A 279,481-nucleotide genomic window follows, 5' to 3' on the forward strand; every position below is an offset into this window, starting at 1 on the left:
AAAACATAAAATTTTGCAATTTCTTTCCAAACTATTTTGTAGAGCTTAAAAAAACAAATAATTTAGTATATTGAAGCGTTATAATGCATCTAATGGTTACGGAGAAAATTTCAAAAAATTGTAAATTTAAAATTCCCATGTTATTCTTATGGAGAATAAGTAAACTGTTGTTGTTTGCTTGTTTATTAACATTTTTTGCCCAAATTTGGAAATTTTTTATTTCTTACTAACTATTAACATTTTACATTTAAAAAAAAAACACTTTTAAGTATGTGTTAAACTGATTCTATTTAAATAGGGAATGTGATATTTTTAAGGAGATGTACATTTTGGTGTAAATCTAATCAGGCAAATGGAAATTCGCTTAGTCTGCAGGTTTGCTGCGGCGGGGTATTTACAATTACAATAGTAAATAAATTAAGTGTTGAACATAAGGGCAGAACCATAGACAAAAGTATGTTTTATCTATGACAGAATGTTCAAATGTTGGTGAATATCCTAGTTTACTTTTTTGGTTGGTATCAATGTCAACATTATTAGTTTAGAGTATGATTCAATAATAATAATGATATTATTCAACCTTACGTCCCAAAAAGATGTTCTCTAATAATTAATTAAACCGATTCATGTGGTTAGAAAGCAGTACCATTGACTATACACTTCTACGGTAGAGGTGTATAAGTCAATGGCAGTACATACTTTAAAACACTTTTAATTGAAATGGAAAACATACGACGGCGTAGAAGGGCCAAGGAGTACCGTAACATTTTTTTGTAAAATTTTGACATTTAATCTCAAAATTTTGACTTTGAATCTCAACATTTTGACTTTTATTCTCAAAATTTTGACTTTTGATCTCAAAATTTTGACTTTTGATCTAAAAATGTTTACTTTTATTCTCAAAATTTTGACTTTCTATCTCAAAATTTTGACTTTTAATCTCAAATATGTAGTTATTTTTTACAAGTACAGCCAACCGAGACAGTGTGACCAACATAACAGCATAAGCGGCAATCTTGGATAGCACGCTTTTCTCTTATGCTCAACCAGATAGTACGGTAGTGACTAGTGATGGGCGATACGGACGCGTATCGCGATACAGCGATACGATACGTATCGGAAAAAAATATCGTATCGCCGTATTGAATCGGGCGTCTGTATCGCGATACGCGAATCGTATCGTCAAAAATATCGAAAAACGATACGTATCGTATCGTTTCCCCCCTCCCCTACCGAACCTATAGAAACGGAAAATTTATACAAGTACCTGGGGACCAAGCTTTGCTCGGGGAAAATCATTAGTTTACTCTGAAAACAGTCTTAGTATTGCAGATACATTAATCCATTTCCACATTCCACACTGCTCGCCTTTACTACTTCCTTCACAACTTCCTACGTCTTGGACCAGTTTGCCTATCCTTCCCATAGCATTTTAGGATTGCAGATACATTAATGTAATTGCCTCAGACAGTTCCACACTCTGCACTGCTAGTGCTAGATAGCACGCTAGTGGAAATGGACTGGACTGGGATGGGACTGGTACATTATCAGGAAAAACCAAAAATCACTGAGCTATAATTCTAACTGGAGGTAGCACTGAATGTCAACGATGCGTGTCGCCAGCCGCCATGTTTGCGTGAGGTGTGAGTTATAAATAAGCCATTTTATTGGATGAAAAAACTCACTGCTATGCAAACCTAGTTATAGAAGCCATGTTATTGGATGAAAAAACCTGCTGCTATACCAACCTAACAAAATCAGCGACACGCTTTTGACAGACTTCTGCCATGGCAGTGCTACCTCCAGTTATAATTTTAGCTCAGTGCCAAAAATACAGAAAAATATCAAAAACTCCTATTTCAAACTACACATCCACAGAGTACAGATTTTGCAGTTTGCTTGGCCTGCGCAAAAAAATCTTAAAAATATCGTTCTACGTGAATCGTATCGCTCTATGTGCCGATATAAATACAAATATCGTTTTAGGCGATACGATACGTATCGTTTTTCAAATATCGTATCAAAATATCGTATCGTCCCTAGCGTATCGCGATATTCCAATACGATACGATACGTATCGCACATCACTAGTAGTGACTCCAGTCTATCTATTCATCTCTATGGTTATAGTAGGCCTACTTACGGAGTTTGGTGGTAATTTAACACTCAAAACCAGATTATTTAAACACAGTAATTGAGCTCCAGTTGTAAAAGCGCTTGCAATAAATACGTTAATTGTAGAATTCAATGAATTTTGGGATAGAAGTCAACATTTTGACATTTTAGGTCAAAACTTTGAGAATATAAGTCAAAATTTTGAGATTAAAATCCAAGTTTTTGAGATGAGAAGTCAGAATTTTACAAAAAAAATATTACTCCATGGCCCTTCTAAAAGCCGTACAAACATGTAGATTCTACAGTTACTGTAATAATATTGCTCAGGGTGTCCCTATAAGAATGTATAGTACAAATAATAATTACGGAGTAGATTTTTGGGTAAAAATAAAAAAATTAAGAGTATCATTTTTGCTAAAAAATACCTCATTAGCGAGATATCCATTATTATGTTTTTTGTGGCTTTTTATGAATAGATTAAGAAATATATTGTAGGCTAACTAATGTTATTTGATGAATAAAGATTTTATTTGAACTGGTTATGATTTTACATGTGGTAGGAGCCACCGCTTTTTATCAGTAGGCTACAGTTCATCCCACGATTACCAAAAAAATACTAGAAATTTCTAGTAATCGTGGTTCATCCTAAGGCTGTACCGGCTCACCTTTGCTTTGTTGGATACCTTCCAGGCACATTCCTCTGTGGCCAATGCGGACAGGCATAAGAAAAAAGGCTGCCAACCTTTAAAAAAAATTTGAAAAATGGTATTCTCTGTTTTGGTCATCAAACATTGTGATCTAACATTTTTTGCGATTTATATATTTATTTCAACTGCAATCACCATTTTATTCCACTGTGTCATTCCGGATTCCGGGTTTCTCTAAAATTTTCTAAATCATGCTTAAATAATATATTTAAACAACTTATCTTAAATAAATAAAACTTCTAAAGAACAACAACATATCTAACTAATATAGGCTAAATAAAACTCAGACTATTTAAGTTTTAAATGTTTTATTATAAAATCTCTTTAAAAAACAACACACTAACAAGTTGGTCCTGTTTAACACCTTACATAATAATACTATAGCCTCCTCTAATACAAGGGTATGTAAACAAAGATTGTCCAGAAATCCATTATTAATTATTTAATACAAAAGCTTTGTTCAGGGGCTGTGTGTGGCACTTTTGTTCAGTAGCGGCATTGGATTAGAGGAGACCTATATTGTACTCAATAATTTTTACTGACCAAATCTAAAAAATAAAAGAAAGACAAGTGTTTGTAAAAAATGTCAATAAAACACATTACACTCATTCAGGTACAGTAACAAAAGCAAAACCTTGAAAACATAACAACTCAACTAAAATTATAAGAACAAGAAGTTCAATAGTAAGAACACCTAATAAAAACAATGTTTTAATAAATATATACATCTAAATTGTAAGTTACTGATATAGCATGTAAAATATAAACCAAAACTGATAAGAACTATTTCTGGATATACAGTACATCTTGTACAAGCGAAGATAACAAAAAATTATTACTCAAGTAGATAGTTTATAACTATTATTATTGTTCATTTTGTTCATTGTTGAATGCTTTTGTTGTATTGGTGTTTTGACAAATGAACTCAATAAAGGTAAGAAATAATTACGATACGATAAACTAACCAGCTTAATGTTTTTTTTTATCTGCCTCAATACAGGTGACATTAAATCTTTTAACATTGCATTAGGAAATTGTGTAAAATTAAATTAATCTCATTCAAAAGTAATGAATAGGACAACCAATTGCAAACTCTGTATGATACTATATATACACAAAGGGGACCATCAAAAAGTGTTATTTTAATCTGAGAAGAATATTATATGTCAATATTATCATAAAGCATATGATAATCAAGCATATTAAAATATGTGGGCCTAGCCTAAATTTTTAAATTTTAAATAATTAAATCATGGAACCCAAAATTTAATATTATAACAAAAACAGAACTACTTGCAGCAATTCAGCAGCTTTTGTCCAAATCTATCTGTTTGGACTTTTGTTGATTTTGACCACACAGAATAACATTAATAGAGAAGAAGCGAATAGAGAAGAACTATATTTTTTTTTTAATTTAGACAACCACACAAATAAGCAAATAAGCTAGAAAAATTTTTGTCCACAGCTGCATTTGATTTGCGTGTTCCTTTAGTGTTTATTAAAGTTATATGTTCCTGTAATACAGTTTATCAGCATCCTACTTTGTCAAACATCCATGTTCATCCTGCAGTGTGCTTTGGTCTTCGAGGATGAAGTCTATGCCTAGTTGTATTTACTGTAATACTGTTTAGAATGTATACAAATTAATGTATATAACACTGCTGTACTAAATTTTCTAAGTAAGTATTTGCTGCTTATGCATATGAAATGTACCGGTATCCTCTTTCAATCTGCAACTAAAAGGTTCATTTTCGTTTTCGATCATACAACTGTTTGGTTCAAAAAAGGTGTCCAAAGAGAGGTTGTCCACTGATGTATGAATATTTCAAGAATATTCTTCAATAAGTCAGTTTCCATTCCAAGATACTTAGTTATAACCGCTACCGTACACATCTCTTACCATGTCACATTCATAATAAGCAACAAAAATAGGTAGAAATTCATTGTCTTGGTATTTTACATGAACTGCTCTTCTACAAATAATACGAGCAATTTTGTCTTCTCCATCACCAGTTGTAGTGTCAAATCCTTCTGGTGGAACAAGCATACTACTAGTACCTCTTGTATGTCTATACTCAAGAACTTTGCAGATGATAAAAGCTCGGTTAGTTCCTGTAAAATAATACAATCCGATGATATTGTTTTCCAAACAAGAGTTTGGTTCTGTATACCCTTTCTTAAGATCAAATTGAGGCTACCTCTGACCACAGGGGTAAAAAACACAATTAAATGATAGGGCCTGAAATCCAATTACTAACACTATGTGAGTTAGTGAGTTTTACACATGTGGCAGTATATTTGACATTCCAGATTTCCTGTTATACAGGGTGAGTTTCTACTGACCGTGTTAACTTTGCCAGTAGGTTCTACTCACTAAAAGGAACAAAAAAGTTCATATAAACCCATGTCCGATTTTCAACCGTTTGGCTGTAATAGGGGATTTTGTGTTTTTCTTATTTTATTAGACTTTGCTCCACAATTTATGTAATAAAAACTTAACCAATTACTTTAGAGAGTTATAGTTAAAATCGTTGGAAAGAATATTAAATTTGCTATAAATCAAAGGTTTCATTCAAGAATTATACCATTACATAGTCCACGTTATATCCTAAATAAAGTAAAAATGTCATTAAATTAATTAATTACGATAATTTTCATGAGCCCACTTATTGATACATAAACCTTCATCTATGCAATGTTGAAATGCATAAAAAACTTGGCCATTTAATAATCTTTAAAATGATATGCTATTCAATACTATTATTGATATAAACCAGTGAGAAATTACTAATAAACTACAATAAAACACGGTCTACAGATTTTGTTTTGACACAGTTTTTACTGATAATAATAATTACTGTATTCATCATGTTGGCATAGGCCTACTCTTGATTGGTAAAAGGCTCCATAGTTTAATAAATGTTGAAAAACTCTTAATTGACTTGGAAATATAAAGTTAAAACAGCAAATTACTCAACAAGGTATGTTTAAGCAGCTGAGTTATCTAGCTATAGATTACAAATCAATAAAAGCTGACTTAATCAAGCACAAGGTAAAACTAATTATACAGCATTTAAGAATCAAACACACTACCTCTTTGAAAATGTCAAAAACCTTGAGTTTATACATTTTATTAATTCAGATAATTTTAATAAATATTTAAAAGTTAAAATAATGTACAAATCTTACCAGATTGTTCAATAAAATACAACATGGAGTATACAGCAATTATTATCAACAGTAAAACTGTGCAAAAACAAAATCTGTAAACCGTGTTTTATTGTAGTTTATTACTAATTTCTCACTGGTTTATATCAATAATAGTATTGAATAGCATATCATTTGAAAGATTATTAAATGACCAAGTTTTTTATGCATTTCAACATTGCATAAATGCAGGTTTATGTATCAAAGTGGGCAGGGCCGGTTCTAGGAATTTTTCAGAGTTAAGCGAACACCCGAATCAGCGCCACTTAGAATCCCCCCCCCCCACCACCCCACCCTCAACCCATGAAAATTACTTAACTCTATTTGTGAATTTTTTCCCAAAGATTTTGGGAAGAACTTTTTATAAGTTTAGGTTAGAAGAATATTTGCAATAAAATACTGTTTATTATTCCCAGGAATTTAACATTTTTACACTTTTACTCATCGTATAAACTTTAGCAAAACCAAGGCTACACTAAAAAAACAGGCCGTAATGCTCGTCAAGCATGAGGTCACGATAGAAGACGGCAACGACGTAATGTTTGCCGTTTGTGATCAGCTGCTTGTTTTAATCTTTCCTTGGAAAATAAATAAATAAATACCTACGTCATTGCCGTCTTCTATTGTGACGCCATGCTTGACGAGCGCCTTACGAAAAAGGAGAAGAGGAAATTGAGGCACGCGGAAGTCGGCTCCAAGACATATGTGGCAGTGAGGGCGCAGTCGACCGGCGTGGCCCAAGCTGTGCCTAGCTCGGCACTCGCTAAAACGTCGCGGCACAAAAAGCCCAGGACTGACGCAATTTTGGTCAAGCCTTTGGAGGGAAGATCATTCGCCGAAGTCTTGGGTGTTATCAAGGCCAAGGCTAAGCCAGAGCAAACCGACACGGTTGTACGGTCGATTAGACAAACCCGGGACGGGGACGTCCTCCTCGAACTGGGTAAGTCTAAAGATAAAGCCGCCTTTGCTGCCGAACTAAAGGCAGCTGTGGAAGGTCAGGGCACCGTTCGTGCTCTCGAACCCAAGACGTCCGTCGAGGTTCGGGATATGGATTGTGTGTCAACGGAGGATGACGTCATTGATGCCCTAAAAAGAGCTGTCCCCGAGCTTGCCGGACAAACAGCTAGTCTGAGGGTGTGGCTCACGAAACCAAACCGGAGTCAACAGCGGATGGCGGTCGCCGAAATGGCAGACGCAAACGCCAGTAAGGTTTTGGCACTCCAGCATTTGAGGGTTGGATGGGTTAATTGCAGGTTGAGACGGAGGGTGGAAGTAACGAGGTGTTTTAAATGCCTTGATTTCGGCCATTCCTCCCGAAACTGCGAAGGGCCCGACCGAGGCAAGAACTGCCTTCGATGCGGGGAGGTGGGTCACACTCGTAGGGACTGTAAAGTTGAGACCTGTTTCCTCTGTAAGGAGAAAGGCCTCAGTGATAAAAACGCTAAACATATAGCTGGGTCTGGGCAGTGCAGTGCATTTAAAGGCGCACTACAACAAGCGAAAGCTCAACCACGAAGATAAGGATCCTCCAGTGCAATGTAGATTGATCCAGGACGGCTGACGCGCTTCTCAGTCAGCTTGCCCTCGAACACGGTGTTGACGCGCTCTTGGTCAGCGAACAGTACCAGTACCGGGACAGGGACCCATCTCTTTGGTTTCCCGATACACTTGGCACTGCTGCGTTCTGGGTTCGTAATACAGCTAAAGTGCAGGTAAGGAGTCACGCGAAGGGCCGAGGATTCGTTTGGGTCCGGTGCGGGGATGTCACTTACTTTAGTGTATACCTCACCCCCAACGAGGCTATCCGTGACTTTCGTGGAAAGATAGACCGCCTGGAAGAGAGCGTGCGCGATACCGCCGGGCACGTTGTCGTGGCGGGGGATTTCAATGCTAGGGCTGTCGAGTGGGGAATGACTCTCACTAATTCCCGGGGGGAAGTACATCCTGGACTTTGCTGCCAGGGCTGGACTTGTTGTCATAAACGAGGGCAACACGCCAACTTTCCAGCGTCCCGGAATGAGGGGAACGATCCCAGACATCACGCTTGCATCTGAGTCCCTCTTGCCGAGGATACGAGCCTGGAGAGTCCTAGAGGATTATACGGCCAGTGACCACCAGTACATCATTTTTGATGTCATGGATAGTCATCAGAGACAAGCTACCGTGTCTCGGCAGGTACCCGTTCGGTGGAACACCAAAAAGCTGGACGTGGCCAAATTCACTGAAGTCATACTACGGGGAGAGCCACAGTGGTACCTGCTGCATCTGGCGTGGCTCACGCAGAGACATCAGTTACATCATTGATGAGGCTGATAGTCTCGGCCTGCGAAGAGTCAATGCCTTGCAGGAGATCCCGGTGCGATAAGCGACCTGTGTACTGGTGGACAACCGAGATCGCAGAACTACGAAGGGCAGCATTGAGAGCCAGACGTCTTGCTACCAGGGCCAGAGAACCTGAAGATAGACGTCTTAAGTCTGACGCTTACAAGGTGGCTAGGAAGTCTCTTCGCCGGGCCATCAACCGGAGCAAACGCAGTTGCTGGGAGAAATTAAGGGACGATGTCGATTCCGATCTGTGGGGCCTTGGTTACAAGATAGTAACCAAGAAGCTTGGCACCCGCTCTCCACCTTCCGTTATGGACGGGGCCTCTATGGAGAGGATCGTAAAGTCCCTTTTCCCGACTCACACACTGCGCCCATTGCGGGAGTTCGGAAGGGTGGACGACGTACCGCTTTTCAGTCTCGAGGAGTTGGAGGCGGCCGTTCTGTCCCTGAAGAACAACAAGGCTCCTGGACCGGATGGGGTACCTGGTGAGGCCCTGAAGAAAGTCTTTTCAATAAACCCACAAATCCTTTTGAGCACGTACAATGCCTGTCTGGCCGAGGGGAAGTTTCCCTTCTGCTGGAAAACAGCTAGGCTTGTGCTCGTGGGGAAGGGAAAAGGAAACCCAGACCTACCCTCCTCTTACAGACCTCTCTGTATGTTGGACACTGCTGGGAAAGTCTTGGAAAAGTTGATCCGTTCCCGACTGAATTCAGCCGTGGTTGCTGCAGGGAATCTATCCCCTCGTCAGTACGGCTTCAGGAAGGGACGGTCAACGGTTGACGCTATTGAGGAGGTAAAGCGAGCCGTAATGAGAGCTGAGGAGTTTAACAACTATTCTCGTCGGGTTGTGCTGCTTGTAACACTTGATGTGCGAAACGCATTTAATTCCGCGAGGTGGTGCGATATGCTCGACGCACTGGAGAACACTTTCCACGTCCCGGCATACCTCATGCGCATGATAGAGGACTACCTCCGGTACCGCCTCATCATTTACGACACTACAGAAGGCTCCAGGACGATGGATGTAACTTCTGGTGCTGCTCAAGGATCCATACTGGGCCCGGACCTCTGGAACGTCGCCTACGACAGCCTCTTGAGATCCGAGATGCCTGAGGAAACTGTCCTAGTTGGGTATGAAGATGACGTTGCGGCTTTAATAGCTGCACGTAGCATTGAGCTTGCCCAGCTGAAACTAAATCGAGTCATGCGAACCATTAACGCATGGATGGCAGAACATGGTCTCTCGCTCGCTCTGAGCAAAACTGAGATTGTCATTCTGACTAAAAAGAGGATTGACACCATCGTGCCTTTGATGGTGGGGAACGTTGAAGTCCAAACCACTCGTGCCGCAAAGTACCTTGGGGTCATGGTGGACAGCAAGCTCAGCTGGCGAGACCAGATCACCCGTACGGCGGACAAGGCCGCTAAAATGGTTTCTTCCCTTAGTCGGTTAATGGCCAATGTCGGAGGTCCACGGTCCAGCCGCAGAAGGCTGTTGATGTCTGCGGTCCAGTCAGTGCTCCTGTACGGTGCGGAGGTCTGGGCAGACGCTCTCAATAAGGAGGTATATAGGATGCGGCTCGCCCGAGTGCAGCGTCAGGCAGCACTAAGGGTAGCATCTGCCTATCGAACAGTGTCCGAACCCGCCGTCCTGGTGGTTGCTGGAGTCATCCCCGTCAAACTTTTGGCGGCGGAGAGGAAGGCAATTTATCAGCGCAGACAAGGGGGCTCTGGACCAGGCGACTGATACAACAGGTCCAACCTTGGGTTAATCGGCGGTGCGGAGAGGTTAACTTCTACCTCACCCAATTTCTGACGGGTCACGGCTTTTTCCGGTCGTACTTGTTCAGGATGGGCAAAGCCGTGTCACCCGATTGCATATACTGCCCAGGCATTCTCGATGACGTGGAACACACTTTCTTCCACTGCCAGCATTGGGAAAGGCCCCGCCTAGAGGCTCAACAGTTCGTAGGACTGCTGTCGGTGGACACGGTCATACCGATGATGATGGAGGGTGAGGACAATTGGACCTGTGTGTCACTTTACATCCAGGGTGTTCTCCGCGCCAAGAAGCTTGACCTCGACCGGGATGCGGTGTAGGTCAAAAAATAAATAATGCCAGAAACGGTGCGAGCCCTGTGGGCTTAGGTCACATGTTGGCCTGACTTGAAGTAATGTGACAAACAATTCCAGGTCTGTGTCCAACAGAGTAGAGGGGGTTTTTTAGTGAGTAGTCTGTGATAAACTCAGGAGTCTCACACTACAGGCTGGCTACCTGTGTGCGTAAAAGCATTTTCCCTCCTCACCCTAAAAAAAAAAAAAAAAAAAAAAAAATGCTTGACGAGCATCACGGGCACGGCCTAAGTTAACAATTTATTTCTAAATGTGAAAACAATTTTACGCCACACTACACTATTTTGACGAACTTCCCACACAAGGATTTAGTCCAGAAAACAGCTGTTTGCCGCCAGCTTAATCAAATGGGGTTTCATTGCGTACTACCATAGACTAACCAACACAAGTAGACTTCTCATCCCATTGTAAATTTTGAAGCACGTTTTTCGTGTCTAGTTCATGTACGTGACACAAAGGCGCTAGTGTCGATGAAATTTTGTTTCCATTATTTTAGGGTTAATTTCTTGATTTTTGCTTTACTATTTGGTTATAACTAGGGGACAAGTTATTGTTTATGATTAGATCGTATTATTTGGCTAAACAAGGTTTTAAATGTCTGTAATAACGGGAAACAAATTGTAAACAAAACACGACCTCTACATAAACCGTACATGAACTAACAATTAAATTGTCTTCAGCTGTTCCATAAGGATGAGAAATCTACTAAGGGAGTATGTTTTATCTATGGTACTACGTTGTTGTATTAATAGTCATAGGTACCGTACTACTGTACTGTGATGAGTTTTACCGATCACCAATCAGCTGATTACACTGTATTTGGGTGACAATGAGTGGTTATAAACAAAAACATAACCTCTCTTAAAGGTTATGACCATGGTTATGACTAGTGATTTTTAGTTCTTTAGTTGGTGGTAATATGTAAGGATTTGTACAGATTTTAGTAGTATGGCGTAAACTATCGTACGTAACTCGTCCAAAATGTGTTAACCGGACTCGTATGGTAATCCCGTACTCGACCGTCTCGTACGGAAACGACCACACTCGTCCGGTAAACACTTATTTTCAGGACTAGTAAAAGTAACGTAATATACTATTACAGGATAACTTGGATACGATATAAGTTAAAGCCTATTACAATGAAAAACTGGTGTAGATAGATGACAAGAGAGGAATTTTTAATTGAACACATTAAACACAAAGAAAACATGAAATTTATTACCTTGACAAAAAGAATACAAAATTATCAATTTGAACAGTTCAAAAGCTCTTAGCAGTTAAAAATTAATTTTCCTAGCTTTGATGTTGGCAAATTCTTTAATTGCAGAGTTGGTATCAATCTGGTTCAGAACATCAGAATGTGGTTCAGAACATGAGTCATGAAATGAAACCCACAGGCGCCGCGCTGTAGTACGCTGCCGACTGCCGAGCGTCAGCTCACTACAAATCGAAACTACAAATGGCATTAAGTCCTTGAGTTGTAGTGCTGTACAAATATACACATTTTTCATGCTGTTGGTACAAACAGAATAAATGCCTTTATTGTGGTGCTTTGAATACTTGAACTCTGAGCGAAAATAAACAAAATTACGTTGTTCACTAAAAAAAAATTTCTGTTGGCGCCACGGCGCCAATTTTTTTTGGCGCCATATGCGGCCGCTTAGTTCGCGTATGGGTTAAACCGGCCCTGAAAGTGGGCTCATGAACATTTTCGTAATTAATTAATTTAATGACATTTTTACTTTATTTTGGATATAACGTGGACTATGTAAGGGTATAATTGTTGAATGAAACCTTTAATTTATAGCAAATTTAATATTCTTTCCAATGATTTTAACTATAACTCTCTACAGTAATTGGTTAAGTTTTTATGACATAAATTGTGGAGCAAAGTCCAATAAAATAAGAAAAACACAAAATCCCCTATTACAGCCAAACGGTTGAAAATCGGACATGGGTTTATAGGACCTTTTTTGTTCCTTAGTGAGTAGAACCTTCTGGCGAAGTTAACACGCTATGTAGAAACTCACCCTTACAGTTAAAAATATATGAAGACTTGTTTTAATCAAGGCCAATGGGAAACATACATCAACTTAATTCAATTCCATGGTGAGGTAGCCTCTGGATCACTAAATTTAAGCTAAATGGTTTAAGTTACCTGGCTTCGTCAAGTGGTCCTGCTTCAGTATTACACTACTATAGTTTCGGACTTGAAAATAAGTCCATCTTCAGGTTAGCAAAAACGTCAATAGGTCATCTAACCAATTTGGTTAGATTCGTCGATACACTTAAAACACATACACGAACACGAAAAAAACACAAAAAAACGAATATAATACTGTAAAAACTGGCCAGTGTACTCATCTCAACAACTCTCATCAACTCATCTTCCGGCGTCGCCACACGTGTCCCCCGTGATTGATTACACTGGCCAGTTTTTACAGTATTATATTCGTTTTTTGTGTTTTTTTTGTGTTCGTACAGAAAATTGTTACAAGAAATATAGAATATACGGTGGAATAATAAATCAAGAAAATACGATCACAACAAACCCGAAAGATAATAAATTTAAAACTTTTAAACAAAAATAAAAACAAGTTGTTCAAGTATGTCAAGTGAACTTCTGACAAAATATGAAAAGTGTTGCAATAATATGGGATGACAAAATCAAAATCAAAGATATATTTTGATTTATCTTGACTGACACCCACCCAGTTAAAGTCAAGATACCTCTGTATTCAAAGTTCACATTAAATGTAGCTGCAAAATGTGTTATGAGGGTGAAACAAGAAAAACATTATCTACCAGGATTAGAGAACATATTCACCACACCAAATCTGTGACGAGCATTCTACCATAGCCAGCCACTCCACAGAACTTTGAGAGCGTGAAACAGTGGCGACGATAAGAGACCGCGGGCCCACCGCAAGTTTGTTCTCTAAGCCCCCCTCTCCAAAGAATCTTTAAAAACATCATCACATGTATAACCCACCTAAACTTGCACTTTAGCATGACACGGCATCTCCCAAGGCACCGAGGCGTCATCGTCTTCCAAGATCGCGGCAAAATCGTGAATACTTTCCGTAGTCATTGAAGAAACATTATCATAGTCTACCACGATTGCAACCAAACCTATGACATCATCAGATAACAACATCGTTGCCCCCCCACGTTCATCATCGCTCTACTTAGGTTGGTAGATGTAATCTGTCACGTAATAGTGTCAGTTTAGCTGTTATAAACTACTTTTCCTTTAGTGTTTATTTTTAAAAGTGTTTTCTTCAAGCAGCATTTTATGACCCTCAAAATATGCTACATAGGCCTATTGGTTTGATATGATCAAATGTTTTGTTAAATGTGTTTTTTATCTTAAAAACAAATAACTACCCTATAACATACTTGAACACTTATTAATTTACTAAATATAATATGCATAAAGCTAGAAAATGGCTGGACTGCTTCCCTTCTAAGGTTTTATTATTACTGTATTTAATTTTCGACGTCAAGTCAATATATAACAAGATGAATTTGTTTTCTAAATTCATATGTTTTTGCGGGGCATTGAGCCGCACAGGGGTTCACTAGTATATTGTAAATTCTCATATATATATATTGTTATGATAGGGTACCCGTGTGGCTGACCATAAGACTACGTACAGATCAATCATAGGTGTTATCAATTTAAAAAATATCTTATATTTACCGTTCCCTCTATTTGCATGACAGTTGGCGTAGTCTGCGATGCCTGAGAAACTGGTTCCTCTACCATATCTGCATCTCACAACCCTCCGCCAGTCCAGGTTGTCTTCAACAATCGAATCAACATTGCTCGGATGGGTTGCATGAAACATCTTGCCCATCAGCTCTACATGACGGATCCCATAACGGCTCGAGTATTCCTCTTTTGTTAGCTCATACATTGCAGCAAGATATGGGTTGTCTACTTTCATAACTTTACTTATTTTAATCTAAAAATAATAAAAACAGTATCAGCAATCTGGCATTTTGCAGCGATCGCGGATGTCGAGGAGAAGTTCCCACGCGGGTGACGATGAGGATGTCTCCTCGGCTGTGAGAGATATTCAATATTTTGATTTGATAGTGGTTTAGTGGCTGTGCAAGATATTCAAAATTTTGTGTAAAATAGAGTTAGATGCCTTTGTCTTTGTTGCTGTGTATGGTCAGCTAAGTGATCAAGGACAGATATGGGTCCAGTCCAGAGTTTCAAACTATAAAAATGCTACCTGCTGAGTTTTTCTTTAAATCAAACTGGCAACCTTTTGATCACCGATCACGCAAACACTAATCCCTGGACTAGCCAGCAATTTAGGTACTTTTTCAATTTATTTCCGAACTTTTTATAAAGCTTGTAGGCCTATAAAAACTAATAATATTAGTATTTATGAAAGTGTTGTTCGCTTAATATAGTTACAAAGAAAACATACTTAAAAAACGTACGTTTAAAATTCTATCCTTATTCTTATGAAGAATAAGTTAACTGTTGGAGTTTACTTTCTAGTAGATGCATTTTGATCCCATTTGATGGATTTATTTACTTTATTAAAATGTCACTAACAAAAACCCACTTCATTACTTTCCCTGTAACAGCAAACCTAAGTACTCGCTAAGCCTATATTGTAATTAAAATAGTGACAAATATTACAAGTTTTTCGGAAATGTTTGAATGAAAATTTAATCAGGTAAATGGAAATTGACTTAGTCTGCAGGTTTCTGCGGGGGGGGGGAGAGGCGTATTAACTAGACAACATCATAAAGTTACTGTAAAGCATATACTGTATCTATATTAATTTATTTCTAGTTACCGTATACTATAGGGGTTTGATTTGGAATGTCAGATGTGTTTGATTATACTTACTCGGGGCAAGGATTCATGAATCAAGTTCCTTATTTTGGAACTATCCTCCCAAGAAGCATCACTCAACACATTTTTCTTCGGATCTTTTATCAGCTTGAAATTAGATGTCTGGAAGAAAATCCATATAAGAAACAAATTATCTTAAGTACCTATTTTCAAAATATTTAAACATAGTTACTCAATAACCTTGACATGGTAATTGTAAAGTTATTTTATATAAAACATGTTACAATGGCAACCATAACTTGGGCCAGTCATGCCGCGGGCATCATCAGGTCTAATAACTGAAAGAAACAAAATGACATCTAATTCCCAAATTTCCTATATACTGTAGAATAAGCCATTACCATAGGTCTCCTGGGAAGACCTAGACCATGGATAAAGGAACCTCTTTATCTATGCATGCACCCAGGACCGATTTACTTTCCTTTTTTTAGGTCCACAGTGGCCAAAAACACCATTCAAATTCATTTTGATATATATGCGTGATAACTCAAGCAAACAAAAGTGATTCAATTTTGATGAAATTGAGTACAAACATGTAAACCTACGTTTATTAAAACAAGTTCACGAACCAGCATGATCGGACTATGGAAACAGGGTTTTATGGGGTAAAAATTAGTTATTCTCATTGTTGAGCCCTAAAAAACTATTTTTAATTTCTTTAGTCCATGTAAATAGGAATGATTGTAAAAACAATACAACAAACTCCTCCCTTTATTATGTCAAAGTTGAAGGGAAGCACTGACATGAGATATAGATAGTGATTACCTTGATGTAGTGAGCGATGCGCCGGCGAAGTTCGCCAACACTGCTTCTCCATCTGATCTTTTTCCGTTTGCAGCCTTCCCTCCCAAATTTATTTTTTGTTTTAAAAGTCTCCTTCGTATTTGTAGAAGTAGCTAAACTCAATAAAATAAAAGTGTTATTGTTAATTTAATTAAATGGAGGTTAGACAAAATTATTGACTGCAGATACAACTAGACACATTGGGGTAGCGGATTTTTATCCCCCTGGAATTTTACCCCCTGGGCAAAGGTGACGTCACAAACCAGAGGGTAAAATTCCGGCTGCGAACTTTTGAGTTTCGCAACATCAGCTCGATGGATTAAACGCGGAATTAAACATATATTTTCACGGTTGTGCATTTAATCAGAACACATCAAATTATAAAACCTAGAGTGTACGGCCCGGATTTTTACCCCTGGAGTTTTACCCCGGAATTGTACCCCCCGGACTTTTACCCCTGGATTTTTACTCCCGGAATTTTATCCCCCGAATTTTTACCCCTGGAATTTTACACCCTGGCCAGATATATAAATTAGTGAGAATGATTAATTATCTTCATTCTGTTTTAATTTAATAGTAAACATTTTATTATCTCACTTTATTTTTAACATCAACTAATCCAACAGGTTTTTTATTTCATTTTGACATTCGAGTATCAGGATTCAATCTTTGAAGCCAACTGTTTAATTAATATGACGTATAAACAAACATCAGAATGGTAATTGATTTGAAGATTTCTTTAACGATTTATTATACAACCGTGGTAAAACAATGTTTTTCGTTTGTATTGTAACAATAACAAAATATGCCTTATTGTTTCTTTACGAAGAAATGTTCACTCAATTATCATTTAAATGAGCTACTCAGTTTATTTTACATACTTATTAACCAACAGTTGGCCCCAAACGCAAATCCCGAACATCAAAATTTAACAGCAAATTCTGTTTACTTGGTTGAGATTACAAAATAAAAAAATAAAGATAGGCTACTAAATAATGCAATGTTTACAATTAATGAAAAACAGAAATAAGAAAAATCAATCATTCAATTTCTAAAATCGGGGTAAAATTCCAGGGGGTAAAAATCCGGCCCGTACATCTTCAGTTGTCTAAACGCTAGTTATATGGACAGGGGGTAAAATTCCGGTTTTTATCGCTAATCTAATTAATCACGCTCTGGCTATTTTCATTAGACTTCCAAATCCACAGGGGTAAAATTCCGGCCACAAAAAAACTTTTGGACACTCAGGTTACTACGTCATAGTGACGTCAGCTTCGCCCAGGGGGTAAAATTACAGGGGGATAAAATTCTGGCGACCCGACACATTTACATTTCCATGTTGATGTTGAGATATTAGTAGAGCTCTAAGACAGAGTGTGGTGGTGTCGATCTCTGATTTCTTTTGCACAGCAATATATAAAAATCAACAGCACCAACAAACTGACACATAATTTTTCCCATTAGCTTGTCAAACTCCAATAATTTTTACTTATATATTTTTATTTTTATTTTATTTTTATGAATAACTAGAAACCTGCATCACTTTGTCACCTCAAAATCAATGATTATTTCTCATCATATCCCTATTATTTGCATTGCGAGCCCTATTATTTTAATTGTGCGCGCGATCTCTTTGAGGTACCTATCTTAGAAAAACTACAAATACTAATGCATCATAATGTGAATAAAAACACTAAATCTAATGTTAAGTCATTTTTTTTACATTTTAAAAGATAACATTACAGTTTACTTGGATTCCATAAAACATCAATAAAACATACTATGAAAACACAAAATCCTGTCACAACATACAATATCTTCTAACATAAGTCATTTTCTTCTTTCACTGAAACATCAACAACTACAAGTAACCCCATTTTCGTATGGATGTAAAAAAATTGTATCTTGGCTATATGTTATGATGTAAACCAGTGGCGGATCAAGAACAGTCACAAGGGAGGGCAAAGGGCAAACCTAGGGGTGTCTACCCCCAACTGAATAATTGGTGTAAACTAAGTCTCCAAAGTGGCAGTTTTATACCATTTCTTTGTCCAAAGTTAGTGTGACAAATTATTTTACGCAATGTGTATGCACTACTGTGTGTACATGCAGTAAAAAAATATACAGTATATATGTATGCCTGAGTGGGGGCGGTCGTCCCTTTTGCCCCCCCTCTGGATCCGCCATTGTGTAAACCAATGTAAACTTGAAAAAGTTCAGATGATTGACAACAAAATTCAGCACAAACTAAGAAATTTGAAAATATTAAAGGACGACGGGTAAGCTATATCACCCAAACCTGCAAAAGGCACATCTAGTGGATATGAGCTTTAAATTGATACCCGCCTATAAAAATAAATAAACACGAAAATCCAACAAACTCTTTTAGTAATATAGATAAAATTAGTAATTTTTACAGGGTTTGGAGTAAACACTACAATAGTAAATTTTAGCAAAATTTTCTTTGCCGTTTTTGTGTAAAATTTTTGGTTATTTTAATTGGAAAATCACTATTAATAATCAAAGATTATAACATAAAATAAAAAAGCCGGAGTTTACCATGGATTAGTACCAAACCATTCACATTTAATTAAAATCGGACCACAGGTCTAGTCTGTAGCTCCATACTGTACTCATCTGCAGACAGACATCACTTTGAAAACAACTTTCTGGGTTCAAGGGACCCAAAATGACCTAAAACGGAGAAAAATATGCCCAAACTCAAAAATGTTGACGAAAACAAAACTTTCTTTATAAGCTTGTAAAAATATGGGGAGAAAATAACCGAAACGGTAAAGATTCACTTTCCCCAACTCACCTATAACGTTCTATAAAACGTGTTTAAACTGTTCCTAGACACCAACACTACAACTTTCTTAAATGGTTTTTTTGTTGCCAAGGATTTTTCTGTTGACACCACCCCTCCTAGATTACTAGACACCACACCTGAAAAACTCGCGACAGGGTAGTTTCCTATACTAGACACCTCACCAAGATTACTAGACACCATTATCTGGATTAACCCAACCTAAGCTATAATCTGGGTGTGGTCGTGGTGTCTAGTAATCTAGGTAATGGTGTCTAGTAATCTAGGTAGTGGTGTCTAGTATTCTAGGTATGGTGTCTAGTACAGTAATTTGGGCTTGGTGTCTAGTAATCTAGGTGGTGTCAAGTAATCTTGGTATTGGGGTCTATTAATCTGGGCTGGGCAAGGTGTCTAGTAATCTTGGTGAGGTGTCCAGTAAAGTAAACTGACCTGTCACGATGTTTAAGCGATTTTTTGAGGGGTTGAGTCTAGTAATCTAGGCGTGGTGTCTACAGGAAGGCGAACAAACATTTGTTTGAGAAAGTTTTAGTGTTTGTGTGTAGGAACAGTTTAAAAACGTCTTATAGGACGATTTAGGTGAGTTAAAGTACCTATTCATTATTGATTACTCTCAATAATTGCACAACTGAAATTTTTGTCGATAAACTAACAAATTACATTTTGCCTGCATTTAACAAAAACCAATCCCAAATGATTTTATATCAGGAATTTTTTACAGATTTAAATAATACAGAAATGCTAACGTTAAGTAAAGCATGGCCAAGTTTTGTTCAGCTTTGTTATTGTGAAATCACAGATTAGATAAGAAGTGGTAATTTGATTTATTCTTTGATCAAATCTGTACCTATGCTGGTTGTGAAAGTCTCAAGTAATTGTTTTATCACCTTACAAATGAGTTCAGTTATATGATTTTGATTTGAATGTATAGTAGGCCTATATAACAACTGTGCATAGCATACACTACAAAACTAAACTATAACAATTAGTAGGCTACATTTATTAAGGTTACGAAATTTACCTGCTTTCAATTTGGCTTTGGTGCGAACCATGATCAAACAGATAGCTGACAACGTAACTGGCTTCCACAACAATATGGTTCTGCAACAACAGCTGATTTATGACAAACGTTGAAGATTACGTAGAAGGAACTTGCCCAAAAGAATGGTGATGACTGACACTGATTGTGATACTGTGTTCGTGCCCGTGTTGGGAGGGGCGGGGGGAGTGAAAATGTGTTGCGTCTGCGCTAGTTATGATAGTGCGCAGTGGGGTGCCAAATAAACAGCTGTTTGTTGATAACAGTTTCATTGAATGCAACAGTGGCAATGCAGAGTCGCTTGGTCACATCCTCATTCGTTGACAACCCATTGACTTATGTACAGTAAAATAGACATTACGTCTATGTGGACTATCTGTAGCAAATGATTAAAAAAGAATAAAGTTTAGTAAGCCACTCATAAATTACGCTACTGTAGAAATTGTTTTCACCTAGGCCATTTCATAAAACTGCCTACGAACGCTACGTTTTGAATGTAATTATTTTTCTTTGGCTTAGTTTTACTAAGGGAAGGGATTTGGATCGATTGTTGACATTTATGAAGGAATCAAACGAAAGAGTGTTTTATACAAATACAGTATATTTCAAATGTGGATTTTATATATATATTGGTTTACTCCGCCATTTTAAATGAGGGGCTTGAGAGCTAGTTAGTTTGTCCATATTTAGTTTAGAAAACAAATAATTCACTTTTTCGCCGATATTGTTATGTGTCCTTACGTAGTATTTTATTTACTTCATTTCACTCATGCGCTGCGGCATATTTGAATTTTGTATAGTTGTGAAACAGAACCATACGAAGAGTAAATTTTTATAACGCGTGTCCTTTGAATTAAACCATATCATATCAGATCCTGTACCATTTACCGCTTTTAACTAAATAGAAAAGGTACGAATATATTCAAGAAAATTGTTTTTAGGACGATGAGAATGAAAAATAAAATAGTTCCGTCCATTTGCTTATCAATGACCAAATTAAAAACATTGATTGCCATTTAAATAACACTTAAGGTAACAACTTTTTCTCAAATAACAACCATGTTTCCAATAATGTGTACAGTTTCACCATTAAGCAAAGGTAAGTTGTCATGCAGAGACGATTTATTTTATTCACAACCTAATACCAAACGAAAGAACTCAAAGGGTGGCTACATATCCTAGTTTTATCCAAAGGCGATTAATCTTATCTTACTAATATTATAAATCTGAAAGTTTGTGAGTTTGTGTGAGTGTTTGTTGCTCAATCACGCATAAACTACTGGACGGATTGGGCTGAAATTTGGCATGATGATAGCTCACATTCCCGATTAACATTAAAGCATATTATTATCCCAAAAATCCTTTCGGGCTCCGCCCCAGTGGCTCTGTAGTTCCCCATGTTAACCTTATGGTTTTTCATATTTAAAAGGAATTAATGAATCTTAACAGCTGTTTCAATTAAACAAGTTGGTTCTGTTCTATGATGTTCAATACTAATATTATAAATCTGAAAGTTTGTGAGTTTGTGTGAGTGTTTGTTGCTCAATCACGCATAAACTACTGGACGGATTGGGCTGAAATTTGGCATGATGATAGCTTACATTCCCGATTAACATTAAAGCATACCCTAGTGAAAAAATCCAGTTACTGGCCAGGTTCTGGCCCAGGTTCCAGAATTGGCAGGAACCTGGGCCAGAACCAGAACCTGGCCAGTACTGTTCCAGAACCTGGTCAGTACTGTTCCAGAACCTGGCCAGTACTGTTCCAGAACCTGGCCAGTACTGTTCCAGAACCTGGCCAGTACTGTTCCAGAACCTGGCCAGTACTGTTCCAGAACCTGGCCAGTACTGTTCCAGAACCTGGCCAGTACTGTTCCAGAACCTTGCCAGTACTGTTCTAGATCCTGGCCAGTACTGTTCCAGAACCTGGCCAGTACTGTTCCAGAACCTGGCCAGTACTGGTCCAGAACCTGGCCAGTACTAGTCCAGAACCTGGCCAGTACTGTTCCAGAACCTGACCAGTATCAATCTAGAGCCTGGTTAGTACTGTTCCAGAACCTGGCCAGTACTGTTCCAGAACCTGGCCAGTACTGGTCCAGAACCTGGCCAGTACTGGTCCAGTACCAATCTAGAGCCTGGTTAGTACTGTTCCAGAATGTATTGGTTGTTTGAGCTTGCGAAGACAACACACTTTTACATGAGAATGATGTGAAAAAAACATAATTGTGTTAGTATTTTATCACGTCTTTCACATTTTCTCAAATTAAAATACAGTAACGTTTTTGTATCCATAGTTTTTTGTATTTTACGTGAATAAGTCTTTAAATAAATTTACCTTTTTACATGAGGGAAAGGAATTTATCGATGGGTTTTCCAAAAAATAAAATCTGTATGCTGATATTTTTACGTTATGGGTACATGACGATTGTTTATGTTATTTCCATTTATATAACTCTTTTGTAGAAAATGATTGTAAAGGGTCACTCTTGCCTTACACTTTCCAATCAGACAAATACTGCCATTATCTTATCACAATTTCCACTCTTTTCTACTTACTGAAGTCAATGGTAAGACTCATTAACTTTATATAGGCCTAAACCATGGTTATTGATATGAGCATGTTTACTTCTTACTGAAATGGTTGAGGACCCCATAATTCTGCATTTTATGTAAGATTAGGTACTCAATTACAATAGACACTGTTATAATAAAAAAAAAAAAAAACTTATTTGTTATTTCCGTGCTATTCAAACCGTCACACGAAATTAAAATAACCAAATATATATTAGTCTTAATATTAACAAGAATCTCAATCATACCTATTATCAGACAACTTTACGGATTGTTACACAATTTTTAATTAAGGTTAACTAACTTTTTAAAATATAACAATATTGATTGTTAAATTAACAAATTTCTATTGAAACTGTTGGTAAAGATGGCTTTAGGCCAGCATTTTAGGGATTTTTATATAGGCCTATACATTTTAGGCCTACCTTAGTGACAATTCAAAAGACAATGCACGATTTAACATAGGATTATTAGGTCTGCTAGCTCCTTTGTTGGTAAAAGAATTATTATTTGTGAATTTTCTTCTATTTTAGTCAGCAAGGTAATACTGCTGTTAAATTGATCATCCATTACGAAATCTTTAATTTTGTTAATGTTTTTCTATATTTGAAAAGTTATCTCACTAGCAAATGTGTAGGCCTTAATCAATAGTCAGCATTACACTCCAACATGTATGTATTTAAAAATATTACATTAGATCTTTGCACTTATAAATGATAATGAATTTTAAATACATAAAGATTATCTAAAGATTGAGTCCATGAGCCATTTATGGGATGCAGTCTTCGTCCTCCTCAGTCGTTTCTCTCCTGAAAAAAAGTAACATTATATTATTAACATTGAATATATTCAACTGGTATTGGATGTAAATTTTTAAGAGATCACTCATAAACAGATGTCTTATTCTAAAGCACAATCACTTGGCTTCTTTCAATTTACTGAGCCTTTTTTTGCCATTAACTCCTTAAACATATCATTTTGCTTTGGTTGAGAAAATGTTGCAGTTTCCAAAACAAAAAAAGTGTTGGTTATAATTTGTTTGTCAATATTAGTTTTGATATCTTAGAGGGATTGGCTATGTGCAAATAAATAAGGCATCAACTCTGTAAGGCAAAATGAAACATTTAGGCTAAGTTTTTACATTTTGCTTTGATGGTCACTGACATCATCTATTAATCAATCATTTGGTATCAAATTACCTTGCTTCCTACTTGCTAACAATTTGATTTCTTGACGGTCTTAGCCAATCTTTTATCACCGTCATGATGTCTTTTTCTTTGGCCTCTGGAAACTGGTTGAAAAACAGCTTCTGTAAGAAATAACAAGAAGTTTGCTATTATTAAGTAGGCTATGTAGCACTAGTAATGTGTCAAAATCTAATCTCAAAACCACCAAAACTTTGAAAAAGGTTTCAGCTTGAAAAAAGGTTCTATCAGCAAGTTTCTAGATTCAAAACTTTAAATGGGGGAAGACAGACAAAAAGAAATTAAACCTTTGACAAGAACTTCATGCAAATTTTTTTTAACTTTAACTTTTTGCAATCTCATGTAACGACAATTTGACGTTGGGAATAAATAAATTTGATTGAATCAAAATCAGCTTAATATATTTCTCAATGCTGTAAAAGGGTCTAAAAATCAACCATAATAAAGCTTTCCCAGATCTACTCAATGCTTAAATAGGGTACAGTACACAAAACTCGGCATGGTACAATAAGGCGCTTCGACAAGCATAACCCACGCACATAAAATGTGCCGCAGCGGGTCTGCCTCCGATTCCCATTCAATTATCACAAATTTCAAAAGTATAAATACAATAACCAAGCTATGTAGGGCCTACATAAATTTATTAACAACATAAAATTTGTTCTAGCCTAAGTACTTTCAGTTAAGAAGTAAACAGGCCTAGAAAAATCCATACCGCTGGAGAAACGTAACGGATTTTGACGCAAATTGGTTAGCTAGAACTTAACATTAACTTAGGCCTATACTTAACATACCGTAATGAATAAATTATTGGTAAGATAGGCCTATCAGTCGAGAAAAATGTAACCAATAACTTACTTATCCTATAAAATATGTAATAGGCCTCGTCCATAGCGTGACAATAAATACGGTAACAAATTAAGTTATTCTAGCCTAGATAGGAATTGGTCAAACAAATACGTTAGATAGGAGTACATTTTCGGTTTGTTGGAAGTTATTTTTGGTAAGCTAATGCTCCCTAGCCTAAGTTTGATTTACTGCGCTTGGCTGGATTTTATTTTCATCCTACCTAGCAGTAGCCCAACTTATGCCTAAGGAATTTATTTTATGAAATCAACTATCCTTTAATGGCATAAGAATTATTTAGGTAGGGCCTAACAATTGAGTTACGGTAGACTATTTAAGATAGTTAACTTGTAACCTAACTTTTAATCTAGGCTTTGACCAAGGCTGACTGCATAGGTTTAAGAAAATGATTGTAGTAACTTAATTAAGTTAGGTATATTCCTATATAGCCTAGGTTATTAAAATTTGCAGATTTGAAACTGTGGCCAATGATTCACCTAAGTAAGGTTAAAAAGTTATATCGCATTAGGACATGCAGTAAAACGTTAGGACTCCGTTCAAGTAAAAACCGAACTTTCAAAGAAAGCCCCATCAAGGCTATAGGCCTACTAACAAATGCACTAAGATTAAATCCAATGCAACTTTGTTAGGTAGTGTACAAACTTATAACTGTAAGCCAAAGCCTGACTAACTCATTTTAGGTTAGTTTTCTATAAGTAAGTTAACTTTACCTACTTATTGTACCGGTTTATAACTTAACCTAACTTTAATCAGTTTAAAGTAAGATTAGATGTTGCAGAATTTGTATTGAACCTAATTTTTGATGTGTAACTCACATGAAACTTATGAACTAAAGTAGGCCTAGGCCCAATGTTGTTTTGAATTCCTTACCTTGGTTTGGGAGACAGCCTCTTCAATAACGATATTCTTTGGTGAAAGAAAACTAAAAAATGAAGGTAAACTACCTAACAACATAAATCTTAGGCTACTAATATAATATTGATACGATTATACACTAATACATTTTAATTTTAAATGTAAAGGACTAAGTTATACTTTTGCAAAGTCGAGAGGTTAGGCACAACAGCCAAGCAAAGATGGCGACGCCGATCTTTTGACAGTTGGACAGTTGGAACAGAAAAACCAGTCCCCTCCACAGCCAACACGCGCATAGAGCCTGTCATTACCTCATTCTGGCGCAAAAATTCTTTTTTTAAATTGAAATCTTGCTAAATTTTTCTAAACAATAGTTAGTTATTTTAATCAATCTTTTATTTTGGTTTTTAGAGATAATTATTTAAAAATAAACTGTATCCAATGACACATACTTGTCCTTTGTATGGGTATGTGCATTGACTATTTAAATGTGGTAGTAGTAACTTTAATATTTTACAGGAAAAAATCACAAAAGTTGCAATAAATATAAACCCTAATTTTCACAACACTGAGAGGTTGCACCATTTTAATTTGAATTATAAGGACCCAAATATACTAATTTTGATAAATATATATAAAAAAAACACAGTTTTCCTCTATAATATATTATGGAAAAAATAACATACAAGTTACAGTAACTTTTAAGCCGTAATTTTACAGTAAAAGGAGTTGTAACGTTTTGTTCAGAATTTAAAGGGCTATATAACATACCTACTAGTTATTTATAAAAAAAAATTGAGCTATTTTTTTTGGAAAATAAGATTTTGCTATTATTTTATGGAAAAATCGCCATTAAAAAATAAAATTTCAAAAAAAAATAAAAACACTTTGAAAACCCGTGGTTTGGTAGCCTACCTACTTGCTGAATTTCATCACAATCGTACAACACTTTCAGTCTGTAGCTCTGTACAGATCCACACATTATGTTTTATGTCCTGGAAATACCTTCAAAATGAATAAATTAATCGTTATCAGTAATCTCCAATTTACCAATGTTAATAACTTGTAAATAACAACAAACACATGGACCAGAGGCCATAATCAGCCAAGAACACTGCCAGATATCAGCCCAGAACCTGGCCAGTATCAGAATCAGAGAATATAGTTTTATTGCCAAAGACGTACTGGGCTAAAGTCACTAAAACTATCAAGTAAAACCAGACCCATTAAAATAAAGATACAAACTTCAATATCAGCCCAGTACTCGCCAGAAACTGGCCAGTACCCTCCAGAACCTGACCAGTATCGCCCAGAACCTGGCCAGTATCAGTCCAGTACCTGGCCAGTATCGCCCAGAACCTGGCCAGTATCAGTCCAGTACCTGGCCAGTATCACCCAGAACCTGGCCAGTATCAGTCCAGTACCTGGCCAGTATTGCCCAGAACCTGGCCAGTATCATCCAGAACCTGGCCAGTATCGCCCAGAACCTGGCCAGTACTTGTCAGTACTGTGGCAGAACTGGTCAGTTCTGTGACAGTACTGGCCAGAACCTGGACCAGAAAATTTTTTTCACTAGGGTATTATTATCCCAAAAATCCTTTCGGGCTCCGCCCCAGTGGCTCTGTAGTTCCCCATGTTAACCTTATGGTTTTTCATATTTAAAAGGAATTAATGAATCTTAACAGCTGTTTCAATTAAACAAGTTCATCAATTGTTGTTTCTCCTTGTTGTTGTTTTTTTATAGTTTTTAATGATATATTCCTTTCAATTATTTGTGTTATTTCTATTGTTGATTGATCATCTTCTCGAATATTAATATCTTGTAATATAATAATTTGTAATATAACGGGATTGTTATTTATTTATATTGTTATGTATTATATTGTTATTTATTTATATTGTTATTTATTTTTATTGTTATTTATTGTTGATTTTTTTTATCGATTGTCTTATTGATTTTGTGTTTAAGCTGGAAACTTTTTTCGCTCATTTTCAAATGGCTCTGTAGTTGGTATGTCTGTATAATGCACAATGTATAATGTAATCTTGTTAAACCCACTTGTAAAATGGTGTTTGCCGTTTAATAAAAATGAAATAAAAATGAAAAGTTGGTTCTGTTCTATGATGTTCAATAGCATAAAAGTTACAAGGATTACCAACAGGGTGCAGCACTATTATTTTTTTTTAATTTATGACAACAGCTAATTTCCAACCAAAAGGTGAGTGAGCGTAGCGAACGAACTTCAACCTGGAGGCGAGTTAGCGTAGCGAACGAGCTAACCTGAAGGCAAGTGAGCGCAGCGAACGAGTTCCAACCTAAAGGTGAGTGAGCGTAGCGAACGAACTTCAACCAGGACGTGAATGAGCCATGCGAATACTTATGAAGTTAAACGGGGCAAAGCCCGCGGGTACAGCTAGTATTTCATAAATGTGGTGATAACTCACAGTCATTGTTGAACTATAATTGTGTTTACAAAAATGAGTCATCTTCACTGATGATATCTTATCTCCGTAAACATTTGATTTGATTTGACAAGAAAATCCAAAAAAACTTGTACTTCCACGGTAATATATAATTGTTCAAAAATGGTTATGATAAATACCCCCGCTGCAGCAAACCTGCAGACTAAGCGAATTCCCATTCGCCTGATTGGATTAACACTAAAATGTCTCCTTAAAAATATCACATTTATTTCCTATTTAGCATCTGTCGAGTACCTAGGTTTGCTGCAACAGGGAGGGTAAGACGGTTTTTTGTAAAATGTTAATAGTTTAGTATGAAATTAATGTATTTTCCAAATTCGATCAAAATATGCTCATAAACAAGCAAACTAGACAACAGTTTACAAATTTTCTCCATAAGAATAACATGGGAATTTTAAATTTATATTTTTTTGAATTTTCTCCCTAATCATTAGGCATACGGCAATGCTTCAATATACTAAATTATTTCTTTTTTTAAGCTCTGCAAAATGGTTGTGAAAGAAATTCCAAAATGTTATGTTTTTCCATAAACCTCTGTTCCTATAGTCCGATCATGCCGGTTCGTGAACTCGTTCGAATAAACGTAGATTTACACGTTTGTACAAAATTTCATCAAAATCTGATGATTTTGCTTGAGTTATCGCGCTAACGGACACATATATTGCTATACACTTAAGACGCCACATAGAGCGGCAAATTGTATTTTTCAAGTGAAGAGACTGGACTCACTAAATTGTAAATATAATTGTTTAATTTTTTGTTTTACGTTTGCCACGATTACTGGATAATGTGGCAACGTAGTTCCAAGTGAATGTATTATTTTGTATTTATTTGTTTTGTAGGAATAAACTCATTATTTCATTTCATTATTTCATTTATATAAATACAAAAACGAGATACGATATAAATACATATATATATATGAGTTTGAGCGGATGGTGTTTTTGGCTTCCAGGGACCTCAAAACGAAAGAGTAAATCGGTCCCAGGTCCAGGTCTTACCATGAGTACTACGGCAATAGCTTATTCCCTATATGAGAAATTTGGTAAAATCAGTTATTCTATAAATCACCAGAAAACAAAGAAAAACTCCTCACCAAATTGAGACATTACAGCACTGTACCATTTTGATTTGAGACAAAAGGACCAAGCAAACTAAATTATAATTAAAATAATTCTAGCAGTTTTTGAGAAAATTCTATTTTCCGTGATTTTGTGGGCTTTAAGGGAAAGTCATCATTAAAATTTCAAATTTATAAACTACAAATCAGCCACGTTTTACATACCAAATTTCATTAAAATCGGACCACAGTGATGTAGCCTGTAGCTCTGTACAGACCCACACACACAAAAACATCACTTTCAAACACCACTCTTTTAAGTTGTATAGGGGGAGAAGGTAAACACATTTTAAGAAGGTTAAAAACAGTTTAAACTGATTATATTCTAATTCATTTTGATGACCGCAGGATTGCGTTTTATGACAAATAATGGCTAAACATACTTCCTTCTCGTCATATTTTACTCAATATTTCTTTGCCCAAGGGTAATGTGTTGCCCAAAATACTCTAACTCACAACGCCGATGAGTCCAACGACTCAATGATTCATAGAATTTGAAATGTTGATCATGCAGGTTTGCTGCGTCGAGGGTCGCACGTGTTTGCGCCCCAGCAGCCACTTTTGACGTCGCCAGACAAAGTCAAGTATCACAACGTCATAGATTTACCACAAACCATAAACAAGTTTAAGAGCAATTCATTCGATAAATCTAGAGATAAGGCAATCTCATAATCCCCATACCTACCCAAGTGGTTATTAACTTTACCTGTAAAGGCAGTTCAGTGTTGGGTGTCTGTGTTTTGTGTCACCGACAAAAAAGTTGTTATAGATGTAGACAGAATAAAAATTTAAACTTAACAAATTTTAAAAGTCTGGTAAGTATCTAATAACTACATTCTCCAAATGACGAAAAGTACTGTGCAGACCTGTTTTTTTTTTATATTGAGAATACTAACGTGAACGTCTAGTCGACACATATATTAATTAAAAATATGAATATTTTTACTCTATTTGTTCAATGTTGTGTTTTTTTAGCTACACAATATTCACGATCCTCTAGACAATTTGAGGAATAGGAATTATTTTCACTCCATTGTTTAAGCAGACTAATAATTTATTCAATATACGGAATTTGCCATTGGAATTCTTCAATAAACAGTGTTTAACGATTTTGAAATTTGTACAAATAAGTAACGTAGGCCTATTATTATTTGTATTTGATAATACGTAGTATTATTGTATTAATTATTTAAGTGCCGAAATGAGAAGCTAAATATTTTACCACCACATCGTTGAGTAAGTAGAGAGTATTTAGTATTCAGGTTACAGACCCTGGATAATCTTTTAATTACCTTCTCAGTGTCACTACTCCATTGGGTTTTTGTATCAGCACTGAAGTTGACAGCTTTTTCATATAAAAGGAAAATACGTTTTTTTGCCGTAGTCATTATACCCACGGGCTTTCAAAATTGTCATTCTAATCGTATGAATGCACAGTTTTAATTGAAATCACTTGAACCCCTGTTTTACTTAGATTAAACAGGTGTAACAGCATACGTAAAATATAATTTGTAAAAGGACATACCAAGGCCTATTTTACAGTGTGAAAAACGCCTGTGTGTCCGTAGCATAACACAAGGCCGCGGTGAGACCAACGTGGCAACAGTTTAGGATTACGGTACTTTATTAGATCAAGACCACAGTGTTTCATATAACAATTGAACCCATCGTTTTGTAATGGTTATACGTTATGCGGTATTCATCCGATATGACCAATTATAAACTACTTCTGTACTGAATCATTGTTAAAATATTCCTGAACTTATTCATCTTAGTTAATTGTACAGGTCATAGTTTCAAGTACTGAACACGTGCCTCTTTGGGAATATTCCACGAAGGTAATCTTCAAAACACCAAATGTCAATCATTCTTTAAAAGTTATTGAAGCCATTCATTGTAGTGACAACAGGCTGAAACCTAGTAAATAGTTTGTATCAGTTAGCACATGTATTTTCATAGAGAAGTAAGTACCTTTTACAACTATAAAGGTGAAGGTCGAGTAATGATTTCGGAACCAACTGCAAATTTAATCTGCAACTTTTCTTGAAATGTAGCTTTTCTGTTTTTAAAGCATTTAAACAAGTTTTCCAAACTTGTTTCAGAGCATAAGTTTGAAATATGAGTAAGACTCCAAATGATTCCAAGAATTCTGTGAACAACGGCATAAATTTATTCACCACTTCGTCCAAGTAAGTGTCCATCTATTCATTAACCATTTCCAATAAATAAAGGCATTTTTATTTATTTATTTATTACAGTGTATTTGTGGTAATTTGTTAACATTATGTTTTTTATTTTTTGTTTACGGATGACTAAGGAAAATGGCAAAATTGTACCAAAACTAGTTTATCTAATGAACTAATGTTTATTTTAAAAAGTCAACGGATATGGATTTAAATTACTTTAACTCATAACTCATAACTCATTTATTGAACCAAAATAACAGATACAAAATTTGCATTGGTCATGTCAAATAATAGAACTAAAATTAAAATAAACAATAGACAATGTTGCTTCAATAAAACAATATCAATTACTTCTTACAACAAAAAAACTAACTAACTTTATTCTGGGTGTTTTTTAAACGCAACTTTCAAAATTAAAATTTAAAGTGCAGAGAGCCTATATTTACCGGTCTCTTTCTGTTAACGACTTTCTGGTCTTAAAAGAATACAGAGGCTACTTACCTCTGCTTACTCTGTTACTTCCTCTTCTTTTCGCCTTGAGCGCGGCGAAAAGAAATTATGTTTTAAAAAACTGTTACGAATTACAACACACTTTGCTTTGTTTAAATATCCTTTGTTAAACTTTTGAATTTAGGAAATTGCCAGCAGGTAACTCACGAACTTACGAATCCAAAATAGTATATTTTAATTACAGGGTGTCCAACCTAAAGTATTCCAACTTTTTATGTCTGACAGTAAACCTTTTATGGGGGCCCCTTTATTTTTTATGTTGCTTTTAGGTGTGTATTAAAGTTTTCTAAGTTTCCTGCCATTTTTCAAATATGGCCGCCAACTTTGGTTAGAGACATAAAATAAAAACGTTAGCTATTGGAACAGTTTAGGTTGATACCCTGTAATTTTCATTTTATCATGAACTACTTGTTGCCACTGGGCGGATACAAATTAAATACTTTTTACAGCGTTTATACCCTTGATTTTACAGGGTTCCTGGAACATTTAAACTGATTATTTTCTTTTGCAGAGCAAAGTTGGCAGGATGTGTGGAAATTGGACCTCACGACTACGAGCCTTTCCAACACAGAGACTTTGTCAACGGTCTCGGGTTCGTACCTAGCTCTCAGTAATAAAAATTAAAACATTTAAATATGATTAATAATATACATTTAATACACTAGGCCTATGTGTTTGATTCATTGTTTGGTTCATCTTCTTTTGTAACTCTAAGGCATCATAAATCATATTAAATATGTAATCAAACATACAATCTCTAAATTCAACTTTGGGTTTATTCTGTCCTGCAAGTAAACATTTAAATATTAACTATAGAAACTAAATCAAATACATACATATATAGTCAATGATTTTACAACGTTTTCGTTTCTCCCGTTTGGATGTTTATGAATATTTTTTAATTGGCTTCTTTATAGTCTCTATTAACTTAATAAAATGGTACATGTCTTATTCTAGTCTTTATAATAGTTTTCATACATCTGACTTTAAAATTTAAATTAGTTGTATTAATGTTAGTTTTATTTTAGGTTAATGATAGGCATTTTTTTTGGAAAGGGAATCACCCAATACAAAAACTGCAACAACACACATTATAATAGATTAAAAACAGTTTGAATAAAACATAACGAAATTAAAAACAGGTAATGCAATGCATGTTTACTAACAAAAGTATTTCGGTTCTGTTGGAATAATTGCTCTTAACAAAAACAGTGTTATAACTTTTATAAGAAGTCTGTATTCGAATAGGTATTCAAAATTGATTATGCTTTCAGTTTGATTTATTTTCAATACTATACACTTTTTCATAATTATTAAGAATTGTCGATTATCATACAGACGCAGGACACGAGTTGTTCTCAGCAACCTTAATTTGTTTTTAATATTTCAAGTAATCCAAGTTGGAATAACGAATGCATACTATTGAACATAAAAAAACTACAGTAAATCTAAGATCAAACGAGACATGCAGTAAAGCCGTTTAAGCGAATTTCCCATAAAGGGAATAATCTATTACCGTAGTACTCATGGTAAGACCTGGACCCGGGACCGATTTATTTTTTCGTTTTGAGGTCCCCAGAGGCCAAAAACACCTTCCGTTCAAATTCATACAATACTCGAGCAAAAATGATCCGATTTAGATGAAATTTGATATAAACGTGTAAACCTACATTTATTCTAACGAGTTCGCGAACCAGCATGATCGGACTATGGGAACGGGGGTTTATGGGGTAAAAATAGGGTTTTCCCATTTTTGACCCTAAAACATAAAATTTAGCAACTTCTTTCCAAACCATTTTGTAGAGTAAAAAAAAAAAACAAATAATTTTGTATATTGAAGCGTTTTATGCGCCTAATGGCTACGGAGAAAATTCCCATGTTATTCTTATGGAGAATAAGTAAACTGTTGTAGTTCGCTTGTTAATGAACATATTTCGAACAAATTTGAAAAATGCATTTATTCCATACCACACTATTAACAAAAAAAAACACACTTTTTTACCCTCCCTGTTGCAGCAAACCTAAGTACTCGTTAAACTAATTCTATTTAAATAGGGAATAAACGTGACATTTTTAAGGACGCATTTTAGTGTAAATCCAATCAGGCAAAATGGAATTTCGCTTAGTCTGCAGGTTTGCTGCGGCGGGGGTTTTTACTTTATTATATTGATGCCAAATAAATTAAACTTTTCAGAACCATGGGGGCGCTTTTCCACATGATTAAAGGGAGTCTTGGCTCCGGTATCCTCTCCATGCCAATGGCCTTCAGGGACGCGGGCCTCTGGGTCGGACTCATCGGAGCAATCCTCATAGGAATGCTGTGTACACACTGTGTGCATATACTGGTTAGTTTACTTAAAAGTACATTGAAAATAATCTCTTAGATCTATCCTCAGATTTGGTGAAGATTTTTAGGCTTGTTCTTGGTTTTATGGTTAACTATTTTATTTTTGTTAAGCCAAACTTTAAAATGTTTTAACTGAAAAGAATCCATTTGTAGACCATTTTTGTCCCATTAATTAAACCAAATAGATGGATAAATAACAATGCTTTATTTTACAACTTTACAAAGTTACAAATTGTATTTTTAGGCACATAAGACAATGGTCATTTGACCGTCTGTCTGGTTTGCAAAATCCACTTCCACTATATAATTACAAACAACACTGCGCCATTATGCACTCATATAAAAGGTAGCAAACATAAAAGGTCAAACTCACTTAAAGCTAAAATAAAATTCAAAATTTACTTTCATTACTATTTTTTAGTACTTAAGGAATTTTTTAAGCTATTACTACGCTTACATATCCACACATACGAATATACACACAGTACATGTGATACCTAGGCTATACTAAACTATACATACAGTACACACATACAGACATACACTCTATATTCTATATTTCTATATAACATACAAACATATTTTAACATACAGTTTGAAAATTAAACCAAAAATTTCCTTATAAAGTTAACAGTAAATGATAATTCTTGGAGATTAAAAATATCATGATCCTACAGGTTTAAACTTACAAATTTCTAATTAGTTTAATTCTGGGTGGACCGATGCTTCGAGGTGGCTTGCTTCGGCAAAAACTCAAACAAACAAACCCATAACCAAATAGTAAAGCAATTTTAAAATATACTCCAAAATAAATTAGACAATTTATTTTAATCGACATAGGCGCGATCAATCAAATGTTTAGTCCTCTGTAGGTTTTGATAGTAGGTCTAACCACGATTACTAGGGTCTAACCAGTGCCAGGGCTATGACCTTGCTATCCTTGCATTTTGTAATTTATTTATTTGTTCAGACCTATGTTATTTGTTTATATCTAGTCAAATGGAATATAACGCCTTGGTTATTTACTATTTACTTTGCTATACATTTATTTTAATAATTTTTTCTTCAACCATGTTTTAAGAAAGGCTGGAATCTTCAACAAGGACACATAATTAATGTATGCTCTAAATTTGACCTTTCATGTACAAATTTTACGATACAGTACCAATAAAATCTTATGTCAAACCAACAAAACCGTTTGAAGGTTCGTTATTTCAGAATATATAATTTTTTGTTAGATAATTAGAAAAGACTGTTAAAAAAGTGACGAAGTTTGGGCACCTCTTGTAAGAAGTAGCTCGTCACTACCACTAGTCATATATTCGGTACTCGGTAAATGTCGCGCATGGGCCATTTCATTTTAGTAGATGAAATTATGACCAAAACAGCTCTTTTGTCAACTGCCACAGTTAATCTGTTTTACAACACTAAACATATTTACGATCTATTTTAAATGTTGAATAATCGTTTACCACAAACAGTTGAAGCCTTGATTTTGGGGGGTAATAATTTAATTAAAACCTAGAATCTGATGGATTTTTTATGTAAAATATTGATTTCCCTCTTTTACCTTAATACATTTTGAAATACTCAAAACTATGCACATCAACAACACTTCACCTTAAATATAATATATAATCTAAGAATAAAAAACTGTATCACATCCTAATTTATGGTAAATCAAGTTACTTGTTACTATTTACTTACCTCTTGAAAAGCTAGTCTTGAGATAACAGAAATCATTGAGATATGATTGTGTGGATTTAGAAAAATCTGTTGAATAGTATTCATTGCAGAGAATATTAGCTTTAAATTTAACACAAGCAAAAGACTTGATGCACTCTCATGGACCATAAATAAATTTGGTAAATTAAATTTGTTCAATTAAATGGAATTAAATTAATTTAATTTTGTTTTCGTTATACAACTTTGTCGTATTTGATTTTTTACAGCTGTGCTTAGATTTGCCTACTCTGTAGAGGAATTTGGGCAAAATACTAATTTTGTTTAGTACATAGGCCTACTGCTCGAATATGAACTGTACCCTTTGCTTAAGTCAGGACAAATATGTCAGTCAACAAAAAGCAAACATTGATAAAAAACAATGAGTATTTGGTAATTTAAAGATAAGCTAGTTTAAATGTCTGATATCCTACTATGAACTAGATAAGTTGAGGATTTATACCCTCTTCAATGTCCATATTTAACGATCTTCGTTATTGTTGTTAGCCTGGACTTAGATATCAAACCAAAAGATTATAGGGTCATTGCACCAGTGAATGACCAGCCCCCAGTGAATGACCGTTTTGTATAAAAAAAAACATTATTATTACTAAGCTTTTTGTTTGGCCTAGTCCATTACTAGGTCTTGAAGTTAACTTTGGATCCTGATACGAATCTACCCTATGGCACTGGTTAAAAAAGAATGTGTCAATCATCCTATTATATGGAATGACAGTTGTCATGTTAAGGTACAATTTTGCACTCATTTGAAGGTAAAAATACTAAACAAATAATAGTTTACGCAACGATCGTGTAGAAATAGTACTAACGACACGAGTAGAAAATTTAAGATACACGAGCCTTGGCAAGTGCCTTAACAACTTCTACGAGTGTCGTAAACACTATGTACGCGAGTTGCGTACACTACTAACATACGACAGTGTTTGGTTTTTAACTAATAATCACTACTCATAACTTTTAAGAGAGGGTTTTTTTCGTTTATAACCTTTCATTGCCACTGACATTGATGCAACGACTCATTGTACTAATTACTAATTGCCCCAATCGTTAACAATATTGGTAAACAGCTGATTTGCTGGAGTTCGAAGCATTACAATTTTACTTCTTCTCTCTCAATCCTTGAACCTCGTTGGTACGTTACCCATGTTGTTAAGTAAATCTATGCTATTATGTATGTAAACAATGCTCTGAAACTTCATTGAACTGAACTGAAACGGCTACTTAAAAAACCTGTCGTAGGTAAAACTATTTATGTTATGATCTCATTATTTGATACTCACTTTTAATTGTCATGGGATTTATTTGTATTAACATTAACATAAAACATAATGAGTTTACACATTGCGACACCCGCCGGCTGTCCGAAAAACCCGCTTCACTAATATATATAAAATACCGAGCATGCTACAAAAACAAATAAAAATATACATATCTAATTTAAAGGCCTATTGCTAAAAACTGTTCCTTTAACGTGATAAAATTACAGAGCGTAAAATAGAAAAGGAAAATTGAAAAAATATACCACCATTTTTTTTTTTACAAATCTTAGTAGGTAAGCTGAAATTTTCACAAAATATTTTCTATACCTATTTTATAAGCTGTATGAATTGTCAGAGCTTTCAGTGCATAAATGGGGAAGTAATATTAAATCAAAAGATTAAACCTCATTGTAGGACACCCTATAAATACGCATGTATATGGTAGTAATCAATACATGTACTGGTTGCAGGTGATGTGTTCTCAAGTATTATCAAAGAGGATTAAGCGACCCAGTCTAGGGTTCGCAGAAACTACAGAAGCTGCCTTTTCCACAGGTCCTGTCATGTTTAGGCGGTACGCAGGAGTGGCCAGGTAATAAAGTACGTTTAAATAAAGAATTTAATTGTATTTTTTTAGTATTAGCCATATTTTATAGGTTCATCATATTGACATAATATTTTTTCTAGGGAGGTGGTAAATGTGTCTCTTATTTTGTCCTACTACCTTGGCACAACTGTCTACATAGTATTCATTGCTGCTTCATTCAAACAGGTCAGTACCCTTGATCAATATCAATGTGCAACTGTTATGCTTCTCCAGAAAGAACTAAGGTTCAGAGAAAAACCTAATTGCTTATGTGATATCCGTCGTCCGTGCCATTTTAGCTTTAGTATGTTGTACCAGAAATATATACTTGTGACGAGCAAGTAAGAGCCAGAGAAACGAGCACTGTGCAGGAATTCCGTAACAGGGCACAGGGTCTTCCTCCACCATGAGTGTTGTGGTACATGAGGGCGATGGGTGCGGTGCGAGACTTAGCACTAGACACCAGCAACTATTTCCTCTAGAGACCAATTAAGTGTGCAGTAAAACCTCACTAACTCAACAATTTTTTGGACTCAGAGGTTGTCGAGTTATCCATGGGTTTTAATTAATGAATAGAAAACAGACTAATTTTTACATACTTGTATTACTTACATGCATATTTTAAAACATTGAAAAAAAAATTAAAACCAAACTGTTCAATTATGAACCAGTGATACAATTTTCTTTAGATTATTAATTATTGATCTAAGAAACGTTGGACGTTAGATTGCAACCAGTGTTTAGACTGTTCCATAAAAAATTAAAAAGATGAATGTCAAGGAATTATAACACAAATAAAAATAAGATACAAACCACATATGTATTGTGGAAAATCACAGATCATGCTGCTTGTTATCAAGGATACATTGACAATTATGAATATAATCTATTTTATACTCTTATATTCTTATATAGTGACCATTTAACATTGTTCCTCAGGTAGTAGATAGTGCCATGCAAGTGGATCTCAACATTAGGCTGTACATTCTCATGGTGATGGTGGTGATTGTTCCCATCGGTAGTATTCGTCACCTCAAGTATCTAGTGCCGTTCTCATTCTTCGCCCTCCTCTGCCTCATCTTCGGCTGTGGTTTCGTCCTCTATGATGTCTTCACGGACCTTCCACCACTCAGCTCCAGGCCGTTCTTCAGTTCGTGGAAGCAATTGCCACTGTTCTACGCCACGATGTGCTTCTCTATCGAGGGGATTGGAACGGTAAGTAATTAGCAAAAATATTCACGCATAACTATCAATGAGATACACTTCTTTTTAGAAAAAAGCACTTGGCTAAAGAATATAAAAAAGAAGAAGGAATGGATACAAGACAAACTTAAATGAGAAGGAGAAAAGAGTTCCACAGAGAAAGTAAGGTACAGTACAGAGGAAACTTATGGAATGACCGTATGTCGTCAGCTCTAGTATGTTGTGCAGGAAATATACTTGTGTTTAGCAAGGAAGAGCCCAAACAGCGAGAACTGTGCGGAAATTCCTATCACACAGGGGATAGGGTCTTCCTTCACTTTGAGCGTTGTATTAAATGATGGCTGGGAGGGGTGTTGTACTAGTGCTAGACAGCTTAAGTGTACCATTGAATGTTTCCTCTCTACCTTAACTCTCTGTGTTTACTGGTAGTTAAAAGCACACAGAAAGTTCTTCATACAATATACTTGATATTTGCCCCAACAAGGAGCTCCTTCAGAAGAAAGAAGTTCTGGGGATTCCCTCTCGGAAGTAGTGGGAGAAATATAAAGTTAATTATATTGTGAATTTTATTTGTGTGCCTTTAACTACCTGGAACAATTTTCTTACTGTAAGTTACTTGTACAACCATTCCTTCTTCCTTTATTTAACGGTGAGTTAATGATTTTTTTACCTGTTATCTTTTATTTTATGTTCTTTGAAGGTTGAACTAGACGTCAGTTTAAGGTAATTGCAGCTAATTAGTATTCTAACAGGAGTTTAAAGATAAAATCTTCATTATTTTCAAAAGGAGAGAAGTTTGCAAATTATTTTATAACCTCCAACATCTGACTTACTGTTTGCTTGGATATTTGATCGAGTTAAAAAAGAGAAGTTAATAAAAGGTCAGAGCAGTAACAAGTATCCTTCCTTTAATGAAAACTAACTTAAAGCTGATTTAGTTTTTCAACCATTCTGCAAAGGAAATATGTTCTAATTTCTATGATTTCCGAAACTAATCAGCTAAAAACGGGTTTTCAGGTGCTTCCTATAGAAAATGCCATGAAGAAACCCAAGCACTTCCTGTCGTGTCCGTGGGTGCTGAATGTAGCCATGACGTGGCTTGTACTCATGTACTCTATGGTGGGGTTCTTCGGCTACCTCAGATACGGAGAGGCCACGGAGGGCAGTGTGACCCTTAACCTTGGACATACATTGTGAGTTGTCTACATTTACCTTTTTCTCACTGTTTAATCCTGCATATTGAATGTAACTGATATTTTTTGTAAACCGTGGTTTAATTTCGGTCAGATAATAGCATTTTTTGTTTCAGAAGGAAATTGCATCAATACTATGTGTGATGCAATTTTTAATTTATAAAACAAAAAGATTACATTATCCAACCACAGTTGTTGGTATGGACTAGTTTCGTTCCTTGGAACTTCGTCAGGTCGTTTTGTATAACAAATAACATCATCAATGTATTAATACAATGTGGTACTGTATGTCGATAGATTCTTTATAAGACTGCCACAATCACAATAATTAAAACCTGTCATGTTGATAAAATAATTAAACTGGAATAAAAATTGAGAAAACTGATTAAAACTGTAGAGGCTGGCCAGCACTGTTTTTTCAATGCCACTGACTAAATAAAACTGACTGAATCATTATATTTCTTCTTCTCTCTGGTGCCACCTGTATTTCAGTTTGTTTAGTTCTTATTTTATACTTCTTTGATTTGTAGCTTGTCAATATTTATGTATCAAATTCAAATATAATATTATAGTTCTAAGGAATGAAACTAGTCGTCATACCTTAGCAACTGTAGACCATGAGCCACCAATATGAAACCCTCCCCCCCCCCGTGGGAATTTATGACTTATACTTTTTTTTGTTGGTATTACCTACCAGATTAAGAATTCAGTTGTTTGCCTCTTTTAAATTACAGCGTATTCCGGAAAATAAAGAAAAACTGTTAAATTTAAAAACTGTTTTATTTAAATTACAAAAGGGTAGCCTGCGTTAATTACTGGTGCAATATTTTTTTATGGACTTCTTTAGTATGTATTCAAAGGCTTTAAATGAAAGAAAAAGTTAATAAAATACCCCCGCTGCAGCAAACCTGCAGGCAATGCGGATTTCAAATTGGCCTGAATTGATTTTCAATTAAATCTATTTAAATAACATTAGATTTAACGAGTACCTCTAGGAAAGAGATTTTAAGAGATTCTATTTAAATTAAATAAATTTTATTGAGAAATTTTAGACGTAATTTTTACTGGAATGTAAGGTTCCAGTAAAATTAACGTCTAAAACTTCGTTTTCCTCATATCAAAATCGGATTTGCGACAGTAATTTTCTTGTTTAAATCTCTTTAAAATAATGTGCTGATTGATATGGGTTGCCTTTAAAAAAATTTAAGTTACTCTTAGCAACCCTGTTTGTGGGTGGGGGGTGAATTTCAAAATATCACCAAAAAGAACCTTACATTACCCTAAAAACGTGTATTGAAGCTTGTTTGAATTTATGCATATTTGTGCTGAGACCATTCATTATTTAGCAGGTTAACCCGTTGTTCCTTACTTTTACCATTAGCTAGGATTTTTTTCCAATCCCGTGGGATCTTGATTTTGGACCTCTCATTAAAAACGTTTCTCCAAATCCCCTTCTCTTTTTCAATGTTTTTAATAGATACATCTAAATTGGTATCCGTAATAAAGTATATCCTGCTGAATTTCGGAAAACGGCTGAAGGCAATCTGTGTTAGTTCACCAGAGGTTTCTGAAATATTAGTAAGAACCTAAAAGTAAGCCATACCGTCAATTACATACATACATTCTTCTATCTTGGGAGGTTCGTCTATACCCTTGTTCTCCAAAGCATGGAGCAGTTTGGCCTTTTCTGTTTTGGTTGGGCATCCATCGGTAGTGTTTAATGCCCATGGTCCTGGATCTAATGGGTATGTCATCAGCTTCTCAAGGTTAATATCACTTTCCTGGGACAGCAGTAAAACTCCAGAAACATATTTCTTTTAGCTCATATCTCAACTAATCTGTTTGCATGCAGCTTTCCCTAGATTATCTACATTAAATAAATTGTCTTCCACCGATTCGGGTACAGGTCTTCCAGGTGATAAACAGACCATCTAGTAATTCTGACCCCGGTTTTCAACTTCAAGCAGAATAATGCATTGTTCAAAAGCATCAAGTACAGTACTTGCAAAATACTTTGTTCACTTCGTTTCATTTCATTTGCTTGCATGTCACTGAGAACAATCTGATGACTTCACCATACTTGCATTTTAAAATTCTAACTTGCTGTGGGCCCGTCCTACGCACAGGAATCAACTAATCAAATCAAATCAAACTAAAAAATCTATACTAAAAGACCCATGCTGCACTGCGGCGTTAAAATAAATATCATATCCGAGAAATAATCAAATTTATTATTTTTGATTGTGTAATACAGTATCTTAAACTTAACTGATTCAAACGATCAATAGCTCAAATTAAAGCCTATAATTGACTGATTATTTTGAGTCTAAAACATATAAAAAAACGTAAACAATACTGGAGCTATTGATATTCAATCATAGAAAAACCTTATAATTTTTTTTTATGTTGGATGTTCACCTTGCGTTTGCTTGAAAACCGTCCGATTTGAATAACTAATATCTTAAATGCAAGCCGGTATTTCACTGAAGGTTCTTAGACCAAAATATATAGGGTTATATAATTACAAATGGTAAAATACTGTACAATTTAAATTGAAATACGAATTAAAAAATATATCAAACCTATGTTTTTTGGTCGAGTAATAAAGTAGATAAATATACGATGATGCTTGATGTGAAATATATGTGTGCATACTACCAATTTAAGACCTCAATCATGAAGATCGGACGTGTAGAAGAGCCAAAGAAACTCGGAAAAGAAAAAAAAAACAAATTTAACTTCCTTTAGAAATACATGGGAGGTAAATTTAATTTACGTATAAGCCGAGTGGGACTGTCGATAAATATATACTGATGCTTGATGTGAAATCTGTGCGTGCATACCTTCAATTTGATACCTCAATAATGAAAATCGGGTGGGTAGAAGCGCCAAACGAACTCGGAAAAGAAAAACCAAATTTAACTCCCATAAGAAATACATGGGAAAAAATGTTGTTTACGTATAAGCCGAGTGGGACTGTAGGCAACTATATGCCGATGCTTGATGTGAAATCTGTGCGTTAATACCTTCAATTTGAGACCTCAATCATGAAAATTGGTCGGGTTGTAGAGCCAAACGAACTCGCTAAAGAAAAACCATTTTTTTAAATATATATATTCATGATATTTTCGTGTTTTCCAGAACATGCTGTAATTCACAAGTGGCAAACACCTAAAACCTTAAAGTACATGTCAATACAAAACAAAAAATGTTTATGTCGAAAATTCCCACCGGGGGGGGAGGGGGGGTAAACGCCAGCCTCCGCTCTACTGTGGTTGGATAAGGTAATCATTTTATTTTACCAGTGATATATTCCAACCAAGGGTCAAAATGAATAATATAAATTTTTAGTAGCAGATACAAAATATATTTTATTTAGATTTTGAAAAAATCCCCCACTACTGTATAAAAAGTTTTTAAGACTTCTTTTAACGGTCCAGCGTAACAGTGCAATTCCACTCTATCAGAATTTGATTGTTTGTTTTTCCTGTTTAATTCATCACTTTTTATATGTGCTCCTTGGTGCTAAATAAAAATATTGAAAATACAAATGTCATTTAAACAAAATGTTTTTCAATTTTCAGCATGGGTGAAATGGTAAAGATCCTGGTGGCACTGAATGTATGCTGCTCGTACGGACTCATCTTCTGTGTTCCCAGCGAGAGTATGTGGAAATACGTTGAACCATTGGTCAAAGAGGAGAATAAAACTCGCTCTTACTATACTATGAGGCTACTGCTTATATTGGGCACAGGTAAGTTGAACTTGCGCAAAAGTTTAGATTTATTTGACAAAAAAAATTTCTAATTCTACCAGTGTGCTTCCCTGGATATTTTTTTATCTTTTATATTATGCTGAGGATTCATTTTGTGAATTCACCATATAGGGAATGGGAAGATGGTACATTATTACCCTAGGTCTAAACGTACTTCCTCTACCACACTACTAAACCGTAGCCATACACTCTTCTAGCCTGTGAAACTAAAATCTATACATTGCTACAATTGATTTATCTGTTACATTGCAACATTACAACTTCTATCTTTCTCCAGTGGCTCTAGCCACAGCCCTGCCAGACCTGGAGCCAGCCATAGGTCTGGTAGGGACCATCTGCTACTCCACCCTGGGTCTGCTCTTCCCGTCCCTCCTGGAGCTCATCACATTCTGGGACGACCCGGTGTACATGGGTCGGTGGCGCTGGAGGTACTACAAGGACTTCCTGCTGAGCATTGCGTGGTTGGTAGCCCTGGTGGCCGGCCTGCAGGCTAGCATAGCTAAGGTTGTAGAGATCTACTGGAATTGAGGTAGCGGGAATTGTTGGAGAAGGAAAAATGGAGTGGAAAGTTGGTAACCCTTGTGTAAATTCCAATGAATAACTATTGATAAAAATAGACATCGCATTTCTGTGTTAAATTTGTTACCAGATTGACAAAAAATGAAATATTTTGAATTGAGCCAACAGAATGCACAGGAATTAATGATTTCTTTCAAAAACACCAACTTATTAACTAAATACTTAGTCAACAAATTATATTTTAACTACTGTGTATGCATAAAAGATTAAATTTAATTTAAGCCTTGTGATAAATTAGTCGCTTTTACAATATTGTGTTTGGTTGGTAAATTTGATAAAGGATGGTTTTATGTTATATGACTTTTTAAAGATATAAAAATGTTAAACCCATTTGACAAGTTAACATAAATCGTAATACTACCTTAGACGGTTTTATTTATAGCAAAATGCTTTTGTACAATCTATGTCTTGTGTATTAGTGTATTAGTATCAGTCTAGTATTAGTGATGTGATATTAACTGTAAAGCTGTAAAGCCTCAAAAGTAGTTTATGTATGGCAAAATTTGTTATCGAGATTGTAAATATTATGTATATAAACATTGTTGTTATAATTACTTTATGAAACTTCATATAAAATGCTATTAAATGTTAGTTTTTATGCAATTATTTCAACAATATTTATCCTTTAATGGTTTTCTGGTCTCCTCTCTCCACAGTAGTTATAGCATGTTTAGTTTCTATTCCACACATAGTTTCTTATTTGATTCCTTGTACAGAACCGGTGTGGCAGTGTAATGTAAAAACACTGTAATTGGACTTTTTGTATGTTTACACATTGTAAAAGACTCGATTTTCATTCATAAATTAGCATATGATTTACAAACTATTCTATTGTTTGAACAACACTCCACCTATTTTTCAAAATTTTTGGATCCTGTATATGGTGTAATTGACCTATTACCTTGTTATGTCATAATTAGTACATACACACACATTCGATAAAAGGGTTTGCTTGAAGACCAATACTAGCTAAATAACAGTTTTGAGTGAATAAGGGGGAGACTTTAACAGTTAATTTCTTTGGTAATTGAAATTTTGGATGCAAAAATTTAATTTGAAGTTAAGTGCTGTATTTTATGCATATGTGAGTTACATTTCATCACAAACTGTGCCCTTGATGGCTAGACGAACCGGAGACATGAACACCCTGAAGTTGACATTTTCTGGGTTTAGATTTCCAAAAAAGAACTCTGGGAGGGGAGAACTTATGACCCATAGATTGCCCTTTTTATCCACTTTGAGGTCATTGGGGAACACCATCGTTTCCTCGTCCTGGGCGATAATACCAATACTTTTGTCTTCATACTCATCTCCCCTGCAAATAATGAAATTGACATTATAAACACAAGTTTAAACTAACTTAAATGTTTATCATGGGTGTTGCAACAAACTAATTTAACAAGTTAACAAGACAAAAATCACTAGTGTTCGGTACTTTTTTTAAATTCCCTAGATTGGTGCTACCCTAACCTTGCCCAATGTTATCTACGGCGAATCGTCCCCACTCCGACTACTGGAAACACTCCTCACTAGCATTGCCAACGGCGTCATGGGCAGATGTCCGCTACATTTACCTACATAATTTCACATAGACAATCAATCTCATTAATTCAATTAGTTTCATTTTGTCAGTTTTAAGTTTTTTCAATATACCAGTAATTTTTAACTTCACCAGTGCTAGTCATTTCCCTTGTTGTTGCCCCCGCACCATTGGTCTACACCGCTGCTGTCTACACCGCTTCCCTCCCCTGGACTACCCACTACCTTGGACGAGACGGACATCATCCACCCATGAGACATCCGACAAGGTAACGTAGCACCAGCATTAATTTTGTTTTGTTCAAACCGCCGTACGGCTTTCAAAGAAAGACCGTACAACTACAACTAGAATCAGAATATATATATTTTTATGTTTTCAACAGACTCAAGCCTTTCTGACTGTATGTTTAAATATGCACTAATTTTACAAAATCAAATTGAGCTTACTTGAACGAGTTCCAACATCCAACAGCATTCTTGGTGACCAGAGTGAAGAACAGAACTCCCGTCTCTTCATCCAAGAACTCTGCTGAACTTTGGCCTCCCATGCCTCGGTTGCCAAGAACCTGAATAGGATCATCATAGCAAAATGTCAGTGTGTTTGACTATGATTCCTAGAATGGTATATTGTGAACAACTTTAATTATAGGAAAGAACCCAAAGAGGTTGAACAGATTAATTTCAATTGAGATAGTTAGCCCTCTCCTCTTCAAAATTGTTATGAAGAATAAAGAATAAGACAAATATAACTACCCATTAATTATCTAACACCAATGATAATTCTGTTGAGAGCATGCTTCTCAAAATATATCCGACTCTTTATATTATCATGATATGAACTTTTAAGACAAAAATATATTTTACTACCTTTATTAAATGGTTCCAGAATTATTCACTTCTTATTTTGAACATGATTCAACTGTATAATTTTAGTACTATTCGAAGGTGGTAAAATCTGTTTTATGGGCTACAAAATTCTCCATTGACAAAAAAAAAAAAAAAAAAAATTAAATACAGCCTGTAGGATAGCTACAAGATAAAGCATCTTGCACCATTTAAGTTTGAAGGATCTGAGTTGCATCCTTAAAATAATATCATTGGAAAAATAACTATTATTGATTCCTGATTCCTTCTTGGTACCTATGTAAGCAGTAAGCACACGCCTAATACAAAGATATTGTGATCTCCTTGAGGTTACAGCTCCGAAGAGAGAGGTGTGAGAAGGTCTTATCATGAGTTTCATCTCTCTTTACACTTTTTTTGTTCCTTCTATCCTCAATACCAATCTCACAACAAATTAAGTGTTGTGATTATTTCTCTGCAGTGTGTGTGTACTTTTATCACACCATAACATAACTATGGGTACTACACTAAACTATAGCCTGCTTCTAATATTATGAAATGACCAAAGTATACTTTTTGTTGACATTCTAATGACCTTGAATGCACTGAAGTCCTGAGCCGCGCTGTCAGAACTCATCATGCTGGAGTTTTGCAGATGTTTGGAAGCAACAACAAACTCCATGGTAGAGGCAAGTGCGTGGAAATAGACAAGACGATACCCCTCTCTATCTACCGGGGATAATGCTAAGTTGAATATACCGTCCTGAAACAATCAACACATTTTAAATTAAGAATTTAATGAAATATTAATATTTTCATACAGAGCTGATTGATATAAACAGAATTTTATATTATAGCTTAATTAAGCTTAGTCTGTTCTCTAATCAATGGCGGGTTTCTAACTTTTTTCTAAGGTCTTGGTAGATATTAAAGAACCTATTTTTATCTGCATTCTTATCCCAATTTTAAATGGGTAAGGTAACCAATACCAAGTGTATAGATGGAATAGTTAGAAAGTGATATTTCTAAAGATATAATATATCCTTAATGATATAACAGAATACTACAGCGCTATCAGCGGAGCCCAGCCTTGGGCATGTGTGAAAAGTGAATAGTGCTTTGGCAAAACCCACAAAAAATCATCACGATTGCTGTCACAATATTGAGAGATGATGTCGGATGTTGCGGCGATATCAATAAATTATCACCCTATGAGTATGAGCAAAAATTTGGTATTTTGGGTTGGGAAAGATTTTTAATAGTAAGGGTGTTCAGCGAATGTTTGCACAGAGCCTGCACTACCTAAGGTCGACTCTAGCTATCAGTGTCACCTGCCACTGCCAGTGGAATTTGCCGCTGGAGAAGTCCCCGGAGAGAGGGTCGAAGTGGAAGTAGTTGTGAGTGACCAGATGCGTCTCATTGGTCTGCAGACTGTAGACGACCAGGTTGTAGTTGTAGACGTCGGGCAGATAGACATGAGCGTGGTCACAGTTGGCCGAGGTTACGTCTACAGTGATGGAAGGAAACAGAGACTTCTCGTTGTACTCTTTGTCCTTCAGCGAGTACGAGAACAGCAGCGAGTCTGACTGGAGAAAATGTTTTTAAAGTTTCAGTTGGGATTATAGGGATAATTTAATCAACTAAAATATGTTTTGAGTAAAGTTGAATTCTGAAAAAAGTCACTGTTCTGGAACCGGCTGTTCATTAGTGGATTTTAAAACAGATTTAGGACATAATCCAGAACTTGTGGGGGAGCTTGGATAGTGTTAGAGCACAGAACGTTGGTCCCTGAGGTTCTGGGTTTAAATCCTTCCAACCACCAACGAATGTTCTAAGTAATAATGCCACAACCCTCTAGGTCTAGCCTCTGAAGTAACAAGTATGAACAGTTATAGCCAGCAAAAAAACAAAACAAAAGCTCTCACTAGGCATGTAAAAAGTTAAATTTTAATCTACTAAAGAATCTAGTAGTGCTGCTGTCACTGGCTGGCTTGGATATTTTAGTAAACCTTCAATCAGATACATTAAAATTTGCTTAGTCTCCAAGTTTGCTGCAGCAGGGGTTGTATTTGAGATTTACCTACCTTCAGATCGTAAATCATCAGTTTAGGAGGTCCCAGCTGTTTGTTGTTCTCTATAACAGCTGAGTCCATCACCCAGAGTCTGTCACAGGCGTCTGCTCTGACTCTCACTACAGATGTTAACTTGGGTGGCCAAGCCTGTAACACCGTGCTTGCAAACAGTCATTATAGCCTCTGCTTTTTTTAGAATTGCCATATTATTATATGTTAAAACTACAGCAGTAATCTAAAGCTAGAATATATAATGTACAGTGTAAGTAAATACCAAATTTTATATCTGTACTTTTAAAGCCACCCCCCCATTATTAAAGTAGTACCTACCAAACAAATAGGAAGAACAAAAGAAAATCATTTAGCCTATACTTTTAATATTTTATTACAAATGTATAATTAGTAGGTGTACCATTTTAAAACATGTTATATTAGAATTTTAAAATATCAGGGTATTTTGGGGGTCACCTGGATAACTTTTGTAATTTTAAAATTAATTAAAATCCAATCACTTTCTCTGTTAGTTACAATGAAATTAACAAAAATAAGTTATAAAAAATAAACTAACCTTTGCTTCACCGCCCAATGTGTTGGCTTCCAAGTTTGGGTAAGGTATAAGAGGTGGAGAAGTAAAGTTTTTGATATCTAGAGAGAAAAACACATAACATAAAATAATCGTCATTGGTTTGAGGAAAAAGTAAATAAAATTTTCATGACTTGAAGAGGTATAAATTGAATCATCTAAATTGGTGAACAGGATGGGTTAGTGCATTAGAACCCTAAGCACCATTTTTTTGTTATTTTCTACATGTATGTAAAAAAATGCTGTTAGATCTAATCTTACTAATATTATAAATGTGAAAGTTTGTGTGTTTGTTTGTTTGTTTGTTTGTGTGTTTGAAGTTCAATCACGCATAAGCCACAGGACAGATTGGGCTGAAATTTGGCATGATGATAGCTTACATTCCCGATTAACATATAGGCATATTCTTATCTCAAAAATCCTTTCGGGCTCCGCCCCAGTGGCTCTATAATCCCCCATGTTAACCTTATGGAATTCATATTTAAAGGGAATTAAGGAATTTAGTCAGCTGTTTCAACTAAAAAAGTTGGTTCTATGATATGGAAAAGCATTAAAAAGTTATAAGATTTACCAACAGGGTGCAGCACTATATTTTTTTGCATTTATGAAAACAGCTAATTTGAACTAAGCAGCAACAAAAAACTGTGATTCGCAATGAGAACTGTCAAAGTAGGATTGTTTACAGTTATGTTTATTTTTTCATTTCATGAATAATTTGTGATATTTTGCGCATTGTTGATAATTTATTTTTCTCTATTGTTTAGGTGAAGTGTTAGAACATTATGGCTATGGTAGATGTGTAATACTACAGAATACTGTAAATTAAAAAAAAAAAAAAATTTTATCAAACTGTGTCCTCCCTTTTATTGCAAACGCAAAGCTTGAGTATGACTGCAATACGCATTTTATACTTATATTCCAACCCCGTACGAAGGACGGGTACTCTGCTAGTTGAATATATATTTAGAGTAGGGAAAGAGTGGTAGGGAAGTTGTCTGTCTCTCTCACGTACTCTCCCATATACCATCATAATTGACACAAACTTATATTAATCTTCAAAAATAGCTACCGGTATCAGTCATTTTTGGAACTGATAAAGGTATTGCAAAACCAAATATTTTATATATTACAGTTCCAGGGCTATAACAATGAATTTTATTAATCTTCAACCTGTGATACATATTAAAATGTTCTTTTTGAGTTTTTATCAGATTTAGTGAGGTATTGTAACAGTTTTTTAATGACCAACATTTAGTAAACTTTGTAAAAACTATCAACCAATGACTTGACAGCAGGATTTGATAGTTAACTAAATCAATGACTGAAGTTTGTACCAAGGCTTACAATTGGGCTGAAGCCACTTCTAGACAAAAAAGTTTGGTCATGGCAACAAACCCATATAAATTTGTAAGTCGAAGTCCTATTGTACAACATAGGGTACCTAAACACTTACTTTGAATCTACCATTAGTACAGTATTCAAATATACGAATATCTCAAATTACCAGCCAATTTGTCATCCAGTTTTATATAATTGAGGGTCGACCAAACTCCAGATTTGAACCTTGGGACAGTGATAAACAACTTGTCGCCCCATCGTTCTACCCCCAGGGCTAGATTGTTCTGAGGAACAAACCTCCCAGAGTCCAAGGCAGCCTGGCGTTCCTGAGGCGATCCGAACATGTAGTCCACCAATGTCCAGTGTAACACCTCCGTGAGACGAGTGTTGATTGACAGAACCACCTGGGGCAGCAGACCTGCAGGTCATCCTCGTTTGTATTTATTTCACAAAAAAAAACTTTTTTTTTGCACGTTTTTGCACAAAATGATCAATTGGTAAATATTCCTCAAACTCATTTGATGTTTCCTTGAAAAATCTCAGTAAAAGTTGTGCCTTTTGACAAGTTTAAAAATATAATCTTGTGAGCCTTAAATTTTAAGTTCTCATATTTGGTGAGTAACAACTAGCCCTATTTTGGGTTTATGTCTTAGTGCAGTTCACTCTCGTACTCTACTGGCTCGCTCACTGAACTAACGTCTCGATTACGGCAGAGTTTACACTTGAAAACTATATTCTGAAATTATTAAAACTCTATGTAAAAAGTCAAACACTAGAGTCGGGACCACATAAGTTTGCAGTTGAGGGAGGAGCCTATTTACCATATGGGTTTGAATGAACCAATGAGAACTGTGCGGTGTTGCCAAATCTAATAATACCAGCTGATTTGAAAATATTGCTTTGTATATTTTATTAGTGCGAAGTGGCAACGTTGCACTAGCCTTGTCTTGTGATTGGCTGTCACCAACTGCAAACTTACGTGGTCCCGTCTCTAATTTCCAATCACTCTGTACAGCTGAGCAAAAATCATTGGTTTCCAATACAGAAAGAATACCTATCTTCCATGGGGCAAAAGGGTTACGCATTTTCAGACACCAGTCCTAAACGTTACTTTTCCTTTCATAAACAATACTTGGCCAGTCAAGGGAATTTACCTCGGTTCTCTATTGATGGCTCATCTAAAGACCAAGACCTTTCTTTAGAGACCCCTACAGCTACTAAGAAGTTTCTACGCCCAGCCGTTCTCTGAAATAAGCTGTGACAAAACCCAGTTTTTCCCCCATAAGAATAACATGGGATGGGAATTTAAAAGCCACTGGGGCAGAGCCCCAAGGGAATTTGCCACGTTTCTCTTTTGATGTCTAATCTACAGACCAAGTAGCCCTTTCTTTAGACACCTCTACCGAGTTTCTACGCCCAGCCATTCTCTCAAATTAGCTGTCTCTCAAAAGAAAAACAGTTTAAAATTAATATATAGATACCTATCTTCCATGGCAAAAAGGGGTTACGCATTTTCAGACACCAGTCCTAAACGTTACTTTTCCTTTCCTAAACAATACTTGGCCAGTCCCTAACAAATTTATTTTCCTGGCCTAACAAATTAAGATTCTGAATATACTCTGTTCACAAAATGTAGGCGGTTTTAGGGGAAGATATCTATCCCCTCTCCTTGAACCTATTTTTTTTAAATAATAGCTCAACAGCTGAGGTTTGCCAAAATATAAATCAGCTGCGCCATGTATATTAAGTAAAAAAGTAGTGGGGAACTTACCCTCAAACCGCCAACATTTTGTGAACGGAGTATAGCTTAACAGAGGAGCACTAACTGAATAATTTGTAAAACTATGCTTTCACTATTATAAATTTAAAGAGAATTACTAGTGTGGAATTTATACTATTTGTAAAACCAAGAACTATTGTGTGATTATTTGCATCATAAAAAAATATTGTTCACTACTTGTCACAAAAGTCCCATTCTCTGTCAAAATGGACTACTTTAAGGACTTGGTGAAATATAGTATTTGTGGTCAAATTACAGAGAACCCTTTCTTTTTATTCTAAAAAAAGTTAGATTAACACAAATGATGCATCCAATTATAAAAATGGCACAGAAAACTTGGAAAATTATATTTGACCAGTTGCCATAGGTAGAAGGTGAACAATAGTTTGTAAGCATCATATTTTACAGTAGACCTAGAAGTCTCTGCTGTATTGTAGTAGGTAACTTACACAAAGTCAAAAGTGTTTACTCACCCAAACACACAAGTGTCCACAGTTCCATGCTCAATGCTCAATGCTCAATGCTCAATGCTCGCTGATCTGGTTAGTGTTTAGTCACTGCCCTTGGTCACAATGGTTACACATGGCTACATTCAACTTTCAATTTTTTAAATCTTATCTTTGTCACTTTTGTTTCCCATTCAACGGGTTTCCGCCAGTTTGCTTATTTTTTTCCAACAATTATAAGTACATAAAATGAACATCCGCTGCAATTAGTTCTGGTATGAGTTTTGACTTGTCATTTAGTACTGACCATGTGTGTTGTTTTGAAATACATGTTTAAATCATGAACACTCATTGGGTTTTTGAGTGATTCAGGTTATCGTTTGGTAAAATATTGCAGGTAGATTTTATAGTGCCGCTATTTGTAGTTTCAATTATTTTCAAAAGTAAAAAACCCCTGTTTCATCAAACCTGCAAACTAAGAGAATTTCTATTTGCCTGGGTTTTCATTAAATTTATTTATAACATTAAATTTAAAAAGTATACATAGGTTTGCTGCTACAGGGAAAAACACCAGGTTTTTGTGTTATGGCTTCCAACCTATTGGATATGGAACTGATGTAAAAACCCTTCCATGATGATATTATTTACTAGAACTACTACTGTTTCTTAAAACCGTTCAGTGCATTTAAAACAATTAGCAAACATATTAGTTAGTTAAGATAATGAACTTCAAATCAATAAAAAAAAAACAATTGTTTGAAACTGTGAAGGAAAAAGTATGAAGACGTTTTAAATGCAAAACATTTATATAAATAAATACATCACTTTCTACAATAAATATACAAATATTACACTAAGATCAAGTTGTAATGTACAATACATTTAGCAATAAATTACAAATAGAAATGTATCTTACATTAATACTGTCAATGGTAAAATACTAAAATTACAAGGTTGCCAAAAAATACCATAGTCACTTTTAGAGCCTAAGTATCTTTTCACAAGATGAAAAAATAAACCAAAACCAGGAGATAGGTAACGTATATAAAAGAGACTAAGCCGAAAAAGTTCACATTCATGGCAAGAAAGAGAATTAAAGCTGTACAAATGTCACATTTTTGTATTCTTTATAAATTTCATATTTCTAAGGTGGGACTTGATTAACAACATTTTAAGTTCTTTATTCATAATAATCCTAGATTTAAAACAATAAAATTCTGATATACATTTTATGTGGACCTTAAACAATTTTTACAAACACATTAGCAAAATACCCTATATAATTATAAAGTTACAAATTTATATTTAGATCAAATTCCAGTATGAATGAAATTGGCTCAATTGTTACTTTATAGTGCTACGAGGAACAAAAAAAGTTATTGGAGTGAAATATAAAATAAATCCAAATAAATACCAAATAAAATGTTTTTAAATTGAAAAATAATTAATTAACATCGATTAATTGACTCTGTATGAGAGGATAACATGATAGCCAACTTATACCACTAAAGTGTTCTGAGTATAAAAAAAATTGTTCTATAAAAAAGTCAAATCTTTATGTACAAATCCCCTTCTTTTGATTAGGTTGGTTCTTGAATATATTCAAATAAATTTATGTTCACACATTTCACATAAACCTATTACTTAAATTGAATAATTTGGCTTAAGTAACCTATTGTGATTGAAGTCAAAATACATATGGCTTTGAATGTAAGGTTGGCATTTTAATTTTAGTATAGTTTATAACTTTAAAATAAGTTTTAGAGGTGATTAATATGCAACCAGATTTTTATCTGATACTTCAAACCTTTTTTAAATCAAAATAAATAAGGGGGAATACTAAATTGACACAAAATACAGTAGCCAAATAAAAAAAAAAAACAAGTTCAGTTCAAAGTATTTCTGATCTTTTACCAATGAGTATTTACCACCGGGAACTTCTGTCCTATTTTGGACCTATCACAATTCGCCGTGTTGATATGAGTCGATGATCTGCCGGACGCTGGCGTAAGTTCCGGATACGAGAGCGAACACGGAGAGTAGACAGAGCAGATAGTTCTTGAGGAGACGCCAACGTAGGAAACCCCAGTACTCCGGTTCTTCCCAGAAAGTAGCGATCTCGATGACGGCCGGACACAGCAGTCCAAGAATGGAGAAACAAATCGCTCCGACGAGCGAAATAAACGGCTCCAGGTCTGGTAGAGCGATGGCGATCACAACTGTACAGGAAACATGTGGTAAGAATATGTACAAGAGCTGAAGAATTATGTAGAGATTTAAACTCTGATTATGAATGGTGTAGAAATTGTGGAATGGTGGACGATTACTATCACGATTATTAAAAATAAAGGTTTCACAAAAGCCGCCATTTAGAATAGGATCAGAGATCGTATTTTGAAAATCATTAGCAGCTACAAAAGGCTCTTGATTGGTATTATAAACCATTATTAATTACATCAAGTACCTATTATAGATTTGTCAACCTTTGTTGATCAGCAAAATCTTTATGCTTCTATTTTCTTAAAAAATGTATATTCAACACAGAGGAGTAAGGTACCGGTACAGATGATACATCCCATGGTACACTGTGGTGTCTAGCACTAGTTGCAGGTGTCTAGAGCAGAGTTCAACACCACCCCCTCGCCCTCATGTACTACAACTGTCTTGATATGGAGAAAGATTCTGTACCCTTTGCAATAGGAATTTCCACACAGTGTTTACACCTTGAGCTCTTCCTTAATTGCTTCTCACAAGATTATTTATCACAGCATACTACAGCTGAAAGCGCAAGGTCATCCCACAAGCCCCTGTGTATTTAAGGACTACAATCCTGTTCTCAATACAGTACTGACCAGTTCCAAGGATCATGCAGGCCCGCATGATGTAGTAGCATTTGTTATGGTTCTCTTCCTTGATCTTGTGGCTGATCTTCTTCCAGACAATCTCCGAGGGGACGGTGAACTGAAGTCCGTAGGTGAACAGGATGGACAATGCCACTAAGATCTTGACACTCTCTCCCAATCTGAGGAGAATAGAACAGAGTCATTCAAAGCTGTGTTTTCACATGGTTTAAAATGTTAAATGGGCATGATTTAATTGTAAGTCAATTAGGTAGTCAATAATAATTTGTTTGTTTAGTTTGAAATATCTAATTTAGGCTAGCAAAGCTGGATTAACTTGGGAATGAGATAAAATAAATATTATCAATAAATAGTATTTCATGTATTCTACAAAAATCTATAAGTTTTTTCTTCTAAGTATTCATAAGTTATTGAGTGTAGTAGTTTTAAGATAAACATCAATCAATTAAATACCATAAAAATTTAGTAGTTGAACGATCAAGTGTCCAATTGATTAAATTTATTTTGTCTGTTAGGATTATAAACCATTTTTCCAAAAAAATTTGTACCTTCCAGAAACTACATTATTAGAAACCTTTAGAAAATGTATAGGATCACAAAATGTTTAGGTTCAGGAGTGCCCACACTTTAGCATTGTTATATTCAATTATTATATGAAATTTTGATAGTTATTCACTGAGCTAGAGATACAACTGGAGGTAATGGTAATACTGTACAAATTGATGCAGCACAAATTTGAGATTTACAAAACTTGGGTTGCCAGTTGCCATTTTTAATAGGGAATAAAGACGTTTATTGCACTTAGTTCATCTGAACTAAGGGATTGTGGGATTGTGAAAGCTATGAGCTGATTCCCTTAGTTGGTACCAACCTAACAAAATTACTGCATCTAGATTTTCTAGCAGAGTTACCGTGTCAGTGCTACCTTTAGTTGCATTTCTAACTCAATTGTGTTATTTGTATGAAAGCTGGTTTGTTGTGACCTTGTATCAGATATCTAATTGACGAATAATATTAATGCACTGTGGTGTTCAAAGGAAAAAAATGTTCTTATTCTTACCCTCAAGTTTGCTTTAAACAATTAGACAATACAACTGCTAAACTGAAGTATAAAGTATAATGTGAAACTCACAGATCGTAAGGCAGGTTGAGCGTGACACTTCCCCTGGTCTCTTCACCGTACTTGAGGTATCCGCAGAACCCCACGAAGGCGTAGAGGCAGACAACAACTGTCATGGCGATATTGAGGACTCCAGGGCAGCCTAGGAAGTGCTCTGGGTTCTTCATAGAGTTCTCAATCGGTAGCACCTGGGAATATAATAAATTATACAGGGAATAGAGATGGGATATACATAGAATACAATAACATAGTAAAGATTAGCAAAAGTAAAAAGTTGTGTGATCAGAAAATTATCACATCTCCATGAAGGCAGTGGCGGTTCCAAGGGCGCTAAAGTGCCCCCCATTGGACGATGGAAAAATAAATTTAACCTACATTTTCGTGTTCGTCCTGTAATGGAAGGTTATTGGATACAATTCTAGACTTTAAAAATGGCTTTAGAAAATCAAATAAGGGCTTTAAAAATACCAACATTTTTAGGGGTGGATCCATGAACCCCTTTTCTTGGGGAATGTGGCCTCCAAGTAGCCCCCCCTTGACGAGGTCATAGAACCGCCACTGCATGAGGGTATAAAATCCTACTAAATTCTTATACATAAAATGGGAAATAATAAACTTGTATATAATTTTAATGAATACTAGTCTTACTATACTACTATACTAGTCTATATTATTTTCGTTAAATATTATGCAGGCTGAGACCTTTTTCTGTCACTATGATTACAAATCAAATTCCACAACATAAAGCTCTCTAAATAAAAAAAAAAACATTTTTAACTAGGTACATCATCTTTCAAGTTATATTTCTTTATCACAATTTATTTTTGAAAACCCTTAGGTCGTCCTTCTCTTCTCTTTAGTCACTGTCTCATCAACATCACCATAGAAACAAGTATCAGCAACGTCACTATTCCTTTCAATCCACCTTGCCCTTTCATACCCCCTTCCCCCTTCATATCCCCATTCTTACCGTGCCGATTCCCTCCATGGCGAACAACACCGTTGAGAAGAACAGGGGCAGCTGTGCTATGCTGCTGAACTGGTGTCTGGTCTCTAGAGGTGGGAGGTCTGTGAGAGTGTACCATAGCGTGATGGCAAGTCCGAACATGATGAAGGCGGTGGCGAGTGCGGAGAACGGCACCAGGTACTTGAGGGTTCGGATGATGCCGAGAGGTACCAAGGGGATGGCCAATAGGAGGATGTACAAGCGGATGTTCAGGTCTATGTTGGCGTTCATGTCTATGACCTGGGGGCAAAAATTTTACTTTGTAGTATTGAAAAGAATACTATTGATTTTCTTAAATATATCTATATACTTAATACAATATAAGAGGTTTCCTTGTAACATCCCTTTTACACCCATACTCAACCGATTTTTAAGATTGAGGTATCATTCAGACGATCATTCAGTTGAATGTTAAACTACATTCTTTTTGTAAAAAAAAAAAAAAAAAACAGTTTATGAAAATGGATTTTAAAAAAGCTTTCTTGTAAATGTAACCTGATTTATTTAAATCACTATTCATATTGTAGATCTAAAAGCATGAAATTTAATTTTTTAATTAGTAGTTTTATTCACCTAAAAACTCTCTCACCCTCACACAAATATAATCTTTAAAGAGTAAAAGGATATTGTATTATTAATTTTGTCTCGGAATCACGCCCTATAAAAATGTAGAATTTGTGCACGGGTCCCCTTGTAAATTTATTATTATGATTTAGCTTTGTACCCAAAATAACATTAAGTACCATATACATCAGGCTGCCTACTGCAATGAGTTTGAAGTCTACACTAGAACCTTTCTATGGAAGAATCGAAAATGTTTTCAAGGGAGTGGTCCAAAACCGAGGATATTATGAGACGCTAACATCTAGCTAGCTACAGTATCTACCAAACACAGTTTAAATATTTTTTTACTCTTTTCTTTTTCACAAAATACAACTAAAAATTAAAAGCTTAAAGCTAACGTTGGATTGAATAATTGTAAGTTTAATCAATTTAAATAGTCAGGTCATTATACAGCATGTATTTCCGTTATCGTGCATTTTACAGAATATTAACAAACTCCTTTCATTTAAATTTCAACCGTAAGCCATTTTATTAATTTTAAAAGTAGTTTTTGATTACACATGCCCAACTATTCCAATTCTAGAACGCCTGACGTTCTGCGATACCTCATTGCAACCGATTTGTATCTGTATTGCATCGGAATAAAATGAAGGCAACTGAACAAAACTGCATTATGTAGTAGACTCCCTCTTATCCGGACTCCCCGAGGAGAGGTAGGATAAGAGGGAGTCTACTACATAATGCAGTTTTGTTCAGTTGCCTTCATTTTATTCCGATGCATTACAGATACAAATCGGTTGCAATGAGGTATCGCAGATCTTTTCCCCGAGAACAGTAGTTTCAGTACCGCCCACTTCCTGCCGATCTACTCCGGTTAAACCGATGTGCTGATAACAATTGTCCGGTTAAAGAGATGTCATTTCCGTCGAGTGTAGTCTGGTTAAACCGATGTACGGTTAAAAGGTGTACGGATAAGAGGGAGTCTACTGTACGTATAGCACGAATTTTACTAAAATAATATAAATAAATACTAAGCATAATGTATTAAATTTACACTATTATTTTAATTGATGAATTCATCGATGATTGAAGAAGAAAATACTAATGACCCCAATAAGCTGAAAAGCTTAAAAAGTACTCTTTTTGCGTATTTGCATTAGTTATTGTATGAGTAATTCGAATCTATTCAAAACTTTACTTACCGGTACGATTAGACGAATACTTAAAATAATTGTCAATCAAGAGATAATAAAATAATTTATAAACAAGTTTATGATTTGTTTATATAGTTTTGTAGTTAGGGCCTACTTAACTCTACTGAAATAAAACGAAATATAGAGCACTAAAAATAGTTGATTAGAAAGAAGGGCACAGGTTAAGAAGTCTCTCAAATCCACAGTAAAGATTTAAAAATATACAGGGTGTCCCGGAACTCTCTACCAATATTTTAGGGCATTGTTCCTGGGTAGTTAACATACCTAAATATCACATTTACATTGTCCGGAAGTCCTTAGTTACTCACACAGCCGCCATTTTGTTTTTTTCGTTTTTAATTTTTTTCTAAGGAATAGTTAAACATACGAAATCGAAACTTTGCACAAACATTTATGACAACTAGACAAAGCTACCAAAAAATTATGACGATTTTTAAAATTCATAAAACAAAATGGCGGCCATTTTAAATTTTGTTTCTTAAATAACTCGAAAACTGTTGATTTTACAAAGATTTTACAAGAATAACTATTTTAAGGCACTTTTATTAAAAATCGATTGACACCTTAATTTTGAATATTGGACAAGTATTAACTGGGATATTGTAGTTTTAGTGATACGTAACCGCTGGAGGTTAGTTGCAGCGCATGCTGAAAGCGGTCACGTATCACTAAAACTACCATATCTCAGTTAATACTTGTCCAATATTCAAAATTAAGGTGTCAATCGATTTGTAATAAAAATGCCTTAAAAAAGTTAGCATTGTAAAACTTTTGTAAAATCAACTGTTTTCGAGTTATTTAAGAAACAAAATTTAAAATGGCCGCCATTTTGTTTAATGAATTTTAAAAATTGGCATATTTTTTTGGTAGCTTTGCCTTGTTGTCATAAATGTTTGTACAAAGTTTCAATTTCGTATGTTTAACCATTCCTTAGAAAAAAAACTAATAACTTAAAAAACAAAATGGTGGCTGTGTGAGTAACTAAGGACTTCCGGAAAATTTAAATATGATATTTAGGTATGTTAACTACCCAGGAACAATGCCCTAAAATATTGGTAGAGAGTTCCGAGACACCCTGTATAAAGCCGTAATGGAAAAAAATACCTGTTTAAAAGATGAAGCTACGAAGACGACATAGACAGTGTTGCCAAAGTAATACGTGCAGAATAAAGAGGTGTTGACAAACTCTCTGTAACAAAGGGAACAAGTATGTAAGTAAATTCAAGTCATTCTAAATGCATGTACAAGCATAGACTAAGAAATGTGTTTACTGTATATATAAAACCCCTACAATATCACTAGATAAAAAACGCATATTTCCTCATAGATGCTCATCCTTATACCTGCTAAAGATAGTAATTTAAATGCATTAATACCTAACACTAATTAACGTACAGAATGTCCCCGACATCTGACCAACCTTTTAAGATACCATTCCTGGACCAAAGGCAAACTAAAATATCATGTTTAAAATGTCCAAAACTCATTAGTACCCGTACAGCCACCATTTCGTTTATTAACAAAACCATTTTTAATTGACACGGCTTTTGTAGTGAATTTGTTACATAGATTAACAACGCAAACGCCTACTTTGAATAAAAAAATATTTGATTTCATAATTTTAGTCTCATAATGGCGGCCATTTAAAAATCTTTAAACTTGAATAACATACAAACTCGATGGTGAACAAAACTGCTACTGCAATATTTTATTTGGACAATTTTATTGAAATGTTGTTAACGATGCCAATTTAAAGAAAATTGGTTCATAAATAAAGGGAAAAACTAATTTTGAAGAGGTATACAACATCCAATAAATAAGTTGTATTCCTTATTTATGAACCCAATTTTCTTAACTTGGGTAATTAAATCGTCCAACTAAAACATTACTACAGCAATGTTGTTTCCCAATGTGGTTTTAATGTTATTCGACTTTAAAGATTTTATATGACCACTATTAACTGGACCTTATATTTTTTTGAAATAGGTCTCTGGGTAATTAAGTACGAAATTTAATTCACTACAAAAACTGCTATAAAATTAAGTTTTGAAAAAATGGTGGATGTACAGGTAACATTACCGATAGAGAGTTAGGGTACACCCTGTATATAAGGTATCTGACTGAAGGTATCAATCGGTACTTGAACGTTTACCCTAAAATAAGAAAAAACCAGTTTGTTAGAAACCAGATATCAATTGTTTTTTTAAACACACATAAATAAAGCTTTAGAATTCACAATAAAAAAGTGTATTCTACTATCTAAAATGTCTCACAAATCTTTGGTCTCAAAAATATCTACCTTCAAGTTTACTGTTAAGAAATGTTATTTTTAAGTTTAAAATATGTTGAATTAAACCAACTATCATCTTTGCAGTAAGGTAAGACAATAGTGTTATGGCTACCTAATCAATTCAACACAGTGGTAGGTTGGTCAACCTTTACCCAACTAACCTACAAACTACTGATAACCTTGAATGGGTGACCAACTAAGGATGACTCACCACATTAATGGACGTTGTGCTTGACCACTGGGCTGTGAAGGAACTAAACGATTTCATTCAATTTGTTTCCTCAATTTGAACAATATTTGACTCATCTCAACTTTAAAGACCTGCATTGGTTTCGCTGATAAGAGCCAAGAACCTGAATATATTTTAGCTTGCTGTGTCAAATTCTGGTGGCGCTATTTCGAATGGTTAAAGCAAGATGGAAGTCTACAATGTCTTTAGTTGTTACAATGGTTAGATAGGATTTTAGTCAGATAAATGTATACTGTAATAAGTGATTTGAAACCTATTAAAAGGTGTTTATAAAATTACACTTTGCCTCGAATGAGTTATTACTGTAGCTTACAAATACTACAAATACTACACCAATGTACTTTTGAGGCAATAGCTGCAAAAAGTGCAAACATCCAGAATACCCATAAGAGAGAAAATGTTCACAGAATTTGGGCTCATTCAACTGTGGTTTATTTGAAAACATGGCTTCGCTAATGGCTCAAATACATAGAATGTCCACCCTGTTATCCAAAATTCAATAGTGTTCGGGTTGGATTAAATCCGTAAAACGCCGACACAGCAGGGTTCGTATGTGATGGGTGAAGTGTCGAATGAGCTTTGTTACTGAATTAGATCAGTTGATTCTTTAAACAGGACAACTTATTAAAACCTAATGATCAAGAAGTCCAGTTACGAACCTACAAAATGATTCTGACTTTCTCAGGATATAACCGACACCCTACTGTCTATGAGGTGAGCACTCCATCCTCTCAGCTGCCTAGCTATATTATCTTATGGAGTTATACACTATTGACTATTACACTCTGTATGTTGGAACCTGTCTCATGATCCTACATAAAAATCATCCTATCCTATAATATGTAAATAAACATAAATCATTGCACCGATTATTAGTTCACCATTATTGGTTCATCTTTTTATACAATATTAATTTGTCTTAACTAAACAAATCGTGTAAATACGACGCTTCCCCAGTATGTGCGACCTTGAACCTAAACAACTTTCACAATCAATACATCCTAGTTGAACCTCCTGCAGTTCTCGACCTCCGCTGTTCCTGGAGGTGACATCCATGGTCCGACCTCGACCAGCGCATCCTCTGGCATGTCTCCAGGTCGGGTCTACCACTTCAGACGACCTCCAGGAGGCTCAAGGTTCTCTCAGTAACAGTCTGTCGTTGTCTGTTAGAAATGATTGCTTTTTTGAATTAGCATAATTCACTCGTGTGAATAGTAAAGTAGTTTTTCTTACGAAACAGTGTTAATCTTTCTGAGTCAATCATTTAACATGATGGATTTGTTCCCTCGATTCTTCTGGGAAAGTGTTGTTAAGTTTTTCTCATGAGAATGTTGTTTTATGGAATACTATATAATAGGAAATATATTATATTCTAGTCTTATAATCTTATATTCACATTGAACCCTCTTCCATCCAAATTGCACATTTCAATTGAGTTTCGTTTGCAGGGATCTTTAGACACACCTTACAATGGTGTGTAATGTATAGTACGCAATGTTATTGCTGATTATTGTAATATGGACTGTGGTGATCAAAATTACGTAGCTTTTATTACCTTAAAATGGGGCAACTAATTAATAAAATATACATTTATAACTTGTGTGACCGAACAAAACGTAATGCTTTTTTCCTTGTTAAATTTATGACAACCCGTAACATGATATTAAGGAATGTTAATGTTTCGGCTTTATAAGTTCCACAAGGTTATGATTGGTTATAGTGCTCGCCTAACAATCAAAAGGTCACTGGTTTGATCCTGAAAAAAATTCATTAGCTTTTTGGTGGTTTTTTGACCCAGCTGTTCCTGATCAAAATGATCCTGGCTAAATGAAACAGCTGATCTTAGTCAGTAACAAAGCTACACAGATCATCTAACACCATTCTACACTCATCGTTCGACCTTCACTCTTATTTGGTAATACGCACCTATAGTAGGTGGCGTCCCAATCTCAATGATTGATAATTGATAATTGCCAATGAAAAAATACAAATATATTTCTTCCCAACAAGCCAAACTGGTAAACATTTTCACAACGGTTAGTGAATCAAATGTATTCCTTTTTATTTAACATCACTGCATTATTTATCATTGGACCTTTTTCCTGTGGTCATACACTGTACTAATAAAGCATTCTTTTTAAGTTATAAGGTTTTGACAAACACGATTTCTTTCTTAGCTCTAAAAGGTGTTTTAATAAAAGTGTACCTATTTCAACCTTGTAAAGATGAAAAAGATTAAATTTGTTAAACTGTATCCAACTAGTTGATCATAATCAACGAGAAAAAAACGATTACATCATCTTAACTTCTAAGTAGGTAAATTACCATACGAACAGCATAAATTAAATCTAAATTGTTCTTGTCTTCCCATGACAATTATTTAACCACAATTAAGTCAGCTGAATGCTGTAAAAAGATAAATAAAATCTTGGAGTTCCGGTTTCCGACTAAATGCTCAAGTTAGCCCTGACATTATTAAGCAGTAGGTATTCCATGGAGTATAATGTATGTGCGCCACGAACAATACCCGTCCTCCATGGGTCGTCCTCACTTTCGCTGACGTCATCGTCTTCCTATTTTGCATTCATATTTTAATTCGTCAGCTGGTCGTAACTTTAAATGGAGCCCAATCCATCAGTATTTCCACAGAGAAGTATTATGGTGTTGCCAACATAAATTCTACTCGCAAAATTTAAAACACGTTTAGTTGGCAATAACTTATGCAATTAAGAAGCATATTATGTTTACTGAAATGTGATGCTTTACTGTGTAATATAAGGGAGTATGTTTTATCTATGGTAATATATCCCAAATATAGCTCGTGCCAATATTAATCCTATTGGTGTATGTACAACTTAAACAATGGACTGTACTTATATCATATTTTTGAATTTTTTTAGTGAAATAATCAGTATCATTATTATCATTTAATTGTCATAACTAAATGATACTATAAACTACGGGCACAAATAATTAAAATATGTTGAAATTATTTTTTTTACGAAATAGGACATAAATTATTAATTTTCATCCGTAAAACAACTGCAATTGATCATTACGAAGTATAGTAAGTTTTCCCAAGTGATCAAAACTTTATTTTACAATACACGTTTATTTCAGGTTTTGAAAAGATGCTTCGTAAATTTAGAAAATATGAGGTTGGAAGAAACGATCTAAAATAATTAGCATTAAAGATGCAGTTTCAATGTTTTATTTTCAAAAAATGAAATGAAACCCCTTCAAGTATCTAAAACAATAAAAGTACAATTCAGTGCTGGATTTATCCTCTAGACATGAAAATACCATCAGTAATACATGCTATAGTTACCAAAAGGAGATAATATCCTATACAAATTACGAAAATTCCTGCTTAAGATACCAGTGAAAATATGTTTTGTAGGTCATCGCTTTAAATAATTACAATTACTTCAAACATTTAAATTAACGACAGAATTATAATATTAAGTGACAAAATCTAAAATATATACGTTGCCGGACAATTATTCTGTGGTTATTTCATTCGCGATATAGTTGAAATTGAATTAATTGAATCGTAATCAATGAGTAACAATTCTAAAAACTGTTCACAACTAGAGTGTCATTCAGTACAAATTGTTAAAAAGGCATTTGTACTAAAAGTGGTTACCAACAATAGTAGACTGTAAAATGATAAATAAATGTACGATGAGATGAATTAAACTAATAGGATAACTGTGAATAAAATATACAGTACTACAAAACTGGAACCACCGAAGGTCAACATGATTAATTAGCAATGCACAAGTAAAGAGCCAATTATTCAGATATTTTCCGAGAAAGCCTTGCCTCGATGCATTAGCATGGGTGGAGCGAGGCGTGCTGCAGATATGAGGTAACAACAACGGACCAAGAGTCCAGCCTTGAGGTACTCCCAACAATCTTCGGACACTCCGTCTACCTCTCATCACACGACCTTGATCATTGGGCTTTTAATACATGGCTAATGAAACAGCTGGTCTAAGTCAGTAACAAATCTACACGAAATCTCATTTCATTCTACACTCATCCTTCGCTATGGGTTATACGCACCTAGGTGGCGTCCCCGTCTCAAATCGTAATACTGGTAATACAATAATACACGCACACACAGTGTGCCAAGGTTCACACCTCCACATGTCGGCCATTCACTTTCATCAGTTCCGGTTGTGATATTAGTAAATATATATACTTCTCAGATTTGATTGAGTTGATTTTTTGTATTTTGTTTATGAATCAGAATAACTGGAGACTTTTGAATAACCTTCCTAGTTTTTGGTTGACTGTAGTGAAAACTGTCACTAGCACTGTAAAAGTCCTAAGAGGTCATTTCAGACGTGTAAAAATGTACAGGTAAAACTGGTTCGTGTCAATAAAATATTGTTATGTTCTTAGTAATTTAAAACTCTAAATTAAATTATTACAACTCCACCAAAATGAGTGTAAATAGGTTCTCTTTAAACATTCTACACCCGTGTATTATTAAAGAATAAAACAATTAAATAGCCTAATTGAATGAATTGTTTTAACATAATGTTGCTTAACGTCAGCTATGTACTGACAAATGATGGAATAGAATTTTGGCTGCGATATATTCTGTCAGAAGCTCTTTAATTATGTTCTATTTGGATGAAAAATGACTTCAACTGATCCATACAAATTGGATATCTACCCTAGTATAAAAAAAATCGTGGTTTTATGATAGTTCAGCTAACTCATCATTCCTATCAACAAATTTTGAACAACGCTCTTTTTCTAATACATTTTTATCATCTAAATACGAAAATGTTTGTGTAGGTTCAAAATGACACTGAAACCACCAGAAAATATGGTTCACCATAATAATATACGAACGAGACTACGTTACTTAGTTAATTATCAACCAATTTAGTAATTAGGAATCTCGGAGAGTTCTAAAAAATCTCCACTGTCCTACTTCGACCCGACATTGACTTTCATTGTTGTCGAGCTGATTGAAAGTTTCCACAATCACACACTTGGTCAGTCACACAATACTTACAACCTAATCTATCGAGTGACTGATTACTGATAATCACTCGTACTGATTGTAGGTCATTCTGATCTCAATACGACCTTGATTGAGTTATCAGGTTCCGATCAGCACCACTGGAATGCGTCACCTTGAAAATTTACTTGGCAGGAATTAGGAATTTCAGTTAACATAATTGTAAGCAAATGTTGTTAGAACGGATTTAAATATATATTTGTAAAAAAACTGTTCTCAGCCATCCAAGTTTAATTCGTAAACAACCATTCCAACAAGTGATTCATAAAAAAGTTTTAAAACAAAACTGTCTAAAACAAATCGTTCAAAAGCTGCTAAGTGTTGAAACTGACAAATTACAAACATTACTCAATATGTTAATTATTCATCTTGCAATGCTGTATTTAGAATTCATAAGCAATTTCATACACACACTGAATATTATTAATCATTTTTGTTTCACGATGCACGAACTGCATGCAATCAATATAGTAATGAGCTTGAAATAAGCCTCAGGAATTCACTAAGTCTCTTCATTATGATGAAACGTGTTATTAATCATCATTCAAATTTAATGGCCAATTATTGTTTAACCCTCCATAAAATTCCGTGGTTTCATGCATTCCTCTTTAGACCAATTAATTAATGAATGTCTAAACGATATATTAAACTTTTAAGTAACAAATAAAACTAGAAAGAACAGAAGAAAACACAATACGAAATGCAGTTTCTTAAAATGGGAAGTTAAACACAGGTTGTTATTTTTTCCTTCTTCCTGTGGATTTGTCCTTTGATATCAAATTATTCTGTAATTGTAATATAATTGTTTTTTCTTCTAAAGAAGTAATAGTAATAGTGTTTCATCACTAAGAGCGAAAGTTGCTCTTTTTGGTACGCAATTGCGCCGAGCTTGGAAATGCGATTAGTACCAAAAAGACACTTTCGCTCAGTGTGATGAACAACTATTTTCATCATAGTGTGTAAATAGCCTTCTAATCGTTACAAAGTTAGACCACATAATTTTAGTATATACAAATTAGTCATCAATGCTTACATTCCTGTTGTTTACAAACATAGCTTAGGGATATTTTGTGATTAGCAGCGTTTCAATGTGCTAATAAAATTTTAAGGTTAGCAAATCAAAAATTTACCATACGTTTTTCTCTTCCCAATTTGAAATTACCCGAAAACGATGATTTTTCGGACGATTTAGAGGACTAAAAACTGCTGTTTTCCGGACAGTGTGATGAAATTGATTTTTGCATCAGACCCTTTAACATATCACGTTTCATAAGAAACAACTCAGCTGTCACGTAGATCTAATTTTCATAATGAAATATCATTTAAACAGAGTCATAAACAATCGATTCAACGTTGGCTTTTCAATTCAAGACTCATTAAATAGACTTAGATGAATGAGTGCGCATCAAACTCATGATCTTGCACGATTCTTATCCTTAACTATTCCGAGAAAATTCGAACAAACTTTACTTTCCTTTCCTATAAAAACCTTAAAATTTGAATTCTGAGGTACATCTTGTTACTATTAAGCTATATACTTAGATTTTGGATACAGCAAGAATACTTGTGATCTCAAAGTCAATTTAGTGATTGAGGCTTTTTTACTGCGATACAATTAATTGTTGGATTATTGTATTTCGACCACAATGGATTTTTTCTATTTTGGTACTGTCCAACCCCAAGCCTTTTTACTATCTAATGCCACCTTTAATACTGCATTAATTTTCATTGAAATTGCGACTATACGAAGGTAGGTAGACTATTTTAAGCCAATTATGAATGGAGATAATGGTAGGATGAGTGGCGCGATCTTGTCTTGTTGCTGACTAAGGCCGACATGATCCTTAGACAGTAGCCCATACAGCCAATGGCAACTAAGGGGCCTACAGTTTGTAGTGGAATTCGAACCATATTTTTGCCTTGTAATTTACGAATTGGTCTCATTATCAGGATAGTACTGCGGATCGTCGTAGTACTCACTAATGCGGACGTTAATCCACACCAGGGAGTATTGCACCCACAGACCATGCCTACAAATATACATAATTCGTGACCTCGAAGTAGCTCAATTACTAGGCCACGGTAATTCAATAGCGCCTTTAGTAAGCATAATTAATTAAGTGACATCCGATGGTATCTGGGTCTAGCATAGATCCTGTGCAGGAACGAAGCAGCAGACTTCAGATTTTAATAGTTTTTTTATCTTCGTTTTGCATAGCACGTTTGATGGAACGTATGCCATATTATTAAAGTTGCCCTTGCGGGTGAATAAGTTACCTCTTTCAGCAACTAATTCTATCGGTTGACCAATTGAACCGGTTACTAATTCACAATTCTAGCTACAACTTCAAGAAGATAGTTTACTTCTCGATAGCGCCACTAAAACCTAACATTTAGCCAAGTAAGTTACCTGGCAAACGTAGCCCATGTCTTGAACCTGGGAGGTCCTGTCTGGAAGGCTACTTCTGCTGTCTCGGCAAACCCAAGACTCGGCCTCTTGACTCTAACAGACAACACCTGCGAGCACCACACCTGAAACAGACCACAAGGGTCAAATAAAATGTAACCTTAAATGTTGATGGTATTTCAGTGAAGAAGATGTTATGCTGTTATATGACTAGTTTTAATTTTTTTTTTTAAGATGCCACAATCCGTGAATGCCGTAACTTTGCCTGAATAGTAAGAAGATTTTTCATTTTATTTCATTTCAATCCGTGGTAAAATATTGGAGAATAGTAAAAGAACACGCCACTGTGACAATCCCTGAAGATGCCACACTTCCGTGACAAAATATATTTTGAGAATAGTGTATACATATGCAAGAACAAAATATGGCTACTACAAAAAAGGTAATTTAAAAATATTTCAAGTTCTTTCCACAGGGAAAATTAAGTGAAACCTTAAACTATTGGTACAACTTCAGCTCAGTATCCAATAGTCAATGGTCAAATGAATGAGTTTGTTTCTTACAGCCATAGTGTTGAACTCATGCCACACAATTGTTTCCAAACATATCTTTGTAGAATGATAGTTAAGGTAACATAACAGACGTAAAGTTAGTTTAGTTACTGATTATGTTGTTTGTCCCATTCTCGTATCAAGAGTAAATTAAACCGTTGAAGTTCTTTGAACAAGTTTGGTCGCTTTTCATGCGTATTTCACAAATCTGCAACTTAAATGCTCTTACAACTACTCAAATTCAATTTTTTTTCTTGTGAACCAAGCATGAGCATTGAAGAGTACCGAAAGACCAAGTTATAAAAAGCCTTTTGATCTAAAATCTATTACTTTAACAAGTACAATTTTTGAACATTTGACAATATAACCAAGATCAATAGGCGCTATCGTGCAAAGAACTTAAGGATTTTCAAAGTATGATGTGCGATTGTTAAAAGTGAAAATACAAGACCTACCTTTACATTAACACATATTAAATATAACAGTGTCATTTAGAATTCACTCTCATGGTTTTAGGTCAGTCAACTTGACCCAAACATGCATCACCATCTAACAAGGATACGGTCAAGTGCTTCCTTATTTGTTTGATCTATTACTGGCGATAAATAATCTTAAATGAACTTTCTCATTGCAAATTAGTCGATTCAGACTTGTGAGTAATGCTCAAACAGGAAATGTTGAAAAAGGAAATATTCAGGAATGTTATTACGGAAAACTACTTTACAAATGTCAACTTCCCGTCATTTAGTCGAATAATGACAAAAGTTGTTTTGAATTGTATCTGAAAAACGCTGGCTAAATAAATACCTTTTTATTTATTTAGGCCAATGTTAATTTAACAGTAAATCATAAGAAGAAGAAGACACCCTGATAAATTTGATTTTTAATTAGCTTATGATCGTATTTTTTCTAAGTTTCAAGACAGTTACGTTAGACAAATTTTACCATTATGACTGACATTTATAGACTGTATTATGGAACCTGGCCCTCCGTCTACCTGGGACTGGCCAATAGTTTAAGACCCGAGCCAGTCTCAGGTAGAGGAAAAACCAGAAGATAGATTCCATCATACAGACTATAGTAACAAATTTCCCACTGGTAATGGAAAGGGAATCATAGTACAGCGTTCAAAATAGAATCGTGCAAAATAACATACACTACTGACTAGTCCCAGGTAGACAGGTTCCATCATACAGACTATAGTAAAAAGTTCACACAAATATACTGGAAAGGGAACTATAGTACTGTAGAGCGTTCAATATAGAATCACGCAAAATTGCATACATGATTATGCACGTTACAATAAACTTATTTATTCCAATACCCACTTAAATTAACTACAAAGTCAGATAACAAATCAATCTGGCAAATAGCACACCAGCCACCAGCACTCCTACATTTTTGTAGAAGGAAACAAAACAAGGTCTACCCTTCACAAATCTCCAATCGAGACAAATGACCAGTTATCAGTACAGCTCTGTCATAATCGTGTACTTCATTACGCGAACCTTGGACCCTTCCTGTAAGTGGAGCAGTCGGGGTCCAGCACCTGATGACGCCCGCAGCAGTCGCGCCGAAACGCCAATGTCACGACCACTCCCCGCGCGCACGTCGCACGTTATCACGTACAGGCTGATCAGTGATAACGGTCGGGAATGACAGACTGCGAAAACTCCCAGATAATCTGCGCTTCGTGGAATCGCCCAAGTCGTGATTGAGAACAAGGTGGAATGGAAATGTGGTCTTATGTTCTTTGCCTAATGTGTAATGAGAGTTAAGTACATCGAGTGAACTATCGAGAGAACCCTGTGAACTATTGCTTGTATACATTGTAAACTATTATTGCATTATTAGAGTTTTGTCCATTGCTGTGCTGTGTACCAATTTCCCAGAAAATTTAGAACTAACTTTTGTTTCTTAAAGAGTAAACTACGATTTGAAAAAATGATTAAATTCTTGATAATGTTCCATTTCCGCATTTCTCCATACTTACTATACTTCCTTACAAATTCAGAGAAATATATTCTTGACGTGTAAAGAGCACGTTTTGATGTTCATGGTTTATTCCTTGATATTTAGTAGCTATACAACTATTTTGGCCAATTAAAGCAATCTGTTGGTAAACTATAATTTGTCTCTGTTCTCGTACCACTTTATGTGAACTCTGCTCTCAAATAAGAGAAATAACAAATTCTAGCGTTACCGAATAACAAAACACATAATCCATGCTTAAGATTTTAAATTTGATTATAAAAATATGCCTATTACATTATTACATGCCTATTTGTACCAAAAATTAATGATCATACATACAGAAAACCTGCTTTGCAAGATGTGTCTTTCAACTCAATTCTATGATTATTTTCATAACAGAACGATCAACAACTCCTTGATTAAAGAAAAGTAGGGATATAACGGTTGACTCCTCCACTGATTTATCCCAGAGGACCCAGGAAGTCCAGGACTCTCGCCGTGAAGGCCGTCGTCGAGACGTTCCGCCACGGTTTGTGATATCAAGGCTTCTGTATTGTCTTTAGCACATCTTGTTCTCCGTGAAATTGACGCGGCAATGCCAAACAAGTGGTTAACGAGGACCTTTTTTGGTTCGTGATACTTGTTATTCCAAATGCATACAATGGTGTAACATGCTGGAAACTGTATAATAATTAGTTGCGGTTGCGTTGTAAAACATGTGAACGTGTTTTGACACTTTATTTTGTGAACATATTTTACTATGTGTCTATCACTATGTAGTTTAACTGGGTAGAGACACAGTAAATCGCTATGTTAGGGACATAGCTGAGAGTATTGTGGGCCTAATTATTGATGCCATTACGACATTACCAAATTCGATACCAGGCTAGGTTTACGGGTTGTGGCGTTATAAGTTAGATAAAATCCATTGGTGATTGGCAGGATTTGAACTTAGGACCTCAGGGAATGAAGTCCTCTGCCACTACACCAGCTCACTCTTCCTGGGTATGGGATGGGTGTAGAATGCCTTGTATTGCCTTATCAATATCATCTGATTCTTAAAAATGTCCCATCATTCGAAGAAAAAAAAGGGCAGCTGGGTCAAGTTTTTTGCCATCCAAAATCTACTTATTTTATGATTGCCAGGTGTTCTGTTATACAAAACAAATCCAACTTTATACCACAGCTTTCCTAAAGTAATCCCTGTACCCGTTACACACAGACACCGGTAGCTGTGTTGTCCCAGTCGTGCACCCGTTCTGGTATTTCATCACTACAGCAGGATACGTTTCACAACCTCCGCTGGGGCCAAGGGCCTTCGCTCTATCCTGTGTTCTCTAACAACTCTCCTAGCAACATTGTAGAGAACATAAACATGGTTAAGCGCCACTCATCCTTCACTCATCTCCATTCATACTTGGCTTAAAATACCTGTTTTGTATGGTCGCCATTTCATTGAAAAGTAAAAGTAAAAAGTCAATCAGCTATTGCAATAGCTATTACTAGCTACTGTAGTCACTTGCATGCAGTTTAACTGGATCACAGTAATTACCCCTCATTGTAACCAAGGGATCTAAACGCTTAATAAGGGTGAACGTCGAAGAGCAACAGCCATTTATTGGGGCTCTAAGGCAAAGGAAGTGCAGTCGGGGCTATTATACTTGAGTATTGCAATCAAACAAGTAGTCTGTCCAAGGTGCCACAGACTTGTTGGCACTGACCTGCGGGATACGACTTAAACAAGGGTAACGTCCCTGCCCTAGGCGGAGTAGTGGGAGGCGTAAAGTGGCACAGAGTAACGTGGTACTTCTGGCGTGCAGTCTCGGGTTCAAATCCCGCCAATCAACAATTAGATTTATACGATGCTGACACACCTTGTGTATCCCAAAAGATGAGAGCGGAAAGAATGTTAAATTAATCATATGACGGCTTTGTGTCTGATCAGCTGATTATATAGCTAGGACTATTTATCAAAAGTCCAACTATGCCTACTAAAGACAGCTGGGTCCTTTAGATTTGGTGAATCTCAAAATCATTCCACGTTTTAATCAGTCGTTCATTGATTCGTTGATTGGTTACAAATTGCAGTTATATTTATAGGCAGTGTCATAGTTTTACATAGGATCTATCCAAATCTAATGAAAACGGATTACTTGTACTAAAGCTACTAAAATTGAAAACCCCGTGTAAAATAAAAATAAATGCGATATGTTGACAATATTTTCAAATATACATTTTTTAGTTCAGGCAAAATTTTATGAAGTTCTGTGGTCAATTCTACTGAGAAAACTAATTTTGGTCTAACTAGTCAATGAACTAACAACAAACAAAATTACACAATTTAAAACCCAAACTAAATCAAATACCCTAAAATTCTTATAAAAACAAAGATCTTAACCGTACAAAAATTTGCCCGTAAAACATCCAAATTCACTCTACAATTCCAACCTCAACACGATGTGTCTAGGAAATATTTCACATAATTTCCCATAAACTGACACTGTTCGAAATCTTGTCCTTACAATGGTAGTTGTAGATTGTGGTGAGCTTTGTAAATTAGGTTAATCCACATTGTAAACTCTTACAGCTCAATTGACAATAAACAGCTGATTAAGCGTCAACAATGGTTTACGTTTTACGAGACCAGCTGCGGAAGGCGCTGACTTTTATAGGTTTGCGCTATCAATCAAGTATTCAATTTTCACTTCTATAAACAATCAATAATAATCAATTAAATAAATTTATAATTTATAATAAAGTTAATAATATTAAAGTTTAATTGGTTGAATTAAAGTGATTTAAAGCCGGAACAGACAATAGTGTAGGGCTTAGACAATGTCGAAATTAGCGTTGAAACGTGTTGTACCTACAAGTGAATTTATTTGTCACATAATGTCAAGCTCAAGGTTAAAAGTCTATGACAGTAGGTGACTTCATGTGGGTGACATCAAGGTTAGAATTATCATGCAAATTATAAACATGGGAGAAAATAACGTGCAGAGAGTTAAATAATAGTCTCCATTACGAAGGATGATTTATATGGATTGTTTAATCATAACATAGTTTTATTTGGATTCCATGTTTTATTTTTAGTTAATTTGTTTCTAGATCTTAAAAACCTAATCCAGTTTTGGTGTAAAATAAAAAAAAGTTTTACTTGTAAAATAAAGTAAATGTATTAATTTCCTCCTAAAACTGATCGCATGGTGGATTTCGCAGCTAGTAGGCCTAATATTTATTTTGACAAATAATAGTTATACATATTTCAATTTAAGTTTGGTATTTTATCTACGATAGCATTAAAGTGCATGTATTATATTTTATAATACTGATTGATGTAGTATCGATGTTTTGGGCCTAACATAATTTGAAGTTTTTCTGCAGAATTCCACAGAGGTTTGGTTTAGCAAAAACAACACAGATTGTAAATAGTTTTTACTGACTGCAAAGAGATTCAAAACAATAATCTCCCATTCAGGTAAAATAGAAGGTATGTCTCCCGAATCTTCAGAAACATCTATTTCAGTACGTGGTCAAGGCAATAGGTCCAACAATCCATATAATAGACACACGTACGCACAAGGCCTATGAAACTACAGAGCTCGGCCTCAAAGAATAACTTTCGACAATTTTGAAGGATTTATTATCACATTAATTTAGATTTTGACCTTGAGCCGTGGTGAAATTCCTCAGGAAGGTCAGTGCAAGGAAAATCGGATTCCACTGATCTACATTCGGCCACATAAAACCATACGTGTTTTATGTGTTTGAATTATCATGTGTTCGTTTTACAACCTAGCACACCTGGGATTGCACACAGCTGGTTCGTAAAAGGCGAGTTAAACAGCTGATTGTAGACAATGGTGTCCGTCAGCTGTTATGCTTATCGACTCCTTGAACCGACATGGAAGGTTTCACTATGTCCTTTAGATCCGTAGATATACATGGGAAGGTTATGAGAATCAAAAATAGGGTACAGAAATAACGAAAAGTGACGAAGGGAGGATGCGAATAGAGGCTAATTGTATCTTTAGGCCGGTTTGTAAAGTGGTGATGGTGGTATTTTTGATACGGGACTTTGTAGGTCAATTTCTAACAATCTGAATTAAATATTAATGTTCAATATATACAAATTACCAATATTTAATAATTTGTTTTAAGACCTTTCCGCCCTGTTTGTAGTCAATCATATGATATACAGAAAATAATTAAAAATGTAAATAAAAAAGATCAAATAAAATCAGAATTAGTTAGTGCAACACTGTTTCATATTTATTAGCTTTTTACTGTACCAAACATGTGAATTTACTAAAGACTATTCAAGATGGTATACCTCCCAAATTTAGAATAGTCATTTTAAATAATATGAAAAATGTTTGAAAGTGTCACGGTCTTAGCAACCTTTATATCAGTCAGAACTACATACCTTTTTATTAAAATACTAGGGTAAAACAATCGTTAGTTATTTTTAGGTTTTGGTTTCGGGCGAAATATTCTTAACTTTTTGTTAAAATAAAGTTAAGAATTAATCTGAAAGTACAACGAAGCATCTTACAAAGTACAAGGCTATTTTAGACAAGGTAATACTCGATTATCCATTTACAGAGTTTTTAAAATTCATTAAGACGTTCTGAGATGTTACTATTTATTAAATTGGACTTATCTTAACAAAATGCAAAAAAAATACAACCTGATAGATTAATTTAGAATTAGTATTTTTCACTTGATAACGGCAGTAGTTACCCCCCTCCAGAAACGTTGTGTAGTTAACACAAGACACGTTGGAAAAGTCCAATTTAATAATAGTAACAGATCAATTTTAGCACAAACAAGGTCTTTGTGAAATTGGATTATACTTTTTGGCCAGGACTTTCCCATAAACCTTGCCCAAGGCGAAGACAGTGACGACAATGAGTGAGAATGAGTGGTATAAGCGGCCTACAGAGGATTACGAGGGATTAACGGGTTACGACGTCATAAAAGTCAACAATGATTACGGTAATCAGCAATCATCAGAGTGATAAATGACGTTCAACCTGTCACGCTGAAGAAAGTTGATGAAAGTGAGTGATATAAGATGAAATTGATTAGATAAGTGATTGAAGATTTCATGAGGGATAAGTTAGGAGAGCAGTGTGAAATTATAAAAGTGTCCGCAATATTTTTTTGGTTCTTTATTATAAAGACAGTATAGGCTGAATAGTTTAATGATAAGATGTTATCGCTTTGAGTAAATTTTTTATAGTCTGTTCCACGACAGTGTCAAATTTTTTCAAACACGATTTTAATCGTCAGATGGTTGCAAATTATTTTTTTGGGGGGGAATGGTAAAGAATAATTTTAACTATATTTTTTAATTTGTATGATTACCAAGAAAAGTGAGGTCTTTATATGAGTATTTTTATTATTTTGAAATGAGAGATATACGTCGATAGGTAAAATGTTCCATATTGCAATTTGTAGGATAAAACCATTTTTGTTAAGGACAGAGGTACAATGGACCAATTCTCATAAACTGTTTTCCCAAGCCAGCTGATTTTCATTATCCAAACCACGCACCGATGACGAGTAACCACCAATCACAAATCTCAATATTACCATTGACTATTGGATACAGAAGTTGTTGTATTAATAGTCAAAGATATTACTTAGATGACGTCATCATCACGGCACGTACCTTACCGTGAAGCAATTCCAAGAAATACGGTAATTGGTGCAAGCAAATCATTAAAGCAAACATAGTAATCCCGTGGTATGATGATGAAGGATCTAATAGAGCTATTAGAGTCGGCATCAATTGAATTCCGTTCTTCCATTTACACGTGAAACCGCCTTTAACAACTTGATGCTATGACAAGTGGAATGTGCCATGGATGATATGAGAACAAATCTATGCCGTTAACATGTTTATGTATGTCTTGGATGTATGTAAGATTACAATATCATAATACATTAGGTACTTGATACATGTTTTGAAAGCATTAGAATAAGAATTTGTATTTCTATTTAAAATGTTTACGTTGAAATAGGGATTTTTATATGATTTGTAATCTTAGTAGCAACCTGCGTCACTCAGTGACTTCCAAATCCATGATATATTTGATATATAGTTGATAAGGGTGAAAAGGATTATTTTCATCATATCTCTATTATTTGCATTGTGAGTCCTATTATTTTCATTGCGCGCGTGATCTCTTGGAGGCATCTTAAAAAAGTTACAAATACTAATGGAATATAAAATGAAAACAAAATCTAACGTAAGTCATTTTCTTCTTTACATATAAAGAAATTACATTACAATATTTTACTTGAATTCCCAAAACCATCAATATAAAAAGATCTCCTAAAAAGATTATACTTAATATAGTATGATTTATATATCATTGTAATATTTGTAATTATTTATCAGTATGACAGAAATCTACATATAATTGTGGCCATGGTTATTATCAATTATTTAAGACGGTGTAGTGCTCAAGTGAGTTTACTTAGCAGGAAAATCTACGAAGAAACGTACACAATATAAAATCATAAAAAACTATTGTTTAACTCTTTCTCCCAACACTAACATTAACTCACAAATTACCTATTGCAAAAGACAGCGGTAAAACTCAAGAATTGACTTTCCAATTATAACCCTCAGACAACACCGTTGACAATGTTTGCGGAGGAAAATAAACAATATCTTCTGGGAAACGCAAGCATGGCCTTGGGGCCAACAATGGACAGCTTGTGATTGTTAGCATTGTTGAGACCAAGGTCACACGTGATCATCACGTGACCCCAAGCCACGTGACCTAGTCCGGTTGAATGACTTAACCATCAATCATAACTTTATTTTTGAAGAGTGGCCGTTTTGTTATGCAAATGTGCTGTCAGTTCTTCAGCTATTGCTCGGTAGAAATTTTCTGTTAGAGGTTAAAAATTACAAACGTTTCCATCGAAAAAATAATACATAAAAATTTAAACTTCAGTCTGTAAATTTTTGAATTGGTATTAGGAAAAGAGAATCGATTGAGAAAGTTGTATTTATTGTCCAAGCAAGAGGCATTTTTCATCTGACATTTAAAAACCATTAACGGAATCCGGCCCAAGCCCCTTACAATTGAACATTAGTGCTATTTGATATTCGTACTCTATAGAAGTTTGCTTTAAAAATCTTTGTAAAACAAAAGAGTTTAAAAGAAGAAGAATGAATCCACATACTTTGTTTACATAAATCATGCATAGAACTGTGGTTAAGAAGGATCAAAACAATGTCTGAAGTCTATGAACACCTAAGATCCATTCACTTAAATAATCTTCATCCTTGACACATTTGACTACTCGTGGGTGCGAGAGAATGCTAAACTGAAAACTTGAACAAGGAAAACCAGACAGTAAAGGTTCAAGGTCAAGAAGTGAGAAATCCCAGGATCTGGTTCGGAAGTTGGTCCTAAACTTGCACAAGGAAACAAGACGACGATGGTTCAAGTATAAGGAAAGGGGAACCCCAGGAGCAGGTCGTGTGTTCGTAACCGGAGACGGGCAGCACCAGTTTGGTGACGTCATTTCTACGTCACTAGTGAGTACGTCATTATACTCACTCATACTTTAGACTTAAAACTGTTACTGTATACAGTCAATTTACGTTTTTGACTTTCGTTCTTTTTCTTGGATATGTTTGAACTCAAGTTAGATCAAAAATCCTTGTCTCAGATGGTTTTACTTGCAAACATTATCTGTATGCAATTAAGAAATTACAAATAATAAATTTAATATTTTGTTGCTTGTGATCTACTGACACATCATTTCGTTTTTAAGTAACGTAGCCTATAATGCACTCAAACATGTAAAACTGGGTTTCAGGGATTTTGATTTAGTAATTTGCATTTTGTATTGTATTTTTTGTGACTCAATACATTGAGTGTATTTGTTACGTAAAACTAAATTTTGAGCATGAAGCCACCTTATGACGGGCAATAGAGAACAGATTCCTAATATAGTATCTCTACTCTAACAAATATTTTCGTTAGATAGCAAAGTTGGGAAACATGTGACATAGTCCACCAAAGTCTACTTTTAGCACGTTTAGTGTGTGCAAATTTCCGCTTCAGATTAGATTAAAGATATTCTATATTGCTGGATACACATACTAATAAAGTTTAGATATTTTTTGCGTCTTCATCATCTAAAAGTGTTATTATTGTCATCAGTGTGTACTTATTAACATTTTACAATCTGCAAGTACTTACCAGCATCTGAACGCAGTGGGTGCAGATGATGCCTACAATGATGGTTCCGATGACACCGAACCCGAGACCTCCGTTCTTGAAGGCGTTGGGCATCGCGAGGATGCCAGAGCCTAAACTGCTCTTCAGTAGATGCAGCAACGCACCGGTGTCTCTGGAAAAAAATGTCTCAATAGAGCTCAAACTAATGTCCCAAAAAGAATGGATCAAAAGTAAATTGGCATAAACACTTTATTGTTTAAGATAAAAAGTTAACTTTGTATACAATATTTTCCTAAAATTACTTAAAGTTTTTCCTACCATGGTTTCACCGCCTAACCTCTGCATGTTCACCGTTATTTGCTCGAAGAATGTCGAGTCGGTTGTCCAGATCTGACCACACATTGTGGCACATTTCATTAGATATTTTCGAAAGACGTGTCCTATCTTTGCTTCAGGTTCATCTATGTTTGAGAGTGGCTAGCGATAGGCCTAGATCTACACTTGATCTTTCAAAAACACACAGACTAAAGAATCAAATTACAGATTTCGTCTCTATAAACCATTCAATCTACTGTACTTTCAAGTGCAACACCATATTGCAACTTGTATTTTGAAAATTCAAACTTGCTAACAACAATGCTAACAACGGCTGACTACTGTTGAATGGTACTTAAAAAAGAACTTAACTACGCAAGTTTTATAATTAGCCAATGTTGATTTTTCAATGGCGTATATTAAGCTGTAGATTTGATCCATTCTTTTTACACACACTGTATACTGTAAATATTGTTATGATCAGTGAAATATTATTATGATATTCAGAAATGTTGTGTTGGTTGGTGGTTCCAACTCTTTCCTCCTTTCCTCTACCATGTTGCCGGAAATTGTGTTCCAAGGAGATAGGATGATAGCGTTTGGATTACTACTTCACTAAATGCGATTTGGCCAAGATTGACCAATTTAAACTAAGCATACTGGAAACACTACTAAAATGGAACCTTAATAAGAAGACCCTCGATAAGAATTGGCCTTTGGTAATTAGTGTCCTTGATTTATATCACCCTTGATTAAATGTTATTGCAAACCTCGATAAGAGGTCGACCTCAATAACAAGTCGTATTTGACCCCAAGAGAGACTTGTTATCAAGGTATTTACTGTATAAGTGTATTATGATAGGGTTCGATCTCTGACGATTCTTTTGAATGGTCAGGGACGGATTTTGAACATCAAGTTCTTGACCACCAGACTTGGCTTTATGATATTTTTTTTAATTACTAAGGAAGATGTAACATCCCAGTTACCATTGCAGTGTATTGCACTTAATGTATAATAAAATAATTCTATTACCTTCTAAAAGCACTACTGGCGTGTTAAAACTTTTTAAATTGCTTTCAGAAATCAAAGAAACAAATACAACTAAATCAATTGTACTCATTTCTGAGCCATATTTTTCCAACTTCTTTTACAGACCTCAGAAAGTACAAATAAAACTTCTTGTTTGGCGGAAATGAGTCTTCAGAAGCCAGAACTATCAAAGTAATGAATTACTGTAATGAAGACATAAAACTCGATCATAACACCTGGAGAACCGGACACGCAATGTAAGTGAATGTACGACAGGAGCGGATGTCCTTGGCTGGTAGTCCTGTCTCAACACAAGACTTTAACTGTAGTCATAGGATAAAAGTGGTAACAGAATAAATCAGCCTTCGTAGCTTTCCGATGGTAAATAAATATGTAAAGGGTGTTTTTAACGTAACCGAAATAACAACTACAGAGACACACTGCAGACAAAAGAAGCTCACATGTTGGTAACTATGTTCTTTACTTCATTGCCGATCAGCTGTTGTATTGTTGCATTGTTTCTTATTCGGTTTAGTGTTACAGAGAATTTATTACGTTTTTGTTTGCTACAGATGCGGTTTCTTTAAATTGTTAACAAGTATAAATAGTTTATTTTATACTGTCTCATATAGAAATATGATTTCATGTCTTTCTTGACAGAAAAATAATTATTTACTTTTACTGTACTTTTTCCTCTACAATACTATTTAAGCTTGCGGAAACACCGTATTGAATTTCCTTCAAAATTCTAATAAATTATATTCTAGAGCCTAAACCTTGTAGACAACAATGCAAGAAATAAAATCAGCTGACCGGAATGAAGTAAACAGGGATTAATGCATGAGCTTGTGATCTTAAACAGTGTTTCTAGGTCCTAGTAATTTTGGTGAAAAATAATAACTGTTTGATCAGTTTTGTAAGTGTTGTTGAATTTACGGAAAGTACCTAAGTATAAATAGTTTAACACTTGGAAACATATTTACACTGTTAACTCACAAGACAGTTAATAGTTAATATGGTGAGTGGTGATCGATTTCAAACGGACACTCCAATCATCATCATACCCAATAGTCGAATGAGTTGTAACAAGAAATAGCTAAGCTATCCTTCGAAACTAAGGATAGCTTAGCACAACTGGCTTTGAAGCATGGTTTTAAAAAGGTCAATTCGTACGTTTGATTTCCTCAGAAAATTTTTAAAATCGGAATAAATATCTACTTGACTTTTTGTCACGTCCTAGGACGCTAGTTCTAGCCCGGAACTGTTTTAAACAATACTTCAGGCTAGTCCTAGAGGGTTGCGGCACTATCCTATCACATAGATCAGATCCATTGAAGAATGAAGATTTGCCGGATTTGAACGCAGGACCTACCGGCACCGAAGCCCCACGCTCTACCACTGGACCAGCTTGCTCGCTCCCCAAAATGTAACTACTTGACTACCTACTAACGAATGCGAATGCACTATATTCTTTAGCTTCGGGGGTTTTCAAACCCGTCAATCTTGAAAGAGAGTTTGTCTGCTTCGGTTCCTAATCTTATTATTTTGTAACAGTAGGGATAGTAAATTTGAACACAGTACTTCAAAATCCCAACTAAAGTTGAACAGATCCAATAATGAGTGCTCAAATTTTAAAACGAATAAGATACATGGTTGGAAATTATGTTTTCTGAAGAAGCAATATTTTATTACAAAAAAGAAGAGGAAATCGTCAACGATTAGCTCGCCAAATTCTAAACCGGAACTGAGATTTAGCAGTCGTGACAATCATTAAATTCGCATCATGTCCGGGGAGAAAACCCGGCAATCAGAAACAGAATTAAACGACGTTTAAAGCTACAAAATCGTTGCTTTCACTCTCCACTACTGGGTTTGTTGTAACAAAGTTTGTTCTTTACTGTGTCCTGTTAGGTAATTAACCATGCTGATTGTAGCTTCTTCGTACAACTGGCGTAAAACGTTATAGTCGTACTTTGTCACTTTTTTCAATCTATAAATGCACATGTAAAATACGAAAAAGGGATTTTGTTCCTGATAAAGTTTGTCGGAGATTTAAAATTCGGATTTAAGATTCGGAGTTTTGGATTTAAACGCGGATGTGTACATACAATAGTAGTATGTTTACTATTGTAATAGGCTAATCAAATGCATTTGATTTCAGCATAACGCCATCACCTATTTTGTCCTTTTTATAAAAGGGGGTTTCATCACTAGGAGCGAAAGTGACTCTTTTCGGTACGCAATGGCAATACTACAGTAGTACGAAAAAGACATTTTCGCTCCGTGTGATGAACAACTATTTTCATCATACTATGGAAATAACCTTATAATCGTTACAAAATTGGACCGCATAAGTTGAGGCTATACAAAGTCGTCTTCAATGTTTGCATTTGTGTTGTTTACAAACATAACTTTGAATAACGTGTGATTAGCAGCGTTTTCATAATGCACTGATACAATTTTGCGGTTAGCGAAACGAAAAATTTGCCATATGTTTTTTCTACTATCTATTTCAAGTTATCCGAAAACTATGAATTTTCGGACGATTTAGAGAACTAATCGAAGTACAGTATAATGAAAAATCGATTGGAATAGTTCAACAGTGTTAGGAATCGAAGATGCTTATACGATTAAAAATTTAGAAATGTTTTCGGTTTTACAATATTCAAAACTAGTTTACACGATAATTTAGAAAAATAATTTACCTACCCAGAACTTCAATATGCATTCCTGTTTTTGTTTCAGCGTCTTCAACGGTTATTTAAATACATTTTTACAAAATAGATAATCGTAAAAAACAGGCAAGGGCCTCGATTGAGTTTTTAAAGTTAATAAAGTACAAATGTTTCAGTTTTCTATAGCTACCGTAAATAACACCTCTTAGTATTTTAAACCCATCGCAAAGCTAAAAGTTTTCATAAAAACCGCACTAAACAACTCTTCAGCAAAGGCCCAATAATACTGCACTTGTAGTACTAAATCAAATCTCTCCTTGGTACAATAATAATTAAATTAGTTGTTAAGTCATATGAAACAAAGAGGTATCGTATTTCACTGAAAGTAAAGTAGACCTAGTGCTAAGAGCCTCCGTTTCAAGAGGACGAACTCACTTATGCAAATCACTTTTGATGATTGACGAGAGAGATGGTGATATTCTGATCCAGCAAAATCCAGTTGCATCCAGTTAGAAGAGATCCTGCAGGCTTAGTTTGCCTATGGTACTTTCTAAATGTTTAGTGTTTCACCTTTATGTCAAACTGTTTTGCTTGTTGGTGTTGTACAAAGTTTAAAGAAGACTTGGCCAACGATAGGGATTTATTTTGTCGGCTACGTCCAAATTCACCAACATTTTTGGGGTCGTTTCAAATGTCCGAATTCACCAACTTTCTACCTGGAGCAGGTACGATATTTCTCCCGGCGGGCGGGGAAGGAATTCCGAATAGTTTGCCCTCGCCTGCTCCGTCTCGTCTCGGCGAGAGTGTACTGCTTAGCCCTAATAGTAGGCTACTGTTTAAGCTGTGATTGTTTCAGGCAGCTTTAGGTTAGGTTAGGTTAGGTTAGGTTTGGTTAGGTTAGGTTTGGTTAGGTTAGGTTAGGTTTGGTTAGGTTAGGTTTGGTTAGGTTAGGTTAGGTTAGGTACACTCTCGCCGAGACGAGACGGAGCAGGCGATGGCAAACTATTCGGAGGGAATTCCTTCCCCGCCCGCCGGGAGAAATATCGTACCTGCTAAAGGTAGAAAGTTGGTGAATTTGGACATTAGAAACGACCCCAAAAATGTTGGTGAATTTGGACCTGGCCATTATGATGTAGTTAAGTAAAAAAAATAGTCAGTGTGAATTTGGTCTGAGAATAGAGGGAGAAAGAATTGTCTAATTTGTAAGAAATGCCTTTAAATCTCTAAAGAATATTTTTATTTTGCACAAAAAAATTAGACATAGTTTCATTTTTGTCTAAACTGTCTTCGTGCAATTTACCTAAACACAAAACTCTCTGTTTCTGCCTTTAAAATTAACGCATGATCATTCTAAATTATTTAATTTCAGCCATATTTTCTTTGTCATATCATGGAAATGCAAAAACACTGATGTTACCAAAATACCAAAATAATATCCTATTTGGAAAGTTATAAACGTGACTGATTTAAATTATTCTACAATGTTTTAGCTTGAATAACTTTTTTGTTGTCATTACCTTATTATGCGATTTACCTAGTTAAGTGTTTAGAAAACAATAGGTACTAAGGTAGTACGGGTCTACCCACGCCATCAAACCACAATAACAGTTAATGTATGATTTATCAATATATGATCAAACCACAACCCGTCCATTTAAATGGTGTCTTACATAGGTGCATATTTAAATTACCAGAATAGAAACAAATATTATTGAAATCTCAGGGAAACCAGTCTCTGTTAAATGTATCCTTGCTCGAAAAGTTAATTCCCCTCTTTTATGAATTCCTAAATTAGTTTCTAGACTTTTTAATAATTTGGACATGTTTTCGGATTACAATTTAATTTAAAACTAGCATATACTTACGGAGTGGCATGGGTCATGTCTCTATTGGAGAATGGGTCGTACATGTCTGGATTAAGTTTGGAGGATTTGAGTGCCTTGCCATTGCTGTCGGTTAGTTTTTGTCTGAAACAGAAAAATACAGATTAGCATCAAATATTCATATTCAAAGTTAGTAAATTGCATTAGGTTATCAAAGTATTATTTGTCGTCTGAATAATAAAATTCAAATTACAGTATAAAGGACTTTGTAACCTTAAGAGTTTTGTGACTACAAGGAAATAGTCAAATTTAAGATATATTATAATTTTTTCTCATGTGTCTGATTTAAAGTACTATAAGCTAATTCGTTAACTTTAAGTACTTTTGCAATGTTTTAATGTAAAAACTACGGCTTTCTTTTTAAAGTACTTTTTAACTACATATGCCCACTACATTCAATGGTCTAGTAATAATTATTAATCTTAGAATTATCATTGAAATGGATATTACTCATAGTGTGCATATATAACTAGATATAAAATTCGTATTTGAAAGGTGTGACCATATAGAGTGCGTAAAGAAATCGAAGGAAATTAGTCATTTCTGTTAACTACGCCACTTTTTAACCAAACCCCCCAGGAAAGAGACTTATTGTGGACTGCATCATTTGTGGGTTATGCTGTATCAACAACTAACTATCTCATAAACATAAAGAAAAAAATATAATTTCAGACGTTTTGGCTCATTTAACTGTGTTGTTTATAAATAAAAATTGTTTACAGTTACTGTACTATCATTTAGTTAGGATTTCTACTTCAGTAACCAAAAGTTAATGACTAAAGCACTTCAAAGACATTGTGAGGCTATCTCACTAGCCATGAAAAGTTCCAAATCACGCCCAAAAGGCATAATAAACGCTTAAATTACTCCCGTAGGAGAGAACCAATTACCCTTGCAGGCGAACCAATTTGGAAATCGCCTTTGGACGCCCTTCGCAAAGCCCCGAATTACACGATCACGACTGAAAGGGTTTTATTTTTGCATTTGGGCAATGGCACACGCCTCACTCCCTGACCTAGATATAACAGGCTAATCACATGTGTAGGAATGTGTAGCCGCAAAACAGCGAGGGGCCCAAGGCACAACCTTGTCGGTTGCATCAGTTTCCTTTCATTGTGCTTTACTGTCAATCAACCAATCAACAATGCTTCCTCGACAATAGGAAGCACCTTGGATTGCGATAGTTGTGGGTATAATTTATATCTACTGTCTGTCCAGCTGGTTTCACTACAGTAGTTTGTAAGGAAATAAGAGGAAGGTTACTAAATTGAATGAGTTTTACAATGGTATGGTTTGATAGTAAAATAACCCCTGATTTGCTATATGGTTTAGTTTTACAAATGCAAATTTTGCAAAATTATCCCACGAATCCACGAACGATACACAATTTTACTATAATTACTGAAATGTTAGTACACGACCAGTGCAGAGTGCATATTTCGATGTTACAAGTATACAAGTTTTTGGTTAATCATTTATTTATAACCATGCATATTTTCAAAAATACACAACTTGATAGTCTCCAAACACAAATTTCTCTTCTGTAGTAAATGCCTGAACCAATTTCAAAACTAAATCAGCCTTCCCTTTTATAATTTAAATATTTAAAAGGCAAGGATTCTACGTAAACGTGTTTCGATCGTTAAAATCGCATATTGTTTTACATTTTCTCCAACACATCCACAAAACCCTTCACAATATCATAGTATCTTATCCAATATTTTAGAAAATCCTAAATTACGACCTGTGCTAACACTATCATGACAATAATGTTGTATACATATTTTCTTATGCCTCTTTTCTCTTTGGTGCAACAAACCGTCCCTTTGTTTCTGTTAGGCCACTTTAACATCAACACCTCTTTAAAATGTTCCTCTCACCTTTGTACGAGTGTTTTACTAACTGTATCTCTCTTACTTATGTTAATCTAATGCTGTAATTTCACATCATCGCGTTTAATTCATGCTTCAAATGTTTCACAATTCAACAATGATCACTGATCATTTTCCTGTTCTGGGTATGACATCCTGGACTAGTATCCGCCATGTTGACATCTGTTTTGTTTTCCAGGAACACATTCTGGTTCAACTCTTACAACGTTCTTCGCATTCCCGCTATTGTCTCAAACAAGTGGTGATTATGGTTGAGTATTGCTGTTTACGCTTTACCTCTGTGTCCTCAACGTATACATTGAACTACGCTGTTGATGGAGACACCAGTAGCTGCTAGTGAAACAGCAGCTTTTCATCCTTGGGAGTTCTAGAATACGCCTAAGAACATCAGTTTAAAGGGTTGGTGTTTACAGGATGTTTTACAGTGTTGCCAACTTGTTTTCAATCATACCCGTATTACGTGACTAATAGAGGTACACTAATTTGGGTTATTTGGTTAAAACACAATGAGTGCGGGAAAGTAAAATGAGTGGGACAAAGTGAAATGAGTTCGGGAACGTAACTAAATGCAGGAGTCAGTTACTTTGCGTACTATAATCAGTGCAAGGCTCGCGTTGTCAGGTACAATGTAGTAGAGGAATGAGTCATTGTAGGATGTCGAATGAAAAGAAAACAGTTGTATGAATAAATACCTTATTTATTTATGGCAAGTTAATTCAGTTTAATCTCATTACGTTTTACATGTCAATGAGAGAGATACCAGTTAAAAGTAGTGAGAGGGTTACACCATGTTAATATCCAGAAAAGTCACCATAGGGAGGAGAGAATTATGCAAAAGTTTTTAACATGTAATGTTTCATAAGCCAAAAAAGCCTACGAGAAAGGATAACAGTTAAGTAAATACTTTCGATATATTGACTGCCAAGCTAATTAGTGAAAACCTAATGCTTAGTTTTGTCAACAAGAAGCGATATTTACTGTTACGAAATAACATTTCAACTGCGTGTCCCCTTAGTAATCTGAGTTATGATCAAATATAGGAAATTGTCGAAACAGTCTGTCACCAGGCAATAACATAGACTAACTAATAACAAGTTAGCAGACCTCTCATCCCATTGTAAATTTTGATACTCGTTTATCGTGTCTAGTTCATGTCCGGTGACACTGATTGCTATTGTTGATTAAATTTAGTTTTTAATTATTTTAGGGTTAATTTCATGATTTGGGCTTTACTGTTTGGTTATATGTACAGGGTGATTTTTAAATGAGTCCCCCCCCCCCAACTTTTTTCTACATTTCTTAAGATATCAACTCCGGACCACGTCAGATCATTGTAGAGTAGTAAGTACTTCATTTTTTTCTGGGTATAAATTTTTAGCCGCCATCTTGGATCCGCCATATTGGATACAAAGTTTTTTTTTCAAATGTAAAGGTAGGGTTATGACCCATTATTCCAAACAGGAATTTTACGCTGATTACAATGCCGCAAATAGTTTCTAAAAATCTTGATCCGTTCTAAAGTTATAAGGACTTTTAATAACTTTATTTTTAGCCCATTTTAACATTGTGCATTTACAAACTAAGACCTTAATCTCAAAATAGTGCTAGATAAAGATAAGTATACACCACCATTCATTGTCGACCTATTTTCACTTGGTTATGACGGATGTATTTTTTTCGGCCGCCATCTTGGATCCGCCATTTTGAAATGTGACAAATTAATTTTAATATGAAGGTGGTGTTGTGACCCATCATTTTGGACTACTTTTTTATGCTGAACTCAATGCCGCAATAAGTTTTTCATTTGCAAGTTTAGTTGTTGAATTATTGAAATTTTAAATTAGATCATTTTAATATTTCATCAAGAAAGCTTGATAACCAAAAACGGATTGAGGCATTGAGTTCAACATAAAAAAGTAGTTGAAAATGATGGGTCACAACACCACCTTCATATTTAAATTAATTTGTCACATTTCAAAATGGCGGATCCAAGATGGCGGCCGAAAAAAATACATCCGTCATAACCAAGTGAAAATAGGTCGACAATAAATGGTGGTGTATACTTATCTTTATCTAGCACTATTTTGAGATTATGGTCTTAGTTTGTAAATGCACAATGCTAAAATGCGCTAAAAATAAAGTTATAAGAAGTCCTTATAACTTTAGAACGGATCAAGATTTTTAAAAACTATTTGCGACATTGTAATCAGCGTAAAATTATGGTTTGGATTAATGGGTCACAACCCTACCTTTACATTTGAAAAAAAAAACTTTGTATCCAATATGGCGGATCCAAGATGGCGGCCAAAAATTTATACCCAGTCAAAATGTAGTACTTACTACTTTACAATGATCTGACGTGGTCCGGAGTTGATATCTTAAGAAATGTAGAAAAAAGTAGGGGGGAAACTCATTTAAAACTCACCCTGTATAACTAGTGGATGAGTTATTGTTTATGGTTAGATCGTTTGGTTTGACTATACAAGGTTTTAAATTACTAAAATAACAAGAAACAAAATTCTAAACAAAAGACAACCCCTAGTGCACCAGACAGAACCAACAATAAAATTTGGTTCAGCTGTTCCAGCAGGATGATACATCTACTAAAGGAGTGTATTTTGTGGTCATAAGGTGACTCCAGTGATTAGATAGTTCAATAACTTACCAACTGTTTCAGTTATCAGTCCAAAACAATTCCGCTTACTTTGATTAATTAAAAATTTATTCCAACAGCTATAAAAAACAAGGCTATACAAAGCTGTTAACATTTTGCTAATATTCTTGATAGCATTTTAAGAATTTAGTCCAATGGTATTCTTCCATTTAGTTTAAATCACATCTCTCAAGTTTTACGCTACAACTGTAGGAGAATCGAAAAAAGCCTTTTACCTGGTTACCCTACACAAAAGTTTAAAATATTTGTATTCTATTAGTTGAATACCACAAAACACATTACAACCTGCTTATAAACAAGGTACACATGAGTATCTAGAGTAGTACAGTAATTTTCAACTTTTTAAGTAATTGTGTTCCTGTAGATTTGTACTACAGGCATAAAGCTAGGTTTACATCCATCCATATCAACTGCAATTAATATTGACAAATGTAATTAACCCTAAAATATCATCCAATCAATAAGATACAAATCTTACCGAGGATATATACACTCTACTAAACAATGAAGGTTGGAATGCAATGAAGGTAGTCAGGTACATATTGACCTAGTCACGATTAAAGCAATTGTAGCACAAATTGCCACACCATTTTAAGTTGCCAATAATGCCAATGATTGGAAAAAGGTAATTAATTGGTTTGCAATTTTGGCTTCTTTTGTAAAACAGCCATAAGTGAATCACTTGTATGGTCTGTGGAGTTGATTGGTGTTGATTAGCGTTGATTGGTGTTGATTGGTGTAGTTTGAAAATATTTAGCTCTATTTTGGTAAGCGGATTGTCTCAATTAACTAATTTAGCAATGTTTTCTGACGCAATACACAGTTAACAGTGATTGATTGATCGCGCGTTCTAAGGTAAACTACGCTTACAATTTTACTCTATTTTCTTATCAGTGGTTTTACGAATTGGTCACCAATTAACAGGTTGATTCAAATAGGCATTTAACTCCTTTTTGGAAAGTGGATTGAAACAAATTAGCATTATTAGTCTCATTTGTATTGAATTTTCCTAGTGAAAAATATACAGCACGGGTTGGTTTATCTTTAATGCTCTGGTAAACTTTACTTCTAATTCTACTCTTTCACCTGGAATTCTTGGTGGTAATTTCATAAAATAGCTAATAAAAACCGATTACTTTAATTGCTCATTGTAGAAAAATATATACTGTTTTCCTTTACTCAGATAGATTATGTTCTTTGTAATCTATGTCCTCTAAATTTTTTCATTCGAGTATAAAAACTTTGGAGTTGATGAAAGAAAGAGTGCTCGTCTTATAAAGAGTAGGTCAAAACGATTCAACTTGGGTCTAACAAACAGAGAAGGGTTGCAAACAGTAAACATGAACAACAACAAAAATAATTTGGTGATATATTAGCTGTGAATATTTTCTACCACATAATTTAATTTATACTTTCGTTTATTGAATGAAAATTATCAAAACCCACACAACTGCCACCAAAATAAAACCCATTAACTCCAGGCTTTCATTAGAAACATAAAATGAAACAAGATAAAATGCCAAATCGTTAAATATTTATTGCTAACACCAGCTTTTCAGCCGTAATGAACTCCAAATCCGACGAACGAGATAAACAGCTCAACCGGTTGCAAATCGAAGAACTGGTCCAGTGGCTCTCACTAACCTGAATGATTTGCAAATTCAGCGACTGACATTGACATGAGATTCGCACTGCAAAGCTTCATAGCAATTAGAACTGCTTGTCTTTAAAAGCAATCAGCGGCCTCTTCAGTGCGAACTTTCTCACGTGGCGTCGAGGAAGTGACTTAAACGCTGGATGATATTGAAGTCGCAGTTTTGAGAAAAACTATTTACATAGCGCATCGATTTTATCGTAACGTTTAGCATTTAATTCACCTGTCTAAATTTGTATATACCTACAGGTTGTTTTAACGTGCAATCCAAATTAAAAGCATTATGAGGCACATTTTAAATACAAAACACCCCCGCAGCAGCAAACTTGCAGACTAAGCGAGCTTCCATTTGCCTGATTGGATTTACACTAAAACGTCTCCTTAAAGATATCACATTTATTCCCTTTTTCAATAGAATTAGTTTAACGATTAGGTTTTCTGCAACAGGGAGGGTAAAAAGTGTTTTTTATGTTAATAGTTTAAGAAATTAATGTATTTTCCAAATTTGATGAAAATATGTTCATAAACAAGCAAACTACAACAATTGACTTGTTCTCTATAAGAATAACATGGGAATTTTTAATTTACAATTTTTTGAATTTTCTCCGTAACCATCAGGCGCATTAACGCTTCAATATACTAAATTATTTGTTTTTTGAGCTCTACAAAATGGTTTGGAAAGAAATTTTGAAATTTTGTGTTTTTAGGGTCAAAAAGGGGAAAACCCTATTTTTACCCCATAAGACCCCCATAAACCCCTGTTAACATATTCCAATCATGCTGGTTAGTAAACGCGTTCGAATTAATGTAGGTTTACACGTTTATACAAAATTTCATCAAAATCGGATCATTTTTGCTCGAGTTAACGTGCTAACGGACACATATATATGAATTTGAACGGATGGTGTTTTTTGGCCTCTATGGACCTGAAAACGAAAAAGTAAATCGGTCCCGGGTCCAGGTCTTACCATGAGTATTACGGTAATAGCTTGTCGTTGCATAGTTATCTATGAGGTTTTAGTTTTTTCGGGAATTAATTGTGAATAAGACACAACATGGTGTGTCCCCAAATCTCGAAGAGTTGGAGTAATACGTTTAAGTAAATAATTGATTCTATGACAAGAAAGGTTTGAAATTGAGTTTCCAGATGTGATTTCAGTACCTAATAAATCAACTAATAATAATTGGCATAACAAACTCAAGGGTACAGGATACGAATTTAAGGAAAACTTAAATCCCTAGATTTAAGTTAAAACCAGATCAGACAATAAATTCGCTCAGTCTGCAGGTTTGCTGCAACGGGGGTGTTTTTGTTTACTGATTCGGTTTCCTTAGATGTTTACTATTTTGACATATACAATTTTTTAAGGAAACCGATTCCGTCGTTTTATCAATTATTTACTTTCAACCTGCAACGTACTAAACTCTTCGAGATTGTGGAAACACCATATTAGCCTACGTCTTTTGACAATACATTACTAGTAACACTGAACCTCATATATAACTGTGCAACTATGTGTTAGCGGGTGATCGCAAATGAAGTAAAAAAGGCAGAGATACCAATGTATAAGGTTGATTTGTCAATAAAATGTGCCTCACAGTACCTTTAATTTGGGTTGCACGGTAAAAAAACACCCTCTATAACACTGTAAGCTGATACTGGTATTTTTTTAATAGATTGGTGATAAAGCTTCGATCTTCAAGAATTTGTATGTACAATTCCAAACATTAAATAGTAATTTCCATTGCTGGGGGTTCTGAAGAGTCGTCATCAACACATACACACATTTACGGAACACCAGGGCTTACCGTCTCCTCACACGTGAACTAACGCAGATTAAAATAAATATTTAAAATATACTCACGTTGATGAAGTGTTGAAGGGTTCATGATTCAGGCTGAGCACAGACTGGTTCTTCTTATCTATCACAAACCCTGGGTTGTCCATGGTGAGGGATCTGGAAAAAAGTTGAACGGTCAAAACAAAATAAAAATCACAAAAAATGAACTTTTGAACAATACAGTCCAAAGTACACTAATATGGTTAATATGTAACCGACTTTTTACTAGAGGAGGTAACCAAAAAGGTTTAAACTTATTCCATTCTTATCATCATCGGAGCGCTGTCAATGAACTTTTTTGGGCTATTTAACCAATTTTTCAAACAGATTTTTTTAAACATTCAGTAACTTAACTTTTGTGTGTAAGCTGACATGCTAGAGAGATAACAGGTAAAAGACCAGTGACCAAAAGTAGTTTCTTAGAGAAGTCGCAAACTATGGAGCACATTGACACAGAATGCTGCCTTAACATATTCTGGAGGACTGGGTAGTCTCCATAATGCGGCATCAAGGGAGACAGGGTCCAAACTGCTTAACATTTCAGGCTTGACTCTGTGATCGGAGATAATGTTTACACTCATACCACATCTTGTGCGGATTTATAAACCACTATAGTTTTGAAATAGTAAAAGACCCGAAAACTCAACAATTTTTCGTTGATATGTAATTAACATTTATAAGTTTTCTCATCGTCATTTCTATTTTACAGAAGGAGTAAATCTAACATTAAATGTTAAATATATATGAAATATTTACAGCATGTGCAATATAACTTAACAAGACGCAACATGATTTGCTAAAGACCCTCCTTACTATCCCAATGAAGCTTTGAGAACACAATTTCTTTAATAGCTACTACAATAACAATGCCAAAGAATTTAGAAAAGTATACCAAGTTTATGTGTTGGCTTGTGTTAAAGATACATCGTTTTCAACATTTATGACTGGGGAAGTTGATAACATTAGCTTTTTATGCACCGCTTCACACCCTAGGACACTAGGTTCTAGCCTGGAATTGTTTTACACATTACATCAGGCTAGTCCTAGAGGATTGTGGAATTTTCACATGGATAAATTCTATTGGTTAGTGGTGATTGGCTGGATTTGAACCCGGGTCCTCGGGTACCGAAGCTTCGCGCTCTATCCCTAAACCAGCTCGCTCGCCAAGATGAACAAGATTGGAGCTTACAAATAATGCATTTTCTCCTCTTATCTTCACTCAATACCGTTACACTTTGAAATACAACGAACTTTATTTGCATTTTGTAAATGCATTTAGAGAGCTTTAAGTGGAGTATAAGTAAAATAGACACAGTTTGAAGAGCTTACAAATCATACAACTTGAGGATATTTCCTGTCATAAACTGAACCACTCCTATTAACAAGTTGGAGACTACAGATGATTTATTCAGAGCTGTTGTTGATGACTATGTCAGTTAACCGGAGTCTTAGCGGGACATAAATCATGCTTAACCATAAACTAACATTTATGATGCTTTACTGTAAACAATGATCAGCAGAAAACACTTAACTACGCAACAAAACGTTCTGAGCTTTGAAATACTGATGTGACGATTTTGTAAATGTATAGAAAGGTTAGATCAAACAGTTTTAAACCACCAACAAGTTATTTTCATCAAGATCACACCGTCAGAGTAGCCCATAAGTCAGTTGACAAATGTGGATCCGATGAAATAATACACATAAGTTTGGAATAAATATCTTTTACTAATTCAGAAATCAAACAACAATATTTAAGATATCATAAGTACACTAAAATTATGTTAAAATTTAGTTTCTGAATACCTTGTCGAGATGTAGGTTCAACATCCGGAAAACGTTCTCTAAACAAGTCGCACACATCACTATAAATATGGTCATGTTTTCAAAACAAATACACGTTGTTCTGTTGTTGTTAACTATCTATTCGTTGACAACGAATAACAATGAACGCACTAACACCCTCAAACATAACCTTAAACTAAAAAACCCGCAATTACTAAACGACAACAATGACCAACAGCTGTTGTACGGTTTGTCACAACAGCTGACCTTACAGATGATGATTATTATTAAAATTTCCCATCAACAACTTACTTATAGGCCACTCAGTATTTTCTCATTATTATTCCTATAACTTCTCAGCTGTTAATCCGGTCAAGTGTTTTAAGTAATTGCGTAAAACATGTAACAGGTGTAAACGTTAAAAATTGTAATACAGCGTTGTAAGAAAAGTTTAAAACTGTTAACGATTTTATGAGAAAACATTTATTTGCATTGATTTATGTCCAATAATTATTGTTTTAGTTATTTTATTTATGCAGCTCTTGTGGTTATTTGAAAACAAATATAAAAGTTTCACAGAGGTAGTTATATTTGATTAACTTATATATAAACGAGTAGATTAATGAATTAGGTAAACATTCAAGAAAATACAAATATTTATATAGTTTTAAAAGGGTAGCTTAGAATTATTTTGAGTAGCTCTCCCAAGCAGGTCAGGAGGTAAAGAAAATATCTAGCAAATTTATAAAGAATCCCAAGCGAAGTTTATCTCAGCCTTGTGATTAAAATTATGCAAAACTAAGCACGATCATGCAATCTACAATGGGATGTTCAAAACTATAAAACGTGTTTAGGTTAGCAATCTTCATTGCTCAGTGACCTTGGTAATATGTATGGTAAGTCTAGCGACGGTTATGTTATCTATGCTTTGATAACAGAGCAATAATTGAACAAAACGCTGCTCCGTGAGCCAACACTTTACTGTACTTGGTACTTTGACAAACCATTATTGCTAGCCTAGACTTGTCACGATTTTATCTAAAGGCGAAAACGAAAATATCCCAGCAGCAAACCTGCAGACGCTAGAGTATATTAAATTAGTCGTTTTGAAGCTCTACTAAATGGTTAAAAAAAAAATTCGAAATTTAATTTTTTATTTTGTTGAAAAAGGGAAACCCCTATTTTTACTTCCCCTATGTAAACCCTGCTTCCTTAGTTCAATCAGGCTGGTTCGTGAACTCGTTCGAATAAACGTAGATTTACACGTTTGTACCAAATTTCATTAAAAAACAGACCATTTTACTCCAGTTATCTTGAAAAAGGTAATTTAGATATCAAAAGTAGATAAGTTTAACAAATAATACTAAGTTTAACAAATAATTTCTAAACCTATCAATGTTACAACTTTCATTTTTTAAATACTCTCATGGGGTACGAACTCAACAACTAGTGCCTATCTTCGCTAGTCAGAGAGCATACACTAAGCCCTGCATGTACTTTTACGCTCCTTTGAAAACGTATGTATTATCTTTGACTATTAATACAACTTCTGTATCCAATAGTCAATGGTATTATGTAGCGCTATTTTAGGTTAGGGTTCTCGTTTGGCTACCCTAAATTGAACTCCTTTCAAAAAGGACCCCATTATTTCACCTTTGGTGAAAATATTTTCCAGTACATGCACTAGAATTGGTGGGAATCTTTCTGGTCCTCTCAGCTGTTAACAATGTTGTCCAGCCAATTAATCACTAGAGGTTAGTTACCTTTTCTGTTCAAGAAATCCACAAGTGGCTCACCTAATCACAAACTTGGGAATTAATTGGTCAGAAAAAGGCAACTTAACCTCTCTTATCAATTAATTGTTAAGTAATACCCGGCAATGCACAAAATGGCTCTTTTCCAGCCGTTGAAGTGAATAAGTAATAGAACCAGTTATATTTCCAACGTATCTTTGACATTTTCCATCATTCCTTCTGCCAGTGCCGCATTCCCTCTAGAAGGCCGTGTACACCACGCCTGCGATGACGTCATTTGATCCATGAACCGTAAACAAGACTGGTAACCGCGAGGTAACAGCTGACAGGTTTGCACAATTGAATCAAGTTTTCCTTATGGAGTGATTAATAACAAAAACATGACTTTAGACCTTGAGCAAGAATGTGATGAGACACGGCTTGAATTAATTGTGGGAGAGAAGATGTGAAAGAGTTAAGAAGTTAGATGAGAAGAAAAAAGATCATAAAACGTGAGATTTGAGGAAGCCGTGGTTTATAAGGAGTGTTCGTAAAAGGTAAGGGAGTCTTAAATTGGATGAAGAGGAAAGTTTACTGCTGGAATACTCCTATGAGACACGATATTTCCACGTAATTTTTCATCACAATGGTCTACTAGATTTTGGAATTCTGAGGGCAAAAAGTAACTAAATGCCTCAATTTTCAGAAGATTTCAGTGTATGAAAAACTCAAAAACTTTGAAGGCAATCCAAAGCTTGATATGAACTAGCAGGTTAAATAGTTCAAATATAATGTATTGGGAAGTTCAGAAATGAAAACGATCTATCTTTTAAATTACCATCAATTTCCCCTCGTCTTAATCACATGGTATGTAACGAATCAAGGTACCGCTTAACTCAAACGTAAAGTTTTAAAGCCAAACAGAGATTTACGACCTACCAAAACATAAATTAACAAAACAGCCATAATATAGAAAATGATTACTTAATTTTAATCAAACGTAGGAGTTACAATTTGGTCATAATCAAAAGAGAAACTATTCGATATCTCGAATCGAACACCTAAGAGGTAAGTTCTTTCAGGAATAAATACAATTTAAGTACATTTACTTTTTTTATAACTAGAGGTCGTCCAGTGGTCGAAAACTCGACCAAACATATGTAATGCACAGACTTATTTATTTTCACCCTACACTGTAAACAAAGCATGTGATTGGAATTTCTTTCATTTTTGTTTTGATTTTCTGTTTATATTTTCTGTTATTTCGTCACCGGCATAGCTACCCATAAGGCCTATATAATTTCTTTTAATTTTTTGTGCTTATTTTTGAGCCGATTTTAATTTATAAAGGGATTCTGCACATTTACAGGAAAAAACTTTCTAACAGTATTCGTAGATTAGCTGCGATACACACGAGCTGAGAAAATAGGTTTTTAAGAAATATGCTTGCCTGTTAATATAGATACTCAGGGTGGTATGTAAATATAATAATCCATCTTATACTGAAGTACGGTAATACATGAAGATAATAATTAAGGTTAAGCCGTGTTTGCGTATAAACCAGACTTAACAAACAGTGTAGTAAATGACAATTACATACAATTAAAACCGTTCAAGGCCATACTCAACTTTTAAACGTTTTTCAGTGTAAGTATTGTAGTTTTACTGTTTTACTCAATACAATAGTTTTCCTTATATCACTGTAAAGTTGTGCAACACACTGACCAACATATGCAAGGCTATTCTAATCGTGTATAGTACAATTATCAAAGGACATATTATGTAAATCTTTAAGAGAAGATTGAACATAGAACAATGGTTTCAGAGCTGTACAACTCCTCTTTACAAATAGTTAGCCAGTTATACAGGGTGAATCAGACCACCTGTGCACAACGGTTTAGCCCAACAAGCATTAAAAAACTAACTTTTTTATTGAAAATCCGGCATTTAACAAACATTTTTTGTTACAATTTTAAAATGTCACTTAAGGCAATTTTCTTTCGATGTCGGTATCATTAAAAGTTAAAATAATATGTCGGAAAAGTAATAAAAAAAAATAAAAACACGTCAAAAGTGTAAGTAATTTTACTAATTTTAGAAGTAGGGCGTTTTTTTAAGGTGAAGGAGTGCAATTTTCGAAATATGCCTAGGAGTGTCTTGTAGAAAATTTAATTACTGACCATGAACATTCTTTGAAATCTTTGCTTACCGTTTTCGAGCTATAGCCTTAAAAAACGTGTTTTTCTAAAAAAAAGGGGGAATTAAGGGAATTTTTGGCGAGGTTAGTAGTTTGAAAATGTAACTCTAGGGTTTTCTGGGTGGTTTGGGACCGAAACAGACCTTCACAAAAATTCAGATCCCTAGCTATTTTAGAAGTGGGTAAACATTTACACAAGCGGCTGTATATCCCGTATGTGGACTGGTGGTCTGATTCACCCTGTATAAGTCGCAGTTGGTTAAATAGCTAATTACTAAATACATACACGTTTCAACAAGAGAATCATTATTTCAATTAACATGTTTTCTTTAGGCTAATAATCAATTATGTAATAGTAAATATGTTTAGTGTAGCTAATATCTATGACGTGAAATAAAAGTAGACATACTATTTTTTACAATTCTTTGAATTACAAAAACTATCGTATTTGGCGTAGTTTCTGGTGTCTCAGCTATGATAACAATTTGGTGGATATAATAATTATGAATAACACGATTTACGAATAATAAGGTGGAGTGTCTGATGATGATGAATAGTGAGTACTTCAGGTTTTAAGTTCATTGACATTTAGACCGGAGTACTGGAAATGATTGTAACACTTAAGATATTTTATCATCAATTGTTTCAATTTTATCATATGTGTAGTTTTCCTAACACTTTCAACTAGTGAGTTCCTAAAAGCAAAAGCAATGAGACATCATGTCAAATTTAATACTTGAGATTCAATGTATTGATAGTTGAAGATTTTAAATGGGGATGAGTATAAATTAAACATTTCAAGTATTTGTAAATAAATTCAATCGTTAAATACGTGTTGCTACTGGTTCTTAAACTTGTTATAGAATCATCAATACTTGGAGTCTGGAGTTCGTTATTTAAAGTAACGTTAAAGTATTTTTTTATTAATTTTTTTTAGATAAATATAAAATTAACAAAAAATCGTAACTTACTTTACTTGGTTTAACAATTTTAGGCCTAATTTGTGTCAGTTCGTAAAAGTTATGTATTCCTTTTCATATCTTTACCGTGATTTCTTTGCGGTAAGGATGTTAGTTATCTCTGAAGCCTTTTTTATATAATCATCAGAAATTATAGACATATTTAGAGCAATTTCAAACACGTACTATGCTAAAAGCACAGCAAAACAAACTAATGAATGTTTCTGTATACATTTAGATTGAGCAACAATGAACAGCTGATTTTAATCATTAAAATAAACCTTAACAAATCACTAGCGTGCGTAGTAGGGATCGAGAACTAATTGAGAGAGAGGGAAAGTAAATTTAGAGAGAGAGAAATCAGCTGATCGTTTTTCCCTTGCTCAAAATTAGCTTAAATTGATGTCAGCTGTTATCGAAAATAGCTACTTTTGGTACGGAGTGATTACGATTTATTGCATTACTTTTATTAATGGTTAAGGTACACTAATATTTCTTAACCTTATAAGGTAAGTTAACGATTATTTCAACGAAATACATTTTTCATTATCATGAACAGTTATGAAAAACCCATAATATTTACGTTAGATATCGTTAAAAATAATATGAGTCAGTTTTTTAAGAACGGAAAATATTCGTTGAAAAGAACACTTAATGAACACTTGAATTTGTATATACAATTTTCTTTCACGTCTCCAATCGATTACAGTTAGTATTCAGACCCATTTCCCTACAGTAATTGCATTAATCGCTTACATAACCAAGTAGCGGACGGTCAGACATTGGAAACAGCTGATAGACGATGACCGAGATAACCAGCTGATCCTTGAGGTAGGCCGTGAACAGCTGACTGTAGTCCATGGACCGCGGAATTGTGAATGGAACTACTTGTTGGCTTTGATTTTATCTGAGCTGTGTAGTTAGGCTAATCTGACTATCGATCAATGATTGATTTGGATAATCGTCGACCAATCGATGGCAAAATCGTATTAATAAGATCGATTTGCCTCTTAATAATTATAATTTGTCGGTGGCAGTTAAATTGCAGTTTTATGCTAATTTCATTAGTTAAGTATTTAATGATCTCGCCAAAATGTGTGCAGCTTGGAACGAAGTGTAGTTTATTCTTGCATTTCATTAGGAAAGTCATTGGTTTGTTCGAGGACATTTTGCTGGTTGCGGAAGCGATGTAGGATTTTAGTTTATGATCTAGTTATCGGAGTCGTGTCGTAACACTTCGGCCCAAGTAACACTTCGGCCCAGTAACATTTCGGCCCGAAACCCTCAGATGTGGCCTACGGTCCAACTCTCTACCTGCCCACTAGTAACACTTCGTCCCAACAAAATATTTGACAGGTTAGGTTAGGTTAGGTTAGGTTAGGTAAGATTCCACCAATTCTCCGTCATGTGAGGTCAGAGGATGCAAGGGGTGACGGTCGGGCGACATTCCACCAGAGGGTGGTTGCAAAGTATACAGGTCAAGTACCTCTTACTACCTGAACTGCGTTCCTCAACCCTTGTCAATTTTTCGTTGGGCCGAAATGTTACTCCATTAGCTTATTTAATCATCTGTAAAAGCGAGTGGGACGAAGTGATACTGTTTTTCTAAGAAATTTGAGTTTGGCCGAAATGTTACTGGGCCGAAGTGTTACTACATCTATTTATTGTCTTCACCTATTAACTCAGTACTCAGTATATGTAGTATATGTAGTAACTCAGTGTATGTAACTCAGTTCCAGTAATATTGTCAAGTTCTACACCCCTACCTACCTGAAAACAGAAACTCTTCCAGATTCGGAATTGTTGGAAAAGTTTTACTTATCTGCCTGATATAAGCATTAAAACACACAAACTAACCTTTACAATTAATTCCAAACAAAGTAATTAACATGTTTCATCGCAGTCCTACTTGCGTCATCTATTTGTTGTAGCATGAAATATGTGATTAACTTGTAAAATTTGTTGTTTACATTAGTGGTGTTATATTAACCGATTGTGAATAAATTCATTTTTATAAATCTAAGTGCACGCAAAGCTTTGGAAACATGGCAAATAATTTAGATTATGTACCAACGAATATACTGCAGCAAAAATATATACATCTCAGCTTAAAATTTACTTTTTGGTAAAATAAATAATTTACAAAATATGTGTTACTTGACAACAATTGTGAGATGGATAAAGGGAAACCTTCAGTTTTATCACCGTGTTACGCTAAACGTTTGTCAGTGTCAAGTTTGCCAGTTGAAGTTCTAGGAGGACAATTAACAATTTAGTGAAGTACGTGCCCGGAAGTTGCAGGCGTGATGTAGGTCGCGTAATGGACTTTGGAAATTAGAGAATAGTTTGGTCAAGAAGTACAATAGTCTTACACAAAATACAATATAAGTTGAGAAAAAGTATAGGTATACTGAAAGTGTTGAGAAACGCATTATAGTACTTAAGTGAGAAAACTCTAATACTTTCCTCTGTTCATGAAATAAGTGTTAAATTGGTAATGTTGGACAAGTTAAAAATACTCAAACGAGTGTATAACATGCTAATACTGTTTTATTTAAACATTCGCTAAAGTAATTGCACGTTATTTACTGATTTTCCGTCTCAGTTTGGAATAAAAATAGTTTGTTCAACTTAAATTATACTTTTCAATTAATTTCGTTGTGCCTAAAAGATTGCATATATACTTACTACTATTAATCACGTTGATAAACTAAGCTAAATTATTAAATCTAGGAAAATAATCTACCAGTTTAATTCTTTCACTATTCTCTTAATTTCCCCATTGATTTATTCACTGATTATCCTCAAAAGTACTGAAATGAAACTAATACATGATGATAATTTTAGGATGATACAAGTAATAGAAACTGAAGCTATGTCAAAAGCAAATCAATAACTTATTTATCTGACCAAATAAAACAAATCAGTCATCACACATAGCATTCAAGAACCAACAAATGATTAAATATTTCGTTTAACATAAATTATTTAAGTTAAATACAAAAGATCATGTATTAATCAATATGAAGTTGTATAAAGAATTAGCTACAAAATCATGGACACTGTAAACAAAACAACCACGGTACTGCATTTCTAAAAGGCGCACAAAAATATATTACAATAATTGCATTTTAGGTACAATAATTACAAACAATTTGAAATAGTGGTTGATTATTTAGCTGACAATGCATTTAGGCTTATATTTTTACAGAACAATTATCTTCTGACATCAATTTTATTAAATAGCATTGTTTAACGTTAACTGTATTTTTTATGTGTGTTTTTAACGAAGAAGTTTTCCTACGTAGATGAAGAATTTACATGAATCACCTAAGGAACCTATAGTTTTCTTGTTGTCTAGATATGTACAGTTTCCATGGATTCTTAACCACTGGGTTGCCTACATTGTCTCATATCTAAAAGTCTTTATTGTTTGGCGGGGTTTGAACCAACCCATCAAGGATAATTTTAGCACTTAGAACGAAACACAAAACTAGATTACATGCATGATGAACTCATTGTTTTAAATATAAACTTGTAAAAATTCTATTTCCTACTAAAGCATGTGATGAGGAAAATGATTATTATTGTAATTAAACGACATGCGAATGCGAGCTAGCAATTTATTAGTAATTTTAATATTCTAATGCATTGTTTATAATACCGGGTACAACTGTGACGCATAGATACATATCTCTTAAAAAGCTTTTTACACTATTAATGTGTTGTTTCTAACAAATATTTTTTTTTACATTGCCCCATTGGACGCAATGTGTAATGGTTTTTCAAATTTGATAGAAAAAATAAATGCTACAAAATTAATGTTATTTTTATTTCAACATAATATAGAAATATGATACATTTGTGTGATGTTTCATAAAATTTTCTAGGAGATTAAACTCAAAACGTATACTTCCAAATTTGTCTTTAGCAAAAACATTTTACTCTCTTTAGATATTTATTCATGTTGAAGCCTTCCGGAATTGGTAATCAATTATAACAGGTTACGTACCTTGACGTCCACGTTTTTGATAATGACTACGTAGTAGTCGAAACTATAGTCAACGGATACCGACTAAGGAATTGTGGACGTCAAGCTACGTAACCTGTTATAATTTAGATATTTACACTTTCCTATATAATAGCAGAAACAATAAATTTTTCAATGTTAATACTAATAAGGGTTTTTGTTTATATTATTACATGATTAGTTTTAAGGCAGAATATTCCTAAACCAGTGTCGCTGTATTCTCTTTTATACGTTTCAACCAGGAAAATCTTACTTTTGACTCTTATAAATGTCCTTTCAAGGTACTTCACAAGATGGAAAAATACACAAATTCCAGCTAACACTGGTTATATCCAGAAGTAGTCAAAGTTTAAGTTACGGCGTCATTAGTTCGCAAAACTCTGCCTGAGGGACCAAGAACCTGTTGCATAGTTGCCTCATGCACCAAATCCGGTCACCATTTTCTCAATGTCTTATGGCGGTTAACGTGAATATGCCACTTTTATGCTTGATGATGGTATAGATGCACTTTATGATGTTGGCCTTAAATATAATTTCCGTAATAAAATTATGGGTTTAGTAATTGAATAGAAATATCTAACGACAATCTAATAGTCTTATTGCTTCGATACGTTGGATAATCACGGATAGTGATAAAACATTTGTTTCTGATAATGACAATAAATACCTACATGGTAATTTTTGAAAGACATTTTACACGTGTTTCCCATCAGTTTCAAGTGTAGGAAAAATCACCAACATTACCTGACCCTAAATAACGTACACAGGTCCATATACGCATAATTTTATTGGAGTACTCTTAATAACAATTAATTAAAATATGACTGAACGATTGTGTGTGTCATTAGTGACGAAGAAGTCTAAAGAAGCCAACAATGTTGTCTTCGAATAAGATGTAAATTAACTTATATTATTTTGGATACATACAAATAAGATATGTCCAAACAGTTATGTTTCTAACGAGCCACTGATTTAAAAAATATAATTATTGGTTGAGACATTTTTATAGTATGGCAATCCAGGATAGATTTAAAGCATACTGTAGGCAACCGGTCGTAATAAATATATAATTGCAAAAATAAAGATTTAAAATATTTACGTTAAAATCAAATCAAGAACTGATTATCAAAACAACATCAGAAGCTATTATTAGTACATCTAACACAAATCTCTTTTAACACATGTCCTGTAGACCCGTTATACAACAGCTGATAGAAGCGACACAATCAGCATTGTTGTACTCAACAGCTGATTGCTGATGGGATCTGACTGATTAATGCTTGCATGTTGATAAATGATTGTCACCTATTGAAGTTGCCAATCATTAAGATATCACTTGGAAAGTTCCAGGTTCCATATTCAGTTCAATGAACCGATAAGTATTCTACCAGTAGAAAATCTACGATAAAATACAACGTAATAGTAAATAATACAGGTCCTTTTTTACTAAGATACGCAATTATTACTTAATGCCTTTGCTTTAGGCCTACTGTATTTTACCAGAGCAAACTCAATAAATATATCAATAAATTTAACAAATTATAAATTTGTAACAATACATTGTAAATTAAATATTGTTTAATATTGTTTAGCTAAATATTGTAAATTTGCAATAGTTTGTGTGTTTTTTAAATTATAAATTGGGTTTATAATTTTTTTTAATGCATACTTCCTCACTGATTTGTCTTCCTTGCACAAACACGTTAGAGAGGTGTCCCATTCCCGTTTATGAAACGTATGTTAGAAGAGGGTATTTCTTATTTACGAAAGTGTATTTATAGTCAAAGTTAAAAGGTTATAGTATGTTCCTAGTTTAGTTGCTTGCGGTTTTATTCTTCGGTGTAAGGGAACAGGTTCAGTCTTTTGTGCCGCCATATAAAAGCCTTACAAAATTTCACTGGCTAAAAACTATTAAAAATAATTCAAACAAAACAAAAAACCTTGGTATATTTGTTACTCAAACAAACTGGCAATCTAGACTTCCTCTGGTGACGGACATGCATCACACGTATACTCATGCGCCAACGCATGCCAAGATAAGTTCCTTACTATCGCCTGTATGTGGAAATCAGAATGAACCGATATGATAATCACAGTGACGGTGTGGCCAAGGTCTTTGTTTACTGTGGAACAGGTTTGGCGTGACGTTGACACAGTTTTCTGTGGATGTTGATGACCCGATGACGTAATGGGGGCAACCATTGGCCAGGTAGGCGGAGGGTCAGGAGACAGGTTCCATTGTACAGACTATAGTACTATAGTAACGGTGTGGCCATTGGCCATTGCCTTAGGTTTTTGGTGTTGTGACGTTGGCACAGTTTCTGTGGATGTCGAAGACCCGATGACGTAATGGAAGCAGCCATTGGCCAGTCCCCAGACAGGTTCCATCATACAGACTATAGTTCCGAACCATCAAGCTGCTGACTTTACTCAGAATTGGGAGAGTTCTCCTCCTCGGGTACTATGTACTTTGCTCGTTTAGTGTGCATTGCGTGTAGAGAGTGTTAGTGTGTGTGGGTAGTTATCCTGACCTTGGCCCAACGAATCAGCGACGCCTATCAACAAACCTGACGTTTGTCTGACCACTCTGCCCAGTGGCTGTTCTGTCAAAACTGACCTCACACCAGCAAATTAAATGACGTATTTGTACCCAATTACGGTTTTATAAGCTAAAAGAAAACTTAGGCCTACACAAAGACGTCTAATTATATTGTGAACTAATAACTTGATAAACATCAATGGAAGTGGACTGAAACAATCACTTAAAAATAAATCAAATGATAAATACTATGTTTACTTAATTTGTTGAACCCAATTGAATTTTCCATATCATAGCAGCCATTATGAACTAGTATTGCACCTATATTGTGCACTGTTTTGAAATTGAGGTTCTGTGCTGTAGTTTGTGCTACTGAACTGGTATTGTTGACTTTTATACTGTGGTGCTCTGCTGGTACTGTGACACTGATATTGGTGCATTCTACTGATATTGTTGTCTGTACTCTTCCAGTTGCACAGCACTGATATTGTGTGGCTTTACTAGTACTGTGACACTGATATTGTGGTACTGTAGCATTGCACTGATATTATTTGGTGGTACTCTGCCAGTTGTACAGTACTAATAGTATGGATTGTTCTGATATTGTAATGCTTTACTGGTACTGTGGCGCTGATATTGTTCCATTATACTGATATCGTGGTACTGTAACATTGAACTGATATTGTTGGCTGTACTCTACCAGTATCACAACTCTGATAGTGTGGATTGTTCTGATATTGTGACTTTACTGGTACTGTGGCACTGATATTATTGTTGCATTCTACTGATATTGCGGTACTTTAACAATGTACTGATTATTAGTTGTACTCTGCCAGTTACACAGCACTGATAGTGTGGATTGTTTTTGATATTGTGGGAATTTGTTTGGTATTTTAGCTTTATTTTTGTTGCATTCTACTGAGATGCGGTACTGTACAGTGTACTGATATTGTTTGGCTGTACTGTACCATTTCCACAGCACTGATATTGTGGATTGTTATGATATTATGGGGCTTTGCTGGTACTGTGGCGCTAATATTGTTGCATTCTACTGATATTGCGGTACTGTACCATTGCACTGATATTGTTTGGTGGTGCTCTACCAATTGCACAGTACTGATATTGTGGATTGCTCTTATTATGTAGGCTGGTATTGTGGCACATCAGTGATACTCTGGCACTTTAGTGTGGTATTCTACTGATAAAGGTGGCGCTGTGCTGCGGTAATGGCATGTAATACTGCGACGTCGTGCAACAATCATTGGCCAAGAGAGAAAGTATCCAATCGCGAGGCTCAGTAACTAGTCATTCGTCAACAGTGCGGCAATAATTGGCTTTACCACGGCCACAGCTGCTTGATAGAGTAAATAAAGCCCCACCGCAGCAATCCTACACTTAAATATTCCCTCAGAATTGTTATATTTTTTTCCCATTTAAACAACACTAATTTTTAATGTGTACTCAGGTTTGCTGCAAACGGGAAGGTAATAAGGTGATTTGATCTAATTTTTAATAGCTTATTATGAAATAATCAAAATATCGAAATTTTATTAGAATAAATCCATAAAGAAGCAAACTACAGCAGTTTATTTATTCACCATAAAAATAATATGGGGATTTTTTATTTACATTATTTTTAGAATTTTCTCCGTAGCCTAACCAATAGCCATACAAAAAAGCTTCAGTATGCTAAATTGTTATTTTTTTAAGCTCTTTAAAATAGTTTAATAGGGTCAATTAGTAAATTTTATCTTTTTTTGGTTGGAAATGGGAAATCCCAATTTTCACCCAAAAAATCCCCCATACAGCCCCGTTCCCATGGTCCGATCATGCTGGTTCGCGAACTTATTCAAGTTCATCCCGCCCTACACCTTCTAACTAAAAAAAAACCAAAATAATTATATTTTTATAAGATAGAGTTTTAGGTATACATGTATAACTGTATTAATTAACTAACTATATAAGCTGGTCTTGTACGCACATAGAAACAATATTATTGTTCTCTGTGGATTTAATTTGGTATTTACAAAAACAATCTGTTGTTGGGAGGATAAAAATTAAAGTTGAACTGTAAAAAACCTAATTTTATCAAATTAAAAACTACTCTGAATCAATTAGTATATACAAATAGTAATAAGATATCAAATCCACACTAATAAATTACACAAATTAAAGCCACAGGTAATTAATTAGATTCTTCTTTATTTTAATCATTACATTATCGATTCAGCTGATTGCAGATACCTTATTATCTTGTTCTTTATCTTCTCTCAACAATGGAATTGTCATCTGTGGCACTCGACTGTTCAACCACGTGGCCATGGACTGTCGTTTCTACAGGAAAACAGCTGTTTTTCAAACAAGACGTAGAAATGTAAACATGATCTAACATATTTGCCATTTCGCACAAATTGTTTAGTTTCTTAACACAAAATGTTTTATGTATTTGGGTTTTGACTATCGACATTGTTGTTGGTAATTATTTGACAAAGATAACGAAAGATCTTTTATAATGTTTTCATCCTTTAAAACTCCAAGGAAAATGTATTTTTCTTGATATTTTTTTTATTACGAAACCATTTTTTAGCAGGAAAATATTCTACGTCAGTTTTAAATTTTACTAACTTAGATAAATTTTAAAATGTAGCTGCAATAAAACTACCCGAAAACGTATTTTTGCCAAATTTTGAATTCTTTTAACTTACTGCACTGTAATTCATTTTTTATTATTCATAAGAATGACTTGGTTTAACTATTTTACTTGCAAACATGGTTTCTGTATCATTTAGTTAGGCTACATAAAGCTCTTTCCTAAGTAAGCTGAATATTTATCTTTATGCCTTTTAAATATAATTCAGTACAAGTCGTAGCAAAACTTTTTCCTTGAAGTGCAGCATGTATGAATCACACATTGCCCGTTTCTCACATCTAAATATTTTTTTTTTCTCAGGAGATTAGTTCTTTGAATTAATCCTCTGACAAATTTAATTGAGATAAGAACAAACAAATCCATTGAAATTTATATCCAATCCCCCCAAGGCCACTTGGACCCAGTAATTTAAAAAGTTAAAATGTTGAAGCTATTCTAGTTCAAATCAAAAACCCCTTTATTTCTCTAAACATAGCAAAAACCTTGCATGAGTCAAATACAATTAATTACACACCAATATAAGGTAAACAAACAAAACATAAACCTCTAACAAAAAGCATACTTAACAAATCATGGACACTATAAAACACTCCCTCCAGTAAATTATTCTTAAGCCCCTCCAAAACTGTAAATGGGACATTTTAAACATCAAACTGTTAGAACCCATTGTTGAGCTTGACAGCAAAGTGACAAATATTTCTTCCAAAAAAGTAGTTCTGTGCATTGAAATATGATGACCCAGTCTTTGACGAAACGAGTAAATTGATTGTGTTTACATTTCGGCTTCAAAACAATTCTACAAATTAAAATTAATAAACCGGCATAAGCTTTCAAATTTGGATGTTGTTTTTTAACGATCTGTATATCAATATGTATTTAAGGTGAGTAATTTTCTCTGTTAATATGTATAAAAAAAACACAATAAATTGAAAAAATTTGCATTAGAAAATATTCTTATAAAGTGATAGTACATACCTTGCGTACGTTGTGACTTCAGCATGTACCGTGCTACCTTCACTTCTGTACCGCACACCGCACTATAGAAGACTATACTGATACCGATAGCAGCCAGACACCACCTACCCCCACCTAACACCTCGGCATTGGCGAACTACATCGCGTTTTTTGTCCATCGAACTTGACTTGAACCGGCGGCGAAATGACGTCATTGTAATTGCTAGAAGGATGAACGTGGTTTCGATTTCAAAGGCCGCGTTTTTTTTCTGCATCGAGGACTTTTGGGAGGTGTTTTTGGTTAGGTGGAGAGTTGGATTAGTTGACATTGTGGTTAACAAGATTGTTACTTTTTTATGGGAATTTATTTTGAGAATAATAACAAATAGCTTTAAGGCTACATGCGTTGTAATCAGGGCTTGGTCTCGGACTTTAAGGGGAGACAAATTGGAACGGCCTCCCCGGAATCTCTGTTTGAATGTTTAAGGTTTAATAATTACGAGAGGTCGTCCAGTGGTCGAAACTCGACCAAAAATATGTAATGCACTCACTTATCTATTTTCACCCCACACTGTAAATAAAACATGTGATTGGAGTTTCCTCCATTTGTTTTGATTTTCTGTTTATATTTCGTTGTTATTTCGTAACCAGCATAGCAACGCATAAGATCCATGTTAATTTTTTCAAATTTTTAAACTCATTTTTTGTGCTTATCTTTGAGCCTATTTTAATTTATAAAGGGATTCTGCACACCTACAGGAAAATAGCTTTCCAACGGTATGCGTAGATTTTCCCTACGATTCACACGAGCTGAGAAAAAAGGTTTTAAAGAAACATGCTTGCCTATTAATATATAGCAAGCTACCACATACATTCTCCCATTAGCTTGTCAACAACAATGATTAATTGGGTTAGCGGTAGAAATAGGCCTAAGTATAACGATAGGGAAATACAAAAATTGAAGGTTTTGCACGTCTTGTTAAGAGTTAAAAGGACCATAACATATTAAATTTTAATCAAAATCGATTAAGCCGTTTTCGTGAAAATCTCCTTTTACCATTATTGTGTGTAGTATCATGAAAAACACGAAAAAATAAAAATTTTCAAATCGAATTGATCTTCTCGAAGTAAAATAGAGTAGTGCCCACATACAAAGTTTTAGCAAAATCGGACCACAGGTGTAGTTTGTAACCCTGTATACACCAACACACAATCGTAATAAGCACAGACAACTTCGAAAACAACTTGTTAGTGTTCAAGTGGACATAAAAATGATATTTTAACTCAAAAATAAACTCAAAGATGTTGACGAAAACAATACCTTTCTCCATACACTATGTATGGAGAAGGTAAACACAAATACTGATAACACACTTTTTTTACTTTATTTTTTGTACCTATAGCTCAAGCAAATTAGGAAAAATAGAGGAACAAATCTATGTATTCCCAATTTTTTCAAAAATGTGTCGGAGAGGGTCCCCTAATGAATATATGATAGGTGAGAGTAAAAACACCCTGCCGCTCTCTGGTGGTGGGAGGTATAAATGCCCCAATTTGCGGTTTTTTGCTTATAACTTGAAAACGGCGTGTCGTAGCTTAAATTGTTCAATGTAAAAGTTAAAGCTTATTAAATTTGCTACAACTTTGATCACATACATTATTAGTGAAAGACGCATTGTTTCTGAGATATCCGCGCTCAAAAAAATATAACGTTCGAAAAAAGATTTTCATATCACATTTTTTGTTAAAATATTATTTGTTTCTCCTTCCTTGTTATTTTTCAGAAATATTGACGGAATGAAGGTTGAAGAGAATTAAATTTACTTCAATAGTATATACAAATATGTAAATAGAAAATAGATAAGATGTAGGTATAAAGTTACAGTATTTTTAAGATTAAAAGAGAAAATTATGATTTACACAAATAGTCTCAAAGTTTTGATTTTTTATCATTGCACGATTTGTATGGTTTCTGATAATTGTTTAGGCCAAATATAAGTATATTTAAGGTAAAAATTGGTAATAGTTATGTAAATAACAATTTGACAAAATAAAAAGGTTATCTATTTATTACGATGATCCCAGTTAAAACAATTAAAACATACAAAATAAATTCAATTATAGAACTAATGTTGACTGAGCCTTTGTTCTTGCAAAAACATAGGCTAAGGTAACATTAGTTATATAATTAAATATTCTAGTTCTTGCCACTGAGAAATACATCACAAATTCATGTTATGATAAAGATTGATCTTATTCTTTTCATTGTCTTCTTCCTCATCATCTTCACATTGTTGTTGCATGGTTCAGGCAAGCTCCCTCGCAGGTACATACCTGGGAACAGTGGATGCCGTTTTTTCTGCATCCACACCTGGATCCACATTCAGTAGGCTCAGTCAACATTAGTTCTATAATTAAATATGAATTTATTTTGTATGATTTAATTGTTTTAACTAGGATCATCTATATATTAATTTGAAACTGTTTTTCTTTGTCATAGCTATTTTGAGAGAACGGCTGGGTGTAGAAACTCGGTAGAGGTGTCTAAAGAAAGGTCTTGGTCTGTAGATGAGCCATCAAAAGAGAAACATGGTGAATTCCCTTGGGGCTCTGCCCCAGTCGCCGTTAAATTCCCGTCCAATGTTATTCTTATGGAGGAAAACGGGGTTTTTGTCATAGCTATTTTGAGAGAACGGCTGGGCGTAGAAACTTGGTAGGGGTCTCTAAAGAAAGGTCTTGGTCTGTAGATGAGCCATCAAAAGAGGAACGAGGTAAATTCCCTTGGGGCTCTGCCCCAGAAGCCTTTAAAGTTGCCTCATCAGATTTGTTTACTTTACGACCATATGCATAATTCTACACTACTTTTTAATGAAACAGCTGTTAATATTTAAATTGTGATTTATTGAATTTGTCAAAATGAAGTAGGGTACAGTATTTGCAATGGGTTTTTCTGAATTTAAATTGGATTTTCTTCTGCATCGTGTCATGTTTTGCAATATAATGTTCTATTACCAAATCAGTGGAAAATCATAATATCACAGTAACTCTTAAAATTATTTCTTTTGGAGTTAACTTATGTCTATTGTATAGGTTGGTTTCTGCCTTTTTTACCACTTCTTGGAGATTGTACGTAGGTGATATTTGTTGGCATATTGCATCTGTAGACGAAACTTGGGTTGGTGTAATTATTACAATGGAAAAGAGTGAAAAATCCTGGACAATTAGATATAGGCTAAAAATAAAACTGAATTAACACTGTTCTACATTTCTTGAGCAATCATTGAAATAATCGATTTGCAAACAATGGAAACATAGAAAAAGTCATAGAACCCAACCAAGTAGAAGGAATAGAAATATATTTTTTTTTCATTTATAATCGTTGTCATAGATTACCTAATGCGGCTATGAGAGGGAAAAATTTGTAGAAAACACTAAAAAAACAAGATAAGCTTTTTGAAAAAAGATAAGATATTTACAAAAGATTTTGATTATATCTCACTGTTGTGTAGATCGTGAGTATTTCCATAATCTTTGAGTCGCCTGTAATGCTTCGCAATTGCTCGAATTCGAGCAACAGGTACACTAGTCATAATAAATAGATAACCTTTTTATTTTGTCAAATTGTTATTTACATAACTATTACCAATTTTTTCCTTAAATATACTTATATTTGGCCTAAACAATGATCAGAAACCATACAAATCGTGCAATGATAAAAAATCAAAACTTTGCAACTATTTGTGTAATTCATGATTTTCTCTTTTAATCTTAAAAACGCTGTAACTTTATACCTACATCTTATCTATTTACATATTTGTATATATTATTGAAGTAAATTTAATTCTCTACAACCTTCTTTCCGTCAATATTTCTGAAAAATAACAAGGAAGGAGAAACAAATAAGATTTTAACGAAAAATGTGATGTGAAAATCTTTTTTCGAACGTTATATTTTTTGAGCGCGGATATCTCAGAAACAATGCGTCTTTCACTAATAATGTATATGATTTAAGTTGTAGCAAATTTAATTAGCTTTAACTTTTACATTAAACAATTTAAGCTACGACACGCCGTTTTCAAGTTATAAGCAAAAAACCGCAAATTGGGGCATTTATACCTCCCACCACCAGAGAGCGGCAGGGTGATTTTATTCTCATCTATCATATATTCATTAGGGGACCCTCCCCGACACATTAAAAAAAAAATTGGGAATACATAGATTTGTTCCTCTATTTTTCCTTATTTGGACTTATTTGCTTGAACTACTAAGATATATTGCATTACAAAGCGGGAAAAAATTAAATAGTGTTTATTAAGTATTTAGTAGAAATTATTAGAAGACACCATTAGGTACAAAAGTAAGCTTCAGTTTCCTAAAATTCTAGAAATCAATCGCTAATGATTACTCCATTTCACACCAGAGAAAAACAAATGCAATGAGTAACTTTATATATTTGTTCATATTTTAATTCATTGACCAATCGCCAGAAAGAAATAAACACAAGGAATTGCATTTATACATAAATCGTTGGTTATGATCACACAAAAATTTGTCCTGTTCCCCCTTTATTTACGGAGCTAACATGTGTTACCTGATTTCCGCTTAACCAATGAGTTGTAAAGTTACGTCATAATCGGCATGTCGAGATTAAACACGTTGAAACGAAGTGACGTGGATTGTTTCGGAATATTCGACAACTAAATGGTAAACTTCGTATAGCTTTTGGCACAGATTACGCTCTTTAATCTTGGGTATTTTTATTTTATTGGAAATTTTTATTTTTATGGTAATTGAAACACAATAATGTATTTTTTCTCAAAACGAGTCGATCTGTTTTGTTTAATCACATTTTAGTAAGTTTTTAACTCTAACCAAAACGGTACAACGTAGTGTAGTGGGGTCTTGGTACAACCCCCCAATTCTGTAAGGATTACGGTTCAAAAGTTATTTTATTTTTGTGATTTTACCCATAAATTGCATAATTACTTCCATCGCTTACTCATTGTAAGGTTTTTTTTGACAAGCTAATATGAGAAAGCATGTTTGAGTTTGTTTATTTTATTTAAAACGTTTTTATTAGCTTGCTTTCTTGTTTGTTCTGTACAAATGCAGTTCTGTTCTGCAGTCTTTCGATATTAAACTAACTTCCCGATGAGTTAGAGACTTGAAACTTGAAACGGTTGAAACATAGCTCACATGACAATTCAATATTACACCATTTAATTTTCATATTTCCCTTGGGCTATTCCCCATGGGCTTCCAAATTTTCAATGTTTACATTTTGGAAGAATTTAAATAGTCAATTAAGTCAACTGTAAATACTTTTGACAGTTTGTTCAAAGAGCAGATGTTAAGAGGTACAGGTTCTGCTCTCGAGAGATTCTAAAAATATAAACAAACATTTCAAAGTAAAGACAAAACATCTGATTACAGATAAAAAGGTTTTGGTTATGTAAAAGGACACATAAATATATTTAACATACTTACACATTAAAGGATAAAAAGTAGAAAATAATTTAAAACTAAGAAACCTTTTTAAAATACTATGTTTTTAAACACATTAACAATTAGAAAATAATTTATAAATATGTGTTGGAAACAAATACTTGAAAGATGCAATAGATAATAATAGAGAACCGTATTTGTAAATTAGCTATTTCCTGCGCCCAAAATTTTTCGTTTTAAATCCCACTAGTACTGTATTTATTCCCCACACATACTGCATTAATTTTTTTTAAGTTTTTTTAATTATAAATTTTACTTAGTATCGTACGTACCACAGAATAAGGGCCTAACCTTAGGTATTTGGATTAAGGATTGAGAATAAAGTTAGGTCTTTATTCTGTGATCGTAAGATGTGATACTGCAAATGTATCCGCTTATTAATGTAATCCTCAATATTTTAAACAGCGTAGTTAAATTATGAATTTTCTTGTTAAAATAAAAAAAATAAATAAAATATGAAGTTTAATATAGACAAATAATTATAAGTCACATTACTATAATTACAACCAATGCTGACGTATAAGGTATGGTACATTTCATCACAGAATATAGACACCTGTCGATTATTTAATATGTGATTTAATCATAGATTAGAACAATTTCAGTTCCTGTGATTTACAATATAATTACTTCGACAGATTTGTCTTATGCATTTTGTTACGGAAAATCCCACATTTTAACCTCAAATCGTTTGGAGTAACATTCTGAACCTATTAACCTGATTTAATCTTCAACACAACAATGTACTCAACTATATCAGTGAAGGTAGTTTACAATCAGCTGTTTTGAATCAGTGTTTGAATTTACTTGGCGCCCGAGCAGTTTTCATGGCCAAAATCCAACAACCCAGTCAAGGGCATCAAACAAAGTGGGTACGAATTCGCCAACATATCACTAAAACAACACAAAATCTTATTCATCTAAATTTAATATTAACACCTATACAGGGTGGTAAAAAAGTCCCTGAACAGTTAAATATTTTAAAAAATAATGCAGATAGAGCTACAATACTTGGTACAAAGTTACAGGGCATAAAACTCTATTTTAACACATATTCAGTGATCCAATAACTCTTCAGGGGGACGGCCCGCAAGGAGTCGGAAGAAAATCTTAAATGAAAGCATAGGTCAATATGCACATCAAATTAAAGGTCTTTTTTAGTAGAATACAATGCCACAAACCGCACTTCAAAAGATTGACCCTGCACAAAATGACAGTTGTTCAAAGATTCATTTAATTTACATTGCTATTATACGCTTTCTCCTCAGGGGGCACAGCCCTAGGAATCGGAAGAAAATTGTTAACTTAAAAATAGGTCGATATGCACATCAAATTAAAGGTCTTCACTTGTAGATTACGATGCCGTAAATTCAAGCTCAAAAAATGCCTGAGTAAAAAATGGCAGTCGTTCAAAGATTCAAAATGGCGGATTCAAGAAATCTTTGAACATCTGCCATTTTGCGCAGGATCAACCTTTTGAAGTGCGGTTTGCGGCATTGTATTCTACTAAAGAAGACCTTTAATTTGATGTGCATATTGACCTATGCTTCCATTTAAGATTTTCTTCCGACTCCTTGTGGGCCGTCCCCCTGAAGAGTTATTGGATCACTGAATATGTGTTAAAATATAGTTTTATGCCCTGTAACTTTGTACCAAGTATTGTAGCTCTATCTGCATTATTTCTTTTAATATTTAACTGTCCAGGGACTTTTTTAACACCCTGTGTACTTATGGAAAAGAACACAAGCAATTCAGATCCGAAGACATATTTTCCTTACGGCTCGGGTTTAAAGGGGGCCTCACAGGACATTATTTTCGTAAACAAATTTATTTCTTCGATAAAATCTGTTTGGGGTTAAGTTTTTGAGCCGAGCCTTTATTTGTACGATCGACGAAAGCGTCTGCAAAGATTGCGTCATCGAAAATCACTATTTCACCGCGATCGCGGGAGACGATGATTATGTATTCGCAATCACAGATGTTAATTATTTTCTCCGTGAATTTAGGTGACGTACGTGATATCACAAGTGTAGCGCTATTACGCTCACGATTTCATCGCCCAGAACTTTGTTTTTCTGCGATTGCAGAATTCGTTGAAACCAATTGTAGTACAGTATAACAATTAATATGTCTATATATTAATAGGTAAGCATGTTTCTTTAAAACCTTTTTTCTTAGCTCGTGTGCATCGCAGGTAAAATCTACGCTTACTGTTTAGAAAGATATTTTCCTGTAGATGTGCAAAATTCCTTTATAAATTAAAATAGGCTAAAAAATAATCAAAAAATGAATTTAAAAATAAAAAAAATACATGGGCCTTTGGGTTGCCATGCTGGTGACGAAATAACAACATAATATAAACAGAAAATCTAAACAAATGTAAGAAATTCCAATCACATGTTTTATTTGTGGGGAGAAAATAGGGAAGTCTGTAGATTACATATTGTTGGTCGAGTTTTCGACCACTGGACGACCTCTAGTTTTGTTAATTGCTAAGCTACTTTACAATGCAATTTGAATTTGACCTGACTCCATTTGGCCCGAAGTCAAACTAGTTTTCTTCTTATTTCCATGATGGTTCATTTTCCACAGAACTTCAAACTCAGACACAACAGTCACTTAATTTATAAACATGGCGTCATCAACAGTGAACTTTGGTAACATCACTCAAACTAGTTTTCTCTACATTTCCACAGAAAACATACAGTCTTCTGTAACATTTCTAATGTAAACAACAGCCCAGTTCGGCAGCGTGATTCGCAACTGACTGCTCTTCGCTCTTCGGCTACTGTATGGCAATCCCTAAAACAATCCCTTTCAACCAATAGGACTGTTTTTCTAGCGACGCGGTGCATGACTAAATTAAATGCAAATCTACGCATTAACAGGCCCTGCGTGATTGGGAGCTCTAAGAGAGCAGTCGGTTACGCACGAACCACGTTGGGGCTGTAGGTACCGAACTGGGCTGTTGTCTACTTAGCAATGTGGAGAAAACTAGTTTGAGTGATGTTACCAAGTTCACTGTTGATGACGACAGTTTATTAATTGACTGTTTCTCTGAGTTTAAAGTTCTGTGAAGCATAATCCATCCTGAATTCAAAAATAATTTGAAGAAGATAAAGATTTGGTGTAGGATAGGACCAGGACAAAAAAAAACATGCCGGGTAAGGAAAAAGAGGACTAAGTCCTAAAACAGCCTCAGTCCAGTAGGGTTTCAGCTCTCTGGATTGGAACATCACGAAGAACGAAGAGTGAAGTCAAACATCTAGGACCAACTCATCCAAACGATATCAATTGATTGTCAAAATCATAAACCTTACTCACGAATATTCAAAGACTGAAATTGTTTGTTTTATCGATTCTCCACTAGGGGCAGGAAAGTGTTTTTGTTTTGCTCAAATTAAAGCCATACCATATTATGAAGCTTTAAGTGTGATCATCCACTTTTTTCTTTAGTTTTTACTATACTGTTAATATAAAAAATGTAATCGGGTAAAGAAGCATTACAGTCCACAATCAGAGGCTTTTTATGATAAACTATCAACTTATATTATTAGTATTGTAATTTTTAACTAATTCTGGTAACTAATATTGTTCTGTAATATTGTGTCTGTTTCTAAGTATAAAACTTAAGTTTACGAATTTAAAAAAATTACTTTTGAGTGTCGGCATTGACTATTGGATACTGATAGTCGGTGTCGGTTACGTGTTTTTCTTTTTCATAATTTATTGTAGGATTACTATCAAATGCAATAAACAACCTTTTGATAACATTTTTGACCATAACATATTTTATGCTTTGTATTTCAAACTAGCTGTAACCCGCGGGCTTTGCCCCGTTTAACTTCTTAATTTTCAAGATTATCTCGTTCGCATATAGATAGATAAAATCTATAATACGTGAAGCCGTTTTTTGTTAACGCAACTCCTCCCTTATTTGTGGACCAATTTCAACGTTTAAGGTGTCAAAAGGTTCCTCTCAATATGTAGTTTTGCAATAAGGGAATTTTAAAATTCCTACTCTTAAGGCCGTGAGACACTCTTAAAGGTCGGGGTTTCCCCATAAGAAATACATAGAACAAATTTAAGAACAAAAAACAGCTGTTTATAAAAAGAAACTCATGAGCTTTTTGGGAGTAAACATTAATGTTTGTAATATAGTAGGTTAAGTAAAGACCAAGTTAAACAGTTAATCAGTTTTGTTGGAAGAACAGAAAATGCTTCAAGTTCAAAGAAGAAATGTTGAAAACGGGAGGATGAGACAATTAATCATAAGATATCTTATGCGTATGAGGAGAGTAGAAAAAGAGAGGCCTGGTGTAACAGTAACAGATACCCATCCCGGTACACATTCACTTGGTGAGATGAATAATATTTTCCAGCTCTGCTATGCTTTTGGAAGTTACAACTTACTTTGGAAGTGAGGCAAATAATATATGCTGTTCAAAAAGAGAAAATGAAAATTGTTATCCAAATCTTATAGCTACAAGAGTTATCCAACCTATTTCGACAAATGAATCCATACTTTCAAAACTTTTGGACTATTAAGAGAAACTCCACTGAACAACGTGAGAACGTCCTGCTGCGGGGCATATATACTGTGACTATATAACAGACCACACATTAAAATACGTTAACCAACTTTCAATGGTGTTGCTGCATCAGCCTATTCAAAGCAGATTATGGATGTCCAGCTGGTAACCCAGAGTTTGTGTGTAAAAAATTAAGCACATGAAATGGTTGACACTGTATCATCCCACTTTACAGGATTCTCTACGGAGAAAATTCGTTTTATTAGGGGATGTCTCAAATCAAAGGAATAAAATTACCCAAACACAGGTTATCAGTAAGGCAACAGTTTTCTCAATGCTGGAAAAACTTTGTAGCATCATGACGTTAACTTGAATTGAAGCAGATCGTTCAGCATTCATTAGAAGTTAGTTATCAGTTAAAACTGAGAGCAGGAATATTGTATGTGAACCTTGACAACACAAATACAGATATTTAAAATTAGTTTCAAACAAGTGTTTAAACAACTCTAAGATGTAACTAGAATTACTCGAATTTAAGCATAACGTTTTCCTCGGCGTTATTTTTCATACTATGCGGCTCATTGAGCCGCACGGGTTCTCTAGTATTTTTATAATCCTTTAAACATGTTTTGGGCGTTTAATAAAATAACAATTTATAGCAATTAAATATAAATATACAAATCAGTTGACAAAACAAGAAGAAAATAGATTAATACATACCTAAGGGGAAGTTTAATTTCTGGAAATATTGTATTCCTAACTCTATTGTCTTCAATGCTATATCACTACGCAACAAGTCGACAAAACAGGAAAACTGATCTTTTTCTAAAGTATTCCTTCATTGTCTATGAGGTGCCGATTAGTAAGAATAAAGTATTAAAATTACTCCCGTGGCTCCTAGATTCAAACAGTTCACCACAAGTTTTTTTTTTACTTTTGGGTGGAAGAGCTAGGGCTATGTAGACTGGCTGGGTAACTGAGTGGTTATAGTGCTCGCCTAGTAATCAAAAGGTTGCCGGTTCGATCCTGAGAAAAGTCAGTAGCTTTTTGATGGTTCGAAACTGGACCGAGCTGTTCCTGATCATTGGGCATGAAATAAATGATCCTGACTATTGAAACCGCTGATCGTAGTAACAAAGCTACACAGGTCATCACACACCATTCTACACTCATCCTTCACTCATATTTGGGTTAAAATACGCACCTAGGTGGCGTCCCCATCTCAATGATTGATAATTGAAAATTGATAAATGATATGTCCACATCTTCATCCATCCCTTTTTGACCATCAGTATAAAAGTGAGGCACTTCTATCTCCGATCCATTACAGAACGCTACTGTGGGACCCGCAAATTTGCCAGTCATCGGCAGATTTCTTGAAAACACTTTTGCGCTGCATCTTATTTCATTCTTGCTGTTCCTGACAACGCTGCGTTCTTCAGCTTAGCGTAGCATGCAGTTTGGTTAATAAAGTTGGAAGAAAACACTAAAAGAATAGGATATTGAATTTCCAACTGTGAAACCTATTGCTGGTATTGATATTTCTAAGCAAATTTCAATGGAAACATTTGTTATTGGTACAAAAAACTCCATTACTACCATTCCACTCCTTCTAGTTATTTCCATTGTCAAGCGTTTAACGTATTTTCAACTTCAGGAAGAAGGTAAATGAAACAACGAGTGTATTTGGTCAGTTGTATTAATTAAGCACCCCACATACATCGAGAGCCAATTATGTACATAGCGGACTAAGGACACTTCAGTAGACCAATGCTACGAGTCACTGCTCGGCAACTTTTCGCACCTCCGTCTCGGGGTTAAAATTGTTTAAAGCTTTCATCGATTCAGGCAAGGCGAGAAGTCAACCGGGCAGTGAGTAAAGCAGGAATGTGAGTGATAAAATAAAACTTAAAAGTTAAAATAAGTGAGAGTTAAAAAATGAAAAGTTGTAGAAAGGTTTTATGTTCTTTCCACTCTCCAAATAAAGATTTAAACTTGTTCATTATAGGCTTGTTGTTGAGGTTTAAGGTGATCAAGTACATAAGATTAAGCAGGGTGTCTCGTAAATAAAAAATGTGTGACTTTTCAGTAACCTTTATCCATAGAGATAGGTGTGTAGTTTTTTTTATTCTACTGAATATTTCTTGAATATCAAAAACCATGAGTTAATCATTAAGTAAATGAGAAGAGTGTTTAATACACTGTGCAATTCCTTCAATTATTTTAACAAGTGGTACACATTATAAAAAGTAGCTTATGATTTAGGAGGAATGAAAATAAAATTATCCGGTTTGTTTTCTCTTTGTGACCCTGATGAAAATATATGCCTTAAAATTAAAAACAGCAACTTTTACGAGACTTCTATGAGAGTTAGACACCCTGAAATCCAACCTGAACTCGCTGCCGCTCATCTGAGCTATTATTACATGCCTATAATGAACAATGCATAGAGAAAAAAAATATAAATGTCTCACAAAACAAAGTTACATGATTTTAAATCTAAAAAGATTAAGTATTAGATACAACACAAACAAAAATGGATAAAATAGAGTGACAATAATCTAATGACAATGGAAAAGCTATCAGTTTCAAACAAAATTCCTAAATTTTCTAGTACAATATAAAATGCTGAGTGCGAATAAGCAACTTTTCAAGTTGAATATTTGGATCGAGTTAACGTTAAATACTCTTAAATAGTTAAAATGTACTCTGTAAGAGTACAATGTTTGTCATGAAATTATAAGATCGGAAAATATAAAATCACCTTGTTGCAATCACAAAACTGCTCTAGAAATTGTATAACCTATTCTTTTCACATTCAAAGAACTAGTTTAAAACAATGGTTAAAATCTTACAAACAAAACACAGGTGAAACTAAGTCTAACACATTTAATATTTGTTCTATATACTATGAGAAACTGTGTCCATCAGATTGAAATATCGGGAATATGTAAGACTTGTGAATGATGGTTCCCTGCTACATTTAATAACCTACCGTGCAAATAATAATAATATGTTTTGAAAATAAATTAAAGTTATTGCTTTGTTGGATATTATTGAAAACAGCAAAGCTTGAAAAAGTCAATAAAAAATCTAATGTACTAGTATATTATTTATGTACTGTATTATTGAAAAATGTACACCTACTTCATAACACAACCTTAATTTCGTAAACCATTATCACTTAAACTAACTTATACATTGTTATTATACAATTTAGTCTGTTAGGATAATAGAATATTATACAAACAAAAAATAATAACTTTGAAAAACCTTTGTATAATTTTAATGTATTTTTTTTAATAGAAACAAACTAGAGAATTTTTTTTTAACTTTTATATGGTAACATACACAATTGTATCATTACAATGATGATTTCGACAGAATCAATCCAATAAAAAAGATCAAAATTATCAGATCATTTGGTTTTTGCTTCTAGAGTTTTTAATTATATTTAAACTTTCAAGCTGATTCCAATTTGTTACAATGAAAAAATTCAACATCAAAACACAAAAATAGTAGGCCTCCATGCAGATAAAAAAAGTGAATCTGAAAAAAGAAGTAGTAAATAGGGAACCTCTTTTTAAGCTTTAGAGAAAAATGAAATTGGTACTAAAATTGACATAGCTGGACACAGTTTAAAGCTATAAGTGGCAATTTGTTCAGCTACCTAGCTAGACAGCTAACTACAAGCTAAAATGTTAGCTACTCTACAAGTGTACAGGCTTGTGATCAGTGCTATAATATTACTAAGAAATTGCTTCCAAACATTTATATTACAATCTGTTAGTGTTACATTTTCTAGACAAAAAGATCAAATATTCTTCAAACATTTGTTCTTAAACACCAAAACATAATTGGAAAAAAAGTATGACAAAAGATTTTAATTCAAGTCACACTTATAAAAAGAAATGCATTTTTACATTATTAAAACACTCTGTAAATACTTGTAAAATAAATAGCATTAAATTGGTCACATTTAAAAATTATTTATTAAAATAAATATATCGGATATAAGATACAATTCTGGTATAGGTATTGGACAACATTTTGTAAAATTTGAAAATATAACAAAAATATAAAATTATTTACAGAAAAGAAGTAAACATTAACAATGAGAAATAAATTTACAGAGACAAGTAAACAAAATCCTAAACACAAAAATAATAGTTTTCAAAAAATATAATTTGCATAGCAATAGTAAATAAAGTTTTGGAAGGACTGGTAACTTTGAAGTCTGTGCAAAGTAACATTTTCAATAAAATATTGATTATAACTAACAAAGATGTAATACAAAAATATATACTATATATAAGTAACTGTATTGTGCCTAAAATGTTACATCGTAAACCTACAATGATGGTCATGGTATGGGGTTACTTTAAAAAGATGGAATAACTAATAACTAAATTTAAGAGAAATACATGGGAAACACCATTTTGCATTTTGATGTTATGATACTTTTATGAATTAAATACAAATAATAACTGCTTGGATATTAATAATATACATTACTGTGAAAATTAGTTTTTAGACACAAATTTAACAAAATATCTAAATCAAATAAATGTCTTCCATTATGACCACACACTTTTACATAGTTCAATCAGCAATATTAACAAATAATGGTTTGCTATCAACTTTTTACAAATCATTCACCTTTTTTCACCGATAGTTAGACTTTGGATGGTATTAACACTAGAGTTAGTTTAACTAAGTTTACTAATCTCGACTTAATCAATGACATAATTAGTTAACTCTTCACTTCAGTTTAATTTTCTTGCTACGCCAAATAAATGCTACAAATCCAACAAACTTTGCATACAGTTTTCATTTAAATGTAGAAAAATTTTAAAGAAATATGATAAAAGACTGTAAGATTTTCATGAAACCAAAATTAAATACCAGTACAATTCGGTAGTAGATTGGCTGAAAAAACTTTGATAAGTACCAAATAAGAAGTAATAAATATAATAACTCGGTATTAAGTGGTTTTTCTTGTTTTGGGAACACTAAATACCGGTAGCTAACATGTAAAGTTCATTTTGCAAAACATGCATATCAAAACGTGAAATCTAAATGTAAAGTTTGTTCGAGTTTGAAAGTAAAGTCTACAAACAAAAATAGCAAACTAAACAAATACACTAAGCTAAGCTAAGCTAAACTACTGGCTAATCTCCCCCCTTCCCCAAAATAGGGGCTGAATTCACTCCTTTAGAGATTCCTTCAAGTCAGACAGAAAGTAGGACCGCACTAACTACCAACCGCACCACTGAAATGTTCATTCAACAATCTAACATCCCTACCATGTTGGTAACAGTGTCCAGAAATATCCGGAACATTTTATTATGTTTAGTAATGATAAAAACATAAAAAAGGAGGTTTCCTGGGATTCCCCACCATTTTTTTAGCAAGATGTTTAATCAGCTGATCATCCTTCACCTGTTTCAAAGTTAGGGTGAGGTGGAGGGGATTGAATCGCTTACCCTCAAACCGCCTACATTTTGTAAACAGATTATAAGAGAATACAAACAAGGATGTTTCTAGAACTCAGGTGGCTATGCCAGGAATAGGTTACTTTTACAAATTTTCTTGGAAGAAAAATAAATCTTAAAACGGTTTTTCAGATATGTATGCATCATACAGTTTAATTACAGTAGAATCCCTGTTAACCAAAATAAAGGGGGGAAAACTGTTTCGGATAACCAATTTTTCGGTAACCCCTCATATGCTAAAAATAACCTACCACTGTGAGTTGGAAAAATGAATTTAAAATCATATATCTACTACAGAAATTTTACAGTGGTTTAGAAAATACTTTAAACTAAACATCTGAAGTTACTAAAGCATTTTACATTACGTATTACTTATATTTTAGCCCTGTATTATCTTATGGAACCGTTTCGGTTAACCCGGGTTTCGGTTTACCCGAATTCGGTTAAAACCTGTATATAGTTTACTGTATACAGTTCTACTGTATATAGTTCTGGATAAACAAGATCTCTGAAATTCTATTGGAAAAGTATATTTCACACGGAAGAAGTTAGTTTAGCTGGACGGAAGACCCCCCAAGAAAGTATTCATGGAAGAGAATTAAGGAAGCTATAAATAGGCTAAATAATGGAAGACAGAAAGAAGGAACAAAGAGATACAGGTTTTACTTTTTATCATTTGATTAAAATTAAATAGTGTGTAAAAAAATGTCAAGTTGATGCATTTTAAAGAGGATGTTACAAGAAGAATATTTGGAGGAAAAAACTTGATTTTTTTAAATGTACATTTCAGTGGTCTCACCTTCAAAAAGCGCATCACAGTACATGAAATATTACAATAGAAACTACACAACTATTAGGCCTATAACTAATACTTTAAATTAGTGAAAGTAGTTTGTTTCCAATGGCAATATACATTAGGATTAGTCTTAAATCAATATTACTAAACAAAAAAAGGAACATAAAAATTAAAATGATTAGGTGTTAGAAAATATATTATTAAAAAATCTATTGTAATATTCCAGTATTAAAAGCAGCACATCTTGTTAAATAAAAGCTTTTCAACCAAGCAGGCACGAATAACTGCTACGACAGTGAATATACTTGGCATATAATATACAACAAACACTAACAGAAACATTAATAAACCTGTAAACAATTAAAATGAAAGCAAAAGCAGCTGCATTGCATGCAAATAAGTCGTTGACATAAGTTAACTGATTTTAAAATCTTGTTGCAAAATAAATATTTTCCTTTGTTCTATATTTAGGATACTATCATTCACAGGTTTGTTCAATAGTTTGTTATGAATCTATAATTTAACTAAATTCACTTGCTTAAAATTCAAAAAACTAATTCCTAATATCACAAACATACATAACATAGTAGTTTTGTACCATGAGAAAGTGATTAATTAAACACTTGTTCACAAATATTTAACCTTAGATTGGTAAGAGTTCGGAGGTAATGCAGTTCATATTTTTAAGTTTGGCGTAAAAGTTAGCTTGTTTTAGTTGTTCCTAAACCCCAGCAAAGTTGAGGCAGTTCGTGGGGAAAGCGCCTATTTTCGAAAAAGTCTTGAATATCTACGTATTTCACGACCAAAATTGAAATCAGTATCTTAAATCAGTATTTTAAATGTATTTTAATGTATTTTAAATCAGTGTTTTGCTACTTAAAATTTGTTACTTTCAACAAAAATTTAACACTAATTTTAATGATTAGATGGCTCAGTTTTACAAAAATTCAATTGAACATTTTTTAAAGAATTCCCCCAAACATAACCTTACTTTATACGTTTGCTGGCCTTACCAATCTAGTGTTAAGTTTTTCATCTAGTGTAATTGTTTAACAAACTCAACATCGCCAAGTCATATTAACTCTCAAATTATCAACATGTTTCTAAGAATATTCATAAACTTAGTTTTAATGGTATGCACCAATATACCCTAGATTCACCAAATGACATATCTTGGTTTACTAGAAATTAGTAAATTAACTATGTAAGTGTAAAATTAAATGACAAACACAACATTTAAATCCTTTGTCAAAGACATCAACAAACTAGCACGAATCCAGTTTGTAAAATAATAAATAATATTAGTGAAAGACCTGTTGTGTGATTTAAATACAGTTAGTGGCATGATGGCGTTTGGTAAGCGACTAACATCATCTCAGAATTTGGATTAGCAATAAAAAAAAAGGTTTAACTGTTATTATTTTGAAGTTTTATTAAATAAAATATGTGTTAAACCACACAATTAGTTAGTAATAGGATATTATTTTATTAAGATTTCACAATTGGAGAAAACGTCCCTTATGGTCAAAGTATCATAAAAAAATTGCAAATCCCAAAAAGGTTATGGACCAAGAAGTTTTATTTCCAATAACTAACAATGAAAAGTTATGAATGTTGTCATCGTCAGTTCACCGTTAGTTACTGTTAGCCAGTTTTGGAGCTTAGTTACTTCATTTTTGAAATCATATAAACTGGTCATCTTATTAGAGTCATCGCTTCAACCCTAGAGACAAAAAATAAAAACCACGGTATTATAATTGACTTCCTTCATCTAATTTTACAGTATTCTCCAATTCTTCTGGGTGGATTGTTTCTTAAATCTGGAAAAAAGGTATGAATTTGAATAACAACCTCAATTTCTAATTTCCTTAAACAAGCTAAACATATATGACTAAAAGTAATCCAAATTCTGAGTGAGGTGGTGTGAGAGGTTAGGTTAGGTTAGGTGAAGTGAAGATACAGTATGAATCTCTGGGAGGAATTCAGCCCCTTAAGACTAGACATTGACTCCGGCATCCGCAAGACAGGGGCTGTGACTCCGATGGTTGGGGTGCTCCTGTAACAATGATCAACAATAAGTAACAATAAGACAACAATATGTAAGAAGATATCAACAATCAGTAAAACATTCACATTGTAAAATTGTTACTTGAAAACGTTTCAATATATTGAGATAAGATTATCGTTCTGTACTAGGTTACATCTGCACTTCCTCTAAAGAAATTAAATAAAGGATGTTTTCCAATCAATATTCATCGATAGTATAATTGACACTAACACAATGGAATAGACAATATGATTTTATCCCTTACTAAACAGCTGATTGTTCACAATAGCAAAATTGAAAACGAAATGGTAGTTAATTTGGGAGCTTATATAATGGTGCAATATTACAAAAAATTAGGGATGGTCAAGTCTCGAAATTTCGGGAAATTTTCGGGAAATTTTAAATCTCGTTACACGAGACGAGATTTCTTTTTGGCCGAGATTTTTACCGAGACGGGAAAAAAAAAAAAATAAAAAAAAAAAAAAAAACGCCTGCAGAAAGTTAATGCAATACCCGCAATACAGGAGCGTGTTGTAGTTGCGTTTCCTTTGTGAAGGCGTTCTTATTTAATTAATTCTTTAAATGTAAATATTACTTTATTTATTTTAATATATTACTTTAATAACATTTGAGAAGTTTTTTAATGTGTAAGCAGTGTGAGAAATGTTTTATTACTATAAAAAGTCAAAACAAGTAACTATTTTAGAAAAATTATTATTATTATTATTTTATTTTATGATTTATTTTATTTTAGGATAAGTTGAACTCTATCCTAACTGATATCACTATGTTTCCTAATCGTAGGCATTTTTAATAAGTTAGGCGTGATTAATAAAAAAATGTTATGCTGATGTTTTTTAATAAAAGATTGTAAATATTCTTGCCTATTATCATTATTTTTGTATTTAAACAGTCATCTAACAATGTTACAAAATCAGGTAAAAATTTTGAACAAGCATTTCCCGTTTTGTATGAGAAGGGAAATCCCGTCTCGATCTTGTCTCGAAATTTTATGAGAAATAAAAAATCTCGTCTCGTCTCGTCTCAAACTAAAAATCCAATCTCGTCCATCCCTACAAAAAATATAGCTCACCTGGGCAAAAACTATCTTTTCAACCCTCGTCTACTTTCATTATTTGAACGTGCAAACTAACTAACTTTGATAATAGGGAAGGGGGGGGGAGTTTGCTAATCTTATAATGTTTTGGCAATCCTTTTGATATGTGTTTAGAAAAGGTTGGTCAATGTGTTAGAGACAATTTCTAACAGCATTCTACTTTAGTTCTGATTTTTTATTTTACATTACCCACCTTTTTCACCAAAATACATAAATAAGGTCAAATACATAGGATTGACAACACCAACAACCTAAATTCACCAGCGTTTTAACCTAAAAAAGAAAGCAAGTTTTTCTTTTGAACATTCTTTATTCTTTTTAACCAAACATTTGTTTGAAAAATATCCTATAAACAAATAGTACCTTCAGTTCAACATGAAATTCAGAAACAGTTTTAAACATTCACTAACACAATATAAACCCATCAACAGAGGGTGTGCAGTGCGTGCAAATGATGTGCAGAGTGCAAACAGCTGAATAAAACATACAGGGGTTGTGCAGTTACTGTGTTTAGAGGAGGTACTCTAGGTCATTGAAAGATTGCACGATATATTTTAACCGTTCTCGGGCAGTATTTTGTTATAATCATACCTGGTCCTCGGGGAAGCGGCCATACAGGCTCACAACCGCCACAAAGAACGTGACGGCCACAAAGGACGGAATAATGGCAGTACACTTGAGTAGCATCGGGTACTCCATGTAGCGTGAGTTCATCACCATGTCATCTGCAAAACGCACACATCATTAACATAAACATTTAACTACGTTTTCAAAGGAAATTATTTATTTCAACCATGTTTTCAATAATGTGTACAAAGATTTTTTCCCCAAGTGGGTCTGAACTGTGCTACCAATTCGTCAAATTAGGCTAATTTGCACTTGGCCAAACATTGACACATTGAGAAGTGTAAGATACGATTTTCATAGTTTTCAAAAGTAAAATTTGAGATAAAGGAAAATATTTGGTCTGATAGAATGAAATAGAGAATAAGCATGATGACTCAGGGGATTAAAATTCTGTATGTCATAGTGCTTTTAGCTCTAAACAAAATGGTACAACCCATGCAACAGCTATGGAGCTGTAAAAATTATGATTCAAAACAAAAGTAAATGCAACTAATGTGATTTTCCCATAAAAAAAATTAATTAACAAAAAATCTGATTCTCAAAAACGCTTGATCGATTTTGATTAAAGTTAAGGATTATATGGTTCTTATAATCTCAACCAATCCTAAACAGAATGGTGCAACCCCTATTGCTGTAAAAATTACAGTTCAAGAGTTATTGCAGCATCTGTGATTTTTCCCATACTATACTGCACTTTCTCCCACCACTTGCCCATGATAAGGGTTGTGCAAGCTAATGGGAGAAAGTATGTATCTTACTGATACTGTTTAGTATTACTGTGATAGTGGATGTGACATAAAGGATGCTATAACAAAAAGTCGTCCTTTCATTTTGGCTTGGTCGAAGTTTAGCGAATTCAACAGTAATCAGTAATTCACATCAGAACACTCTAACGGTGGCTCATTTCAGCTACAATGATTTATATTCTAACAGGATAAAACTTCAACATGGAAATTGAATGGTTAATAGTCAAAGGTATACAACTATTACTCACTCTTCCAATAAGGTTGTCCAGTAGAAGCATTAGTTTGAGATCTGGCCTCCCATGTCCACAGACTTTTGTTACCGGAGGCCAAGATGTTATCATCCAACACTGTCAAGATCTTCCTCCCTGGTTCTGAAAAGAAACACAGTAACATTCACCTTAAAATTCGACTCTATCATCGAAGTTAAAATAAAAAATGCCTAACGTCGTTACTAAACTATTTTAAAATCTTCCCAATAAACGTTGCGAGTTTTGTTGGTTTCAAAACATTGTATTGAAACGCTGTTGTAAAAGTTATGAGAGGTGAACTGAGCAGCAGACACAATGGTTTTTTAGTTCCACTCCATACTATTTTGGTGTTATTTTTCTAATTAGTCACTTAATTTTTATTACATTCTTACAAAATAATCTTGTACTTGTGCTACAGTCTTGTTGCTATACACAATTGCCGCTGGAATTAATGCTGTCACCACCCAAAATAACCCTGATATAAAATCGGTACTTAACATCATCATTTACAGATTGTGTCAGTTAAGATGGTGTGTATTGCGAGATGATGAAAGGCTCTCAACAAGTCACTGAGAGTCATACTACTAGACACTAGTGTTAATGCAATAATCCATTGGTGTTGAGATGACTGCACAAAATAACAAAGCACAGGTGGTCGGGGAAGGGTTCTTGTGTGTATGCAAATTCCGCTCCCCACTATAATTCACAGGATTCATACCACCGCAGTTGCCTCTACTTACTACTTACCACTAAAGGTATGCATACTACTTGTTGGGGAAAACTGCTCTGGGTGTAGACTTACCATAATACTGTCCGTATTTACTCGGGTAGTAGAAGATTTGATTTTTCCACATGTTCAGGTCCAGCAACATGACCATGAAAATTAACCCGTAGTTAAACCATTTGCCTGAAATCAAAATCATGGTTCAGTCATTATAGATGTGGTATTATTGAGATGAACATTATCAACACATTGTGGTGGTTATAAATTACATTTTTTAATATTAAAATGTAACTAGCGACTTCTCAGTACCACTTTTTACAAGCTAGTACCAGCACATTTTGAGACACATTACTTCAGGCTAGACCTAGCGGTTGAGGATTTGAACCCAGGACCCCTAGGACCTGAGTCCCGCCCTCTGCCACTAGACCAGCTCCCTCCACTAGAGGTAGGATTAGTACTGACCAGTGAGGTGAATCTCAGCATACTTCCACTCAAGCGTGGCGACACTGAACCCCGGTAGGTTGATGTGCAGCGTCGTGGTAAAGTGGGGAAAGTCCCAGTCCTGCATCATGATCAGTAGATCCATCACGAGGATGAAGGAAGCTAGGAAGGCCCGAGACAACTCTATAAAACACAGAGCTTGATCAGGTGCAGAAAACAGTTAGTGGTTCCTATAAAATGTAAAGTATCAAACACAGAGTATGGTTTATAGAGAATAATGATGATGTATAAGAGTACAACAGAACACAGAGTGATTGAAAGTTAAATATTCCATAGCTACAAAGTCTCCTCTAAACCAAATGTGAAATAGTTAATAGGTACGTCTTTTTGCAAATGATTTATTGTCTGATTCTCAGCCGTCGAATGCCACAAGACATGCCTTTACTCGTGCTTCCAGGAATTATACCTTCCCAACATGGTGCAAAACCGGTGTTACAAAGTCTACTCCTTAAGGAGGCTGCATACTGAGATTAGGAATATAGAGGTTATTTCTGACAAGAAAAACCATTTACAGAGATTTATCTTCATTAATTACTTATTAGCCTGAGTTGTCTGCCATGATTACCATTTTTTTTTTCAATGGCCAGGTCTATTGCATGATTATTATGCCTAACGACAATAAACAATTTGATAATTTGATTTGCAATGGTGGTTGATGGGATTTAAGACAAATTTATTCTAAAAAAACAGGAATTCTCTATATTCTCTTACAGTGTCCCAATATAACAGTTCATGGAAGCGGACATGTAACCAGTAGAGGTGTGGGCATTAGGGTAACACTGACTAAGCTGATCAACACTTTTAGCATTGACAAAAGATGAATACAAAGGTGGATTCTACGATATAAATGGACTAACCAGTGCTGGCGATGAAATCCCTGTTGAGCTTGTCCCAGCTGATAAAGTCGCTGATGATAAGAGTCACCACTATGATGGTGGCGAGCACAGAGCCTACCCAGAAGATGAGTATCCGAGGTATGTTGGATCTACGCCACAGTCTGCGCAACATTGGTGCCCAGTCCGGGTAGAGATTGTCTTGCAGCATGACGTCCGTCACCATCAGTGCTGTGATCAGGTCACCCAGCCATGTGCCACATGCTGCTGTCTTCATCACACTGGACAATATCATTGGTCAGAATAAACCTACCCACCACACTTACAAGACTATACAAGACTATAGTTTAATGATAATCAAACGATAATGATAATTCCTGACTTTCTCAAGAGAAATTACAGGACGAGATAATTTGACTCTGATCGCGCTAAATGTTCATAATTTTGACACGATCATAGGAGATGGTCATGTTTCTGTAATTCCAGAGGATGTTCAAAGGATTTCTCCATGATCGTGATATCTGCACGATTTCAGAAGTTGTCCACAATTCTTCTGGAATAGTGGGAGATGACTACGATCTTCCTAATATTATCCTTTGAGGATCCAAGCCGAACCCTAAAAGTATGTAGCCCTAGGTGTTAAGTCATTTACCTCAACAAATCTCAACAGGTGTGGACTTAAAACTTCTTTTAGTTCTGATATGTGGTTACAACATTTTTTAATTTGTTACCACTAGGTTTCATACTAATCCCTGTACAAAAGATAATATGCTGTAAAAATTGTTTTTGTTGATCTAAATAGTACTATCTTTATAGTTTTTCCATTAAACTTAGCGAGCAAGCTTTTCTACTTCTTAAGTCTCATATTAAAACTTTGTTTACAAATACTAGCAAGACATACTGCCCCATTACTCTGTTTCTTCCTGCCCTCTCTTCCAAATCATAAGAGAAAATAATTTCCAATATCATTCTATCCCGAAGTCAGAATCGTTGTGTTTTTTTATTCACCTAACTTTGAAATAACGTTTAGGAACAATTATACGAATAACAATTATAGAAGAAAATACATTTTATCTATTGAACCATGAAATTCTGTGAATTACAGAAAACAAATGCCGTTGAAACTTTTAACCAATTTTCAAAGTAGATCATAAATATTTATTACTCAATCTACTTTTTTTACTAATTACTAAACTTTAACTGGTCTGAAATTATTTTCCAAACGTTTAGTTAGCTGTTTAGCAATTGTCAAATATTTTTAGTAGTCATACCTGGCATAGGTGATGCCCATCCTGCTGTCTATGTAGTAGCTCGGTTTGTCGTAAAAGACGATCATCAGCAGATTGTACACATGAGAGAAAAGGTACAATGAGACGATCACTGTTAAGAACATCGCTATCCAAGAACCCTGGAACAAGAGTCAATCACAAGATTTATAATGTAGGAAAAAAATATCCGATTCATCACTTTTGAAATTATTTTGGTAAGTAAAATGAAATCGAAATAGTTCCTATAACAAATTTTAACTTAAAAGAACTTAAAAGTTAACTTTGATCATTACTACAAGGTTTTGGACATTTTTAAACACAATCTAAGATAATAGTCCAGTAAATCTGTCAGAAAATATGGGGTTGCTGTGCAAAAGGTCGGGTAGTTCTGATTTTTTGATATGTTGTTAGTATTGAGCCCATAACATAAAATCCAAGTTATCCACCTCGAGATGCTGCCGCTCGCCGTGGGGCGCGCCACTTGTTATCGAAATATAAAAAATATGGTAATTCCTATTGTTTTACACTCAATCTCGCGAACCGTTGATTTTACCGAAAATTTTATATTATTACATTAAAGAAGAATAAATTTGTTACAGTTTAAGCCCAACAGCAAGTATGTAGCGTAAATAATGGTCAGAATACAGACCATCAAAATAAATAAATTTTCCAAAGACGTATAAAAATTGTGGTTTTTTTCAATATTTCCACAATATAGTGGTTCGAAGCAAACACCGTATTGATTTAGAGAGTATGCCAGTTTATTTGCTATTAATAGAAAATAAATGAAAGTATGAATAAAAATACCCCCAACCTCAGCAAACCTGCAGACTAAGCGAATTTCTATTTGCTTGATTTGATTTTTACAAACATATTTAAATAACATAATGTTTAACTGGTGCCTAGGTTTGCTGCTACAGGGAGGGTAATATAGTATATAAAATAATAATACTATGATAACAAACAAATAAATTTACCCAATTTTATAAATATGTGTCTATAAATAAGGAAAAAAACAATAATTAAAAAATCTTCGCTATTGGAATAACTTGAGGTTTTTTAATATACATTTTTTAATTTTCTCCGTAACCAATAACTGTAAAACACATTTTAATGTACTAAATTATTTGTTTTTAAGCTCTACAAAATGGTTTAGAGATAGGTACATTGTAGGGGTCTGCGGTGCACCGAAAAAGTCTGTACGGTACGGTACAAGCTTAATTACCGTCATCGGTTCGGTACAGCATTTTACACGGTACAAATTCGGTTCGGTACAGCCTATTATAATAATAAATTACTTTCAGTTTACTATCGTAGTCAACGGCAGTTGGTTCCAAGCACATAAAAGTCTTATCAGATGTTTGTTTACGATCTTCATAATTTATTACTAGCGTGATGATGCAATAAAAAACCCATTAGCAGTCCCAAATCCATTAACATTTTATCATGACAATAATTGTTGTATTGAAGTACTTCCAAGAACTGTTGAGTTTTATCACTTTTATTTCTTTACGACTTTCCCAAATTCTGTTTTATCATAAAAATAATAGTTTTATGATGACTGTTAAATGTTATCTCTAACTTAATCAGTATTTTCGTGACTATTGAATTTGCCGCTGGCCATTGCCTACTGCCATAAAACTGTTTATGGCTACATATTAAACTTGTAACTAATCTACAACCTTATTTTATAAATTAAAATATTTGTTATGGATATTTTATCTGTCTATTGACGACCATGGATATATACAAACTTTTGTCGTGATTTTAATTTCAACATCAAAATACAATATTGCACAATCGTGATATTTTAGGCCATTGACCTTCATTATGCATCCGGTATTGCTGTTTCAGAAGAGAAGCACGTTGATAAATTATAAATCGATATTCCCGTAGTTAAAAAGAATTATTTTATAAACCTATAAAACAAAATCATAAAATCTTACATAAAGATAACAATAACGGAAATTGTAAAAAGGGTATAAGGCCGGGGCCACACGACGCGGATCATCCGCGCGGACGGACCACGCGGATGATCCGCGTGGTGCGACAACACATTGAATCAAATGAGAGTGGCCACACGGGGCGATCCTAAGCCGCCTGGGCGGATTGTCCGCGCCATGTCGCGGATTGTCCGCGCGATCATAAGCCGCGTTGGAGGGGATGACACATGTAGTCTTATGAGAGTGGCCACACGATACGGATTGTCCGCGCGGTTGTAGCTAATTTTCAAGCATTTTTAGTGTTTTTTTTTAGTTTGGGCTTGTGCATTTCGGTTTATAGGTGTAAAATGTTCGATACAGACAAATCAATAGAACTTGTTAAAGATAATGTGGGATTTCTCATGTTGTACATTTCTCATGAGTATATCTTCCTTAGTTATATACGGTCAAAGCAATTGAAGTAGCTCGTCAAACAATGCTATCTACATGCGATAGAAACCAAAAAGACTCCGAACTATGGTTTCGCATTTGCTCGTAAAAGGTTTGGAACACAAATGGTTTATCGGTTATGAAATGATGGACCCAATGATTTTGGTTTGCCTTAGGCTCTAGCTCACCACACGCTTCTAATGCACAAACTAACATACGTGTTTCTTCCATGACTACAACGAGAACGAGTGTATAAACCATGTTCTAAGAATCTCAGTACGTAGGCTGGGAAACCTCAACCGGAAGCGGTTCATCCGCTCCGTGTGGCCGGGACATCGTCGCGCGGCTTATGATCGTACGATCATAAGCCGCGCGGACGATCCGCCACGTGTGGCCCCGGCCTAAAGATAACAACGTCGTTATTCTTTCTCTTTGTTCTTCTATTTCTTGGGTTTCCCTTTATCACGCATTCAACAAGTTGCCATGGTTACTAATCACCCATGTCGTTATCAGCTTTTGTGACATAGCGCACAGCAGGGGGTAAAACTTGACGAAAATCGGTAGATTTTTACCTATTATTTAATTACCAATGAATGTACTACTTTATTGGTATTTGGTATTGTATTAATAATCGGTCCAAATGGCAGATTTTTGTCAAATTTTACACCAAATTTATTGAAATTTCAAGGTGAATATTAATAAAACAATTATTACCAAATATTTGTATTCATTTAAAAGATTGATTTGTGGTATTGGGTTCCCCACTGAGTGCAGCCGAGCGGCACTAATGAGGGTCGGACCTTCTTGGGGGTGAACAATAGACGGCTTATCAGACCCTCCCCTCCCCCGTGGTCTGGAGAAAGCATGTAAACAAACTATTGCACAAGCGTGACTTTGACTTGACATTGAGCTGCTTCAACTATAATTTTGTCAAATGAACTGTGATGTTTCAAAATCAAAAACAATAATTTGGGACCATACTGCTTAACAATAATGGACTGCAATTATTGTTGAACATACAATCCATTTTTAACAAACTAAGATTATATGATTAAAATACAATTATAAAAATTATCTTGGTATTTTACTTGGGGTAATGAAGTTATGTAGGCTAGTGTAATTCTCGGTTCATCAAGGTTCTACTGAATTATGTTTGGCAGTGAATAAGTGTAGAATGCAATTTATAAATTCAGGGATACACACCTTTTACACAGTTATAAAGTCTAATTGCCCAACATCAAATCTTACTCTGTGATAATCCAAATTTTAGTTTCAGAAAAAAACTTTGCAAGAATTGTATCCATCTTATAACTTAACTAGTTTTGAAGCTGATAAAAAAAAATGGTCTTTGCCATTACTTCATCATAACCTCCAGTTTTTCATTGTCATCTGCTGTGAACAGCTGGCAAAACCACACTGTCTTCTACTGAATGCTTTTATATGTTTTTAAAATAAAAAAAAAACAACAACTAGACATTGTGTTGGTTGGAAATAATTTACCAGTTTTGTGAAATTATCTTGTCAATAAATGTTTCAAACATGTTTATTCATAAAAACTCTTATCCTATTTTTAAACTACTTTATCATGGCTATTCAAAGTATCTCAGAGTAAAATAGGTAAAGCCTTTATCTCAACTGTGATTTTTCTTGACACAATCCTCGTAGTAGTAAAAGGTTTTGTTTTAATAATATGTGGTACAGTAATTGTTGTTAGAAAACCATGAATGTAGGATACTATCCATTTTCATAGTAATGTCTATGTATTAAAGTTAAAAATAATGGTTTAGATACAGTTCTGAGAAGAAAACCGCAAAAATACGGGTAGCCGCGTACCGTACCGATTTTGTACCGAGAACCGAGGTACAAAATATTGTACCGTACCGAACCGTACCGACCTTAAATTTTCTGTACCGCAGACCCCTAGTACATTGTAAAATTGTATGTTTTAAGGGTCAAAAATACGAAAAACCCGTTCTTAACAAAAAACCCCATAAAGCAACCGTTCCCATGGCCTGATCAAATCAAATCAAATCAAATCAAAATCTGTTTTATTTACAAAAATGTTTTACAAAATATACATATACAAAATACGAACAACAGTCATAGGCCGTAAAAGACCTGTGCGCGGGACGAGCTCTATTACAAATCAAATTAGAAATATTCTTAAAAATTAAAACTAAATTAATCAAAATCCTATTTACAACTAAGCTATGAGACAGCTACAGGAACAGTTAATGCTAAGTAAAAGGAAGTCGAGTGAATGGAGTTGCAGTTACTAATGTCTGTACGCTAAATATTGTTTGGTGTACTTGTGTATTTATTATTGTTATGTATTGTATACTGAACTGATCGAGCCCAATCTCCGACAGCCAACTGCTTACCGAACGTTTATAAACTGGAAGAGATAGCTGTAGATCTCTAATCTCTGATAATATATTTCTATACAAAAAATTCGCAATATAAAAAGCATTGGTAAGGTTTGCAGACTTGAAAACTCGGGGTACCTGCATACCTACATTTACAGCTTTTGTGGTGGGATAGTTATGCGTGATTGGCGTCTCTATTAAATCTTGATTGGAGTATACAAGTTGATCTTGATATACAAGTAAAGTTTTGTTTAAAAAGTTGACGCACCGAAAGTAATTGAGTGTTTTTGAACAATAAATTTGTAGGGAAACGCCTATTGAATTGAAAAGCTATTTTAATAATTAGTTTTTGTTTGACAAACAGTGGCTTTAAAATATTACTACTAGCTCCTCCCCATACTATAATTCCATATTGAAGTACCGATTGGATAAGTGCATAGTATAACATTTTTATTTCATTAATGTTAAGAATTTCGCGTACGTTTCTAAAAACATAAATTAATTTCCTAAGTTTTGTCTTATACTTCAATGATCATGCTTCGCAAACTCATTTTAATAAATGTAGGTTTACATGCCGAAAAACAGACCTTCAAAATATACCTTCAACGGCAAAACTACTCACCTCAAAGCTGTCAAATGTTTATACATAAACATTTAAGCTAAGCTTTGGGTACAATACTTTCACTTGAAAACAAAATAAAACAGTTTAACATAGTTAACAGTTTATTGAGGCTGAAAGATCAGGCAAATAAGATCTTCCAATTACAATCACTCTACAGATCTTCCATGCAGCGGGTAATTTTTCCACGCCAAGTGCGCCCATCTATACAGGACATGCTGAATATGAATTGAAATACAGGATTGATATTGAAGAACACAAACAATTCACAAAGATCGGAAATTTCACTACAAGACGTACAGACAAGCTCTGGTGTGGAATTTGGTCTGATTAGGCCATCGAACAGGCCCTCTTAAAGACAATGAAAAGCTCTGGTGGATTGACTCGGGGACGAGGGATAACAGACAAAATGTTGTAACTTGATGGGCGCTTGGGATGATCCGTCCCAATCAAATCTGTAGGAAGTTGGGAAATATTACAAAAAATGACGTCAGTTGAACATTAACAGTGAGCAAAATGTTGACGTGCGCCATTCTCGCATTGCTCGAGACAACGAAATTGATGAAAAGATTCGGCCATTTTGTAAAGCTTAAAAACAAATAATTTAGTACATTAAAATGTTTTTTACAGTTATTGGTTACGGAGAAAATTAAAAAATGTAAATTAAAAAACCTCAAGTTATTCCAATAGCGAAGATTTTTTAATTAATGTTTTTTTCCTTATTTATAGACACATTTTTATAAAATTGGGTAAATTTATTTGTTTGTTATCATACTATTATTATTTTATATACTATATTACCCTCCCTGTAGCAGCAAACCTAGGCACAAATTAAACCTAATGTTATTTAAATAGGTTTGTGAAAATCAAATCAAGCAAATGGAAATTCGCTTAGTCTACAGGTTTGCTGAGGTGGGGGTATTTTTATTCATACTTTCATTTATTTTCTGTTAATAGCAAATAAACTGGCATAGGCCTACTCTCTAAATCAATACGGTGTTTGCTTCAAAAAGTTATATTGTGGAAATATTGAAAAAAAAACAATTTTTATACGTCTTTGGAAAATTTATTTATTTTGATGGTCTGTATTTTGACCATTATTTACGCTACATACTTGCTGTTGGGCTTAAACTGTCACAAATTTATTCTTCTTTAATGTTATAATATAACATTTTCGGTAAAATCAACGGTTCGCGAGATTGAGTGAAAAACAATAGGAATTACCATATTTTTTATATTTCGATAACAAGTGGCGCGCCCCGCGGCGAGCGGCAGCATCTCGAGGTGGATAACTTGGATTTTATGTTATGGGCTCAATACTAACAACATATCAAAAAATCAGAACTACCCGACCTTTTGCATACCAAAATGTCTTATTTTACTGGACTATAAGTCAGTAAATAGCATCCTTTTATTTTTAATTACTATAAAATAACAAAGTTATTTTGAATTCTGGATACAAAAAGGAAGAATAGGTGCAGAGTTAATACATTGTACAAAATAGTTCTAGGCAGTTAAAAAATATTTATATTCAGGAGATTATAAACTTTATTTTCTCCCTCCTAGCAGGATTCTTCTGAAAAACCCCCATTTTTCTGTACTTGTGAACTTGGAGCTCTTTCCTTGGGGAAGTTCTTGTTTGTCCATGGCTTCTACTTAATGCTTCTAAAATAAGTACTTTCCCTGACAAAAAATGCAAATTCTAAATGCATTAAGAACACAGTAAATTAGTTATCCGAACCTTCAAAGACCTGTGAATTGGCTACGAGAAATTCTAAGTTTTAACTGAGGAAAAATTATTAACCTTCAATCCAAAACAGGATTCTATTTCAAAATTATTTAGTTGCCGCTGTCTGATAATACATACTAAATCTCCTAGTTATTATTTGTCTTATTTTTGTTCAAAGCTAAACAAGATCAAAGATCTATTGTGACAACAAATTAACTTACAGTAGACCCCCTTTTAACCGAACCTAACGGGACTAAACCTAGGTCGAATAACTCTAAAGGTCGGTTCAAAATGGACAATCCATAAAAACCTAAAAAAATTAAGTGCTATTCATTTGGAATTATTTAATCATTATTCTGGAGTCGCGCGTGTATTATTTACAAAATCAACTACACTTATCTACTTTTTTCTTTTAAGTATTGACGAATGACGATAGAAAAGTCACAAATAAACCCAGAACACGGTAAAGTCAAATAATTTCAGTGGAATAAATCATAGTCTTAGGCAAGAGTCAATCAAAATTCTTATTTTGAAACGTTTAGTCTTATTAAGGGGAGTCGCTACTGAAAATGACCAATTTTGTAAAAAAATATTTTTATTTTTTATTCTTCTATGTTGTATAAGGTTTCAGAAAAACACAACATATGGCATTATATATATTTTTATCGCTGTTAAAAAAATATTTGACGTGGAGCGCACGCACCTGTTTCTATAGTTACTAAGTATACTATTCCGCTGTTTTCTGCCACTTTAAGATTCTGTTTTTTTTACATATAAGTTCTTATAACTTTTTAACTATTAAAGCTATATGAATGAAATTTTTACCACACATTGCTTATCCTATAAAGCAGCTTTTTGTGAATGGATATTGTGATACCTTAAATACAAGTTCATGAACAAAATAATTAAATAGGAATTTAAAAAAAGTTATTTATGAAGAAATTAATCATAAAATAGTTGAGAAAACATTAAAACAATATGAGAGTTCACAAAAAGTTGGTACTTTTCTTGCTCTTTAAAATGGGATATTAAACAATAAAAATTTGTTTGGTAGTAAAAAAGTTATTTAAAAAAAAAAACTCCATAAACTCCAAAAAGTAGGCTACATATTTTTTACGTTAACAGTGGAAAACCTTTTTTTAAGACTGAATAGGTAAGCCTAAAAAGTATAGATTATAATTTTTAAAAGGATTTTTTTATCACTAGTTTCAGTAGCGACTCCCCTTAATTGATGCTTTCCAAAAATATCGTAATACAGTGCAGAGCTTATTGTTAAAATTAAAGATACAAGTAACCATTTCGTTATGAGACAGGATGTTTATTTATACAGTAACATCCTGCAGAGTTTAGCATATGTTCCCATCACTAAGCGTGGGAGCGGAAATGCCAAGATTTCTAGAAAGCCACGGTTAAACGGAACTGCTCTTAAAACAAGGAGCAAGGGCGGATAATCTGATTATCGGTTAATGTGAGGTCAGTTGAGAGGAGGTCTACTCAGTCTACTGTATTCATTTTTACAACCTCAGGATTCTGTGGTATGACAAACAATGGCAAAAAAAAACATCATTGACAAAAACAGTAAAGTAGGGTGCAAAGTAAAACTTATTACATCCACCAAAAACCCAAAACATTTATTGCAAGTTTTACTTCAAGCAATATCACTACATGACAAGGATTGTCTGACAAGGTATTTTTCAAATGAGGTTTATCTGAATGTACCTGTTCGTCACGGAACATCTTCAGTCTGAGTATCTTGCCACAGAGAATGTTATGGACAATCAGTTTACCAAACACCAGTCCACACAAGATGGCCGTGAGCCACATCAACACCTGGACAGAATAAAAACACATTTAGTGTCTGTAAATAATACAAACTAATTTCATTTCATTTTGAGGAAGGAAGTAATTTGTTTATTAATCTTGGCTTGATTAGAGAAAAGTTAATGGACACTTTTGGTTAAATGGTGCTTGAAACTGAACACCAGCAGTATGGATATGAATATTTTGAGATTAAAATATCTAAGACCATTTCCCAAAAAACTTATAAAAAGCAAAGTTTAGAAATAAAATGAATTAAAAAACAAATATCACATAACAATTAAACAAATCCTAATGTTTCCTTACCTTAATTAATGACCACCTCCAGTCAGGCGGGTATTTAGTCAGGACAAAACTGAACACGTTACCGACCATTGGTATCCTCGACTCTGGAAAAAACGTAACTGTGGTTTGTATTCAATGGCCAACAAACAATCCTAAACAGCCAATTTTCTTTATCCTGTAACAATGTCGTCTCGTCTATTTGACCACAGGTTGTCTGACACTTAGAATAATCTAGCTTAACACAGCAGAGAAGAAGAAGAAGTTTATCAAAATAAACTGCTTACAATCAAACAATACCAAATAAATAGCCTAACTATACAATTACAACATTTCAAGTTGGCCTAAAACTTACAATGGTCTCTCAGATCGTCTGTTGGTATACATTAAATATTATCAAGCATCTAGTTACATAATGGATTTCCAAGGAAAAATAAGTTGGATAAACATAGCGTTGCTTGTTTTTTTTACAAAAAAAAAAACAAGCAGACATTGGTGATTTTCTTTGTTTAAGCTACGCAGTATAGCACTCAGTTTTCTCTGACGACTCGATATATTCTCGATTAGATAAGAACTCGATAAGATATCTCGAGAACTCGATAAGATATCTCGACGACTTCGAGATATTCTGATTCAACTCGTACAAGCTCAAAATGTGATTAAAGCTCCAAATGTCCACTTTTCCCCAAAATTTTCTAATGATGAGCCACAACATATAGGAAGAATCCTATATTATATTTGTGTACGCATGACGATATCAATAATAATAAAACTGTATTGTTTAAAGACTGAATAAATTACTATTCAGTATTCATTCATACTCACCAGCATGACTGTGTGATATAGGATCCTCCGCAAACAGCAGAAAGTTGCAGAATATCGTAAAGTACGTAGCGAACAGTCTCAAGTACGGGTGTTGGAAGTAGTAACGGAGATCCTTCTTGTCCAGAGGGGTGGTCGGGTCAGGGGTTGGGGCCTCGGGGGGATGATGAGTCAACACTCTCTCCCTCCACTCCCTTGTCTCCTCTCGAGAGGCGATGCTACGACGTCGTTGCAGCGAAACACTCTCCTCCCAACTGCTCGGCTTCCGTTTACGTCCGTACTGTGTTTAGCAAGGTGTAAAATAAATAGATTGTATGGTGAGTGAGTCACTTAACCTAACCTAAACAAACCTAGTCTAGCCTAACCTCCTAACCTAGCCTAACCTCCTAACCTAACCTAACCTAATCAAGCAATGTTGTGGGTACAGACCCTGGTGCCTACTACTACATATTTTAACAGAACAGATCACCCTTGTACTATACTAGCTGACCCCTTGCTTTTCTGGATACGTTCCACGCACAGGCCCAAGACCTATGTGGACAGGGAAAAGCAAGGTTTAAAAAAAAGGCTGCAACCTCTTTGGAAAAAGATAAAAAATAAGGAGACCATAAATTAATGAGCTATGATTATATCCCATAAATTTAGTATGAATTTGGAACCAGCACCGTGTTCTTAACTTCCCTGACTACTATTGTCGTTGGTTCTCTGAGCAACAAGTCTTGTTTGTGGTAGCCAACAATATTATGAGAGGTAATCGACACTAGCGTCACGTATGCATTTTTCTTACCTAATTATCAGTGGTTATGATGAAACTAATCATCTCATGGGGTGTGGAATGGCTACAGCAGTTTTGGAAAAAGTAAAGAACACAATGATGGCGTCAGATTTCAGCTAGGCCTAGCTTGATTGACTGTGACAGGAGCACGTCGGAGACTCTAATTTACAGACAACCATTGTAGTTTGGAATAAATATAGCTAGTAATCTGTTGAGCACTGAAAATTTACTTACCGTGGACTGAAAGCGTGAGGTGCCAGGTCGGATGCGTCTATTGCTTAGTTCTTGAGCGCCGCCCCACACTGTCGCTAGGGAGTTGCGGCCAGCCGACAGAGGTGGGGAGTAAGTCAGAGGCTCTGGTCCTTGTAGTAGCGGCTGTAGCACTCTCAGCTCACCACCTAGGCCTAACATCACAAACATTGATGTTTCGATACTGACCGGCTACAGCTAATTTTGTATTTTAAATTAATATAGTTGAACGAGTCACTCCAAATTTTCTTTTTAATGAACTACCCATTTAACTAATGTGGTCAATATTACAGATACAACCAAAAATCCATAGAAGTTAGGTATTGACTCACAACATCTTTTCAGTGCCAAGTCAGAAATTACAAAGTGTACTTTCAGCACCCTAACCTATTAAGAATGTGCGAGAAATTAGTGAAATAGATCAGAAATATAAAGGTGAGAGCACCAGTGAATGACATTAGCTTGAGTTTCCACTTGTTTCCAACAAAGGGAAAGTAGGCTAATGAGTTACAGTAAAAAGAATAGTTTTAACACCTTGCCCATATTCTGCTGAACTTCCCAATGATAAAACTTAATGTGAGTGTTAAAAAAACACAGTTAACCACAAATAAATCATTAAACTGGTGAACCTACTAAATAACTTGTCATCTAATAAATTAACGTGACATTTAAACCTTGGTCAAATTCTGGTTGTAGTGTCCCACGTGATTTCTGATCAGGTTTTGTGCTTCCTAGATAGCACTCAATCCATCAGAAAACATCGTCATCAACATCCTTAAAGCAAAATTTATTCAATCTAGTTGACCGGCCGTTCACTGGTTAAATACCTGTGATCCAGTAAATGGCGAAATATTTTAATCTTTGTCATGATTTAGATTTTTAAAATTTGTCAAACTACATTCTCACCCTCACCCCTAGTGACAGGCTCCGGGTCTTGACTATAGAAGCGGCTGAGTTTGCCTCGGCGCGGCTGGTCTCTGAAGGAGAACCTGTGATGTTGTCGAGGGTGGAGGGGTGAAGGGGTGAGAGACGGAGGGGAGTCGGTCTGTGTGCTGTAGTCGACAGAACCAGACGACCCTGTGAGAGTGTGACAAGGCGTAGTGGTCGGTGCTAGAGGCAGACTCTGCAAACAATTATGATAGGATTTAAAGCCAAAGACTAACAAGAAAATGACTTTTTCCACAGTTACCTGACAAATTGGGCTTTCTTGTACTGATTATAGCATGCAAAGTAGCTTATTTACTTACATACATTTACTTACTTATGCCGCACTCATTTGTTTTGCCGCACTCCAGTATTCAGCCAAACAATACTAAACAATGTGCTTTTATTAGGCACGTAATCCGTGTACGTCTTAAAAACAAGTTGGCAACACTTAAAGATACTATGACTACGATCAGCTGGTGCAGTGTTTCCCATTTTGTTCAAAGCTTAGATTTAACCTAACCTAAAAAGTGTTGTTTAGTGTTTAAAAGACTAATTATTTCTATGCTTTATAGTAACTGTAGGAAAAATATAATATGTAACACGAGTGCAAAGAGCATTTGCTACCCTCGAGAAACTTTCCAGTTTCCAGCATGAGTAAACATTGCTCTCATGTGCAGCAAAGTGCTACTTTGCATACTAGTTACACAAATAACTATACAGATAAATATGGCTCCTTTTTAGGCTTAAATTTATGTTAAGACTGTAGAAGCTTCGGGTGGCCACCTGCTGACTAATGCTGTCAAATAAGTTAACAACTTAAAGTCCTGTTTGTCTAGACATACACATACAGCTAAATTCATGTATTGTTTACTACTGTAGGTTATTAATCTACACAAAATGTGGTTTTAAGAAGGTATGTACTCATTTTGTATTGACTGAAAATTCAGTCTGCTTCTAGTTCTAAAGAGTACTAAGAAGTATGTCTTACACCTAAGGAGTACAACTGTAGGCCTAGTCTAGGAGAATCAACTCAGATACCGGTAAGCATTCTACAGGGTTTCATTCTCTATAAAACTGAATTAAAAATTCAACAGAATAGTCACACTCTTCGGTTCATTTGAGGATGTGAATTGTGAGTAAGAGTGAAAATGTATGCTCAATACTGTACTGTAAGTGTCCCTATCACACAATAGTTATAGTCATAGTGAAAAAGCTGTGAGTGTGATCTAGAATCAAGAACGTATGACCAAAAGCATGAAAAGCAAACAAATTCACTACACTTTTGAATTATAATTCATTTAAATTCTAGCTCCTAAACTGTTATAATCAATGTGTTAAATAGGTTTACATATTTTTTAATCCAACAAACAGCTCATATAGGACAAGTAGGTTGTTTACATGTTTCGGCTTGTATCCGCCATTGTCAAAACATTGCAGTTGGATGAAATCATTGTCACTGTTTATTAATAAACATACACACTCACATACATGGACGAGACAAAGACATTTTACTGATGAAAAAACTACTAATCGGCCTATTACAAAATGTATGGGCAGGACACGCATCACGGTGAAGATCAGCTTCACTCAACTTAACTTTCCTGGATCCTGACCTTCACTGTGATGCGCGTCCTGCCTATACATTTTGTAATAGGCCTATTAGTAGTTTTTATTTTTTTTTCGTAAAATGTATTCGTCCCGTTCGTGTATGTGTGTACAAGCCGAAACATGTAAACAACCTACGTGTTCTATTTGATCTGTTTGTCGGATTATAAGGTATGTAACTCTATTCATCTCACAGACATTTTTAAAATACTAAACAAACAAGCAACACACCCCAGGAGGTATAGGTATCTGATGGCCGCAATTGAGTAGAAGAGAGTTGCGGTTGCTGTTCCCGGTGCTGTCGATGTACGCTACTTGCTGCGCCACTTGGCTCCAGAAGTCGGTTCCTGACATGCGCTGGCGCACACTAGGTATGCTGGCCGGGCGCTCGGTAGTCCCCTCTGCGCTTGACGTCCCCACCCCACTGAGTGACACCAACGATGTCCCCACACCGCTCGACCGACTACCAACTAACGAAGAAAGTTTGAGTTAAACGTATGCAAAATTAAATTTTCCAAAAGTATTTGATACGGTATTCTATCATTTTTTTTAACAGCTGTCTCAAGACAACTCACTGAAACATACTGAAAAAGAATTACTTCTTGAGCGACAAAGAAGAACTACTAGCAGAATCGTTATAACAAAAATTGTTTCTGTATAACTTTACCATGCTTAGGGTAGTGAAAAAAGCTATACAAGTAATGTTTAAGCATTGATAGCACAGTTTGGGGAGACAATTCAATGTTTGAAGAAAAACCTGTTAGAGAGACCCTTAGATACATTTCAAACTCATTTCCAAAGTATTGAAGATTTATACAAAATATTAATTGAACAGCAAATATGTTAGTATTTGGTATTTTATGTAACCAATATACATTTAAATACAACCAGAAGTAAAATTGATTACAATTTCCATACTTGCAGGATAATTTACGATTGACTTGTTATTACAAACAATGAGAGACTTACTGTCGCTCCCCTTGCGCAGACCGCCATTGCCCCTCTGGATTGTCTCCTCGCTGCTGGTGGTGCTGGTTTTGTCAAGACACTTGGTCACTAGGTCAACACCCGACGGAGTCCTCACACGGATAAACAGTCGGTCTCCGTCCGTAGACAGACTGCATGGTGAGAACTTCCCTTCTGAGCATAGCGCACCACTCACAGTGTTCTGCTTCCTCAAAACTTTCTCGACAAGTTTCTCTCCCGAATCTTCCGGTAGATCTGATAAAGTCTGTTGTTTCACTAACTTAGATTTGTTTTTCTTTGTGTCTGTTTTGTGCACTTGAGGAACATTAGTTTGGTTTTGGACCATTTCACGAAGATTCTTTTCTTCAACCGGGGAATCGAGGCAAGTTTCACCGACGGCGGGCTCATTCTCGTTCTCTTTCTTGATTGTTTTAAGAGGAATCGCTCCAGTGTTTTCGTCAATCGCCGGTGACTCTTTCTCCTGAATCAAGCGGGACTTGGCTTCCTCCTGCAGAATCTTCTCTTCCTGCAGATGTTCAGCTCTCCAGCCAGTGGACATCAGAGCGGCTGTCACTCTCCGACTGGCACACACCTCATCACCTCACCCACGGTCGCGTGCATGATAGACACACAGAAACTGGTGTGACTTACAAGTGTAAACTTTAGAAATAAAAACGCAACACAGTACTCACACTTCCAATAGCCTAATTTACGATTACGTCTATTAAAAAAATACTAAGAGCACCGAGTCTAACTTTCTTTGATCGTTCATAGTCTTAAGGCAAACACATGGTAGATTAAAAGTTCGAAAAGTGTAAATAAATTATCAAACAAGTGAACACTACTTTGACTCTACTTAATCACTAACACGTACGTATTCTACAGAAATATGGAAGAGTCGCATTTGATGTACACGAATGAAAATATTTTTTGATCCGTAAAAGAAGGAAGATAGGTTAGATTTCATGACATCGAGGGCGTGGTTTAGAAAAATATAGTTGTGCTTTGTGGAGAGATGGTGTCTTGGAGGGGCGGACTAGCCGATGCCGGTCGCAGAAAAGGCGGGGCGGAGAGCCGAGAGGGGCCAAGAAGTGAGAAACATCGTCACGAGTCCATGCTAGTGGCGCAACCACCGCCCGCCACAGGGGACCTCAAGAGCATAACCAGACCTGCAACACAATTATACCATTAGTAATCTGAAATCTGATCCTGTCATCAGGTGAAGAGAGTACCTAAAACATAACAATAGTAGAAACTTTATTGGGCTCTGATTCGACACAGGCTCTTAGAGAGGATGACATGTCAAAATAACAATATTCACCAACTTTTACAATAATTTTATAAATAAAATATTGACGAAAGGTCGTCGTCTGCGTGTGAGGAACCAATGATGCTGGCGACATTTTCTTTTTGTATGGCCATGGCAATTCGTTGAACTAGGTATTGTTGAACAATATTAGTATGTATAAACCCAGCCACAATTGGAACAAGATACAGTAATAGAACACGAAAAACTGGTAGTCAAAACCAGAAACAAATATTCTGGAAGTAAACAACTGTATTTCTTCATACAGTAAACCCCCTCTTAACCGACCCTAATAGGATAGGTAGCATAACTCAAAAGTTCGGTTAAAACGAGCAAACCCTAAAATCATAACATAATGAAGTGCTATTCATTTGGAATTTTATAGTAATTAATTTGAAGTCATACTTGCATTATTTATAAAATAAACTACTCTTATCTCCTTCTTTCGTATTGATGGAAAAGTCACAAATAAACACAAAACACGGTTAGGTTAAATAGGCCTAATTTCAGTGGAATATATAATATTACAGTACCAGGCAACGGTCAATACCAATTCTTATTTTAATAACTTAATTACTGTAGAAAATGACTTATTCTTAGACACATCCTGTGGAGATAAGCGTATAGTTCGGTTCTCATCGCCCAGTGTGGGAGCGGAAATGCCAAGATTCCTAGAAAGTGGCGGTTAAACCGAACTGCTCTCAAGGCAAAGTCGGTTAAAACAAACTGTAATATTTTACGATGAAATGCGGATAATCCAATTATCGGTTAATATGAGGTCGGTTAAAAGGAGGTTGACTGTATGTATGTTTGCATCTCTGTCCGACAGTTGAAGACCCTTATTTGTCAATATGTCACAAGAAAAGCAAGAGTTACATTGTTAATCGAATTTCAGTGAGTATAGCATGCAATGGTGAGATGGTATTTAGCTACCAGTATGGTCGAGGCAGAAGCCCTCTATTTCACTTCAGTCCTTTGCCCCAAAGATTGACAAATTTGCTTTATTTTCAAAATACAGCAACACCAGAACATGAAATATATTGTAGTCAGCTAAAGAAATATCTGGCTTTGTGATATTAGTTTGTGAAATATTAAAATTAGGCCTGAAATATTCTCCAAATTAGTATAATATCCAAATATCTATTAGTATAAAAGGTAAAAAAACTATTTTTGAGGTTTAAAGATAAGGCAAAGTTATAAAATATAAAAGTTAGTGTAAGAGAATTTCCTCTCTCTTTAATTTATGGTAATTTTCGCCGATTATGAGTTTAGGCTAATAAATTCATTGATGAAATGTTTCATCATGATTTGTAAAAAAGCACGAGGTGAAAACCTTGCGTATTAATAATGTCTACAACTCTTATATAATCATTACTTTACATGAATAACCGTCCTTAAAAACTATGTATTCATTTTCTTGTAAAATTTTGTACACAAATTTTTTTAAACCTTACGTGAGCGGATTTTTAAGGATGTTTAATCCAAGTAAAATTTCACATTACCAAGTGTGTTGAGGCTATCTGCAGGCATCTATTGATCCTTACTTCATAGCAAGGCCAGGTATACTTCAAAGTCTTCAAACTTTGCACTAATTTATACACTTTGACAACCATTCAACAATACTACAATTATTTATCACTAAGAGAACTATGGTTGAAAAAATTATTATATTAAAACTATTTTACCAGCGTCGGTTTTTGAAACAGAAAATCTTTGTGTGTATCGTTTAGTGCATTCTAACTTGAAAAATAATTCAAGAATAGCTTTTTAATGGAATGGCAATGGTGTGCGCTGCCAAATCTGTGGAACCTTGGCAAAATTGCCAGCAAATTTAGACTAATCTTGCAGTCTAATTAATGAACTGTTAAGACTAAAGGAGGTCTAAATGTAATACTAGGACACTAAGACTAATTTTGTAATCTACTTTTATCATGTAAATTGTTAGTTATTTTTTTAACCACTTTTTTTAAATGATTGATTATTCACACTGTTTTTCTTCAGCTTTATCCAAACTGTTATCTATGTCCAGTTACAGGAATTGCCGTAACTGATTATAAACTATTTAACAATCAATTGTTTCTAAACTTTGTTGTATTCTAGGTATGTACACTTTTCCAAATTTGTATTCAATACAGGCATTTTCACTTTCTAATTGTATGAAAATTGGCCGTGATCAAGAATTAGAGTATGACTTAATTTAGGAAAAAACTAAAATCCTATTATTTTCAAATAAAATAAAATCTTTTACACAGGAAATTTCTACACCCATAAAGGCTGAAGAGTTATCACATTTTTAATGTGTATTTTTGTAGCTATGTAATCAATTTTTTGAATGTAAGATAAAGAAATGTGTTTTTAATTTATAAATAAAAACTTATGCATAATAGTTTACAAATTATTAATGTAGGTATATATTTTTTGAAAATGACTTTTTTAATTGTTTTTTCTAGATCAATTTTAAACTAAAGCACGGGGATGAGACTTGAGGTGGTACATTACAACAATGAACATGACAGCAACATACATTTTCGTACATAATTTTTGCGGATGATAGGAGATTTTAACTTAAAACATTGTTTTGCTTCAAACTGAGTGCCGGCATAGAATACTCCTTTTATCTATGGTGCCGGGTAGAATATGACAAATGTAATAATAAAATGTGTATAATAGCTAAAAAATAATAATTATTATATTTTTTACAAATATTTTAATATTTTTAAGTTTTGTCACTTTGTACAGTGTTAAAAAGTACAATAAATTGTGGTTTGTAAATAAATTGTAGATTTATAAAATGTTGTATATGATTATCAAACTAAACCCTAATATTGTCAGGAATTTCTATATTAAGAACTAATTTTATATTCTAAGGAAAATTACCCATTTTATTCCTAAAAACTAAAAAAAATTATCAAAAATAGCTTGAATTTTTTTAAATAATTACTCTTTCCTTATTACATTTTCAAAAATTGAAGTACGGTAAACAAAATGTCCATAAAACTTTTTCTGTTAGTTAATCTTTTCTATAATTATACACAGTTGGAAAGTTTCCTGAAGATGTTCAATGTATGTTATATGAGGAGGGCAGACATCACAGAATGAAGATTGGGTTATTCCACCTGACGTTTGGACAACACAATTTCCTCGCCTCCGTTTTGCCGAGGTTTACCGCATATGTGGTTCAATTTTCTATAACTAACAATTTTCTGTAATGAAATTATTTATGCAAGCCAATTTACATGCTTTATAAATAAGCTTGGGGTTTTTTTTTTGCTAAGAACACGTTTTCAATTTTTAATCTCAATGATTATTGTTTGATTATTGGTGTTTGGATAGTTTTACGGATAGTTATTTTATAATTTTTTTTAACCTTAAGTATACAATTGAAATTAAAGAGACATTGTAACGTAATTTTTAGCTTGATAAAAACAGCTGATTTATACTTAGATTGTAAAATTAAGTTAATCAGAAAACAGCTGAATAAAGTTAAACCAGCTGACTTTTTTGCATCCAGATTTGGAATTAATAAAAGTTAACATCACTAAACTAGAATTACATTTATCATTGATACACTAGTTAACATTTAAATAATTACTACACACTCTGTAGTTAATAGTTAATAATTTATTTTTACACTAAGTTTCATTAAATCAGTTCAACCAGAAAAGAGATAGAGTAGACAAAATTTAAATAGAAACTAAAATGTAAAATAGGCTACACTAAAAAAACGCATGTATTTATAACTTATTGTAGATCACAATAATCTAAATTAATAAAAAAAATTATATAAATGAAAATGAATCCCTTTTTTTGATGGTATTCCATAACTCAGGAACAAGAGCACCGAATTAGATGATTCTTTTATTTTGCTGTGTTACTTAGTGCCAGGGGAAGGTTTTTATGTAAGGGAATTTATAATCCATCCAACTGTAATATAGTAATTTGATTTAAAAAAAAATAAATAAATGCCTTAACACTAGCATTGGAGGAAAATGTTTTCATTAAACTGTGGGATACAATAACATGTGTTAATTTTAAACCAAAAGGTGAGTAAGCATAGCGAACGATTTTCAACCAGGACCTGATTGAGCATTGCGAACGAGCTTATCTTGAAAATGAATGAGCATTTGACATAAACCATATTAGGGCAGGACGTCTGTCGGGCCAGCTAGTTAAATATAATAATAAAATAAATAAAATAAAATAATATAAAATAATTAATTAATTTTATATAAGCAGTATTGTGATGAAACTATCGGAAAAGATTATTTTATATAGTTCAACTACATGGCGCGTTTATTATACATTTCCCCATGTATACAGTGGAAGACTTTTTTACAATCGATACCTGTTTATAGATTGAAAGTTCTAAAGCATTGATTTTTAAATAATTGTAAACCGTACGTAGTCCTCAATAACATTTTTATGCCTGAAGTTCTGCCATTTAATGTCATAAAGAGTTTTATTTTAAGATTTTTAGAACTAAAATTACAAAACTTTGATAAGAATTAAATATAAATAATAATAAATAATAATAAAATTAATATGTTTTATACATTTTAAATTAATCTAGAGGTTAAAATACCTTTAATCCGTCAAAGTGATCAAACGTCACCGATGAGCGGCGACCGGTTTCAGCCCAGCTGTGGGGCCATCTTCAGGCGATGAAGGAACATAAATATCACTCCGAAGAGGTCGTCATACAGTCCATAAATACAGTCCATACTTAACCTCTAGATTAATTTAAATTTGTGATCAGGAGGCAAAAAACAACAGAAATGAAATTTTAAATTAGGTTATTCTAATCATAAAATAGAATTTCCTAACACTAGGTTGACACAGAAGCCCCCTCTAGTCCCTGTAGCAAGATAGCAGCTCATATTGTCAAGCTCTGCTTTAATCTTCACACTGTTAAATAAATCTGAAAAGCCTTGTGCTGCCTACACCTTTTCAGTTTTAATACAAAGTCAACTGCTTTTGAAACAGCCAGTGGTATGTCAATGAAATCCTGGAATTATTCATTACTACTCACAAATTGTTCAGGAAGGGAGGCTGCTTTAAGCTTTAAACTTTAGTAGCATTTTTGTGTTTTGTACGGCAATGATGTTTTTTACGTTTTGAAAGGAAACAGTCCAAAGCCTGGTCTTGTTACTATTTAACGTTGATTATTTAGATACATTCATAGCCCAATGACAAATGGCATATGGGGAAAGAATCTCGCTTGGAATTGAACCAGCGAGTTTCAGATTTGAAAGCAAGCACTAGAACCACTCAGCTACCTAGACAATTAAGTGTTTATAAAATAATAAAATGTTTATAGGTAATAATCTAATTTATAAAATGTGAAATAGCTCACTTAAATTTACTGTGAGCAAATAAAAGGCATAAGTATAAACAAAACGTTGAATATATGAATAAAATTTATTTAGTTTAGTTTAGAAAAATGTGATGAACACATAAACGAAAAATTTTAGATAGTTTAAATTTTACTCAGCATTCTAACTTATGACATGAGATTTTTATCCAAAGGCGGTCAGGCTGTTTAATGCAATTAAGGTGTGTAACTCACAATCTTGATTTAATTATTTCCTTTAATGTGTGAATACAAACAAAATCAGCTGTTTCATCTGAATGTTACTTCCATCTGGCAATAGTTTACTTTAATCAGCTGTTTTTGTCAAGTAGATGAAAATTAGTTGCAGGTTATTTTTATGATAAATGTAACAGATGTTTATCTGCCCTTCCCATAAAGCTGACATTTTTTACCACTATTTAACAACAACAAACCATTTAAATTGGTGAAGAAGGAGTTTTATTTTAAAAAAGTTTTTAGTGCATTAATGGAGCATGTATATACTGACAAAATATTTTGATACTGTGAATTGTTAGTTATGGAAAAATGAACCACATTTGTGGTAAACCCATGCGAAACGGAGGCAAGGAAATGGTGTTGTCCATACGTCAGGTGGAATAACCCAATCTTCAGACTGTGATTTCTGCTCTCCTCATATAACATACATTGAACATCGTCAGGTATCTTTCTACATGTGCATAAAAATATGTAGAACATCAACTAACTAATAAGGTGTTAAAACCAATATTGCATTTGTTTTAAAAAGCTTTAGTTATGCATTAGCATGAGCTGGTAATAAAAAATAAATTGTTTACTGGATCGAAATCTAAGTAAATATCTTTTATGCAATCGACATATAAAATAACTCCTCTAACCTTTTCCGCCTTAAATTATAACTTGATTTAATAATTACGACTAATTTTAGTATAGCCTATTTTCATTCATGATAGATAGTTGGAAGTTCAGTTGTTACACTGAATGTGGTGTGATTGTTAATAAATGTGGGTTTACACGTTTGTACCAAATTTCTTTAAAATTGAATGATTCTTACTATATTTATCATGCTAACGGATGGGAGAGCCCTCAAATAATTAATTTTTAGATCAGGGATAAGATAGTAAACTTTCTTGGCATATTTATAACACTTCTCTAATTTTTACATACATTAAATTTACAGTTTGGAAACACACAATGGACATATCTACATACCTATAGATACAGTATACACATAGATGGATAAACAATTGAATACTGCAACAATCTACAGAATAATAAATTGTTAACATGTGAACAAAGTATTATGATTTTTTATTAAATTAATAGTACACAATTTGTGGGAGTGTGATTTGTGTTGGTTTTACTAAACACATTGTACAGATACATGTAGATTGTATGTACAAGAAGGGGGTGGAGAAGTGAATGGTCATGTCTGTACCCCCCCTTTAACCCCGTACACCAACACCCCAACCCACCTACCAACTGTAACCTTTAAATGTTGTGACCTTTTGTTACCTCTGCATCGTTTTACTTCATATGCAGGGTACTTAACGCTTCTCAAACGGTTTACATGATATTTTTACAATGTTAGTGAAAGTGTTTATGAGAAAGTGTTAAAAATTAGGTCATACCATTTTTGTGAGATTGTATCATAAAAAATAATTTGTTATTTGAATGTGTTGAATTAGTTTAAAAAATCATTTGACTAGTAAAAAATATGTTAATTACTGTATTTTAGAGGATAATCAAATAATTTTTAACTTATAGCACAGTTTACAAATTTTTAATTTTATCAATTAATAGAAAATTCGAATTAGCAGGAAACTTTAACTAAGGGATTATATTGTTTGATTTTGATTGCACCCAAAATAAAGGAAATATCCTTATTGGACAACACAATTGAAAGTTCTGTTCATGTTGCAAAAGATAGATGATTATCTGACAAAAAAAAAACACAGTAATATGATTAAGGTTCAGTAACACCAGTAAAACAATGCAACCTACACTGTAAAGGTACATCTCTTTCTAAAGAATTGTGTAACATTTGTTACACAATTCTTAAAATTGTTAACATTTGTTTAAGTGTATTTTTAAAAAGATTGGTATTATTAGCTACAATGACCTAAAATTTAAAAATAAGGCTGATTAATTGGATTTAATATAAAAAGCACTAAAAAAGCTATTAAGAAGACAAATAACCTATTTGGTATTTAATATCTTTATTTATATAGGAAAAAGAAGTAAATAATTTGAACAGCGTGAAAACATTCTAAAAATTATCAATACACTTTCTTACCATAACTGGTTGATTGATAAGTAATGAATTAATCTTGAGGAAGTATAAAGTAACATATCTTATAGGTAGATCACCTCTCAGACAAATTATCACCAATAAAATATCATACTCGGTATAAAAATATATATTATTTTTTTACATATTTCAAAAAATATAATTTAAAATTATATGAAAAAACCATCCTTATATAGGAGTTAATTTTCATAACCATATCCCCATGGAAATTAGAAATGAACAAAACAGTAAGAGTTTCATAAAAATACTAAAAATTCACTTGGTGGAGATGGATTTTTATTCCCTGAAAAAGTACTTTTCCACCTCCTCAAAGTGTTGGTTTTATTTGAGATACATGTACTGTATATATTAATTTAAGATAGATTAATTGATGCCATCCAGGTTACAAAACTGTACATGATGAATAAAGGATATTTAATTTGATTTTATATTCAGTCATGTAATTAAATACCCTTTTGGATTTTCTTTTGTGTTGTTAGGTATATTTTATTTTATTTTTTTTAGATATTTTCAAAAACTGTATAATCTAGCATACACATTTTTTCATGGACTTTTTTTCTAAGGACTTTTTGAAAGCACATCTTGTTTATTGCATTGTAAAACTACATCAAGTGTATTATCATTTTAAGAATTTATATAAATTATTAATAGTTTTAGTTGCATGTTCTGGGATCTAAAAATCAAATATCAATTTTTTATAGACTGTGAGCATTTTACATTTATTTTTGTAAGGATTCAATCTTACGTACGAACTATTTTTAAAGTATTACTATGACTTAAAATTGGTTACTACTATTATTTATGATGTCCTTCACAATATTATTCCTAACGAGCTATTGGCCCGTCCTACGTACGGGAATTTAGTAGTAAACTAAAACTGAAGTTATATCAATATTTCCAATCCAAGCAAAGTTTAACATTTACTGTAAAAAAAATGTCACGATTAATTAAAACATGTAAACATTGTTATTTTTCTATTCTTTCCTCAAAAAGTCAAACAGAAAGAAAAATAATTTGCATAAGCTTTCCTTTGAAGACGCGGGGGCAGATCCTCGATTTGCATACATCAGTGGTTATAGAATATTACTTATTTCCTATAATCAATGGCAAAATTGCAGAATAATAAACTAACCTGAGAGTTCTAAAGAATATTTTTATATCCAACCAGCTGTTAGTTAAGACAAATTATATTACACTAAAACAAACTTAAAATTTTAAAGACTGCTCGAAAAATAAATTAGCACATTTTACCATGTATATTTAAATAGTCTGTCATCCTCTGACCCAATAAATGAACGTATCAATGAGTATAGCATTACACATAGTATAAATAAGTCAACCCTCTGCATGTCATTGTTATACAAATGCTGAATTTGTGTCACAAACTCTGAATTTTTATACCAAATTCTAGTGTAGAATGTTAGCGTCGGCTGCTAGACTTTTTAAAATTTTAAACTTATTTTCTAAAAAAACTGAGACCATAAACTTAAATTGTGGCTTCGACATTCCCTAGTTCTCAAAACTATCTTGCTTTCAACACAAAAATAATGAAAATCCGTCAAGTGGTTGATTCAGAATCGTGAAATAAAAAAAAACCCTTTCACATTTTAATATTATAGATAAATCGTACTTAACACAAACTAGCAATTTACTAAATTTCAACATCAGGTTGTTCAATCAGTTTTACATATCATTTTAACGAATAGACCATTTTTTGAAAGAAAACAGAACCTTTTGAAAAGTAACCTAGTTGTATTTAATTCAAATCTCATGCATTCGCATGGAGAAAACGTACAGTATCGTGGTTTTAGATAAGAGTGTAAAGGATGTCTAGGTTCTGAACTTGACCTGTTTTCTAAGGGCTTACTTGATGTAACACGTCCTATCTCTTCTCATACCAGCGTTGGTTATGAACTACGTCGTGCAATATATTCTAATATACTTAAATTGTATAGCCTATAATATATATTTATAGTTAAAATAAAAGGTAAGACTTGAAATTTATTCTCAAACACGACTTGGGAGAAAAAATCACAGTAACATATGCGGGATAATAATTTTTAGATAGTTTAATTCTCCTAGGATCATCTATATGCAATAAATAAATTTTAAAATGCTGGGAGTTTTGTATTTTTCCCTCCCACATTTTCTAGCTTTGATCATTTTTACTATTTTGAATGTACAATTCACAATCATAAAATGCATCAACAGTTTTTTAAGCACTTATTTAATATTTCTAATATTACTATATTAGAATTATTACTATATATTTTTTCTATTATTTAAGTTTGTTAATATTTCTTTTATGTTTTACACACCACTACTTATTCTCACCTTTACAACCTAAGGAGCAAGGTTCTTAACACCTTAGCGTTTTACACATTATTTCAGGCTAGGCCCCAAAAGGTCGTAGTACTACCACTGAGATAAAATCCACTGGTGCAATTTGAACCCAAGACCTTGAAGAATGATGCCCCACCCTGTGACACAATGTTTGTAGGCCTATATAAATCTTTAATTACAATTAATTGTTCATTAATAGTTTTTAATAAATTATTTCTTTTTATTCAGTTTTGCTTTACTATAGTGTTGCTCTCATTGAAAACTTTCTACATACATAATTACTTATTTAATTCCAACTACATTTTAAAAATTATAACAATACTTGATTTAAATCATATGACAAGGAATCATTTTTTAACAGTGGTTACATTCTACTATTCCACCATACACATTACAATAACCTAAGCTACCACAGGTTTTACGGTTGTAGTTTCAATTTGTAAGTACTTCTGACAAGACCAATACTCGGAAATAAGTAGACAAAGTGGTCGAGCCAAACTATCTGTTTCCGCCAAATAGAGAAGCTCAACATGCAACTCAGATGTTAGCACCATAGTTCCAGCTATTGATTAGTTCCTAAAGTTCCAGTTCCCTAAAAAGTCTCGTCTCACGACACAACATGCTGCAACGTGCAGACAACAGCTTTGAGCAACTTTACCAATTTAAGTCATAAACTAATCTTTCTCTGTTGTATCATCTTTGAGAACCAGCCATGCGAGAAAATCTAATTGAGTTGAAACAAAGGTGGATGCACTTGAGGAAACTTTTGTAAAGACTAAGTATTATTTGAGATTAATAAATAATAATAGGTTGGTGTAAACTTTTTTAAATCATTTACTAATTTTGAATAAACTGTTCTCTATCGTTCTCATTAAATGCTTGGTATGTGAAATAGTAGATTTTGGATACAAGTAGACTTCTCAACTTATTCAGACTACTATGTTTATTTTTAGCGTGTATCAATCAACAAAATTTTACTTATAGTGTGAACTTTACTCATTGGTATAATTGATACCATAGGATAAACAATGGTTTACCTATTGTTAAATATTTCTATTGAGTAGTTTGTATATGTTGTTGGCAATCCTAGTAGGCAGTGTCTTTTACATTAGTGTGAGGGGGGCGGGTACTATCACCGGCGTATACACAAATAGTTAAGAAGTTTAAATCCCTTTTCCTTAAAAGCATTCATTCAGTAATCTGTTTCAAAATTCCGCTGTCGTTGAAAAAAAAATAGTTGTATTATATTCCAAAAGTTTTGAATTTGGTAGAATTACAAGGTATAAAATACCTCCATTGCAGCAAACCTACAAACTTAGCAAATTTCCATTTTCCTGGTTGGCTTTTTACCAAGATATTACCATAAACTTAGTTTCCCTATTTAAAAAAAAACGTCAGATTTAACGACTCATAAGAAAAACATCAAATAACTCCTACATAAACCAACCGGACCGGACCATATCAAAATTATCACCAACTAATTCATTGGATTACAAAACAAGAATGTTTAATCTATGGTGTATACTTATAAAAAGTTAACTGTAAACTAAAGTAAGTTAAAGTAAACTGTTCAATAACTTTGTAGAGAGGAATGAGTTTAATATTTCAACACAAGAAAGCTCATTTCTCTCAGGATCGCTTGACATTCAACACCGACTCTGGGGACATATGTAGCTTCATTTGCTTGTGGCCTCGATACACAGTCAATCATGTCGCGAAGCTCGGCCCCCGGGGAGGTTGAGTCTTATTGCTACATTGTGAGAATCAGACCCGTAGTGAATGTGTTAACTAGAGAAATCTATATTTAAAGCAAATACGGATCATTAAACTTAAAATAACCCATGAATTAAATGTCCAATAGAGAAACTTCCCTAAAAAATATCTGTTTTTTGGTAAAAACTCTCCTGGGAGAACGAATCTTAATTAAAGGGTTGTATTTAATCACATTTGAAATTATGAGTATCAGTTTATCTGTTTTTATTAGTTTTTGTTTTTTAAGTAAATGCCCTGCTTATGCATAAGTGGCACAAAACATGGGCCACAATTTATTAGAGAGTTAATTTATCAAACCTACAATTTTATGGCTCAAAGAATTCATAGCCAGAAAATTTCCAGGTGGCATTAGATAAAAAAAAAACGTTGATGGACTCTAAAATGAAAATCGTAGAGACAGATCAATAAAACCTGTTGCTTCTATCTAACTAATAAATAAATATCAAGTTTTATCACTATATGATCATAGGTGGTAAAATTATTGTCCCTGGTTGGTTTGGCATAAAATGTCCCATAAAAAAACACCAACAAAAACAAAACACTTAAATCGTAATTTTAACTTAAACTAAATGATTTATTGTTACTTGTGAAATGATAACACTACACATTCTAAAGCTGAGTCACACCAAACAACCTCAGTCTAGACTCTAAACAGATATAGTTTGCCAATTGTTCAACAATTGCCCACTCAAACCACATCAAGCATCATTCCAACTACTTTGACTGTTAATAGAAGAGGAATATGTTATCTGTAATGTGGTAGCAAAAATATGTAATAAACATTTAAATACCCCCGCCGCAGCAAACCTGCCGACTAAGCAAATTTCTGTTTGTCTAAATTTTCAATTAAATTTAAATAAAATTAGGTTTAACGAGAACCTAGACTGTTTGCTGCTACAAGGAAACTAATAAAGTTTTTTTGTAAAATAGTAATAGCTTAGTACTGTATAAAATAAAAAAAATTGCCAAGTTTGATCAAAATATAAACATAAACATTCTCCATAAGAATAACATGAGAATTTTAAATTTAAAATTTTTTGAATTTTCTCCGATAGGCCTACCAATAACCTTACAAAAACATACTAAATTATTTAAGGTTTAGAGACAAATTGGGAAATCTTGTTTTTAGAGAGTCAAAAATGAGAAAAACCTATTTTTACCCCATAAAATTCCCCGTAAAACACCGTTTCCATGGTCCGATCATGCTGGTTCGCGAACTCATTCAGCTTTATCCTGCCTTACACCTTTAAACCAAATTTCATCAAATTTGGACAAAAATTACTCAAGTTATCGCATTTACGGACACATAAATATATATAGGTATACACATACACCGTAGGTCTCATGTGGTAAGATCTGGACCTGGAACTGCTTTAATTTTTTGTTTTGAGATCCTCAGAGGCCAAAAACACCATCTGTTCAAATTCATACACACATATATATATATATATATATATCCATTAGTACGACAACCCCCGTAAAAATTACCCAATTTTGATAAACATAACATTTTAAAGAGTATTTCTAAACAATTTTGTAGAGCTTAAAAAACACACAATTTAGTACGTTAGCGATGTTGTACCTCTAAATGCTATACAATTCTAAAATACCCCCGCCGCAGCAAACCTGCCGTCTAAGCGAATTTCCATTTGGCTGAATTGATTTTCAATTGATCTATTTAAATAACATTAAGTTTAACGAGTACCTAGGTTTGCTGCTACAACGAAACTAATAAAGTGTGTTTTTAGTAAAATATTGATAGTTTACTATAAAATAACAAAATTTGCCAAGTTTGATCAAAATATATCCATAAACAAGCAAACTACAACATTTTACAATATTCTCCATAAAAATAACATGGGAATTTTAAATTTACCATTTTTTTAGTTTTCTCCGTAACCAATAACTGTACAAAAACACTTTGATATACTGAATTATTTGTTTTTTTAAGCTCTTTAAGAAGGTTTAGAGAAAAATTGGGAAATTTTGTGTTTTGAGGATCAAAAATGAGAAAAACCAATTTTTACCCCATAAAACCCCCTATAAAATCCTGTTCCCATAGTCAGATCATGCTGTATCGCGAACTCATTCAAGTTTATCCCGCCTTACACCTTCAAACCAAATTTCATCAAAATCGGATAATAATTACTCAAGTTATCGTGTTCACGGACACATATATATATATATATATATATATATATATACATATATAAAAATTTGAACGAATGGTGTTTTTGACCTCTGGGGACATCAAAATGAAAAAGTAAATCGGTCCCGGGCCTAAGTCTTACCATGAGACCTACGGTAATAGCTACTTCCCTATAGGGAAATTCGCTAAAAGTGTAAATTACTAATTCTTGTGTTATTTTTATGGAGAATTCATAAACTGTTGTAGAGTTGGCTCAGTAATGGATATATTTAAATCAAATTTAGCTAAATTATTTATTTCACACTAAGATATTAAATTTTCAATCGATAAAAACACACTTAATTACTTTCCCTGTAACATCTAACCTAAGTACTAAACTTATTATGTTATTTCAATAAGGAATAGTTCTGTCAATTTTAAGGAAATTTTTCAGTTAAAATCTAACTAGGCAATTAAGAATTCACTTAATCTACAGGTTTGCTGTGGCAACGTATTTTATTGAAATACCGAATGTAACATTTATTAAATTCTTACTAAATTGACGCACCAGAGTAGAGGATGGGTAATTTCAAGGGGATAGCAACAATAGAGCATTTTATTTAATGGAAACTTTCATTTAAATTAAAATTGTCAGAAATGAAATCTTCAAGGTTTTTATTTAGGTCATGGAGTTTAAAATAACTAGATAACGCAGCTCCATGTAATTGGAAGAAAGGTTTTGTTTTGATTGTTATATTACATGTGGTTATTCCAATGTAACATGATTTTTTTTAATACATGACAAATAAATCAAGTGAATGTTAAGACTAAAATTGTTTTTCATCATACATGAGCAAACTCAAAATTCGCACATAAAGTATACAGTGTACATGTGTAAGAGATTACTTTAACTTAATAAAACATTTTAAATTTGTTTGGCGATTTAAAAAAAAACTCTGCAATTATTATTATTTAACCTTAAAGTCTGTGATGAGATTCTGTGAGTTTGATTTGAATTTTTTTCCTGGCATAAGCCAAGTAGTTAAAAAAGGAAACGAATAAATTCCGAAAATTCAAAGTTACTTTAAATGCACACGACACTTTTATTTGCAAAAAGTGTCAGCAGTGAGAGAGGCATGGTGATCAATGTTGACCCATCCACTTTACTGTTAAGGCATTATTGGCTTTATCTCTACAGAGCCAAATGACCTACTGATAACCTAAAATCCAAAAATCCAGATAAAAACTTTAACGCTTTGGTGTATTACAATAAAACGGGGTTTTTTCATTAAACGTAAAAATTTAATTATGGGATGTTAATATGATACCTACGTTTGTGGTTCTTAGATACCTTAGTGAGATTGAACCTAATTTTACAGTAATGTAACAAAATTCTGAAGCGTGAACTAAGCGTGAGAAAAGAGAGGAAGTATAAGTTAGGAGACCGTTAATTGCAATAAAAGTGTTGGTAACCATTAGAAGTTGGAAAAAATCCAAGATTACAAAGCTGAGAATATACTACACCACCAGTTTCACCAAAGCAAAGGGAACATGTTAGTTTTTGTAGTATAAGCAAACATAGTAAGACAAAATAAAAACATTAAGGTACTCTCAACAATTTATAACAATTCTGAAGAAAAAAGTAGTTTACAACAAATTTAAAAAAATTAAAATTGAGAATCGGTTAAACCATTTTATGCACTTGAAAAACAACAGAGAGATTAAAATAAAAATATCAGATTATAAATTTATATTTTTAAGAAGATCCTGTTTCAAGGAAAACACGACTCAGTGAATAATGGATAAGAGAAATAAGGCATTGAGAAAAATTTGTACACAACAAAATGGCCAAAATGAAAAGCCTAAAATACTATGTTTTGAAAATTACTCCTACTACTGAATTATTTTTTAAACTTTTGCACTATTAAGTTTGTTTTTCAACATAATAATATTATGGTGATGTCATATGCAGTAGAATGTACAAAATATTTATGGCAACTTTACGGAATATACTTTAAAGAGATAGAAGTAAATCACTCAGTAACAGCATTGGTTTAAATTGTGGCAATCCAATTTCAGTTTGACCAAATTATCACTCTCAGTTCATTATTGTGGAATCCGAGGTTCAAAGGTTCTGTGAAAACCTTAATTTATTTCTTCATTCAGTACTGAACAAAGCCTTTTCATATACCTGCAAACCCTACATTCAGGGCTAAATAGGTTTTATGTACAAACAAAACGTAAAAAACCTGGGACGAGTAAATATTGATGTAACGTTTATAGGTGATACCATAATACACATTTTAACAGGAAATACATTCCAAAGAAGCAATTTCAAAAGGTGGTCATCCACCTGGTATGTCAACATGGACGAGACTCGACCTTTTATTGATTCTCATCCTTTACTGTCAAAGCAGAAATGTCTGCAACACCAACTTTATGGCTACCGATCTCTTTACACATACATCACTTTTCGCTAACCATCGCTAAATATACAGGGTGTTTTTTTATGCATCCCAAATAATTACTAACGTGAGACACTTTTTAACAACGAACCCAGTTTATATGTTGGTATCTCTGTTTTCTTTATTTCATTGCTAATCAGATGATATGCACTGTTACTGTTGCATAAATAACTATATGAGGTTTAGAGTTATCAAGAATTCATTGTAAATATAAGACTCAACATGTTTTATTCGCAAGCTCAAATAGACTATCTATTACGTCTAATTTTTTTGTTTTTTTATAGATTAGATTTCTTTTAATTTTTGACAACTGTACGTATACTTTTTTGTACTGGAATAAAAAATAAAAAACAGACCACTAATAACAAAATGGCAGCTAATAATGTTTAAGAAGCTGGTTATTAAAAGTAATTTTTAGCTGTCATTTTGTTATTAGTGGTCCGATTTTCATTTTCTTTATTTCAATTGTTTAGTTTTTTCAAGACCTATAAAATGGCATTAAAGTCGATTATACTTCCCTTTTGAGCTAACCCTTACCCAACTACTAAGAGCAACATTTTCAAAATTAATGATCATTGTGTAGCCCCTCATATCTTTTTTAAGAAGGTTACGTTGCTGCAAGACGATTTCAAATATCCCAAATGCTTGGAAAGTTAAGGGGGCACCAGATAGTTTTCAGCCTACCTATATATGACTTTTGGTTCTTATATGAAATCTTGTTAATGTAAAAAACGTCGGATTACACATCTTTAAATTTTATAACCATAATTTTGTAACATTGATGTAAAATTCTAGTTGTTATCTCTATTTTAATTTATTTACTAGTTGTCCTCTAGTAGTTGAAAACTCGACCAAAAATTTGTAATGTACAGACTTCTCTATTTTCAACCAAATAAAACATGTGATTGGAATTTCTTCCATTTGTTTTGATTTTCTGTTTATATTTTGTTGTTATTTCGTCACCAGCATGGCAACCCAAAAGGCCCGAGTTACTTTTTTTTTATTAATTTGTTGTACCTGTTTTTGGCCCTATTTTAATGTATAAAGGGGTTCTGCACACCTAAAGGAAAATATCTTTCTAACAGTATGCGTAGATTTTCCCTGCGATCTACACGAGCTGAGATAAAAAGGTTTTCAAAAAACATGCTTGCCTATTATTATATAGGATGATTTCAATGTAGTATGGACTAATATTTCACTCTCAAATGTATAAACAAATTTTTTTAGAAGCAGTTAAAATATTTAGCATTAACTACAGTAGAAGGCTTAAAAACAAAAAAACTGGTTTTACATAAACTATGGAACTTAAATTTGCAATTTGATTCGTTTTTTTTTTTTATTTCACGAAAGAAACTATTGTGGCAACAGACCAAGGGCAAAAATTAAGCCTAAAGTTCAACTTTAATTGGGTTTGGAAACTAACACTTGTTTCGTATGGTGATTTTAAACATAGCGATTTTTTTACAGAAAAATTTTGTTTGATTGAAATCAATAATTTTTAAAAGCATTGCTCCCTAATATTAAGTGCGGTGAACCACTTGGAACCAATATTCTTTGGTACAACAAAACACCACTTAAAAGCCTCCCTGTCTAAGAGTTGCCTGTATTGGTGACAGCCCAAGTATCTATTTCCATCCCATATTATGGCTTGAAGCACGTGTGGCAACAGACCACTATTTGCTTTGCGGTTCTTTAAAAGTTTACCCTCTGTTTTGGCTTCGGCTGCCAACTCATTTCCGCCGAGTGATTTAAACACCTTTCAATATCTTTAACTATTTCGGGCGATAAATTGCTTCAGGTTTAAAATATTTTGATAAAGTCAAAATGAGCTTTATAAACCCAGTAGTGTACTGTGTGTTTAAAAAAATTATAAACTTTCAAAGTTAATATATAAAATGTAATGGTATTTAAAAATATGTAATAGCCAGAAAATTGTATATTTTTGATTGTTTTGTCAAAACATCTTTGGTTGTCTTTATAGGCCTTCTGCAGGATTGAAATAGGATTTTAAAATGTTAGGTAATTTTTGTACAATCATGGTATTTATAGAACGAATAAAGTGTAATTTTTTGGGGCAACTAAATACAATTATTGTGAAAGATTGTGAAGAAATTAGAATACCTAATTAAGAGAAAAAAAGGAAGATATAAAATGTGAGATCTCTCAAAGTTTTATATAAGGATAGTCATTTTTGTGAGCAAGTATGAATACCATAGTTTTACTCTGCTAACTTAATTTTATTAGGTTAATTATAAAAACCACAAGCACGACATTGAAGGATATGAAACTTTATATTTGCTCAGCATCAAATAATAATCATATTGATTACCTTGTCAACGATTTTTTGTTCCATTAAACTATATTAACGTTTCTGACGATTAGGTCTGCTAAAGATGCAAACGTAAAAATAAATAGACCTTAAATTAGGAACTCTGATTCGTCAACGATGTGAAGGTATACAAATTGATTTTATATCGTCAATAGATACTAGAGGTGAAAAATAATAGGGTAGTCCTATTATTAATGAGTAGGCCTAATAGGTGACACATCAGTATATTACCTAACTTCCACTTCTCATCTCTTAACTAATGCTACATTTTAGCAAATTTCCCATATAGGGAATAAGCTTTTACCATCTAGGTAGTATTCATGGTGAGACCTGGACCCGGGACCGATTTACTTTTTCGTTTTGAGGTCCCTAGAGGCCAAAAACACCATCCGTTCAAATTCATATATATCTATTTATATATTTATATGTGTGTCCGTTAAAGCGATAACTCGAGCAAACATTATCCGATTTTGATGAAATTTGGTATTGGAACGAGATTACGAACCAGCATGATCGGACCATGGGAATGGGTGGGTGTTTATGGAGGGTTTTATGGGGTAAAAATAGCCTTTTCCCATTTTTTCCCCTAAAAACACAAAATTTCACAATTTATTTCCAAACCATTTTGTAGAGCTTAAAAAACAAATAATTTAGTATATTGAAGCGTTATTATGCGCCTAATGGTTATTGAGAAAATTCCAAAAATTTTTAAATTTAAAATTCCCATTTTATTTTATGGAGAATAAGTCAACTGTTGTAGTTTGCTTGTTAATGAACATATTTTGGTCAAATTTGGAAAATACATTCATTTGTTACTAAACTACAGTATTAACATTTTACAACAAAAAACACTTTTTTACCCTCCCTGTTGCAACAAACCTAAGTACTCGTTAAACTAATTCTATTTTAATGTGGAATAAATGTGATATTTTTGAGGAGACATTTTAGTGTAAATCCAATCAGGCAGATGGAAATTCGCTAAGTCTGCAGGTTTGTTGCGGCGGGGGTGTTTATAATTAGAGGGTTTCAGTGTTTGAATGAAGTCAGATAACGCGAGGTTGATTCACTGATGGAAGATTGTCTGCTTTATTGTACAAGACCCCACCCATCTATAAGACTCCAGCTGGAATACAACTTATTTAACCACATTGTAGGCTTCATACATTGGATAAAAAATCTTTGTTTACTGTTCTTTGCAACCATTTCATTCCATTTGAGGATAAATGTAAGGTTTTTGTAGCAATTAATAAAACCTGTCGTGTAAAATTACACCATTATGAGAATTGACTAGCAGAAAATATATTTCAGAAAATTCCAGGTTGCAATCCTCAAAATCACGCCTTATTTCGAGTAAGTTATAGAACTAAGAGGCATTTTACATTGCAATTACTATATTTCATATTACCATCTTTCACTAAAGTGTTGAAACATTAAAACTTTGCATTTATGTTATATGCTGTACCAACAATGATAAAAAACAAATCCCCTGTTAATATTTAGTGAATGTAACCTCATTAATGAGCACAAAAAAATACATGTAATCAGAGAAATATACTTAGTTTCAAGAAACTTGATAGTATCATAGAAACTGTTATTATACATGCAACAGTGATTTATTTAAATCAGGATTGGCTTTACTAGCTATAAAATCGTAGATGCTTTTTCTTGGGTTGGTCTGAAAAGCATTATTAATTTTTTAAGACGTTAAAAATATAGGAAAACTTATAAGATTTTTTTTTTACTACTAATTAAAATTGCATTACATCTTGAAGGATAGGCCAAATTAGCTAAAAGCTGATGACAATTTGCTTTGATTTAACTAGAGTTATTTAGTTTCCAAGTGACTCCAAGAGTACTTTTGACCTAATTAAAGCAATGTCACTCAAAGTGCATCAGACTTTTACAGGTATTAGGGACAGAGAATGTTTGAAAACTTCCTTGACTAACGTTACCCTTGTTTTGTTCAACTAAAGAACTTATTTTCTTAAAATAGAACATGTTGTCCACTTAGTTAAATTAATTGTATTGTAACTAAATTCAAAACTTTGCCTTTATTCAAAGATATCAGCTAGTTGTTAAAAAACAATGATTAATTGTATTAAAATTTGTGCAGAATTTGATTCAAATATCATCAAATGTTTCATTATCTGAAACTAGTTTAAAACCACTTAGTATCATAGAAACTGTTATTATACATGCAACAGTGATTTATTTAAATCAGGATTGGCTTTACTAGCTATAAAATCGTAGATGCTTTTTCTTGGGTTGGTCTGAAAAGCATTATTAATTTTTTAAGACGTTAAAAATATAGGAAAACTTATAAGATTTTTTTTGTTTACTACTAATTAAAATTGCATTACATCTTGAAGGATAGGCCAAATTAGCTAAAAGCTGATGACAATTTGCTTTGATTTAACTAGAGTTATTTAGTTTCTAAGTGACTCCAAGAGTACTTTTGACCTAATTAAAGCAATGTCTTTCAAAGTGCATCAGACTTTTACAGGTAGCCCAGTCAAATAAAACAAAAAATTGCCATTAGGGTGAAAAAATTCCCGGAGATTTGGAAGTTTCATTAAAAGTTCCTTTTGTTCATTAGATTTAATAAAATAAAAAGTCCTGATGGGTGGGGGTCGAGCTTGACTAAGGGAAGGGCTCTGAATGTGACTTTTTTAGTTTTTCGCTTATATATTGGAAACTGTAAGTAATATTGAAAAGTGTTAAATACAAAAGTTAAAGCTGACAAAATTCCCTACAAAAAAGACTGTATGCATTTTTTCGTAGGACTTGACCGTTTAAAGCTAAAGGGTAAAGAAAATAACAGTATATTAAAATCGTGTTTTATTTGCATTTAAAAGTTATGTAGGCCTATATATGTTTTTAAAGTTAATGTCACTTAAAATAATGTTAATGATTACAATCACGGATAATATCACTTAAACTAGGGGATCCAGGGTTTCTTCAGGGTCATCCTCATTCACGGAATCGTCATCTACTGGAGGGCCATTGGTGCACGCTCCTTCGCAGTTTCCGCACATTGTTGAGCAGTGGATACCCGCTTTACGGCACCCACAACGTGTTCCACAACCTTTTGTACAATTGCAAAAAATTGTTGTGAGGATAGCGGCTGGAGCAGCAGGATATAGGGTAGTAAGGGGTTGTAGCTGTCCTTCGGTGCCCGTTGTCCAACCCCAATCAGTTGGTGGTAGTTTATTTCCCAGCCATTCTTGCACTTGTAAATATACTCTATAGGAGTGTTGCTGGGTAGAGCCTTTCGTTGGTGGCAGAGACGGGAGGTCTGCCTTCAGCCTAGTGGTGGATTTGATGAATGCGATGTATCGGTGTCTGTCCAGATCTTTTTCTCGGGATTTGTACATCGCTAGGATCATCCGCTCGCCGGCTGTCGAGACTTCCTTTTGCGTCGAAGTCGGGCTGTAAAATATGTTGGAGATGGTATCAAGACTATTATCCCTACTAAAAAATTTCACAATTGATGATTTGCCTTTTCTGAAAAACGACGAGGTGGTATCACACCCACTAAATCCATGAATGAACAATATGCTTCTGGCAAAGTCACATTTCTGTAATTCAACGGAGGGATAACATCTGCTTTCTACTTTACCTTTTCCTGGTTTGAAGAAGATGATTTCTCGCTCGAGTGGAGCTAGTCCAATCAGCAGGACCAGCAAATCTACATTCTCTCCAACGATAGCAACATGATCAATGAATGCTCTTTTTTCTACTGCACATCGTACAATTGTTGTATCAGCCTCAGCCTGTCTGACTTCAATACCCTCTGAGGTAATTTTCTGGGAAAGCATCTTGATGAACCTGGTCTTATTTTTTTCATTACAAAGAAAGTTGTCTTGTTCTACTGATGCTTCTTGGCAACTGATGCCACCCATGCTGTGAAATGTTTTCAGTCCATCCAGTGTGGCAACGTTGTAATCTGCATTATCAAACACATACTGGAGAAATACACCAGGTGGTATGTCTTGTTGGGGAGAGTGAGTGGCAGATATTTCCAACGTTTGAGCATCATTATAAGAGGCACTGAACCCTAAATTTGCTAGCAAGTTAACTAAGCTCTTAGACCCATATTTCCGATGTATAAAAAAGGCTATACCATGCATGATAGGGGAAATAAAAGAACGAGGGCGAACTGCACTTATAATTGCATGGGAAAGAGATACTACTTTCCTCTTACTTTTAGTTTTATCTTGGGTCTTTGAACATAGAAGTACAGTAGGCTACTTCCAAGAATGTTAAAAGAGTTAGAGGGACAATCTCATCAATCTGACGAAGAAAACCATCACTTGGGGGGTAATGACTGGTGTCGTAAGCTTGGCTCTGTATGTCTTCCTTTATAATTGCAGCTGCTGCTCGAACTACTCTACAGCGTTCCTCTTCTGCATTTCTTCCCCTTGAACTGTTATCATACCACGACGTGTTCAAAATTTTGTCACCAACTTCCTCAAAGCACAGAACAGTCTTGCGGTATGGTAACTGGCTTATAATCAAACGTTCTCCATACCTCTCCTTCAATTAATCTTTTACTGTTTTCACTGACGGCTTTTCCCCAGTAATTGTGTCCATTACTTCAGTTAAAGAATACTGACAGTCATTTCCCATATCGAGAAGACTGTAGATCTCTTCCATAGCAGTTGTCACATAGTCATCTGAAGGACGTCCTCTTTTTTTACCAGTTGAACGTTTTTTTTTTTTTTTAAAAAATGTTTTGCAGCATTTGTCATGGTAAATCGCACGAGCTGCAACCAAATCGTTGACAGTCCCAATTCGTCTTGATACTTGTTCTCCCCATTCATCCCCCTTTCATTAGCAGCCTTAGATATGTTTTCCTTAATCTCTAAACTGCACACATCAAAAACCTTCTCACGTTTTTCTACAGGTTTTTTTGTCTGTTTCCGATAATACTCTTCATCAATTACTTCACAACAAAAAACACACTTCTGTTTGAAATTGAATTTTGGTTCACTAGAACGCCGGGAACTTCCTTGTGAGGTCGTTGACTTGTTTCTTAAATCAGCAGCAATAGTGTCTGGTCTGGTGTAATTTTTTCGACAAGAATTGTGAACAACTCCGTGGGATTCATTTTTGAATATCTGGCTCTTTCCATCCTGCCTAGAAAAACTGGCTTTTAAGAGTCCTTCCATTCCTCTCCTAAGAACCACACTGCTATCACACTCAATAGTTTCATCACAAATCAAACCCCTCTCAGCTATTATGAGGTGAGGGTGGAATCACAGTACACTAGAGAAAATAGTCATTAATGCAAAATTAAAGTTGCTAAATAAAAGGAAAATATTTTAACAACTAAATAACATCAATTTTGTCAACAAACTAATTAACAGCTGTTAATAAAATAGCAAAACTGTTTTGAGTTAGGGAAACCATTGCTGCCAACGACGTTTCACAAAATGTATCTATGAATAAAAAAATAATATTATAAATAATATTACTATATATATATATAAATAAATCCACATTTTACCTCCTTATTTATAAAGCTTTAGATTATAATACTATACACATATATTTAATTATTACATGCATATAATTTACAAATGGTTTTGAAAGCATTTAGAACGCTGGTGCATGCAATTTAAGTCCAATTTAAGTTTTCACAACTTATGAAGCTTATTGATCGGATATGGTTGTTCCTAGGAAAAAAGTGCATAAAACCTTTTTTGTAGGGAATTTTGTCAGCTTTAACTTTTGTTTTTAACATTTTTCAATATTACTTACAGTTTCCAATATATAAGTGAAAAACTAAAAAAAGTCACATTCAGAACCCTTCCCTTAGTCAAGCTCGACCCCTACTCATCAGGACTTTTTATTTTATTCAATCTAATGAACAAAAGGGACGTTTAAACAAATTTCCAACTCTCCGGGAATTATTTCACCCAAATAGTCTAATTTAACTGGGCTAAGGTATTAGGGACAGAGAATGTTTGAAAACTTCCTTGACTAACATTACCCTTGTTTTGTTCAACTAAAGAACTTATTTTCTTAAAATAGAACATGTTGTCCACTTAGTTAAATTAATTGTATTGTAACTAAATTCAAAACTTTGCCTTTATTCAAAGATATCAGCTAGTTGTTAAAAAACAATGATTAATTGTATTAAAATTTGTGCAGAATTTGATTCAAATATCATCAAATGTTTCATTATCTGAAACTAGTTTAAAACCACTTAGTATCATAGAAACTGTTATTATACATGCAACAGTGATTTATTTAACAGGATTGGCTTTACTAGCTATAAAATCGTAGATGCTTTTTCTTGGGTTGGTCTGAAAAGCATTATTAATTTTTTAAGACGTTAAAAATATAGGAAAACTTATAAGATATTTTTTTTAATTTTTTAACTAATAATTAAAATTGCATTACATCTTGAAGGATAGGCCAAATTAGCTAAAAGCTGATGACAATTTGCTTTGATTTAACTAGAGTTATTTAGTTTCCAAGAGTACTTTTGACCTAATTAAAGCAATGTCACTCAAAGTGCATCAGACTTTTACAGGTATTAGGGACGGAGAATGTTTGAAAACTTCCTTGAGCAACGTTATTCTTGTTTTGTTCAACTAAAGAACTTATTTTCTTAAAATAGAACATGTTGTCCACTTAGTTAAATTAATTGTATTGTAACTAAATTCAAAACTTTGCCTTTATTCAAAGATATCAGCTAGTTTGTTGAAAAATCAATGATTAATTGTATTAAAATTTATGCAGAATTTGATTCAAATATCATCAAATGTTTCATTATCTAAAAATAGTTTTTTAAACTTCAGAAACCAATTACGACAATTCTTAAAGTTTTGGTTTCCTCAACTTTTCAATATATTTAGTTTATGGATTGCATCACAGAAAGTTCTTTAGAACTTCTTTTAGGACTTAATCAATTTAAAGTAAAACACTTTTTAGGATTTTAAGGCATATCATGGTGAGTTCCTTTTATCAAATTATTAGAGAAAAATGCAAAATAATAAGAAATTATACTTGTTATCAGAACTTTGCATTTCATTCATATTTAATACCCTTCAGGAAAAATTATACATTATTTAATGACTATAATTTGACAAACTAGGTTTATCTGGAATTTTTGCAGTAAAAATTTACTGTAAAGCTTTGTCACTTATTAACAAAAATCTGTCTGAATTTTTTAATTAAAAGCAAAAACCTTAACAAGTTGTTTAATTTGTTTAAAAAGTGTCAATTGAATAGTTTTTGAAAGTCTCAAATAAACACACTAATTAAATAAATATATTTTATTTAACTGATTAGTTGAATTTGTTAAACATACCATTTTACCGTGTATTCCAAATCTCTGTTTTGTTTGATATTGTAAAATTTGTCTCTCAAACTAAACCAGATGAAAATAATTTTGGAACTAGGCATTTATAATTGAAAATGATTGACAACCTCCTTGGTAATAATCAATTAGTAGGCCTATGGCCACATTTGTTGCTCCGATGTGCAGAGCGGTAATGAGAAGCCACTACTTCATTTTAATGGTCCTCTAAGCTTCTGCAGAAATCTCTAGTACTTTGTTTCCCCCATTTAGCAAGCAGACGGTAATTTAGATACTACAATAAACTAAACTTTTCAAATTACAAAAGTTACAGGGGCTTGGAGGTGACTAATTAGAACCTTTTTGGGGCAGCTACATTCTATCACGGTAGTTATTCTTTTTCCGTAAAATTGTATTTACAAATATTTTTTACTAGGGAAAATTTGCAAAACTGTAGTCGGCATTAGCTTTTAACTCATAGACTTTTTTGTATTCTGCCACAAAAATGTTGAATCGGTTTTAATGTACAACAAAAATCCAGTTTTAAAAATTGCATGATTTCACCACAGGTTTTCCTAGGTTTTTGAAGGTGCTATTTACACTATTCGTTGTACACTTTGCCTCGTTTGGGCCATATTCACTGTTACTGTTAAGTTACATTTCATAAGTGGAAATTACCTTTTTGAGCAACAGGTTTACTCAAAATACTTTAGATCCTACTGAGCATAACAGCAGAATCATGAGCTATCCGATGAAAAGAATTTCAAATAATAACTCATAATGGTCATATGAATGGTTAATGAAATTTAAATGTATTGAGAAAGCAAATGTTGCAAACTATTTAATAATTATTGTAAATAATCATAATATACAATCAATTTCTAACCTGGGCAATGTATTGATCAAATAGCGTCAAAACAAAGAGAAAAAAAAACAATAGCTCTTTGACATTACAATATTTAAAAAGTTTTAATTTGAACTTAACAATCTTGTGTAAACTGATAGAATTTGCAGTCAAATTATGAGAGTAAACCAATTTTCTGTTGGTTTTAATTACTCATTGGGTGTGGTCAGATACACAAGTTATGAAACCACACTATCGTACAGTAGAACAGTCCTAATAAATATCCAGCAGAGCACAACCCACTCAAAACACCCACAGTGAATTTAATTCATCAAATATTTGTACTTACAAACAAAATTTACTATTTATTTGGTTTTGTATTCATGCTAGGCCTAGTTTTTTAGCTAATTTCTCTATAGGGAAGTAGCTATTACCGTATGTGGCTGGTAAGACTTAGGCCCGGGATCGATTTATTTTCATTTTGATGTCCCCAGAGGCCAAAAACAACATTCGTTCAAATTTATATATATATATAGGATTTATATATATAAACATATATATGTGTCCGTGAACGCGATAACTTGAGTAACTTTTGTCCGATTTAAAATAAATTTGGTCTAAAGGTATAAGGTGGGATAAACTTGAATGAGTTCAGGAACCAGCATGATCAGACCATGGGAAGTGGTTTTACAGGGGGTTTTATGGGGTAAAAATTTGTTTTTCCCATTTCTGACCCTCAAAACACAAAATATCCCAATTTCTCTCTAGACATTTTTACAAAGCTTAAAACACAAATAATTAAGTATATCAGAGTGTTTTTTTGCTGTTATTGTTAACGGAGAAAATTCAAAAAAGTTGTAAATTTAAAATGTCTATGTTATTCTTATGGAGAATATTGTAAAATGTTGTAGTTTGCTTGTTTATGGATATATTTTGATCAAACTTGGAAGATTTATTTCTTTTATACTAAGCTATAAACACTTTAATAAAAAAACACACTTTATTAATTTCTCTTTGGCAGCAAACCTAAGTACTTGTTAAACATAAATGTTTAGTTAATAGATTAATTGAAAATCGATCCAAGCAAATGGAAATTTGCTTAGTCGGCAAGTTTGCTGCAGCGGGGGTATTTTTTTACAACTAGTAGCTTTATGCTGCTTTATGTAGCCTAGCTTATGCATTGCAACTGGGAACATGCATTATAAATCTGCTTCTCAACTGCTCAAGTTAAGTATTTTCTGCAAACCACAGCATTAAAAAGAATATAAACTTACCACATAGTTTGTCAAAATAATCAATCTTATTGTAGGGAATAAAACTTGTATTTAAAATTAAATTTTAAAGTAAAGCTTTAAAACATTTGTATTTACATTTTTTTACATTTTTATGTGACACTTCCACATGACCGATACAAATAAATAAAGTTAAATGTTTTCTAAAACCAAGTGGCAAGTTAATTCATTCTAAAGTAATGGTAATATATTGTAAGACGTAAGGTATGACTTTGGAAGATTCAACAACTTTTTGTAGACAGGAAATTTTCATACCAGCTTTATAGAATTTTTCTTGTTTATTCCCTTTGCAAGGCACACAAAACTAGTAGTTCTTATATAAAATGCAAAGCCGTATATTAAAACTGTATCGTACAGTACAGTCAGAGTAGTCAGACTAAAATTATATTAACTATTCAAACCTGTAATCAATTATCATTGTGTAAACCATTTTTTATTTAGTTTTTATCAATTCTAAAAATAAATGGGGATTATCAAATTTACTTTACACTAATACAATTATTTAAGTGAAGTACAATGGTTTAATATCTATACACTTAAAAATAAATAGATTTGTTAGCACATTCATAAGCTTCAGCCTAAAAAATGTATCGCTAAAACACAAAATATCTCTTGTCTAGACAAAAGGACCGATTATCCTAAAACTAACAGAAACTGAATGTGCTGACAGTTAGAATGTATAAAACAATAAAAATATATTATGCACAATTTTTTATTAAAAACGTGTAGTTTGGTAAAGTTTGTGTAGCATTACCTAATTTGCCGGCACAAGACTGAAAAAGAACACAGGAAGGGATGATACGATGATGGAGTGATAAGGCCGAGGAGTGTCGACAGGTATTGGAGGGTGTGGCGCCATTACGGCTGGCAGGAACTTAGTAATGTCTATCGACTGACGATATTGACTGAGAGCAAAACATTGAATTGCATACAATTCCCTCAGCAAATCTAAAAGCACGGTTCTCAAACATAATGAGTTTGTTAAGTCATTTTATTTTATTTGTGTTTATTTATGCTGTAAGTTAGGGAACAGTCCTAACCTTGGTCTTGTTAGTACAGTACCTAATGTCAAAATTTGGTTAGATAGCATCGTTGCTTGATAGTCCGATGACTAATGGTATCTGGGTGTAGGATCAATCTCGCTTTAAATCAAACCGGCCACCTACATATTTAGAGAGCACTGCAACCTCTCAACTACACAAACTATATGCTTCACTAACTACAGTCTTCACAGGAGATGTATGAATTTCTTCAACTTTAAGCCCAAGTCTCTAATTTGAGAGGTCTGTAAATGTGTAAATCATACACCAACACAACAAGAGGGCAGCTAAATGGAGACTAGTTTTCTGTGAACAAAAAGTTCACAAGTGGGAAATGGTTTTCTGATTGGTCCGTAATTGTGGACTAAAATTATCTTATTATTTTTTGCATCCAATCTGAGCTAAGCAATAATTTTATTAAAAACTTTAAAGAAGTTCATTCTCAAGAACAAATCAATTAGGGTACCGGTAGGCTATCTGAGAATCAATTGATTCCAAACTCAATTGGCAATCACACATTTAAAACCAATCAAAATACTACCCTGAGCAAAAATTGTTTGTAGGATAATTCTGGATACTTGAAAATATCTAGCAACTAAAATTTTAGTACATGATTAGGGTGGCTAGATCATACAAGGAAAAAAAACAGAACCCCTAAGCCTATATTGTTGTCCCCTGTTAATGGGATTATTTCCAACAAGAAACTAACAATTTTTGTATCTTAAATCATAATATGGTCTGTAACCCACTAATAAGAGAATAGAACTAAGTTTCTTAGTGCAATTTATTGAAATAAATAAATTATTAACACAAACAAACCTACTGTACCGGTTCTATACAGTGCCTTAAACCTTCTGTATGCTACTATAATTTACCAACCGTATTTTATATTTACATTAATTTAAGGAATAAGTTAATTATAGAAAAAGAAATATTTTGATGTTTATGATAGTACACCGATTATTGAAAGTTATCATGAATTAACCAATTATCACCAATTTAGCTGGTTAATTAGCCAGCTGATCTGCCAGGTGCCACCTAGATACGAACGGAATCAAAATATGAATGAGGATCAAGTGTAGAACTATAGTCTGGCAGAAGTTCGAAGGACTCCAGCGGATTAGGCCACCCTCACTCACACACACACACACTCTCACCAGCGGCGGCATGGCGGTGGCCCAGTACCTGCCCCTCCTTCCCCCGGCGGCCGGTGACTCACCACTGGATTGCACCAGTAAATAAGATGACAATGTAATTTTTTAATATTTTTCGTTTCAATTGCAATTATTTGTTTTCGCAATAAAATTGTGAGTTTATCAAGCTAAAATTCGACTTGATCCCACGACTTCAAGCTTTCAAAAACACTATTTTTATTTCTAGGTTGTATGAAAAGTGTGTTGCATAATATTTAGTTGTGATGAGTAAGCTTTTGATACGCACTAATCAAAGGTCTTTAAAATAAACTCAAGTTCCTTTAAAACAATCTTTTATTAATCTCTAATACTACGATACGCAATAACGTAGAGGACTTAGAAAAATGCAAAAGTACAATATATACATACTTAATAAGTTATACACTCAAGTTATATATTCAGTACAACGTAAGAACCAGTTTGATAGATATTTTTAAAGGCTATACTTAAATTCTTAGTCTGGCTTCAGGCTTAGCGGGTAAACATGTAAAAAATTGGTTTTAATTAAAAACTTAAAGATATAATAAACACGTACTATTAGCCTCAAAATATGCACACACACACTTAAAACTAATAATAATAATAACAACAAAGTGAAACCCAGTTTGGCATAACGGGTAGATAATGTTATTAGAAAAGACAGCGCTGAGTCATAGTTTAAGCAAATAATATTCCATTTTGCGAACGCAAAGCTACAACCTCCACCGTTAGGGGTTACAGAGCAAACCCTAACTCTAAAAAGGGATAACTTAATCAAATCTTTATTTAAACATTACGTTTAAAAAAATAAATACCAAGCAGTAAACCCGTGCGGTCCAATGCGCCGCAAGTAAAAACGTTTTAACTATCTTAAGTTTTAATACCACAGTCTAATATGGTTTTTATTCTGTAATAGTACTTTAAAAACAGACACAACAATCATTGACCACCTTTTAATTCATGGAAAATTGGTCTATAATGCTACCTTAGACCCCGTCACGTAAAAGAATCCCTTTGTAAATTTGGACACAAACCTACCGTTTATTTTAATGAATCTTTTTATTCTAAGTTTTTTAAAGTGTAAGTTGGTTGCCTATTAGGAAATATTAGACCTACAACATTAACTATACATAGCTATACATAGTACCAAAGATTACATATGCTACGCAAAAAGCATATTTTGCGTAGCATATGTAATCTTTGATAGTACTTATCAAAGCTAACTCACATTAATAAAATATTATGCAAAAACCTATACCCCGGAAGTCAAAATAGTGTTTTCAAAGCTTAGAGTCGTGGGATCAAGTCGAATTTTAGCTTGTTAAACTCACAACTTTATTGTCAATTCAAATAATTACAATTAAAACCAAAAATGTTAAAAATGTTCATTTTCATATTTGTTATGGCTGCAAGCCAGTGGTGAATCACCTGCCGGGCGGGCGAGGGATGGGGCAGGTATTGAGCAGCCGCTGGTGAGTGCGCGTGCGTGGGCGAAGGGTCGCCTAATCCGCTGGAGTCCTTCGAGCTTCTGCCAGACTATAAGCGAGATGCCTTGTGTAGCTTTGTTACTGACTAAGACCACCTGTTTATTAGCCAGGACCATTTATTAAAAAGCCCAATGATCAGGGAGCCCTTCGTCCTTAATATTTTGTTTGAATGAAAAGCTATTGTTACTTTGAACAGTTTCAGTTGGTAGTTTGTTTGGGATGTATAAGCTGAAAATTGTTTTGGTGATTAAAAATAACCTAATTATTAGTAGCAAATTCCGGTAAGCAATAAGACTCAGGTTTTTCTTAACGTTGCTTACAATAAATTAGAAACATAATTTATCATTGTTTTAATGTAAACCTGTAGAATTATATGTAAAAACGTAAGAACTGGTAGGCTACCCTATATTTACTAAGACTATTGGTCTTTCAAGAGTATATAACTAGAATTTGTATGTAGGGAATGCAATGCACTTAAAACCACATTCTTTGTTTTCGATAAACACGATAAGGAAATATGAATGATAGACACGATGTAAAGCGAGATAGATAAGATTTTATGTTTCAACTACGCCTTCTAATTTAACGTTCAAACAATAAAAAATCAAAGCTTTGTAATCTGTAGTTATAACTGATAAATCAGCGGTCCAAAAATAGAAAATCAAAGCTTTGTGATCCAAATTATAACTAATAAATCAACGGTTTAACAATAGAAAATCAAAGATTTGTGATCCACAGTCTAACTGATAAATCAGCGGTCCAAAAATAGAAAATCAAAGCTTTGTGATCCAAAGTATAACTGATAAATCAACGGTTTAACAATAAAAAAAAAAAAAAACAAAGATTTGTGATCTGCAGTATCACTGATAAATTAACGGTCCAAAAATATAAAATCAAAGATTTGTGATCTGCAGTATCACTGATAAATCAACGGTCCAACAATATAAAATCAAAGATTTGTGATCTGCAGTATCACTGATAAATCAACGGTCCAACAATATAAAATCAAAGATTCGTGGTCTGCAGTATCACTGATAAATCAACGGTCCAAAAATAAAAAATCAAAGCTTTGTGATCTGCAGTATAACTGATAAATCAATGGTCCAACAATAAAAATTCAAAGCGTTGTGATCAGCAGTATATAACTGATAAACAACAGTCCAGCAGGCCAAACAATGAAAAATCAAAGATTTGTGATCTGCAGTATAACTGATAAATCAAAGGTCCAACAATATAAAATCAAAGATTTGTGATCTGCAGTATAACTGATAATTCAACGGTCAAAAAATAAAAAATAAAAGCTTTGTGATCTGCAGCTCATATTATCGATAAATCAACGTTCCAACCATAAAAAATCAAAGCATTGTGATCTGCAGTATCACTGATAAATCAACGGTCCAACAATATAAAATCAAAGATTCGTGGTCTGCAGTATCACTGATAAATCAACGGTCCAAAAATAAAAAATCAAAGCTTTGTGATCTGCAGTATAACTGATAAATCAATGGTCCAACAATAAAAATTCAAAGCGTTGTGATCAGCAGTATATAACTGATAAACAACAGTCCAGCAGGCCAAACAATGAAAAATCAAAGATTTGTGATCTGCAGTATAACTGATAAATCAAAGGTCCAACAATATAAAATCAAAGATTTGTGATCTGCAGTATAACTGATAATTCAACGGTCAAAAAATAAAAAATAAAAGCTTTGTGATCTGCAGCTCATATTATCGATAAATCAACGTTCCAACCATAAAAAATCAAAGCATTGTGATCTGCAGTATAGCTGATAAATCAACGGTCCAACAATAAAAAATCAAAGCTTTGTGATCTGCAGTTTAAACTGATAAATCAATGGTCCAACAATAAAAAATCAAAGCTTTGTGATCCAAAGTATAACTGATAAATCAACGGTCCAACAATAAAAAAATTAAAGCTATTGGTCTACAGTATAACTGATAAATCAACGGTCCAACAATATAAAATCAAAGCTTTGTGATCTGCAGTAAGATAAATCAACGGTCCAAAAATAAAAATCAAAGCTTTGTGATTCGCAGTATAACTGATAAATCAACAGTGATCTACAGTATAACTGATAAATGACTGAATTGAGTTAAATCAATTATTCTTGTCATAACACATAGCCTAGTTATTTAAAATTCAAGAAAGCAGTCAGAGCTCTGGTGACTCAGGCCATTTAGACATAGGCCAGTACATTTTTTGTTAACGATTTTAAAATGTATTTAACCTAGAAGGAAAGAGACGACTTCTATAAGGACAATTTTATTTATGACGAAGCACCTGTACATACATCCTGTAATATTCTGTACGTTTTGTGGCAATATCATTCATTCATTCATTCATTTATAAGTTCAATATTACAATTATCTGGGTGTTTAAATATGCTACATGGGCCAAATCTTCATTCACTGCGCCTTTGACTAAGTCCTTAATATCTAACCAGGCCTTTCGCTAAGACTTGAATAATTTTCTAGGAATTTCTTGATATCCTTTATGTTAATTCCTTTGATAGCTGAGAGAAGATCCACACTGTCAGTATATCCATTTTCTCTCAAATCTCTGACAGAAGTTTGCGCCAATACCGATTTATAAAACATTCTATCAGATCCTGATTCATAGTTTCGATAAAACCTGCGGCTTTTGCAGGCAGAAAAATAAATTTTATACTGAGCGAATCGTCATAATCAAATGATGGTGTGTGATAGGTTCCAGCGTTGTTAAGCAATGAAATAGCTTATTCTGGCATTTATACTCCTTAAGGAATCTCTAGAATCTAAGAATAGATTTATTTGCGAACCAGTCAATGAAAATGTATGATTCAATCAACGCTAATTTCTGAGGATGATAAATCAAAGGAAGAGAACTGGGATTTACTGATGACCAAAAGCGTGAGCTTAGGCTCCCGATGCATTCAAACACAGGGCAAGTGTTCTCATTTGTCTCTTTGTTTAAATTGAACCCTGGAGTTGAACTTGACTTCAACCGAGAATATCTTTTGTGGCAACCTTTGAAATTCAGCCTAGTCTCGTTCATGTTGTAAATTTGATCTGGGACAAGCTTCTCTTATTGTATTATTTTTTTTCTTTCGATATTGATGATGTAAAATAATGGACTTCTCTTTTTAGGCTAGATTGGTCCTGAAACAGGAGTGCCCTTCTTCCCTGTTGTAAGAATCACAGCCACAAAGCATCATCAACCATCTAGCTTGTGGTTTTTGTTAGTAGGCCTAACGGTGTTTAGTCAAATCTTTTCAGTCTTGATTTGAGTAAAAAACCCATCAGTTTTTTTTTTATAAAACACTAAGTTAATCATTAGCCCTGCTTTTCCCCATGTTTAATGCAAGACATATTTAAGCCAGATTTTTCAAATTGCTATGTTCAAATCCGTTCACTTTTTGAGCCACTGCCAACGCGTTAAGTTTTCATTTTGACACACTAATTTTTTCATTGGCCTATGTTAGTGTGCATAAAAACAAAACTGCAACACAATGTGACAATACTCAATACTTGACAAAACATAACAATTAGCCTAATAGGCACACTACTGTACTAACCGTACTGAAAATAATAAACGCCCAGAGAAGTATAAGGTGGGCCTACCTACAGAGGAAACAGAGTGCTTTATGAGACAACAGTGCGCTTTCATATCTAGTATATGGTGCAGGAAATACACTTAGAGACCAACAAGGAAGAGCCTGAGCAACGAGCACTGCGAGGTAATTTCTGATCCCACAGGCCGCATGGTCTTCCTACACCGTGAGTATAGTAGCTCCACATGGAGGCGTTGTTGGACTTGTTCCTAGACACTATCGACTAGTGCTTAACACCACATCCAGTGTAGGCCTGCCATTGAATGTGTCCTATTACCTTACTTCTTTGTCTAAACTAATTGTTTAGAGGTTGGACCTACTAGTCAAATGAATTGTGAATACAAAACAAATTTATACAAACAGATTTAAACCGTCAGAAGACTCGAATCTAGGAAACTACACGGTCAAGTTTTAAGCCATCGGAAATATTTTGGCTATCGATTCCAGGAAGTGACCAAATAAACAGAGGACTGGAAAACCGAGGCCAGATATGAGGGGTTCTACTTTATTTATTTATTTGTGTTGTGTAAAATAAACTAAAATAATGTAACCGTGTTGTGTTGTGATTAACTAAGTACCTAACTTAGTTTAACAAGTCAGTCATCTAACTCCACTAAGTTAATGTTACCTATCTTTTCACCAAACAAAATGCTTTGTGTTGATCGATAATATTCTGTAATAAGTTAAATGGGCTGCCCATGAAATAAATATGTGTTAAGTTAAACAAATATGGCCTAAGTAATTTTAAGCTTGAATAAGTTGGTTAATGTTTTCTATTGAAATAAGTTAGATTGATTCAATACTTTGCCCCTTAACAAATTAACATATGTAAGTTATTACACCGTAGCCTATTAAGTTACCTGACTGTAAGTCGTAAGTCTCATTGAACATGGTCATTTTACATGGATAGGTTGGGGGTTGGTATACGCCTTAGATAAGTTAAATGATGGGAACTCTTAAATCTAAAAAATAAAAAGGAACAGCAAACTAGAATGAGCTTATCTTCCAAGCATAGCCTTGTTTAACTCAACTCAACTGAAGAGAGGTCTTAGCCTAGGCTATACAGTAACTAACTTGGGCCTACTTTTCGTTTGAAATAAGGGTAAGGTTTAATTATTTAAAATTACCTGATGACATTGAAGCGATGAGTCTAAATGATTAAGTTTTCGTGCATTATTGTTCAACAATACAACTTCACAGTTATAATATAATGTTAACAACACAACTTGACCTACGCGACGAAAATAAACCTTTCCACCTTTCCCAGGATTGCGATTGCAATGCTATCAGCAACGGCAATGCAGTGCAGACGAAATCTATCTACTGGCACATCAGCTGTAGAGCTTTTTTTTAGCCAGCTGGAGCTGATATTCAAATTCAGTTCACACTTCACTGTGCTTCACTTCACAGCCTTTAATGAGTTTAATTTTACCAGTTAGAAAAGGCACGCTATAAGATATGTTGATGATAATTCCTGCACGTCAGCTTAATAATATTATTTTATTTTTATATAATTTTAATATTTACCGTACCTGTTTACCACGGCCATCTTTAATCAATCTTTACAGTAACTCCAGGGGCCTATTTCATAATTAACTTGTAATTTCCATTAAATTTGCATAGGGCGATCAGCTGATTTACAGATAATATTAGTTTGTACTTTATCATGAAATGGGCCCCTGGCCGTCACCTTTGAAGTGGCAACATCGCAAGTAAGGTAAATGCACCAGTAGCTGACAGTGCTCCAGAAGCTGACAGTTTGAGTTTCTTTACATTATAATGTGGTCTCTTAAAAATTGGTATTTAATTAATAAGCCAAATTATCTTAAAAAATTGTATATTTTTTAAATATATATATAATATATATATTGTTTTAATGTAAATATTTTTTATTTTAAAATAGGATTTTTTTTAATAACGTTTTACATGATTTATAATTTAATTATTAAGTTAGATTTTATTCGTCTTATAAATTATAAAACCCTTAGGTTTAGCAGCTAGTACATTTATAGCTCCAGTGTCAGCTACTGGGACAATTGATGACAGTCAGCTACTGGTACAAGCAATTTTTTCACTGTCAGCCACTGGAACACGTACAAAGGTTGAATTAAGTTTAAAAATGTTGTAAAATACATTTAAAAAACCCTTTTTGTATGACAAATTTTAAAACTACGCTAAATTTAGAATCACATAAAATCCGTAATATCTCTTTAGTTCCTATTTATTCAAAACCACAGATTATTAAGTGCGTATAGTTTCTTATACTGTCAGCTACTGGTGCGTTTACCTTAGGGTCGTATCATGTGTTTTGTTTGGAGGCAGCTAATGGTAATTGTGCATTTTATCTTGGTTACTGTCTATGACAAAGACAACATTGACATTACTTTAAATGTACAAAAATAGATTTTCAATTTAAATATTGTTTCGCTTTCCAATTCTAAATGTTTTATTTTCTATTTTATTAATACACGATTTAATGAACTGGCGTCACCTTTGCCTCCTATGTTATCTTATGGGACGTCTAGCGCTGGATAACACTCTACTTCCAACGTTGCCAAATTCTACGAGGCCTTGACCTGGAGTTAAAGGTTGCCAATATATAAATACTACTATATATATATATAGTGGTAGTTGCTTTAGGCAATCTATATCGTCTTAATTAAGACGATATATCGTCATAGTATTGGGGATTGTTATTGATATATGTTGTGATTTATTTTTGTTTTAATTTGATATTTTGTATACAGTATTTTTGATACAATAGTGTAGGATTTGTAGATTTAGTATTTTGTCAAATTGACATTAAATAAATCAGTGTTTAGCCTATAAAGGCACACACAAATTTTGTGTACAGTGTGTAAGTTTTTTACCTCTCTGGCGAGTGAATATGATTACACGAAAAAATGTGAATTCCAAACAACGTCAAATGAGTAAATAGTTTTTTATTAACATAATTTTAAATACAGCTAAATGTAAATAGTTTGTAAATAACATTTGTGGTATCACGTCTGAAATTAGCCATATTTTAATCAGAACTGTAGGTTATTATTCTAAAGAAAGCAGTGATTACATTGAAGTTTATAACATGTGTGTTGTGGTAGGGGGCTCTGTTGTGGTAGGGGGCTCTGTTGTGGTAAGAGGCTCTGTTATGTGGTCGGGGACTCTGTTGTGGTAGAGGGCTTTGTTGTGTTAGGGGAGCTCTGTTGTGGTAGGACACTCTGTTGTGGTAGGGGGCTCTGTTGTGGTAGGGGGCTCTGTTGTGGTAGGGGGCTCTTTGTGGTAGAAGGTTGTGTTGTGGTAGGGGGCTCTGTTGTGGTGGGGGCCTCTGTTGTGGTATGGGGCTCTTTTGTGGTAGAAGGTTGTGTTGTGGTAGGTGCCTCTGTTGTGGTGGGGAGCTCTTTTGTGGTAGAAGGTTGTGTTGTGGTAGGAGACTCTGTTGTGGTAGGGGGCTCTGTTGTGGTGGGGGCCTCTGTTGTGGTAGGGGGCTCTGTTGTGGTAGGGGCTTTGTTGTGGTTGGGGGGCTCTTTTGTGGTAGGGGGCTCTGTTGTGGTAGGGGGCTCTTTTGTGGTAGGGGGCTCTGTTGTGGTAGGGGGCTCTGTTATGTGGTCGGGGACTCTGTTGTGGTAGAGGGCTTTGTTGTGTTAGGGGAGCTCTTTTGTGGTAGAAGGTTGTGTTGTGGTAGGAGACTCTGTTGGGGTAGGGGGCTCTGTTGTGGTAGGGGGCTCTGTTGTGGTAGGAGGTTCTGTTGTGGTAGGGGGCTCGGTTGTGGTAGGGGGCTCTTTTGTGGTAGACGGTTGTGTTGTGGTATGATACTCTGTTGTGGTAGGGGGCTCTGTTGTGGTAGGGGGCTCTTTTGTGGTAGGGGGCTCTGTTGTGGTAGGGGGTTCTTTTGAGGTAGGGGGCTCGGTTGTGGTAGGGGGCTCTTTTGTGGTAGACGGTTGTGTTGTGGTATGATACTCTGTTGTGGTAGGGGGCTCTGTTGTGGTAGGGGGCTCTTTTGTGGTAGGGGGCTCTTTTGTGGTAGGGGGCTCTGTTGTGGTAGGGGGCTCTTTTGTGGTAGAAGGTTGTGTTGTGGTAGGGGGCTCTGTTGTGGTAGAAGGTTGTGTTGTGGTAGGGGGCTCTGTTGTGGTGGGGGCCTCTGTTGTGGTAGGGGGCTCTTTTGTGGTAGAAGGTTGTATTGTGGTAGGGGGCTCTTTAGTGGTAGGGGCCTCTGTTGTGGTAGGGGGCTCTTTTGTGGTAGAAGGTTGTGTTGTGGTAGGGGGCTCTGTTGTGGTGGGGGCCTCTGTTGTGGTAGGGGGCTCTGTTGTGGTGGGGGCCTCTGTTGTGGTATGTGGCTCAGTTGTGGTAGGTGGCTCTGTTGTGGTAGGGGGCTCTGTTGATGTGGTTGGTGTCGTTGATATAACGCACATTTCTGTTACTTTTTTAATGATTACTTGACATTTATCCTTAAATGATAAATTCTCTAATGTTTGACAGCCTGATGACTCAGCGTCTACTAGCAGCTCTCCTCCAGATATAAGGTACTTCGCTTCTTCAGCGAGGGAAGCAGCTGCATTAAATTCATATTGGTAAACATCCTGGGCATGATGAAAGCACATGATCTTCAAAATAGAATTTCTTGAATATCGAGGCACACAACGTAAAGCATGTTGTAGAATCAGGTTCACAACAGTGTCTAAGTGTTTTATGGAAACATCTGCTTGATCAAGAATGAGACCTATCTGTAAAACCAAAATAATTAAATATTGTAGAGTGAATTTTATAATATGCTATAACTCTGTACATAAATTAAAACCAACATAATTTGAGTGTTTGATTATACCAGAGGGCTGGTACTTTGGTTCTCAAAAATTATTAGTTGACATAGCATGAAAATAAATGATTGTAAACAAATAATATATTAATCGTGTTGATTGGCATATTAAACTGGCAACTCCTAATATTATTTGCAACCATTTTCCAATTTGCATCATATCTCAAGAAGTATCCACTCCGCTTCTCTAATAATATTTAGGTAGTTTTCTACTAAATATACAAAAATCTAGGGCAGCGGGCAGGGTTTTTATAAAGAGATCTTTTTAAAAGAAAAGAATATTCTTTTTAGAAGAAAGCAGGGTTCGGCTTGAGGTATTTGCGTCATAGTCCTGGGAAAGTTCATTTAGAGTCATAGTCAGCTTCTGCCACCTCTTCAAAACTCCTACCTTGTGCCGCCACCGCTGTATCATCGGCATATATATACTGACGTTAAGCGTTTCGCAACCGTTGGTCGTTAGTGTAAATGTTACAAAGAGCTAGGGCTAAGACGCTACTCTGAGGCAATCCATTTCTTTGATTCCTCTATCTACTTTTCTTGCCTTGAAGGGACACGAAAAACCGCCTGTTATGAAGAAAAGTGCCTATCATTGAAGTCAGCTGATAGTCTTTGGTATTAATACTGTACACTTTTCCCAAGAGTCTTCGATGGTTTACGGTATCGTAGGCAGCTGTTAAATCTACAAAAGCGACACCCGTGATCTGTTTTCTCTCAAACCCATCCTCAATATGCTGGGTCAGGTTTAAAACTTGGCCACAACAAGACTTGCCTCAACGAAAGCCTGCCTGTTGTGGAATGATCTTTTGTTCCAGAAAATTGCCGATTCGATTGAGTATCAGACATTCTAATATTTTATATGTGTGGCATAAGAGGGAAACAGGTCGAAAGTTCTTAGGATCGTTTGGATCTCTTAATAGGAACTCTTAATGGTACAGCAATAAAAGTAAGTGTCATTTGGAGAAACACAAACACAAACACTCGTCTGATTGGATTTACTAAAATACTGCCTTAAACCTTTCTTAAACACATCAGATTTATTTCCTATTCATATAAAATTAGGTTTTACGAGTACCCAGTCAGCTCAGGATGTTTTAAAAATATTTTTTTTTAATCTTTAAAGTATATTTTAAAAATGCATCCTATTCCACCCCCAATGTATCTTAAAAATATTTTAATAAAATATTTTGTTTTAATATTTTATAAATGTTATTGCAAAATATTATTTAAAAAAGGATTTAAATATTTTAAATAATAAAGATTTCGTATGAAAAGCATAATTATTAGTTGAGTAAATTGGTTAAATAGTTTGTAAGGTCCCAAATTGGACCTCTATTCAATTTTAAATTAGAGCGGGAAATGTTACCGGCAGTGTCCACCCGCAGCACTAGTAGCGTCTTAAGGACGTAGTGGTAGGGGTAGGGCGAGAGTTCTCCAGGACCTAGGATCAACCGACACTCGATCGGCCGGCGTGTAGCTGGTCACTTCCCTCTCTTGACTACTCCCTGTTAACCCGCTCTCATTCACAAAAACCCATTGGGTAAAATAAACGTGGACGTCGTCCCTATTCTAAACGATCACCAACTGTAAGTACTCTGGGTATTAAATATAATTAATTAAATTCACTACTATTAATTTTGCTGTAATATTCCTTTTTGTTGGAATTTATGGGCCACGATAGTTTCGAGCTAAAACAGTTAGATAGGTTATACTCTTAACAAGACTATTTACGGGTATTGTTAGTTGTCTTCTTGAGAGTAGATTTATTTCATGGTGTAGACGGATAGTGGTCTACTATAGTTTTATTATTAAAATTCGATTGTTAGGGGACGGGCGAAACAGCTCACGTCCATCGATAGTAGCTTAGCTCTACAACTGTCTTTAACAACCACAAGTTATAATTGTTAAAGAACGTACTCTATTTAGTTTTATTATTAAAATTCGATTGTTAGGGGACGGGCGAAACAGCTCACGTCCATCGTAACCGATAGTAGCTCAGCCCTATTCCTCTTCATTCATAACCATAAATTATAGTGGTTACAGAACGCATTTTATTGTGTTAAATCGGATTACTAGGTGGCGGGCGAAAAAGCTCAGCTTATATTAAACCACTACTTATTACAAATTACGATGATTATTATGTGACGGGCGGAACAGCCTTGTCGTGATCAGTCCCGTCGTGTGGTCTATTAATTAATACACATCTATCTAGATTAATACACTTAAAATAATTGTTTTAAACCTGATATATTCCCACGTCACACCCGGGTGAAACAACTCAGGGAACCTAGGACGTAGTTGTTAGTCGTGACAATAATTTTCGTTAGTTATTTTTAGTTTTGATTTTATTAGTTTTTATTAAAAGGTGAAGTAACCTTTGTAGAAGTAATTTTATTTTGGTGAGCGTAGGTAACGCACGAGCGATAGTGTTTGTTCACGGCTAACCTAAGGTTCTTCCTTTTTGTGACGTTTGATTAACTTTTTTTTACTTAACTTCAATGATAATAAAAACACGATCGGGGATTAATTGGCTTTAATTTGGGCAATGATGATGACCAATGATTTACTGAATCAATGATAACATCCTTTGGTCTGAGCCCAGCCAATTAATAATATAAATTGAACCCTGGACACACCTGACTGTTAGCAGATCCGAGGCATATAAGGTGTAGTTTTACCCCCCTCGGAATTAACACCTTACAAATTGGCGCCCGAACGAAAGGACTTAATTAATTAATTAATTATACCGTATTGTTGTAGAATCTTAAACTTTCAAAATGAGAATTTGGCGTTTGTTTTTGAAAGTTTTGTTCCAGCTATTCTGGCCTACATTTTACATAAATACCCCTGATAAGAGCAAGGGTGATAAGGGTGATAAGACCCTGAAAGTCGTTTCAAGTACAGCAAGTAGTACTTTGACTAGTACCAGTACTAGTAGTACTGGGACAATACCAAAAGTTGTCAAACCAGTCGATACAGTTACTGTGAGTAAATCACAATTAGAGTTACCATTAACTACACAGGCTGTAGGTGTAATATCTAAAACCCCGTCCGAAGATGACCCCAGAACTAGCTGGATAAGGTCATTAAGCAAAGATGAACTTAGACTTGAAATGAATAAGTACGACTTAGATACCTCGGGAACAGTAGACGAACTTAGACGGCGTTTTTCAAAGTTTTGGAAGGATGGAATTCCCCGCGAGAAAAATAAACAAACACCTACTGGTCAGGCCGGTGAGTCGACCGAGGCCGGAAGTCTATTGTACCGCGATCACACATTACATAGCGCGGATCATATTTTTCAAAGTGATATTGCTCAAAGCGTTTCACAACCAACGTTTACTCAGTTGAGAGGGAATGAATGGCATAAAATTTCTGAAGTGTTAGGAATGCCACCTGAGACCTCAATAGATGAAGTTTGTAGGTCGGTATCCCAATTGTTAATTAAATCACAATCGACGTCGAACGTTAAGGAAAATGATGATAGTAATTATCTAGGCTGGCCTCACCAACATGGGCACGACCTTGTACATAGTCATTCAGCTAGACCTATTTCGTCCGTTATTCCGCCTCAAAACAATAATTTGCCGGGTGTAAACCGAGATGATCCATCTTCGTTGTGTAACCTTGTTCGAAAATGGAATGTCAAATTTGATGGGAGTAAAGATCCTATATCATTCCTAGAGAGGTTAGAGGAATTGAAGGAATCCTACGGTATTGATAACAGACACATTCTCATAGTGTTACCCGAATTGTTACATGGCACCGCGCTATTGTGGTATAGGAATAATAAAAGTAATTGGTTTTCTTATGATGATTTCCGTCATAGTTTTGATTTACATTTTTTACCACCGGGCTATTTGAGGAATCTTGATGAGGAGATACGGTGCCGAACCCAAGGCGAAAAAGAGCCGTTTCGTAGCTTTGTCGTCGCATTGAGCACTTTAATGAGGCGACGTGGTGGGTTATCTCTGGCGAAACAGCTAGACATTATTTATACTAACATGAAACCTGATTATAAGCTTACAATGAAACGTGATGAAATCGTTTCCTATGAGGGTATGCTTAAGCAGGCTGAGCATGTGGAAAGTTATTTTCGAGAAAAGGCGTTATATAGGCCGCCCCCTCCCCCCTCAATAGCACTCGTCCCGGAAACCGCGTACCAACCGAGGCGAAAAGAGGATAGACAAATGGGACACTGTGGTGTTAATGTTTTTTATAGCGGAGAAATATCTGCTGTAAATAAATCGGCTGTAAGTGACAAAGCGGCAGTTAGATGGCAAAATAATATGCCGCGGGACTTGTCTCAGGTAAAAAGTGAAAGTAGTCCGCAGTGTAATGCTCGATCGGCTTATCAACTCTCCGATAAGGGGGTTCCCCGCGATGTTAGTAAACAAACACAGCCGAATAATAATACACTGATGTCCCAAACAAATAAACAAAGACGTACACCTACTTGTTGGAATTGTAATGAAATTGGTCATGCATATTACGATTGTAAATTACCAAAAGTGTTAAAATGCTTCCACTGTAAGAAGGTAGGTATTCGAACCCGTGATTGTGGATGTCGTCAGGGAAACGAGCCACGGGCTTAGGTGATAGGAGGTCGCCCGAGTCCAAATCTAATCCTAAATCCTCCGACTGGCAAATTTGGCTGGAAAAAGTCAAAATGTTTCCGGAAGGGTTTGGAGTCGGTACTACTAGTTTAGATAAACGGCCTTATATTCAAGTTAATATTTATAACATGGACTTCTGGACTCTTGTGGACACTGGTGCCGCGATAACTTTAATTAACTCTAAAGTTGCAAAACATTTGGAGGCACAGGGCATAAAAGCTAAAAACGCGTCTATTTTAGTACAGTTAGCGGACGGGGCTAAAGTGCAACAAAATTGTGTTTATGAGTTTGAGGGTATTATTGAGGGTACGCGTCAGGAGATTAAGGCGGTTTGTTTGCCCTCATTGACGTGTGATGTCATATTAGGAATTGATATGATTAGTCAGCTAAATTTGATTTCGTACAACATCAAAGTAACTTGTTTAAAGGGATCGGACAAGTGTGATAGTACCCAAGAAGAGAAGGGGTTAGGAGCTCTAACCTCGTTGACCGAAGGTCAGAAATCCCAACTAGACGAGTTCTTAGGTAAGCAATTGCCCCTTTTTAATCAGGTATCGGGTCGAACTTCGTTAATCGAACACAAAATAAATCTGAAATCGGGAGTAGCCCCTATTAAGCAACGATACTATCCTCGCAACCCTGCGATGCAGGGTGTGATTAACGACGAGGTGAAACAAATGCTGGACGACGGAGTAATTGAAAAATCAAGTAGTAGCTGGTCTTCGCCGGTTGTTCTAATCCGTAAACCATCCGGCAAGTATCGATTTTGCATTGACTTTCGTGCTATTAATAGAGCGTCCGAGCTGGATGCTTATGCTCTTCCGCGTATCAATGCTATTTTGGACAAACTCAAAAATGCCAAATTTATATCAACCCTGGACCTAGCCAATGGCTACTGGCAGGTTCCTTTAGCCACTGAGAGCCGCCCAGTAACAGCTTTTACTGTACCGGGGGTAGGTTTGTTTCAGTTCACTGTGATGCCGTTTGGCCTCCATTCGGCCCCTGCCACGTTCCAACGACTCTTAGACCAAATTATTGGCCCTGAATTAGAACCTCATGCGTTCGCATATCTTGACGATCTTATCGTTGTTACCTCAACCTTTGATGAGCATCTTGTTTTGCTAAAAGAGGTTTTTGAACGATTGCGTACCGCTGGCCTCAAACTAAATTACGAAAAATGTAATTTCTGTCAGACCGAATTGAAATATTTAGGACATATCGTTAACGCCGAAGGTATAAGTACTGATCCTGACAAAGTAAAAGCGATCAGCGAGTTTCCTAGGCCGACGAATGTTAAGAGCCTTAGAAGTTTCTTAGGGCTCGCTTCCTGGTACAGGCGCTTTGTAGATCGATTTGCCCGCATCACTTCCCCTCTTACGAGTCTGTTAAAGAAGGGAAACCCGTGGATGTGGACGGATAAACAAGAACAGGCGTTCGTTGAATTAAAAAGTCGCCTTACTTCTACACCTATACTCGCCTGCCCTGATTTTGAAAAGACGTTCGTCCTTCAAGTGGACGCGTCAGACGAAGGACTAGGAGCCTCCCTCACCCAGCGTCATGACAATGGGGAGATGGTCATCGCCTACGCGAGTCGTCTGCTTTCAAATGCCGAACGCAAGTACACTGTAACCGAGAAAGAATGCTTGGCTTTAGTCTGGGCAGTAAAGAAATTTCGCCCCTATTTAGAGGGTTACCGCTTTATTGCGGTGACGGACCATATCGCACTAAAGTGGCTCTTGCGTCTAAAAGAACCTACTGGACGGCTGGCCAGGTGGGTTCTCGAGCTCCAACAAAATGAGTTTGATGTCGAGTATAGGAAAGGGGCGTACAACCGTGTAGCTGACGCGTTGTCGCGTTTTCCGGTCGAGGCTTTGACTACTGACGACCTTGACGTGTCGGCTTGTCCCGTGGACGTGAACACCCCGAGTCAGGTGGCGAAACAGCCCCAGGACAGTGTTACAGGGTCCGTGGATAAATGGTACGACCGTCTTTTTGCAAAGGTAGACAGAAATCCAGTTTCCAACAATAGATTCACTATTCGGGACAATAAACTATATAAATTGTTTAGGCGGAAAGAGTCTCAGGGCGAACCGAAGGAATGTTGGAAGCTTTGCGTTCGAGTAGAGGACCGTGAAAGGGTATTGGTTGAAACCCACGACTCCCTTACTGCCGGTCATTTTGGCTTTAAGAAAACAGCCAAACGAACTGGAGAGAGTTATTTCTGGCCGGGCTGGCGGAACGACGTCCGGGCTTACGTAAGAAGTTGTGCTACGTGCCAAAGGTTTAAGGTCGAACAGACCAAGCCGGCCGGAGTTATGCATTTTCGCCCTCCAGGTGGGCCCTGGCACACGGTTTCGGCAGATCTTATGGGACCCTTACCACGTTCTAAAAAAGGAAACACGTTTATTGTAGCCTTCCAAGATCAGTACAGTAAGTGGACTGAAATGGCGCCACTTAGGAGTGCCACTGCCGCGCAAGTAGCTCAGAAATTTAAGGAACTGGTCTTATTGCGGCATGGGTCTCCTGAAGTGCTTATCGTCGATAATGGCACTCAATTTGGTGCTCGCGTATTCCAGGAGCTAGCGAAGGACTGGGACATAACCTGTCAAAATACAGCCCCATACAGTCCCCAGTCCAACCCTATTGAGAGGCGCAACCGGGTAATTAAAACCCTAGTTGCGCAAAGTATTAAGGGTTCTCAGCAAACCTGGGACGAGAGTTTGAAGGAAATCGTGTACGCTATGAATACGGCGGTGCACGAGTCTACCAAGTACACGCCCGCCATGTTGTGTTATGGTCGGGAGTTAAGGGTGCCTAAGGCGATCCGTGGTCCATTATTTGAGGTTGCTAATGACGGGGGTGAAATAACTCCTGATGAATTACACCACGAGCGAATGCAACGTTTTAGGGCTCTATACCAAGCAACTCAGAGAAACTTGCGAAACGCGTTTTCTTCTCAAGCTAGATATTATAATCTGCGACGCCGGGATGTACAATATGCGGTTGGCCAGCAAGTCTTAAAACGGACTCACATTTTATCGTCCAAAGCTAATGCCGTGGCCACGAAATTGTCGCCTAAGTATGAAGGGCCATTTGTTATTACCCGTAAAGTAGGCTACAATATGTATGAAATTCAATTGCCCGGTTCAAGGAAAAAACAAACCGCTCATGTCAAAGATTTAAAGGCACTCCAGGAGCGTACGATTGTCGACTAAGTTATAAATAAGTCTACACAGTTGACTAATCCTAAATGGTCCCAATAGTTAAGTTTTCATTTCACTAGTATTAAACTGCTGTACATAGTTAGTGCGTAGCATATTTTTATCACTATTCTATCCAAAATTGATTGATTTCTCTTGTTTGCAGGTCCCGCTTTTGCATTGTAGTGCTTGGCTTGTGCATGCTACCATAGTTTCCCCACTGTTGCTTTACGCCATACCTTGTGCACTTTAGCATGGCTACCTTAAGGCCGATAATAAAAATTAGTAGTGGTGAGCTGGATGCGCTGTACAATAATGATTGTGTGGATGGACTAGTAATTAACGCCTACGTAAGGCTCCTAGAGCGCCGAAGTCGGTATTACCGTGAAGTGCCCTCCGCTTGGGCTTTTGACACGGAATTCTTTGGAGACTGGGCGAAGGGTGGTATCGGAGCTACCAGGGGGCGCGTGAGTAAAGTTGCCTTGTTCGGGCACGAACTGTTGCTATTCCCGGTACACCTTCCGGAGGTTAGTGAAGTGGGGCATTGGGCTTTGGTGGTAGTAAACACTCGGGCAAAGTTCTTGCAGGCCTACGACTCGGTCCACTTGCGCAGGGCTCCCCAAATGAAGGTAGTGCTTAGTTATCTAGAGAAGGTGGCGTTGATACAGGGGGTGGAGTTCAACCCCGAGGAGTGGTCCCTCTTTGAGACACCAGACGAGGCTCCGCGACAGCCTGACAAGACGTCGTGTGGCGTCTTTTTGTGTGCGATGGCGGAAAAGCTGTCCAATAATTCGGGGATTATTAAAGATTTGAACATCAACCCATGCGAGTGGCGAAAGAAAATCGCCCGAGCCCTTAGGAGAGGGCGATTAGAAGACGAGAACTTCGCCCTACTTGAGGTTAAGCCGGGAGACGAGCACGGACGGCGTTATGCAGGCTTTCCCCATGCCAGACTCCTACTTTTAACAATAGTCACTGGAGAAGGACGTCAAATAAGGGAGGATTTAATGGAGGATCAAGTCAGTTTCCGGAGCTACAACTCATTTAGGGCAGCGCCCGTTTTTATTGATCTAACTGGGACGGAAGAGGAAGCTACCCGGGTGCCCGAGCTGGAAGAGGGGGAAGTCGTGGACCCGGTAGATCGACCATCGACACCGGTTCTGAGTATTTTGGCGAATGAGGACGATCTCGAGATCAGTGCTTCCGAAGACGGGCGAAACAGCTCTCGTCCATCGTTAACCATTGTGTCTACGCCATTGTGGAGGGAGGTGAGTAACACTCCCCTGGGACCAGATGAACTTCCCGGAGGATCAGAATGGCGGCGGAGGCCGAACCGCTTCTACAAAATAAGAAGGTGGAGAGAGGACGGGACCTTCTACCGGGAGAAAGTACTGAAGCCTCAGTACCGTAAGCCTCAGTATCGCAAGCCTCAGTACCGCAGGCGCTGGTACTAGTCGGGTTTATTTTTGGGGTGATTTGGGTGATTTCCTTTTAATGAGAAGTATTGTTTCCGTAGGCCTAGGGCCGTGTTTCTGTTACCAATTATTAGTTCCTTGTGACAGTATTCGTTAATTTTGCCAGAAGAGAAGTTTGTTATTTTAATTTTATTTTATATAGATTGTTAACAGTTGTTTTGTGTCATTGTGAAGTACACTTTTATTTTATTTTGAAAAGGGGGTTGTTTCATTAGCTTAGTAGCGTATTCAACCCTTATAAAAGTCTAAACTTTATTTGGAAAACATTTTTCCCGTCTGTTTTTTTTTCTTTCCCGAAAGTGAGAAGAGGGTGTAAGGTCCCAAATTGGACCTCTATTCAATTTTAAATTAGAGCGGGAAATGTTACCGGCAGTGTCCACCCGCAGCACTAGTAGCGTCTTAAGGACGTAGTGGTAGGGGTAGGGCGAGAGTTCTCCAGGACCTAGGATCAACCGACACTCGATCGGCCGGCGTGTAGCTGGTCACTTCCCTCTCTTGACTACTCCCTGTTAACCCGCTCTCATTCACAAAAACCCATTGGGTAAAATAAACGTGGACGTCGTCCCTATTCTAAACGATCACCAACTGTAAGTACTCTGGGTATTAAATATAATTAATTAAATTCACTACTATTAATTTTCCTGTAATATTCCTTTTTGTTGGAATTTATGGGCCACGATAGTTTCGAGCTAAAACAGTTAGATAGGTTATACTCTTAACAAGACTATTTACGGGTATTGTTAGTTGTCTTCTTGAGAGTAGATTTATTTCATGGTGTAGACGGATAGTGGTCTACTATAGTTTTATTATTAAAATTCGATTGTTAGGGGACGGGCGAAACAGCTCACGTCCATCGATAGTAGCTTAGCTCTACAACTGTCTTTAACAACCACATGTTATAATTGTTAAAGAACGTACTCTATTTAGTTTTATTATTAAAATTCGATTGTTAGGGGACGGGCGAAACAGCTCACGTCCATCGTAACCGATAGTAGCTCAGCCCTATTCCTCTTCATTCATAACCATAAATTATAGTGGTTACAGAACGCATTTTATTGTGTTAAATCGGATTACTAGGTGGCGGGCGAAAAAGCTCAGCTTATATTAAACCACTACTTATTACAAATTACGATGATTATTAGGTGACGGGCGGAACAGCCTTGTCGTGATCAGTCCCGTCGTGTGGTCTATTAATTAATACACATCTATCTAGATTAATACACTTAAAATAATTGTTTTAAACCTGATATATTCCCACGTCACACCCGGGTGAAACAACTCAGGGAACCTAGGACGTAGTTGTTAGTCGTGACAATAATTTTCGTTAGTTATTTTTAGTTTTGATTTTATTAGTTTTTATTAAAAGGTGAAGTAACCTTTGTAGAAGTAATTTTATTTTGGTGAGCGTAGGTAACGCACGAGCGATAGTGTTTGTTCACGGCTAACCTAAGGTTCTTCCTTTTTGTGACGTTTGATTAACTTTTTTTTACTTAACTTCAATGATAATAAAAACACGATCGGGGATTAATTGGCTTTAATTTGGGCAATGATGATGACCAATGATTTACTGAATCAATGATAACATCCTTTGGTCTGAGCCCAGCCAATTAATAATATAAATTGAACCCTGGACACACCTGACTGTTAGCAGATCCGAGGCATATAAGGTGTAGTTTTACCCCCTCGGAATTAACACCTTACAAATTGGCGCCCGAACGAAAGGACTTAATTAATTAATTAATTATACCGTATTGTTGTAGAATCTTAAACTTTCAAAATGAGAATTTGGCGTTTGTTTTTGAAAGTTTTGTTCCAGCTATTCTGGCCTACATTTTACATAAATACCCCTGATAAGAGCAAGGGTGATAAGGGTGATAAGACCCTGAAAGTCGTTTCAAGTACAGCAAGTAGTACTTTGACTAGTACCAGTACTAGTAGTACTGGGACAATACCAAAAGTTGTCAAACCAGTCGATACAGTTACTGTGAGTAAATCACAATTAGAGTTACCATTAACTACACAGGCTGTAGGTGTAATATCTAAAACCCCGTCCGAAGATGACCCCAGAACTAGCTGGATAAGGTCATTAAGCAAAGATGAACTTAGACTTGAAATGAATAAGTACGACTTAGATACCTCGGGAACAGTAGACGAACTTAGACGGCGTTTTTCAAAGTTTTGGAAGGATGGAATTCCCCGCGAGAAAAATAAACAAACACCTACTGGTCAGGCCGGTGAGTCGACCGAGGCCGGAAGTCTATTGTACCGCGATCACACATTACATAGCGCGGATCATATTTTTCAAAGCGATATTGCTCAAAGCGTTTCACAACCAACGTTTACTCAGTTGAGAGGGAATGAATGGCATAAAATTTCTGAAGTGTTAGGAATGCCACCTGAGACCTCAATAGATGAAGTTTGTAGGTCGGTATCCCAATTGTTAATTAAATCACAATCGACGTCGAACGTTAAGGAAAATGATGATAGTAATTATCTAGGCTGGCCTCACCAACATGGGCACGACCTTGTACATAGTCATTCAGCTAGACCTATTTCGTCCGTTATTCCGCCTCAAAACAATAATTTGCCGGGTGTAAACCGAGATGATCCATCTTCGTTGTGTAACCTTGTTCGAAAATGGAATGTCAAATTTGATGGGAGTAAAGATCCTATATCATTCCTAGAGAGGTTAGAGGAATTGAAGGAATCCTACGGTATTGATAACAGACACATTCTCATAGTGTTACCCGAATTGTTACATGGCACCGCGCTATTGTGGTATAGGAATAATAAAAGTAATTGGTTTTCTTATGATGATTTCCGTCATAGTTTTGATTTACATTTTTTACCACCGGGCTATTTGAGGAATCTTGATGAGGAGATACGGTGCCGAACCCAAGGCGAAAAAGAGCCGTTTCGTAGCTTTGTCGTCGCATTGAGCACTTTAATGAGGCGACGTGGTGGGTTATCTCTGGCGAAACAGCTAGACATTATTTATACTAACATGAAACCTGATTATAAGCTTACAATGAAACGTGATGAAATCGTTTCCTATGAGGGTATGCTTAAGCAGGCTGAGCATGTGGAAAGTTATTTTCGAGAAAAGGCGTTATATAGGCCGCCCCCTCCCCCCTCAATAGCACTCGTCCCGGAAACCGCGTACCAACCGAGGCGAAAAGAGGATAGACAAATGGGACACTGTGGTGTTAATGTTTTTTATAGCGGAGAAATATCTGCTGTAAATAAATCGGCTGTAAGTGACAAAGCGGCAGTTAGATGGCAAAATAATATGCCGCGGGACTTGTCTCAGGTAAAAAGTGAAAGTAGTCCGCAGTGTAATGCTCGATCGGCTTATCAACTCTCCGATAAGGGGGTTCCCCGCGATGTTAGTAAACAAACACAGCCGAATAATAATACACTGATGTCCCAAACAAATAAACAAAGACGTACACCTACTTGTTGGAATTGTAATGAAATTGGTCATGCATATTACGATTGTAAATTACCAAAAGTGTTAAAATGCTTCCACTGTAAGAAGGTAGGTATTCGAACCCGTGATTGTGGATGTCGTCAGGGAAACGAGCCACGGGCTTAGGTGATAGGAGGTCGCCCGAGTCCAAATCTAATCCTAAATCCTCCGACTGGCAAATTTGGCTGGAAAAAGTCAAAATGTTTCCGGAAGGGTTTGGAGTCGGTACTACTAGTTTAGATAAACGGCCTTATATTCAAGTTAATATTTATAACATGGACTTCTGGACTCTTGTGGACACTGGTGCCGCGATAACTTTAATTAACTCTAAAGTTGCAAAACATTTGGAGGCACAGGGCATAAAAGCTAAAAACGCGTCTATTTTAGTACAGTTAGCGGACGGGGCTAAAGTGCAACAAAATTGTGTTTATGAGTTTGAGGGTATTATTGAGGGTACGCGTCAGGAGATTAAGGCGGTTTGTTTGCCCTCATTGACGTGTGATGTCATATTAGGAATTGATATGATTAGTCAGCTAAATTTGATTTCGTACAACATCAAAGTAACTTGTTTAAAGGGATCGGACAAGTGTGATAGTACCCAAGAAGAGAAGGGGTTAGGAGCTCTAACCTCGTTGACCGAAGGTCAGAAATCCCAACTAGACGAGTTCTTAGGTAAGCAATTGCCCCTTTTTAATCAGGTATTGGGTCGAACTTCGTTAATCGAACACAAAATAAATCTGAAATCGGGAGTAGCCCCTATTAAGCAACGATACTATCCTCGCAACCCTGCGATGCAGGGTGTGATTAACGACGAGGTGAAACAAATGCTGGACGACGGAGTAATTGAAAAATCAAGTAGTAGCTGGTCTTCGCCGGTTGTTCTAATCCGTAAACCATCCGGCAAGTATCGATTTTGCATTGACTTTCGTGCTATTAATAGAGCGTCCGAGCTGGATGCTTATGCTCTTCCGCGTATCAATGCTATTTTGGACAAACTCAAAAATGCCAAATTTATATCAACCCTGGACCTAGCCAATGGCTACTGGCAGGTTCCTTTAGCCACTGAGAGCCGCCCAGTAACAGCTTTTACTGTACCGGGGGTAGGTTTGTTTCAGTTCACTGTGATGCCGTTTGGCCTCCATTCGGCCCCTGCCACGTTCCAACGACTCTTAGACCAAATTATTGGCCCTGAATTAGAACCTCATGCGTTCGCATATCTTGACGATCTTATCGTTGTTACCTCAACCTTTGATGAGCATCTTGTTTTGCTAAAAGAGGTTTTTGAACGATTGCGTACCGCCGGCCTCAAACTAAATTACGAAAAATGTAATTTCTGTCAGACCGAATTGAAATATTTAGGACATATCGTTAACGCCGAAGGTATAAGTACTGATCCTGACAAAGTAAAAGCGATCAGCGAGTTTCCTAGGCCGACGAATGTTAAGAGCCTTAGAAGTTTCTTAGGGCTCGCTTCCTGGTACAGGCGCTTTGTAGATCGATTTGCCCGCATCACTTCCCCTCTTACGAGTCTGTTAAAGAAGGGAAACCCGTGGATGTGGACGGATAAACAAGAACAGGCGTTCGTTGAATTAAAAAGTCGCCTTACTTCTACACCTATACTCGCCTGCCCTGATTTTGAAAAGACGTTCGTCCTTCAAGTGGACGCGTCAGACGAAGGACTAGGAGCCTCCCTCACCCAGCGTCATGACAATGGGGAGATGGTCATCGCCTACGCGAGTCGTCTGCTTTCAAATGCCGAACGCAAGTACACTGTAACCGAGAAAGAATGCTTGGCTTTAGTCTGGGCAGTAAAGAAATTTCGCCCCTATTTAGAGGGTTACCGCTTTATTGCGGTGACGGACCATATCGCACTAAAGTGGCTCTTGCGTCTAAAAGAACCTACTGGACGGCTGGCCAGGTGGGTTCTCGAGCTCCAACAAAATGAGTTTGATGTCGAGTATAGGAAAGGGGCGTACAACCGTGTAGCTGACGCGTTGTCGCGTTTTCCGGTCGAGGCTTTGACTACTGACGACCTTGACGTGTCGGCTTGTCCCGTGGACGTGAACACCCCGAGTCAGGTGGCGAAACAGCCCCAGGACAGTGTTACAGGGTCCGTGGATAAATGGTACGACCGTCTTTTTGCAAAGGTAGACAGAAATCCAGTTTCCAACAATAGGTTCACTATTCGGGACAATAAACTATATAAATTGTTTAGGCGGAAAGAGTCTCAGGGCGAACCGAAGGAATGTTGGAAGCTTTGCGTTCGAGTAGAGGACCGTGAAAGGGTATTGGTTGAAACCCACGACTCCCTTACTGCCGGTCATTTTGGCTTTAAGAAAACAGCCAAACGAACTGGAGAGAGTTATTTCTGGCCGGGCTGGCGGAACGACGTCCGGGCTTACGTAAGAAGTTGTGCTACGTGCCAAAGGTTTAAGGTCGAACAGACCAAGCCGGCCGGAGTTATGCATTTTCGCCCTCCAGGTGGGCCCTGGCACACGGTTTCGGCAGATCTTATGGGACCCTTACCACGTTCTAAAAAAGGAAACACGTTTATTGTAGCCTTCCAAGATCAGTACAGTAAGTGGACTGAAATGGCGCCACTTAGGAGTGCCACTGCCGCGCAAGTAGCTCAGAAATTTAAGGAACTGGTCTTATTGCGGCATGGGTCTCCTGAAGTGCTTATCGTCGATAATGGCACTCAATTTGGTGCTCGCGTATTCCAGGAGCTAGCGAAGGACTGGGACATAACCTGTCAAAATACAGCCCCATACAGTCCCCAGTCCAACCCTATTGAGAGGCGCAACCGGGTAATTAAAACCCTAGTTGCGCAAAGTATTAAGGGTTCTCAGCAAACCTGGGACGAGAGTTTGAAGGAAATCGTGTACGCTATGAATACGGCGGTGCACGAGTCTACCAAGTACACGCCCGCCATGTTGTGTTATGGTCGGGAGTTAAGGGTGCCTAAGGCGATCCGTGGTCCATTATTTGAGGTTGCTAATGACGGGGGTGAAATAACTCCTGATGAATTACACCACGAGCGAATGCAACGTTTTAGGGCTCTATACCAAGCAACTCAGAGAAACTTGCGAAACGCGTTTTCTTCTCAAGCTAGATATTATAATCTGCGACGCCGGGATGTACAATATGCGGTTGGCCAGCAAGTCTTAAAACGGACTCACATTTTATCGTCCAAAGCTAATGCCGTGGCCACGAAATTGTCGCCTAAGTATGAAGGGCCATTTGTTATTACCCGTAAAGTAGGCTACAATATGTATGAAATTCAATTGCCCGGTTCAAGGAAAAAACAAACCGCTCATGTCAAAGATTTAAAGGCACTCCAGGAGCGTACGATTGTCGACTAAGTTATAAATAAGTCTACACAGTTGACTAATCCTAAATGGTCCCAATAGTTAAGTTTTCATTTCACTAGTATTAAACTGCTGTACATAGTTAGTGCGTAGCATATTTTTATCACTATTCTATCCAAAATTGATTGATTTCTCTTGTTTGCAGGTCCCGCTTTTGCATTATAGTGCTTGGCTTGTGCATGCTACCATAGTTTCCCCACTGTTGCTTTACGCCATACCTTGTGCACTTTAGCATGGCTACCTTAAGGCCGATAATAAAAATTAGTAGTGGTGAGCTGGATGCGCTGTACAATAATGATTGTGTGGATGGACTAACGTAGTAATTAACGCCTACGTAAGGCTCCTAGAGCGCCGAAGTCGGTATTACCGTGAAGTGCCCTCCGCTTGGGCTTTTGACACGGAATTCTTTGGAGACTGGGCGAAGGGTGGTATCGGAGCTACCAGGGGGCGCGTGAGTAAAGTTGCCTTGTTCGGGCACGAACTGTTGCTATTCCCGGTACACCTTCCGGAGGTTAGTGAAGTGGGGCATTGGGCTTTGGTGGTAGTAAACACTCGGGCAAAGTTCTTGCAGGCCTACGACTCGGTCCACTTGCGCAGGGCTCCCCAAATGAAGGTAGTGCTTAGTTATCTAGAGAAGGTGGCGTTGATACAGGGGGTGGAGTTCAACCCCGAGGAGTGGTCCCTCTTTGAGACACCAGACGAGGCTCCGCGACAGCCTGACAAGACGTCGTGTGGCGTCTTTTTGTGTGCGATGGCGGAAAAGCTGTCCAATAATTCGGGGATTATTAAAGATTTGAACATCAACCCATGCGAGTGGCGAAAGAAAATCGCCCGAGCCCTTAGGAGAGGGCGATTAGAAGACGAGAACTTCGCCCTACTTGAGGTTAAGCCGGGAGACGAGCACGGACGGCGTTATGCAGGCTTTCCCCATGCCAGACCCCTACTTTTAACAATAGTCACTGGAGAAGGACGTCAAATAAGGGACGATTTAATGGAGGATCAAGTCAGTTTCCGGAGCTACAACTCATTTAGGGCAGCGCCCGTTTTTATTGATCTAACTGGGACGGAAGAGGAAGCTACCCGGGTGCCCGAGCTGGAAGAGGGGGAAGTCGTGGACCCGGTAGATCGACCATCGACACCGGTTCTGAGTATTTTGGCGAATGAGGACGATCTCGAGATCAGTGCTTCCGAAGACGGGCGAAACAGCTCTCGTCCATCGTTAACCATTGTGTCTACGCCATTGTGGAGGGAGGTGAGTAACACTCCCCTGGGACCAGATGAACTTCCCGGAGGATCAGAATGGCGGCGGAGGCCGAACCGCTTCTACAAAATAAGAAGGTGGAGAGAGGACGGGACCTTCTACCGGGAGAAAGTACTGAAGCCTCAGTACCGTAAGCCTCAGTATCGCAAGCCTCAGTACCGCAGGCGCTGGTACTAGTCGGGTTTATTTTTGGGGTGATTTGGGTGATTTCCTTTTAATGAGAAGTATTGTTTCCGTAGGCCTAGGGCCGTGTTTCTGTTACCAATTATTAGTTCCTTGTGACAGTATTCGTTAATTTTGCCAGAAGAGAAGTTTGTTATTTTAATTTTATTTTATATAGATTGTTAACAGTTGTTTTGTGTCATTGTGAAGTAGGTACACTTTTATTTTATTTTGAAAAGGGGGTTGTTTCATTAGCTTAGTAGCGTATTCAACCCTTATAAAAGTCTAAACTTTATTTGGAAAACATTTTTCCCGTCTGTTTTTTTTTCTTTCCCGAAAGTGAGAAGAGGGTGTAAGGTCCCAAATTGGACCTCTATTCAATTTTAAATTAGAGCGGGAAATGTTACCGGCAGTGTCCACCCGCAGCACTAGTAGCGTCTTAAGGACGTAGTGGTAGGGGTAGGGCGAGAGTTCTCCAGGACCTAGGATCAACCGACACTCGATCGGCCGGCGTGTAGCTGGTCACTTCCCTCTCTTGACTACTCCCTGTTAGGCCGGTTTTATGCACCGCGACAGTCGCGTGTCGCGTGTCGCGGCGCGACTCAAGTTCTATTGAGTTAAATGGGAGCATTTATGCACCGCGACAGCGACAAACTGCCGCGCGAGCGACTCGGAGATCTCTAAATACCCGCGGCAGGTTTTAGAATCGCAGCTTCAAAAAATGTGTCGCGCGCGGTTCAAGTTCTATTGGATCAAATGGGCACGTTTATGCACCGCGACAGTCGCGGCGCGACAGTTGTATTTTTCATACTCCATGTGGTATATTCTCCATATATTTATATTGATTAATGTTAATAATTAGTATATAAATGAGCTCTTTACCCTTTATTTGTAATCATTACATCATTATATTATATAATGGCATTTTTAAGAAGGTTGACCCTATTCCAACTGTAAATTGTATGTGTTGTTTAAAAACTGGGGTTTTGTCATTAACGTGTACAACACTACAGGGTCTATATTTAAACAACTTAATAATCACTTCTACATCACAAACACAAAACACACCATTAGATTGAGAACAGACTTATTTCTTTAATTCCCCCACCACCGGATGTGAGTTTACGCGACAAAAAAGTGTCGCTGTCGCGTGATATTTTGGTCAGCCGCAAGACGTGGCGCGACTCGCGACTCGCGACTGTCGCGGTGCATAAAACCAGCCTTAACCCGCTCTCATTCACAAAAACCCATTGGGTAAAATAAACGTGGACGTCGTCCCTATTCTAAACGATCACCAACTGTAAGTACTCTGGGTATTAAATATAATTAATTAAATTCACTACTATTAATTTTGCTGTAATATTCCTTTTTGTTGGAATTTATGGGCCACGATAGTTTCGAGCTAAAACAGTTAGATAGGTTATACTCTTAACAAGACTATTTACGGGTATTGTTAGTTGTCTTCTTGAGAGTAGATTTATTTCATGGTGTAGACGGATAGTGGTCTACTATAGTTTTATTATTAAAATTCGATTGTTAGGGGACGGGCGAAACAGCTCACGTCCATCGATAGTAGCTTAGCTCTACAACTGTCTTTAACAACCACAAGTTATAATTGTTAAAGAACGTACTCTATTTAGTTTTATTATTAAAATTCGATTGTTAGGGGACGGGCGAAACAGCTCACGTCCATCGTAACCGATAGTAGCTCAGCCCTATTCCTCTTCATTCATAACCATAAATTATAGTGGTTACAGAACGCATTTTATTGTGTTAAATCGGATTACTAGGTGGCGGGCGAAAAAGCTCAGCTTATATTAAACCACTACTTATTACAAATTACGATGATTATTAGGTGACGGGCGGAACAGCCTTGTCGTGATCAGTCCCGTCGTGTGGTCTATTAATTAATACACATCTATCTAGATTAATACACTTAAAATAATTGTTTTAAACCTGATATATTCCCACGTCACACCCGGGTGAAACAACTCAGGGAACCTAGGACGTAGTTGTTAGTCGTGACAATAATTTTCGTTAGTTATTTTTAGTTTTGATTTTATTAGTTTTTATTAAAAGGTGAAGTAACCTTTGTAGAAGTAATTTTATTTTGGTGAGCGTAGGTAACGCACGAGCGATAGTGTTTGTTCACGGCTAACCTAAGGTTCTTCCTTTTTGTGACGTTTGATTAACTTTTTTTTACTTAACTTCAATGATAATAAAAACACGATCGGGGATTAATTGGCTTTAATTTGGGCAATGATGATGACCAATGATTTACTGAATCAATGATAACATCCTTTGGTCTGAGCCCAGCCAATTAATAATATAAATTGAACCCTGGACACACCTGACTGTTAGCAGATCCGAGGCATATAAGGTGTAGTTTTACCCCCCTCGGAATTAACACCTTACAAGTTCATAAAAACAAATTTTTATAAAAAAATTTGAACAAATTTTTTCTACCCGGGCGGGTCTCGAACCTGGTACCTTTGTGTTGGGAGCCTCTTACCTTACCTCTGAGCTACCAGCGCTTATTGCTGAGAGTTTTCAAGTGGTTAAAGAGTGACAGTAGCAATAGACGCAATACTTAAAATATTTCGGATACTACAGTTAATCTGCTGTTTAGGCATCAAGTAGTTGAATTGTTTTTCTGGGAGTTGGATAGGATACTGGTATTTGAATATAGATTATTTAATTACCATTAGAATAGTAATGCTATTATAATTGATTCTTACAAGATTAATTCATCTTTCCCCTTAAATTGTTCAACTATTAAAAATTAGCTCAAATAAGTCAAAGAATATTAATTTTAAAAGATTGCATTATTAATTGTAATATTTTAAGCAGGTGTTCTCCACTGTATCTAGTATCACAACTATCACAACATCATCTGGCTACATTTATTATAGATCCAATTTATTAGATCCAATTTACTATAGATCCCAACCGTGCCGACCATTTCCCAACGTTGGGCCAACAATAACAATGTGTGCAATGACTGTGACACCCCAAAAATTATGTTAAGTTAACTTTTATGAGATAGTCTAAACATTTTGTTTGACTGTTTTGGAAAAAAGGGAATTATTTTTGGAGTGATTTTAAGATATCTTTAATATACGGTACATGCGATTTTTAAATTAGTATAGGCTACTTTAATTATTTTTAAAAGTTTTTTTGTCACGGCCCTAAAACAATTCTTTAAGTAAAAAGAGATTTGTTGTCAAAATATATTTTTTAAATGTGTGGGAAATATATTTTACCCAGCTCGGTTGAAACAAATTACCAAAATATATTTTAAAAACTTAAACAGGCTATTTATAAAATATTTTTATAATATTCTTTTAAAATATTCTTAAAAGCTATATTTTTTTGACAAATAAAATATCTAAAAAATATCTTTTATTAAATTATTTTGTCTTGATATATTAAAAATATGTTTTAAATATATTCAACTGAAAAATAAAAAATATTTACAAAATATATTTTTAAGACCATTAAAAAATCATTTTAAAATATTTTAAAACTATTATGTTAACATATTATTCAAAAATTAAAAAAATATATTTTAAAAATAATATTGGAATATATAGAATATTTTTAGAATGGATATATATTTTAAAAATATTTATAAAATATCCTTGTGCTGTCTGGGTACTTTAGCTGATTCAGGGATGATAATAAAAGGTGCGTTTTTTTTTTATAAATATTAATTAATAGCTTAGTGATTAAATTTGCCCAATCTGATCAAAATATATTCCTGTAAACAAGCTAAAAACTACAATACAAAACTTATTCATCTCCATAAGAATAAGATCGGAATTTTAAAAGTACTTTACAGAATTACAGATTTTGAAATTTTCTCCATAACAATTATTAAGTGTACCAAACACTTTATGAACTTAACAAATTATTTGTTTATAGAACTAAAAAAATGGCTTAAAAAGTGATTGCAAAATTTTATGTACGGGGGTAAAAATGGGACAACCCAAATTCACCTTATAACACTTCATTCCCATTGTACAATTGTGCTATTTCGAGAACTTGTTTGAATTATCGCTTTGACGTCTTTCATTAAAAGCAGATTATTTTTACTAGAGTGAGCACCCTTACAGAAAAACTAACATACCTGTTGCCAGCTGTAGGTTAAATTTGTGCAAGCTTCCAACTCTTTCTGACTATCGGAGATGATCTGCAGTACAGTCATATTGATTTGAGAAATGCAATACGGATCAAAATCTTCTGCATGTGCCGCAACTATTTGATCAAAACATGAAGTCAGGTTTGATTCAATTACACCATCTTCCAAAAGGTTGTAAGTTTTTGATTTCTTGACAAATTCGTCCTTTGTTGTGTTGAGATTTGATTCAGTTTGCTGGACTTGATAAAGGAGGTTCTGTCTGAAGTACTGGAAGTCCTGGTCATCTTCATAGGAAGTGGGAGCTCCAATAATGGTCTAAAAAATGTATTAGTGGAATTAATAGGTTCATGCATCTTTGTATTGTAAACCCCATTTCATGTGTCTTTTTTAAATCACAAATTGGTTTGGCAAAATAACGTATTAAGATTGATAGGAGTTCTTAATCAATTATCACTGACAACAGTGTTAGTCCTGCTTGCACTTTTTTGCTAGGATTATTATTTACAGGAGATATGGAGGGGAGAACATGGAAATCAGTACAGTATTTCAAATCTATTTTTATTACTATATTAATTAATGTTAGAGGTACACATCTGTGCTAGACAAAATTACCACTATTGGTAGTCTCAAAAAATCGCTCAAGCAAGCGCTCGTGTTGTGTGACTTGTCCCATTTGTTATAACATGATGAGTGATTTTTTAAACTTCATGCCCGTCGTGGGAGCGAGCTTGGTGTGGCATGGCCTTTATTGGCAGGATTGAGCCATACTGATCTTTTACCATGAATTAGATCCCAATAAAAGTCAAAGCTGATTACTTAGGTAGGTTATACTTATTTTTTATATTACCTGAAGCACTCCGAGAAGGAGAAAACCAAAGACAGCATGTAGACGATGTCGGGAGACTGTCATGATGAGGAATGTGATGTCAAATGTATTTGTGATCCATTACCTGAAATGTTATCTGAATGTATTGATTAATTTCTGGTACTTGAGATGTTATCTTTAATACTTTTCTTGAAATGGCGACCATACAATCATCTGTGATGATCTCATGATGAAATAAGCAATTTGAAGAGCTTTCGATACTAATCTGTTGAGGAAGGGTAAGTCAAGGAATTCACTGAAAAGTAATTAGCCTAAGTTTATTAGGGAGTTGCAGATGTGACTGAATAAGGGTAATTGATTGGTTTAGTTATGGAATCACGGAAATAACAGAAAATTAAATTATTCTACTAAGGAGTCAAGAAAAATTAGCGTAAAATCATTAATTTTATCAGGGAGTCACACAGAAGTTCCTGTAAAGTCAATTATCACAAATAATGGCTAAACGTATCTCGTCAGACAATCCTTGACAGTATCGAACGTGCTACATATGTTTCAGCGATTATTAAAATAACACCACCATCGTCAGCCAGCCACCACATTTTATTTTATCAGTACAGTTCAACTCTTGTACTGGACCAGCTCACCCGTTGCTTTGCCCACGGAATGTGTGGACAGACATAAATGCAAGTATAAAAGAGGCAGACAACCTCTTTTCAATAAAAAAAAAAAACACCCCCGTCGCAGCAAACCTGCAGACTAAGCGAATAGGTACCGGTATCCATTTTTATGAATGGATTTTCAATCAAATATATTTAAATAACACTAGGTTTGACAAGTACCTACCTACAGTAGGTTTTCTGCTACACAAGGAACCTAATAAAATGTAGTTTTTAGTAAAATATTAATAGCTTAGGACAAAATAAATAAATTTGCCAAGTTTGATCAAAATATATTATAAACAAGCAAACTACAACATTTTACAATATTCTCCATAAGAATAACATAGACATTTTAAATTTACAACTTTTTTGAAAACCCATAAAACCCCCCGTTCACATATTCCGATCATGCTGGTTTGCAAACTCATCCAAGTTTTTCTCGCTTTACACCTTCAAACCAAATTTCATTAAAATAGGACAAATATTACTCGAGTTATTGCGTTCACGGACACATATATATATACATAAATAAAAATTTGTACGAATGGTATTTCTGGCCTCTGGAGACATCAAAATGAAAAAGTAAATCGGTCCCGGACCTAGGTCTTACAGTGCCACCTACGGTAATAGCATAGATAAAACATACTCCCTTAGTAGATTTCTTATCCTTATGGAACAGCTGAAGACAATTTTATTGTTAGTTCTGTACTGTTTATGTAGAGGTCGTGTTTTGTTTACAATTTGTTTCCGTTATTACAGCCATTTAAAACCTTGTTTAGCCAAATAATACAATCCAATCATAAACAATAACTTGTCCCCTAGTTATATAACCAAACAGTAAAGCACAAATCAAGAAAATAACCCTAAAATCATAGAAACAAAGTTTCGTCGACACTAGCGCCTTTGTGTCACGTACATGAACTAGACACGAAAAACGTGCTTCAAAATTTACAATGGGATGAGAAGTCTACTTGTGTTGGTTAGTCTATGGTAATAGGTACTTCCCTATAGGGAAATTTGCTAAAAACACAATAATTTGGAATTTGCAGCTTTATACAGCACATACACAGAGGTGTGTGTTTTTTAATATGAATGCAAAACGAGTGTAGAATTGGGTGAGATGATACGTGTAGCTTTGTTGCTGACTAAGATCAGCTGTTTCAGTCAGGATAATCAATTTAAAGCCCAATAATCAGGAACAGCTGGGTCCAGTTTTGATGTAGGCACACTTGTTATCTAGAGCAAGAGTAGATTAGGAGACTTGATAAGAAATTGGTTGTGGAAAACAAATAATGAGATCATCAAATGTATGATATTTTCAAAAGTATGAGCACTTTTAAGCTAAATATGTGAGTGAAAATTTAAAAACGTACGTTTTCAGGAAAAGCACTTTGCAATTTTTTCCCCCTTTTTTCAAAACTTTTATTATTATTTTTATTTCATTAACATTTGAAGTTTCATCAAATGTCCATGGTAACGCAATATGTTTGGTAGTTTCTTTTTAAAAGAGGATCTTTAGAGGAAAAACACAAAATCCTGTCACGACCATAACGGACGTTTAAATGATTATTAAAAATAGTTAATATTATTTTTATAACTATGTTTTGCTATAAACTAATTTACTTTTATGACCATTATACAATAAAAAGGTCACTGAGCTTTTGGTATATTTGGTCTTTCTAGAAAAAAATAAAAAAACTAAAAAAATTAAAAAAAGCCAATAAAATCTTTTTAAGTTTGTATAACTCCGAAAAAACTTACCTGAGACCCGAAAAATCGTTATGTTTGTATAGAGGTGTGCTTCTTTTGTGTATAAAACATTGAACTATGACGATAATTTAATTTTTGAAATTTTTATGATAGAAATCATAAACGTGATGGTCAGGGACAAGCGGTACGGTCGTGAATTGTGTGGAATAATCTAAATCTTTCTAAACATTCCTTCAATTATCCTGTTAGTTATAATAAAAATATGTGTTTCAATTGCACTAAACTGTTCAATTTACAATTATATTAAAGTTATTGTCACGACCAAACACACTATAATCCATAAGACTGGATTGGTCGTGAAAAAACCCGCGATGGTCGTGAAACTTTGGTCGTGAAATTACGAGTTATTTGGCTCTGTTCTGGCGGTAGCCCTGCACCTCATGTTCGAGGATACAAAGTGGACTTCTAGGTTAATCTAGCAATTGAAATATCTTATAAACAAAAATTAACACCATGTCTACTTCATCGAATGACTACGTACGGTCATGGACACACCAAAATTACAAAAAACACAATCTTTCCTTTATTAATCTTGTAATTCCTCCTTTCAATTTGAAACGACCGGCACTACAATCCTGATGTACACCCCGAACCAGTCTCTAAAACCAACTGACTCCATCGACGCCAGGCTTGCCACTGTCGTGCTCCAAAGTTGAAAATTTTTCCCAAATGGTCGTGATGCCAAATCGAGGGACAGACTTATTTTGTCATGGTAGTCAGTTTGTAATGACAATAAAATTATAATATGCTCCTTTTTTGTAAGTTTAATAACCATTGATGACATACAAATATGGCTTTATATATTTCGGCATGAATAATTAGTCTAAAAACAGCGTGAAAGTTGGAAAATGTACCCTAGGGACACGTCATGGTCGTGAATTTCGAGACTTTAAAAATACGAAAAAAATACCTAGAACCTATTTAAAACCAAATAAATGTTTGTAACATGTTGCCCCCGTCCCAAAAAATATTAAAACACATAATAATAAACTACAAATCCAGTATCTACGAAGTAAAAGGCCAGGGACATGAAAACGTACGTTTTTAAATTTTCACTCATGTACTCATAGGCTGAAACAAGAAGTAATAAAGAAAAGGTAATGTTCAAGAATGCTTCCTCTTCTATATATATAAAAGGCAAAGCCCTCACTGACTGACTGACTGACTGACTGACTGACTGACTCACTCACTCACTCATCACTAATTCTCCCACTTCCCACTTACCTAGGAGGCTGAAATTTGGTACACTGATTCTTTAGGCATTAAATAGGAAAACTAAGTGGTTTTTATTCTGATCGGACTCTTGGGCTCCGCCCCAGTGGCTCTGGAGTTTCCCATGTTAACCTAATGAGTACTCATATTTAAATGGAATTAATGAATCATAACAGCTGTTTCAATTAAACAAGTTGGTTCTGTTCTATGATATTCAATAGCATTAAAGTTACAAGGATTACCAACAGAGTGCAGCACTATTATTTTTTTAAATATTTGACAACAGCTAATTTGAAACCAAAAGGTGAGTGAGCGTAGCGAACGAACATCAACCCGGAGGCGAGGTAGCGTAGCGAACGAGCTAACCTGAAGGCAAGTGAGCGCAGCGAACGAGCTCCAACCGTAAAGGTGAGTGAGCGTAGCGAACGAACTTCAACCAGGACGTGTGAGCGCAGCGAACGAGCTCCAACCTAAAGGTGAGTGAGCGTAGCGAACGAACTTCAACCAGGACGTGATTGAGCCATGCGAACGAGCTCAAGTATGAAGTTAAACGGGGCAAAGCCCGCGGGTACAGCTAGTTATATATAAACAATCATTAATCAGTACGGTATTACACTTCTGTATGTAGTTTTTTTTATATTTGATAAGGAGGAATGGCAAACTTTTCAAACAAATAGGGAAAACATTGGAAACTTAGACAAAATGTGTTTTTGTGCGTTTGTAGTTATATCTGAAGTATTCCTATAGTTTCATGGTCATAACTTATGGAATCCTATTTGTCTATCTCCTTATAATACCACCGCCGCAGCAAACCTGCAGACTATGGGAATTTCCATCTACCTGGCTGGATTTCTACTATAATATTCACCAAAAATTTTTCAGATTTATTTCCTACTAGCAGAGTACCCATCCTTTGTACGGGTTTGTCATATAAGTATATAATGCTTATTGCTATGGGAGAGGACACAGTTGAAGAAAATTGTGTTCTTTTAATCTATACGGTATGCTATATAGTATAGCAGATCTACCATAGCCATAATGTTCTACCACTGCACCTAAACTAAACCATAGAAAAAAAGTAAAGTTCTCATTGTGTACCACAGCTTTTTTTTTGCTAGTTGGTTCAAATTAGCTGTTGTCATAAATGCAAAAAAAAAAAAAAATAGTGCTGCACCCTGTTGGCAAACCTTATAACTTTTTAATTCTATTTAATATCATAGAACCATCTTGTCCAGTTGAAACAGCTGATAAAATTCTTTAATTCCTTTTAAATATAAACTATAGCAACCTCCTCCTTTTCGTCTCTTCAAAATCTGTGTATTTCAAAATATATCAACTTACTAGCTGAGTACCCGTCCTTCGTACGGGGTTGGTTTAGAATGCTTATTGCAGTTAAATACTCGTGCTTTGCATTTGCAATGAGAGAGGACACGTTTTGAGAAAATTTGGTTTACTATAATCTATGTTATACTATAGTATATAGAACATCTACCATAGCCATAATGTTCTACCACTTCACCTAAACAATAGAAAGAAGTAAAGTTCACACACTCAGGTTTTGTTGCTGCTTGGTTCAAATTAGCTGTTGTCATAAATGTATAAAGAACTAATGGTGCTGCACCCTGTTGGTAAACCGTAACCTTTTAATGCTATTGAACATCATAGAAATAAATTGTTTAGTTGAAACAGCTGGCAAAATTATTTAATTCCTTTTAAATATGAATACTCATAAGGTTAACGTGGAAAACTCTAGAGCCGCTGGAGCGGAGCCCGAAAGGATTTTTGAGGTAAGAATATGTCTATGTTAATCGGGAAGGTGAGCTAACACACAAACAAACTAACACACAAACTTACACATTTATAATATTAGTATGATAAGCAATTTATAACAAATATATAATATATTAATAAAATACTAGTGAACCCTTGCGGCTCAACGCGCCGCATAAAACATATGAATTTAGAAAACAAATTCATTGTGTTATATATTGACTCCTAAGTCAAATACAGTAAAATACAGTAATGAATGAAGCCTTAGAAGGAAGCAGACAATCCATATTCTAGCTGTATTATATGTCTTATATTTAGTAAAATAATAAGTTATCAAGTATTTTATCATTATTTTAAGATGTCAAAACATATTTAATAAAACATTTTAATAAAACCAATATATAGTATATTTGAAGAACATAAACATCCTTCTAGAAGAAACCCCTTTAAAAATAATCACTAAAAATCTATTTTATCTACAAAAGAACTTCCTTGAATAACTTACTAAGTTTTTATTCTTGAAATCGCCTTGAGGAAGATTACCCTGGTCAGAATTTTCCGTGATGAATATGCGTACATTATCAAAATGTGTAGCCCTATCCTTTTAAGTGATTGAAAATGTGCTTTATTGATTGTCATTGCAAATGAAAAAGCTTATGGAAGTTGGCATCTTCCCATTTTAAATGGTTAGTTTGTTTCCGACGGCCACATTTTTATCCTCGGAATCAAAATATGCCCCTCTCACTTGTTCCAGTTAGGACTTTACATTCCATTAAATTTTAACCATTTTGTTCACTTGGAACCTTGTTCCATTAATGAGGCCCTCTGGTGTATTGATATTCCTCATCAATAAAACCACACTGCCCCCTTGTTTAAGATCTGTGTCTTGGCAATCCACTGACCTCTATATTGTTAAAAACTCTGTTGGGCATTCTAGATGGGCGTTTAAATTATCTGCAATCAAACTATCAATGCTTTCGTACACCTTGGGCTCACCTGCCAATTTATCCAAGACTTTGTTGTTGATCAAATCACAGTCACTGTTTTTTGGGAGCTAAAATAGCGCTGTCTTTCATTTGACTATTTTGTATACTTTCAACGACGTTTGGGTGGATGAAATCAACAGGTCATCTAACTCTAAGCAATCTTGCTGGCAAAATAGGGAATCCATCAGCTTCATATCAGCTTTAGCCTATTTGGGCTCTTTCATTTTCTGCTCGTGCACATATTGCGTCATGAAGGTTCATATAGCTCTGCTCAAAGTTTTTACTGTTCCTTAAACCGTTCACCTTCAATTCTCGTAAAAATGTCAACTATATATTGAAGTGTAACCTTACCACAACAGAAGAATACTGAAGTCTAGCCTGTGCAGTTGTGCAACAGTGTTCCAGTGTGTAGTTGCCCGATCAATCAGTGGCTATGGCTATTGGATCAAGACCTGAACAGTGTACAGCCAAATCTTCTGGGGTCCCATTTTTAGAATACACAACAAATCATAAAAAAAAATATTTTTGTATAGCAACACACTTGAAGTAGAGGATTTGTTTTGTTTTGATTTATAAATAAATTGTCTCGTAGATCAGCTGTTTCATGTCAAATTAATGAATGTCAAAGATTTGTGATTTTAAATATTACAGTACAGTTTTGTAAATCATGGTAACGTATTCTCAACGAAATTTTATTATTCTCGGCATTAAAATAAAGTAGTATGATCCATTATGAGTACACTTTAAGTTACCCAAATCATTTTTAAACTTTATATACATTTACAGGCATAATACACACAAATTCTTATGTAGTAGACTTTGACTATTTTTAACTAAAAACATATGTTTTTATAAATAAAAATTATCTCCCATGTTATCCTTATGGAGAAAAAACTGGCTTTAAGGGCCTCTGACGCCCTTACCAACGACTTTATCAAAAATCTAATACCGTTGGGCACAACTACACCTTTTAACCTTTATTTCGAGACCTCGAACGTCAAAATCGGGCAAATAATAACGGAGGAGTTCGATTAACAAAAAACGGCTTAGCCTATTATATATATAGATAGATAGATATCAAATATTTCAACCATATATCAAAATATTTGATATATATATAGTTAATAAGGGTGAAAACTATTATTTCTCATCATATCCCTATTATTTCCATTGTGTCCGCGATCCCTTCAAGGATTCTTAGTCAAAGATAATATGAAAACACAAAACCTAACGTAAGTCATTTTCTTCTTTATATTTTTAACAAATAACATTAAATATTTTACTAGAATTTCCTAAAACATCAATAAAACATACAGTTACTATACAGAACATTAATGCAAAATGTCATTATTCGTAGCGAAGTCACAACTTTAGCGGGTTCATAATATAAAAAAAACCCAAATGTATGCGAAGCCGACCAGCAACAGCTAATTTGTTTTTAAAATATGTGGTTTTATGAAGAATCAAAACTTCAAGCTCAACTTTTATGATTGTTAGACGTCACTGTCGTTTAATAGTTTTTATAGTTTGAAACCTGACCTTGAACTTGATGGATAATTTGATAATTGATTGAGTGGCGATAGGAGCTTCTCTCACACAATTTCAGTTCACAATTATTGACAGATCATATACCTTACGTACTGTCATGTATATATTTTCTAGAACTTTATAACAATGACAGCTTTATTGGAGCAGTGTAAGATTTAAAGTCTTGACTAAAAATTGCTCATGACAGAATATTATATTCCATTATGGTGGGAAAATGTCGACAAACATCTGTGTTGGGTCATAGGCTAACCAACACAAGTAGACTTTTCATCCGTTGTAAAATTTGAAGCTCGTTTTGTGTCATGTTGGTGACACTAGGCGCTAGTGTCAACAAAATTTTGTTTCTATTATTTTAGGGTTATTTTCATGATTTATGTTTTACCGTTTGGTTATATAACTAGGGGACGAGTTATTGTTTATGATTGGATTGATTTTTATCTTGAACGAGGTTTTAAATAACAAGAAACAAATTGTAAACAAAAACAAGATCCTAGTACCGGTAACACTGAATGAAACTAACAATAAAATTTGCCTCAGCTGGTCCATTAAGGAAGACTAATCTAAAGAACCTATGTTTTATCCATGGTTCAGGCCTGTGGCTAGGAGATCAAATTTATAGTGTCCTGTAAGATTCTGTTGATACATCAACTATTGAGATAATGCATCTCTAAATTTATTTATTTACGAGCGAGGGAATAAGTTAAGACATGAATAAATAGCTATTTGTGTATTAGAGCTCAAAGTAAGTCATTGCCGCTGGAGAACTGTAGATTTTCCATACATTTCGAGAGCGGCAATGACTGTGTTTATAATACACACAAGATTTTTCGTACCACCATAATTAACTTATTATGACACACAGATGAACTTTTTTATTATAAACACATTTTGGTTATGTTTTTTTTATGTTTATCTTATTTGCTTACCGGTTGTTAAGTACCAGTCACCTGTATGTGTAGAAACACTAACTGTGAAATCAGCTGATTAGCAAGCGGGAATGATCCATTCCTGCTCTAAGAGCGTAAATGAGCCATTTTGCATACTGATTACAGCTGTGGCAAAATGTGATCATTTCCACGCAGTGGTAGGAAAACAAATTAAAAACATAAACAAAAGGTTGACTAACCAATATACAATGTTCAAATCAAACTGTGATTTTTATTCGTGAAAATGTAAATACAGTAAGTGTTTATGAAAATTAATTCCATTCATTTGTGGACGAGTCGCAAAACTGCAATTTAAACTTTCTTCTGCAATCCGTAGTGCTTGCACTACAGTAGAATTATTTCTTCCTACTCTCCTTTTATTGTGGTGTTACGATGCAGTTGTCCAGCACTTCCTTGGTGATTCCTGTACATTTATCTTCCAATGAAAAGTTCTCGAAAGTTTGACAGCTAGATACTTCAGCGTCTACCAGCAGCTCTCCTCCAGATATGAGGTGGTAGACCTCAGCAGCGAGAGCTGACGCAGCATTGAATTGATCTTGGTAAAAGTCCTGGGCTTTATGAAAGCAACTGATCTTCAAATTAGTGTTTCTTGAGTATTGGGACACACAACCAGAGGCTTTAAGTAAAATACTGTTTACCACAGTGTCTAAGCCTTTTACGACAGTTTCTGCTTTCTTAAGAACTTCACCTATCTGTAAAACAAACAGAAAAAAGTAAAAATAGGTAGCATATTACACGAAGATAACATGTTTGATAAAATGCCGTTTATCTTGTCTAGTTTGGGGGTCGCCGGAATTCTACTCCCGATATTTACCCCCATGAAAAAACGCCTACGTCATTTTGACGTCACGAGGGGCGGGGCCTATACACGGTCGAGAAACAGCCCGCGACTGGAAATCTACCCCCGGACATCTACCCCCGGACATCTACCCCCAGACATCTACCCCCGGACATCTACCCCCGGACATCTACCCCCAGAAATCCACCCCTGGACATCTACCCCCGGAAATCTACCCCCGTGGTCAGCTACGCTACGTATCGGCCAAGATGCATTGTTGTAATTGATTTTATTAATTGGTTTATGAAAATAAACGGTTATTCATTAGCTTCTAGTATCCAGTATAAAGCATGTGATATGTCGTTGTCATGTTTAACATTATCTATCTTCCTAATTCAATAAGCTGTAACAGTCCATTTTCACCCGACCTACTTCGTCGATTTTTACGATTGAGGTGTCATTTTAAAGCTTAAGACCCATTGTAGCACATTCTTATATTCAGAGAATGTATAACGCTTAATATATATATATTAAGAGGTTGGTGGCCTCTTTTAACCTTGTATTTGCCCGTCCACATAGACTACAGATCTGTGCGTGGAACGTATCCAGCAAATCAAGGGGTGAGCCGGTACAGTACGAAGGTGAACTGTACTGATAAGTTTTTGTGGCAGTGACCAGGATCCGAACCCACGACATCACTGCCTTGGGCCCGAAGTCCGTGACGCTACCAACTGAGCCACCGACTCACCTTTAATAAGTCCTAACTTAATTGGGAAATTCTGCCTTAATACAAAACTTGTCAACTTATGTCCATAAATAAGTGTTCAAAATATCCATTCATAAGAATAACATACAGGAAGTGAATATGCAGGTTTCCTGCCAATAAAATGTTGAATGAAGCTTTTTAAGGTAGTATACAGAATATCTTATCTAAATAAAGTAACATGCCGAGTTTAATAAAGATGTGTCAAGAAATAACTATATTTATGACATTTTATTGATTTCCAATAGGACGAATAAAATTGGGATACCGTAAAGTGTTTACCTCTCCAGTGCCGGATTTAGGGTACTTGCGGCCCTAGGCCAAATTACTAGAGCGGCCCTCCCTCTGTGATGGAAATTCCTTGCGATCGCGGAGGTAATCGTGAATATCTCCTATGCATTAAGGGGACATCATCATCGACACCCATGATTGTGGATGTAATCGTGGACATCTCTCCTAAACCAAGTCAAAGCCATCATAGGTATCCATGACCACGCGAAAATCTTTAAATCCCCCGCGGGCTGCAACAAAGGGACATCATCCTCGACACTTGCGACCGCGGCGAAATCATGATCATATCACGTGAGCTTTGACCTTGAGGACATCATTAGCGCCACCCGCAACCGCAGTAAAATCGTGAACATCTCCCGCGGGCCGCAATGACGGGGACATCATCGACACTCGTGACAGCGGCTAATTCTTTAACGTCTCCTGCGGGCTTCGATTGTGAGGATACATAACCGTCACCCGCGGCCACGGCTAAATCATGAACATTTGCCGCTAGCCGCAATCACGGGGAAATCATTATCGATACTTGCGACCGCGGCGAAATCGTGAACATTTCCCGCGGGCCGCAATCACGGGGACATCATCATCGACACTCGTGACATCGGCTAATTCTTCAACGTCTCGCGGGCTGCGATCATGAGGACACATTGCCATCATCCGCGGCCGCGGCTAAATTGTCCTGATTGTCTCCCGCGGGTCGCAATCACGGGGACTTCATCACCGGCACCTACGGCCGTGGCAAAATCGTGAACATCTCCCTCGGACGCAGAGACATCATAAATGGTCACCTGTAATCGCGGCAAACTGACGATTTAAAATATTTTTTTTATAAAAAAAAATGTTTTTCTTAATCCTCTGCGGCCCCCTTTTGCTTGCGGCCCCAGGCCGCGGCCTAATCGGCCTAGTGGTAAATCCGGCACTGTACCTCTCAATACCTCAGTAACGAACGATCATAGAGCAATAAATCAAACTACTTATTTTTTCGAGCTAAATCAGAAGCTGCAATGACAAAAAATAAAAAAAAATAACTATATTACAAATATTTAAAGACCTATATAAAAATATAAAACACACCCCCTCTTCTAATAGTCCGATATGGCTGGTTTTGGTTTCTGGTTTGGTAGATTTTCCCAATGACCTCCTTGAAAGAAACAGATAGTCTTGTGAGGAAACGTCACTCTTTATCATTTCCCTAACTATTTGAAGGGTTGAAACCATTTGAACACCTCTCGGGAAAGTTTACAGTGTACTTGGCGGTAAGAAAATGTAATTTGGTCTTCCACCATATCGTGTACAAGTTTTAATTATATTCCACACTGATCATTTTCTCTTTATCATTAGGTAGAACCCCCAGCTGTCATTCTGAAGGATTATTTGAACGTTTGAGAATATTATCTGAAGAAATGTGATTAAAATTAACTAGTGTACATGTTGCTCGAAATCGAGCAATTGCAAAGAAGTACAGGAGTTATTTATAAACAAATTACTTGTTTAAAAACTAAGAATAGTCATAATTTCCAATGATTTTAAAAGAGCCAACTAAAAGATTATTAATCAATGGAAATACTCACAATTTACATAACAGTCCTATTCCAGTTTAAAGGGTAAATTTTTAACAATCAAACTGCCCATGGACGGGAATTGCTTACAATTTAAGTCAACGTAAAAAAGCTGTCAGCTTTAATAAAGTACCAATTAAGTAAAAATTTAACTTATAACTTATATCATTAAACAGAAACCAACATCCAAAACTATACACATTTTTAATACAACGTAGATAATTTACACATTGACTGTTTACAATTAACGTATGTTTTTCTTCTCACTATTAATTTTTCCTTCGCAATGGGAAAAATCTGTTTCATAATCATTAAAATAGATTTATAATAAATAATCTATCATAAAGTTTAAGATTAAATAAACCTACCACATAGTTGTTTTAATTTTTTTTATCAGCTGTCTAAAATTGTGAAATAGGCATTTGACAGTTCTGGTTGTTTACATTTAAATGTCAAAGCAAATGTAAACATTTTTTTTTTTTTTTTTTTTTTTTTTACTTTATTTAATTTACAATCTGTTCAAGTTGAACAATAAGCAAATGATATAAATATAGTAATACAAAAATAACTTGAAGAACATGAGCATTGTCAAAGCAAATGTAAACATTGTGAATTTTATTTTCTCACGCTTCCATGGAGACCAATTATTAATATTTAATTTCTTACAACAGCTGGAGTTTCAAAACAATATTTGTTTCCCATGTTAATCTTATGTAGAAATACGAAACTTTAAAGGGCCCCAGGGCCTCACTCTTTAATTATTTCCCAAAAAAGAAAGTTTCCTGCACAACTTCACGTTACGCTCTTTCCAATGACACCAAAAACATGTCAATCGGTTCAGTAGTTTCGGAGGAGTAATTGTCACAAAAATCCTGCTTGCGTATTAAATAAGTAATATAGATATAGATTAGTCCATTTATTAATGAGTGGAGCGAAGCGAAGCTCTTTGGGAACGACTTCAATGCAAACTTTCGAACACATTAACACAATAACATCGGAACATATTTTAGCCAAACTTACTTTTGTCAAATGTTTGGAAGGTTTAGACGAAACAAACTTAAATTTATAATACTGCCTATATAATTAAAAGTAACCCTAAGTTTTTTTTTTATTTTAACATTGGACTTATGGGTTGCCCTGGTGCTTACATAATAACGACGTAAATGTAAACAAAACAGAGAATCAAAGCACATCTTAAAATCAAGCTACGACCTAAACACAGTACAAAGAGAAAAAATTCGAATGATGACTACTAGTCATCGATCTCTATTACTACAGAGATCGATGTCACTAGTTAACATTTAAGTCGCAATTTGGAAACGACCACTGATCGAATAGGTACAGTATTTTACATATTTGATTTACGTAGTTAAATAAGGTTATAACAAATAACATTTATCTTATGTTATTGGGAATAAAACAACTGCAAGATTCTGCAGTTTTAAAAAACTAGGTATTCTGAAATCAATATTTTTTTTCTTAATATGTTATTATGAACATGCTTTCTTATTATTTACTTTTAAATATTTTTGATGATATCCGTTTTGGGGACACACCTGTTGTGTTGATTGTTGTGTTGGCAACGACTTAGGGTATATTATTGCCCAAAAAGAGTAAAGTATTTTTTGAGATTTTGTTTTACAAAAAAAAATTGTATACGCATAATAAGCTAATGAATAACCGAAGAGCCGTTGATTTACATAAACCAATTAATGAAATCAATTACAACAATGCATCTTGGCCGATACGTAGCGTAGCTGACCACGGGGGTAAATTTCCGGGGGTAGATGTCCGGGGGTAGATTTCCGGGGGTAGATGTCCGGGGGTAGATGTCTGGGGGTAGATGTCCGGGGGTAGATTTCCAGTCGCGGGCTGTTTCTCGATCGTGTATAGGCCCCGCCCCTCGTGACGTCAAAATGACGTAGGCGTTTTTTCATGGGGGTAAATATCCGGGGGTAGAAATCCGCTACCCCTAGTTTGGAAGATATGAGTGGTTGTTTAGAACACTACATCTCCACTCTACATCTCCCCTCCCACCAAGTTGTGCACCTGCTGGGAGGGCAACAACATCGGTTTTGGTCTTCTCCTAGATGCCAAAAACAGCAATCATTCTCTATACAAATTTGTATTTACAAATTTTTTTTAATTTCTCCGTAGGCATACAACGTTTCAATATGCTCATAAAAATATATGAAGGAAACTGTGAAATTTTATGTTTTTGGGGTAAAAAACAGATAAACTACTTTAGCCCCACCCGTTCCTAAAGTCTGGTCATCCTGGTTAGCGAACTTGTTTGAATACACACAGATTTTTACCAAATTGTATTAAAATTGGGTGATTTTTAGTCAAGCTATTGAGTTTGTATATAAAATTGGACTTATGATGTTTTTTGCCTCTGAGGACATCAAAATTTAAAAGTAAATCAAACCTGGGGTCAGGTCCCACCATGAGACTTACGATAATAGCTTATTCCTTATATAGGGGAACTTGCAAAAAACAAACAAAAAACTAATATACCTGTTGCCAGCCATAGGTGAAGTTGGTGCAAGCTTCCAACTCTTTCTGACTATCGGAGATGATCTGCAGTACAGTCGTATTGACATAAGAAATGCAATCCGGATCAGAGTCATTTGCATGTGCCTCAACTATTTGATCAAAGCATGAAGTCAAATTTGATTCGATTGCGCCATCTTCTGGAAGGTTGTAGGTTTTGGTTTTGTTAATAAATGCATCCCTGGTTGAGTTTAAGTTTGATTCAGCTGATTGTTCCTGATAAATAAGGTTCTGTTTGAAGTACTGGAAGTCCGTATCATCTTCATAGGAAGCAGGTGCTCCAATGATCTAGGAAGTTCATAACATAATGAAAATAACTATTTAGTATACAAAGCAATTTTTTGAACATATTATTTTACTTTGAACCAGAATGTTTTTCAAATAACACCTTTGGTAGTCACATTATAAAGTTAACAAGCAAAAGATATTCTCAAAGCAGCTGATATCTCAAAACCAACTGAACAATGAGACATATAATTTTTTTTGCGATTCTGGAAGTCTTATGAAAAATTGCTATAAAAGTACTGTAGTGGAAGAACAATATTTATCATTAATCACAGGAAAAAATCAAGTTTAACTGAACTTTTGAAGAAAGATGAAAACTTTTTATTCTTAAGGCTGAGCTTAATAATATATACTTATATCATTGGGTATAAACGTTATGTAAAGTTACGTTTATACTCAATGCTAATATTTATTATATTGAGAAAAAAGCTTCATGTTGAATAGGCCTACTATCTAGACATTTAACACAGCTGGTAGCTCAAAGGTACCATCTTGGAAGGTAGCCAGTTTAGAGCGGAGGCTGGCGTTTACCCCCCCTCCCCCCCCCCGTGGGAATTTTCGACATATACATTTTTTGGTTTGTATTGACATGTACTTTAAGGTTTTAGGTGTTTGCCACTTGTGAATTACAGCATGTTCCGGAAAACACGAAAATATCATGAATATATATATTTAAAAAAATGGTTTTTCTTTAGCGAGTTCGTTTGGCTCTACAACCCGACCGATTTTCATGATTGAGGTCTCAAATTGAAGGTATTAACGCACAGATTTCACATCAAGCATCGGCATATAGTTGCCTACAGTCCCACTCGGCTTATACGTAAACAACATTTTTCCCATATATTTCTTATGGGAGTTAAATTTGGTTTTTCTTTTCCGAGTTCGTTTGGCTCTTCTACCCACCCGATTTTCATTATCGAGGTCTCAAATTGAAGGTATGCAAGCACAGATTTCACATCAAGCATCAGTATATATTTATCAACAGTCCCACTCGGCTTATACGTAAATTAAATTTACCCCCCATGTATTTCTAAAGGGAGTTAAATTTGTTTTTTTTTTTTCTTTTCCGAGTTTCTTTGGCTCTTCTACACGTCCGATCTTCATGATTGAGGTCTTAAATTGGTAGTATGCACACATATATTTCACATCAAGCATCATCGTATATTTATCTACTTTATTACTCGACCAAAAAACATAGGTTTGATATATTTTTTAATTCGTATTTCAATTTAAATTGTACAGTATTTTACCATTTGTAATTATATAACCCTATATATTTTGGTCTAAGAACCTTCAGTGAAATACCGGCTTGCATTTAAGATATTAGTTATTCAAATCGGACGGTTTTCAAGCAAACGCAAGGTGAACATCCAACATAAAAAAAAATTATAAGGTTTTTCTATGATTGAATATCAATAGCTCCAGTATTGTTTAAGTTTTTTTATATGTTTTAGACTCAAAATAATCAGTCAATTATAGGCTTTAGTTTGAGCTATTGATCGTTTGAATCAGTTAAGTTTAAGATACTGTATTACACAATAAAAAATAATCAATTTGATTATTTCTCGGATATGATATTTATTTTAACGCCGCAGTGCAGCATGGGTCCTTTAGGATAGATTTTTTAGTTTGTTTTGATTTGATTAGTTGATTCCTGTGCGTAGGACGGGCCCACAGCAAGTTAGAATTAAAAAATGCAAGTATGGTGAAGTCATCAGATTGTTCTCAGTGACATGCAAGCAAATTAAATGAAACGAAGTGAGCAAAGTATTTTGCAAGTACTGTACTTGATGCTTTTGAACAATGCATTATTCTGCTTGAAGTTGAAAACTGTGATCAGAATTTCTAGATGGTCTGTTTATCAGCTGGAAGACCTGTACCCGAATCGGTGGAAGACAATTTACTCAATGTAGATAATCTAGGGAAAGCTGCATGCAAACAGATTGGTTGAGATAAGAGCAATAAAAAATATTTTTCTGGAGTTTTACTGCTGTCCCAAGAACGTGATATTAACCTTGAGAAGCTGATGACATACCCATTAGATCCAGTACCATGGGCATCAGCCACTGTCGATGGATGCCCAACCAAAACAGAAAAGGCCAAACTGCTCCATGCTTTGGAGAACAAGGGTATAGACGAACCTCTCAAGATTGAATAATGTATGTATGTAATTGACGGTATGGCTTACTTTTAGGTTCTTACTAATATTCCAGAAACCTCTTGTGAACTAGCACAGATTGCCTTCAGCAGGATATACTTTATTGCGGATACCTATTTAGATGTAAGTATTAAAACATTGAAAGAGAGAAGAGGATTTGGAGAAACGTTCTTAATGAGATGTCCAAAATCAAGATCCCACGGGATTGGAAAAAAATCCTAGCTAATGGTAAAAATAAAGAACAATGGGTTAACATGCTAAATAATGAATGGTCTCAGCACAAATATTCATAAATTCAAACAAGCTTCAATACACGTATCTGGTTTGGAATGCTATTATAATCGCATAAGTAAAGACACTAACTGTATCTTTTTGGGTGATATTAACATCGACTTACACAAAACTGATGCAATAACGGATCTTTACTTAAACACTTTACTAGGTGCTGGACTAGTCCAGTGCATCGACAAGCCGACCAGAGTGACACACAACACATCTACTTGTATTGACCACATTTTTGTCCGTTTCCAAGATATGAGACGAGTCAAATCTGCTGTCATACACTCTCATATCACTGACCATTACAGCACTGCTCTTACAATCACTAACACCATTCATACACCTACAGGAACTGAAACTCAGTCACAGAACCAATTTCGCACCTACATTGATCACGCTACTTTAACTGAACATATTACAAAAACAGACTGGAGTCCAATCATGAGCAATCACGAGGTTAATCAGTGCACAGCATGTTTTTGTTCGACACTGAGTAACTGCATCAAAGCCTCAACTAAAACAATCAAACATCACTCTACAAGATTTAAAAAAATAAAGCCTTGGATTACCGTAGATCTCATAAAATTAATTCGAAAACGAGACAAGCTAAGTAAAAAGATCAAAACCCAACCGTTTAATTTATTACTACTAGATAGATTCAGGGCCCTGCGCCTATCTTTAAATCAAAACATAAAAATTGCAAAGAAAAATTATTATAGGGGTAAAATTTCAGAATCTAACAGGGATCCAAAATTATTTTGGGGCATAGTTAGTGAAATATCAGGCAGGAATTGCACTAAGGACCATTTCCCATTTGAAAAAGTTTTACCTGGTTCTTCGAATAATGCGAACATTAAGATTAAAATAGCAAACGATTTCAATAACTTTTTTACATCAGTAGGTTCTAAATTGGCCAACTCAATAAATTCAGCTGGGGCTCCAGTCGTAAACGACGCTGACTTCTCACTTGACACGAATTTTACATTCAACACGGTCACACACGCTGACATAGAACGTTACGCCCAGGGTCTGCGCGGAGGGTCTGCGCCGGGCCATGATGGTATCTCGGCCTTTGTTCTTAAAGAAAACATCCACTCTCTATGTGCTCCTCTTCTGCACATTGTCAATATTAGCCTGACATCTGGTATATTCCCAAACGAGCTTAAATTGGCCAAGATCATTCCATTGCACAAATCTAATGATTTCACAGACATGAATAACTATCGTCCGATTTCTTTGTTAAGTGTAATTGTTAAGCTTTTAGAGAAAATTGCCAAAGACCAACTTGTTTTTTACCTCCACCAGTGCAATATTTTAAGTGAAAATCAGTATGGTTTCAGGAGTGACAAAAACATATCTGATGCTTTATTTGATATTAATAAATACATTAACGAGGCAATTTATGGCAACAAACGAAGCATGTTAATTTTCTTAGACTTGAAAAAAGCTTTTGACTCAGTGGACAGAAGTAGGTTGTTGCGTAAACTTGAGCTTGTCGGGGTGCGTGGCACCTCGCTCGCTTGGTTCAGCAGCTACCTCTCTGATAGGCTGCAAACTGTCGCACTTGGTGAAGTGGCAAGCGATGTATTGCCAGTGGAGTATGGTGTAGTCCAGGGTTCGACCCTTGGTCCTGTTTTATTCCTCATTTATATTAATAATATTTCTAAAATTCAAACAGAAGGGAAATTAACATTATTTGCTGATGATACTCTAATATTTGTAACCGGAGCATCCTGGGAGGAGGTTAAAAACAAGGCAGAATCAGACCTCTGTTTACTAAAAAAATGGCTTGATCAAAATGTATTGTCCCTTAATATATCTAAAACAAAATTTATGCCAATTTCATTACGCAAGATAACCGAATACAAACTTGATAACCTAACTATTCATGTCTGTGGAAATCATTTCAATAACTCTTGTTTTTGTAGCAAAATTGAAAAAGTTGATTCATACAAATATCTTGGTATTGTTTTTGATTCAAAGATGAAATGGTCGGAACATGTTGAATACCTAAAAAATAAATTACGTAAATATATTTATGCATTTAGGCAACTTAGTGATATTCTCGAAGAGCAAGAAATTAAAATAGCATACTATGCATATGTTCAATCATTGTTGTCTTTTGGAATTATTGCTTTTGGTGGTGCTTACAAAACTATCTTGCAACCTGTTTTTGTAGTGCAGAAAACAATACTTAAAGTTGCTTTTAAAAAACACTTTAGATATTCAACTGACGATCTTTTTGTAGAATCGGGAGTTTTGACAGTCAGGCAGTTATTTTTAAAATTTATTTTAGTTCACATGTACAAAAACTTTGATAATATTTTTGTAAAAATTACTCATCCCCACAATACGCGCTTTTCTCGAAATGTTGGTGTAAGTGTTCCACAAACTTTCAAATCATTTTCAAATACGAATTGCTTTCACTTAACCCAAATCATTTATCGTAACATGTGTAACAGATATCAAAATGTCAACATTCTAAATTCACCCTCTCTCTCTCTATTTAAGAAGCATGTTGTGGGGTGGCTTGTTGGTCTGAGTACAGAGGACACCGAGGCCGTTATCGCGTTGGGTGGACCTGACCGTTGACCCTACACAATCACTGATACACCACTTTCACTGACTGACTAATACACTACACCCCACCTCTCCTCTTCAATCTTCACCAGATATTATAAATTACCTCTGTTTGCATAAAGAATTTTTTTTTTTTACCGTCAATTTATTCCAGAACACTAAAAATTCAGCTTCAAGCAAGACAAATAAAAAAAAAGGTTTAAATTATACGATTTTTTTTCTCTTATATATTTTTTACTTCCCATTTAAATTAATCTTTTCGCAACTCAGTCTACGCACAGGCCCTGCCTATGTAGACTTTTTCCTTTCTTATAGAATGTATTTTTTTTAACACTTTTATTTACTTATTTCTACAGTATATAATTTTTGTTTTGTTATCTAGTTAGTAATATTTTGCTGTTTCATATTTAAGAAAAGAAAAAAATACAATGTACTTGTCTGTAAATTAATGGGAAATAAAATATTATTTCATTTCATTTCATTTCATTTCATTTCACGTTTCTAGGGTAATGTAAGGTTGTTTTTGGTGATATTTTGAAATTCACCCCCCACCCACAAACAGGGTTGACATTTTTTAAATGGCAACCCATATCAATCGGCACATTATTTTAAAGAGATTTAAAAAAATAATATTATTGCCGCAAATCCGATTTTGATACGAGGAAAACAAAGTTTTAGACGTTAATTTTACTGGAACCTTACATTCCAGTAAAATTTACGTCTAAAATGTCTCAAATAAAATTTATTTAATTTAATTAGAGTCTCTTAAAATTGCTTTCCTAGAGGTACTCTTTAAATCTAATGTTATTTAAATAGATTTAATTGAAAATCAATTCAGGCCAATTTTAAATCCGCATTGCCTGCAGGTTTGCTGCAGCGGGGGTATTTTTTTTTTAACTTTTTTATTTTCATTTGAAGCCTTTGAATATATACTGAAGAAGTCCATAAAAAATATTTCACCAGTAATTAACGTAGGCTACCCTTATGTAATTTTAATAAAACGATTTTTAAATTGAACAGTTTTTCTTTATTTTCCGGAATACGCTGTAATTTAAAAGAGGCAAACAACTGAATTCTTAATCTGGTAGGTAATACCAACAAAAAAAAGTATAAGTCATAAATTCCCACGGGGGGGGGAGGGTTTCATATTGGTGGCTCACGTGTTAGTTGTTGAAGGTTGAAGACCACTGCAGTCCAGTCACAACTACTGTAATTTATGACTCGTACAGCTGACAATAAAATTTAACCCTTTTTACCTTCTCCCCCTATACATAGTATATAGAGAAAGTTTTGTTTTTGTCAAGATTTTTTAGTTTCAGTTTTGAGTGGTTCAGTTTTCTGTTTTGGGTCCCCTGAGCCAAAAAAGTGGTTTTCGACGTTATGTCTGTGTGTGTCCAGGGCCGCGTTAAGGGTCAGTGGCGCCCTGGGCAAACCCAAAAGCAGCGCCCCCCCTTATATATATATATATATATATATATATATATATATATATATATATAAAACTAAAAAGGTTTTGACCACAGCAGTGTAGGGAGGGGAAGAGGAAGGGGTGTTGACTCATCCGTTCGCCGAAATCCACAGTAGGTGGGTTGGGGCCGTTGGGGTGAGTGCAATGAGTAACAGGGTGTGAGGACTCCAAACTACTTTCTGAGTTGCCACTGGAACCTACAGATCAGTCTGACTATGCTGAGAAGATATCTAAACTCAAACAAATCTATGAGGATGTAAAAAGACGTCTGGAGAAGGCCCATCAACAAAATGAAAGGACTTACAACCTCCGCAGACGTCCAGAGAGATTTAATGTTGGTCAACTGGTGTGGAAGCGGAACTTCACACAATCGAATGCCGCCAACTTCTACTCTTCAAAATTAACGCCACGCTTATTATCCCCTCAGAAATTTTTATCTGAGAACTCAAGGAAAAATTTCGATAAAATGTGAAATGTCATGATGATACAGAAGTATGAAATAAAACATCTTAAAGTTAGAATGATAAACATTAAATGATTGATTATCTTGGAAGTTGACTTATATCTATAGGGAAAAACAAGTTTTTAAAAGAGAACAAAACATAAAAACATTTGAAAATTAAAACAAAACAAAAGATAATTACATTGTAGTAAATTGGGGAGTAAGGGTGATAGGTTTCTGAGCATAGAAAATAACATTTGTATCTTCTTGGGATTTGGGAGTTGCATAGATATGGGAATGATGGGGTACGCACTCGCGATTAGTGTCCGATATCACAGTTTATATGGCGATTATTGGGTACGCACTCGCGATTATTGTCTATTCTGCATGCACGGTAACTGTATCTTCTGTATGTTTTGGTTTGTGGGATCTTGATGTGTCGGTTATATATTTTTTGTTGTGTAAAATGTGGCATAGTCCATAAATTGTTTAGTTCATATTCGTTCAATTGGAAAATTCCTGGCGTTTCAGAGGAAATATGTTTATATTTGAGAATCGGGTTACCTAACTTGGCTCGTTGTGTATCACTCAATAATTTATTATCTTTTAAAGATTCTTTAACTTTGAATTCAGTTATACTGTCCATCAATTGATTATTATTATTATTTGGTTGGTGCTCATAATGAAAATCTTCGTTATGTATATTTTTATTGTTATAATTGCCCTTAATATCGGGATCTGGCCTGTGGCTGTAATTATCAACAATGAAACAAGTGATTCCTTCAGTAGAAACTCGATCAAACTTCATTACAATATCTTGGTTATTTATATTCATTTTGATATTATTATTAACAAAGTTCACCTTCGCCTTCATGCTTTCTAAGCTATCACATCCTAAAATCACTGGTCTATAAAGATTTGGTACGAGCATAAACTGTAGATTGATGGTTTGTCCACTGATATTAATGGGAATGTATAAGATATGGGTGATACGTTTGGTTTTCGAGCCTGTAGCTGTACGTATTGTGGTGTTAGTTAGAGGTAACTGTTCGAATTTTCCCATAGAGTGATGGTTCTCTTTAACAAAATTCTCGGAAATGCAACTTATATTAGCACCGCTATCGATTAATGCATGTGTTGAACATTTGGATATCTGTATTGGAATTTCGGGACAATTGATTGAATATGTATTTTGTTCATTTTCTTGTTTATTATTTTCTTCTTCATTGTTCATTAAAAATTCTTGGTCACAATATATGTTATTTAAAATTACAATTTTTTCTATTTCTTTATTTAAAATTTGGTTAGTTTCTTCTTTATTGTTTGGCCGTCCGAGGTTTAAATAAGTTTTCGCTGCGAATTCTGCAGAAAGGTGAGACGTGTCCTCCTCGCTGCACCGGCCGTGAATTGCAGCGCTTAGAAGTTTGAAGTCCCCGCAGCCTGGTGATTTGGGGAATTGGGTATTGATAAGTTCTGTCGACTTTGTTGTTGGCCGAACATACTACACACTTGGTTTTGTTCTTGTGTGGGATAATTACGTGGTGGTGATCTATTTGGTTGATTTTGTTGTCCGCGTGGATAGTTGTTGGTGGGTTGATGGTATGGAGGTCTGTTCTCTTGACTTTGATATCTGTTCTGGCCCTGTTCCTGGTATCTGTTACTGTTATGGTGATTAGGTTGTTGGTGATATGGTGGACGATTGTTTTGGTGATGATTGGGACGGTAGGCGTTGTGATTGATGTTGTTGTCTCTTCTGCTATGTTGATTTTTGTACTGATTATTGTCTTGTTCTCTAGGAGGTTGAGGATTTGTGTTCCTGGTTCTTCGGTTAGGATCACGCAAGTCTTCACGTTCTAGCAGCGTAATAAATCCCTTGATGGTAGTGATGTTCTGTACAGCTCTTGCGTCATTAATCAGTTGGTCAAAACATTCAGACAAGATCAAAACAATTTCGTTTTCTGGTATGGGTGGGGTCATAGATTGAAGCGTTATGGCCCTTTCCATAAAAAAATCTGCTCTTGACAAACTGCCGTTTGATTTGTAGCGTTCCGTTTCAATTTTTCTCTTGATGTACTGCTGCACGTCACGGCTCCAATATTTCAGGCGGAATTCATTTGCAAAATTTTCCCAATTGTAGATGTCTTCCTTGATGAGCTGGAACCATCTCGCTGCATGATGTTCGAGGCTTACTTCGATAATTTCTCGGAGATTTTCAACCGCATCAGATGAATTTAGGTAGCGCTGTGCACTCCTGTCATAGTATCGTTTCAATTTCAATAAAAATTCATTAGGATTGTGACTTTTCCCATTAAATTTTGGTAATGTCCGGTTGGAAAGAATCGGATCACTGCTTGGACAGATAACATTTATGTTTCCATTGTGTGGTATTGTTGTTTGAAATTTTTGTTGTGAAATTTGGTTTACTGTGTCTGTTAATCGACTGATTTCATTTTGTTGCTGGTTGAGGGAATCAGTGTTCTGTTTGATTTGTGGAATAATTTTGTTTTCCAGGTCTAGTATAGATTCTTTCAATTTTTCATCATCTTCTTTTTTCGATATTAGTTTTTCATTTTGAATCTGTATTTTGAGGTTTTTAGCTTGTTCATCTAATTTATTTACAAAATAATTGGTTATTTGGGATGATTGATTTTTAAGGGCATTTTCAAAAGTTTGACCTTGACTTGTCACCCTTGTCTCAATTTCATGAATGAATTCTTGCCGGGTGCGCTGATTTTCAGTTTGGCATTTATGTTCAATATTTTGCATTTTTACTGCCGTGTTTTGATGTAATTTGATTGACTGATCTAATTTAATATTCATTTGAGATTGAGTTTCAAATAATTCCTCTATTTTTCCTTCGGTTACTTGAAAACGTTGGTTGAACTTGTTTTCAAGTTGTTCGGTTAAATTTTCAATTTTTGAGTTCATTTCTTTCTGGGATTGTCCAATTCCTCTTATTTCTTCAAATAAACCCGTAAGAAGGCAAGTAATGTCTGGGTTTGCCGTTTGAATTTGTTGCATAATTTTGGAATCGTCATTTACGCCATTATCAGCATCAGCTGTTAACGTTACTGCGTTTTCATTACTCATTTGACGGTCTTTAAAAGATGAATGAAGCGGGTTGATTACACTTTGGGAAGGTTCTCGAGTGGTGCTGCTACTAGCGGCTACTTCAGTAACTACGACCTCTTTTTGAATGGATTTGGAGCCGGCGTTGTTGATTTCAAAATGGCTGCCGCCGTCGTCGTCTGTAACTGTCACTTCGCCGTGTTCGTGTTGTGTCGTCATTGTGTGTAGATTATGCGTACTCGGTGGAATAAATGTGTTTTGCGTATCTTCTATGTCATGGAGGGTTTCTTGCGTAATATTTAATACCGGTGGAATGTTTGTGTTGTGTTCCATTGCGTTAATGTTGCCTTCGTCCTCTGAACTATTGAATGCAATGTCGTGTAGGTTATCAGAGTCCATTGTGTTTGGGTATTTTCTAGGCCGTCGGAAATTATATCTATGCTCTGTCATTTATCATTGGGGCCGCTTATTGCAGGGAGGGATAACTTATTACTAACATAAAATGCTTATATTCAATATACTTAGATTAGGCTAGTTGCAATAACGAGATATTTGAAGACCTTTTGTAGCCCCACGTTGGGCGCCATTAAAAGAAAACACTAATGCGTGTTGTGTTTGTAATAATTTAGACTAAGTAAGTAAAATTTGGTTTAGGTTTGTACCTTTAATTTGCTTACTATTTATTATGCTAAGTTAAGCCTAGATTAAATACTTATAGCAAGACAAATGATTAATCTGAAGAATTTCTTAACAATACAAATTTAATGAACTAAAAAAAATAAGATATTACAATGATGAATGGGGTAAATGAACAGATAAGTTAAGTTATAGGGTTGCCATCTTTGGTTTAGCCTAGCTCAGTAAAAACAGAACAATGAGTTTACAATTTATTTTAATTACATAAATCTCAGGGAGGGGAACTCGGCTGGCTAAAGAGATCTTCAAATATTTTAATTTATGAAATAGGCCTAAAATGCCAATTATTATGAAAAATGGGATAATTTTGGTATTGCTCTTAGGCTTGGATAAGTAAATTAAATAAGTCCAACAATGAATAGACAAGGTGAAAAATTTATTAAAGTTGAATTTAGTTCTCTTCTCAAATTGTTTTTCAGGGATTATTCTTGATTAAATAAAGTAGTTTTTGAGTTCAAATAATTAGGTTCGATGATCAGAAAGTAAATAAAAAAAGGTCTATTAAGTTGAATTTCTTGAAGGTAGGCTAAGCCTATACAAAATGGAGAGTTCTCACCAGATCTTCAGGAATAGTGTCCAATTTATATAAATCTTGAGGTGGTAATACAAATTTGAAATGAAAAAAATATATATATGTAAGTTAAACTGTTTTTCTGTAGTTAAGTTAGGTAATGTTAAGTTAAATAATTTTGATCACTGACTTTATAAATATTAGGGATTATACCCTCACTTAATTTAAGGTGTTGATGCTGCCATGTCCCAATAGAGAAGGAGGAAAATTTTAATTTTACACAGGATGATCAGAGTTCATTGTTGAAGCCAGCTGTCTTCTTCCTTTATCACTTGCACATGCACTAATAGTCAGGCTTTTGGATATTAATTTGATGTTGGGGTTTTAGAAATAATTTATAGGCCTACTATATTAATAATTTTGGATAAAAGTGTTATTGCAACTATGGACTTAATTACAGGTTGTTATTAATAATAATATGTGTTGAATATATACAATATATTTTAAAATGTGATGATGGTTTCTGAGGGGTGATTAAAGGATAATATAATTTAAATTTACTATTAATTTTCTGACAATTTATTTAAATAGGCTATATGGCGAATTTTGGTACAATAAAAGAAGAATTATTATATAACTAAAGAATGAATGTAGTGAAAGGTCTAAAAATGACATGTAACATTGCAAACTTCAGGCCTATGCATATATATTTATACATTAGCGTGTTTTTTTTTACCAGTTTTGTTTCGTGAGGGAGTTTTCAATTCAGTATCAGTGGAAATACTAGGTAATACAGTCGGGACCACAAAAGTTTGCAGTCTCATCTCCATCCATACTTGGCTTAATATACGTACTTTGTATGGTCGCCATTTCATTGAAAAGTATTAAAGTTGAGGAAGGAGCCTATTTATCACGTGACTTCGAAGAAGCCAATGAGGACAGTGTGGTGTTGCCAAATCTAATAATACCAGCTAATTTGAAAATATTGTTTATTATTTTAATCATTGTCGTCAACGGGCGATATGGCAACGTCGCACTAGCCTTGTTTTGTGATTGGCTGCCACCAACTGCAAACTTTCGTGGTCCCAACAGGTGTGCTATTCCCCACATTTGCTGACGTCACCCAAATTGCAAACAAAAAAATCATTTGATGTATTGCTATATAAGTATTTATTTCATTTTAGTTGATTTGATTGTTATTGTTATTATAATTTTTCAAAATGGTAAAATGGTGTTTGCAATCTGAGTGACGTGTCAGCATATGACGGGAAGCACACCTTTGTATTTTCCTTCCACCATGCAGGCCTACCACCCTGCCTCTGATAGATAGTGAGTGCGCCCGGTTCACACTGCTGCCTTGCCTTTCCCTGACTACAATAGGTATAATCTGAAGGTCGAGTATTTTCAATTTTGTTGCATTTATTTACATTTGCAATAAGGGAAAACCACTTAATAAACTTTAAATCCCCCATTTTAATTTTGAAATCCCGGCTGATCAAAACCAATTTTTTCCTAGTACTGGCGGTGGTTGAGGGCACCCCTCAGGCGCCCCCCGACCACCGGCGCCCCTGGGCATATGCCCAGTCTGCCCGTTTATAAAAGTGGGCCTGTGTGTGTCAGTGTCTGTAAGTATGGATGTGTACAGAGCTACAGACCACACCTGTAGTCGATTTTAATGAAATTTGATACGTAATACATGGTATCTCCCAGAATTTTTTTTAATTTTGTTGAAATTTTTAATTTAGATTTTTAATGGTGATTTTTATATAAAAACTCATAGAATAACGGAAAAATTGGACATTCTCAAAAACGGGCCTGAACAATGTTGATAAGAATTTAGTATGCTGAAGTCCTTTAAATTCTGAACACCATGGTACAGATCACATTTCCGAAAAAATTATGGTTCAAAAGTTAGTGTAGCTTATGTCATTTTTTCATAAAATAGGTAACAAATACAAAAATTTGATAAAAAACCGGTTCTGATTAAAAATTAACGTGTTATGGCCCATTCTAAACAAAATAAAGCAACCCCCATTGCTGAAACAATTACGGTTCAAAAATTATTGCAACTGTTGTGATTTTCTTATAAAATATCATAGTTACTCCCACCACTTACCCAAGCTAAAGGTAGTTGACAAGCTAATGGGAGAAAATATTTGTCAGATTGCTGATACAGTTAATTTTATAACCTGTCTTCATGCACTGTCTTATAAAAATTCATATCATTTTTAAATAAACAATATCAGCAATCTGACACATACTTTCTGCCATTATCTTGTCAACAACTCTTATCATGAATAAGTGGTAGGAGTCGTTAACATAATTTTTAACGTAATTTTTTACAGCAATGGTGGTGGTACCGTTTTTAATAAGAATTAAAAGCTATATTAGTATTTAGCTCTGTACACATCCACAAACACACACACAGACATCACTTTTTTAGATTCAGGGGGACCCAAAACAGATACTTCCACTCAAAACTCAAACTTGATCATTTTTGTGAAAAGTAAAAATACAAAGTTCTGAGTAGTAGTCTATGCTGACCAACATTAACAGTAAAAAAATCATTTTGTTAAAAATTTTAGACCACATTGTGATTAAATACTTATGTAAGTTCACAGATAATCTAGAATTTATTATATTCAGTTCACAAAATTAAGATTAGCAACCAAAACATTCCTCATAATTAGAGATAGTCTTGTTTAGAAAGATATTTTAAAAGTTACATAGGAGGAAGGTCACAGTCATAAGTTCTGATAGGTTAATTGAGTATAGGCATGTGGAGTCTTTCTTTTGCAACAGAAATTACCTTATGAGTATAAATAACCGTCTTGGTTAGAAATAAATATTTCAAAAGTCATTTAAATTAAAGTTCTTTCAGGTTTAAAAAGGGGTAAGCATGTGAAGTCCACCTATTATTACCTATCAGGGTCAAGCTATTCCTCTGACTAGTTTATGTTTTTTTCTACTACCTGAAGCACTCCCAGAAGAAGAAGACTGAAGACTGCAGTCAAACGCTGGCTGGAGACTGTCATGATGAGAAATGTAATGTCAAATGTACTTGTGATCCATTTATATACCTCTCCGCTATCTGGGATTATCTTATCGTCAATAACATACTTTTAGAGCTCACTGTATTAATCCCGTGATTATATCAGTTACTTTCATAGAAACATTCAACTATTTTTGTTTGACACTTCCTCTCTTAATAAGCCTCAAGAGACTCTTATGCGTTGGTGATGGTATAAGGAAATATAACACCCGATTCCGATGGATCATATTGACACTTATTTATTTTGACAGATTTCCGCTTACTACATCACTTTAGAGTTTGTAGGTTATGTGCAATATTGTTATTTTTCGTCAAACAATTTTTGTCTCACTGGAAAATTAGTCTAACAATAATTTACCTTCGTGAGCTAACAATATAACATTTACTTTTAGAAACTGAACTACAGTAGAACCTCTTTAATCCGAATGTTCACTAATCCGAACGCCTCATTGCTGTACTCTGTACACAGTACAGTAGTTATTTATTGATATACGCACCGTAATTATTTCAATTGTAATGTACAGTACTGTTTATTCCCTATGTTTACAACTGTATTAAATAAACAATGTAGGTATTTTACTTTATAAAGCATTTTTCACTTTTCCCTAGCTATTGTTATGTAAAAACAACAATATTTTCTGTAATCCGAACTATTCAATAGTCCGAACTACCCCCAGTCCCAATTAGTTCGGATTAAAGAGGTTCTACTGTAGTTTCATAATTTTCTTCCTCCCTTTTTCTCCTATTGCTTTAGTTATACTATACCGGGTGTCCCATAATAGTCCCCCCTGGTTAATTTTTGAAAGGCTGCATATACTCAAATGAGCTTCAATACAATTTACTAGCGTAATGTATAGTACTTTTTTGTGGTACTCCCAAATAGGAGTTGCTGGGGGTAACTTACAATTTTTAAATAGCAACCTTTATCAAGTAGCACATCATATTAAAAAGCTTTTTAAAATACCAAACAGGGGTAGCTGGTGGGTTTTGGATTTTGTTTAATGCAAATACCTATTTGGGAGTAAATGATGAAATTCAAAATCATATTAAAAAGTTCGAGACATCCACATGTAGGTTATTTGAAAATGTACAGCCATGGAAAAAAATAAAAGTGATAGCTTGTAAAGAACAACAATAAGAACAATAAGGTGTATCAGCAATCAGACGTATACTTTCTCCCCTTAGTTTTCCCATCTATGAAATACTATGGGAAAGCAATATCCTTTAAACTGTGGTTTTTATAGCAATGGGTGATGTAGCATACCATTTTGTTTACAGTCATAAGGAGACCATGTCATACTAAATTTTAATTAAAATTGGTGGAGCTTGATTTTCAAAGTCCAACTTTTTTGTTACCGTATTTTATGAACTGTAATTTTTTCAGCAATGGAGGTTGTTTTGTTTTATCTAGGATTAAAAATGAGTCGTTATTTTAGGGGTTTTTTATGGAAAAATTATGGGCTATTTAAAATTAAAATTTTAAAAAAATTAAAAAAGGCTGTGGACACCATGGATAACATACCATGGATAAAGGCTGTGAACTCACAGACTAAACTTAATCAAAATCACCTATGTGGTCTGTAGCTATGTACACATCCACACGTACAGACACACATACAAACATAAAATGTTCAAATAATAATTAGTTACATATTTTAACCCAAACATGAGTGAAGGAGTGTAGAATGGAGTGAGATGATCTGTGTAGCTTTGTTACTGACTAAGATCTCTGGTTCATCAGTCAGGATCATTTATTTAAAGCCTAATGATCAGGAACAGTTGGGTCCTGTTTTGAACCATCAACAACTTTCACTAGCTTTTCTCAGTATCGAACCGGCGACCTTTTGATTGTTGAGGCAAACACTTTAACCACCCAGCTTCCCAGAATCGCTCTATTCTTCAACATTCTTCCAGTGTAAGAAATATAGGCTTCTATATCTACAATTTGTTATCTTTAATCAATGTTGCATAGGTGGAACACTATTTTATTAAAGTGTCTACAGGAGATAGGTGTGGCTGTTCCTGATACAGATGGAAGTGAAAAGATGATTGTGTATCCAATTGTAATTTCACTTTTATCTTTGTAAGATTTGGCCATGAAATGTACCTTACAAAGTGTTGACTCATTCAACTTACCACCCAATTAAATTTATCTTATCTCTTGATAAACTGAATATGTATCTTCGAAGTACACTTTTACAACAAAAGAAAACTCTTGCAAATTGCACTGCAATAACGATGATTGGCAAAGTGGTTTTTTATCTTTGTGATTACGTTTTTATCAATTGCAACAGGAAAATCAATTCATAAGATTTCAGCTTAGTTTCCTTACTGTGATAGATAAATAATAAAACTTTCTTTTCCTCCTTATATTCCGTTGGAGGGTTGTCAAATGATCCGAAAAATGTCCAAATTGTTGTTAGCTCAATAATTCTTATACAATTTGAATTTGTCTAGTTTTAATCATCTTTTTAGTACGAATTTGTACACCAATACAGTCCTGCGGTAATCATGTGACACACTATGGGTCTGAAAATCTGTATTTGCGCCCCTATTCCCTTCCTTGCGGAGGATTTTTTTCTTCCATGCGCCCCCGACCGATATTAAACCTATTACGTCCCTGGGCTGGTGAGGTCCACAAACTCCAAATTTTACCAACTCCAACAGTAAAAATTTAAATAAACAGAGCAATTCACAAACTCAAAGTTTCATGAACTCGAATAGTATTAATTTAAGTACCAGGGAACCGAGCAATGCTCGTTTTTGATTTGTTCAAGAGATTAAAAGAATAAAACCTATAAGCCTACAAATGTTTTCAGTTTTGCTACGATTAATTAAGAATTCGTTTTCAGTAATTCACTCATTCTTAATTTACCCAACAAACTTTAGTAAAACCTAGCAATCTTATATTGAAAATTTCTACAATAAACTTCAATATAAAAACTCATAATACATAACTTCTGTTGACCGTTATTGCGTTACTCTCTCGGATCGTGAAACAATGCATCAATTTCGGCGGTGCATCGTCGAAAACTACAACACGTCGTTGGCATTTACTCTAGACTTTTAGTTTAATATTAGTGTATAACGTTTTGTGGTGAAAGACTTTACGTTTTTGAACAGTCGTAATTATCCCTTTGGTAAGTAATACCTACATCATACACCCCAAATAATGTATTATATAACCAATGCTCAATCATTAATAGGAATGTCCTTTTCCTTTGAACAGTATTTTTTAATTTGCTACACAGTAGATGATTTGTTACAAGCATATGTTAATGTTATAACTCATGAATTACGTTATGAATTAATGATGCTATCGGCTTACCATCAAAAGGTTGACGTCCCAGGATATTGACTATCACCTTGAAAAAAACCAGAAAAAACCTGAAAATTTACTATGGTGAAGGAAAACAGAAATCATCAGATGTATATTTATGCCACATTTATTGGAGAGACGATACAAAAGTAGCTACTTAGGAGAGTTAATCATCAGTCCGAGTTTGATGCCGAGAGCAGTGAAGCCGCGGGTGGCAGTTACACGGAGTAAAGCGACGTTGGTAGAGGCGAGAATAACAGCGCCTTCTAGATATACAGCATAGGCAACTCTGACAGGTCCGTACGTGGAGGCTACACCTCCGGCCGCAGTGAAGTCGAGTGGAAACAGCATCATCTGGGGGGTGAAAACACAAGGAACTTTACATAAACACATTACAGAACGAGAGTAGCACACAATGAATTTCATAAGATATGTCCTCATCTGCTATATTGTAGTAATATACAATAATGATATAAATATGTAAACCTTCGGCAATTCACGTCTCGTGTCTTATTGGATAAAATATAAATAATTTGCCGTGGTCCAATAGTCTCTTGATTATCGGTTTTTTTGTTTATCCGAATTTTCCTGCTGACGACTGATTTCCAAGAAATCATATGCCACAAAGTGAGTAAATCGAGATTATCACTTTTGCCACCCCAGTCTCTGCCTAGAACATCTTTGGTGCCAAGAGCTTAAGACATCTACAGTTGACTGTACTTTACGATTGTTTTAGCAAGCTGCATACCACAACCTACATAGTTTGTCAACTCCTCCCTTACACCTTTGTATTTGTCTGTTGAGCTAAATTGTAAATAGTGTAAATATTATTTTTAGTTTATCCTTGACACAGTCTATCCAGAAATTCTGGTCAACAACATCGCAGCAGGTATTAAAGCTAACCCTCTAAACCTCAGTGCTAACAGAGACCTCAGGCAGTATTAACTGATTTTTTACAGTTACAGTAGTGGTGTTTATTTGTCAGTTTTCTTTTTATTATTTGAGTTGATGGCTTAAAAACAGAAAAAAAACTGATTTCAATGGAAAACAAACTAAAGACTTAACATTTTTGAAAACGGAACATGTGATAACAAGGATTTGTAGAAAGAGGTTCTGTGTATTTTGATTTTGATATGGCTACTGAAAGATCAACTTGAATTTTATTCTACAGGCAAAACTTGCTAGAAATTACAAATTAAACATTAGAGGAAGAGTTTGACCTTTGTCTCTGTTGAAAGAGTTCCTTTTAGACTGGGGCCTAAATATAGGAATCATGAAAACTGATATTCTGGCTAGTTATTGTTAACATCTTTTTTCACCCAAATTGCCCAACCAAATTACTTACCTCCGGAAAAGACTTTCCCCTGAGCACCCCAAACAAGACGAGACCTGTGCTGTAGTACAGGGGGATTGCCACAAAAGGGAAAAACTTTATCCATGAGGGAGGAGGAGGGGGAGTATCATCCGGAGTGAATATGTCCGCTGGCCACTCCTCGTCATCTGCGTTCCCTGGAATAAACAAGCGAATATCACAGAATTGTATCTGCAAACGTTATAGAGTTGTTTTAAATTCTCAAATAACCAAGTTAGATCTAATCCAACAAATCGTTCCAAGTCTTTCAACTGAAAATTGTCCATCAAGAATGCAAAATTTACCTTAATTTTGCGATGCTAATGTTAATAAAAAACCTGTATCATGGATTCTGTTTGAATCCAAACCGTTCTAGTGCAAGCTCAATACCGTTTTTTAAAGTAGCCGTTTCAGTTCAGTTCTTAGAATTTAAAAGATGCATTTAACAGCATTGTTTAGAGTTTACTTACGTAGCATTTTTTACTCTACAACATGAGTAACGGACCAATGAGGTTCAAGGAATGAGAGAAGTAACAATTGTAATGCTTTGAATGTCAACTAATCAGCAGTTCAGACCAATTTAATTGTTAATGAGTGGTGCAATTAATTAGTGGTTGATACAATGAGTCATTACACGGCAATTAGAGATTATAAACAAAAAAATAACCTCTCTTAGAAGTTATGAGTAGTGATAGTAAGTAATTAAAATACCGTAGGTAAAGTAGTGTACACAACTCGCGTAAATAGTCTTAACGACAACCACAGTTTTTAAGGCACTCACAAGGGCTGGTACTTTAAATTTCTACTTGTGTCGTTGACACTTTCTTTACGCAATTGTTGCGTAAACTACTATAAAGGAGCAAAGAGGCCAAAAACTAGAAATATGCTTATTACAGAACTGAAATAAAAATAGAAACACTAACGTGTGGTAAGTTTCTTCCGCCACCGCTTGAACTTGCGCTCAGTGACACGGGCTAGATGGTGAATCTTGACCCCAAGTAACAGTCCGACGTTGAGAACCAAGAGAAGATGAACTGGGATGCCCAGGCCGGCAAACAGCACAGCACTGATACGACCAGAGACTGTGCGAGGGACTGGGGCTCCAAAACCTGCAATGTCAAGCTACGGATTAGGAAGGATATTTCAAATAAACAGGCTTACTGTATTTTAGGAAGGTAAAAAGATCATAAAAATGATTACAAAGGGGTTTTCAGGTTTAGAGCTACAAAATTCAATAGTGTATTTGACTAAAATATTTATTTTTGGATACTGAATTAGACATTTAGTAAATAAGTTATACCAACTATCCGGATCAATATGGAAACGGATACAATCCGGATAATCAAACACCCAGATGATTGGAGTTTTCGAGTTTTGTAGAACAAATTTTATGACAGTGGCATTAGGCACAACCATTGCTTGCCAATCAATATGACACTACAGTAGACTCACTGCATTATGAACACAATTGGTACACATATTTTAAGTATTAATGTAATACTTAAAAAAAAATTATGGAACTAAAAAATTTAATTTTTTCCAGCCGAATACCAGGTGATTTAGACAGTTGGCGATCTGGATGAGTGGATTTCAGACAGGAGGAGATCTACTGTATATTGATGCAATTTTTCTTGTTTAGTTGTATTTAAAAACCCATTATCATGAACAAACTTTGCACAGACAACTTGAAAGAGAAGTTGTATTCTAAATTTGCTCACCCAGTGTGGTAAGTAACGAGGTAGCAAACAACAGACAACCACTGTATGTCCAGATGGTTCCTCTCTGTGGATATCCTGACGCTACAGCTGACAATATGAGAGACTCGTGGTGTGTGGCGTAGTGTTCTATAGTGGTGCGCCACACTGGCTCTTCTGGCACTACCTGTCAAACATGGCACTTGAGTAAGGAGGTAACAAACAACAGACAACCGCTGTATGTCCAGATGGTTCCTCTCTGTGGATATCCTGACGCTACAGCTGACAATATGAGAGACTCGTGGTGTGTGGCGTAGTGTTCTATAGTGGTGCGCCACACTGGCTCTTCTGGCACTACCTGTCAAACATGGCACTTGAGTAAGGAGGTAACAAACAACAGACAACCGCTGTATGTCCAGATGGTTCCTCTCTGTGGATATCCTGACGCTACAGCTGACAATATGAGAGACTCGTGGTGTGTGGCGTAGTGTTCTATAGTGGTGCGCCACACTGGCTCTTCTGGCACTACCTGTCAAACATGGCACTTGAGTAAGGAGGTAACAAACAACAGACAACCGCTGTATGTCCAGATGGTTCCTCTCTGTGGATATCCTGACGCTACAGCTGACAATATGAGAGACTCGTGGTGTGTGGCGTAGTGTTCTATAGTGGTGCGCCACACTGGCTCTTCTGGCACTACCTGTCAAACATGGCACTTGAGTAAGGAGGTAACAAACAACAGACAACCGCTGTATGTCCAGATGGTTCCTCTCTGTGGATATCCTGACGCTACAGCTGACAATATGAGAGACTCGTGGTGTGTGGCGTAGTGTTCTATAGTGGTGCGCCACACTGGCTCTTCTGGCACTACCTGTCAAATATGGCACTTGAGTAAGGAGGTGATGAACAACGAATATACAGGCCTTTGTCAGTAAAAAACTTGCTGGAGGAATAATAATGCTGTACTCAGCCGGCACACATACTTATTCTTAAATATATCATGGTACACCTGAGTCTGGTGTAAAGGATCAAGGAGGGCACAATAATTGAGCAAAGAGGATCACAGTATCTCTCAAACAGTTAATTTTTTAACATCTTCATCTGTACAATTTATCCGTTCAAACAGTAGGTGTATCTCTTGTTGTGTCAACATAAAATGTTTTTGGAAAGTTTACAAAAATTATGTTGGAAAGACCAATTTGTCTGAGGGAGAACTAACCGATTTTATAAACGAAAACGGAAGCTAGAAGCTGAAAAATTGTCCACATGAAGCTTAGTTCAATATCTTTTGAAGAACTAAAATATTCAGACACTTTAATATTTTAGCACAGATATTGTTTTAACTTTGCTTTGTAATGTTTTTTGCAGAGCCTCTTGTTGTATCAAATCTTAAGAGCGAAATATACCAATTAATCTCAAGTAGGAAATTGGTCCCATTAAATGCACCACTTCATTAATCTTGACAAGGCTAAATGGACTACTTAATGTCTTCAAATCAAGTGTTTACCTGCCGAAGGTCTGTTGCTAAGCCAACCACTAGCTCTGTCTGACGGCGGTTCATCTCTTGCACCTAAAAACCAAAATATACTTCGCTATAAATATAATAATGTATAATTTTTTTATCTGTTTTGAAATTTACAAAAGAAAAGTGGATTCATAGTTTGCAAGTATTAGCCAGGCAGCTATGTGGGAGCTGTACAATCGGGTACAATTAAAGTGTTATAAGGATGTCATTTTTCTTTTACCAATTACAGTTCCTGACTTGTAATTTTTGTGGGATTTCCTTCAATAAATAGTGTTATGATAATTTTTTGTTGGGTATCACTCACCTTATTGAAATCACGAGAACGCAGTCCTTGTCATGTCACAATCATACACAGTTCATTGCACATAAAAATATACAAAAATTAAAATAAAATTAAAACAAAATTTAAAATATCAGACAAAAGTTCTCAACACCGACGTTTCGCCGCACCAAAATCAACGTGCGGCGTTTTCAAAGTTATTTCTCTTCTCACACAATAGTTGTGAGCGCCTAACCACGACTGACCCGTCGTGATATGTCAGTCGTGGTTAGGCGCTCTCAACGATTGCGTGAGAAGAGAAATAACTTTGAAAACGCCGCACGTTGATTTTGGTGCGGCGAAACGTCGGTGTTGAGAACTATTGTCTGATAATTTAAATTTAGTTTTAATTTTATTTTTATTTTTGTATATTTTTATGTGCAATGAACTGTGTATGATTGCGACATGACAAGGACTGCGTTCTCGTGATTTCAATAAGGTGAGTGATGCCCAACAAAAAATTATCATACTGAAGTATTGACCTCACCTAATATACCATGTCGTTTAGGAATAAATAGTGTTATGGTTATTAAAACACTGAACAGTGCTTGTATGATGTGTCAGCGACACATAGCAAGCAATAAACCACTTGAAGATTGTGATTGACTGTTGGTGATTGTGTTGTAGTGATTAAGCGTGAACAATCAACTGATGCTATTGGACAAAATAATGGTGGCAGGTAGAAAGAGGGACGGGAGTCGTAGGTGACCGTCCAATGGCAGAGCGGCATAGCCGAAATAGATGATGAAGGGGGAGTAGGGGGGAAGAAGGTTATGATCTTGACTGGATTAGTTAGACCATATTAAACATCGTATGGTGTTTTAATGCTCAGTGCATTCATCTTGTTGGCAACGATACAGAAAAAATTTTTTATCCTAGTATCACTTTATGGTAAATTAACACTTTAGTGCAACATAGCATTTTAACACCACTGGTTGTTGGTCATGTTATTATCTTATTCTTTAAAGTCTGTGCATATCTTGGTATTTTGATAATTTGAGGCACACAGTCTACATTACCTCTGCCTTGGTTAACCCTAGAAACGTATCGTCATACAATACGCAAGCTAAGGGTATCAATACGTAAATTTGATGTACTCCTGGCCATTTTACTCTACACAAAGGGTATTGACACTTAAGTTTGACGAATGCGTTCCAAGAAACCAACTAGCAAGGACACAAAGAAACACACTACAACCCAAAAATAACTCACCATACGTCAAATTTACGTGGGATACCCATCTAGGGTTAATCAAGGGACAACTCTAGCTTAAAAAATTGATCTTTTTCAATTTGGATTGCTTAAAAAGTTGGTGTATACCATCAAGAATCATTAATATTGACATCATCACACTGTATTAGGGACTGAATCAACTGAGTTAATTTTTACCTAAAACTGGCTACAAACTTAACATTGGAATACAATTCCTACTTCAGTGTTAAATACATGGGTTGCAATAGGAATTTGGAATGATAAACCATATCTGTGAAAATTGCAAAGACGGAAACTTTAACACCTACAAAACACAGCTGTTACCTGTGAGTATTCTCTGGGTGCTTCTGTCAGACGGAACACCAAAGCTCCGATGAACGCCCAGGTCAGTATGATACACGTCAGACCACATTGACACAGCACTAACCTCACCAACTTCAGTAGAGTGGTCTCCGACTCCTGTACAGACAACACTATAATTCAAACAGGTCACTTACTGTTAAGTTAAATCTTATCTTTACTTTTTCATCAATTCACAATTTTACGTAGTAGGTTAGGATCGGATTTGCCTGGTATGTTTTGTATGAATTTAAATTAGATAAACAGTTTCTTATGACTAGCTACTTTGAATATTTAACAAGCAAAATTTTAAAACCAAGAAGTTGTAGTGAAGTGAAAATATTTAATAAATCTCAAGACGAACACATTCAAGTGTTCAGCTTGAAACTGGAAACCCTCAGTTAAATAATTCACGTTTTGTGAGTAAATATTCACCAAAGTTCGCAGAGGCTTCGTAAACATTTAGTGGAAAATTCCTTTTACCGTAAAGAGACTTTAGTATACGGGGTTTTAGCTTATTCATTGTAATCAAACTTTAAACTTGATGCCCCATATTGTTCTCAAAAAACAAATGTAATGTTTAAGTTCCAAACCACACAAAAATTATCTGCCTGATCAATAATTGATATGAAATCAATTACAAACTACCAAAACAGAACAAAGTCTATTGCAGTTTTGTACATGTACACCATCTTGACTTTATCTTGACTGAGAAAACCTCACAAATTTTGAAAGCCCTTAAGGTAAGGTAGTTTTTGTTGTAATTTTACTAATCATCTTTGATTTACCCAAGTATATGCACATACAATCGACAAACTGAATCCATCATTTACTCAACCAAAGAGTAAATATAATTAATTGCTTTAATTTCCTATTAAATTACAAAAAAAAAAAAAAAAAAAAACTATACATTTCATGAGTTATATTTATAAATTGACAATTTTTGATTGCAGGTCTTACATAATATATTTCTAAGGGTCTGTCTCTTCAGAGGTGCAAGCAGTATTCCTTTATAGGATTCTCCTTTTAGTCAATCTTTGAGGTTAAAAAAGTTAATTCTTAAATTATGATTTCTTAGCTGGCTCTTCAGGGGTGTAAGTGTTTCTTTATAGGATTCTTCTCTTAGTCACTCTTTGAGGTTTAAAAAGTTAGTTCTTAAATGATGATTTCTTTGTTGTTTCTTCAAAGATACAAGTATTCCTTGAGAGGATTCTCTTTTAAGTCGCTTTTTGAGTTTTAAAAGGTTAGTTCTTAAATTGTGGTTTCTTAGCTGGCTCTTCAGAGGTGCAAGTATTCCTTTATAGAATTCTCCTTATAGACACTCTATGAGGTTTAAAAAGTTAGTCCTTAAATGATGATTTCTTAGCTGTGTCTTTAGAGGCACAATTTTTCACTAGAGCATTCTCACTTTTTGTCACTCTTTGAGACAGAAAACTTCAAGTTGTTCTTCAAAAATCTTCAAATTGTCGATTCTTCTTTGACTATTGAAGCTATTCAAGTTGCGATATTCTTGTTCTTTTCTATCAAGCTGTTTTGAAAAGACACTTACCCAATACGATGTCTTTTCCAACGAATCAAAATCAGGTAGGTTAATTCAGGGGAAAAGTGAAGCACAACTTCAACGGGAAGAAGAAGGTCCCAACTAGAGAGCCATAATGGCAAAGAAATGCAAATGTCTTAATTAATCTGTACATTAAGTCCATGATTAATACAAATTTAAGTAAGACTTAATCACCATGGTTTTTTTTTTATTGTTATAATAGTTACAGATATTATACTAGCCTACTACAAGAGATTAGTGCTTAAGTCGTTTTAGATCTCAAATACCCTAGTTGACAAAATTAATCTAAACTTAAATTGGAGCAAAATATTTCATTGTTGATGGTGTATACATAGTTATTACCTACCAACCTAATAATGATTTTATGTCCTGTGAACATCTCATTCCACAAACAAACTCTTGAAATTCCACTAAAAATATTAAGATTTTGGTTTCCATTTTGTTTTGTTCCATTCTGTACAGAGTGAATAAAATAGATGTTAGATTTATTTAAGAGGTAATTCTGATCCAAACGCTGTTTCACGTTAAAATATTCTGTTTGATGATCACTCTATATTATCCATAGAGCTGTCTTTTTTATATTCCCCATCATAGCCTTACTACTCGCTTTGCAAAAAACCCCTCCTTGTAACAATAGAATGATAATTGTATGATAATAATATTGGCTCTTCAGGAACTCCAAGTGCCTGTTTGAGGTTCTACTGGTGTATTTTTTTTTTTTTTTTTTTCAGATATAAGGCAAAACAAGCAGATTCTTTTCCTAGTAGACCAATGGATTACAATTTTCCAACTAGTATAATGAATATATGATTGTTTCATGTACTTAGAAACATAAAAATGAATTAATGCCTGATTTTTTTAGAATGAACTTAGTTGATTGTTTGATCAAAAGTCATTGATACAAGCGGACCATTTTGAAAATATGATCTAATTTTTGAGCAAAACTTGTTCATTTGCTAGCTTTATTAAGATTTTACTTAGTCAAATGTCAGTCCGTCAATTTGTGAGGCTACACCAGCTGTTGATCAAAATTATATTCTTACTGAATACTTTTTTTCAGACAATTGATTTTAATGAGGACAGAATTTTGAAGCTTGTAAAAAATACCATAAGCGCACAAGTGTAGCCTATAATGATTTAATCAATGAAATAAAGTAAGATGAAGTTGTAAAATTTATATAGTAAATTAATTGTATTTCAAATGTTGTTTCTCATCATCTGAAGTTGCTTTCCAAAAGGCCTCAAACAGTTACTTTCCGAGGTAACAGTCTAACCCTAGTTTTATCTTGGTATAATTTTGACTGTTGTTCTAAAGCATGATTTTATTACACCGACAATAAATAACAATAAATGTTGCCAAGTGTGATCTATCTCAGCATTAAATCATCAATATTTACATTGGAAAACAAGCACTACTAAGCACTTAACCAGTCAATCATTAAAGAGTGTAGCTTTTGAGATATCCATACATATCAGAGTGTGAGATAGCAAAAATGTTTGTCATTTAAAACATTTTTCATATGATTTTGCAATAGATCTTCAAGATTAATTAATAACAATCAGTGTTGTAGTATGGTGAGAACAAGTGGAAAAGGCCACTCTGCGTTTAGCCTACATTGGTAAGCAACCCTTCAGCAACCATGGGTAGCATTCCTGCTCTTGAAAATGTATGGCTACCCCACTGATTAAAATATACGGTATTTAAAATAAACACATAAAAAAAATTAAAACTATGTTTTTATACTGACTTGTATACATGCATAGAACACATAATAACCAATTTTGCATCACTTTTAAGGACACAGGCATTCCATTCCCGTGTTAGGTTAGAATCTGTTTTAATATATAAAAATTTGTTAAATTGAGCTACCGACCGAGTTTGCTGGTGTAAATTACTATGTTAGCAAATTTCCGTATAGGGAACAAGCTATTACCGTAGATCACATGGTAAGACCTGGACCCGGGACCGATTTGCTTTTTTGTTTTGAGGTCCCCAGAGGCCAAAAACACCCTCCGTTCAAATTCATATATATATATATATGTGATAGTGTGATAAATCGAGCAAAAATGATCCGATTTTGATGAAATTTAGTACAAACATATTAACCTATGTTTATTTTATTCAAACGAGTTCGCAAACCAGCATGATCAGACTATGGGAACAGGGGTTTCTGAGGTTTTTTTTTGGTAAAAATTGGTTATTCCCATTTTTTACCCTAAAAACACAAAATTTCTTAAATTCTTTCCAAACTATTTTGTAGAGCAAAACAGAAATAATTTTGTATATTGGAGCCTTGTTGTATGCCTAACGGATACAGAGATATAATATAATAAACTGTTTTAGTTTGCTTGTTTATGGATATATTTTAATCTAATTTGGCTACTGTCAAATAAAGAAGTTTTATATTGATTAACAATTTTTATCTTAGGAATAAAATGTTACCAACTGAATTATTTGTAAATACAATACAAAAACAATCTCCAGATGATCTTCATAATAACTAAATAAATATTAAAGAACAACAAACATATGACATCTTCTCTTCCCTTTTTTAAAGACATGTTCTTCTTGGTGGATTTATTTGTCTACCAAATGAGGAAAAACAATTAGGCTCAGTTCCAGGGTCATCAGATGTTTTGTGTTGTAGTTGTCTTAGCATTACCCCGTTGCGACGTAACATGCCTTCGTTTGTCTTAACTGTGTATGATCTTGGAGCTACTTTATTAACTATCTTCCCATCTTCTCTCCTATCAGGAATATACACGTTGCATCCAATAGTGAATTGCTTTTCATCTCTCACTCCATGCCGTTTATTGAAGTAATCTGCTTGAGTTGCTCTATATAGTTTGTCCAATTCTCTAAATGTCTTGTGATCTACCATTTTAGGCTTGAGATCTTTCGTCAATGACGGTAGTCGGGTTCTTAGTCTTCTTCCCATCAACAATTCCGAAGGGCTGTACCCTGATGGACCTGGTGTTGACCTGTACTCCAGTAATGCAAGAGTGGGGTCTTTGTTCTTTGTAAGCATCTTTTTAAGCGTTTGGACTGCTCTTTCAGCTTCACCGTTTGCCTGATGGTGTAAGGGACTACAACAAATAGTTTTAAACCCAAAATCGGCTGCAAAAGCTCTCCATTCTGAGCTTGTAAACTGTGAGCCAGAATCAGAAATTACGATTTCAGGGATCCCATGTCGAGCAAAACAGGCTTTCATCTTCTTGATTAGTTCATCTACAGTCATTGTAGACACATTTATCATTTCCAAGTACCGTGAATAATAGTCCACAACAGCCAAGTATTTGCCTTTCACAAAGTCAAAGTAATCAACTGCTATTCTTTGCCATGGATAGTCAGGAGTGTCTGATTGAATCATTTTTTCTGACTTTTGGTTTTGGTGTTTAGCACAAGTGTCACAATTTTCAATCAAGTTATGTATCTCTGTTGTAATTCCTGGCCAAAACACAGATTGTTTCGCTCGGAGGACTGTGCGTGTAGACCCGAAATGACCATCGTGCAGTTTATTAATGATATCTTTTCTAAGTTCAAATGGGATAATAATTCTTTCTTTATAACATATCAAGTCTTCTATTATAGATAGGTCGTCTTTAAAGGTATACCACTTTCTCATACTCTCTGGCACATCCTTCTTATATTTAGGCCATCCATTTTCTGTGTATTTCACCAACATCTGACATTCTTCACACAGGATCTGGGCATTCTTTATTTGTTCCAATCTTGACTGTGTTGCTGGAAAGTTTAAAGATATTACCTTAATGTGTGCCTCTACCTCTTTTGTGAACTCATCTGTAGAATCTGGGATCGGCGCTCGGCTTAATGTGTCTGCTGTAAACATTTCTTTTCCGGGAATGTGTTCGATGGAGTAGTCAAATTTCATCAATCGCATTTTGAATCTCTGAATCCTAGCTGGTATTGTGTCTAGGTCTTTGCTTCCAAGGAGCGAAACTAATGGTTTGTGGTCTGTTAGGATTCTAAATTTTTTTCCGACTAAAAACTTAGAAAACTTTTCTGCGGCCCATGCACATGCAAGAGCTTCCTTTTCTATCTGGGCATATCGTCTTTCACAGTCCTGTAAGGTCCTTGAAGCAAACATCACTACTTTGGGAGATTTATCTTCAACCTGAAGTAACATTGCACCCAATCCATATGCTGATGAATTGGCTATAACAATAGCTTCAGCATTTACATCATACTTAGTTAAAGATATTGATTCATTGACGGTCTGTATAATGTCTGAAAGGGCTTCTTGATGTTGACTTGTCCAACATTCTGTTCAATTCTGTCTCCACTTTTGAACGTAAAGGAATTGATATGTTTCTTGGAGCTCGAACCGAGTGCGGTTGAGCGTTTTCGTTCAATTCAATCTTATATTCTCCTGGAATGCTACCCAGACCAATGAAAAGCTCAGGGTGGCTAGTTAATACAGAGTCTAAGGTAATTGAGTTAAGTCCTGCAGTATCAGGTTTTCTGAGGGTTATGAGATTTAAAGATTTAATCGCAGGAATTCCAAGTAAAGGTTCATTTAATCCTGCAACAACATACACCTTTTCTTTTACCATTTTCCCATCGTAAGCTATGTCTGCTATAAACATACCTCTTACATCTAGTTCCCTCTGATCAGCATTCCTAAGTATACGGTCAGATTTCATAAGTTTTGCATGAATTACATTTGAAGGAATGGCTGTAACTTCTGCGCCTGAATCAAGTTTCGCTTTAACTAACTGGTTATTGATAAATATTTCTACATACCAAGAACTGGAGTCATAGCATGAAGCATTCACAGGTCCTAAATATGCTACTGAAGCTTCAGTGTTGTCAGGCTTGTCCAAACGTCTTATTTCGTTGAGTCTCTTCGTGTTGTCCGTTGTTTTAGTCTCTAATAATCTGCTTCTGCAATGTTTGGCAAAGTGACCGATTTTTTGGCAGTAATGGCATGCTAAATCTTTAGCAGGGCATAAGTGCCTGGGGTGCATTGGACCTCCACAGTTCCAACAACATTCTTTCCTAGCTGTCTTTAAATCATGGGTTTTGTTAAATCTTGCACTTTGTTTTTGGTCTGATTTGATTCGGTCAACTTCTGCATGTTTTCCTTGGCATATCATTTCTAGTTCAGCTGCTTGTTTGCGGATAGACTCTTTTTGTTTGCACTTTTGAACTGCTTTTTCCAATGTAAGATTTGAATCTTCTTGTAATTGGGCCGATAAACGTTTATCAGTTATACCCACTACAATTCTATCACGTATTAGTTCTGCTTTAAGGTTCTTGAATGAACAGTGTTCGGCCATTGAGCTTATGTCTGCCAGAAATGTATCAAATAATTCATCTGGTTGTTGTGATCTTGAATTAAACTTTGCTCGTTCGTATATGACATTTCTTTTGCCAGTAAATATGTTGTCAAAGGCTTCTGTTACCGATTCATATGAGGCTTTGTCATCTTCTGAGAGGTGTGCTGTTGATAAGATATCCTCAGAATCAGGCCCCATACAGTAAATCAAGCAGCTTACTTGTTTTACTTGAGGTTCATTGTCCAGTCCTGATGCAATTTTATACCTTTCAAATCGCTTGAACCACTTTTCCCATAATTGTGGATATTTGGAATCAAAAGGTTCAGGAGGTTGAAACATGACTGATGTAGTCCTATTTTGCTGCTGTCTTGGTTCTAGAACATTATTTGTCTCTGATGATTGATTTGATTTGTTTCCTCTGATTGATAATCTATTGTTTTTTGGCATTTTTAAAAAAAACTAAACCGCTGCCACCATGTCAAATAAAGAAGTTTTATATTGATTAACAATTTTTATCTTAGGAATAAAATGTTACCAACTGAATTATTTGTAAATACAATACAAAAACAATCTCCAGATGATCTTCATAATAACTAAATAAATATTAAAGAACAACAAACATATGACAGCTACTTTATTCATTTCATACAAAGCTATCGACATTTCAATAAAAAAACACACCTCAATAACCCCTGTAAACACACTGTAGCAGCAAACCTAAGCACTCATTAAAATTAATGTTCATTTATATAGGAAATAAATCTGACTCTTTTAAGGGAATATTTTAGTAGAAATCCAGCCAGGAGCCTTTCTGCTATCCTAGTCCTATCTAGCTGCTATCCTCCTTATTTAATAGCTGTATCAATAGTCAAAGACACTAAACACTGCTTACTGACCTGCCAGTCGGGATGAGGCAAGACTCTCAGACGGAAGGGAGGGTAAGGCGTAGCTTGGACTGCAACACTCTTCGTTCCTCCGTCTCCTCCTTTCCTCTTCTCATCTCCACTGTCTAATTCTATCGACTCAAACTTATCCTTCCCATATCCTATTACTCTTTGTCCCTCTACTTTACTGGTCTTTCCTTTCTTCATCCCTTTCTCAACATCTGTAGGGATTGAATAAACAGTCTGTTTACTCTCTACAGGAGCTCCATTCAATTTGGGTTCCTTCGGTTCTTTGGTTGTGTTGTCTCTTTTTAACTTCTTAACTTTTTCGTTTATCCTTTCCATGAATGTTTTATCCCCTCCTTCCTTTCCCGAGGATTTCTTAGTTTTGACGTAATCTTCATGGTCACTATCTCTCTCTAACTCATCGGCAGAGTCGTATCCTCTTGAGTTTTTCGACTTTTTAAAATTTGCGGAGTTCTTATCACTTTTATCAATACTCATATCCTCTTCAGTTTCTTCATCAGACAGGCTCCGACTTCTGCTTCGTCCTCTTTTCTTCACTTGCTCGTTGTATGTGTTTGTGTTGGTGGCTTGTTTGCTCTTCTTTTTGTCGTATACTCGCCCGATGAACATTTTTTCTCTTTTGCGCTTGGAGTAATTGTGAGAACGTCTATTCCTCGAGATCTGTAACATAACATATTAGACTAAACATTTGCTTTAGAATATTTTTTATAATTTTTCAAGCTTCAACTTTTTTATATTTTATCAAGCTACAAACAGCTTCTCTATTCTTTTTTGAAAAATAACACTGACAACTTCATTGGAAGGAAGCAATATTGATTCATTTACCTCTCCTGATATTGGATTTAAAGAACATTACCAAAATCAGTGTGATCCAAACCTCTTTACCTTCCATAATTTTGAGTTAACACATAATGATGCCTTAAACCATATTAGTCTAGTCACAAAGTAATTCATATTTGAGGCGAGCGTCCATTTCACACCATATCGTGTTGCTATGACAAGACTATTTCCCTACATTAAGGTGGGAACTGGCTGGAATAGTGAGGATGAAGTAAACAGCGACGTCAAATTAGAACTAGCTAGCTAGGCCACAAAAGGAGCTTGTCGGACACATTAATTTACAGCACAGTGAAGTAAAGGTACAGAGGAAACATTCGAAGGTGCACGTAAGTGGATTCTAGCACTAGTAGCTATCTATAACAATGTTCAACACCCCGACCCCTTCGTATACTAAATCGCCCACAGTGGAGCAAGACCCTCTGGCCTGTCCGATAGGAATTTCCGCAAAGTGCTCTTCGCATGGACACTTCCTTACTTGGCACAATATAAAAAAACATACGATCATCCCAAAAGCAAGATTCTTCTATACCTTAGTTCTCTGTGCACAAGCAACCCTTGGACCTGCAAAACTGTGCATTATTGACATGATTTCCCTATAGATTATTGTAACATCATAAACAACCCGTAGTAAAAATGTCAATAACAACCGTTAACAGATCGTACCCACCTGTACAATAACCTGTGTGTGCGGACAGCTGGGGCGTATGTGTGAGGAGGTGGAGGGGATATACCCAGGTATCGGAGGAGAGATAGTTTGTGACCGGAGGTGCGCAGAACTGGCGACACTGTCCGGTATAACACTGGGGTACATGGGCAACACCGAACACCTACCCTCCCCAAAACTTGTCCGGTTCGGAGGCATTTCAATATTTTTTCTGGGGCGATGTGATTTAAATTAACTGGAATTTATAGTTCTGATGATTCCATCTGTCAATCTCAATGAAAGTCTGAAATGCTATTCATAAAGCTTGCAAAACGCTCAACAAGTTTTATTCATTATTTGAAACAAATAATGCATTTATGAAATAAATAAAACTAATCTAACAATTACCTTAATCTCAATGACACTCGTAAAGCTTTTTATACCTGTCAAAGCTTTTTTTAATCTTGACATAATCTCAATACATTGTATTGTCTTTCCTGTTAAAAAGTTCACCATCTACTCAAAATTTTCAATTAAATAAAAATTCAAATGCATTATTGTGTTGAAAGGTAAAATATAAGAGAAACTATTGTGTAACTAAAGACATTTTCCTTCAAAAGAAATTAAAATTAATTTGATCTGTATAAACTGTGCACTTTGGAAATATATAAAAAACACACTTTTGTTTTTACTCAATTATAGAAAATGTATAACTCTTTTAACCATAAAGATGAATTTTTGTGTATTGCTTAAAAAAGTCCTGTTATGAAACACTAAAAAGACAAAATAAATTCCATATATTTTCCCAGCATATAAACATATATTATGGGGTATTATGAATTTTCACTTTTACTGAATTTTACAAACAAATGAGTCAATTTAAAGCTTTTAGATCTTATAAATATATTCAATTATGGAAACAAGAACTGGCATTAAGATCATGGAGTTTCAACTAATGTTTGATTGAGTTATTTGCTTGAGTGTTGAAATCATACATTTGGAACCAGTAAATTTTAACTTTCAGTCTGGCAAATCGTTTTGATTAACTATGTAGCCAAAATTAAGCTAACTATGTACGGTCACAGAAAACATACTACTACAACCCAGAATGCCAACTGCGTGGTAAAAAGCATTAAGTGTTTTGAGAGAGCTTTGCCTGTCAATCGTAGGCAGCGCCACCAGCGTTGCTATGCTGAGTGCATGGCAACGCTGGTGGCGCTGCCTACAATTGACAGGCAAAGCTCTCTCAAAACACTTAATGCTTTTTACCACGCGGTTGGCATTCTGGGTTATAGTAGTATGTTTTCTGTGGTACGGTACCAGTAAATTAGTTCTAAACTAAATGTCATTCAAATTTAATTTAATCTCAGCTCATTTTTTCTAAGCTATTGCACATACTAACTCTTAACGAATGAATAATGTTTTAAATATTTCCTTTGTCCAGAACTTAATTCTCTAAATAAATGTATAACTAAATATACAGGGTGACCGTTAAGTCTTAGGACGACTTTATAACTTTTAAACGACAAACGATATCACAACCACATTTGGTATACCGTTACTGGAAATTGTAAGCTACTTTTCTGTGTACATGGTGGTCGGATATCACCTTTGGGGGACGGCCCGTCGGGGGTCAGAAGAAAATCTTTAATGACAGCCTATGTTGAGTTGTACATCAATTTAAAGGTCTACTTCAACTGAAAACAATGCCGCAAACCGCACTTCAAAAGGTTGATCCTGCGCAAAATGGCAGATGTTCAAAGATTTTCAAAATTAGCCAATTTCTTTAAATTAAAACACTTTTTTAAATCTTTAAATAGCTGTCTTTTTTTAACGGATGGTCCTGTTGAAGTACGGTTTGCGGCATTCTTCTTTGCTTAAAATTCCCTTTAAAATGATCCCCATAACTTCACATTCAGTGATCCAAATAACTCTTCAGGGCGACGGCCCACAAGGAGTCGGAAGTAAATCTTGAGTGGAAGCATAGGTTGATATGCACATCAAATTAAAGGTAATTATTTGTAGAATACAATGCCGCAAACCGTACTTCAAAAGGACCATCCGTTAAAAAATGATAGTTGTTTAAAGATTTAAAAAAGTGTTTTAATTTAAAGAAATTGGCTAATTTTGAAAATCTTTGAACATCTGCCATTTTGCGCAGGATCAACCTTTTGAAGTGCGGTTTGCGGCATTGTTTTTAGTTGAAGTAGACCTTTAAAATGATGTACAACTCAACATAGGCTGTCATAAAAGATTTTCTTCTGACCCCCGACGGGCCGTCCCCCAAAGGTGATATCCGACCACCATGTACACAGAAAAGTAGCTTACAATTTCCAGTAACGGTATACCAAATGTGGTTGTGATATCGTTTGTCGTTTAAAAGTTATAAAGTCGTCCTAAGACTTAACGGTCACCCTGTATATAAAATTTATGATAAATATAAAATTTGAATATCTATAAAATTTGATAGTTTAGCACTAAAGTTATTTTTCCAGATCAATTTTTCATAATATGTTACTTTTTTGTTACTTTTTAAGAACATTTGTCACACTAGAAAACTCATTGAAGATACCTGACAGTTTAAGGTGTTATTTTATTAATGATAGGTAACTTAACTCATTTTTAATTCAACTTATAACACCTAATATCTGAGTTCATGTCTAATTCTAAATTGGGGATTTTTAAGAACAACCAGTTGAGCAAGGAGTATTCCATAAACTTTGATTAGCATGAACTAAACATGTAATGTTTACACATTTTCAAACCTGGCCCTCATTTAGGTTTCAAGAAAATTTAGGCACTTTAGCCGTTGTATCCGTTCTATTTATTTACATTGTATTTTGGTGCCCTAAACTTTTGCACTGTAATAAAATATTTCCGTCCTTCTTTTGTAAATACGGTATTGTTCGGTAAATGTATATTTGTTATGTGAAAAGCAAAAAAGGGACCTCTTGTCGGCATTGTAAAATTTTCAGTATGTCCAATATAAGTAATTAATGTCGAAAATATCGAAATTTGGTTTTTTATCGTTTGTTATACCTCATTTAACATAGAACAGGACAGTATTGGTTAAAATATGGAATTAAAGATGTAAAAGGTTTAAATAACTGCACTGAATAAATCATTTTGTTACCCTCTGCACGGTCTGAGAAAAGGTACCTCTTGCCGTTCAATGTTATTTCGCCATAACGACAAGAGGTCCTATCTAATATTCACTTTATAAACAGACTTTAGTCCAAAAAAAGAATTGTTCAACATTCTAGTGGACATTTAGAGATCTACAACAAAGTTCAGTTTACAGAGAACAAAATATCTCATAAATTTTGCGGCCCCGACAAGAGCTACCTTTTTTGATCTTATGGAGAAATAACATAGGGCCGACAAGAGGTCCCTTTTCTGAAATGTAATTTTTACGACACGCTTCGCTAAAACAATTATTTAAATGAAAACTACCATGTGTTAAGACCAAAATTGATATTGCCTCCAAAGAGGACATTATAAGTTTTCTTTTGATATAAAAATTCATAACAAAATTTCAAAGTCCTATAACTTTAACAAAAAAAATCATAGAGGCATGGGACTTGCACCAGTGATTAGGAATTTAATAAGGAATTCAAAAATATATATACAACTCAAAATCAAAAATTACCGACAAGAGGTCCTTATTCGCTTTCCACATCACATTTGTTTGTGTCTTGTGAACTGTATGTAGTTTTAACTAAACGACGTCCACTGGACCATTTTGAGCTGGAACGCCTGATGATAGCACAACTTTGTGCTGAAACCTAGGTCACAGTAACCAACTTATTTTGAACTGGAGACTGCAGGTAATTAAGCCATTATATTATGTTTTAATTTACCTAGTGGGAAATAATTGCACTGATAAATCCTAATCATGCTTACTTAAAGATGTGAATATTTACTGATTTGGGAAAACATGTTATCAAACCAAAAACAACTCTGCACATCTAAATATGCTTGGGGGTACGAGATGGCAAAAATCAATAGAATTTATAAAAACATTATGAACTTACCAAACAGTAGCGATAATGTTTAAAACAACCAAAGAGTAAAAGAGACGGAAGTTGAAGAATGCCAATAGTTCAAAGAGGTGCCTAACTCAATTTGTTGCTAAAGGGTTGATCCTATTACAGCAATCAATACTTGAATATAGCCTTACGCACTGAAGCCTGGCTTAGCCTCAATGGCTGAGGTTTACAAATAAAATTAATGCTTCACTTTTTTTAAATGAGATACTTTGTTTGCACAGAACGTTCAATAAAAATTTGATTTAATACATCAGAATAGGCGTTTTTTTACGATTATCCATAGATAATATATGGATGAAATTAGTGGTAATACAGTTTAAATCAAGCTTTAGAGTAGGCCTATTCCAATTATTCTTTGAGTGAGTATAGATGTATATGACATTTTATTTTTAAAGTGTTAGGCTTTTAATGTGTTGATACAGGCTACTTTGTACAAAGTTAGCACAAACATATTGTTTACAGTTTCTAATTGTCTTCTTGAGAAAATCTAAATAATCATTGTTCCTTGTATTATTATTCTACACAAATGTTACTCCTTCAGAATTTTTTTTTTTACCCAATAATTAAGAATTAATGTACTGGTATGATCCAAAACTGGTGTGAATTCTAATATTTTTATGAACAGCGCTTTACCTGATGATCTCAACATATTTAGTTAAAATCCTAACAAAATTTTTTAAAGTGGGTTATTATATTACCTATCTATACAGTACACTCTCCTCATAATATGACTCCTTATTTTAAAATGGATTCAATATATACGCAATAACATGTGATCTCATACAGGGTGTTTCAGAACACCCTACCAATATTTTTTGTTCCTGGCTAGGAGTCATAACTAAATATCATATTTAAATTGTCCGGGAGTCCTTAGTTACTCACATAGCCGCCATTTTGCTATTTTCCCTTATTATTTTTTTCCTTTATAATAGTTAAACTTAGGAAATGTAAACTTTGCACAAACATTTATGATAACTAGACAAAGCTACTAAAAAAATAGGAAAAATGTTCATATTCAAAAAACAAAATGGTGGCCATTTAAAACTTTGTTTCTTTAATAACTTAAAAACCGTTGATTTTACAACAAATTTACAAGAATAACTTTTTTTAAGCAATTTAATTACAAATCTATTGACACCTTATTGGATTGGACGAATATTAACTGAGATATGGCAGCTTTAGTAATACATGACCGCTGGAGGTTAGTTTCAGTCTGCCCCAACAATGCAACAGTATCTATCCTCTTTAAAGGTTATTTTTAATAGATTTTAGATTATTTCAAAATAAAAAAAATATTGCATAACCCTAAAAGTATATTTTTTTTATCAATTATCTATCATTAGGATGGCTTAAATATTCACTCTTTTTACTGTCTTTAAAATTCACACAAAACACCAAAACTTTTTACAGTATATCAGCTGTGGTGAAAAATCAACCTACTTGTCTACAAACAAACCAGCTGATTTTATTGTTGTCTGAAAATGTTATTGTTTATTCAATGTGGTCAGTTCCTGTAACGTTTTACGCTCACTTTTATTAGCTATTTAAATTTACTATTTATTTAAAAAGCAACAGTGTTATTAATTAATTATTTAAGAAAATATGTCTTTTGACATCTTATCAGCTGGTCCTACACTCATCTCCATTCATACTTGGCTTAAAATACCTACTTTGTATGGTCACCATTTTATCGAAAAATATTAAAGTATTAAGTAAGAAGCATATTGTTGATTGTAACCAGTTGAGATTGCCTGACAATTTTATTGTTATATTTGGGGGACCATAAATTCAAATTTCGGATTGATATTTTAAAACAAGTTTTGTTATAAGGCTTATAGTAAAAAAAATTTTAATCCTCTTGCTAAACCAAAAACACTATGCTAATATAAAATTCCTTGCATTAATTTTAATTAAGCTTATAGCCAACTATTTTTATGTATCATAATCAATTTATGGAGCATATATTTAGTTTAAATACGTTTTAAATTTTTTGCTTTAAGTCTACTCTTTAACATACTAACTAACATAACTTGTGACCTATATAAGCAAACGGCGAACTCCAAAATTTAAATTCCGCTGAAAAACCAGGCGCACTAACAAAAAGTAATTTGAATTTCGAAGAATCTTTTGGGCACACACCACTAGGTTCACAACATAAGTGTAGTAGGAAGGGCTTGTCGGGGTTAGGTTGCATGACGAAGAGCTAATTGTACTTTGTAGCTCCGACATACTTGTAACTCCTGTCTAACTTTAATGAGCTCGGCCCGTCACCCATCATCCATACTGGCATTGACGGAAACGCACAACAAACATACTAGGAACATAATTATAAACATTTCTACACATTTATTTATTCATACTTATCACATAAAGGAAATGAAAGTTGGTTAACTGAACATTCTGTGATAAGAGTATGTATGGTTTAGTTGGGTTTTGTTTTAATAAATACAAATAAGAATATAGTATAAAAAACTCTGGTAGTTTGCTTTTTTATGGATAGCCTATATTTCGTTCACTTTCAAAAATTTATATGCTACCTACATACTAAGATATCAACATTTTACTAAAAAAACACACATAATTACCATCTTTATGGCAGCAAACCTAAGTAGGGACTTATTAAAACTAATGTTTTTTAAACAGAAATTTATGTGATATGTTTAAGTGTTTCTATATTTTAGCGAAAATCTAATATTCTAAGCAAATGGAAAATACTGTAACTTAGTCTGCAGGTTTGCTGTAGCGAGGGTATTTTGCCAATACATTTTCTTAAATATTTATCAAAAACAAAAGAGAATTGTCTATTGTTTAACCTGCAACGGAGTAATGCTTTTGTTAAATTTAGTTGAGATTTAAAAACTGTAATTGAAGAAATTTCCTTAAAAGAGGTTAAAGTTGATCTGAAATAAGACTTCCCTTTCTGTGGTGGAGGAAAATTTGTTATCAGATATAAAATAGAAAATGTAAAAAAACTTTGATGTTCTTATCAAAGATCGGGTGTTTTTTTTTAACAAATTATTCAATCATATTTCTAATAAGTTTTGTAATTCCTCCTAAACATTAAAAAATATTATGTATAAACAGGAACATAATGGATAGTCTTTTTCTTCCAGTATTGTGTAATGTCATAGACAATAGGGCTAAAAAGACTGATTCACTTAAATATACATGTACAGTGTAATGTTTATTATTTATTAGGTAGATAGTGACCTTTTGCAAACCTACTTTTGCTTTTGTGAACGTCTCAAGTTTTTTTTAGTGGATGAGCTTGTATAAACTAAAAAAATATAACAATACACTTTTAGATACTTTTAGGTAGGTTAAAGAGAGCCATGGGAGTATTAACTACTTTTTGTTTTCTGTATCTGCACCCATTACCTTACGCACCTTTTTGAGGATTTCACACTATAACCTTGCTGAATTATATTATGTGTATATAGTGTAAAAAGAATAGGCCTATGCAATAATCTCCCTGAAGATGTCACACTCCATGGCGAAATATATTGAAGGACAGCATAGATTTTCTACATGAACAAAGGCTACAAAAAAGGTATGCCTTAACTTAAAAAAACCAACATTGGCTATTCAGAATGGAGTATGTTTAACAGTTTTAAAAGCCTACCTTGCAAAGATGAGATGAGAATGACAGCGACTGTTAGTGGATTTTACAGCCTTGCTTAGAGCCTAGTCTGGCACTGACAGCCTTCATGATCTGTTCATAATGGCGCATATTGTTGTAGTGATGCGCCGTCTGAACCTCCGACCGAGGGCCCGGATGGCGTTTGATGCCTGGCGCATGGACCAGAAAGGCACCGTCCAAGATCACAAAGCGATAACCGAGCAGACACATCTCATGCATCTGAAATAACCCGAGGGGCAAATAAAATGAGGGATTGGGGGGGGGGGGGAATATGTATATTTATTGCAAATTGGGTGAAATATGGAGTTGTCCAACTGTTGTGCTAGGGCCTGGAAATAAGACCCTAGCCGTATGGAAAAATGGCGTAGGCCTACTATCTTCTGCTACCTTTAGGCTGCGGCCACACGGGCGTTTCTTTCACGCACAAACGCAGCGTGAAAACACGCGAAAAATTAAAGTAGCATTGAAACAAATGGGCGCCCGCTACTGCGGGAAAACACACTGCGTGTGGCATACCTCATTACGTTTAATGCTGCTCATATTTCTCGCGTTTTTTCACGCTGCATTCTTGCGTGAAAAAACGCCCGTGTGGCCGCAGCCTAATAAATGGTCATTTAATTGGAAACGTTGGGGAACCAGAGGGTGGAGATCCTTCACCCAGACCAGAAGCAAGCCAAGCCAGCTTTGATTACGTATAAATTAACTAGAATATTGAACTATTAGCTAACCTTCTAAATGAAATTGTTAAATACAGTGAAAGAGTATGTTATATTTCGAGACACTAATTTAACTGGCCTGTTGCTTTCACTAACTCCTTATTGAAAATATCTGGACTCTTAAGGTGTTTCCTGAATGAATTATTTCTAAGGTTTCAACGTGGTGATTTTTTAATGTCTCGTGAAAGGATTAAGCTACTGTAGGCTACCTTGTTAAACGAGGTATATTGTCAATCTAGCCTGACATACTTAAGGTTAAATACTGCAACGGACATTGAAATCACAAATGTATAACCTTTAAATACAACTTTCGGTCCATGTAGGGTAGCGCTTTTGATTCACAATATGAAGTACTGGTAAGAAAGACCATCAAATAAAACAACCTTTTTTCACACATAATTGTTCGTCTTATCTCTTATTGTCACTGTTATTTGTTTTGCCCACCTGAATCATCTTGTCTTGTTTTCCTTCCCAACTAAGCAGCTCACTGTAGAGGGGTTCTTCATTGGTTCCTATGTAGATCGGTTCCCATCGATGGTAGGGGAACTCTCTCTTGACTACCAACATTGGCTGAAACATAAAAATCCCACCAATCAATAAAAAAATATATATAAAAGAACACTCAATACCTACATTTTATTTTGTTGCAAAAAAATAAATCCATCATTATCTTAAAAATGAACTTTGATTTTATTTAACCCCGAATTGTCTAATTCTTTGCAGGACCGGATTCAATCATGCGTGCACCTTGGGGCTATGATAGAATCCATCCGAGGTAAGAGCGTCTAGGGCCAGCACCCCTGGTAGACCGCGGGGGGGGGGGGGGGGACATTTACTCCCTGGATTTTTCATTTTTTTTCATTTGGACCCACTCTGGTATGAGAGCAGGTATACTTATGTGTAAGGATATTAACTTATGAATTATTTAAACCAAAACATATCATTTTTTTACAACCATTAGCCAATTAGGGCCTAATAACTGCACTGCATTTCTTACCACACAGATACAAAGTGTTAGGACTACTTAATAAATTTCGGGACCAAACACCTAGGTTACATAGATAGGTTTAAGTAGTTTCACTTGAAGAGTGAATAGGCCTAAAAGCTTTCAGTTCAATGAGTAAGTACAATTAATTGACAAAAACCAACCTGAATTGAGTTATCTGTAGAAGTGCTAGAGTGGTGTATCCACCTCTGAAGACCAGGAAATCTTTGGCAGTGTAAACATATCCACCGATGAAAATAAATTGCCCTATTTTGAGAGTACAAGTATAACAATTCTGACTTTTTTTCTGGAATGTTGGAAATAAAATGTTCAACTTCAAAAACTGGTACGACATAAACCAGATGTTTTAATGGAACTTTTCCATCACTTTTCAAATGAAATCTTGACAACATTTTTACAAAATGTGATACTAAATGTCTGCTTGGTATCAATTCAATGTCAGACACGATAACAAATTTTGTTAGAGCTCTAGTTCTAGCTACATTCCTTGCAACGTTCACTGGATAGATCAATTCTTCTTGGTTTCTAAATGTGTTAAGACTCCTACTAGCAACAATGGATGGTACTGAACACCCTTCAGGGACAAATAAAGTTGGGTGGCAGGATAAATGATCAGGAGGATGTTCTATAGGAAATACAAAATGTAAAGACACTTTTGACATTTCAGGAACACACAAACATAATCTTTGCAAGAGGCAAAGAGTTGTGGATGCATCGTAACTAGGGACAAAAGCAGCGATGCTAATTGGTCCTTCCCATCTAACAACAATTTCTACTAAATAGTACAAAAATTCTGGTGTTAAATGTGAACAGTATGTAACACTAGTAGAATTATTTTTAGGCCATGTTCCTTGCAGTACATTAAAAATTACTCGATAGGAACCCTTTTCTCCTAGTTCTGGACTAAAATTAATTTCACTGTCAGAGAGATCAAAATAATCAGGAAAACCCAATCTAAAACTACAGAAGCTTTCATTTGACGGTTTCATTTGTTTTAGGAAGGCACCAGGCGTAAATTGATTGTAGTTGTCAAATGATCTCCTGAAGAAAAAATTTGAGCCATCTAAATAAGGAAAGTTATACAACATTGATTTGATTGAAACATATTTTTTGTTTTGATATACCCTACAAACATACAAAATGCATAAGAATATGACAATATAAAGGAAAAATCTACTTCGAAAACTACGAATTACTAGCACCCAACATTTCATGTTTCAGCAGATTGGTTCAACTTAACCCAATGTGTTGTAAATTGAATCAATAGTATGAACAGTAGGAAAGTATTACTAATGTTTCCCCGTTGAATAACACGAGATCATAAGATGAGATGTTGCATTGTGGCTTATTTGACAGCACTTCACCAAAAGTAAGGCTTAACACAACTAAATGGCAATGGCAACAAAACCCAGTTTTAGCTTGCTGGTATAATGTGACAACGGAATTGCATCTTTATTCTTTTTTGCCTAATACGAAGAAACCTCAAACATCGATATGATAGAAATTATCAAAACCTTGATGTAACACAAAAGATATAAAAATATTGAGTTCGGTGTTGTTGATAGAAGTTCTCAGGGACGATTCGGTTCGGTTTCAATTTTCAATTCAATAAACAAAAACATCACATCAACAACACAACACAACAGCCGACGAAACGATCGCTGTGCTGACATAAGTCAGCTGAGAGCTGTCTGCTAGGTTTTTTTTATTCAGATGCTAGACTAATGCCAAAAACCCGATTAAGTTTTACCTATTCAGATATGTCCATTGATTATAGAGTGCTGCTATAGCGGCAACTAAGAACAGTTAACTATTTTCATTCTCGATCACAGTATTATCATCAGTCAACCACTTAGGTGCGCAATTTAAGCTAAACGACAATAAAATTTCACCGTAGTATGGATGATAGCCTCCGGGTTGTGAAGAATAACTAATAATAATGGTTTAAATACATGATTCGGGCAATCAGGTATTTAAACAATAATTATTCTTAGACAATACAATACATTATAAGAGTAGAGTCATAGAGTAAGATGGCCTGTGGTAGTTTGTATGATCACGCATGATCATGATATGTATAGCCAAGTGTATTTTAACAACATGCATTGACTATTGGATACTGAAGTTGCATTAATAGTAAAATCAACATGTAACAATTATTAAGTTAGATTGTTGATTATCTAACAACAATCTAACAACAAATCGATCATGGGACCTGTATGGAAAACACATAAAACATCAACCTTAATAAAGGAAAACTTTGACTTTCATCATATTTTGCTCGATATTTTAATACAAACAGTACTCTCAACTCTCAACCCATGGTAAATTTTGTTGCTCGTTTTCGTGTCTATAGTTGTTCATTTCCGGTGACACTGATCGCTATTGTTGACGAAATGTTGTTTATATTATTTTAGGGTTTATTTCTTGATTTTTGTTTGGCTATTTAGCTAGCGGACGAGTTGTTGTTTAATGATTGGATTATTTTTAAATTTAACGAAGGTTTAAATTACTGAAATAACAATAAACAAATTTGTAAACGACCTACGCACAGTGCACCGAACAGAACTAACAACAAATTTGGCTTGATAAATCTTAATTAACAATACAATTCATTAATTATTAATTAACTATTTAATTAATTATAAAATTATTATACAATTAATTAATTAACAATACAAGAAATCTTAATCGGAAACCCCTAGTGATCAAATCTAATATAAAGCATTATGATTGCGTTTATGTTTTTGTACGATTTTTCTAACTCAACTCCTTCTCATCTTTCGTTTATCAGAGTTATTTTAACTACTTTTTATTTGAAGTATTTGCTGAAACCCTTTAGAATAGCTAGTGATAACACATAGGCACTAACCAAAACATGTTTTAAATCTTACAAAATTTATATGGTGTAGTGATGGTCGGAAGGTAAATTAAATAATCTCATCATTCAATCTCAAACATTGTCCCCATTTAGCTCATTAAAAAAATGATCAAGCATAAAACGCTCATGCTTAGGCTTGCATTCAGAGAGGCATATTTTTGACAGTTTTACAATAGAGGGCGATAGACTTGATTCTGTCTCCCGAGCGCCGAGTCTCCCGAGCGCCGCGTCTCTCCAGCGCCGAAAGGGTTACCTGGCATAATCTGACAGTTTTGACAGTCGAATTGGAATTCACAAAAGCAACGGACCGCAGTAAAGTCGTGTGCCCAATTGAGCATTGTAGAGCCTCGATCAGCAGTCTATCTTGAATTTAGCCTTATATTACTAGAATGATTTGGTTTAACCACAAACAATAGACAATTATACTTTGTCTTTGGGTATACTTAGTCTATGGTTTAACATTACAAATCAAATCCAGTAATATAAAAAGCGGCCTTCTGGCTTTTTTATTTAATCACTTTTACATAAACAAAATTATGAACAACAAATGTTGAAAAATGAATACACACTTTAAACAAATTAAGGAACTATAGGAACTGATTTGTAATACAGTTAAACCAACAAATATATTCATTACTCTCCGGGGTACGAAATTAAGCAGGTGGCCACTCTTTACACTCTAAAAATCTACGGATCTAATCACAGACTGACATGTGAAAGAGGCGAGAACCTAATAAATTTGTCGTTGATAAAATATGAAAATAGAAAAAAATACCCGAACCAATAATTTAAATAAAATATGCAATAGGCCTAATTTGATTTTTTTTCCAAATTCAAATTGTATTTATTTTTAATTTTCCTATTTTATTAGTGAAAAAATAATTAGGGCCTCACCTCTCTCACTAGTATTTCAATGTTATTAGATCTGTGACAAAAAATCTAACTCACTATTTATTATAATACCTTTTGCAAGAACTTAAAACATTGAAATCCTTTTAAAATAAAACTACCACCCGTTATAATTTGGTATAACTATATTGCACATGCAATTATTTCATGCTAAGTTTAGAGCTGGCATTGTTATAAAAATAATATATTTCCAAGAACCTTTAATCTGCTAAACTCTTAAAGTAAAAATCTGTTTGCCTTCTACATTATTTATAGACTCATTTGTTTGTATGAAGTCATTGGGCATTAATATAGTCAATGATGAACTTGGAAATTAAAACACTGCCACAATTCAATTATGCTCGATGTTAAATAAGAATAATAATACTAGGCTGGAAACTAAATAATAAATTCAGTTTCTGTAAATGTTTGTGTTTTCTCCGTTATATCGATCTCATGATAACTTTACTACATTACAGTATTATCGAATTTACTGCGATCCGCACATCACCCGCGGCTTCATCCGGCACACACGTATGCTGTACTCATCGAAGTATATTAACACACATACTTTGATGGCCGTACAGTACTTCACTTCTCACTTCTTCATGTTGAATCAAAAGTTTCCTCTTGCACCCTCTTTTTTCTTTCACACACTGCCACACAACACTACCGTCCTTGTTGCACCTATTTTTTTCTGTATGAGTACTAACTAAACATGAATTACCCTTAAAAGGTCAAATTCCTATGCGGCGACTGATACGACTCCAGTCGCGCGGCTACGCTTGTCTTAATTCCTATGCCGCGACTCCCAAGACTAGTTGCAATTGCACTCTTGACCGTCATGGAATAAGTACAGTTGTAATATATTCGCTGCCAACTATACTTATTCCATGACACACAAAACCACTATCATGACACGCAATTGTACTGGTCACTAGTCTTGGGAGTCGCGGCATAGGAATTAAGACAAGCGTCTCGAGCCGGACGACTCTAGACAAGCGGCTAACAGTCGCAGGATAGGAATTGGATCTTTAGGTTTCGGCTAGTTCCGTTGCAACTAGTCACTGAACCTGTTAATACAAACTTTCCACTCCAAATGCCAAATTTTCATTTTTTCGCCCTGTTTGAGGGGTGGGGGCCTCCCCAAAAGAGTGTTTGGGATTTTTGACCCAACCACATTCCATGCGCCATTGCACCCCTAAGTTGTACTAAAAGCCAGTTTCAATGTGTTTTATCCTGTATTGTCCTTTATTTAACCTATTGACAACCACGCAACAGCTGTGAAGAAGGTATAATATGATGAAAATAGAAATGAATAATATCAAAAATATGTCCGTGCACTAATGAAACTGTTCTCATACCTATTGAAATTGTATTTTGAGTTTAATGAAATTATTATGATAAATATTGATTGCTTCACAGATTAAACTCATTGTAACCGGCATATTAAAAGAAAACGTATTAAACCTCGTCACTTCTGCATCACTGAGCAGACCCTTTGGTAATTTATTGCTTCGGCGCTCGGGATACTCTTTTGCCTTCGGCGCTCGGGAGACTCGGCGCTCGGGAGACGCAACGGATAGACTTTACCTCGATACGCCCAAATTCAGTGATATCAGGTACTTTCGGCAGCAGAATAAAGGTAGCCAATATAATACTATTGCCAAAGCTTGTGATTTTAAAATTAGGTTTTCTATCACCACTGTAAAATTTGAAGCATAGATTAAGAATTCAAAAGGGCATTATTATTTAAAGTCATGATGTAACTTACTCTCATAGAGTTATTAGGGTAGGTACATATTGACAATGATATGGCTATTTAATTTAATTTCACTTTAAGGTAATACTTTGCTATAATGTGCAATAGTTTTGTTGATAGGACTATATAGAAACTAAATAACTTCTTTTATTACTTAATTCTACGTAATCCATTTCACTGACTATCTGAAAAAAAAATCATATCATTATCCATACCTACCTTTAAATACTTTTAAAATAACAAAGGCAGCCTCTTATGGCATTACCATAGTCAATGCTTAAGTTATAAATTCCTTGTTTGTTTTAAATTTATCAGTATTTAAACTAGAACTATCATTTATGATGTATACATCTTAAAGCAAATTCTTTTAAAATTCATAAAAAATAGATTTTGTTTGTATAAAAAAATGAAAGTTAAAGCCAAAAGCCATATTTAATAAACTAAGCGCAGTTTTTGAAGTTTTTGGTTGTCTTCTAAATTAACATTTTTCATGTCTAATATTGTTTTTTTTTTGTTTTGCGAGATAGGCATGAACTTTGATAAATATTTAAATGGGTCTTGTGGGTGTTATCAAGATATCGTTTTATTGTGTCATTCGAAAACAACATGTTTGTAGTTTTCTTGCAACTGTGCTACAAAAATAATATTTTGGATTTAAATGTTACCAATATTTGTTAAAGAGGGCAAAGTTGGTAAGTTTTAGAATTAGAAATATTTTTTTCTAAATCAGTCAGTAATAACATAGTTTGCAAGGTACAACCTATGAGAAAAAAACACATTATAAATCTACATTTGAAAGCCAAATTTAATTGAATTTTAAGCCTTTTGTTCAAGTTAATTTTTGTATTATAATGATCTAAATTTTCATATAATTGTTTTACACTCCAATGTATGTCCATATATGTAGGTAACGTCATTTGAGAAGATATCATCTAAATAATTTAAACTAAATAGGGTCTGATCTGATGGGTCTGAACTGAACCTACAAAAATGTTCAAACAAGCAAGGTTGGTCTGATTATGAAAGAGTAGTTTAAGAGCGGGTGAGGGTTATGACAAAAATAAATAACATAATGTTTAGCTCAAATCGTTAAACCAGTCTAATTAGCTCAAAAAGTTAAACATCTTTAGTTATAACATGGATATTTTTATCTTAGTTATTTTATTTTAGCACTTTACCCTAGCATTCAAGTCATACCAAAAATAAAGTGTTCCCTAAGCAGAGTACGAATTTACAAATACGTAGAAACAATAATATAAACTTGCTTTAAAATTTCCTGATAATAATAATAATAATACTTCCTTTAAGTAAAACAAATTTTTTATCCATCAAAAATCTACAACGACAGCAAGATCATTATTGTAAATGTAAACCATACTTTAACAAAAAAACATCCTTGCACTGTACCAAAACCTTTACATCCTTGAATTTTAAATATCCTAAAACTAAACCCCCCAAAGCTTAGAGAAAACTGCCACAAATATAACTAGAAACACAAAAACGTGTTTTTTAATTTCCAACATAATGGATTGACAAACACTACTAGTAAATTATGCCCCAAATCATGGGATCAACACTTTTTAATTTTGTCCACATTAATGAACGGGTCGCCGGAATTTTATCCCCCTGGAATTTTACCCCCTGTGCAAAGCTGACGTCACTATGACGTAGTAACCTGAGCGCTCAAAAGTTTGTT

The 279,481-nt window shown here is 34.9% G+C and overlaps 9 protein-coding genes and 1 long non-coding RNA gene across 14 annotated transcripts; 1 reads left to right on the forward strand and 9 right to left on the reverse strand.

The window, feature by feature from the left end:
- Positions 1-23,224: 23,224 nt before the first annotated feature.
- LOC128990956 (uncharacterized) lies at positions 23,225-25,738 on the reverse strand. The gene is made up of 3 exons (XR_008490575.1): positions 25,529-25,738; positions 23,786-23,895; positions 23,225-23,395 (listed from the first exon to the last, which is right to left on the reverse strand). It is a non-coding gene; the product is annotated as an uncharacterized LOC128990956 (long non-coding RNA).
- A 4,112-nt stretch (positions 25,739-29,850) lies between these two features.
- LOC128990937 (proton-coupled amino acid transporter-like protein pathetic) lies at positions 29,851-45,684 on the forward strand. Its single transcript, XM_054413601.1, has 10 exons — positions 29,851-29,932; positions 31,220-31,306; positions 32,325-32,405; positions 34,008-34,158; positions 37,633-37,754; positions 37,850-37,934; positions 38,688-38,963; positions 39,969-40,144; positions 43,729-43,898; positions 44,197-45,684. Exons 2-10 carry the CDS (start codon positions 31,236-31,238, stop codon positions 44,445-44,447), a joined length of 1,383 nt encoding a protein of 460 aa, XP_054269576.1. The 5' UTR covers positions 29,851-29,932; positions 31,220-31,235; the 3' UTR covers positions 44,448-45,684.
- On the reverse strand, positions 45,543-53,159 carry LOC128990938 (protein yellow-like). The gene is made up of 8 exons (XM_054413602.1): positions 53,127-53,159; positions 51,040-51,291; positions 49,521-49,597; positions 48,965-49,099; positions 48,212-48,466; positions 47,476-47,643; positions 46,485-46,603; positions 45,543-45,813 (listed from the first exon to the last, which is right to left on the reverse strand). Exons 1-8 carry the CDS (start codon positions 53,152-53,154, stop codon positions 45,588-45,590), a joined length of 1,260 nt encoding a protein of 419 aa, XP_054269577.1. The 5' UTR covers positions 53,155-53,159; the 3' UTR covers positions 45,543-45,587.
- Positions 53,160-53,886: 727 nt separating this feature from the next.
- Positions 53,887-111,510, reverse strand: LOC128990947 (proton-coupled amino acid transporter-like protein pathetic). 2 transcript variants are annotated; one of them, XM_054413622.1, is made up of 10 exons: positions 111,423-111,510; positions 94,579-94,671; positions 86,476-86,577; positions 80,612-80,762; positions 69,856-69,977; positions 60,969-61,053; positions 58,051-58,326; positions 57,093-57,268; positions 55,952-56,121; positions 53,887-55,318 (listed from the first exon to the last, which is right to left on the reverse strand). In XM_054413622.1, the coding sequence occupies exons 2-10, from the start codon at positions 94,659-94,661 to the stop codon at positions 55,059-55,061; spliced, it is 1,425 nt and encodes a 474-aa protein (XP_054269597.1). In that variant the 5' UTR covers positions 94,662-94,671; positions 111,423-111,510; the 3' UTR covers positions 53,887-55,058. The 2 variants fall into 2 exon arrangements, with proteins under 2 accessions (XP_054269597.1, XP_054269598.1); XM_054413623.1 differs by lacking the exon at positions 111,423-111,510 and adding an exon at positions 110,042-110,104.
- Positions 111,511-123,119: 11,609 nt separating this feature from the next.
- On the reverse strand, positions 123,120-188,413 carry LOC128988678 (uncharacterized). 2 transcript variants are annotated; one of them, XM_054410197.1, is made up of 15 exons: positions 188,255-188,413; positions 150,374-151,539; positions 149,636-149,874; positions 147,785-147,995; positions 146,858-147,027; positions 145,852-146,128; positions 145,051-145,133; positions 144,646-144,756; positions 135,844-135,980; positions 134,597-134,853; positions 133,701-133,862; positions 133,317-133,421; positions 132,515-132,637; positions 131,485-131,618; positions 123,120-129,785 (listed from the first exon to the last, which is right to left on the reverse strand). In XM_054410197.1, the coding sequence occupies exons 2-15, from the start codon at positions 150,927-150,929 to the stop codon at positions 129,726-129,728; spliced, it is 2,625 nt and encodes an 874-aa protein (XP_054266172.1). In that variant the 5' UTR covers positions 150,930-151,539; positions 188,255-188,413; the 3' UTR covers positions 123,120-129,725. The 2 variants fall into 2 exon arrangements, with proteins under 2 accessions (XP_054266172.1, XP_054266171.1); XM_054410196.1 differs by having other exon boundaries at positions 147,779-147,995.
- Positions 188,414-190,054: 1,641 nt separating this feature from the next.
- On the reverse strand, positions 190,055-190,768 carry LOC128989306 (threonine-rich protein-like; the record flags this gene model as incomplete). Its single annotated transcript, XM_054411185.1, has 1 exon — positions 190,055-190,768. A coding segment is annotated over one exon (495 nt), but the record flags the coding sequence as incomplete, so codon positions are not given.
- LOC128990740 (mucin-2-like) lies at positions 190,759-214,591 on the reverse strand. The gene is made up of 3 exons (XM_054413287.1): positions 214,477-214,591; positions 213,618-213,944; positions 190,759-191,848 (listed from the first exon to the last, which is right to left on the reverse strand). The coding sequence occupies exons 1-3, from the start codon at positions 214,537-214,539 to the stop codon at positions 190,769-190,771; spliced, it is 1,470 nt and encodes a 489-aa protein (XP_054269262.1). The 5' UTR covers positions 214,540-214,591; the 3' UTR covers positions 190,759-190,768.
- Positions 214,592-223,538: 8,947 nt separating this feature from the next.
- On the reverse strand, positions 223,539-243,875 carry LOC128990235 (uncharacterized). Its single transcript, XM_054412536.1, has 3 exons — positions 243,749-243,875; positions 229,253-229,576; positions 223,539-224,039 (listed from the first exon to the last, which is right to left on the reverse strand). Exons 1-3 carry the CDS (start codon positions 243,809-243,811, stop codon positions 223,704-223,706), a joined length of 723 nt encoding a protein of 240 aa, XP_054268511.1. The 5' UTR covers positions 243,812-243,875; the 3' UTR covers positions 223,539-223,703.
- Positions 243,876-247,264: 3,389 nt separating this feature from the next.
- On the reverse strand, positions 247,265-250,382 carry LOC128989307 (uncharacterized; the record flags this gene model as incomplete). The annotated part of the gene is made up of 4 exons (XM_054411186.1): positions 247,265-247,501; positions 248,493-248,656; positions 249,422-249,607; positions 250,217-250,382. Coding segments are annotated over 4 exons (717 nt in total), but the record flags the coding sequence as incomplete, so codon positions are not given.
- Positions 250,383-250,839: 457 nt separating this feature from the next.
- On the reverse strand, positions 250,840-273,827 carry LOC128988552 (beta-1,4-glucuronyltransferase 1-like). 3 transcript variants are annotated; one of them, XM_054409937.1, is made up of 5 exons: positions 270,515-270,643; positions 261,346-262,020; positions 253,573-253,707; positions 251,700-251,762; positions 250,840-251,063 (listed from the first exon to the last, which is right to left on the reverse strand). In XM_054409937.1, the coding sequence occupies exons 2-5, from the start codon at positions 261,967-261,969 to the stop codon at positions 250,896-250,898; spliced, it is 990 nt and encodes a 329-aa protein (XP_054265912.1). In that variant the 5' UTR covers positions 261,970-262,020; positions 270,515-270,643; the 3' UTR covers positions 250,840-250,895. The 3 variants fall into 3 exon arrangements, with proteins under 3 accessions (XP_054265912.1, XP_054265914.1, XP_054265911.1); XM_054409939.1 differs by lacking the exon at positions 270,515-270,643 and adding an exon at positions 266,878-266,957; XM_054409936.1 differs by lacking the exons at positions 250,840-251,063; positions 251,700-251,762; positions 253,573-253,707 and adding exons at positions 271,693-271,818; positions 272,398-273,827 and having other exon boundaries at positions 261,918-262,020; positions 270,515-270,751.
- Positions 273,828-279,481: the final 5,654 nt, after the last annotated feature.

The sequence above is a fragment of the Macrosteles quadrilineatus genome, unplaced genomic scaffold, assembly GCF_028750875.1.
Source record: "Macrosteles quadrilineatus isolate MER2022 unplaced genomic scaffold, UCM_ALF_1.0 Scaffold_3__2_contigs__length_128488019, whole genome shotgun sequence".
Taxonomy (NCBI): Eukaryota; Metazoa; Arthropoda; class Insecta; order Hemiptera; family Cicadellidae; genus Macrosteles; species Macrosteles quadrilineatus.

Bases quoted from the DNA above. Each gene is read 5' to 3' on its own strand.
- LOC128990740 (XM_054413287.1), bottom strand. From the start codon at position 214,539: ATGACAGTCTCCCGACATCGTCTACATGCTGTCTTTGGTTTTCTCCTT. The intron at 213,945-214,476 runs GTAATATAAAAA...TACATTTTTTAG, and splicing joins TCCTTCTCGGAGTGCTTCAG to ACCATTATTGGAGCTCCCAC. The intron at 191,849-213,617 runs GTATGTTAGTTT...TTGGTTTTACAG, and splicing joins TAACCTACAGCTGGCAACAG to ATAGGTCTCATTCTTGATCA.
- LOC128990937 (XM_054413601.1), top strand. From the start codon at position 31,236: ATGAGTAAGACTCCAAATGATTCCAAGAATTCTGTGAACAACGGCATA. The intron at 31,307-32,324 runs GTAAGTGTCCAT...TTTCTTTTGCAG, and splicing joins TTATTCACCACTTCGTCCAA to AGCAAAGTTGGCAGGATGTG. The intron at 38,964-39,968 runs GTAAGTAATTAG...ACGGGTTTTCAG, and splicing joins CTATCGAGGGGATTGGAACG to GTGCTTCCTATAGAAAATGC.
- LOC128988552 (XM_054409936.1), bottom strand. From the start codon at position 273,468: ATGAAATGTTGGGTGCTAGTAATTCGTAGTTTTCGAAGTAGATTTTTC. The intron at 271,819-272,397 runs GTTGGTTTTTGT...TTTATGTTTCAG, and splicing joins CTACAGATAACTCAATTCAG to CCAATGTTGGTAGTCAAGAG. The intron at 270,752-271,692 runs GTGGGCAAAACA...GGGTTATTTCAG, and splicing joins AACAAGACAAGATGATTCAG to ATGCATGAGATGTGTCTGCT.
- LOC128990947 (XM_054413622.1), bottom strand. From the start codon at position 94,661: ATGGACAACCCAGGGTTTGTGATAGATAAGAAGAACCAGTCTGTGCTC. The intron at 80,763-86,475 runs GTAAGTATATGC...ATTTTTTTCCAG, and splicing joins GACATGACCCATGCCACTCC to AGACACCGGTGCGTTGCTGC. The intron at 56,122-57,092 runs GTGAGTTTCACA...TATTCTCCTCAG, and splicing joins CTCAACCTGCCTTACGATCT to ATTGGGAGAGAGTGTCAAGA.
- LOC128990235 (XM_054412536.1), bottom strand. From the start codon at position 243,811: ATGACAGTCTCCAGCCAGCGTTTGACTGCAGTCTTCAGTCTTCTTCTT. The intron at 229,577-243,748 runs GTAGTAGAAAAA...TGAACTTCCTAG, and splicing joins TTCTTCTGGGAGTGCTTCAG to ATCATTGGAGCACCTGCTTC. The intron at 224,040-229,252 runs GTATATTAGTTT...TTTGTTTTACAG, and splicing joins TCACCTATGGCTGGCAACAG to ATAGGTGAAGTTCTTAAGAA.
- LOC128990938 (XM_054413602.1), bottom strand. From the start codon at position 53,154: ATGGAACTGTGGACACTTGTGTGTTTGG. The intron at 51,292-53,126 runs GTGAGTAAACAC...GATGACCTGCAG, and splicing joins GTGGACACTTGTGTGTTTGG to GTCTGCTGCCCCAGGTGGTT. The intron at 46,604-47,475 runs GTCATTAGAATG...GATCCTATTCAG, and splicing joins AGGACTTCAGTGCATTCAAG to GTTCTTGGCAACCGAGGCAT.
- LOC128988678 (XM_054410196.1), bottom strand. From the start codon at position 150,929: ATGTCCACTGGCTGGAGAGCTGAACATCTGCAGGAAGAGAAGATTCTG. The intron at 147,996-149,635 runs GTGTGTTGCTTG...AATTGTTTGCAG, and splicing joins AGATACCTATACCTCCTGGG to AGTCTGCCTCTAGCACCGAC. The intron at 145,134-145,851 runs GTGAGTATGAAT...CGTTTTTTCCAG, and splicing joins TATATCACACAGTCATGCTG to AGTCGAGGATACCAATGGTC.